This window comes from Choloepus didactylus, chromosome 10 (genome assembly GCF_015220235.1).
Source record: "Choloepus didactylus isolate mChoDid1 chromosome 10, mChoDid1.pri, whole genome shotgun sequence".
Taxonomy (NCBI): Eukaryota; Metazoa; Chordata; class Mammalia; order Pilosa; family Megalonychidae; genus Choloepus; species Choloepus didactylus.
Window position 1 is genome coordinate 117447761 of NC_051316.1, and position 243793 is coordinate 117691553.

Here is a 243793-nt window from a genome sequence, read left to right on the forward strand (position 1 = left end):
AAAATTAAATTAAACTAAATTAAATTATAAAATAAAATAAAATAAAGTAAAATAAATAAAATAAAATAGAATAAAAGGAAGGGGGAGGGGGAAGTAAAGAGAGGAGGGATTAAATATATATTTTTTTCCTTCTCTTGATGGAAAATTATCTCTGCATATTGCAGCTGAACTGAGAAGGCCTCTGCTCTGGTTTGCTAATGCTGCCATCATGCAAAATACCAGAAGTGGATTGGCTTTTATAAAGAGGGTTTATTTGGTTACAAATTTACAGTCTGGAGGCCATAAGGCATCCAAGCTAAGGCATCGACAATAGGGTACCTTCACTGAAGAACACCAGTTGTGTCCGGAAAACCTCCGTTAGCTGGGAAGGCACAAGGCTGGCATCTGCTTGCTTCTTTCTCCCAGAGTGTTTTTCTCAAAGCATCTGGGGGTCCTGCCTTAGCTTTTCTGGGGCAAACTCTGCACTAGTATCTCCAAAGGCATCAGCAAATGTCTGCTTTCAAATTCTGCCTTCCATCCAACACCAGGATTCATTTTTGCCAAATCCTCTGCCATTTAAAAACAAGGATCACCTTCCTTCCAGCTTGCAATGACACATTCAACATTTCTGTTCAAGGCCTCATCAGAGCTATGTTTAGAGTCCATATTTCTACCAACAGTCTCTTCAAAACCATTCAGGCCTTTTCTATCACACTCCTCACAGTTCTTCCAGAATTTTCCCCTTATCCATTTAAAAAGCCATTCCAACACGTTTGGTATTTGCAAACTCAGCAGCACCCCACTTCTCTGGTACCAAAATCTGTTCTGGTTTGCTAATGCTGCCATTTTGCAAAACACCCGAAATGGATTGGCTTTTATAAAGTGGGTTATTTGGTTACAAAGTTATAGTACTAAGGCCATAAAAATGTCTAAACAAAGACATCAACAATAGGGTATCTTCACTGAAGAACACTGATGGCGTCCGGAAAACCTCTGTCAGCTGGGAAGGCATGTGGCTAGTGTCTGCTCCAGCATTCTGGTTTCAAAATGGCTTTCTCCCAGGATGCTCCTCTTTAGGCATCCGGGGGTATTCTCTTAGTTTCTCCCAGGCAAACTCTGGGCTAGCAAAAGTCTACTTTCAATGGCTATATCCAAAATGACTCCCTCAGCTACAGCACTGAGCTCCTTCCATCTGAACTCTTGTAAGGCTCCAGTGATTAAATAAAGACCCAGGCTGAATGGGTAGGGCCACATCTCCATGGAAATAATCTAATCAAAGGTATTACCCACAGTTGGGTGGGTCAATCTCCATGGACACAACCTAATCCAAAGATTCCAACCTAATCAACACTAATACATCTGCCCCCACAAGATTGCATTAAAGAACATAGTGTTTGAGGGGACATAATACATTCAAACCAGCACAGCCTCCCTCCTTCATTAATTTTAGGACAGTCAAACTTCTCAGCTTCATCAATGAGCTGGAATTACAAGAGTATCTCAGTTCAGAAAGAGCAACTCAGTGGAGGCTGGCTCTGGAAAAAGAGAAAGACTCGTTCCTCTGCCATCTATGGCAGGGACAGGTGTGTGGCAGGCAATGTGCAGGGAAGATGGTTCCAACCTCCAGGCCTTGGTCCCTCAGTCCTAAAACCAGCTTAGAAACTAATTAGCAAAAGTACCAAACACCAACCTCCCAGGGCAGTGAGAACCTGGCGGAGGAGAGAGAGAGTCAGGCTCCAGAACAGGTGGGAGCATTTACTAATGGAGGACAAGGAATGATGTAAACACTCAAGAACATCGACAGGAAAGACAAGGCCTAAAAATGATCTGAGATTTATCAAAAACCCTTATCAACGTTATTCCAGATGAACAATTTCACGTATCTATTTGAAAATTCATATCATTTTTTTTCCCAGCTACACAATGCAGGAAGGCTATTTAAAGGCTAGTCCTATAAAATTGTAGCACTGTGTGTCCAGTCCTACTCCTGGACAAGAGAACAGAGCAGCTGACTCCTGAAGCCCTCTACAGCCTTGAAAATGGGGTTAAAAAATTCCAGTTTTATTGATCTCACAGTCTGTTATGAAGATTGAGCCATGTACTTACATTCCATGCCTTGGTAAAGCATAAAGCCTTTTATGAACAATGGTTATTTTTTAAAATCCTCTGTGATTGGAAGACAACCAGCAGGGGCAGCAATCATGAAGCAGAGAGAACAAACAGAAAGAACTGCAATTGCCTCATAGTGGTGTTTTATCATTTTCATACCTGGAACTCCTCTCCCTACTAGAGTGTAAGTTCTGAAGGGCAAGGACTAAATCTTAGGTTCCTTTGAGCAGCCCATAGCACTGACAAAGTCCTTAATGATTGTCAGTGTTCATAAAATACGCTGCACTGTCTTGGTTTCCTAGAGGTGGAGTAATAAAGTACCACAAACCGGGCAGCTTGAAACAGCAGGACTGTATTGTCTCCCAGTTCTAGAAGCCAGAAGTCTGAAATTGGGGTGTCAGCAGGGCCAGCGCCCTCCGAAGGCTGCAGGGAAGGATCTGTTTCCCACCTCCCTCCTGGCTTCCGGTGGTGGCCTCAATGCTTGTCCTTCCTTGACTGTGACATGAGTCAGGCTCTGCCTCTGTTACATGGCCGTGTCCACTTTGTGTGTCTGTCTGGGCCTCCTCTTCCCTGTTTACAAGGACACCAGCCATGTCGGATTAAGGGCCCACCCTTCTCCAGTGTGACCTCATCTTAACTTATTACAAATAAGGTCATGTTCTGAGATCCCAGGATCTTTTGGGGGGACCCAATGCAACCCATAACATGTACCAACTGGCCTCAGAATCGGGCAGGAGAAGAAGAGAGACTACGTCACAGGTGAAAACCGCCTTTTCCCTGGGTCCTCACGGGGACTTCACTCCCCCTTCCTTTCTGAGCTGAACACAGACAGCTTCTGGGCACTCTAAACTGTCGAGGGCTCTGCGGGCTTCCCAGAGTAGCAGCTTTGTCTGGCTCAACACAGGACGCACTTTCTCTTTGTGCTTTTGTTGGGATAAGTTTACTGACAAAGTCATTGTCCCGCTCTTCCTGGCCTTAGACCTCTGCAGATCTAGTTGTGCTGTTTAGGTTCATGAAGTACACATTAGCATAATCCGATTAGATTAGCCGCTGGATGGAGGGGCGTCTTTGGCCTGAAAAGCAGAGAAAAGAAAAGTGTCTCACAAAGAGGGGTGCCTGGAAGCTGGATGGGGAGGGGTGACGATTGCTCCTCCGCTGCTGCCTGAAAGCTTGCACCTGCACAAGCCCTCTTGTAAATAAGGACACTCAGATGGTATTAAATGGGAACTGAGGAGTCCCGGGACGCTCAGGGAGGGAGGCACGGGAAGAGAAAGGCAAGCCGGCAGCTCTGCATCCCATTAATTGATTTATCTGGATTGGCAAAGCAGGGCTTGCTGACAGAAGGGAGTGTCCATTTGATTCCTACTCGGCATTAAGAGTGGGTCAGCCCCGTAATCTGTTCTATCCAGATAAGCATTTTAGAATCTCTGCAAGAGACTGATAAGGGGTTTGCTTGCAGGGAACAAAGTCCATTGGATGTTTGATTTCAGCGCTTCTGAATTGAATTTATGTATCTTTCCTTTTTTTGCAGGAAAAGGAAAAGAAAAGAAAAAAGCTAGATAGTGGTAGGCACTTTAAGCCTTTGCTAACACGTGCTTAGAAACCACAAAAGAAAAAACTCAGTGATGAACTTGTTATAATAGGGAAAGTTTCAGAGAAAGTTTTGCCTGCGTGCACCTTTCTCCAAAATGGACAGTGTATGGGCATGATGGGGGTTTCATTATTTTGAAAAGCAGGGAAGGGACTCGAATCGATGTGTGCAGTAAATGTTGAGTTTCAAGCCATCCAGTGAGTGATGGAAGAAAGACTCTTTTCCCTGAAAGATGAAGGAGGCCTGAGATGCAAATGTCCCTGCACTTGCCAAGCCCCATGCGTTGAGCACCATGCCAACCAGTTTACATCATTCTCAAGGACCATCAAAAGGTGCCTAATTCAGTGGGACTAAAAGGAAGCTTCATCTCAAGCCTGGCCTACGATGTGACATATATCCATGGTCAAGAGCAGAAGAGGGAAAGGAGTTCCCGCAGGGTAGAGAAGGCCCATTTTTGTTCATGCATCTTCCGTGGAGCCATTCCATGTAACTGGAATGCTGGAGAGGAATGAAACCCTGTCACTTCTGTTATGGGTTGAATCGTATCTCCCAGAAACACATGTTTAAGTCCCAACTCCTGGTCCCATGGATGTGACCTTATTTGGAAACCAAGTCTTTGAAGATGTGATTGGTTAAGATGAGGCTGAACTGTATTAGGGTGGGCCCTGATCTGACATGACCAGTGTCCTTGTAACAAGGAGAGAGAGACACAGACACAGAGAGGAGGCCGTGTGATGACCGAGGCAGAGACCGAAGCTCAAGGGCTGCTGGCAAACCACTGGAAGCCAGGACAAAGCAAAGAAGGATTCTTCCCTACAGATTTTGGATCTCTAGCCTCTAGAACTGTGAGACAACAGATCTCTGCTGTTTATCTGCCCTAGGAAATGTAGACAACTTCTTTCAGATATTTTTTCCTTTACCAGAGAATTTGTATTGATAGAAACCCAGATTACCAACCAAATTATTCTGTGCCTCCTTTTTAAAATTTAATCAGTAATGGCCTGTGTTCTAGTTTGCTAATGCTGCAGAATGCAAAACACCAGAGATGGATAGGCTTTTATAAAACGGGGGTTTATTTCACTACACAGTTACAGTCTTAAGGCCACAAAGCGTCCAAGGCAACACATCAGCAACCAGGCACCTTCACCAGAGGATGGCCAATGGCGTCCAGAAAACCTCTGCTAGCTGGGAAGGCAGCCGGCGTCTGCTCCAAAGCTCCGGCCTCAAAACGGCTTTCTCCCAGGACGCTCCTCTCTAGCAAGCTTGCGCCTCTTCAAAACATCACTCCCAGATGCACTCAGTGAGTTTCCTCTCTCTGAGTCAGCTCATTTATATAGCTCCACTGATCAAGGCCCACCCTGAATGGGCGGGGCCATGCCTCCATGGGAACATCTCATCAAAATCATTACCCACAGCTGAGTGGGGCACATTCCAAGCAAATCCAACCAGCACAAAAACTTCTGCCCCACAAAACTACAAAGATAATGGCATTTGGGGGACACAATACATTCAGACCAGCACAGCCTGCAATGAGCATTTCTTTCACCAGAGGTGTCTATTCTTTGAGGTAGGTGAACATAGTAAAAGAAACTTGGCCTTTGGTGAAAGGTGGACATGGGTTCAGAAGTTAGCCTTTCTGCTCACTACCTGTGTAATCTCAAACTTGCACTGTAACTATAAACTGAAGCCAATACCTCTATCAAATGGTTGTTAGAAGAATTAAGATGGAATTTCTAAAATGCCTGGCACATAATAGGCATTCAATGAATATTAACAACCCTTCTTTGAGATATTTATACTTTGACTCCCTCCCCATCCCAAACTTGCCATATTTAACATTTATGTCGTCTTTCCACACAGATGCACTACAATACTCATACATTGTGCAAAGACTTTACTTGTCCTGAGTTGTCTTCTTTCTGCTTTGTCTCCCCTGTCTTTTCTTAATTTCTGTTAGGGATGATCTTTTCTCCTGGAAAGCTCTAGAAGGAAACAGCAAGGAGACACTGCAGAGTTGTTTTCTGGAGCTATGGAATGTGGGGAAGAAATTTAGTTTGGGAAGGCAGGAAAGGAAAATAGTTTCTCTCTGCTAGAAGCTGAGGGGAACATTCAGTACACCTCAGGTGGGAGATGGGAATCTGGAGGCATCATATCCAGAGAAAAGGCAAAGAACCAGATCCAAGGAAAGCCTGAGGAGCTCTTCAACTCTGGGACACTGACAGCCAGCCTCTCTTGGGCTGTGGTTGAAACAGCTATAACTGCATCATCTTAACTAGGATGAGTGGTTGAATGGAGTCAAAAGTGGGGCACGGTAATCTCAGTCAGACAAGATACTCTGCCCTACATAAATTAGTTTTGTGTCTTCCTTCACAGCTAGTAATAAAGATTCCTTTTGAAAAAGTCTGAATTTTTTGGAGAGGTTTTATATCACGGTGAAAACGGGGGACATCATTTGATGGAAAATGAAAAGAAAATTATACCATGACCAAGTAAGATTTACTCTAACAATACAAGGAAATGTGTTGTTACATATCCCACACCTCATTAAAGTTTAACATCTGGTCCTTATGTGTGAGTGGGGAAGGGAAGGGGAGGTGAAAGCTCTGCCCTGCTTGAGGCCCCAGCAGGCTGACCCCGACAGACCTCAGCCTCTGTCACTCTGGCTTCCCTGCTCTCTGGCTTCTGGTTCAGCAGTGGAAGGTACTGCCAGGAAATCAGAGGGGTGGGGGAGGGGTTGGGTAGCAGGGGGTTGCAGGAGACCCTGACCCCACCTCTACCCAGCTATTCCTTTCTGGGGCCCCACTTTTTGAGCAGTTGTTCATCTGACCCTCTGTCTCTTGTTTTTGTTGCTTCCTTCCTTCCTTCAGGATGTATCTTTTTCTTTCTGTGGTCTCTTTTAGCTCTACCAGGTCATTGTAGGCAGTGCTGATCTTCTGCAGACCTGGTGGGTCCTGGGTCCTCCCCTTTCCAAGTGTAAGAGTTCCAGGGGCAAGTTTTCAGAACACCTCTTTATAAGAGCAAAATTTATATTTTGGGGAAGGAAGGTTTGTTTTTTTTTTTTTCTAGTTGAATATATTTTAAACATATAATTTCCAACTTAAGAAAATCCTCCTTATTAAAAGGGAGGGAATATTCAGCATCCCTGTAGCCACCCACTTCTTGCTTCAGAAGCCTTAAAGATGGGGCCTCAGAGAAAGATTTTTAAATTAATCCAAATGGACAAAAATCTCAGAGCATAGGAGGAGTTTCTAACTATGACTTAAAATCCAGAACCATAAAATTCATCAATTCTACTACGCAAAAAACAAATTCTTATACATGCAAACAAACACTATGGATAACATCATAAGATAAATGACAAATCAGGGGAAAATATCTGCAACTCATATCACAGCAAAAGGGTTGATCTCCTTCACGTATATAGAGTGTTCAGAAATTGGGAAGAAAAAGACCAACAAACCGTTAGAAAAAGGGCCAAGGACATCTATAGACAATCCACAAACACAGACATATAAATGACCCATAAATGTATGATAAGATGGCAGCCTCACTCATAATAAGGAAAAAACAAATTAAAATCACGGTAATATTTTCACCTATCAGGTTGGCAAATATCCAGAGATAGTCAACATACTCTGTAGGTGAATTTGTAGGGAAAACAAACGCTTGCAATTGTTGCAGCTAAGAGTACAAAAGGACCATTCCCACAGAGAGCAAACCCACAACATCTATCAACACTGCAAATGCATTTTCCGTTTGGGAACCATTCCTACGGATCATACAGATATATCTGCATACTTGGGAAATTGCATGTGCTGAAAGTTACTCATTGAAGCATTGTTTGTAGTAATAAAGGTCTGGAAACAACGCAAGTGTCCTTCGGTAAGGGACTGGCTGACCACAGTATGTCCATATGACGTAATGCACCCAGATGTTAAAAAGAATGAGAAGGGGAGTTATTGCATATAACTGGGTGCAGAGTTTCTGTTTGAGGTGATGAAAAAGTTTGGATAATGGATGTTGGTGATGGTAGCACAATATTGTGAATGTAATTAACACCACTGAATTGTACACCTGAAAGTGGTGAAAATGGGAAAATCTGAGTTGTATATAAGTAACTGCAATGAAAAGTAAAAAAAAAAACAAAAAAAACAAAAAAAACCCCAAAAATATTAAAATAAAAAAAGAATGAGAAAATCACCTATGATGTGGGAAAATCTCTAAAATATAGTATTAAGAGAAAAAAGCAGGGTGGTGTAAAGGAGGAAATGAGAATACATAACTGAAATTGCATAAAGTACTACTGAGAGATAATGAAGAAACTATGAGAAGTGGGGGAGGTAGAGTGGATGGATGCAGGGTGGAAACAAGATTTTTCAATATATATCTTTAAATATAATTTTGATATTTGTACCATATGAATGATTTATTGAAAAAAATACTATTACTAACCCTGCTGGTTTAAATATATTACGTACCTCACAAAAGCCATGTTCTTTTAATTAATCTTGTGGGGGGAGACCCATTTTTGGGCGGGACCTTTTGATTAGATTATTTCCTGGAGATGTGACTCTGCCCATTCAAGGAGGATCTTAATTAGATTACCAGAGTCCTTAAAAGAGCTCAGGGAGAGAGAGAGAGCTCAGAGCCAACACAGTCTGAGATGCTTAGAAAGAAAAAGCCCAGAGACATTTTGGAGACAGCCATTGAAACCAGAACTGGGAGAGAAGCTGAGAGATGAAATCCAGAGTTTTCCCCAGAGAAGCTAAGAGACGACCCCAAATGCTTAGAGAGAAACAAGCAAGGATGCACAGATGCTGAGAGAGAGAAGCCAAGACAGAAGCCCAAAGATATTTTTGAGAAAGCAACAGAAACCAGAAGCTAACCCCAGGAGAGGCCCAGCGGGCTCCGGCCATGTGCCTTCCCATGCAACAGAGAAACCCCTGTGCCATCGGCCTTTCCTCAGAGAAGGTATTGTCCTAGTGATGCTTTAACTGGGCATCAAGTTTTTAACTGGGCATCATTTTCATTGCCGTAGAACTGTAAATTTGTGAACTAATAAACCCTCGTTGTAAAAGCCAATCCATTTCTGGCATAGAGCTTTTTGGCAGCTTTAGCAAACTGGAACACCCACTCTATCCTCCCTTTTATTGTTTCTTCAAAAATAGCCTGGAAAAATAGCTGTTTGGTAACCATATGTACAGGTGTGTATACATACATATGCACACACCATGAAGTTAAATTAAATCCTGATATAGTGAAAGTTACAAAAAATTCACTACCGGAGCTAGCTGGCAAGTGGTGCAGAAGGCTGCTATTTCAGCCCAGCGCTCCACTTCCTACCAGTGGGGCCAGAGTTGAGCAGCCATGAGATGAGGTGTACACTATGGGTCTTGCTGTTCCATGATCCTTGTAAAACTGGGACTTGCCTCCCTCGTCAGAAAGAATTCAGACACACAGTCTAAAAGGAATGTATTTCCATTAGAGTCCATTGCAGACCTGGAGACCCTCTGGTTGCTCAAGATGTACTTAAAAATGGGCGAAACCACATTCCATCAGGGAAAAGGCAAGGCCAATGCCCAGTCTCCCTATCTCCTGCTAGCTGGCATTCCTACACCTAACCAAACTCAAAAACATATCAAAGGAATTGCCCAGAAAGGCAAGAATCATTTAATACCAGCACATCCATTAGCATTTTAAAAAGGAATAACCTCAGTATGTGTGTAACAGACTTTCAATAAAATCTACATTCATTTCTGATTTTAAAAAAAGAATCTCCTAGAAATGTGGGTATAATGTAGAATGCCGGTCATAAAACCAAAAGCCAACATCATACTTAATTGTTAAACTTGAAAGCTTTTCTATTTAATTGGACTAGGATAGGAAGACAGTTATAATTATTTACATAACCATCAAGTGCCGAAATTTGTGTTGAACACTAAGAAGGATGATTATTTAACATCGTTCTAGGGGAGGGCAGAGGCAAATATCATGACACATGAAGCATAACCTGAAGATATAACTTGTGGAAAGGGAGGAACAAAATTAGCATTGTTTGCAGATAATATGGTCAATAAAAGCTCAGAAAATCAAATAAAGGAATTCCTAAAATTAGTAAGAAATTTCAGTAAGTCAGCCAAGTAGATATAAATATTAAAACTAAAAAAAATTACCAGTTTGATTATATGAAAAAATATTCCACTTGATCTGGAAAAAAAAAAAAAAAAAGGAAAAGAAAAGAAACTACAAACTACAAGATATTAGAACAAAGCCTGGGCAAATATTTAGCTAGTTTCTAAGTAAAAGAATCCATTTTTAAACATGAAATAAATAGAAAAAAAATCTTAAAGGGAAATATTAAATATTTTTACACATTGAAAAATAAAATGAAAAGAAAAATACACTGCAAAAACATTTATAACAAAGGAGTAACACATTGCAATATCATGCAAATCATTAAGAAAAATAAAATAATTGCACCCAATATATATATGGGTCAAGAGTACAAACAGATGCTTCACACATTAGCTAGGAATGCCTTTCTTTCTTTCTTCCTCTGCATGTCTACCAAGACATCATGGAAATATGGAGGCAGGTGTTTACTTGGTCGTCTCTCCCACAGTTAATAAGCTGCTTTTTTTGTTCATTTTTCCATCCCCAGCACCTAGCTCTTGCAGAGCATAGCACATGTTCAATCAACGTTTATTGAGTGAGACTGAATGAATACATACAATGCCGGCATTTGCTTTAAATAAATACCCTGCTAAGGAAGTGTATATCAAGGAGCATAACATTTTTCATATCCTTTGGTTTAGTAGTCTTAGTCCTGAAGGTTTAACCTAAGGAATAACTAAAGATAAGGAAAGAGCCACATGCAAAAAGATGTTCGGTGTAAGGCATGTCTGCTGGGTTCCTCAGCTGCCCCGTCTTAGTTTCCCACAGCTGCCACAAGAAGGTACAACCAACTGGGGGGCTTACGACAACAGAAATTTATTGTCTCACCGTTCTGGAGGCCAGAAGTCCAAAACCAAGGTACTGTCAGGACTAGGCTTTTTTCTGAAGTGTGGAGAAGTAGAAGAGGATCCTTGCTTGCCCCTTCTAGCTTCTGATGTTTGCTACAATCCATGGCGTTCCTTGGCTTGTAGATGCATCTCTGCCTCTGTTTTACTTGGCTTTCCCCTCTTCCCACCCACCTTCTCTCTCCTCCTCTTCTTATAAAGACACCGGTCACACTGGATCTAGGGCCCTTCCTAATCCAGTATGGCTCTGCCTCTGTTTTACTTGGCTTTCCCCTCTTCCCACCCACCTTCTCTCTCCTCCTCTTCTTATAAAGACACCGGTCACACTGGATCTAGGGCCCTTCCTAATCCAGTATGGCCTCATCTCAACTTGATGACATATGCAAAGACCTTATTTCCAAATAAGGTTCCATTCATAGGTACCGGGGGTTAGGACTTCAACATATTGTTTTGGGGAACACATTTCAACCCATATCTCCCCATATCACCTCCTTCCTCAATCCTCCAAGAATCTCCTTCACTGCCAAAGAGATCCAGAATCTGTTGGGCCGCAGTTATTCATCTAGTCCCCTCTCTTGCCCCTCCTTGGGTCAGTCCTGCCACAGAAATGGGATTCTGCTTGAGTTCCTTTTCCTTTGTTGTCCTGGAACTCGAGTTGTCACCCCAAGAACCAGCAGCCAGGGCTGGGCCTTCAAGCCACTAGGCTGACAGTTGCCCTGCCATGTATGGAAAGACCCTGGAGAACCCTGCCCCCCAGGCTCTCGCTAGCCCTTAAGGATGCAGTCAGGCTGCTCAGTCCTACGGGACCTCAGTTGGTCCCGTGGGGTCTCACTTACCTTTCCTCTTGCGAAGTGTCCAGGAAATAGTGCAGTAAAAAGTTAAGTAGGGTTTCTCCAGTTACTCCAGAATCAGCAACTAGGGCCTAAAGCTAAGGACAAAGAGAAATTAAATAACCCACATTCTAACTCTAAGTTTCCAGTGCAAGCCAAAGCCCAGGATTTGATCAGTTGGGGCCAAATCCCAAGATTTAATGAGAGGCAGCAAAACTGGCCCTGCAATTCCAATATCACCCCACCACAACAGCCTCTGCAAGAAAATGACTGTGGGAAATACAGAGTTGAGGGAGAGGGTTGGGGTCCTGAGTTTGTCAGCCTAGTGAAGAGTGAAGTGGCTCTGCCCCCAGCCCCATCAAGCCAGGTGAGGGGACAGTCCCAAAATAACCATTCATAAAGAAGAGAGATGGAAAGCTGCTCAGACCAGACTTCTTGATCTGTCTCTGAGCTGGGAAAAATAATAGAACAGAACATAGAATTGGAGGGCAACGACAGGGTGAAGAAGGGAGCGACCCTTAGGTCTAGCAAGCATGTGAAGGTTTCTGGTGGGTTCTGTGGGCAGTAGCGAAGCTTGGACAAGGAGGCCCCAGCAGATGAGGCAAGGAGGAGGGAGAGATCAGGGAACAGTGAAAGGGGTGGCGTCAGAGTGGACCTCCTACACCCAGATGCACCTCAGGAAGCCGTTGGGGGGGCCGGCCACAGCGAGGGCTGGTCAGTGCTTGCCAGGGAGGCAGCAGAAACCCAAAGAGGACACAGGCCTGTGTCCAGAGAAGAAAACAACTTTGTCCCTTTCCTTAAACTCTCCTTCCTCCTCAGCTCCAGAGGAGCTAAAACCAGAAGAAGTAGGAGACTTGAAGGAGCAGATCCCTCACCCTGTGTGTGCACACACACACAGATGCACACAATCATAAACACTCACACACTCACATACTATCACTCTTACACTCACACACTCATTCTCACTACACACACACTCAGACACACACAGACTCACACTCACAGACACACTCAGACACGCTCATTCTCACTACACAACACTCACTCACACACACACTCACAGACACACCCATGCACACACACTCAAAGTGCAAATGCCTTGCGCCATCTGTCAAGCCTGAGACAGGGAGGGAGAGATGGAAAGCTGCTGAGATGGCTTCTCAATTGGCCTGAACTGGTCTTTTGAATCCTGAGAGACTTGGAAAGGCCTGGGCTCTGCCCACCTTCCTGTTACGGGATGGGAAAGGATCATTAGAGCATAATGGAAGGCGGTGACTGGAAAAAATAAAACCATCTCGTGTTGGCCCCACACCGCAGCCTGCCCTGTTAGGGTGAGCTCTGCCCCCGGCGTTACTCCCAGCCCAAGGCTTCCCAGCAGGGGGCTTTATTTTTTTCTCCCAACCGATTTTGCTGTTTAGTAGTGTTATTGTGTAATATACCTGGCCCATGAGGTTCCACTTAAGTGGTTAAGGCCAAAATGAAACAAGAACATGGATGTAAAAAGAGTTCTGTGTGAGGTTGTCCTGCCTCTGCGTAATGCGGTGACTTTGAGTGAGAATAACCAGGGTCACATTCTGGCTCTGCAGTGGGAACTTGGTTAAGTTAAAGAACATCCTACACCTGAGTGTCCTTGTCTATGAAATGGGAATAATAACACTAAGAACCTTAAATGATTGTTGTGAAGATTAAGTGAGCTGAAAAAAAAAATTAAAAAAAAAAAGATTAGGTGAGTTGATTCACTGGAAGCCTGGCCCAGTGCCTGGCATCTGAATACTCAGTTCTTACTCTTATTATTATCATTTTATGTTTATATTAAATAATTCTGAAATCAATATCCATGTACATAATTCTTTGACCATAATTCTGAATATTTCTTGATGACAGGGTCCTAGAAGAATAACTACTTCAGTCATAGTGTACAGATATATGGAATACATTCTATTTTTTAAATGTTACCCAGAAAAGGCAATTCAAAAGCTTGCTTCATTAAACTTCCAAAGGAATTCTTGGGCTCTGGAAATTAAATTTTATGGTAAATATTATTTGGTAGATTACAAAGCTAGCTAAGGCTTATGTAAAAAAAAAAAAAAAAAAAATAGGGACTTTAAAATCTCTTTGAGACAGGCCATTAGCAAAAACGGCCTGTAGCAATAAGGAGAAAATAAAATCGCTTCCGTGTTTAGGGCAACTTCCAACCCACACCGAAGTGAAAGTCTGGTTCAGGGGCCCTTTCCCCTGGCTTCTGATTATTCCTGAACAACATTCATTCCTTGGCATTCCTTTCCTAACACCTGTCACTCTAAATCCCTCACTTTGCATGGCCATTGGACTTTTAGATTCCCTCATCTTTGACCTTTTTATTTAAGGATGTGACTTTTAACTGACCTTTGACCTGTGGGTCAGCAGTTAAGCTGTCCATTCTGCCAGACCCCTTTCATCCTTTGCCTTTTTAAGGACAAAGCCAGTTGTGCATAACTTACACTTATTTTGGCCATCTCTGCCCATTCTTATGTGATCAACCCTCATAAGGCAACTGGTGCAAGGGGTGGTGTTGAATCGAAATCATGAGAAAAAAGCTTTTGCAACGAGTTTTAGACTTTGCATTTCTAAGGAAAATTCAGCCAGTTCAAATTTCATTTCAATGTCAAGTTTTAGGGAAGGCTAGAGGAGTGTCCTTTACAGAGTCTGTTTTGATAGAGTTTTCTCATCTCAAAAGGGCAGGTCACTTGTAGGGCTGTTGTATGGATTAAATGCTAGAAATTGCCCCTCTCCTCAAGGAGAGCTCAGCTTGCTGGGTGGGCAGGTGGGGAGCAGAATGTACACGGATGTCTGTAATAAAGACTAGAGCAAATAAGGGCTATCAGGAACATCAGGGGATTCTGAGGAAGGAGAGATCAGATTGAGCAGGGGAAATCGAGGAGCGCTTCACGTTAAGAGAGGGTGTCGAAGATGAGGCAAGCTTCATGGCAGGAGAGGTGTTTGAGATGAAGCATGGGGGATTTTAGCAAGTGGAATTTGGCACAGGTGGAGGGCTCAGTAGAATGAGGGAGAATAGAGACATTTATCCAAGCAATGGAATCGCAAGAGCACAATCAGAGGTAGAAATGAGGGGAGCACATTTGGGAATTATCGAGAGAGGTTGTTTCATTAGGATGTGCCGTCCATTTAGGGGGCTGTGGAAGGTAGGGACAGGGTGCACGGGGGCTGGGCTGCAGAGGGCCTGGTTTGCTGGGGTGTGATGGCCCTTGTCCCAGGCTGGTGCCTGAGCCCCTGGAGGTTTGGTAGCAGGGCAGTGATCAGAACACAGCTCTGATGGGGGCAACTGGGGAGCAGTGTGAGGGGTGGACTGAGGTGGGGAAAGAGAGTGGTGAGGGGATGTTGGATTTACTCCAAACTAAAGATGATGAGGGGGTCAGAGGCAGGGTGGTAGCTACGCAGATGAAGAGGAGGGGTGATGTGCTTGCAAAATTTACGAACTTCTTTTTTAAAAGAAAGGAAGAACAATTTCTTCTCTTAAATAATTTATTTGTAATAAATTAACAGTTAAATAGATTATAATTAATGGTTAAAAATTCACAAGACATCAATAAATAAAATCTTTGGTTTGATACATCTAATCACATTCTACAAAGCACAATAATTCAATTTCAATAAAAGCGGAACATGAGGAAGATTCCCAAATGCTATAGGAAAGAGCTAAGCAGGATGATAAAGCACTTGTCTATTTTCAATCCTAAAATCCTCGGTGGCTGAACAGGGCTGTCGATAGACTAGACACAGTCAGGAGAATTTGCCTTGCATCCTGGGTTTCCATGTGACCTGGGGAAAGTCACGTTATAACCCTCTGAACTTGTTTACTCCTCTGTAAAATGAGGGGGTGGAATTAGCAGATCTCAAAAGTATCTTTCAGTTCTGACATTCTATGAATCAATGGACCTGTTTATGCCTGGTTCCAGAAGTTTCCAATGGTGTCCCCAGCAGATGAAACATGTCCCTCTTTTCAAGCAAAACAATAGCACAGGTTATATTATAAACTGCCAAAACTTTTCTGTGGGACTCAAAAAATTCCATGAAGAGATTATGATCTAGTGAACTATGGTGGGTTTGCACCATAAATTCTCCCTACTGCAATGTCCAGGTGCAGGTCACCAAGGAAGACTCTAGAGTGACTTTTGAATTAACTTCCAGTCTCATGGACACCTTGTTAAGGTCACCTGGTTTATACATGACGAGAATTCCTTTTGACAGTCACTTTAACCAAACACAAGTTGATATACAAAAATACAAGCTTGCAAAAGAAATAATTTGAATAGGTGAGTTACATAAAGTAGTATTTTACAGGCTCTTTTATTTATCAAAGGATTCCCTGCAGGATTTCTTTAATTATCCCTCTCACAGAGTTAAACAGTAACTCAAACTTCTCAGCCTTTCCAGGAGTACTCTGTTACACTTCATCAGAAAAAATCTTTGTCGTACACACTTTTACAGAAAAGTGCAGTAAAGTCACAAAGAGAACCTTTCTGCCTTCCTTGGCAACACATTAAAACAGTCCTAATATGAAAAGTGTTATTTTGATTCAATGTCAGAGGAAAGAATAAATAATGTCTTCAATCAGCAGGAACTCAGGCAGAGTTATTAGTTTTAATCCTGGCATGTGAAACAAAGGGGTTAGCTAACCCATTTTAACTAACTCTTTTTCATAAGAGTACAATGAAGTTTAATTTGTTAATTATCCAGTCTTTTCCTCTAACAGATATGCACTGTTTGGCTTTACAGATGGTGTCTGTAAAGCATCAATGTCTCAATACCAGTAACACCTCATGTTTCCATAGCGATTCAAGGATGCAAAGCTCCTCCACGTTTATGTTCTGGGTTCCTGTCACCCTCACACCTCAGGAGATTTCCTCCCAAGTCTCCCAGGTTGGTTTCTTCAGGGGCTTTCTTTTCATTCGTTGAACTTAAAATTTATTTTGTTCACCCTTGATCAACAGGGCCTCATTTTGCAAAACAAACTTCAAAAAAAATATTCGAAGAGAAGCATTTTCTGTTCATCCATCTGAGACCCATTCAGTGAAAACTCCTTTCTTATAACTTATAGAGTAAAACAATGATTTTGAAACCTTTTTTATCACAGGCTTTTGTGTTTTCTTCTCAAACATCTGACGGAGAACCCAGATACATAAAGTCAAGAACCAGATACATAAAGTCAACTGCAGCGGGGCATGGCGGATTCCAAAATGCCATTCGTCTTGGCCTCGGCTCCCTGTGGCTGCCCCTGAGGAATGTACTACGAAGGGTCAATTCTTGCCTCACAAATCATTCATCAAATTGACTCTGGAACAAACAAAAGACTGTGGACAGCCAGTGACTTCTGAACCCGGGGTGCCCGGGTGAGGACGCCGAGCGGCGCTAGGGGACGTGGCAGCCCGGGCCGGGCGGAGGACCCCGGCCGCCATCAGGCACGTGGGGTGCCCAGGGGAAGAGCCCCGGAAGCTTTCCCCGCGCAGCAACTCCCGCCGGCTGCGGGCCCGGCTCCCCCAAGACCTTGACCAGGAAGTTGATGTACCTCATGGCCAGGCGGAGCGTTTCATTTTTGCTCAGCTTTTTGTCTGGCGGGTGAGTGGGGATGAGCTTCCTCAGCCTGGCAAAGGCGCTGTTGACGTTCTGCTGCCTCCACCGCTCCCGCGTGCTTGTGAAGATCTTCCGGGTCATGCCTGGTGCCTGAGACGAGAAAGAGAAAGGGTCCCGAGGGACAACACCGTGAAAGAAGCCTCGGGGACTGCACGTCCTGCCAGGAACCTGAGGCGGCAGCTCTTCGTGAGATTTTAGAAAATTCATCTCCTAGTTGTTCAGAACCAGTTTCACGACAGGACTGAGTACATATGTGGAAATATATATATATATCTCCAGTAGGGAGTTGCATATGAAACAGTGGATTATGGATTCTTAAGGGGGAAAAATCTGAGATCCTGGGTTTCACTCATAAAGTAGTGTTTGGAATGAAGGAGCTAGAACAGCAGAGGGCCTCACTTGGAGGGTTGGACCCTCCTGGGTAAGAGGTAAAATATCCAGGCTAGACCACGTTTAGAGGAGAATGAACAGGATGACAATGGATCTTGACACCACGTTGCATGAAGAACAGATCTGGGGATATTTAGCCTGACGAAGAACAAAAGACAAAGGGCAGATGGGGGGGGGGGCGGTGACTATTTGGCAGGATGCCATAGAAGATATTTGGGTTTCCGCAAGGTTGGGGTGGATGATATTCCCAACCCTAAAAGAGCTGTTTATCATCATATGTTGCCAAATCTTATTTGGTAGTTGGAGGCAGGGGCCACTTTTTCAAGTGGCTGGGATTAACATGTATTAGTGTGAACATTTAGGATGCATCAGCAAGCTTCCCTCCCCATGCAATCCTTGTCTATTCCCACACTTTCTTTAAAGAACAACTCAAATCCTCCTCCTCCAGGAAGCCTTCCAGGCCATTCCAGGGCACCCCCGCCCCGTCCTGAGCCCTCCCCTTGCCGTACTCCTGTGGTGGTAGACCAAGGCTGGTAGGAGAACTAAATAAGTTGATAGTTGTAAAAATATTAATATGGTACTTAATTTTATATAATACATAATACTTAATATGGCTACTTTTTATTATGAATAAAAATTGTAAATTTTTCACAGTATCTGACATATAGTAATTGCTGTAAAAGTGTATAAATAGATATAACAAGATAATAAATACACTTACAAATAAAAAAGGACTCATAAGAGTGTTTGCGCATCCTTAGGAAGAGATATCTTGATTTTCTCTAACCAAGCTGGCTATAATCCCTTGGCTCTGGGTGCCTTTTTTTTTTTTTTTTCAGTTCTAACACTTAAGGTGCACCTACCATGCTCCAGGCTCTGCTGAGCTGGGATTGGGGGTGCGCGTGGTCAGGAGCCCTGTCTGGGGTGTATAGGCTGGGGCAGGAGGAGGCACACACATAGAGAAGCACTTAAAATCACAGCACAAAGTCCCACACGCTAACTGCAAAATCCAGAACAACTCTTGCTGACTAGAGTTAAAAAAAGAACTGTGTCAAAACTAAAATGATCTGGCAATGGCACTGAATTCTTCCCTAACTTCTGCATCTCTTTTATTTTTACCTGGGTTATTGAGAGGATGGGAGTGTGTGGATAAACATGCTGCATATCTGAGATAAGTTCTAGAACACATCATATAAAATGCCAGGAATTCACTAGGTGCTGCCTCAAATGCCAGCTTCTTCCACACCTGCTGCTTCTATTAAGCGCTCACATTGCAGGAAGGAGTCAGAAGGTTAGGAATTGGCATGCATGGTGGAAAAGGGTAGGCTCGTTTCATTTGAAATTAGCACAGAGAAATAATTTGTTGAGGCCCCAGTGAATTGTGAGAAATCAGGACTTTTCCTGATTTGAAACACTTGGAAGTCCCACCTCTCAACATTGCCTCTATTCCGGTGGTTCTCAATTCTGGCTGCTCATTGGACTCACCCGGGCTGCATTCCAGACCAATTAAACCGAAATCCCTGGGGCATCAGTCCTGCCTAAATCTCCCCAGGTGCATCAGATGGGTCCTCCAGAAAGCATAATCTGAGCAGAAGCTGGACGTACAGGTGGATTTCTCGTGGGGGACAAAGCCTGTGAAAGATAAAAGGGAAGGAACCCAAACTGGGTGGAGGGAGCCTTCGGACTGCAAAGCACATTTGACACTTGCAAAAGGAAAGCAGGTAGGAAGCAGGATTGGCCTGGAGGAGCCTCAGGCTGCAATGCAGACCTGGAAAAGTGTTAGAGAACCCAACACCTGGAGCAGGCACTGCAGCAAGGATCACCGATTAGAGGAGAACCTGCTGGGCAGAAATGGCCAGATCCTGCTACCCCTGCATGTTCAGTCCCTGGCTGGGGGCTGCCCCGGGAAGGCCCTGTGGCTGAAGGCTGAAGGCACCGCAGCCCTTGAGGCTGAACGGCCAGTTCTTTCTTGAAGGGGGATCCAAGCTGCTCACCTACGTGGCTGCCGGGCCAGGCGAGCACAGTGTACAGCCAGAGCTGAGAACCACCGCTCAACTCTTCAGAGAACCTCTCATCCTTAGTGCTGCCATTTTCAGTAAGGAAGCAGACTTCATGGGGAAGGTCTGGCAGGCGTCAAAATAGTGGGGAACCCACCCTCTCCCCAGGGAGAGTGTGTCCTAGTTGTAGCCTCAGACATTAACCAGCCTCGAGGCTCTGCGGCCACTTCACCATCCCCAGTCTCAGATGCCTCAGCTATAAAACAGGTGTAATGAGGTCCTTCCCTCCTGCAGGGCTGTTGAAATACCAGATGTGAAGCCTTCTGTGAGCGCTAAAGTAAGGGAAACGGGCGCAAACAGACAGAGCCCTTCCTCTGTGCCGGGCACTGTTTTTGTGTATTAATTCATGCTAGAGACATAGATGGACAGCGGTGGGTACTGACAGTGCTGTGGGCATTGCTGGGATTGCCCTAGGGGTGCAGATGAGTTCTAGAAGTCATTTCACTAGACTCAGTTCTTGCCCTCCAGGAGGAACCAAACAATGATCCCAGAAAATTGGAATAAGCCCCTCTCTTTGTTACCATCAAGCCTGAATCTACAGGCATTTTCATGGTGTTCAGCCAACAGGGGAGGCAGCCCATGGCAGTTAAAAGCACAAGCTCTGCAGCCAGGACCCTGGGCTTGGCTTTTGGCTCTACTCCTTTTGCTGTGTGACCTTGAGCAATCTACCTAACCTCTCTGTGCTTCAGCTGGCCTTATCGGTAAAGGGAGATTCAGGATATTTCCTCACTGTGTTATTATGAGGACACAAGACACGATATGTGTGTAGGAACCTAGCACAGTGTCTGGCACACAGTAAGTGCTCAATAAATGTTAAATGATTACAACTATTATCTCCACAAGTCAAACAGAGAAAAGTAAATGTTTGTGGTAATTTATCATTTTTTTCATAATTAAGAAGCTACAGTGCAGTAGTAAAAATCTGGGCTTTATTTATATTTGTTTCCCTCTACAGTGTTTAAGTACAAATGCAAAGCAAAATACCTGGGAGCATTCAGGCCAAGCTGTCAACAGAGGTTCATTGGAGGATGACAGTGGGTTGTTAAAAGATTATAAAGAGGAAATTCCATGCTTTAGTCTACATACTTTGGTACTGTTTTAATTAATAAAAGAAAAAAATGAGAAAGAATATGGGCTTTAAAGCAAAAAGACCCAACTTTGAATCTCACCTCTCAGTTTTCTAGTTATATGATGCTGGGAAAATCAGTTAACTCAGTAAGTCTCAGTTTTTTTTCCTGAACAACGGAGAGAAGGTCATGGGCAGGGTTCCCGTGAGGACTGAAGGTGGTGCTATATAAATGTCCGGCATAGGTGGGAAGTGCCAACCCTCACAAGAACAGCCTGTTTCGGTCATCAATACACCCCGGGATATTTTCCTGCCCTGGTTCTGTTTGCCTTTCCTGCTCCTATCTGGCTCGAAGTGTCCAGTTCTCTGCTGAGAACCCAGCAGCCAGCTGGAAGAGTGGCAGCCCGAGGGTCCCGCTGGCTTCGGCCCCTGCACCGGCCCCCTCCAGGCTCCCCTGTCCCTGACAACTGCAGAGACACCCCCAGTTCAACCCCCCAGTCCTGTTACCACACTGTGCACTCTGAACTTCGGCTTCAACACTTCTGGAAGGCCTCCCTACCCCAGGCCAGATAACCGTGCTGGCTGCTAGGACCCCGAGGAACACAACACAGGCTCAGCCCCCTCAGAGCCTGTGACCTGGGTGACACATGGGAGGGAACCACAGAGTCTGGAGAAACAGTAGCTAACCCAGGCTGGGTAGAAGACCACGGATTGTTCCAGAAGTGAAGGGGGCGGACTAAGTGATCCCCAAAGCATCTTTCTGCTCTGAAGTTACATGTTCCCCTGCCCATTGCCTTTTATCTGACAGAAGTCATTTCTCCATAATCCGGCCTTTGCTTCTGCAATGAAATTATTGAGTGTTGTGAGTTTCGTATGTAAGTGTGGGCTAAATCAACAGGACTCTGAGACAGAAAACAACCAAGTTTTCTTGCCCTCACCAACGTGGGCTGCTTTGCAGCAAGGGCTGTGGGAGGAAAGTTGCTTTCAAGCTTCTGTTGTCAAAAGAGGGTTTGGCTCCTTCACTAAGTCAACTCTAGTTCTCTGGGAGATTCTTCTCGAGCTGGGAGAGAAAAAGATTAGGCGGGACAACTAAACGAAACAGACCGTGGTGTTCTCTTCTAAGAGGGCTCAATCCTATTGTATAGAAACAAATAGAAGACATAGGCAGAACGGAAGACAGGCTTCAAAACCATAGCCCGCCATCCTAGGAGGTGCTTAATAATTCCTTGTTGGTTTATCCTCAAGTGTGTTGCTCTCCTTCTCCACAGGGGGAAACAGAAATCAGTGATTTAACAAGCTGGAAAAGTTCAAAGTAGAGGTCACTGGGAAATCACTAAAAGTACTTATTAAATCACAGTAAAATTGCAGTTGGTGTTTTTCCCGTTGCACGTGCTGATTGCTGCTAATCTTGATTTCAGAGCAATTTAAGGCTAAAAAAGTACACTGGATGCCACGGAATCAGAACATTTGATTGATGTCAAATCAGGGCTGAAGCATTTTGTCCCGATCATGCAGGGAGTCCATGGCAGAGCCTGTGTCCCAAATCTGGGTGTTTATGCATCTAGGTTATCAATGATGACTCAGGCTGTGTTGGAGTTCATTAAATTTTCTCGTGCCATGGACCCTCTGGCAGTCTGGAGAAGCCTAGCTGTGGATGCATAAAGTGAAAAAAAACAAAACAAAACAAAAAAACACTTTGGTTTCCTTCTCAGAATAATGATTTTAAATGAATAGATTAAAATCCTTGAACATAAAATAGCCAATTATACTCAATAGTTATTAAAACAATTTAAATTGTAAGAGTAATACATGTGCTTCGTGTTAGCATTACATAACTAGATGTATTGCTGTAACTTCTAAAAGCAGTGTGTTTCCCAAAAGATCTGCCACACCTGTAAGGTGATCTGAAAATATGCATGGCTTCTGTTAGTGACAGAGTCATAGGTACTACTAATACTACTGAAGTTTGTTGCCCTTATTTATAAATAAAGGAAATACCAAAGTGGAAATAAAGACAATTTTTTTCCCCATTCACATATACACCCCTGGGTGGGTGGGTGGGGACCTTGGCCCCAGGTTAAAAACATCTGGGCTGCAGGAATGTCACAATTAATATGGATAGGCACACACATCTGTATTTTGTTTTCACCACTAAAGGTGACATGTTTTCAGAGAAAAGAAAGAAACACACCCCCAGAGAAGGTCACCCATGAGCGCTCCCCTCTCCTGTGACAGTGCCTCCCGGCACAAAGCCCCAGCCACTGGGAAACTTGCAGCCCAGCTTCACTGCTCACCTGCTGGGGGCCGCCTGCACCCACTCTTTGGGGTTCGTGAGACTGTTCTTTTCACCAGACTTCAAATTTCCCTAACTGGCATTTGGTCCTGTCTATTTGTCTCTTCCTTCATTTCGCCCTTGAAAGTGAGTGAGAAAACCTCCAGCGAGAGAGAGCTGAAGGGGAGTTCATATAGTTGGGGTGGGGAGAAGGTGCCTGACCTCCAGCACTAGGCACAGCTCTGCTTTTTGAAATTATTACAAAAGTAACATACTCAGCTAAGAAAAACGATATCAAGGTGTGCAGAGGTGCATAAAGTAAAAAGTAAAAGGTCCCTGCCTATCTATCCACCCCATCTCCCAGCTCAGCGGGCAGCCAGATTGGTGTCTCATTTGTGTATCTATCTATCTGTCTATCATCTATCATCTCTCTCTTACATCTATCCCCTATCAATTATCTACTTACACACATACACATACACACACATACATACACATACATTCATACACACCTTCTAAAAATCACCCTACAGAAGCTTATGCAACTGCTTTTTTCACTCCGACGACTCTGTGAGTGCACGTGTTAAAGAATAACATGTTCTTTGCCCGCCACCCTTGGGGGGTGCCCCTGAGCGGCCTCCGCCCGCGCCCCGGGGCAGCCACCCGTCGGGTCCAAGAGGCGCTGCCCGCCCGCGCCGCCCGCGCTGTGCCCGTGCCCGCGGCGCTTCCCAAGTCCCCCCTTTTCTTTACCCTGCGAAGTGTCCTGCCAAAGAATCAGTTCTTGACACTGCTAGCAAAGCATCTCGTGGCTGAAGTGTCGCCTCCGCCGTGGGCCTGGGAGTCACTCCCGGAGACGCACTGGCGCCCTGAACGGCCCGCGGGGACGCGCGGGCTGCCCCGGCATCGCGCCTCAAGTCAGGAGGCGAGGCCGCCCCGCCGAGCCCCGCGTCTTCCCGCCGCGTCGTCGTGGAGGCTGCCCCCAAGTCGTCCCCAACACCCCTGCCCTCGCGGGGAGTGCGGCTCGAATTCAGGGCCAGGCTAGGCGGGAGACCCCCGGACCCTCGAGCCGGGCCTCCGCGGCGCCCACCACCCCGGGTCGACGCACCTCGTCGCCGAGAGCCGGAGCCCGCGCCGCCGCCATCCGGGTGCGCCCTCGCCTGGCCGCCGCGCCGCCGCCTTTATAGGACACCCCGCCCTTTGTCCCGCGGGGCCCCCGGGTCCCCCCCGCCCGGGACCCCCGCCGGCCCCTCCCCGCGCTCTCCCGTTTCCCCGGACCTGCCTGGGGCGGGAGGGGTCCCTGCCGCTCACCCGGGGCGTCATTGGCCACCCCCCTTCCCCAAAGTGGGCAAACCGCAGACAGGCGGTGCCAGGACCTTCATTCATCAGATGTTAAATGTTCAAGCACCCGGTGAGTAGTTTCAAAACCAGTTGCTTCAGAATCACCGAGCGGAGGACGGGGGTCCTGAAAGGCAGATCCCAGGACCCACACCCCGGGCCCAGTAATTCAGGATTTCTGAGGCTGGGGTCTGGAGTCCTCAGTTTTCCCAAGTACCCCAGGAGATTAAGATGCCCCTCTAAAGTTTGACAGTTGATGCATTGGGCAGATTCTGGGGTTTGGTCATGTGTCTTCACAATGTGCAGCACAAGGTGTGGTTGCCTTTCAGACAGGGGCCTCCTGAGTGGTTTTCTTGCTCCGCCCTGGCCAAACCTCACGCAGAGCTGCCCTATGAAAACCCAAGTCAGATTCCAGGCCCTCCTCTGGTCAACACCTTTTAGTGGCTCCCCATTTCACTCAAAGTGAAGCAGAATCCTTATATCAGCCCCAAGATACCCTTTCCCTCTGTGGTGTTCTGTCCTCCCCTCGCTAGGGTTCACTCGGCTCCAGCTGCTCTGGCCTCTTCGCTGTTTCAGGTATACACCTGGTGCCTCCTGCCTCAGGGCCTTTGCGCTGGCTGATCCATCCACCATGGACACTCTTCCCCCAAGTTATCCACACCACTACGTCCCTCACCTCCCTTCATTCTGCACATTACTTTGAGTCTTTACTGCTGGCTGTTCTAGGCACTGGGGACACAACTGTGAATGAAACAGACACAAATCCCTGCCCCCAGGGAGCTGACATTCTTCAGGTCTTTACTCAAATATCGCCTTCTCAGCAAAGCTCCCAGACTCTCTTATATAAAATTGCACCCCTATCCACTCCCCCATAAACTCCCCATCCTCCTTCTCTGCTTTGCTCAACTCCTTAGCACTCACCCCTAATTTGGTAATATTTTACTTTACTTGTCTGTCTCCCCACACTTCTCCAATGAATAGGTATTCAGCAAATGTTGGCTGATTAATGAATGAATAAGTAATGAAGTTTTAGGCATTATTCTCTCTGAGGACCTCAGTTCAGAATTTGACATGATAAATTCACAAATGCATTACAGTTCACTGGGTAAGAGCAAAGGGCTCTGGAGTTGCAATACCCAGGTTGAAATCCCTAGTCTATCCAGTTTTATGATCCTAGGCAAATGATTTACCTTCTTGGTCCCTCAGTTTCCTCATCTGTAAAGTGGGGACAATGATAAGATTGTGAGAATAAGTGAGAAAAGGCTGGTAAAGCACTTAGCACTGTACCTAGCACATAGCCAGTATATTGTAAGTTCTATTGTGTTCAATTGTATTAATGTTCTCAACTACTGGTTTCCTTCCCTATACAAGAATTATTTAGCCCTGCCCTTCACCTTGGGAGCCTCAGTGCTTCCCTGTAGGTAGAGGGAGTGCACTTCCCTGCCCGTTGCCAGGCTCGGCCATGTGCTGGGGATGGAATCATGTCCCCCAAAAAGAAATGTTCAAGTCCCACCCCCTAGTCCTGTGGGTATGAAGCCATTTGTAAATAGGACCTTTGAAGTTATTATTAGTTAAGGTGTGGACTCATTGTGAATAGGATCTTGGAAGATCCTATTTACATGAGGCCAAATTGAATCAGGACAGGTCTTAATCCATGTGACTGGAGTCCTTATAAGTAAAGGAAATTGAACACAGAGGTAGAAGCCAGAAATCACTAGAGGCCAGAAGTCAGCAGAAACCAGAGGGGCAGATGCAAGGAGAGAGAGCGAGAGCCATGTGACAGAGGATTGCTGGATTGCTACAGTCTCCAGGAGATGTGGACTCCTAGCCTCCAAAACTGTGAAGCAATAAATTCCTGTTGTTTTAGGCAACCATTGTGCGGTATTTGTCATAGCAGCCCTGATAAACTTCACCATGTGATTCACATCGGTCCATGGAATGTAAGCAAACGGTAATAAGCCCTGACGGTGCAGAGGATTTGCTTGCTGGCTGGGCTCAGTCATGGGAACGTCTTGTTTGGGGCTGCATTGTCAGCCTGGAAGCCTTGGAGCAAATCCATGGCCCACCCACCAACCTTACGTAACATGAGTGAGAAATCAGTCTTTGCTGTTGTGCTGCTGAGACTTTGGGGTTGTTTATTCCCTGCCAAATCTAATGAATACAGTTCTTATTATAAATAAAAAAGGTATTGCTTGAATTACTAGGTACTTGGTGGGGGTGGGAAGTAGTGGTGTCAGGAAGGTGAAGAAAGTTCTGATCTGCCTTTAAGGAGCTCAGGAGTTAGGGATAAAGGAGGGAAAGGGATCTAGATGGAGGATCAGAACATGTTTGTGAGAGAGGTGGAATGTAAACCAGGCCTTGAAGCAGGCTGCCCTGACATTTGTGGGGCCCAGAACAAGAGTACAAATGGAAAGTCCTGACCCATCCCCATCCCCGTTCTCACGGACTGTGCACGCACGACATGAACATCCAGCTCACAAAGACCTAGGAAGTGGGCTCAGGATCATGTGGGCAAAAAGTTGAGAGGTCCCAGGTATCCAGAGTGTGGTTTAGAAGGTGGGACATGGGAGCTGGTGGGTGTCCCCCTGGTGAGCAGAGCAAGGCCATATAAAGCATAAAATCTAGGGCAGGATCCTCAGTTACCTGGGTCTAAGGGCAGTGAAGGATGTGTAGGATCTACAAATGTAGGTATGGAGGAGAGGACCGTTCAGGTGAAGATGGAGCAAAGCGCTCCTCATGCTTTTGAACATGGGAGTCATATGTTTAGATTTTGGCTAGAAATGTCATTCTGGAGGTGGTTTAGAGGATGGGTTGTAGGGTGGATTGAAAAGAATTATTGATCATTTTCTGCCCAGTAACCTAATATTCCCAGCAAATATCCCCAATTGGCTCCTTTTCCTGTTCCTCTGTTCTCTCCGTGTGCTGTGGAAGGGGTATCGCTGTGGAAAGGGCCCCAGGTTTCTCCCACCCTGCCCTTTTGTGTAAGAACTCCGAGAGAGCCCGTGTTAGATTTTAAACCAAGAACCTATATTGCCCTTCACCTTAGTGGACAACCTGAGAGGTGATGTATCTTCTCAATGGAATATTCTACAGCTGTGAAAAAGAACTATAGCCTCTGGGCAGCAAGATGGGAAATGTGTGATGCTAAACGAAACAACAATAAACTGTAAAATAGGATCTGTGTGCAACTGAACAAGGACTGAGGGTGGTGACAGAGAAAGAGGCACATTTGGGTTGGCACACTGGGACTGGGGTTGACTTTTTGTTTCAAGACTTTCTAAAACGTGATTGTTGGTTTTCTAATTGTAAAAACCAGGGAAAGAGTTTTGGTGCGCCATTCCACAAGCAGAGATCCTTTGGGGTGATGGGCCCCCTCTCATCCCAGATTCCCACCGTGGAGGGTTGAGGGGCCAGGGCCAGGTCCTGCAGGGGAAGGGGTTGAAGTAGGAATTTACATAATCCGATTAGTGGAGGATTAGGTTTGGGCAGCTAAACGCCTCTGTGTGCTTGAGCTAAACCCCTTACTATTCATGGCTCTCACTGCCCCCTGGAGAGACTGCACCTGCGGGCTCCTGGGAAGGGGAGAAGGGGCTGGGGTGAGGAGGGGAGGGCAGGTCGCTAGGAGAGCTTGGGTGTTGTCAGGCTTCATGGCTCTGCTGGTTTAATTGATCTGTCTGGATTAGCCTGTGAATGTTGGACCTCGGGTCCTCTGTGCGGGTGTCGTCAGTTTCAGGAAGATCAAACCTGGGGCTTTCTGCCAGTCCAAGTGAGAGTAGACCAAGGTCATTTTGGCTACAGTTAAAGTATCGGTCTTATCCCATCCCTAATTCTGTATCCCCAGGCCCCAATTCATCTCTCCCTCTCTCTGTATCCATCCATCCATCCATTTATCCATCACATGAATCAGCTGGGTCTTGATGGGTAATAGAATTTACTGGTATATTCTTTCAAAGTAGGTTTTGTTCTCTTAAGTTTTCTATCTCTTCTTAAGTCAATTTTTGTACTATAAATGTTGATATTTTCAGATTCATTAGTAGTGTTACAGATTTTAAAAACTCTATATTAGCCCTTCTTCATTCCTAACGTTATATGGTTATGACTTTCTTCTTGAGTAGCTGAGCAGAAGTCTGTCCATTTCATTGTTCTTTTAAAAGAACTAGCTCTGGATTCATTCATTTTTATTATTTCCTATGCATTAATTTCTACTACATCTTGATTAAATCTGCTCTTTCTTATTTGCATATGTTTACTTTGTTTTCTCAACACCTCCCTTCTTGTCTCAAATGCTTATTTTATATATTTTCAATTTTTTGTTGTTTAGGAAGAAAATCATTCCAGAACTTGCCTTTGGTCACACCCTGTAAGTTTCTATTGCAGTAACATTGTCATTAATTACTTTCTATTTAAAAAAATTTTTTTAAATAATTTTTAAAATTATTATTTTAATTTGTTTAATTTTTTAAAATTATTAAAAATTTATTTAATTTTTCATTTGGAAAGAGTGTTTTAATTTCCTTTTCTTTTTGGTAACAATTTGCTATTATTTTCTAGTTTTACTGTAATGTAATCAAAGATATGCACTGTATATATTCTGTTTTGGGTATTTATTAAGATTTTCTCTTTGGTAAAACATATGATCAGCTTTTATGAATATTCCATGCGGATTAGAAAAGGAGGTATATTCTCTGAAATGTAAGACATTTTTATACACATCCATTAAATCAATCTTCTCTATTTTGGGCCTTTTAGTCTACTTGATATATTGAAGAGAGAGTTGTGTGAAAATCCCTCTCTAGTATTTTGCATCGGTTCCCTCTTTTCTGTTTTTCCAGGAGCGTTTGCTTTAAACTTTTATAACTTTCAGTGCATTACATTTGATGCATAAAGACTCATGGCATTTTATTGAATTAGTGAATTATAATCTATCTGATTATAAAATGACCCTCTTTGTCCTGCTTTTTGTTTTATATTACTACCTCTGTTTCTAAAATTTGCACTTTCCTAATAAAATTGCCCTTTCCTTTATAGTTAATTTGTGTGTGTTTGTTTGCATGCAAGTGTGATTGCTAGTCGTAGGTTTTATCTTTCAATGAAACTTTTCTTGGTAAATTTAAATTCCTTTGGTCTTATTTTTTTTAAAGGAGCCCCAATTTCCATATTGAATTCTTCAAAACCAAATTTCCTTCTAGTTTACTTGTTTATTGTGTGCTTTGCCTACTCCATTGTAAGCTTTATGAGGCCAAGGGCTTAGTTGCATGAACTCCTGGACCTGATGTACTGGGCATTCCCTGCACATTAAAGGTGGTTCATAAGACAATTGTTGAATGAACGCAAGACACAGCGACCTAAGGAGCCTGTGCCCCAGGGAACCCAACTCAGACTCATTTCTCCAGACAGCTGCCTCCAGCCTCTCTGCATTCTGTCAGTGGACACATAGCTTGTTTCCATGAAGTGAATGCTTCCAAGGCCCTGGCAGGGAGTTTTCTTTTAAGAAGGAGAGCAGCAGCTGTATGGAAGGGGGACAAGAAAGGACGTGGGGCCTAGTTGGGGGGCTATGACAGGAATGCAGGCAAGAGGGGATGATGGCTTTGCCTAATGGGTGGCACTGAGCACCAGCTCGGGGCCAGGCACGGAATTCTCTACCCTTATGATTTAGAACCAAGTGCTAGGTGGTGTGCTAGGCATTGCACCTGAGTTTGGTCATTTAATATGAAAAATTATATGTTTCAATTATGTTACATAATATCAAGTTATTATCCTAGACAGAACAGTGCTCCCAAGTATTTCACTAAAACCTATACCCAAAGAAGCAAGCCTTCAGCGTGGTGCCAACTCCGTTGTGCTGGTGGTTCTCAGACAACCACCTGTCCAGAGCCAGCAGAGGCCACACATTCTCACCAGTGTTTACGTCACTCATTTTCTCAGGGCCACAGGGCCACTTAGTGACCAGTTCACATCCTCTGAGTCCCTCCTGTCTCCCCCTACTCCAACCTTCCTCAAATAAAAAGTTAGTAAAACAAGTTGCTGCAGATGAAAGCAGGTGATGAAGGAAACCAGGGCATCTGGAAGGGAGAATGCCACTGACAGAGCCCAGATCTCTGCCTGGGCAGGAGATCGTTGGTCTTCTCTCATGAGGAAAGAGAGACCTGGCTGTTTCATGATCACTCTTGGGCTCCCCTGATGCCACTCCATAGTCATGACGGAGAAGGAAAGCTGCTGGAATATATGGGCCAAGTCTCTGCTATTCACTGGTCTGGGGACCCGGGTAGGTCATAGTATCCTTCTGAGCCTGTTTCCTATAAAATGGGAAAGGTCAATACTCATTGACTTGCTATGGATTAAGTGAGATAAGATGTTGGGAACTGCCAAGCGGGAGGCAGTTTGGTGTAGTAACTCAGGTTTGGCTTTGGAGACAGACTGGCCTGTATTTGAATCTCTGCTCTGATACCAGTTGCCACCCTGGGCAAGTCACTTAACTTCCCCCAGCCTTAGTTTTCTCAGCTGTAAATTGGACGTAATATCAACTTCATGGGTTATTGTGAAGATTCAGTGAGCTAATGTATGTGAAGTTAGTGATTTGGGGTAAATACTAAAAAATGGTATTAATGGACATTAATGAAATCATAGCTACTCAATAAATATTTATTATTTTATCTTGTTTTTATGACCAGAAAAAGTCTATCCACAAAGCTAAATGGGAAATCCAAATAAACCCCTGCCTCTGATTTTCTCCCAAAGGGTACTCACACTTGTCCTTTGTCTGCCCAGACCATTATTCCAGTCCCCACCTCTTTCCTTCCACTTGTTGTGTATCCTGTGCTACTAAAAATAATTTATTTCCTTCCACTATTTGGAGCAAACAGAGCCCAGGGCTGCATGAGGGAGATGTGAGGGAGGGAAAAGAAAAGGTTCTCTTGAGCATCAGGCCTTTCTCTCACAATTAATTTCCACTCTCTGGCTCCCCAGAACCAGGAGCCCTTGGTAACACCCACACGCCCACAAGCACACACATTTTTCCCCTCAAGACACCTGGTGTTGCGGCCAGGGATTTCTGCCCAGAGCAAATGTTGCCCATCGCAGCAGAAAGCAGGCACACCACAGCCTCCAGTGAGTGGGCTTTCCCTCCTGGAGCTCCTAGGCAGAGCCAGGCAGAGCGCTGGTTGCCCAGCTGCTGCCTTGGGATGGCTTGGCCTGGCCTCTGCAGGCCTGGAGCTGTGAGTGCTTCTATTTCCAGCCAATGAACTCAAGGACAGTCGGGAAGTTGAAGAGGAGGGTGGTTGGGTAGGACCAGGTACTGGAGAAAAGAAAGGGGTGTGGTGGGGGAAGGACCCCCCTTTCCCTCTTTATTCTCTGGACTTTGTTTAAGGGACATGACTCATGAACTGGCCCCTTAGATAACGATTAAATGCTCTGTGGGCAGCAGATAAGAGTGCAGCCTACTCACAGAAAGTACATGCATTGAATACTCCCCATAAAGTCAATAGTGTTGGGCTTATCAGCTGTCCTCAATCCCCACTCCGTCCCCTGGGGACCTGGGGACCGAACTTGTAATAAAGGCTGCAGCTTCAGGGGCTGGAGAGTGGGGGTGCAGGACTGGGCAGGTGGGGAGATCTGCCAGGCTCCAGTTGCCCAGAGCTCTCAGCTGCCCAGATGAACGAATCCCAAAGCAAACACAGACTCTGGGGGTGAGGCAGGCACCACATCACCCCTCAAATCCAGCAGATGTTTCCAGGATTCCCACGGGGGCTTCTTAGGAAAATTAGAGCATACCACCTTAAATTTAACCTTCACTTTGCCCCCAATAAAAAAACCTCTGGTAGGAACTTTGCTTTCCTGCCACTGTTCTCACCTTCACTTTTCATAACACAGACATTTCCGCACTGGCCAAGTGCACAGCCGTATTTGCTGGCTGGTGGGGATTTGGTTGCTTTGCAAGTTGTCTGAAATAAGTAGGTTGCCAGCTGGGGTTTCCGACCCCTTTCCAAGACTCACACTATAGTTGAAGTGAGTGTTGTAACAAGATACAACCTGGGGTTGGCTCCAACCCAGAAGAGATTATGGGCTGGCCCAGGCCGCACCAGACGGGGGTCCCTGCTTGGGATCACTGTCCCAGGCAACAGAATCTGGCTGGGAAGGAGGAGAAGCGAAAAACAGGATGGACTTGGCCTGGCCTGTTGTGGGGGTGGGAGGGTGGGATGGGGTGGGGGTGGTGAGAGGTCGGTTAGCATGGGCTGCCTTCCTAGTACAACTGGAGCAGCTGCTTCTTACCTTTGGGACCCAGTCTCCAGAGGTGAATAGGCAACAGGGAAACGAGGACTCAGTTAAGGCCCAGAACTTAAAATTTTACTGGGCCCAATTCCTTTCCTGGCTTCTGCCCTCCTCGTTGGAGTCTTCTGGTGTCTCTGCATGAGAAGGCATCCTGCCTGGGTCCTGATTCAAGCAGCAGGTGTAGAAATGGCTCCAGCCTCTTCCTCACAGCTCGCAGATGGCCTGTGTGGTGGTGCCTGGGCCAGACCCATCCACTGGGCTCCCCTGTGGCTTCATCCCCCTTCATGCCTTCCCCAGGGCCTAGGACGTCACTAATAGCTTTACTGTCCCAATTCTTCTGGGGTTTTGCCTTTGCTCTCAAGTACCTATTCTAGTTCTTTGGAATCCTCTGGACAAGGCCCTGTCTGGGTCCCCTCACACTTCCTTTCTGTGGCCTGCATTGCTGCTCCTGAGCTCCCCATGACCTGAGAGCCCCCTGCCCACCTGACCTCTGAGCACTCCCTGCCCTTGGGCTCCCTGGGGTCCCTGCCTGGCCCCGGCTGGGACTCCTAGAAGTGACCTTATCTGAACCGCTTGCGGTCCTCTGCACACCTGACTAAGCCTCTGTCCTCAGTCCCTGCTGCTGTAGGTGTCCTAGGGTCCTTGGGATCAGCCTCAGTGACTACTTTGAAATTTTCTCCACTCCCTGCTCCAGCCTTGAAGGGGCTTCGTGAACATTCGTTCAGTTCATTGTTGAATCGCTGAATGAGCCTCGGCCCTCAACAAGGGGCCTGGTGGGTAGTAATCACCCCAAAAGTGTCGACTGAAGGCTCATGCCCCTCTTCAAAACTTTTCTCCACTTCTCCTTATTCAAACTTCTTAGCAGGGTATTCAGTAACCTCCCATCCCCTGAATCTGCTCCTTGCCCACTTTACTAGTTGTATTTTTAAACTATTTAACCCATACCAATTCCTTGTCTTCAGGAATGCTTTCTGCCCTTGCCTTATTTATTCCATTTCCATCTGTTCTTTAAGTCCTAAGACCCAGCTGAACCTGGCTGCCCGCCTCCCTGCCCTCCTTCCTGGAGTTCTCCCAGCTCCAGATGTTCAGACTGCCTTCTACAAAATCTGGGACCCTTGGTGCCTTAACCTAAGCCTGGTTTTGGGGACACTACAATTCTGTTAAGTGCTATGTTTTAAGGCTACAGCGTATCTCCACTAAGGACAGGCCTTGCCCTGGGTCCCAGAGGCAGAGGTCACGTCTTATAACCAGTCCTCCGGACAGGATCCTCTACCCAGGAGGGTTCCGAAATACCCACTCTTACAGAAAAGTTGTGATGGGATTATCAGGAAAATGCAAGTCCAAAGGACTTATGCCCAAGACATAAATAAAAGCAAATCAAATTAACGATATTAACCATAGCAATCATTATTGAGCACCTGCTATGTTACGCAAAGTAGGTAATGTACCAGGTTCTATAGATTTCCTCTAATTCTTTTAATAAACTTAAAGGTACATATTAATCTTAGTCTCCTTTTACATGCAAAAAGCTTGCATGTAAAAGGAGACTAAGGTTAACTAGCCCAAGATCACAAAACTAGGAAGTGGCAGACCTTGGATTTCAGTGCAGATCTCTACAACTCCACAGTCCTTCCTGGATCCATCAAACCCTCTAAATCTGCATTCTCTAATATGCTAGCTACTAGCCACATGATGCTATTTAAATTTAAACCAATTACAGTTAAAAGTAAATACTCAGTTCCTCAGTTACACTCACCATATTTCAAGTGCTCACCAGTTGCATGTGGTTAGTGGCTACTGTACTGGGCAGTACAGGTATAGGCCAGCTCCATCATCGCAGAATCTTCTATTGGACAGCACTGCTCTAGATGTTCTCTGTTTTCCCCCAAGGATATGGGGGAAGATGACTCCAGGCAAATTATGACTGGGATGAAAAGAGAGGACATCATCCTAAAGGCATAGCTTTGCCCTTCGGTTTCAGTGTTTGTGATTCCAAATGCCAGAATTGTGGCTTTCCTGCTAAACAAGATACTGGTTGGATTAGGGTGTTGCCCAGTTAAAGTTCCAAAACAAACACCACACTCCAACCATGAGACGGTCATTCTTTTACTAAGATACTCGAATGACACTTGATGCCATAAAAATTTCAGGAAATTAGCCACTCAATTACGTCTCTTAAAACGTTTACTAGGAAACAGTTTCCAAATTATTGAGACAAGTTAGAGAAAACAATCTTTACTTTGGAAGTTTTAGATGAAAAAAGACTGGTGATAAATATGAAATTAATTAATGTTACAGAGACCTAAGAATGATGACACCACTCACTAAAGAGCTTCTGCTAATAAATGTAATTGAGGAAAACACAAGCACAAAGGACACAAGCATGTAAAATAAATGAGAAAATAAATTTTTGAAAGAGGGGTTATTAAATCTTCAGAGTTAATCAATAAAAAAATTGGAGGAAAGAAAGGTGAGAAAAAGCTAAAAATCCATCTTCCAAAAAATGAGAAAAAATGATTCCTCTTGAAGAGCAGTATTATGAATATGTAAAATGTTTAAGGACGCTCCCTAATCAAATCATCATAAAAACAAACAATGATGCAGAGTGCACATTCAAAAAGAAAAAAGTGACAACTAGGAGCATTTGTTGTCATCGCTATTTTTTTTTTTAAACGTAGGTACGTTTAATGATTGAAACAAAATGGGATCAGTTAGGATCAAGTATTTATAGGAGATGCCTTACACAGAATAATATATCCTTTTCATGTTGACTATTTTAACTGGGTTTAAAACGAGTGGTTATTCTTGTCTTCTGAATTAAAATTGTTCAAACAGCCATAAAGTCTGCAAACGCAGAGCAAATACATAATACATAGTTTACTGATAATGTATGCTATGTTCAATGTGTTGTGCCTCACTAACAATTCAAATTTCAACAAGTTGTTGCAAAATTGCAATGAACAATGTGCATTAAAGCAGCAGATCTATCTATCCTTGTATATACATCTGCAATGCATTGCCTTAGATGAATTGTGTCTCTAATTTTCACTGAATAAACCTATGCCTTTAGCATACCTGGGAAGAAGTAATCAAGAGAGTTCAATCTATTCAAAAATACATATGATGTATGTTTCCAGACTTTGTGATCACCTGTATTTCATTTTTTATTTTTCTGTATTTTATTTTTTTGTAAGATGCACCTATTGTAAACTCTGTAAACATTTTTACCATTTGTATATCCAAGAAAAAATGGATACCAATTATGAGATGATGGAGGAAACAGTAACAAAAATGTATCTTCTTGGTTTTCAAATAACTCTACACCAAAATATTTTGCTGAAAATGAAGTGATTTTTAATCTATAAATAAAAGAGTCTCTGAATGATATTGAGGATATATTACAAGTTTGGTTTTAAAATAGATTTAAATTTAAAACAGGTCTTACAACAATTTCAATAAATCATGCCCTCCAGAACACAATGTGGAGGGACAACAATTATGTGATGACTCCTTAATGCTCTAAGGGGATAAAGTTCTTTTTCAAATATAGAAAGAAATCAAGTCTTTCTACAATGCTAACCCTAAGATCTATTCTCCTTCACAGACTACAGTATTAGTGTCAGTTTCATATACTTCTATTTGATAAAGAACTCCCACAGGGAGAAATTTCTGAAGGTTTTCCCGGATATATACAGCCACGTTTTCTGTTGTGCTCACATCAATGAAATACGGCACACCTAGATTTAGACTCTTGAAATCAGGGGTCTTCATAATTGCCTCATCATATACTCTGTGAGGTCAGTCAAGTTCATAACCATCTCTGGAACAGGATCCATCTTTGTAATTGTGCCCATGGCCATTTGGATTTGTTGCATTTCCCAAACAGTTTCAAGTTTTCTTCATGACTCTGAGATTTGCTGCGGAGCGGGCGGCTTGCGCTGAAGGAGATGCGACGGGGACACCTGCGCACGGCCACGACAGCCCGAGCCCGCGGAGCTGAGGGTTTTCCAGGCCCGCGCGCCTCTCCTCCCCCTGCCTCCAGCCGGCGGGGAGAAGGCGCCTCTGTCCGCGGTTGCCATCATCACTATTTTTAATTTTAACCGTTCTAAGTTATGTAGCGTTAGTCATTACGGTTGCAGTTTGCATTTTTGATGGTTAATGATGTCAAACCTCTCAGTGAAATGTCTGTTCATACCTTTTGCCCATTTTCTAATTTGATTTCTTTTTTTTAAATTGTCGTGTTTTGAGGCTCTTTATATATTGTAGATACTAGTCCTCTGTAGAATATATGGTTTGCAAGTATTTTCTCCTAGTCTGTATGTTGACTTGTCATCCTTGTTACATGGGCTTTTAAAAAACAGAAGTTTTAAATTTTGATCAAGTTCAAGCCACCAATTTTTCTTTTTATGGTTCATGCCTTTGGTATAAGGCTTAAGAACTCTTTACCTAGATCCTGAAGAGTTTCTATTTTTTCTAAAATTTTCATAGTTTTTTTACATTTCATATTTAAGTATGCAATCTATTTTGAGTTAATTTTTGTATAAAGTGTGAGGCTCGGGTCAAGGTTCATTTTATAGCCTATGGATTGCTAATTGCTCCCACACCATTTGTTGAAAAGGTTATCTTTGCTCCACCGAATTTATACCTTTGCCAAGTATCAGCTGAGCCTGTTTGTGTAGGTCTGTTTCTAGGTTCTTGATTCTGTTGCATTGATCTATGTGTCTATCCCTTTCCCAGTTCCACAAAGTCTTGATGACTGTAGCTATATAGTAAGCCTTAGTATTGGGTACAGTGATTCCTCCAAGAGGTTAGTTTCAAGATATAATTTTAAAATAGTTTTCCGGATCAGCAAGTAACTAGAATTGGGAGAGAGTAGCCACTGGATTTCAAGCCAGAAGACTAGGGTGTAAGACCTGTATTACCTCTAAGTTGCAGCTTCCTCCTCTGCAAAGTAAAGGGTAATAACAGCTATCTTATGAGATCAGATGAGATGTCTATTGATACATGAGGACAAATTACACAAGCACAAACTCTCCTGACTCTGAATCTTTTTGCTACTTTATTCTTCTTTGTAAAAAAAGAACATTCTAGCATTTGTCTTTCCATGTTATTTTGGAATAAGTTTGTCTGTGTCTACAAAAATCTTTGCTGAGATTTTGATAGGAATTGCATTAAGCCTATAGATCAATTTGGATAGAAATGACATTTTACTATGTTGAATTTCCCAATCCATGAGTGTGGGAGGTATTCTTTATTTATTAAAGTCTTCTTTGATTTTGTAAACTGTGGTCTTATGAACTGACTTATTAGTTTTAGGAGTTCTTTTTAAAAACAGATTTCTTGGTATTATCTATGTAGCCAATCATGTCATCTGCAAGTAAAGACAGTTTTATTTCTTCCTTTCCAACCTGTATGCCTTTTATTTCTTTTTCTTGCCTTACTGCAGTGGCTACAACTTCCAGTACTACATTGAATAAGAACAGTGAGAGGGTTCATCCTTGCTTCATTTCCAGTCTTTAGAAGAAAAGCATTTAGTCTTTCACCAATAAGTATGATGTATAGATTTTAGTATGCTCTTTATCAAGTTGAGTAATTCCCTTCTGTTTTTTAAATTTGCTGAGTTTTTATTATGAAGGGTGGTTGGATTTTGTCAAATTCTTTTTCTCTTGTCAATTCGTATGAGCATATGATTTTTCTTGTTGGTGTGGTGTATTACACCTGGAATAAATCCCACTTGGTTATGGCGTGAAATTCTTTTTTAGATGTTGTTGGATTTGAACAGGCTAGGGCTATTTACTTGGTGTCCTGTGTTATTTCCACTCCATCACAGCTACTCTTCACTAATTCTGACTGTAGCCCAAAACCTATAAAAACTCTTTCTAGTTCCTTTTTTCTGAACCATGCTATGGTGGGTGATCTCCTTTCCTGCCATAGGATAATAAATCTAACTTTGATTGCAGGTATGTTCCTGGTGGCCTTTGGATGGCAGCCTTTAAACACTGAGAACCCCTGGATTCCCAAGTATATGAATGCAGAATTCTAGGGCTCTCAGATTTTAATTTTTTAGAAATATTGTATTGGTAGCAAAATTACTATTTTGCTAGATTGTTTATGTATGTTAGTGACTGTTAGTTCTACTGCAAATTTTGAAAATAAACACAGAACATCTCAAGAAATTGGAAAAATTGTATTCATCACCTCAAATTGATTATATATTACAAATTCTAATCAAAATAATAATATTAAAGAAATTTTCAGTAGTACCACAAACTATCTGTACCTGAAGATAAAACCAAATAATAAACTGGTAAGCATATATTGATTTCTACTCATGTTTAAAACATTACTTTGTTTAGAAAATTCATATACATGTTTTTCTAGTTATGAAGTAGAATGGACACAAATAGCTACACAATTTTGATTTTCATTTAACAAACACATGACTTATTCTGCATGCTCTAAATGAGTCATCAAAAAGGTTCAAAGTCTTACACATTTTTTAAAAGGTGCTTGAGACAGCATCTCATTTTATATAAAGAACAAAATACAGTACTTCTATTTCTCATATTCCCTTTCAATCCCACTGTGAGAGCTGCTCAGAAGTATACAGCAGCTTGGCTGGCCGATGGGCCCCTACATACTCTCTGTATTAGGCTGGATTGGGGGTGGCAAGGGCAGACATTCTAGGCTAGAAATTCTAAGAAGATAGAAACAGAGATTTCTCATTAGACAATGTGTATTTGTCTACTTTAGTACTATTCCTATACAAAAGGACCACCACTAAATTGGTTTGTTTGACTTATAATTAGGATTCAGTTTGATGCACGACCGCTCAAAATGACATTACATACCCTGCTGACTCTTGCCTAGTTGATCAGGATTTGCAAATGAACTTGTCCATGTAAAAGAGAGAAACACAAATTGGTGGCGGTGATGGGGACAGAAGGTGGAAACTAGAATTTTCTATTTTCCTTTATTAACACTGATACATTCATCAGCATAGGCAATTAAATGACACACCTGATTCGTCTCAAAATCATGACATATCTGAATTTGGCTGGGCAGAGATTCACTAAGAAGGAGGGGAGGATTTTCCTCTAGGAAAAGCTAGAACATTGAAAGGGAAGTCTAGGGCAGAGCTAGGCACTAAATCAAGGCAGGTATAGAGAGTGAATTTTGGGGACCAAAAAATTAGTTAGCATATTGGATAGTATAAGGAGACCTTAGAAGACAATAACTTGGGCACCAAAATGAAAGTACAAGTTCTACTTGGAAAAGGAGGTGACTTGGCAATGTCTCTGAATTCATAAACCATACAATTTCGCCTTCAATGACCTGATAGAGAATTAAAAAATTTTTTTTTCTTAAGCAAATTCAGCCAGGCAACCTTCCGAATAAGGCAATGTGTCCTGACCCACAGTTCATTTAATCCTATTTGAAGACTTATTAGAAAAGGGACATGAAAGTAGGAGACAGAACATTTCTTGAGTACTTACTTAAATCCTAGGCCTCATGCTAAGCACTTTTTTTTATAATCATCTTATTTCATCCTCCTAAGAACTGTTAGAAGTATGCATCATTTCCCTAATTCACTCACGTGGAAATTGAGGTTGAGTGCTCCCCCACCATAAATCCTACAGGATGAAGCTGGGATTCAAACTTGGGCCTTACTCAAAAGCTTGCTGTCTTTTCATGGCACCACGCTGCCTTCCCTAAGTGAGAGATTATAGTTGACTTAGCCCAGATCTTAACAATGGAGGAAGGGGATGAGGAAAGAAATAGCTGTTGGGATATTTCTTCAGAAAAATTGTTTCAACTGATCAGTAACTGGAGTTTTTCCATGCCTTAAAGCTGTTACAACTGATGACCATGTGTTAGGAGGTGGGAATATGGCACTTTCTCTACCAGGTTTTGAGGGGAGATTTCCCCTGGGGATTTATAACTGAGGATGAAAGAGCCATTCATTTTCCAGAAGGTGAAACAAGGGAGAAAATTAGAAACATTTGTAGCTGTAGGTTTGTGATATTGGGTGAGGTTTTTTGGCTGGAGTGTGGGAGCTTGTTCCTAGAGTGTTCCCAGATGCACCTTTGGCCCCTGACTATAAACACCTGCTTTCCTACAGGTAAAGCTGTGACACCTTGTCTGTCTTGTGTGCCATTTGAAGCTTTGTAGTTACATAAGAATGGAAACAATGGTTTGAGGGTCACAAAGTAATAAAGGAATGAACACAATCGATTATCAAATACTTGTACTTATAAGACAGTATCAGTGTGAATAACTAAAAGCAGTCTAAACACTTGAAACTAGATATCCCAGTCTCCTTTGCAGCCAACCAGGGGAAAAATCCTGAAGACTGCAAAGCATTCCAGTTACACCTAACTACTGTTCTCTTTGGTGAAAGAGACCAGTACTACCAAGTAAAGATCCTGCAGCAAGAAAAGGGCTTGAGAAAGAGAGAGCCTCAGGAATGGCTGATTAGGGGGACTCTTCAGAAAAGGGCATTTAGGAGATTGGTGCTGACGACTCCCTGGGAAAGTAGAAGGGTAACATGGCAATGGGATGCATTTTGAGCTTAGGGGAATCAAGTACTCATGAGTGGTAAGAATATCATGACCAAAGGCTGATATCTCTAGACATGAACTACTTCATTTTTTGGGAATAAGGTATTTTTCAGATAAAGGTATGAAGGTGCCTAAGGATTACAGACAAGAAAAAGACACTCCTCCTTGACATCTTTGTCACCTCAGGCTCTCAATCTGAGCTAAAAGATATTAAGTAGGGAATGGCAGAAATACCCTGGAACTTAGTTTCACTGAGGTACTGCATGACTTTTCTGCAAAGCATCTCCAGCAGGGTGAAATGCTGTGTCATGATATAATGAAATATGCATTGGGCTAGAAGTCGTGACACTCTTGAGTTCTAGCTCCAACTGCTTCTTGCTCAGGTCAGTCATTTCTTATTTCTTTAGTTATAAAATAAGAAGATGATAAAGGGCATACATGAAAAACCTACAGCTAACATCTCATACTCAGTGATGAAAGACTGAAAGCTTTCCCCCAAGATCAGGAATGAGACAAGATGCCCACTTTCTCCACTGCTATTCAACACTGAGTTCTAGCCATAGTAATTAGGTAAGATTAGAAAGGAAGAAGTAAAACCATATCTATCTGTAAATGACATGATCCTATATATAGACAATTCTGAAGAATCCACAAGAAAGTTACTAAAACTAATAAATGAATTCAGCAAAGTTGTAGGTAAAAAGATCAACAAAGAAAAAATCAGTTGTGTTTCTGTACACCAATATGAACAATCAAAAGGGAAATCAAGAAAATAATTCCATTATAATAGCATCTGATGGAATAAAATATCTGGGAATAAACTTAACCAAAAATGTAAAAGAGACTTATACACTGAAAACTACAAAACACTGCTGAAAAATTTTAAAGAAGACTTAAATAAATGGAAAGGTATCTTATGTTCATGGATTGGAAGACTTAATACTGTTAAGATAGAAGGGTTAAAATGAATATTGCACTAAGGCCCCTTCTAGGTTTTAAGATTCAAAAGCAGGATGATTTTCATTTTCACCTGAGTGTTAACTTGTTTTCAGGGGATACTGATAGACATTCTGCCAACTAATGGTCACATTTCTGGGTTTGTACTAAGGAATCAAGGAAATCTGCTCTCCCAGCCATTCTTAGGAATGCTCAGTTCTGGGAACGATAGTTTTATACCAGGGGTCAGATTTCAGTAGCTGCAACAGAGGGAAGAAAGAGAAGTGCTCCAACTTAGAAGGAAAATTAGAGAAGTTTCTATTAATATTTTAGTTTTAATACTAAAATGGGGAGTGCAATGAATATAAATTCAGAAAACATGAAATGTCCATGAATGGCTGATATTTTTACTTAACATAGAGTTTAAGAATGAAATAAGGAAAATAAGTTTGGGGAAAATCACAACCCTTTCAAAATCATGTCTGGTAGCATGGTCTCACTAGAATGACTGGTCAACAAGTGCATCAGAGGTCACTGAAAATATCCAGCAATGGACACTTAACCATCACACAAACACAGGCTTTCTTCTCACTTCAAATATGTAAACAGTAAGAACATACGGAAGTTTACTTATCTTTGACTAGGCCCGAATTAAATTCTCACCTCCCTCTACAATGCAATACCCTATCCTCCAGATAAATTCCACATCAGGTTGCTTATAAAATAATCCACTAGTATCTTTTCTTGATGCCACCTTAAGTCTGACCACTTGACTGTTTACTCAGAACCCACAATCTTAAAAGTGGCACAAACTCAGCAGCTTAAATGTCGAGAACAGGAATGGGTGATTTTTTTTAACTAGTATATCCTTCCTTAACTTCACCTGGTGAGTTTATCTTCCAGTCCAAACATTACCTAAAACCTTTTAAACTCTTAAAGAACATGGCACATGCTATTTGAGCTCTTCAGAAAGTGAGGGTGTTTCCCTCAAAGAAGAACTGGGTGCTTACCAAAGGGAGAGGAAAAGGAAACAGACATCTGTCTTCTTTTCTCTCTGCCTCTCTACTGCAGCCTTGCATTGTACCTGGCACCTGGAAACTCCTCAATAAATGTTGAACAAGGAATTACATCCGATGGCTCAGGAGTTAGGACTCTGCTGTGTCTTCAAGCTTGTCATTTTTCTTTGGCTCCCACTGATATCTGACAAATAGCTATCTACTATTTTTTTTTAAACAATTAATCACCTTTTTTTTCAGAAGGGGAATTCTCCCATTTCAATCTAGTGTCTCAGTATAACTGGATAACCTCATCCCACTCAGAAATAGGCCAGACACCATTGGGCTGCACATTGGGGGGAGAGTGTTTCCAGTCCCACGTCTTCACAGGAATCTTCCAGGTTTTACCATAGTTGGCTTCAATGTATTCGATGGTTTCACAGGGCACGTGCACCTTCATGTCTACAAACTCCGTCCAGCACAGTGTAAACTTGGGAAACAGGTATCTGTGGCAAAACAGAGGCAAGTGCGAGGTGTTAGGCTTCAACAGTGGAAGTCCCAGTGTATCCATGGCTGAACCACAGACCTCTTCCACTAACAGCTTTGGGGATATATATATATATATAGTGGACATTTTATTGTTCTTGACTGTCCAGCATCCCTTTCCCATTCTAATGTTAGTAATGCCCCAATTTTCCTTTGGAGAATCATCCTTTCCTATTCCCAGTCCATATGATTCAGGAGGAGCTGATCCTACCCTGAAGCTCTAGAAATAGACATAAAGACCCAGCCTGGCCAGTAAATTATAGTGATTGATTCAGGGATGGGCACAGACCCAAGCCAGGCTAATGAAAGTCAGCCGCAGGACTTCTGTGAAAATCATTGGGGATGAGGTACTCTTTTTTGCTGAGATTTCTAAGCTGGGGCCATCTTTAGTATTAGCAGGGAGAGCCTGCCCAAGAATGAAGTCAATGCAAAAATTGCCCAAAGAATAGAGGAAAAGTGATAGTCTCGAAAATCCTGAGGATGTCCATGGATGTGGCTGTGATCACGCCTTAACCTTTCGACTACAATTCTAACATTCGCCATACTTAATACATGAAAGGAGACATGCCACACTGAGAAAGGCAATGAAACCCTACTTGTCAGCAAGAAGATCTGAACCAATCTTGGTGACATGTGACTTTTCTCTGACAGTGGCCTGACTTGTTGATAGGGCAAGTTAATTCCTATGACCTGGGTTTCACTGTGATCCCAGATGACTTTTGGTAACCTACTTAGCTCAGATAGCTGTGAAGGAAATTCCCAGGGCCAGCCAGGGTATTTCTCAAACTCCTTTCCTACCTCATGCAACACTGTAGTGAGAACTTCATACCAGAGCACGTGAACATAGTAAGACCCTCTGAGCTGGCTTTTAAAGTGAAGCTTCAAGCCCTTTCACCCCCTCAAAAGATGAAGGAATATAGACCTAATGCTGGGGTGTACCACTCTTCCACAATACCTCTCCAAAAGGAAAGCTAGACCAACCACTTGTTTCCTGCTCTGCCTCTCACGTTACCACCTGCTCCCTTCTTTTTTGTTTCCTGTTTTCAGCCCCAAACTTTCTTTTCTCTACTTATTTCCAATACATTACACATCATTAAATCCCCTTCAAATTCACAGTACTACTAAAAGAACCTAAAGAACACTAAAATAAACAGCACATGTGAAAGATGAATCTCCTTTTCTGTCACAACCTGGATTTCCCAAGGATACAGAGCACCCAAAGCTGCATACTTGGCATGATCCTACGGTTTTTGTCTTTTTCCCTTTCACCTCAAATGACTACAGAATATCTCTAAACCAGCCCAAGGAATATTAGTTATAATGGATTTAACGGTACCCATTGCAGAACTATTTTGAGTAATAGGTGAGTTTCTGAAATTAACCCAAAATTTGAAGTAAGTTTGGATCAACTAAGTTAAATTCTATATATTATAAGGGAAAGCTAAAACTAACAGGCCTGTCTGGTTTATTTTAAGTTTACGTTGTAGTCCTATATTCTACATTGGTGTTTTTCTGAGAAATATTTCTTTTCTTCACAACTTGGGAAGAACATTCAATGATGAGATCTGAGGTGGTGACAGCAGAGATCACAGGAATTTAAAATATCCGAGGATTAAACAAAAAAAGAACAGGGGAAAGTCAGCTGTCAAAGTGTAATCATATTGTGAAAATGGGATCTAACTGGGATGTTCTCCAAGGAAAGGTCAGTTGTCACATAATTCTGCTCCTGAATATCATATGTTTTACCATCGGATGCACATGAAGCCATATCCAGAAAATGAGAGAATGAACAAATTCTAAAGAAAGCAGTAAACCCCTTCTACCCAAACCAATAGGTGCTGGCAGTTAATGGACAAGCCCAGCTGGCTTCTGTGAATAGATGGCCAAGGCAACTCTCATAGCTGGGAAGAAATAAGATACAGCTTAGCCCCACCATCTGCTGTTCCCAATTTTACTCTGTACACTCCTATTCAGGGAATTGCTTATTTTGTCATCAGACACATCTGTCCATCACCTGCCCCCACCATCCCCCATCAGATGTTGGTCAGCAGAATGTCTACCTGTCTCATCCTATCTAGTTAACATACTGAGGTTGAAATGAGAGAGAAATCAAGGCTAATCTAATAACATCAGCCAGGAAACTTCTCTCTCTTAAATATTAGCCTTGATAGTCTCACCAAAGAGCTGAAAGGGAGAAAAATCATAGGTTCAAGTAGACAGGGTGGATGCGAAGACTACAAATTTTACAAAAGCAGTGCTTTGAACAATGAAGAATTTATAAGCAAAATATGCAGAAGATGGATACACAACCTAAACATCTTAAATCTAAAAAACAATGTGAAAATAACACAAAGAAAATTTAACTCAACTGTTAATTCTTGTCCCTAAATACAAACATCCTGAAAGTTATGGTTTGTTTTACCCCAAATATTTCATTTACTCCATTCAGCAAAAAAGAAAATTCCTGCTTCCTAGGAGAAGAAGATAAACAAACCATAAAATGTGAAAACTGATGGTAAAATGGGATTGTGGAGAGGAGGGGGTGTGGGTGACACAGAACAGCACATGCCATGTCCCCTATCCAGGTTACCAGCAAATAATGACTAAGATTAAAAGTCACCATGGTCTGCAATGCTAGCTTTTAGAGCTGGGATGAAGTTCAGCTAAGCCATCTGCACTTTCAAGGCCCTAACATGTGAACAGATTTAAATTCAGACTAAGGCTACCCTAAATCAGACTATAAGGTTAAGGAATCCTAAGGTGTTATCACAGAAAATCCTTCCATTCATTTTCTATTCCACACTTTTTTTTCCAAAAAAAATGACAGATGTATTTTGATATGAGTCTGATGTAAAATTTTTAAAAATTAAAAGAAACGTTTTGTGTCCAGAAATCATGACATCATTCAGATTATGACTTTGTCTTGGTGGTTGTGGTTTACACCGGCCTTTTTGAGCAAACAAGGCAGATAATGCCTCAGTATACTATCAGACACAATCAGCAAAGATAATTAAAAATATATCAATGTTAGTGAAAATGTGTGCCCATTCTTTAATAAAGAATGGCCCAGATGAGGAGGACATCGTTAATGTTGTCAATTGGTTAGAAACAAGCTTGTTGGATTTTAATTCAGTGAACTTTGAATCCATGAACTATGAAATTTGATCTGAGCAAAACACATGAATTGTCTGAATTTTGCTTTAGAGTTCACTTCCCACAGGACTAAGCTAACTAACATACAACATGATAACACGCTCAAGTCATGAAGAATTTTATTTAGTCTTTTTTTTTTTACTGTTTTTTTTTTTTTAATTCAGTTTTATTGAAATACATTCACATACCATACAATCATCCATGGTATACAATCAACTGTCCACAGTATGATCACATAGTTATGCGTTCATCACCACAATCTATCTATGAACATTTTCCTTACATCAGAAAGAACCAGAAAAATAAAAAATAAAAGTGAAAAAAAAACACCCAAACCATCCCCCCATCCCACCCCATTTGTCCTTTAGTTTTTTTTTTAAATCTTCATTTTATTGAGATATATTCACATACCACACAGTCATACAAAACAAATCGTACATTCGATTGTTCACAGTACCATTACATAGTTGTACATTCATCACCTAAATCAATCCCTGACACCTTCATTAGCACACTCACAAAAATAACAAGAATAATAATTAAAGTGAAAAAGAGCAATTGAAGTAAAAAAGAACACTGGGTACCTTTGTCTGTTTGTTCGTTTGTTTTCTTCCCCTATTTTTCTACTCATCCATCCATAAACTAGACAAAGGGGAGTGTGGTCCTTATGGCTTTACCAATCCCATTGTCACCCCTCATAAGCTACATTTTTATACAATTGTCTTCAAGATTCATGGGTTCTGGGTTGTAGTTTGATAGTTTCAGGTAGCCACCACCAGCTACCCCAATTCTTTAGAACCTAAAAAAGGTTGTCTAAATTGTGTGTAAGAGTGCCCACCAGAGTGACCTCTCGGCTCCTTTTGGAATCTCTCTGCCACTGAAGCTTATTTCATTTCCTTTCACATCCCCTTTTTGGTCAAGAAGATGTTCTCCATCCCACAATGCCGGGTCGACATTCCTCCCCGGGAGTCATATTCCACGTTGCCCGGGAGATTCACTCCCCTGGGTGTCTGATCCCACGTAGTGGGGAGGGCAGTGATTTCACCTTTCAAGTTGGCTTAGCTAGAGAGAGAGGGCCACATCTGAGCAACAAAGAGGCATTCGGGAGGAGGCTCTTAGGCACAATTATAGGGAAGCCTAGCCTCTCCTTTGCAGCAACCGTCTTCCCAAGGGTAAATCCTATGGTAGAGGGCTCAACCCATCAAACCCCCAGTCCCCTATGTCTGTGGTCATGTTAGCAACCATCGAGGTGGGGTAGGCCAATACCCCTGCATTCTCCACAGGCCTCTCAAGGGGGCTCTACATATTTTTTTCCTTGTTTTTTTTTTTAACTTTTTTTTTTTTAAATCAACTGTATGAAAAATAAAAAAAATTAAAAAAAATTAAAAAAAAAAAAAACAACATACAATAAAAGAACATTTCAAAGAGACCATAACAAGGGAGTAAGAAAAAGACAACTAACCTAAGATAACTGCTTTACTTCCAACATGTTCCTACTTTACCCCAAGAAAGTTACCTAATATAGTAACATTTCTATGAACTTGTTCCTACTACATCCATCAGAAATTAACAGACCATAATCATTCCTGGGCATCCCCAGAACGTTAAATAGCATATCTGTTCTTCTTGGATTACTGTTCCCCCTTCCTTAATTGCTCTCTATTGCTAGTTCCCCTACATTCTACATTATAAACCATTCGTTTTACATTTTTCAAAGTTCACATTAGTGGTAGCATATAATATTTCTCTTTCTGTGCCTGGCTTATTTCGCTCAGCATTATGTCTTCAAGGTTCATCCATGTTGTTATATGTTTCACGAGATCGTTCCTTCTTACTGCCGCGTAGTATTCCATCGTGTGTATATACCACATTTTATTTATCCACTCATCTGTTGAAGGACATTTGGGTTGTTTCCATTTCTTGGCAATTGTGAATAATGCTGCTATGAACATTGGCGTGCAGATATCTGTTCGTGTCACTGCTTTCCGATCTTCCGGGTATATACCGAGAAGCGCAATCGCTGGATTGAATGGTAACTTTATTTCTAGTTTTCTAAGGAGCTGCCAGACTGACTTCCAGAGTGGCTGAACCATTACACAGTCCCACCAACAATGAATAAGAGTTCCAATTTCTCCACATCCCCTCCAGCATTTGTAGTTTCCTGTTTAATGGCAGCCATTCTAATAGGTGTTAGATGGTATCTCATTGTGGTCTGAATTTGCATCTCTCTAATAGCTAGTAAAGCTGAACATTTTTTCATGTGTTTCTTGGCCATTTGTATTTCCTCTTCAGAGAACTGTCTTTTCATATCTTTTGCCCATTTTGTAATTGGGCTGTCTGTACTATTGTCATTGAGTTGTAAGATTTCTTTATATAGGCAAGATATCAGTCTTTTGTCAGATACATGGTTTCCAAAAATTTTATCCCATGGAGTTGGCTGCCTCTTTACCTTTTTGAGAAATTCCTTTGAGGTGCAGAAACTTCTAAGCTTGAGGAGTTCCCATTTATCTATTTTTTCTTTTGTTGCTTGTGCTTTGGGTGTAAAGTCTAGGAAGTGGCCGCCTAACACAAGGTCTTGAAGATGTTTTCCTACATTATCTTCTAGGAGTTTTATGGTACTTTCTTTTATATTGAGATCTTTGGTCCATTTTGAGTTAATTTTTGTGTAGGGTGTGAGGTAGGGGTCCTCTTTCATTCTTTTGGATATGGATAGCCAACTCTCCCAGCCCCATTTGTTGAAAAGACCATTATGACTTAGTTCAGTGACTTTGGGGGCCTTATCAAAGATCAGTCGGCCATAGATCTGAGGGTCTATCTCCGAATTCTCAATTCGATTCCATTGATCTATATGTCTGTCTTTGTTCCAGTACCATGCTGTTTTGACAACTGTGGCTTTATAATAAGCTTCAAAGTCAGGGAGTGTAAGTCCTCCCACTTCGTTTTTCTTTTTTAGAGTGTCTTTAGCAATTCGAGGCATCTTCCCTTTCCAAATAAATTTGATAACTAGCTTTTCCAAGTCTGCAAAGTAGGTTGTTGGAATTTTGATTGGGATTGCATTGAATCTGTAGATGAGTTTGGGTAGAATTGACATCTTAATGACATTTAGCCTTCCTATCCATGAACATGGAATATTTTTCCATCTTTTAAGGTCCACTTCTATTTCTTTTAGTAGAGTTACGTACTTTTCTTTGTATAGGTCTTTTACATCTTTGGTTAAGTTTATTCCTAGGTACTTGATTTTTTTAGTTGCTATTGAAAATGGTATCTTTTTCTTGAGTGTCTCTTCAGTTTGTTCATTTCTAGCATATAGAAACATTACTGACTTATGCTCATTAATCTTGTATCCTGCTACTTTGCTAAATTTGTTTATTAGCTCTAGTAGCTGTATCGTCGATTTCTCAGGGTTTTCCAGATATAAGATCATATCATCTGCAAACAATGACAGTTTTACTTCTTCTTTTCCAATTTGGATGCCTTTTATTTCTCTGTCTTCCCGGATTGCCCTGGCTAGCACTTCCAGCACAATGCTGAATAACAGTGGTGACAGCGGACATCCTTGTCTTGTTCCTGATCTTAGAGGGAAGGCTTTCAGTCTCTCACCATTGAGTACTATGCTGGCTGTGGGTTTTTCATATATGCTCTTTATCATGTTGAGGAAGTTTCCTTCAATTCCTACCTTTTGAAGTGTTTTTATCAAAAAGGGATGTTGGATTTTGTCAAATGCTTTTTCAGCATCTATTGAGATGATCATTTGATTTTTCCCTTTTGAATTTTTAATGTGTTGTAATACATTGATTGATTTTCTTATGTTGAACCATCCTTGCATGCCTGGAATGAACCCCACTTGGTCATGGTGTATGATTTTTTTAATGTGTCTTTGGATTCGATTTGCAAGTATTTTGTTGAGGATTGTTGCACCTATATTCATTAGGGAGATTGGCCTGTAGTTTTCCTTTTTTGTATTAGATTCATGTTAGCTTCATAAAATGTTAGGTAGTCTTCCATTTTCTTCAATGTTTTGAAAGAGTTTGAGTAAGATTGGTGTCAGTTCTTTCTGGAAAGTTTGGTAGAATTCCCCTGTGAAACCATCTGGCCCTGGGCATTTATTTGTGGGAAGCTTTTTGATGACTGATTGGATCTCTTTGCTTGTGATGGGTTGACTGAGGTCTTCTATTTCTTCTCTGGTCAGTCTAGGTTGTTCATATGTTTCCAGGAAATTGTCCATTTCCTCTACATTATCCAGTTTGTTGCCATACAGTTGTTCATAGTATCCTCTTATAATTTTTTTAATTTCTTCAGGATCTGCAGTTATGTCACCTTTTTCATTCATTATTTTGTTTATATGGGTCTTCTCTCTTTTTGATTTTGTCAGTCTAGCTAGGGGCTTGTCAATCTTGTTGATCTTCTCAAAGAACTAACTTTTGGTGATATTTATCCTCTCTATTGTTTTTTTGTTCTCTATGTCATTTATTTCTGCTTTAATCCTTGTTATTTCTTTTCTTCTACTTGGTTTAGGATTGGTTTGCTGTTCATTTTCTAGCTTCTTCAGTTGATCCATTAGTTCTTTGATTTTGGCTCTTTCTTCCTTTTTAATATATGCGTTTAGTGCTATAAATTTCCCCCTCAGCACTGCTTTTGCTGCATCCCATAGGTTTTGGTATGCTGTGTTCTCATTTTCATTCGTCTCTATATATTTAGCAATTTCTCTTGCTATTTCTTCTTTAACCCACTGATTGTTTAGGAGTGTGTTGTTTAACCTCCAGGTATTTGTGAATTTTCTAAGTTTCTGATGGTTATTGACTTCTAATTGTATTCCATTGTGGTCAGAGAATGTGCTTTGAATAATTTCAATCTTTTTAAATTTACTGAGGCTTGTTTTATGTCCCAGCATATGATCTATTCTGGAGAAAGTTCCGTGAGCACTAGAAAAATATGTGTATCCTGGTGATTTGGGATGTAATGTTCTGTATATGTCTGTTAAATCTAATTCATTTATCAGACTGTTTAGGTTTTCAATTTCCTTATTGGTCCTCTGTCTGGTTGATCTATCTATAGGAGAGAGTGATGTGTTGAAGTCTCCCACAATTATTGTGGAAACATCAATTGCTTCCTTTAGTTTTGCCAGTGTTTCTCTCATGTATTTTGTGGCACCTTGATTGGGTGCATACACATTTACAATTGTTATTTCTTCTTGTTGAATTGCCCCTTTTATTAGTATGTAGTGGCCTTCTTTGTCTCTCAAAACATCCCTGCATTTAAAGTCTATTTTATCTGAGATTAATATTGCTACACCTGCTTTCTTTTGGCTGTAGCTTGCATGAAATATTTTTTTCCATCCTTTCACTTTCAGTTTCTTTGTGTCCCTGTGTCTAAGATGAGTCTCTTGTATGCAACATATTGATGGTTCATTTTTTTTGATCCATTCTGCGAATCTATATCTTTTAATTGGGGAGTTTAATCCATTTACATTCAACGTTATAACCGTGAAGGCATTTCGTGAATCAGCCATCTTATCCTTTGGTTTATGTTTGTCATATTTTTCCCCTCTATTAATATCCTTTATTGTACCCATACCAAATGTCTTTAGTACTGAACCTTTCTCCAAGTCTCTCTGTCCTTTCTTTGTTTCTCTGTCTGTAGGGCTCCCTTTAGTATCTACAGTAGGGCAGGTCTCTTGTTAGCAAATTCTCTCAGCATTTGTTTGTCTGTGAAAAATTTAAGCTCTCCCTCAAATTTGGAGGAGAGCTTTGCTGGATAAAGGATTCTTGGCCGGAAATTTTTCTCACTCAGAATTTTAAATATATCGTGCCACTGCCTTCTCGCCTCCATGGTGGCTGCTGAGTAGTCACTACTTAGTCTTATGCTGTTTCCTTTGTATGTGGTGAATTGCTTTTCTCTTGCTGCTTTCAGAACTTGCTCCTTCTCTTCTGTGTTTGACAGTGTGATCAGTATATGTCTCGGAGTGGGTTTATTTGGATTTATTCTATTTGGAGTTCGCTGAGCATTTATGATTTGTGTATTTATGTTGTTTAGAAGATTTGGGAAGTTTTCCCCAACAATTTCTTTGAATACTCTTCCTAGACCTTTACCCTTTTCTTCCCCTTCTGGGACACCAATGAGTCTTATATTCGGACGTTTCATATTATCTATCATATCCCTCAGGTCCATTTCGATTTTTTCAATTTTTTTCCCCATTCTTTCTTTTATGCTTTCATTTTCCATTCTGTCATCTTCCAGGTCACTGATTCGTTGTTCAACTTCCTCTAGTCTTGTACTGTTAGTGTCCAGAATCTTTTTAATTTGGTCAACAGTTTCTTTAATTTCCATAAGATCATCTATTTTTTTATTTAGTCTTGCAATGTCTTCTTTATGCTCTTCTAGGGTCTTCTTGATATCCTTTGCATTCTGTACTGTGGTCTCACTGTACATCTTTAGTTCTTTGAGTAGCTGCTCTAGGTGCTGTGTCTCCTCTGATCTTTTGATTTGGGTGCTTGGGCTTGGGTTATCCATATCGTCTGTTTTTTTCATATGCTTTATAATTTTCTGTTGTTTTTGGCCTCTTGGCATTTGCTGAACTTGATAGGTTTCTTTTAGGATGTGTAGACCAATTGAAGTCCTTATCTCTAATTTATCAGATCTACAGCTTCGTGGAGTACACTTTCTCTAACTAACCAGCAGGTGGCGTCCACGAGCCACCTGTTCTCCACAAGCCAGTTCTCCCCTGCTTTGCCTTTGTGGTGAGTGGGGTAGTGAGTCTTGTGGGGTCCAATTGGTGTACCAAGCTTGCGTGTGTAGTTGGTGTTGCCCGCCCTGTATATGGGGCGTGTTTCTGGGCAGTCAGGGAGTGGGGGTGGCTCTAACAATCAAATCTCCCTGGTGATCCTGGAGTTTTAAAGCTGCTGCAATAGTCTAATCCTTCAGTTCAGTCCTGCCACAGTTTGTCTCTGCCACTGACTCACAAGTCCTTGGTATTGGTGTATGGCTCCTGAGACTTGTGAGTGGGTCCCTGTTCCAGGCCGTGCACCCCCTGGTCCTCTGTTGAGGGATGACTGTGCTATGTCACAGGTGAGTACCGTCCCCCCAGGGCGGTTCTGGGCTGCTGGGCTGTGTAGGAAGGCTCCCAGTCTGCTCAAATGATGGCTGAATGGGGCTTTGTTAATTCACACTGCTCCACCTTCCCAACTCTGGGACAATCAGCTGAGGTTGCAGGGAAGGCTAATGTCCACGCGCAGTTTTGTGGAGTGTGCCTGTTATTTGAAGCACTTCCGTCACACTGGGTTGTTTGGGGCAGCTCTGGGCTATGGGGCTGGCTATGGGCAGGAGTGTTTCCTGTCCACCAGGATGATGGCTGTGAGCGGACACCCCCCTTTTCTTGGGAAGTTGTGGTGTTTAGTAAAATTTCTCAGCCACTGGATTATTGCCTTTTGTCTCAGAGCTCTCTTAGTTCTGCTCTTGTCTTGACCTGCCCAAATTGCAAGTCTTTGAAGCTTTCTGTATTGGGCTTCTTAGAGTAATTGTTTTAGAAAAAGAAAAAAGGATTAAAAAAAAAAAAAAACGGCCCTCCTCACAGATCTAATGGGTTATTGAAATGCTAAGAGACAAAGCAATTAGGGCCATTAAGGAAAGGTCCACAGGGCAGAGAGATCAGCTTTTCTTCGGGATTTGCATATGAGCCTGAGGGCCTGAGCTCTGCCCTTCCCCTTTCTATGTTCACCAGAACTCCAAAAATCCTCCGCTTTTATTTTGGAGTTTTTCGTGCTGTTTTTTTCTATGTCTGTCTCCTCTCTGCTGGGCTGGCTGCTCTCAGATTCTCTGGTGTCTGGTCTCAGTCTATCTATGGTTGGAGTTTGGATCAGTAGAATGAGTTTCCGATAAGGGCTGCCACTGCAGTTCTCCCTTCTCCTTCCCGGAGCTGACAGCCCCTCCTCCCACGGGACTGAGCCTGGCAGGGAGGGGCGCGGGTCCCCTGGCCGCAAAAACTTACAGATTTCGCTGATCTCAGCAGTTCCACGTTTTCATGAGTGTTGTATGAAGTATGCCCAAAGTCAGATTGCTCTGTGGTGTCCAGTCCACGCAGTTCCTGGCTTTCTACCTACTTTCCTGGAGGAGTAACTAAAACATACAGCTCACCAGTCCGCCATCTTGCCCCACCTCCCACCAACCTTTTTTGAAGACAGATTCAGGGAATTGAGCTTGGAGGCCAGAGCAGAGCATGGCACCAACTTCCCCACCAGCGCACCTCAGGTACGTGACTTTGACCTCACTGGGGTAGAACTTGAACAGCATCGTGTCAGATGAACTCGGTTGTGTGATAACCAAAGAATGCTGTACCTTGGCCTCCTCTGAGCTGGGTCTATCATTCTTTTACCCTCTTCATTTGAATGCTTAATATATTTTTTAAATCTATTTTTTCATATTTGGTGTTTCTGACACTATAAATTTACTTCTATCCCTTTAGTTGCATCCTATAAGTTTTGGTGTGTAGCACATTCATTACCTTTGAGCCCTAAATATTTTATAATATCCACTATGATTTCCTTTTTAACTTATGAATTATTAAGGAGGGCACTTTAAAGTTTCCACACATTTTAAAAATGTCTTTTAATTGTTGATTTCTAATTCATGCAGAATCTCTACCTTCTTCCTAACTATGGCACTTGAACTACTGCATGAACAATGACATATCTTCTCCCCAATTTGTTCCTGTCAAGAGTTTTCTTTTTTTGACATTTCTCTTTTTAACACATTAAATTGTTGTCATTATTATTTTTTACAGGTATAGAGGGTTGAATGGTGGCACCCACAAAAGATATGTCACCTGGAACTTGTGAATATGACTTCATGTGGATAAAGGGTCTTTGCAGATGAAATTAAATTAAGGATCTTGAGATGAGATCATTTTGGATTAGAGTGAACCCTAAATCCAAGGACAAGTGTCTGCAGAAGAGATGGGGAGAAGACACATGGAAGAGAAAGTGATGTGAAGATGGAGGAGGCTGAGACTGGAGAGATGCAGCTATGAGCCAAGCAATGCCAGGGATTGCTGGCAGCCACCAGAAGCTAAGAGTGGGGCATGGAACAAATTCTCCCTTGGAGACTCCAGAAGGAAACAGACATGTGGACACCTTGATTTCAGACTTCTGGCCTGCAGAACCATGTAAGAATAAATTTGTTTTAAGCCATCAAGTTTGTGGTGATTTGTTATGGCAGCCCTAGGAAACCAATACAACAGGCAATGGTTAACTAATTTACTGACATATTTTATCCATTTCTGTGCTCACCATTATTTCATCTATATCAAGTCTTTGAAGTTTCTGGGTTCTTTACTTGATCTTAAAATATGGATCTGTGAGGCATAAACATTCTTTGTATAACTGTAAATCTCTTTACTTTGACCTCACTCTTAAACACTTGTATTAACTTTATATAACAGTCTAAGATGACAGTTATTATTTCTCCTCAGCTTTTGGAAGATGTCACACCATTATCTTCTGCCATTTATTGTGGCTGAGGTATAATTGTTGTTCCTTTGTGAGCAATCTATTTTCTCTGGTAATCTCTAAAATTTTTTGTTCCTGATGTTACAGTTTCCTTAAGAAGAATCTGGATGTAGCTTTATTAGTTATCCTGCTTATGTACCTTTAATTTGGAAGTTCTCTTTAATGACTGCCTCTCTGCTATTCACTCTATTCTCTTCTAGTTCAGCCATGTCTTTCAGACATAGTTCAACATTTTATGTGTAGAGCAAAGGGAATGTGGCACAATGAGGAATTACTGTGCCACAATGATTATAAGTCACAACCATCCAACAGTCATCTAAGAATTAGAATCAACTCTCGAAAACCAAAGTTTTACTGCCTAGTTACTTTTTAACCACCTTTTCCACTAAACTTCTCACAACCTGACTGAGAAGCAAAAGGAGGAACTGGTAACATACTTTTCAGAGCCTGTCTAGAATATAGTCTCTCTGAGGTCCTTATTGATCCTATAATCCATCCCTGTCTCAAACATATAGTCAATATATACAGCATATATGTGTTTCCATACAATAAAGTTCTACCTACTGCAAACTGTTTACCCACTGACTTCCACTGTAAATTGAATGATTTCATTAACCCTACTGACTTATTAAACTTGGCCATACAATTCCCGTGGACCACAGTCCCAGTGACAGGACTAATGACCATCTATGCCACAAGAGAAACAGGAGAGGTCCACCAATGAATGGACAAATTAAAGCTTGTATGGCCAGTTATCATTTGACACCTGAATGCACATATATAATGACCATATAAAAAACTATCACCAAAACATGCACAAAACTTTTCTTCGATGCCAGAGAACAAAGCCTCAGGACACTTTTATTTTTACAGCATAGCTTCCAAAACCTAGATCTAAAGCTCATCAAAATCCAATTCGACTCTAATTGTGCTTGCTTTCCCTCAGACAATTTATAGGATTTCTCTTTGGTTATAACAACAATGAGAAAAGGAGGTTAAAATTATGATTTCAAATTGCATACTAAATACAAAAACGTTATTTTCTTTTATTTTGATTTCAGATTATCCAATTTGTCCACAGCAGATACAAAAGGCTCACTGATCAATTCATTGGTTCTAATCCCATTTATGCCTCAGTCTCAACTTGTGATCTTGGCCTCTTTTCTTTTAGCATCCATTTTCCAATTCATAAAGTAGAGGAACCATCTTTATTTTTCCTTTGTAAATTTTTAAATCAACTTCTATGACAAGTAATTTACATACAATGAAATGCACCTGATTTAAATGTACTGTTTGATGAGTTTTGACAACTGTCTATACCTATGTAACCACCACCACAATTGAGAGGACATTTCTACCACTTTCTCCCCCAATTTTTCTCCTTTGCAGTCATGCATTCTTCCTCCCTATCCTGGCCCTAGGACATTGCTGTTGTTATTTCATACTTGATTGGTTTCATCTGTTCTAGAACTTTAAATAAATGGAATTAAATCGTATGTACTGTTCCTATCTGACTTCTTTCATTTAGCATGTTTTGGAGATTCATCCATGTTATTGTGTATACCAGTAATGCATTCTTCTTTATTGCTGAGTAGTATTCCATTGTTTGAAAATACCATAATTTGTTTATCTGGTCATCAGAAGATGGGCATTTGGGTTGTTTCCAATATTTGACTAGTATGAATAAGGCTGCCATGAACATTTGTGTAAATAAGTCTTTCAGTTTTTACTTTTTTATTTATCTTGGAATGGCACCTACTTTTAATATACCTTATAGAATTATGTTCAACCAAGAAAATATAAGGCAGTCTTAAAAGTATTGTTTACTTCACATAAATGGAAGATTTGCTATTCATTCTGAGGCAATCTTCTCTTAAACGAACAAACAAACAAAGCTTGCTATATAAATAACTGCCACTTTTGTATATTGTCTAAGTATATAGTTAACATATAACAAGGATTCAAAGTTCTTCCCTCAATCCCTCAGTTTTGCACCTGCTGACTACTTGAAGGTATAATTAAGGAGACCTATGACATAATCCATATGTTGTAAAATAAAGGCATAATTGGCAGGAAATGTGAGAAGCCAATGTTTTAAATAAACTCATTTAAATAAATTATTCAAATTTGCTTGTTTAGCTTCACAGCTGTAAGTACTAAAAAGACAAATGTTTCTTGAGAGTTAAGATTGTGGGAGCATGGTATCAATCTATGAAGCTGAAAGAGCCTATGAGTGAGGTTTTAACAACCAACCCTTAACTTTATGGCTTTAATTCTCCAAAGATGCCAGGATGGATCAGGCCATTAATTTGGTATCCCCTATATCATCTTAATGAACTCAGGGCAACAAGGGGCATGATTTGAGTTTATGTAGGGCTCAGGTTTCACTCAGTCTGACAGATTTAAGAGGCTTGATTCTATTTATCACCCAGAAAGGACAGACAAATCCACAAAAAAAAAAATTCCCAATAAAGTCTGAGAGAAAAGAAAAAGAAAAAATCGAGGGCAATTCAGAGGCAGGGGAGATTATTTCTAACTTGCGGTCCTGAGGAGGGACTTTTAAACGGAGGCAACTGGATGCCTTGCCTGGGCAGAATCGGGACTGGGGGGAGTCATGACAACCTGGCACCGCTAGGGACATGCCTAAGATCTTGGACTAAAAGCAAGTTTCAAAATGCAGGGCATCCAAATGCAATGTGGGATCCTGGATTGGATCCAGGAACAGAAAAGAGACATTAGTGGAAAAACTGGTAAAATCTGCATAAAGTCTAGAGTTTAGTTAAATGTAAGGGCACCAGTGTTGGTTTCTTAGTTTTGATGAATGGGCCATGGTAACATAATATGATCACATTAGGGGAACCTGGGTGAGGTATCGATATACCAGAACTCTCTGTATTATTTTTGCAACTTATCTGTAAATCTAAAATTATCTCCAAATAAAAAGTTTATTTAAACATATGGGGGAAAAAAGACAAGGTAGAATAAAGCATGCTAACAAGGAAAATTAAGAAGGCTGGTACAACTGGTAAACCTTAAAGAATTAAAAGAAAAAGAAGACATTGAGAAATAAAATCCTATACATTTACTGGTATTAGAACATTGTTCACATGCCTACTTCTCATGTGAGTAGCACAATCAAATAAAAACTAAAGATATGGTCCAAGAGATTCCAAATTACCATTTATCTCAATCTCAAGCACCTCTATCTCTTAGCTCTCAAATATCATGAATAAAATAACTCTCTATCCTTTGCTTAGGGCTCACCAAGTTTCTTTGTTGGATCTAGGAAGACTTTTATCAAAAACAATTTAAGAATTAATATTAAACATACCCATTGTATCTGTGATTTCTCTCTATTTTTGTCAATCATCTCAGATGTCCACCTGCTATGCTGAAACTTACTTTACTTAGAAATTGAGGAAACTTTGTCCCTTAACATTATGTTCATGCAGGCTACAAGAATACTCTGCTGCAATAATTTTCTGGATTGTTTTTGAGATGCTGATACTAGTTTCTATACTACTTAGCAGTTTCTAATTCACAGATTCATCCCATGTCATTAAAATGGATTGCCACCAAAGGTACTCTTTAAGTCATTTCTTCTCATGAGTCACTTATTTTATCTATTTGCATGGCTTTATCTACTTTCATGTTTTCTTATTGCTAAAAATTATCACAGTTGGGACTTTCAGCTTTTGGTAATGGTGGAGCAAGTAATTTGAACCAATGCTCCCTGATAGCAACTAGAAAAGCTACACAAAATATTTTTAAAACCTGCTTGGAGGCAGACTTGAGAGCTAAGAAGGCAATGAAGAACTGCAGGGTCAGCATCTAGGAAATGAAAGAAAAAAAGAGGTAAGCCTGACATTTTTGGCAGCTTTTTTCCTAGAGCATCTGTCAATTCCTGAAGAAGTAGCTGAAAGGGTAAGAAGATGGGCAGAGCTTTTGAGAGTTCATTAGGGCTAAAGGTGAAAAGATCTAACATGGAGTGAAGCAGAAGCAATATTTGAAAAGATAACGGCTGAAAAATTTTCAAGTCAAGTCAGGGCAGCACCCGGATTCCCTTCCATCGCCGGGGCACAGACTCAACCCCTTCAGAACAGTGGGGTAGTGGCCAGGCTCTCCCCAATCCCCAGGGAATGTGCTCCACCCTTTCTGAGGCCTGGGGTGACAGCACTTCCTTAACATCGAGGTGGAAGGCCCACCCTCAACTTCCGGGGCAAACTCACCCTTTCCATGTATGTGGGCCATTCCGTTCTCCCAGCCCAAGACCTCTTGACTCCAGACCTCAACATCCATGCCTCTGTCTTTGAAGAAATTTTTCTTCAATTTGTTCCTTGTCTGTCTCCTCCAGTCCAGACTGGCAGCAGCTCTGTCTGTAAAGATCTCGCAAAAATTCTGTTGGCTTCGCATGAAGCACACAGGGGTCAAGCTGTCAGATAATAGGACTTTCCACAAATCCTTTCCGAATAACTCCATCTCTAATCCAGGATTGTTCTGAAACGGTGGTCGGCTTCCATGTTTGGTTAAATCCTCACGTAGAGCTGTAACTTCTGGGGTTCCATCCCTTGGAAGCCCAGAATTTTCCAAACCATCAGTTTCTGGTTTCTTTGAACCCAAGAGTTCAGTTCTAAGTTTATCTCTCTCTGCTCACATTTTACTATAAGCTGCAAGGAGAAACCATGCTACATCCACAACTTTCAGTTTTGAAATCTCATCAGCCAAGTATACCAGCTTGTCGCTGTCAAATTCTTCCTTCCATCCGACACCAGGACTCAATTTTGCCAAATTCTCTGCCATTTTAAAACAAGGATCGCCTTTCTTCCAGTTCGCAACAATACATTCATCATTTCTGCTCAAGGCCTTATCAAAAGTATCTTTAGAGTCCATATTTCCACAGTCTCTTCAAAGCAGTTTAGGCCTTTTCTATCAAGCTCCTCACAATTTGTCCAGAATCTTCCCCTTATCCATTTAAAAAGCCATTCCAAAATGTTTAGTATTTGCAAACTCAGCAGCATCCCACTTCTCTGGTACCAAAATCTGTTCTGGTTTGCTAATGCTGCCATTTTGAAAAAACACCCAAAATGGACTGGCTTTTATAAAGGGGTTTTATTTGGTTACAAAGTTACAGTCTTTAGGCCATAAAGTGTCCAAGATAAGGCATCAACAATTGGGTACCTTCACTGGAGGATGGCCAATGGCATCCGGAAAACCTCTTTTAGCTGGGAAGGTACATGGCTGGCATCTGCTCCAGAGTTCCGGTTTCAAAATGGTTTTCCCCCAGGACGCTCCTCTCTAGGCTGCAGCTCCTCAAAAACATCACTCTTATTTGCTCTTGGGGCATCTGTTCTCTGTTAGCTTCTCCAGAGCAAAAGTCTGCTTTCAAAGGCCGTCTCCAAAACATTGCTCTGTTAAGCTGCAGTTCCTCTCTTGGCTCCTGTGCATTCTTCAAAGTGTCCCTCTTGGCTGTAGCAAGCTAGCTCCCTCTGTCTGAGCTTATACAGTGCTCTAGTTAACTAATCAAGACCCACAATGAATGGGCGGGGCCACACATCCATGGAAATTCTCTAATCAGAATTATCACCTATATTTGGGTGGGTCGCATCTCCATGGAAACACTCAAAGAATTACAATCTAATCAACACTAATACGGCTGCCCACAGAAGACTGCATCAAATATAATGGCATTTTGGGGGACATAATACATTCAAACTGGCACATCAGGTATTGCCAAATCCTCTCTAGATATGAAAATCCTAGATGGAATCTTTTCCCAATATAATAAGGCTGGTTCATCTATACTGAAAATCTATTCTTTAGTGTAGCCCCTTTTATCAATTATCTTAGCTAGATCTGCTGTTGCAGCTTCTACATCAGCACTTGCTGCTTCACCTTGCACTTTTATGTTATGGGGATGGCCTCTTTCCTTAAATCTCAGGAACCAACCTCTGCCAGCCTCAAACTTCTCTTCTACTGCTTCCTCACCTCTCTCAGCCTTTCCAGAATTGAAGAGAGTTAGGGCCTTGTGGGATGCAACCAAAGATGTACTTAAGAGATAAATTAATAGTCTTAAATTGCATATATTTTAAAAGGAGGCTAAAAAAAGCAGCAATGACCTAAGAATCTATCTCAGTGAGTTAAAAAGAAAAAGGTACAGCAAATAAAATAGAAGAAAGTACAAGGAAGGGAATAATATAGATAACAGTAGAAATTAATGAAATATAAGCAAACAAATAATAGCCAAAAGGTTTTTCTTTGAAACGACTAATGAAATTGATAAAACTTGGAAGGAATGATCAAGAAAAAATGAGAAGGCACAAATAATTGATATAGGAATGAAAATGGGGAAATCATTAAAAATCCTACTGGCATTAAGAACATGATAAAGGATATCATAAATAATTTTATGCCAGTACACTTGAAAATAGACATGAATAGAACAAATTTCTGAAAAAACACAACCAACCAAAACTGTTACAAAAGGAAATAGAAAAATCTGAAAAGTCCTATATCTTATATAAAGGAAATTGAATATGTAATTAAAATCCTTCTAAGAAAGAAAACATTAGGCTCAGATGACTTCACTAGTGAATTACACTAAACATCTAAGGAAGAAAACAACATCCGTTTTAGAGAAAATGGATAGTTTTTTCAACAAATGTGCTGGAACAACTATAAATATATATATACATATATATATGGAAAAAAAAAAGCTTTGATCCATTCTTCACACCATATATAAAAATTAGCTAAAATAGAGCACAGTCCTGAATGTAAAATCTAAAACTATAAAGCCTCTAGAAGAAAACATGAAAAGACCTGGCAACCTTGAGTTAAGTGACTATTTCTTAGATATGATATCAAAGCATGGTCTATAAAAGAAAAAAATTGGCAAACTGAATTACATTAAAATAAAAATACTGTTTAAAAGTTACTATTAAGAGAATAAAAAGACAACTCAAAGACAGGGAGAAAATATTTGCAAGTCACGTACCTGAAAAAAGACTTTATACAGAATATATAAGAAACTTGCAATAATTACACAACTCATTAAAAAGTGGGCAAAGGATTTGAACAGATACTTTACCAAAAAAAAAAAAAAAATACAAATGGCAAATAAGCACATGAAAATATGTTCAACATCTCCATTCATTAGGGAAATGTAAATTAAAACCACCATGAGATAACAAAAGTGAGGTTTCTAGAAGATAATATAGGAAAATATCATTACCTTGAAAAGCACTATCTATAAATAGATTGACACATCAAACTACCTTAAAATTAAGAAATTCTATTTGTCAAAAGTCCATTAAGAGAGTGAAAAAGAAAAGCACAAATTGGGATAGTATATTTTGAATATATACAACCTACAAACAGTAAGAAAAGACTGACAACTCAACAGAAAAAAATTTACAATAGACTTGATCAAGTATTTCACTAAAAAACATATCTGAATGGGCAATAAATATGAAGAAGTGCTCTGCCTCATTAAATCATCAGGGAAATGGAAATTAAAACTACAATGAGTAAAACTGCACACATAACAGAATGGTTAAAATTAAAGTCTGACAATGCCAGGTGTTGACAAGAATATGGGACAACAAAAAGTCCCAATAAATACTGATGGGAGTATAAACTGGTACAACTACTTTGGAAAACTATTTGTGATTATTATACTAAGTTGAACACATGAATACCCTATCACCAAGCAACTGCACACTTTAGATTCATAGCCAATAGAATAGCATGTACACATTCCCTAAGTGACATGTACAGGAATGTTCCCTGTAGTATCACCTGTAATAGACTCAAATTGGAACCTAAATATCCAATTACAGTGGAATTGATAAATATCTGTTGTATATTCAAATTAACTACTATATAGCAATGAGAATGATTGAACAGTTACAATATGCAAAAATATGGATGATTCTCACAAACATGTTGACTGAAAGAAGCCAGCAACATATGGTTCCATTTTATATCAAATTAAAAACCAGGCAAAACTAAGGAGAGTCTAAACCTGCTTATAATTGTGCCTAAGAGTCTCCCCCTGAGTACCTCTCTGTTGCTCACATGTGGCTCTCTCTCTCTAGCTAAGCCAACTTGGCAGGTGATCCCACTACCCTCCTCCTTACGTGGGATTGACTCCCAGGGGTGTAAGTCTTCCTGGCAATGCAGGATATGACTCCCAAGGATGAATCTGGACCCAGCATCATGGGATTGAGAACATCTTCTTGACCAAAAGGGGGATGTGAAAGGAAACAAAATAAAGTTTCAGTGGCTGAGAGATTCCAAATAGAGTTGAGAGGTCACTCTGGTGGGCACTCTTACACACTATATAGATAACCCTTTTTAGGTTTTAATGTATTGGAATAGCTAGAAATAAATACCTGAAACTATCAAACTGCAACCCAGTAGCCTTGACTCTTGAAGATGATTGCATAACAATGTAGCTTACAAGGGGTGACAGTGTGATTGTGAAAGCCTTTGGATCACACTCCCTTTATCCAGTGTATGGATGGATGGGTAGAAAAATGGGGACAAAAACTAAATGAAAAATAGAATGCGAGGATGATTTGGGTGTTCTATTGTACTTTTATTTTTTATTCTTATTTTTACTTTTTCTGGTATAACGAAAATGTTCAAAAAATAGACTGGGGTGATGAATGCACAACTATATGATGATACTGTGAACAGCTGATGGATGATTATATGGTATGTGGATATATCTCAATAAAACTGAATTTAAAAAAAAAACAGGCAAAATTAAACTCTAATATTAGAAGCCAGAGTAACTGTCACTTTGCAGGGGACAGTCACAGTGACTGCAAGGGGAAATGAGGGAGACATCTGGAGTGCTGGCAAATATCTATTTTTTGACCTGGGTGTCGGTTATACCTTTCTTCATTTGATAATTCTTTGAGCTATACATTTGTTCTGTGTACTTTTCTGTATGTGTATTACACTCCAAATAAAAAAATTTAACACAATTGTCCCTATCTCCTAATCTTCTCCAGTTCCTATGATTATAAACTGACATGTTATTTTGGACTCTTGGGTCACCATGCACTGCCTTTAGGCTTAGGGCTCCCCTGTTCATAGGCAGGCATGTGTCCACCCTTCTAATTTGTCACTAAGTCCTTTAACTTATTCTTCCAGTCACCACTGCTAAGTACATGCCCTTATGCACCCAAGCCTGGCTCTCTATACCAGCTTTTTTGGGCGTGTGGTGGGGTTCTGTCTCCATGTCTACACACAGTCTCTTTCACTTCTCCATGCCTAGCCACACTAACTAAAATAATAGTCCTCAGCAGAGCTTTTGTTCTACTGCATTCCCCATCCAAAGTCCTAAAGAGAGAGACTCTCTATTATCTATTATATCTAATAAAAAACCCTGCAACCCAACACTAAGACCAGTTCATCAGTACCGCCCAACATCATCTTCTTCTATACTCCATTAAAGGCCCTTTCCTATAGCCAAATCAATCTAATTTAGTAGCTATCTCTCATTCAACAATATTTGTTCAAGTTGTGCTAGTTAAACCCTCATGTCTTGAAGAAACATCCCCAGAGCCAGCACTCTGTTTCATGCCTTTACACTATTTCTTTCTGCAGTTACGTGTGCTACAAGTGTGCATTCATCTTTGTATCATTTGGTAGTCTTTAATTTACTGCTATGTGATTTTTCTCAAACTGCTACATGGCATAAGTCTTCATAACCAATTTCTAGACTCTACCTGCCTAATTCAGAATCAGCGAACAGCTGAGAATCTATTAGGCGCAAGCACTGAATCTGGTAATTTCCCAACATTATTTAACTTAAGCATTACAATGACCCTGTGAGGTTTCAGTGACATTTTCAGTTCATGGAGGAGAAACCTGAAGCTCAGAAGGTTATAACACCAAATAGCAGAAGTGAGATCTGAATCAAGTCGTCTGATTCCTGGGATCACTCAACTAAAATTATATTTGTACAAAGCTTAGATAGAGCAGCCACTACACAATAAGTGTTTAACAAATATTTGCAACAGGGCATTAAAAATGCACTGTAGTATTTTAAAGCTGGATTTTGAAATACTCAAAATATTTGAAAAGGAACAAAGTAGGAGGATTAGCACTACCTGGTAAGGTAGGTGGGGAATAGATATGTTATTGGTAGTACTAAAAGCCAATGGGTGTTTGAAACAGTTAACAGTAAGGTAATAATTCTTGGGTAAGCTGCTATCAATGACCAACACAGTTTTGTAATGGAAGATACCTTAGGATAATGAAAAGAACGTGGGAAAAAAAAATTAGTCAAAGGAACTATCAGAGAGTCATGAAATGATTGTAATTCCAATGAAAAACTCGGTATGCATTCTCATTCACTGTTGGCGATTGTATAAAAATTTGTATAACCTTTTAGGAAGGCAATCTGGCAATACATATCAAAACTCTTTAAAAGGCTCAATAATTCCACTTCTTGCAATCTATTCAAGAAAACAATCCCTAATAAAACTTTTACTTTATATACAAAGAGTATATAAACTCACAGAATAGTTTTAATTAAAAAAAAAAACTGGGAACAATCTAAACAAAAAAATGGTTAAGAAAACCTGTTAGTATTTCCATATTCCTCCTAATTCTACCAAAGAAACGTCGCTAATTTAAGCCATACATCCTTGCTGTTATTGCCAGATAGAGCTGATTTGGTACCTCAACTGTGCATTACACATACTTCAATTACTGTACTGGTGATGGAGTACTTTAAATTTGTTTCAAGGTCTAGACTACGAGATCCCTGAGAGCAGAAACTAAGTTATATTCACATCAGTGTCCTTAGCACATAGCAGGTAATAATTAATTTTGCAGAAATGAAATGATAAATTATACAGGAGCCACACTTGGATGGGAGTTTAGTCTCACAGAGACTAATTCAAATTCTCCGGAAAACTATACAATAAGCAGGAAATGCAAATATCAAAAGATATACAGAACGCACTATAAGCCAAAGGGGAAGAGTATGGTATAGTTGGTGAGAGATTTCCCATTAGAGGATAAAGAGGTAAGTATGGGATGTTTCAGTGGAAGGATATTAACAATAGATTGAAATCGTGGGTGACACTAACATCATGGATGAATAAGAGCTTGGACTCTGGGGGGACTCAGACCTGGGTCTAAGTCTTAGCTCTGCCTTAATTTCCTCATCTGTAAAATGAAGATGCCAATAATAAAATCTCCCTTATAAACTTATTTTGAGGGTTAAAAGACATGACACTTACAAAGCTTTGGCTTAACACCTGGCACATACTAAGTAGTCAACAAAAGTTAACCATCATTATTACCTTATTACCTCTCAAATTTCTGGCCTCTGCCCGTATCAGATGATGCAAATGGGAAGGAAAGAAAGAACCCAAAGAAACCTGGGCAGCCTCTGTAGAATCTGTGAGGCTGTGCTATAAAAATGTCACATCATGGAGGCATATTATATTCATCACTTTTTATTACCTGTGATTTGGACTGTGGAGAAGAAAAAAAGTCCAGACAATATTTAAGAATGGGATTTGGATTGTAGGTAAAAGAATGGATTTAGTTAAAGGAGTGATAGGCTGAGAACTAGGGATGAAATGCCCATTATGGGACCTGGGGAGAAAATGCTTGCCCAGAGTAACTCATCCAACTAACCACTGTGTTGAAGGGGCTATGCTTTGTGCCAAGGCAACACAGTAGTAATGGTAATGGTAATGGTAATGGTAACGGTAATGGTAATGGTATAGTAATAATACAGTCATTTTAGTAGAAGCAGTAGCTTCTGTAGAAGTAGTAGCTAATACTTAGATAGTACTTACAGTGTGCCACGTACTGTTCTAAATGGATTACATCTACTAACTCATTTAACCTATTAACTCTTGGTAGGAAGTGTTTCAGCTTAAGAATCAAGCAGTCTGTGGTTAAAGCCTGGCCCTACAATTAGTGGTTCCTTTACTTCTCTGAGACTCAGTTTTCTCATAATAATTGGGAATAAGAATACCAGATGCATAGGAATAGTGTGAGGATGATCTGAGGTGATGCATATAAAGTACCTAGCATAGTGCCTGACATCTAGCAGATGCCCTGGCAGCTATCTCTTTATCATTGCTTTTTGTTATAATTATTATTAAATCTTAATAATCTAGACATCATTCTAAAGGCATGCAGAGTAAAATTTAGAAAAGGGAAAAACTTTTTTCTTCCTTCCTAAGTTCCCCTTCAGCCTTTTAAAAAATTGTAAGCATCTGATATTATTAAATTTTTCTCAGAATGCACTATACATGAATTAAAAAAAAAAAATCTTAAAGAGAGAAAAAGATCCTCAGACTAGCTTTAAAGGTTTCCCCTCCTAGGGATAGTAATGATGAAAATATGTAAAGCTAAGGCTCTGCAGTTCCTTAAAGCAAATTGTTCTGAAAAGAATGGACACGGCATATGGTTGGAGGAATCTTCCAAAGAGTCTACTCTGCGCAGCCATCCCCTGTTCTTTTCTCTGCCTTTTAAGGTCACTGTAACATGATAGAAAATCTGGGACGCACACCATCTGTCCAGATAGTTCTATCACTGCTCATTTCTCTTGTTAAATAATCAGAACACTTCACACTTTCCAAACACTGCTACTATAAAGAGCAGTTATAGCAGAATGAAAGAAGCTTTTTCTATCCAGAAATGTAGTGGTTGGAAATGAATGATTCTTTTGAGGGTTGCAGGTTTCAGATCACATAAGTGAAAAAAAAGAAGTTCAAGCCTTAGAAGGAAATTCAAGAATAACAGGATTCTAACACTGGTTCTAAAAATTATCTTTTTTAGAGAAAAGGTGACACTCTCATATGAGTTCCCTAAGAAGAGAGAGAGCAGTTTAATATTGAGAAAAAATGTATGGGTTTCTAGTTTATAAATTTCTCATAAGTCTGAAGAATAGTTTTCTTTACTACTATTACCAGGAATGTACAGTAGCAGGAGGAGAAGGAGAGGTTTTGATAATAGCAGCTGATAGTTCTGGAGCACTCAGAACATGCTAGACAATGTTCAAAGCTCTTTTCATGTATTACCTCATTGAATCCTTAAAACAAGCCCATGTGGCCGTTTCTATAATTACTGCCACTTTTTGAATAAACAAGCTGTAGTCCATTTTCCAAAACATATACTGCCATCCCCCCATTCACTTAACTGTAGTGAGTGTCAATGACAGATTAATGAACTTAACTTCTGAGTGTCTTACAATCAGAGCTTACCCAACACGAAGGAGTTTGTCATCATAAAGCAAAATAATTTCTTATAATAAATAAAAGTTTCAAGACTATGCCCTAGTATCTGTATTGATTTGGGGAATCTTCATAACTTTGAAGAAGTAGTTTGGATTACTCTCAAACCTCCAGAACAAGTTTAACCTCACAAGAAGGCACCCTGCCTTCAATTAAGGATTCAGGGATCCCAGTAGAGTTGTGTCCAGGTACTCCAGAAAAACCAGTCTGAGTTTAGTGTTCTTCGGTTCACAGAGTACTCCTCATTGTGCCCAATGGCTCAAATTCATTCACGAACAGAAACTCCAGTTTCAATTAGTTCCAGAGGTAAATTTACTCCCACACGGTAGTCACCTGACTACCATAATAACAGTGGCAGCCATGACAGTAATGACATTAACAATCACAACAAAAATATTAAAGAATAACAATTTTAGTAACAACCACCATTTACTGATAACTTGCTAAGTGCTTCATACTGTCAGGTGTATTAGGAAGGCAAAGCAGGAAGTCTAGGGACACACTGCTATCTGTCTGACTCCACATATTTACTGTGTGATCTCGAACAAATTACTTAAATTTTCAGGGCTTCATGGAATATCTACCTCCTAAGTTTTTGTGAGGATTAAAATGTGTTAATACCTGTAAAATGTTCAAAAAAGTGCCTGACACAAAGAGCCTGAAAAAAAGGTTTTTATACAAGCACACGTGAACACACAACAGACACATCCATCATCTTTAATTATCTCAAAAGCCTTCTAAGATGAGTGGTCCCTCCCAAATTTTATAGATGAGAAGATTAATGTTCATAAAAGCCGAAAGCCACAAATTAAAATCTAGATGTTAAAAATGCCTATCTACCAGACTGCATTTCACCAATTGAGACACTTTTCTCCCCAATTTTTCCATCTGTTAATCATTTATGTATCTTACTATCATAATTGGCAGTACCCTTCCTTTCTTTGTCAAACATAAAATAATGGTGTATCTTATAATCAATATCATTTTACATTTAACAAGGTATGGTAGCTGTTAAGCCCAATGAGCATCTTTTAAGGATTAGCCTTCACATTAAAGGAACATTCCAGAGCTTGCCCAACATTTATGTTCTCAGCCCCATTCAATACCAATTTCCCACTTAAACTTCCCTTCACCTTGACTATGTCTTTCTTACTGACTCTTATCCATTCCCATCTAATTATCAACACCTCACAGCTCTGAAAGCCAATCAGTTTTTTGGCTCAGGCTCTGGGCTTGATTTTGTACTCCTTGTTTTGGTTTTCCCTTTCTGATGGCTCAAGGACTTCTAATCATAACGGATTACAAGCCCAGGGACACTCCCTCCTCACAGACTGTCCTTATGGGCAGTCCCCACATGGCAGGCACAGCTGGACTCTGTGGGTAAGCTGAGAAAGTACCAGCTAAAAGTGGAGCCTTAACAGAGCCTTTTGCCCCACCATTTTCAGTTACTTCCTTATTTCCACCTCTGAAGTTATTTCTATGGCCCCTTTTGCAAGTACTTATCTGAGTCATACTTAAATTTTTTTCCCGTTTTGGCCTGAGTGCCTCCATTCCACATATGATCAGTCTCTTCATAGAAGAAAAAAATGTCAAGTTTTACATTGTCTTTTCCCTGGAAGGACAATTCCAAGCTGTCTTCTACCTAAGGGGAAGAAGAAAACCTTCATAGACGGACAAAAAGGAAATTCAATAAAAAAAACTTTTTTTTTTTTTTTAAAAAGGAAAAGATTCTTAGGTTTTACATTTTTTCCACATTTTTTCCAAGTTGGAACACCTCTGAAATTAGGATGCATCTTACAATCAGTAGCACACCATCATCTGATTTCTTTCTTAAATGCATATAAAATATTGTTACTTCTTACAATTGCTGACAACTCAGAATAAATGACCAAAGGAAGTTAAATGATAACTCGGCAGAGAAAATAGAAATACCCTGTTCCAGAGCCCCTTTCTGACTAAAGAAGGAAAAGAACCAAAGAAAAATTAGTCCCTTTATTAACCAAGTAAAACTATCAGGAAATCTCTCATATCATGATCAATCAATAAATACTTTAGTAAATGTGGCATTATATAAACCCACACAAATACCATAGATCATTAAATTATATATTTGAAAAAAGAAGAAAAATTTAAGCTGCAGAAATAAAGAATTCTAAGAGCATTTCCCTAAAGAAACCTATCTTACAAATAATTGTGTTCTCTTTGCACTTGGTGCATCTGTCTGTTACAGCACTAATCACATAATAATTATTTGCTCATGTGCTTTTTCTCTCAATTAGACAGGGAGCTCCTCAAGGGTAAGGACTGTAATTTATGCGTCTTTGTGTTCCAGGTGTGGAGCCCAGTGGCAGGCATCCGGTGAGCGTTCAGCAAATGTTTGCTGGATGAATCAAGTTCTTCTGCTTTCCCTCTGATCTCAGAAAAATATTTTATTGTAATTTTTAATAAGCTAGAATGATTATTTATGATAGGGGAAGTAATTTTCTAGTAACTAAACATAGTCCTACTTACCTTCCAGGACACCACCCTCCTGGGAAGTTACAAATTAAGAGGAAGATGATTGCAAGGGATCATGGACTTAGGGCACAGGCAGATTTCATCCAGGGCTGGTGACCTATCCCTGCTCACCCCCAACTGCTTAGACCTAGGATGGTCTTCCTTGGACAATGTGAGATAAACAAGAAACTCAAGTATTTATTTACAATGATTCTATATTTCTGCTTCTTAGCAATAAATGGAATGTTTCAGGTTGACAATGATTATCTACGCTTAAATGAACATAAAATTAAATGATTCATGAGAAACAATATAATTTCAGGGAGGCTGGGTGGGATTCTTATTAAATTAATTGTATATTATATTATGTTAGATATTATGTTTTTCCAATTATAATGGCAATACATTCATCTGCAAGAGCAAAAAATCCTTCTCTCCTTATTGTCAGTAGTAAGCCTGATTTTCTAGCTTTTCCTTAAGTAGTGAAGGAGTCACAAATAGTAACAAACTCAATTCTGGTCAATAATGAATGATGAAATGATATATGCAACATTTTTAACTGTCTCTGAGTTGATTATGAACTTTACTTTTGAGATGACTTACTTACAAAGTAAAGCAGATTTTTATTACTGACCTTCCCAAATTTGTGTTTGAGTGGAAGTCCTGCATCCTGAAATGCGATAATAATATCAGATTTGTAATCCTGTATGAAAATCCCTAGGTCGACATCCTTGCTATATGGAATAATGCTGCACTGCCGATACCATCCTGAAAGTAAAGAATAAATTTTAAAAAGTTTTCTTTAAGCTTAAGTTTACACAAAATTAGTCATTATAATGGATGATCCATTTAACAATGAATTTTATTTCACAGGACTAGATACAAGGTGCATTATCAAAATTATTATTTTTTAAATGAAATACCAAACTCAAAGACTATCTGATGTTATAAAAGCCTCTTGTTAAGAATATACTTTTAATTAATTAACTAATTTTATTATTATTTTTTACTGGTCTGAACACATATTCCTCAAAAACTTCAATGATATATTTTAATTTCTGAATAAAGCATAGGCTTTAATAATGTTAACTGGGCTATCCATTAAAACAAATTAAGTTACTGTTAAGAATTTTTCATTATTAACGTCTAATGATGGAAGCAGCCTTTAAGAATTGCTAAAGATACCTAATTTAATTCTTTTGCTTGATCAATATCCCTTTCCTCAGCAATAGTTTGTAGAACTTAGTAGTTCTGTACAGCTCATGTCTGCTGGATCATATGAAAAGGAAAAGCAATTTCAGCATTAATTTTCAATATGTTGTCCAAAGTTATTTCTGGGTGTTTACTATGCATCTATTTCTCAATTAGGTGCTAGAGCATTGTTCTAAGAAATAAGATTTAAATCATAGTTCTAAGGGCTCCTGGATCTCTCCTGTTATCCTGCCAATCCTTCCATCCAAAGTAATTAAAAAGTAAGAGAATATTTAGTTACCTATATGGGCATCACTGTCAGGCAATATGGTTTGGGATTCTTAATCTTTAATTTCATTTTAACATAGCAGTAGATGTTAAAGAGGCCTAAGATAGGGTCCCTCCTCCAGTTTGAGAAAAATCTATAGATAAGCAGCTAAAGCAATCAGCATCTATCAAAGAATCACAAACTCTTCAAAGTGGAAAGAGTCTTAATATATCTAATACAACTCCCTCATTTTCAGAAATGCTCCTTAGTTCAAGAAAACTATAGGGTTATGAACTCAAAAGAAATCATGAAAAATGATTAAGAAATATTTTTGTATATTTACGGCCTCCCCCTCCCCAGCCCCGAGGATCTGGGGGAAGGTGTGGATGTGGTGGACATCATCACCTGGACTGGTGTTGATGTTGTCACAAACATTGGAACTGGCAGTTTGATGTGCTGAGCCCTCAAGCATGGGACTTGCCCTTATGAAGCTCATTACCACAAAGGAGAGTCTAAAGTTGTATGTAACGGTGCCTAAGAGTCTCCCCCTGAGTACCTCTTTGTTGCTCAGATGTGGCCCTCTCTCTCTCTAACTGAGCCATCTCGACAGGTGAACTCGCTGCCCTCCCCTCTACGTGGGACCCGACTCCCAGGGGTGTAAATCTCCCTGGCAACGCAGAGTATGATTCCCAGGGATGAATGTGGACCCGGCATCGTGGGACTGAGAGTATCTTCTTGACCAAAAGGGGGATGCAAAATGAGACGAGATGGTTTCAGTGGCTGAGAGATTCCAAATGGAGTCGAGAGGTCACTCTGGTGGACATTTTTATGCACTATATAGATAACCCCTCTTAGGCTTTAATGTATTGGAATAGCTAGAAGTAAATACCTGAAACTACCAAACTCCAACCCAGCAGTCTGGACTCCTGAAGACAATTATATAATAATGTAGGTTACAAGGGGTGACAGTGTGATTTTGAAGACCTTGTGGATCACACCCCCTTTATCTAGTGTATGGATGAGTGGAGGAATGGGGATAAAAACTAAAGGACAAATGGGGTGGGATGGGGGGATGATTTGGGTGTTCTTTTTTCACTTTTATATTTTATTCTTGTTCTGGTTCTTTCTGATGAAAAGAAAATGTTCAGAGATAGATTGTGGTGATGAACGCATAACTATGTTATCATACTGTGGACAGTGGATTGTATATCATGGATGATTGTATGGTGTGTGAATGTATTTCAATAAAACTGAATTTAATAAAAAAAAGAATCAAAAAAAAAAAGAAATATTTTTGATGATATATTCTATAAAGCAATCTTGCCTCTAAAAAGTTAAACCCTAAAGCCTACATCAAATAAATGTGTGTAATGTACTCTCCTTTGGCTTCCACTAGCTGTAAGCTCCTTGACAGAAAGAACCATGTGAATTCTCCAGAGTCTAAAGGATAGGCTGACCACATATCCCAGTTCACGCCTGCTATACACACATAATTATTAATGGTACTCCCTTTCATGCTCAAAAGTGTCCAGAGTTGGACAATAAATTAAATGATCATCCTCTAAAAGCAGGAGCTGAATAAACTTTCGTATGAATACAATTGTAACAATCAACTATAACTATAATCAGGAGGGGAACAAATAAAAACAGAGCAAAATTTAAAGCTCTACATAATTCTAAATGCCAGAGACGTTTGATCTAATGGATAGTGCCCTGGATGGAGATTCAGAAATCTTTCTCAGATGTCCCTTTCAATAGCAACTTGACTAAGGACTCTAGAAAAGTCTGCATTTCCCCCTCTCAGAATTAACAGAATGTGGTAAGGCAGTGATGTCCAACGGGTTGCAGGGGACCTCATGAAACTCCCTTCAGTATTCCTCTCATTAGAAACCCCTGGTGAAATGCAGATAATTTGTACAATGTGTAAGTGAAGAAATGGAGTAGAGTTTTGTTTTTTTTAAAAAGCAATAACACTCTTTGGGAAAGAACTTTTAAAAAATGTTAATCTAAGTATTACCCAGAATCCTCTATAGCCTACATATTCAGAAATAAATTTTATACACATTACTTTAGTTTTTGGTAACCACACAGTCTTCCTAACTTTCTATTTTATGTTTCCGAAATTAATTTCTTTAAAGAAATCAATAAACCCTCGTTCAATGCACTGATGTTTATTATATCTATAAACACAACACTTTGAATGGCACCGATGTTTTCTCATCTCAAGCCTGATGATTCCCTAAAGCCTAAAAGACACAATGGCAAATGTAAAGTAACAAGAATTTTACCTAGACAAGTTCCACTGCTCAGCCAGAATCGTACTCTCAATTTCTTTAACGTTTTGGCTGCTAACTGCAACAGTTCCTTTGCGCTCTTCCGAAAGGCCAGAGCTTCCACAGTGTTATCATCAAGGTACTGCTGCAGATGTGAAAAAGAATTAGCTATTATAGCCATATCTAAATTGCTACAAACATTTCTGCAACATTTAAATATGAAAATTAGCTGTGTTATATATCTTTTCTCTGATACAAGAATCATGTTTTATAGTTCCTTATCAGTCACACATTAAAAAAGAACATAAGAGTAGATTCTAGGAGAGACAAGTTAAAGCAGAAGGATATAACCAGGATTCCCAAAGGATGAGATTTATACTTCTATCAGCCCCCTCCTCCATGTCAAAATTTAGCAAATGGGAAGATGGGGGGTGGGAAGTAGAGGCTAATTATGAGAACTACAAGCAAAACTGAGGCAAAATGCATTCACTGATCTATACTAGTGGTCTTTAGAGACTGTCTAGTACGGTGGGAAGAGCATGAGCTTTTGAATCAGATTATTTGTGTTCAATTCTAACTCATCTTCTTTTTACCCATGTGACCCTGGGCACATCACCAATATATGCTTCATGAGGAAAGTGACTTTGTTTCATTTGTAACTATTATCTCCAGTACCTAGAACAGTGCCTGAAGATTTGTTGAACGAGTGAGAGAATGAAAGATTAAACAAACAAATCTCTCTTAGATTTGATTTCCTCACCTGTAATTTAAGGATAATAATCACATTTTGCAGGACTGCTGTGAAGATTTAATGAGACGATGGTGACAGAAAAATGCTTTGCCAATTGTCAAGTCCTATACAAATATCATCATTTTCATTTAGTCTTCTTGCTTTTCTAAAATTCTTCACTTTACAGTGTTATGGAAGTGAGGAAAGCACTATATTACCTTTAGTGATGCCTCACTACCGATGGGACAAAACCCTGCCCTCTAGGCAGAGCAAGGCATGTGTGTCCTAGCCCCTGCCTACTGATCCAGCCTCATCTCTCCCTCCCTGCAAGTCAGCTCCCCAAATGTACCACAACTTTCCAAATCTCTGTGCCTTTAAACATAGTGTTTCCTTTGCCTGGAATGCCCTTGACTTAACAAAATCTTTCAGGTCTCAGCTCCACCCCGTGAGAAATATTCCTTGACTTCCCCAGGAAGCATATGTATTTCTTCTCCCAGTGCTCCTATTCAGTTCAATGTTTACAGAGCTAGATCTACAAAGACCAATGAAACAATCTATTCATTCCCTCAATGAGCTTATAATAGTTGCCTCGGTACATATTTTACTATAATTCTTATCATATTTAATTCCAATTGTTGATTTTATTTATATTTCCTCCACTAGACCATAAAGATGGTTCCTTAAAGGCAGATATTAAATCTCTCCATCACCATGTCATCCACAGATCTAGAATGTTGCCTGGTAAATAATACATGAACAATACATATTGATGAATGGGTAAAGGACTGAATGATTGACCAAGCTCCTCCCATGCCTACAATATCCTAAAACCTTGTCATTCTTTTATAACATAGCAAGAGGGGATACAGTTCCTATAAGGACTATAGGGATCTTAAGCAGAAAGTGCTCCTAGGAAAAAATTGAGGTTCCTGAAGATAAGTTGCCTTCTAGAGAACATACAAATTATATGAGATCTCTTCTAGATGGTAACATTCCATTTCCTCAGAACTATAACTTCTCTAGAACATATGATTGGAATGAGAGATACATGTTCTTATCTTTTGGCTAGCACCTGTACCATGCTGCAGTGGGAAAAGCCTGGAGCTACGAGTTTGGAGATGCAGGATTTATGGTCTATGCTCAGCCACTGATTGCTGTGTAACCCACTTCTTGAAGCCACAATTTTCTTAACTGTTAAGGGAGAATACATGACTTACTTCCCAGAGTGACAATAAGATCATATTAAAGAACAGATATGAAGACTTTGGGCCCCACAAAACATATGTCCTGACAGTTATGTCCTGCAGAGCCTGCTCCCTTGCCTGGGCATACACCTGCCCCTGATCTACCTGTCCCACCATGACACGCTCAGAAATTCCATTCCTTACAACTGACCCTTATATATGTTATGATTATATATGTATACGCCTATATACTTTATACATCTGTTATGGATTTTTAAAATTTCAGTGTACTTTTTTTCATTTACAAAGATCTTACATAAATATTAGGATTACCAAGTCTCTAGAAAAAGACAAGTCAGAAGGTACCCACTCATTTTATAGATGAGGAAACCGAGGCTCAGAAATTTGCCCAAGGTCTCAGAACAAATTAACAGAAGAAAGAGGACAAGAATGTAGCCGCTAGATATTCCTAGGCCAGGTGTCCCAACATTTCCATATTACCCTCTGTTTTTTAATGAAATTCGACAGGCTGGAACTCATGAATTACTTTTTGATGGTTCACGCTGAAACCAAATCAAGTTCAGGAAAATGTACATATTATCTTAATTCTGTAATTCTTGGTATATTGTGAGAATAATTAAAAGTAGATTAAGACAGGAGAACACTTCTCCTTTAACTCTTCCTCCCTTCCTGAAAGACTCAGTAGTAGAACCTTGAAGTGGAGCAGAGCAAGAGAGGTTTCCATGTAGAGGGGTGGCTAGGGGTGGGGTGCCCAACCCTGAGCAGGTGAGGAGGGTGTCTGTAAGTGAGGGCAGCTTGGCAGGAGATACCAACACCCAAATAGGGTGAGGAAAGCATCCACATTGGGGAGGGGGCAGCAGCAGTGAAAGGACATAGGCTACATACAGGGAGATTAAACAAATTAGTAATATATGATAATGGGAATCAGTTGGAGAAGGGAATTACAAATATGGAAAAAGAAACTAGAATGAATCCTTATGGTGTTTAATTGGACCTGGAGATATTGACATGAATTCACAGATTTCAATAAGTAGACAGCTACAAAAGTACACACATACACATAAATATACAAAAATGTGTACATGTTTGTATACACACACACACACATACCCTACGTGTCACTATGTGGACAGCAATATCCAAATTGCAACACACCTGACATTCAGATCTTGGTTTCTAAAAGGAACCAGGACTCAGAGAAATGGCTGATTCCAGAATTGGGGCAAAGAGATTACAAGATAAACCTGGAATGTCTTATTATGCCAGAAAGTTAAGAGCGCACTCAAAAAACGAGGGAGACATCAAAAAGACACAAAACCACTGTGAAGGCACTCCCACCAGACAAATATGGAAGAATTTGTGAATCAAAATAAATAATGAAATAATGGATTATAACCCATTAAATAAAGTAAGAAATCCTGAGTTCATACTGATATAAACAAATAAATAAATTGAAAGTTTGAAGAAGAAAGGGATGTTTACATAATTTCAAAGTACTTCACAAATTTACAAAGGGTGAAGCTAGAAGACACCACTTTAATTGAATGCTCAATGTTGGACAAATCACAATCACAAGTACCTGACAGGATATAATGAGAAGAGCACAGCATCACTTCTGTTTTATTCCTACTACAGATGTATTACGTGAGTCTAACACGAGGAAAAACAGACAACCCCAAATTAGGAGCATTCCGTAAAATAACTGGCCTGTAATCTTCAAAAGTATGCAAGTCATGAGAATAATAATAATTAAAAAAAAAGACTGAGAAACTATTCCAGACTGAAGGAGTCCAAAGAGACAGGAAAATTGAATACAACATATGATTCTGAACTGCATCATTTTATTATAAAGATCATTATTGGAGTAATTAGCTAAATTTGAATGGTGATCAGATGGTAATAATCGATATGTTAATTTCCTGATTTTTGTTATTAGGATATTTAGAGAATGTCCTCATTTTTAGGACAAGCTAAATTATTTGAGGGTATAGGGCATCTGGTCAACAACTTGCTTTCAAATGTTTCAGGAAAAGAAAAATTATTTGTATTGTACTTGCAACTTTTCTATAAGTTTGAGATTGTTTCGAAAGAAATTATTTTCAAAAAGAAGAAAGTTAGGAAGCTGTTATCTGAGGTCTATGCGATTAGTTCAGTGCTTGTGTGTCGCACCAGGCATTATATTCAAGACTGCTTGGCGCCATCAAGTGTTCACAGTTAGATATGTTCACTTTTATTTGAAAACATTCTCTGGTATTTTCAATCATGGTTTTAACATAAGACACGATGAAGAATGAGAAATCCCAGAGAATAAGGTTAAAAAAGGTTATACATCCCATTAGGCACCCTCTTTCAGTAATACCAATATACTAGCAGGAGAGAAACCAAACCAGGAATTACAAGCCTGTCTTGCTCCAAATAAAGATACAGAAAAACATGATGAAGAAGAATACAAAGTTCTACCTGATATTGTTATGAACATAAACCTCCAACCAGTATTATAGTCTATTTGATGGTACTTTAAACATCAAAACTATGAGGCTATGATAAACTTGATAAGCCCTCAGAGCATTTTTCATCCATATTCACTATTCAGATGCTGACTGCCCTTCAATTTAAATTTCAAAAACAAGAGTAAACATGGAATTAAAAAAAAATAATGATACGATCCACATGATTTCTCCATATTTTGAAACATTTTGTATTTTATGCCTCTTTTTCACGAAGATCAACAAAATGATTCTGGGCAAAACTTGCTAGGTGATGGAATAAAAAAATCATTTGATTTGGATGAGTACTCCATGCATTTATCCCACATAGAAAATCTTTCTCTGTGTCACTTACTGTTAGACACTGGGCCTATACAGAGATGAATGAAATAAGATGCCTGTCTTCAAGAAGTTCATATAATCTAGCAGGGGGGAGAAACAGACATTTACAAGCTGCTGTGATACCTGCTATGATAAGAGGTGGCAGCCAGAACACAACTCTTTTAAGGCAGGACAAGTGCATGATGGAGTTCAAGAACCAAACTGCACCTCTTCGGCCTTCTGTCTCCATGTGCTGAGGCTATGTTGGGCAGCACTTGCCTAATGTTTCCGGCTTCTCATCCATGAGGCTGCCTGGTATTTCACAGCTCTACAATCATAGATTCAGGGAGTAGGGCTAGGAAGGCCCCCCTTGGCTGTCCAGCCTCAGCCTTGGGTGTCAGCACAGCATACCAGAGAAACCGCACATTGGTGGCACTTGGGCACTTGGCCAGAAATGAAACGGGTGCTTTATTTTCCCATTTCACTCCTGTCCTTATGTATACATCTTCCTCAGCAGGGAATCCCAGAAAATAAAGGGCAAGTGGAAGGATGAGGGTACCAAAAGCTCACTGTGAAATTTGCCTGTTTTCATTGTCTCTCTGTTACGTGTCATCCCTTAGAGCTGAACTTTCATGCCCTTTAAAATCATCTTTTATCACCAGGGTCAGCAGGGTTTCTGGGAAACAGGCTTTCAATAAATGTTTATTGAATTGAAAGCTAGAGCAGAATAAAGTAAAGTTCAAAAGCACTTGGTCTTTGTGTAGCATTTATCTTCGAAAACCTTCATAAACACAAAAAATTATATTTACTGCCAACCTGCTGAGAAAAACTATATTTTCCCATGAAGTCTGTTCTAAAACCACATGGTTCATCTTCTACAGTGGCTTCATCCTACTTGGATTGCTTCCAGAACAGAATGCACCATCTTTTCATTTTTCATAAAGCTTATGGGCTAACCTAACTGAAGACAGAGGCCAGTGCTAACGCTATCAAAGTCTATTGGTCTTTTGAGATTCTAAAATATCTTATCAAAGAGAGAAAAAAATGAAACATTCTACCTTTATAGGAACGCAAATAAAACAATGTCTATAAATATTAAACCATTCAATTAGGAAAGAATTACTTTCTTAAGGCAAAATGTTTAATTCACATTTTTAAAAAAGTAAAGCAAAACAATCTAGAAGAAAACAGAGGATTTCTTATCTATTTTCCACAAGTCCCTTCATTTGCCCCCCCGAAATATAAAAAATAAACACTTTCTTTAATTTAGAAAGTAAATTATTTGGTAATTACTAACCTGAAAAAATGCTCGAGCTTCTTTATACCCACATTCAATAAATCTAGAGCGTGATATTTCTTCTAGAAAGTGCATTGGGTCTTTTGGAATGTGAACTTCTAGTCCATCAATGGTAAATTGTTGTAATTCTGGCCTGAAAGCAAAAGTTAAGACTTATATTATAAGGATTTAACCTAGAATACTGGCAGTCTCTTTAAAAATATTAAACGTTAGCAAAATAGCTACTAAACACCAAGTATATCTTCTTCAACTACCTCAGATATCAATTAGCAACTTTAATAAGACCTTGAAAAGCACATATCAAACAGCAATTGAGTTTTAAGTATTTTGGTTATTGTACTTAAAACATGTTTGCAGTTACTCAATACCTTGGTATTTTAAGCAGAAAGGAAAGTTAAGTGACATAATTTTAAACTATCAATTTACTTTAAGGGAAGTAAATTTTCTCAATACGTAAGGCATATGAGAAAATTACAACAGCCTATGTGATAGTCTCACTAAAGGGCAAAAAATGCTAACCTGGGAATCAGTCTTACATATTTTTGACCCCATATTCTACAAATATTCTTTGAGAGTTTCCCATTCTTTTTTATATAAAACTATACAATGTAGAGATGACTTTTTTCTCTAGCTACTTGCACACATTTAATAAATATTTGTTGACTGACAATTTTGAATTTTACTGAATTATTAGGGAAACACTGAAATAAATTTTCAAGGATTTAAAAACTAAAAGATAAATATCTTCTTAAAGAAACTTATTTGAAATATAAAATAAGAAAAATACGTATAAAAGTAGTATGAGAATGAGGATTTTGACTAAAATAATATGAGGAGCCAAGATTAAAGAAGTATTTTTTCCTCACTCCCTCTCAGTCATTTTATTTCTAATACCTGACTTGCATCAGTAAAGGTTTGATTTCATATACATGAAAAATGTAGAGGCCCCAGTTCTGAATGCCTTTTTGAGTCATTTCTCAAATAAGTAACTTCCAAGTATTAATAAAAAGTCAAGACTAAACCTATGCATACAGTTCTAAAGTGTAATAAATAAGCAATGTCTCTTTGGAAGTTGCCAAGAGTGAGTTTTCAATATGAAAATTCTTGTAAGTATGGTAAAATTTAAAGCAGAAGAGACATGTTTACTACTATCTTCACATCAGGTTCTACTATTTAAAGCTTGACTGTCTCACTAGTAGCACCTTCAAAAGAGGAAGAGAAAGTACAGTTTTAGATTAGAAACCTCACACCCAGTGTCTAACTTCAAAAATGTCTTTGTCATCCCATAATTGCTAATATCATAAACTATAATCAAATTTGATACGAATCTTTTCAAATAACTGTTTCTCATAAGAAATATTTTATTAAGACATAGCTAAGGATATATTTTTAGACACATTTAGTTTAAAGAAAAATATACAGGAAAGTGCATAAAACATGAAAGGACAGAATAATGTGTTATAAAGTGAACAGCTATGTATCTACCACAGCAGCTAAATTCTGCCAGCCTCTCCTGGTTGTCTGTGTATCCTACCCACTTATACCCACTTTAAGCCCCCTACAGATAAACTCTATTCTGTCTTTTCCAGCATCACTTCTTTGCTTTTATTAATATTTTTACCATATAAATATATATCCATAAACACTGTGTCACCTGTATTTAAACTTTTTTGTAAATATAATCGTAATATTTGCATTCTTTTGTGTCTTGCTCCTGTCATTTAATATAGTAGTATTCATTGACATTGTTGCATAGAGCTCTTCTGCATTCATTTTCACTGAACATATATATATATATAATTCCTCTATTATGAATACATGTTTACATTATGAATCTTAGGGATACATTATTTATTCTTTCTACTGTTGAAAACTATTTGGGTTGCCTCTGGTTTGGGGGAATTAAGAACACTGTTGCGGTAACCATTATTGCACAGGTGCATGAGTTTCTTTGTGTTGAATATTCACAGTTCAAAGCTGATTTATATGAATTATATATTAGATTGAATTACCATATATAAAAAAAAAACATGAATCCATGACTGGACAATGCAGGTTATACATTTTCACTTTTGATTCTAAGCTTACCTGTCAAAAGCTCCAGGATAACGACCAAACTGTAACTTTCGGAAAGGAACAAATTTTCTGTCAATGTGTCCTTTGAGTCGTAGATGGCCATGCCAGAGGTAGTTGCCACTCCTCTCATGAAAGACCACCAGGTGGATCGCATGAGTGGCAAATCTGCAGATGTAGTGCAGGGGGATTTCAGTTCCAGAAAGTGAGTCTATCCCGTCTAGTCGGGGATCTTTGCTCTGAATCTTTAGGCACTGAAATCCCATATTCTCAGCAATCCGAAACCAGCCTTCCTAGAACCAGAGAAACATCAGGCTTGAATGTTTAAAGCCAAATATTAGTTGCCAAACTAGAGTGATTCTTACACTAAATTAAGTCATCACATTTTTGTGCTAATCTGTTCTTTGCCTGAAGATTTTAAAATGAGGGTGGGGAAAGGAAGGTGGTGGTGAGAAAATAAAAGGAAAGTAGTAAAAAGAGAAGCCACATGGCATAGAAGACATGTCCAAAGACTCTCTTTATGAAAATTTATACAAATTTCTTTCTTGGAATGAGAATGCTCATTTTAGAGTTCTCTGGTTAATATCTATAAAGTAAATGTTAATGTAAGGATAACACTTAAACTTGTAATTCTCAATTTAACTTCTAATAACCTTTATCTTCAAAAGTACTTCAGAAAAGCAGTTCTTTCACCTCAGAGTTTATATCCTAACACCTTAAACCTTAAACTAGTTCTGTATAATAGAACCCCAACCTAATACAAGTCATTAGAATATAGATTTTGAGACCTATTGTAAAGAACCCCAACCTAATACAAGTCATTAGAATATAGATTTTGAGACCTATTGTAAAGAAAGTGCCTTTTCCAACATCATTAATTATAGTATAAATTTCATGTAACAAGATTAACCTACATGGTAGATTTTAGTTCTACTCTCAACAGCCAGATTTATAGATGATGAAAAACAGCATTAATTATTAAGAACACCTTACATCTGAATAGGAATTTACAATTTCCAATGAATTTTTATGTACATTATTGCATTTGCTTATGACATTCACCCTAAAAAGTAGGTAGCACAGGTATTATACATAAGGAAACCGAGAGTTACAGAAGTCAGGTTTCCTGTCTAAAGAAATAAAACTATAAAGCAGCAAAGCCACTTCTAGCATTTAGGTCTTACCCAACCAAATTCAAGGTTCCTTCCACTATGTAACACTACCTCTCTAGTGTACAATTACATCATGTGTAGAAAATTCAGTCACATTTATTATCTCATTTGATTCCCACAGAAAATATGTGAGTCCAGCAAGTCAGATATTATTATGCCTAGTTTACAGCTGAAGAAAATAAAGTCCTCAGATCTAACAGCAGACATTAAGGTTAGTAAATGAAGGTGCTGGATCTGAAGTTTGTCTTGCTGACCACGGCATCTGCCAACATTTTTCAAGAGTACTTTCTTCACACTGCTTCTTATCACCTTTCAGTGTTATTATCCAATCAGCTGTTCCCTCATCTATGCTATCACAACGCATGCAAACCTTTATAGGATTTACTGTCCTGATTTTTAAATCATTTGTCTAAATGATGAACCTCCATTAATAGACTGTGAGTTCCTCAAATATAGGAATCAAGACAGTGGTTAGAACTCAGCAGATGCTCAATAGGTATTTGTTAATTTTGTCCTCTATGTTGTTCAAACAAGATACAGAAAGTGATGTTTCTGGTAGGGAAGCACCAATAGTGTTTTCTCCCTCCTGGATATAGAGCTTAGCTGGGTTCTGGCCAACGGAATGTGGATGGAAGCATCATATACCACTTCCAGGTCTGGCCTTACAATATCCCATACGACGACCCATCCACCCAATCCCGCTTCCCATCGGCATGTCCGAAAGCAAAGAACTCCAAGATGAGAAAGCCACACAACTGAAAAAGCCTGGAACTCTGAGTCAGTGATTAAGAGGAACGTTGCTCAGGTACATCCCTGACCAGAAGAAGCCACACTGGATTTCCTGTAAAGACAAATATTCCTTCACTGTGCTAATTTGATGAGACTTTAGTGTTTCCCAGCAACTAATGTAATTTATCTGACCAACTCAACTTCACCTTGATTCTTACATTAGAATTATCAACTGTAGAACTCTTTCTTTTCCTTTTCTTTCTTGATATACCTATGAGGTAAAAAATACTGACTGAGGGCAAGGGAAGGTAAATTCAGAGGAGGAATCTATTGCATAGGATGAAAGAAAGGCATTATAAATTAGTAAATTCAGGAAAAGCTGTAAATGCCAGCTAGACCTTGAGAAGAAACTGAGACCTTGTGGTGTCAGAGGAAAGACTAACAGATAAAAGAGTTGGAACCAGGAAATGGCTGCCTTCTTATAACCCTGGAAGAAAGGAAGTAAAAGAAAAAAAAAAAAAAAAGTAGCTGCTCTGGTTAAACAGAGGAAGGGCCTAGCTTGAGGCTGTACTGCACAGTCACTCAGATGGCTTGGCAGTGGTTTAATCACTTTATGGTAACGGTGTTAATATAGAAAAATCACATGCAAATGAAGTTCTGTGGGAATCTTGAGAGAAGGTTTAGGGTGAAACATACAAGGGCTCTGTATGACTTCAAATACAAAAGGATAAACTTAAACCTGCATGCTTATTCTGGGTATCGATAGCCAGTGACTCTGGTCACTTTTCCCACTGACTCAGGTCACATCATTTATTTGCCAATTGTGCATTTTCCTTTCCTTCTAAAGTAGTGGTTCTCAAGGTGAAAGGTACTGCCCCCAAGAAACACTAGAAATTTGTGGGGGTAGCTTTAGTTATCATAATTATTTGGTGGGGGGAACAACTGGCATTTCAAGGCTTAGGTCAGGATCATTCAACACCCTACAATCCAAAATGTGAAGAATTATCCTGGGTACTCATGATTTAAAATGTCCTTCAGACAATCAAGGGAAAAACTGGTTTATAATTATCTAAGCCTCCATTTCCCAGGTATGCAATAGGCATGTCAATTGAGACAATTTTACTCTTTTGTGGCTGAAAACTTGTTCTCCATTTTGGAAAGTCACATAACTAACACCACCATTATATATACGAGTTACTTCATTATGCCTTCCAGTGTAGTCATGCCTGAGCATATACATACTAAAATATTTCTTTTTATTTCTCCTTTTTTAGGACATTACACTGAATTGGGAGGGGATATATGTGTAGGCAAGTTGCAATTTCTATGAACTTCATTTTGGGCAAATAAAGAGACATTATAAAATATTCTTTATTAAAAAAAAAAAGGTATATAGCTCCTGGAGGCTTTTTATCTATGAGGAGATGATAAAGTAGTAGAAATGACCTGCAAATATTGATATTTGGGAGTGTCCACAGTGAAAAGGCTGACATACTATTTGATTACCATATAGTGAAGTCTACTAGCTAACAAGGCTTGACCGTAAAAAAATGTTTCCAATGGGTTTTCAATGCCTCATTAATAAACATGAACAATTAAAGATCAACAGAAAACCTATATCATGGTAAACAAACAAATAAGCAAATTAAACAAATAAACCCACAAGGAAGGGATTTAGAAAAGGAGGAAGCAGAAAACAAACATACAAAAAAGAAAACCCCAAACTTTAAAATCCACAGAGCAATAAAAGACAACATTACATCCATGAAGCAAAAATAGACTATTATAAAGAACAATCTGAGTACAAGGAGCTTTTAGAAAAGAAAAAATATGAACATTTTTTCATCTTAAAATTTCAATGGCAATATGCAAAGATTTTGTTAAAAGGAGAGCAGTTAGAAAAAGAGACAGCTAATCATAGAGAAAAGATAAGAAAATAAGAGAATCAATTCTGGAAGGCCAATATCCAACTAACAAAGAGTTCAGAAAGACAGAAATACTTTCATTCAATACTACGTTGGGTATTATACCTAAAGCAAAACAAGAAAAAGAAATAAGGTATATGAGTTGGAAGAGATGAAACTGTCCTGTGCAGACAAAACAATGTCACTGAGAAAGGGAGAGAGAAAGAAAAAGAGTAAATTATTAAAGTTTTTCTTTAGAATTCAGCACAGGTCCTGGGAAACAAGATAAAAACACAAAGTTAACAGCAATCTCATATACTTATAATAATGAATTGGAAAAAGGAGAGGAAAAATATCCACATTACTGCCCTCCCCCCAAAAAAGAAATTTACAAGATAGCAAAAAATTCTTACAAAAGATCTGCAAAATCAATAAGAAAAGTTTGAATATTAAAGAACAAAACACACCTAAGTAAAAGGAGATATATTTTATGTTCATGGATAAGAAATACTAATTTTAATCTTAATTTTAACAATGTCAATTCTTCCCATATTAATTTATAAATTCAATGTAATGGCAATCATAATCGCAAGAGGGATTTTCATGGAAAATGCAAATTGATAATAAAATTCATGTAGAAGAGTAAAGGGCTAAAAATAGCTACAGCAAATTTGAAGAACAACAGGTGGAGAACTTATTATTTAACCAAAGAAATTAGGAAAGAGTGATATTGGAACAAAAGAGCCCAGAACATGCATAGAAACTTGACATATGACAACGATGGTATTACAAAATGGCAGAGAAGAAGTGATAGATTATTAGATAAACCATGTTTAGACAAGTGGGAAAATTAAATTAAATTAAAACTCTGAAATATGCTACACAAAAATAAATTCCATGTGGACAAAAAACCTAAGCATAAAATATAAAACTTTAAAACTCTATGTTTTCAGGATAAGCCAGGATTTCTTAAACTAGGCACAAAAACACATATCATAAAGGAAAAGTCTGATAAATAAGACTACATTAAAATGTAAAACTTCATATGCCAAAGACATCATAAACAAAGACAAGCCACTCACTGGAAAAAGATACATAATACATACAACCAACAAGAGTATCGCAAATCATAAGAACTCCTTCAAATAAATAAAGACAAAAAACTCAAGAAAAAAATGGTCAAAAGACAGGAATAGACCATTCACAGAAAAAAAGAAAGCCTAATTATCATGAAAAAAAATTCTCAGTCTCACAGGTAATCAGAGAAATATAAACAAAAATAGTAGTAAGATGACATTTCAAACCCATCAGATGGCAAAAGTTTGTCTCTTTTATTTCTTTTTAAAAATATGAAGACAGTATCCTAAAATATTAGAGCTGCAGGTATTTATGTTGCTCTCTACTTTTATTTAATTTCAAAATATTTTTAAATGTTGAGAGTGAACAGAGAAAAAAATAGAAGGAAGGAAGAAAAAGAAAAAAATACAAGAAAATCTGTCTGAGGTTATAGATTGAAAGACCCACTGAGGACCTAGCATGATGAATGAAAAAAAAGACCTATACCAAGGCACATTGTTGTCAAAATATCTGCAGGAAAAAAAGTCCTAAAAGTATCTTGAGAATAAGTAGGTTACATACAATATGTCAGAAATCAGGCATCAGATTTCTCAGGAGTAAAAATGGCTTCTAAAGGATAGTAGAGCAAAGCCTTCAGAGTTCTGAGGGAAAATATTTTCTAAACTAGAATTCTATATGCAGCTTTGGCAGATAGCAAAAAAAGAAAAGAAAAAGTCCCAATTTTCCCCCTCCCTGTGTCAATGCCCACGGCAATATGACCTTGCATCTCCTCTCATCCAAAGGGAGAGTCTAATTCTGCACATTTAAATCTAGATTGGCCTTTTAACTTTCTTTGGCCAAAAGAATGTAAAGAAAGTGATTATCCCAGTTCTAATCCTAGGCCTCAAGAGACCTGTATACTTTTGCTCTCTCTGTGAATAAGCCTAAACTAGCCTGGATAATGAAAGACACAAGAACAGGCATCTCCACTGCTCCGGCTGCAAGCTAGCCAACTCGAAAAAGCAGAACTACAGCTGATTGCCAGGCATATAAGTGAGCTTAGCAGCTTAGCTGAGAACAGAAAACTTGTCCAGCTGAACCCTACCCAAATGGCTCTTAGAGGCAGGAGCTAAATAAATGGTTGTTGTTTTAAGACACCAAGTTTTGCAGTGCTTTGTTACACAACAGAAGCTAACTGATACACAAGCCAAAATAGAAATCAAATGTGAAGGTAAGAATAGGAACATTCTCAGATATGCAAGGTCTCAACCTCCCATGCACCTTTTTTCAGGAGGTTATGGGAGACTATTCTCCCTTAGAATAATAGAATAAGTCAAAAAGAAAACATGGGATCCAGAAAACAGGTTTTTTAATATAGGAAAGATAAAGGGAATTCCTAGGATGTTGTGAAAGGGAGTTGCAGAACAATATCTGCACACCAGACAAGTTTATATTAGAACAGCAAGACCAAGAGTTCCAGAGGGATGTCTCCAAGAAAAAAAAAGGGCATTGACAGATGACCTGATGTGTTAGATCTTACTGAGATTTTATGTTTCTGTTGCAGAGTTCAAAGATGAATTGTTGATAGATACATAGAAAACTAGCAAACAAAAAAAGATATGTACAAGAAAAGAAATATAGCCAGAGTAAACTAGGTAGCTTACATGTGAATATTTATATACTCGTGATAATGTAAACATTGCCTATTGATTTAATTACAAAAAGTGATATAGTCATTTTGGGATGATAATAGAAGTGTGTGTGTGTGTGTGTGTGTGTGAAACAGAGAGAGACAAAGTAGATATAAGAGTTAAAGTCTCATAATTCATAATAAAAAATCTAAGTATGAATTATCAAAAATATAAATATAGATATATTATTTATAAATGATAAACAAGACAGAAAGAGTTGAAAGTGATTGCTCTAGGAGTGAGAATAAGGGATCAGGAGAGGAGAGGCAGATAATGTTATTTTTCATTTATGAGCTTTGCATTGCTATCTGATTTTTTAAACTTAGTACTAGCAATATTTTGATTAAAAATAAAAATTAAATTAAAAACTATTATGTTCTAACTTTTCCATAAGTTTAAAAATCTTCAAATTATAAAATTGGGAGGAAATAAAACACAAGCAAGCGAACAAAACTCATGTACTTATAAATATTCTTGTCATCTGTTTTATCATCTGCATTACTGCCTGGAAAGAACCACCAGCCAAAAAATATGTCAAAGCTCACTCTTTTTGGGGACCTGTGTAAACTGACCTGGGTTTGGGAAAATCAAGGCAACCTGCAGCTTATACTGCTTTCTCAGGCCATCCCATTACCCTGGAGAGTGAGTAAACCCTACCCCCACACCACCCCCGGCAGGGTCAATAAGACTAGAACAGGCTCACTGCAGAATTACTGTGCACCTATCCTGGGTGGCTGACTACCTAGTTAAGATCATTTAATCTAATGCTAATTTTCATACTGGAATATCTCCTCAGAATGAAAAACAATGAAATCAGTATGTTAGAGCTATTCAAAATAAAGAAATAAGCAAATTTTTGCATTTTTGGTTGAGACTGTCACTCTTTTTGACTACTTATCTGAATTTTGCCTTGTAACTATAAATTAAGATGGAAATGTAAGTTTGAATTTTTGACTAGACCTAAGAAGTACTTCATTTGAGTAACAAACATGTACTGAGTACCTACAAAGTGGGAAGAATTGTGCTATGGACTAGGGATACTACCTTCATGTATACCTTACATGGCAGATACTAAAAAATCATCACCAAACTTCCTTCCTACTTGACTCTCTACACTGATGGAAATGATAAATACCGTTTTTTCAGCTTCCCTCACAACTAGTAGACATAGGATTACAGTTCTGGACAATGAGATATAAGCAGTAGTTTACCAGAAGCTTGAGAAAATCTTCAACAGATGGTGTCACCATCCCTTTCTCTCATCTTCTCAGCCATGTAAGTGATGCCTGGAGCTATGACAACATCTTGTGACCAGGAGGGAAATGAAGAAAGAACTTCAAAGATACAATCCCTGACATCTCTGGGCAGCTGAACTAATACCAACAGCCACTAACTTTTAACCTCTTGTTACATGAGAAAAATAAATCCCTTGTTTGCTTAAGTCATTGTTAATTGTGCTCTGTTATTTGTAGCTGAAAATATTCCTGAAACAACTTATAAAAGTCTTTAAGAAAATTAAATGTTTTACATTTGAAACTAATTTAATTCCTTCTATTTAGTAAAAGATACATATTCCAAGATCTGAAAGCAAATCATCTTACCTCATTCTTCCACAGGTGATATTGTAGTGCAAATGCAGTAAAGTCTCTTGGAACACAGAAAAACTTGCATTCTGAAGCAGTGTCATGAGAAGTATTTTTGACTTGTTCAAAGTTTTTATTAATCAATCCCAGAATCAAAGGATCAATAAGGAACACTGGTACATTTTGGCTGGATGTTAGCGTAATAAATTTTTTAACTGTACGCTGTTTAAGAAGAAAAGAATCCCCTTAATTCCACTAGTCCAATACAACATCTGTTATATTATTTATTCATTAATGTTATACAAATGTATATAGTGTTAACTCAATAGTTACCATGCTCATCACTGTGATAAAAAAAAAAAAGCAAATAAATACAGTCCCTGCTCTCAAGAAGTCCAGTCTACTAAGAAAGATGAACAAATATTTATAATATAAGGTGAGATATGTCAATAAAAATCTATATAACATATTGTAAAAGTACAGAACAACAAGCTACTAATTAACTGTCACCCAAAGGGATAAGAAAATCTTCACAGAGGACGTTGTAGCTGAGATGAAAACTCTGCTTGGGCTTATAAATTATTCTCCTGGTATTAGCTAAATCTTCTCAAGCAATAGTGGGAAAGTAAACACTAGATCGGTCAGCTTTTAAAAATCAGTCATGTCGACCTTGTCAAAACCAAAACTCAACTGTGTTGCTACTTTATTTGCATTTGTAATACTGCTGAGTAACCTTCCTAAACAAAAGACTGAGGCAAAAATACAACTTCTGCCTGATCGTTCCCATAATTTCATTTTCCAATAATACTGCAATATTTAAAAATAAAATTCTGCTGAATACTAAGTAGGTTCCTCTCCTGAAAAAAACAAATTTCAAAATTAGAATGAAAACAGACTAAATCACACTTAGGGGTAAATAATATCTAAAAGTAGCAGAGATAAACAGAATAACTGGTTTATGTTATTACTTAAAAGCTTACCTCAATGAAAGCAATACTAATTTCAAAGGGAAATATGCCTATCCAAAAGGCGCTTCATGAAATTAACAATAAATTCTTAGTCACAAAATCCGAAGGAACTTACAGAAATATATACGAGATAAAAAATAGACAAGGGTATCAAGAATTACAAGGGTTGAAAAGCGGTGAGATAAAGCTAGGGATCACTCTGTCATCACTTGTTTTAAGCGCAGCACATTATGCAATTATTAAAGAAAACGAATTTGTTATTAAAAACCTGCCCTCAACAAAACAAAACAAAACAAAACACTCTAGATGCAGATGGTTTCACTGGTGAATTCTGTTGAAGATTTAAGAAACTATACCAACCCTGCAAAAACTCTGTCAGAAAATTGAGCAAGAAGGAACACTTCCTCACTCATTTTATGAGGTCAGGGTAGCCCTAATACCAAAACCTGCCAAGGACATTACAACAAAAGAAAATTATAGACCACTATCCCTCATGAACATAAATGCAAAAATACTTAGCAAAATATTAGGAAATCAATACCAGTAATTTTTAAAAAGACAGAAAAGTAAAGTAAACATCATGACAAGGAAGGGTTTACAGCAGGAATGAAAGTTTGGTTTAACATTTAAAAACCAATCAATGAAACTCACCATACTAACAGAATAAAGGGGGAAAACTCTATGACAGTTTCAGTATAGAAAAAGCATTTGAAAAATTCAATACCTATTCACAATTAAAAATTCTCAGCAAACTAGGAATAGAAAAGTACTTCCTCAATTTGATAAAGGATATAAGCAAAAAGTCTATTACTCGTGTTATGAGGAGTTCTTTACATATCCTTAATATCAGTCCTTGGTCAGATCTATGTTTTGTGGCATGTTTACTCATTTTCATAATAGTGTCTTATGATGAGCACAAGTTTTACATTTTGATAGTTTATTTTTTTTTAATGGTTACTGCTTTCAGTGCTTTATATCAAGAATGAAAGAGAAAGAAACGGTTGGAGGCAAAACCCATTACTTTCAAACAGGCATACTTCCTAGCTGTTAAATATTAAATTTCAAATCCAAACAAATTATTTTACCCACAGGACAATAAACATGGTCCAAATAGTAGGTGTGTGTATTTCTTAAGGGTAGGATGGAGGTAGGGAAGGATTAGAAAGAAGTACACAAAATATTCCTTTTTATTTAATCTGCTAGAGTCTTTAAACTATGACTGGAGAGTATAAATTTCAAATATATCATGCTTCCCTTTCTCCTCAGACTACCCCAGTTCACAGAGCAGAACATTTGCTGTTTTTAATAAGTTAAAAGTTCATATTGATACTTCTAGATTAGGGAGATGAGGAGTTTGATGATAGGACATTCCCAACTGTATCTTTTAAACAGTAGTTCAAATCCAGCTGGTGTCACCAATGACCTAAAATTATAAATACTTTATGACTTGACCTTTTGAAAGCCCACTTCTAATCTAAATCCTTCCAAATCTCTGCTTACGGAGAAGTCAAAGGTGGAAGCATAACCACGAGAAATGTCTGGCCATTTCTGTAATGTGTATTAACATGGATAATACAATTCTTATTAGTAACCTAGAATTATTTTTCATTCAAAATTTAGTTAGAAAAAGATAAGAAAATATATTTTCCGAACATGGAGGCTGTGAAATTTGTAAAACAAAACAAGGATATGTAATATATATTACTAGTTTTCCTTATCCAATAAAGGAATCATGTTGAATAGATTTTTATTCCTGATCATTAATTTCCTTATTCATAGTTCAATTCTAATGCACATATTCATTCATTTGGGGAAGCACCATAGCTCAGTGAACAAGATTTTTGGAGGCAGAAAACCAGATTTAGAATCTGGATACAGCTATTTGTTAGCAAACTAACTTAATATCTCTAAGCTAATTGAGGATAACAATATAAACTGACTTTATTAAGGTTTCCATAAGGACTAAATGATATGCTGAATGTAAAACACTTGGCATAGGCCGACCCCCTCCTTCCCACTCCTAAGGTAGCTATTATCAGTGTCATCATTCAACAAACACTTACTGAATATATAAACAAATGAACTAAATGAACATTGGAATTGAGGAATTTTTTGCTTATTATACATACCCATTGTATGCTGTCAAATCCAATTCGGCTTCCTTTGGATTTTGATAAACTAGTTCCATTCTAGGAAGATGATAAAAGAATATTTTAGTAATTCAAAGCCTAGTATGCAACACTACATTTAGGGTAGGTATGAGATTCAAATTATACCATTGGCTCATAACTACTAAAAAGTATTAGCCCAATACACATTTTCATAGTCATGAGCTAAGAATGCTACAATTATATAGCATAACAACCTATGGTGGAAAACACTGACAAATTGCAATAAGTTCATTAAGTTTTTAAATGGTAAATTATATATGGCCACCATTGCTGAAATAATTATTTTCCATCAGTGAACAGCAAGTTCTTTGTTGTCTCTTTGGAATCAGGGCTTATTCATTTAGCTCCATATCCCTCACCTCAACTTATGTCCACACACCGAAATTAGTATTTGTAGACTTTGGCAAAGTGATTAGGATATATAATATTTATGGAGCAGCTCCTGAGTGCCAGGTGCTGTGTCTGACACTTCCATATAGGAATTATCTACTCTTATCTACCCCTCACAACAAGCCTGCAGAGCTCCTGTGCCTGCAATTTTCTTAACATATATAATTTCAAATGTTGAATTATTTTTTAATAATATTCAAGTCTAGAGACTCAGAAAGGAAAAGAGCTTTTTATCAATTTTTACCTGATATTCCCCCCACAAATACTCTGACAGTAACAGAAAAAAGAATATCTGCTGGTCTAGAAGACAAAAGGAAGAATGTTCCGAGCTAAAAGATCAAAGAAGTTTCCTATGTCTTGAATGTGTTCTGTATCTGTAAGATATAGATGGAGGATGTTGCAGAACAATTAGAGTAATCTCAGCCTAAAAATGAAATGTGTCCCAAGTCTGACTGTGGTTCTGTTATGCCTTCACTCAACCACGAAGTCAACGGCAGAGACCAAATCCAATCCATCTTTATATCATCCGTGCCTAGCATGGCATTTGGTAACTAGAAAGTGCTCTGCTTAGTAAATATCTGTTAAATGGATGGAGGGAGGGAAGAATATATTGAGTCATTAAGGTAGAGTCAGAATTAGTCACCCCTAACCAGCTCTGTAACTTAGCCAATAATTTTAAGACGCAGGGATAGGTGAGAAAAAAAAACCTGAGAGGAAGCTTTGCAATCTTCCATCCTGAAAACAGACTGCAAATGCTGCAATACAGCCAGCTGTTACTCACCACAGCCCTATATTTGGAAAAAAGAGTGCATTTCTGAGCAGTTTAATTTGTTGAGTTTGGGAAAAGTAACATTCCTAGTGAGTTAGATTCTTTATAACTGCTTCATGGAACTATAAGTCATATATCATTAAATTTACCCTTTTAAAATTTACAATTCAGTGATTTTTAGTATATTTACAGAATTGTGCAACCATCACCACTATCTAATTCCAGAAATTAGAAAGCACATATTCACTAGCAGTCAAGTCCCTCTACCTCTCTTCCCAACCCCTGGCAACTACTAATTTACTTTTCATCTCTATGAATTTGCCTATTATGGACATTTCATAAAAATGAAACCATTAATATGTGGCCTTTTGTGTCTGGCTTCTCACTTAGCACAATGTTTCAAGGTTCATCCATATTGTAGAATGTATCAGTATTCCTTTTTATAGCTGACTAATATTCTATTGTATATCCACTCATCCACTGAGAGACATTTGGATTATTTCTACTTTTTGTCTATTATGAATAATATCACCATGAACATTTGTGTACAAGTTTCTGTGTGGATACGTTTTCAATTCTTTTGATATATACCTAATAGAATTTCTGGGTCATATGGCAACTCTGTATTTAGCTTTTTGAGGAACTGCCAAACTGTCTTCTAAAGCAGCTATACCATTTTACATTCTTAACAGAAATGTGTGAAGGTTCCAATTTCCCCATACCCTCAACACTTATTATCTGCCTTTTTGATGATGGCAATCCTAACAGGTATCTCATTGTGGTTTTGCTTGCATTTCCCTAATGACTAATGATCTCAAGCATCATTTCATGCGCTTATTGGTCATTGCATATCTTCTTTGGAAAAATGTCTATTCAAGTACTGTGTCCTTTTTTAAAAAATAAAAAGTCTCAAATCAACAGAAAAGTTTTATTGCATGTTTAAAATACAGCATCTTGTTGTTTCCATAACTGGACAACTCTTAGATGTTATTCATCAGCCTGCTAAACTACTCTTTTTTCAGAGACAGAGATAGCATCCCCAGAATATCTGATATCCTTGTTTTTAACTCTTGCGGCCTCTGAATTAAAGCAGCTGAATTTGATACAAGTTCAGTGTCATTTACTTCAACGATTAACTCATCTTTCTGGGCTAGAGATACTGGGCAACCAATGCCTGGCCTCCTTTGAACCCTGTGGATATATATTTCATTCAAGAAATTTTGGATTTCAACAAGACTCACTCTCCTAAATAACAACATTGATGGGAAAGTGAGCATACAGACCTCATCTTATAACAGAAGCCCAGTGTAACACCCTTCATTATGTTCTGCACATGATGACAGATGGTGCCAAACATAGCCAGTTCCTTTCTATTTCTCCACTTTTGTCAACCTGAAGCCTCTTCATTTTCTTCCCAAGTAGAATGAGTTCTACAATGATGTGATTGAAGTCCCTCTGCAGGGCTCCTCTGGGGCCCTTCACAATAACTGTGTGTCCCTTCAGCGTGATTCAACATTTTCTGGAATGCTGACAGTCTGGATACTGAGAGCAGTCTTCATTCTCACAGTAGATGTGGCAAAGCCCTTTGCCCATTTTTAATTGGGTTATTTGGTTTTTTTTTTATTGCTCAGTTGTAACAGTTCCTTATGTGTTCTGAATACAAGTCTCTTATCAGACTATAGATCTGCAACTATTTTCTCCTAATCTGTGGGTTGTGTGTATTAACTTTCTTGAAGGTGTTCTTTGATGCACAAAAGTTTTTAATTTTGATGAAGTCCAATTTATCTATTTGTTTTCCTCATTGCTTGTGCTTTTGGTGTCATACCAAAAACCACTGACTAGGGGCAGGGCAAAATGGCAGAGTTTAGGCATGGAATTTAGTCTCTCCTCTAGAGCAGCTGGTAATGACCCAAGAACTACATGAAACAGTTTTTGTGGGGTCTCCAATGACCAGTCACATATTGGACACAAGTTTGGAATCGGAGGAAAAGCTGAGATTGCAGCGAACATTATTCACCTCTGAAGAAGGTCTCCACCCCTGTCTTTAACTGGCAATGCATGCTGACCAAGGAATTAAGCTGGAGTCACCCCACAGAGGAGAGGGGAGAAAGGAATAGGGCCCCTGGGAGACAACTGGAGTTCCTAGGGTTGGGAGAGTGGAGGGAGGTCCAGCTCAACTGGCAGCCCTCGTTCTGGGAACTCAGACCCCAGGGGCTGGAATTCAGATTCCAGCTTCAGTCAGCCATACCCCCAACCATATCAGAGTCACCAGGAGAACTAAAGACTCCATACCTCCTTACACTGGTGGGGGAGCTGCGGAGTGGCAAGCACCACCTGCTGGACAGGAGAGGAAAAGCACCAATTCTAGAGGCCTCACAGGAGGGTCTCATTCTCAGAGAAACTCCATACCCTCCTCATGAGACAAGGTCTCTCTAGACTGGAAAAATCTGACTGGAGTTGACCATATCTGAGAAGACCCTTTCACAAAAAGGCTACATAGGGGCAGGGCAAGAAACAGAAAAACAAGAGGTGAAAAACTCTGATCAACTAAATAGAACCTAAGTTAGAGGTCTAGAATAAGTTGAACTGAACAACAGAGGTCAGAGAACAAAGCCAAGCAAGAAGAGGCCCCTAGGTAAAAGAGTGAAAATGAGCTCCAGAATAAACTAATCAAGAAAATCAGATACCTAGGCAACTTAAGATAACAAGCCATACTAGGAAACAAGAAAATATGGATCAGCCAAAGGAACAAACTAATAGGTCAACCAAGGTACAGGAGTTGAGGCAACTAATGCTAAATCAATTCAATGTACTGAAGGAAAATATGGCAAAAAAGATGAAGGACATAAAGAAGACACTGGATGACCATAAAGAAGAATTCCTAAACTTGAAAAAACAAATGGCAGAACTAATGGGAATGAAGGCCACAATGGTGGAGATGAAAAAACACAATGGAGAGACACAACAGTAGATTTGAACAGGCAGAAGAGAGGATCAGTGAACTGGAAGACAAGACATTTGAATTCATATACACAAAGAACAGATGGTGAAAAAAATGGAAAAATATGAGCAGGGTCTTAGGGAGCTGAGTGACAACATGAAATGCAAGAATGTATGTGTTATGGGTATCCCAGAAGGAGAAGAGAGGGGAAAAGGGGCAGAAAGAATAATAGAAGAAATATTCACTGAAAACTTCCCAACTCTTATGAAAGACAGAAAATTAGAGATTCAAGAAGTACAGTGTACCCCAAACAGAACAGATCCCAACAGACCTACTCCAAGACACTTACTGATCAGATTGTCCAATGTCAAAAACAAAGAGAGAATTCTGAAAGCAGCAAGAGAAAAACAATCCATCACATACAAGGGAAGCTCCATAAGACTATATACAGATTTCTCCACAGAAACCATGGAGGCGAGAAGACAGTAGCATGATATATTTAAGACCCTGAAAGATAAAACTGTCAACTAATAATTCTATATCCAGCAAAACTGTCCTTCAAAAATGAGGGATAGATTAAAATATTTTCAGACAAAAAGACACTGAGAGGGATTGTGAATAAGAGACCAGCGCTACAAGAAATACTTCAAAGGGAGTGCTACAGGCTGATAGGAAAAGACAGGAGAGAGAGAGTTGGAGAAGATGGCAGAAATGAAGATTATCAGGAAAAAAGCAGAGAGAGGAAAAAACAAAATATGACACATAAAATCCAAATGACAAAATGGTAGAAGAAAGTACTGCCCTTACAGCAATAATACTAAATGTTAATGAATTAAACTCTCCAATAAAAAGACACAGACTGGCAGAATGGATTAAAAAACAGGACCCATCTATATGCTGTCTACAAGAAACTCACTTTAGACACAAGGACAAAAATAGACTGAAAGTGAAAGGTTGGAAAAAGATATTTCATGCAAACAACAACCAGAAACAAGTATGAGTAGCTATATTAATATCAGACAAATTAGACTTCAAAGTAAAACAATCAAAAGGACAAAGAAGGACCCTATATATTTAAAAAAGGGTCAATTCATCAAGAAAACATAACAACTATAAATACTTATGCACCAAGCCAGAATGCCCCCAAATTCATGAGGCAAACACTGAGATCACTGAAAGGAGAAGTAGACACCTCTACTATAATAGGTGGAGACTTCAATACACTGCTCTTATCAATGGATAGAACATCTAGACAGAGGATCAATAAAGAGACGGAGATGATGAATTGTACAATAAATGAACTAGACTTGACAGACATTTACAGAACACTACATCCAACAACAGCAGGATACACTTTTTTCCCAAGTACTCATGGAACATTCTCTAAGATAGGCTACATGTTGGATCACAAAGGAAGTCTCAACAAATTTAAAAATATTGATATTATAAAAAACACTTTCTCAGACCATAATGGAATGAAGTTGGACATAAGTAACAGGCAGAAGGTCATAAAATTCACAAATATATGGAGGCTAAAGAACACCTTCTTAGAAAACCAGTGGGTAAAGGAAGAAATTAAAAGTGAAATTAGTAAATACCTTGAGGCAAATGACAATGAAAACACAACATATCAAAACTTACAGGATGCAGCAAAGGCAATGTTGAAAGGGAAATTTATTGCTCTAAATGCCTATATTAAAAGAAAACAGAGAGCAAAAATTGAAGAATTAACTGTTCACCTGGAGGAATTGGAGAAAGAACAGCAAATTAACCCCAAAGCAAACAGAAGGGAAGAAATAACAAAGATTAGAGCAGAAATAAATGAAAATGAGAACAGGAAAACAATAGAGAGAATCAACAAAACCAGAAGTTTGGTTCTTTGAGAAAATCAATAAAATTGATGGAATGTTAGCTGAGCTAACAAAAAAAAAAGAGAGAGCAGATGCAATAAATACAATCAGAAATGGGAAAGGAGACATTACTACTGACCCTGCAGAAATTAAGGAGATAATGAGAAGATACTATGAGCAGCTATATGCTAATAACTAGACAACATAGATGAAATGGACAACTTCCTAGAAAAGCACAAACAACCAACACTGACTCAAGAAGAAATAGATGACCTCAACAAACCAATCACAAGTAAAGAGATTGAGTCAGTCATCAAAAAGCTCCCAAAAAGGAAAAGCCCAGGACCAGATGGCTTCACATGTGAATTCTACCAAGCATTCAAGAAAGAATTAGTACCAATCCTGCTCAAATGCTTCAAAAAAACTGAAGAAGAGGGAAAGCTACCTAACTCATTCTATGAAGCCAACATCACCCTAATACCAAAATCAGACAAAAAATACTACAAAAAAAATAAATTATAGACCAATCTCTTTAATGAATATAGATGCAAAAATTCTCAACAAAATACTTGTAAATTGAATCCAGCAGCAAATTAGAAGAATTATACACTACAACCAGGTGGGATTTATTCCAGGTATGCAAGGCTGGTTCAACAGAAGAAAGCCAATTAATGTAATACACCACATCAATAAATCAAAGCAGAAGAACCACATGATCATCTCAATCGATGCAGAAAAGGCATGTGACAAAATTCAACATCCTTTCCCGATGAAAACACTTCAAAGGATAGGAATAGAAGGGAACTTTCTCAATATGATAAAGGCAATATATGAAAAACCCACAGCTAACATCATACTCAATGGAGAGAGACTGAAATCTTTCCCTCTAAGATCAAGAACAAGACAGGGATGCCCACTGTCAACACTGTTATTCAAAATTGTGCTGGAAGTGCTAACTAGAGCAATTCGGCAAGAAAAAGAAATAAAAGGCATCCAAATTGGAGAGGAAGAAGTAAAACTTTCACTGTTTGCAGATGACATGATTCTGTATGTAGAAAATCCAGAAAAATCTACAGCAACACTACTAGAACTAGTCAATGAATACAGCAAAGTGGCAGGCTACAAAATCAACATGCAAAAATCTGTAGTGTTCCTATACATAAGGAATGTGTGACAAGAGTAAATCAAGAAAAAAAATTCCATTTACAATAGCAACCAAAAGAATCACATATTTAGGAATAAACTTAACCAAGGACACAAAAGACCTTTACACAGAAAAGTATAAGAAACTGCTAAAAGGAACTGACAGGACCTAAAAAAATGGAAGAACATACCTTGTTCATGGATTGGAAGACTAAATATAGATAAGATGCCAATTTTACCTAAACTGATTTATAGATTCAATGCAATACCAATTCAAATCCCAACAACTTACTTTACAGAAACAGAAAAACCAATAACCAAATTTATTTGGAAGGGCAATGCACCCCAAATAGCCAAAAATATCTTGAAAAAGAGGAACAAAGTGGGAGGTCTCACATTACCTGACTTTGAAACATATTACAAAGCTACAGTGGTTAAAACACCATGGTACTGGCGTAAGGACAGATATACCGACCAATGGAATTGAACTGAGTGTTCAGAAGTAGACCCTTTCATCTACGAACAACTGATCTTTGAAAAGGCAGTCAAGTCAAAGCAACTAGGACAGAGCAGCCTCTTCAATAAATGCTGTTTGGAGAACTGGATATCCAATTTCCAAAAGAATGAAAGAGGACTCCTATCTCACACCTTATACAAAAATTAACTCAAAATGGATCAAAGGCCTAAACATTAGCACTAAGACCATAAGACTCTTAGAAGAAAATGTAGGCAATATCTTAAAGATCTTGTGACAGGAGGTGGTTTCCTAGACCTTACACCCAAAGCGTGAGCAACCAAAGAACAAATAGACAAATGGGATCTCCTTAAAATTAAACACTTTTGTACATCAAAGGACTTTGTCATAAAAGTAAAAAGGCAGCCTACACAATGGGAGATGATATTTCGAAACCACATATCAGATAAGGGTTTAATATCCAGAATATATAGAGGGATCCTACAACTCAACAACAGAAAGACAAACAACCCAATTTAAAAATGGGCAAAAGACATAGACACTTTTCTGAAGAGGAAATACCAATGGCTCAAAAACATATGAAAAAATGCTCAACTTCACTTGCTATTAGGGAAATGCAAATCAAACAATGAGCTATCATCTCACACCTACCAGAATAGCCATTATTCAAAAAACCAGAAAATTACAAGTGCTGGAAAGGATGTAGAGGAAGAGGCACACTTACTCATTGCTGGTAGGAATGTAGAACAGTGCAACCACTCTGGAAGACAGTGTGGAGGTTCCTCAGAAAGCTAAGTATAGATTTGCCACATGACCCAGCTATTCCATTGCTAGGTATATACTCAGAGGTACTGAAAGTTAACACAAAAATGGACATTTGTAAACTGACGTTTATTACAGCATTATTCATGATTGTCAAGAGATGGAAACAGCCCAAATGTCCATCAACGGATGAGTGGATAAACAAATTGTGGTATGTACACATAATGGAATATTATGCAGCTGTAACACAGAACAAAGACATGGAACATATAATAACGTGGATGAACCTTGAGGACATGATGTTGAGTGAAGTTAGCCAGAAACAAAAGGACAGATACTGTATGGTCTCACTAAGATGAACAAACATTAATGAACAAACTTTGAGAGTTAAAAGCTGACAACACAGGCTACCAGGACACAGAAAGAGGGTAGAGAGCGGGCCTTTGATGCTGAAGGACTACAGAATGTTCAGCAGGATTTATTGTATAGATCCAGAAATAGATAGCATAATACTGTGTGATGGTAGCACAATATTGTAAGTACACTGAACAAAGATGTCTGTGAGTAAAGCTGAAAGAGGTGGGATAGGAAAATATATGACACCAGAGGTAAAGATAGATGATAAACACTGGGACTGTATAACTTGGCAAAAACTGGAGTGGCCAATGACTGTCACTATATGTACAAATATAAAAATGTTCTTCCATGTGGGAGAACAAATGACTGTCAGCCATGCAGAGTTTTGAAAAAGGGATGGCATTTGGGAAAAAACATAGTCAAAGCAAACTAGAGTCTATGGTCAACAGTAACATTGTAATATGCTTCCATTAAATGTAACAAAGGCTATATACCAAAGCTAAATGTGTATGAGAGGGGGATATAAGGGAGGAATATGGGATTCTTAGTAGCGGTGCTGTTTTTTGTCCTTACTATTATATTGTATTATATGACATGTTATTTTTCTTTTTATCATCTTTTTTATTATTTGCTTAAAAAAAAAACAAAAAAAAAAACACTTTCTTTTTTTGTAGTAACCAATATGTTCAAGTGCTGATTATGATGATAAATGTAAAACTTTATAGTGATACCATGAACAACTGACTGTACACTGTGGATAAATGTATGGTATGCGAATATAACTATAAAATTGTAGGAAAAAATATAAATAGGAATAAAAGTGTTGGAGAAAACAAGGAGAGAGGGATGTACCTATCTACTGTTGATGAGCAGGCAGTATGGTGTAGCCTTTCTGGAGGTCAGTGTGGTGGTTCCACAAAAAGCTAAGTATGTGGGGGCCATAAGGTCCTGCAACCTCATTATGGGGTATGTAATTCGAATATCTGATAGCAGAGACATGAATGGACATTTGCACAATGGTGTTCATGGAGGCATTATTCACGATTTACAATGGGTAGAGGTGGCCTAAGTGTACACAGACTGAGGAACAGAATGGTGAACTGTGGTGTATGCATACAATGCAATATTGAGCAACTACGAGGAGTGAAGCTGTGAGACATGCAATGAGGTAAATGGATCCTGTAGACAGCATTCTGAGTGAAGTACACCCGAGACAAAGGCAAACACTATAATGCCTTACCAATACGGACTAACGACAATGTGTAAACTCAGAATTGAATCTTAGAGCACAGCCTAACAGGGGAATGATTATTGTAATTGTCCCTAGATTGTAAGCTCTTACAGTAGTCAAATCTCTTCCTGAATTGTAATGGCTATCTCCAAACTTTGAGATGCTGATCCCTTGGTGTATAACCTGATTGGTCTCTGGAACACTGGGTATCAGGTCTCTGGAACTTTGGGTATCTGTGTGACATATGAAACTCAGAGCTAAAGCTCGGCAGATATGAATGTCAATATTAGCACATACAGCAACTGTTTAAAAAAAAAAAAAAAAGCTGAAAAAGAGTGCAGACTTCAATTAGCGATATGAATGAAGCACATCTGGATAAGACTAGGGCAAACCAGGCCAAAGGGCAAAGGCTGAAACTGACTGTGTTTTAAAACTTCAAATGCCACATGAGACCAAGGGAAGAGATGTCTATTTGGTGTGGGATCTGTGTTTTCTAAACAGTATAACTCTACAGTCAGTTTGTTCAAACACCACAATTACATGGAACTTTGAATGGGAAGTGAGATATGGTACGTTTGTATAGGTTAGAGTAAAATAGTGACCCATCCCAAAGTAATTTGGGCAGAGAATAAAAATATATTTGCAGAGACCCCTGAGGAGCTGGGGAAAAATGCAGAGGTGTTGGGCTTCCTCACCTGGACTGATGCTAATGTTGTCACAAACATTGAGGAATGGCGGTTCGATGTGCTGAGCCCTCTATCATGGGACTTGCCCTTATGCAGCTCATTACTGCAGAGGAGAGGCTAAGCTTGCATATAATTATGCCTAAGAGTCTCCCCCTGAGTACCTCTTTGTTGCTCAGAATGTGGCCCTCTCTCTCTCTCTCTAGCTAAGCCACCTCAGCAGGAACTGACTCCCAGGGGTGTAAATTTCCCTGGCAACACAGGATATGACTCCTGGGGATGAATCCGCACCTGGCATCATGGGATTGGGAATATCTTCTTGACCAAAAGGGGGATGCAAAATGAAACGAAATGGAGTTTCAGCAGCTGAGAGATTTCAGATAGAGTCAAGAGGTCACTCTGGTGGATATTCTTATGCACTATATAGATAACACCTCTTAGGTTTTAATGTATTAGAATAGCTAGAAGTAAATACCTGAAACTATCAAACTCCAACCCAGTAGTCCGGACTCTTGAAGACAATTGTATCACAATGTAGCTTATAAGGGGTGACAGTGTGATTGTGAAAACCCTGTGTATAGCACTCCCTTTATCTAGTGTATGGATGGATGAGTAGAAAAATGAGGACAAAAACTAAATGGAAAATAGGGTGGGATGGGGGGGATGATTTGGGTGTTCTTTTTTACTTTTATTTTTTATTCTTATTCTGATTCTTTCTGATGTAAGGAAAATGTTTAAAAATAGATTAGGGGAGGTGGGGCAAGATGGTAGCGTGGTGAGGTGTAGGTTTTAGTTACTCCTCCAGGGCAGTAGGTAGAAAGACAGGAACTGCATGGACTGGACACCACAGAGCAATGTGACTTTGGGCATACTTCATAGAACACTCATGAATGCATGGAACAGCTGAGATCAGCGAAATCTGTAAGTTTTTGTGGCCAGGAGACCTGTGCCCCTCCCTGCCAGGCTCAGTCCTGTGGGAGGAGGGGCCGTCAGTGCTGGGAACGAGGAGGGAGAACTGCAGTTGCGGCTCTTATCGGAAACTCATTCTACTGATCCAAACTCCAAACGTAGACAGACTGAGACCAGACACTGGAGAATCTGAGAGCAGTCAGCCCGGAGGAGAGGAGATAGGGATAGCAAAAACAGCGAGGAAAACCCACATACAAAAGCAGAGAGCTTTTGGAGTTCTGGTGAACATAGAACAGGGAAGGGCAGGACTCAGGCAGAGTCAGGCTCATATGCAAATACAGAAGGCAAGTTTCTTTGTCTGAAGAGCCAGTTTGGGCCCATCCTTTTTTTTTTTTTTTTTTTTTTTTTTTTAATCTTTTTCTCTTTTTCTAAAACAATTACTCTAAGAAGCCCATTACAGACTGGTGGTGTGATGTGCCAAGCCCTCTCATGGGATTTGCCCTTGTGGGGCTCATTACTGCAAAGGAGAGGCTAAACTTGCATATAATTGTGCCTAAGAGTCTCCCCCTGAGTACCTCTTTGTTGCTCAGATGTGGCCCTCTCTCTCTCTAACTGAGCCACCTTGGCAGTTGAACTCACTGCCCTCCCCTCTACATGGGACCCAACTCCAGGGGTGTAAATCTCCCTGGCAACGCAGGATATGACTCTCGGGGATGAATCTGGACCCGGCATCGTGGGATTGAGAATATCTTCTAAACCAAAAGGGGAATGCAAAATGAGACGAAATACTTTCAGTGGCTGAGAGATTTCAAGTGGAGTCGAGAGGTCACTCTGGTGGACATTCTTATGCACTATATAGATAACACCTCTTAGGTTTTAATGTATTGGAATAGCTAGAAGTAAATACCTGAAACTACCAAACTCCAACCCAGTAGTCTGGATTCCTGAAGACAACTGTATAATAATGTAGATTACAAGGGGTGACAGTGTGATTGTGAAGGCCTTGTGGATCATGCTCCCTTTCTCTGGTGTGTGGATGGATGGGTAGAAAAGTGGGGACAAAAACTAAATGACAAATAGGGTGGGATGGGAGATGATTTGGGTGTTCTTTTTTTACTTTTATTTTTTATTCTTATTCTGATTCTTTCTGATGTAAAGAAAATGTTCAGAAATAGACTGTGGTGATGAATGCATAACTATATGATCATACTGTGAACAGTTGATTGTATACCATGGATGATTGTATGGTATGTGAATAAAAAACAAAAAAATGGATACAGGAAAAAAGAAAAAAAAGACGCCCATTACAGAAAGCCTCAAAGACTTGCAATTTGGGTCCAGACAAGAGCAGAGCTAAGAGAGCTCTGATACACAAGGCAATAAATCCAGTGGCTGAGAAAATTTGCTAAACACCACAACTTCCCAAGAAAAGGGGGGCATCCCCTTACAGCCATCTTCTCAGTGGGCTGGGAATGCTCCTGCCCGGCACCAGCTCCACAGCCCAGAGCTGCCCCAAACAACCCAGTGTGACGGGAAGTGTTTCCAATAACACATGCACACACCACAAAATTGGGCATGGACATTAGCCTTTCCCGCATCCTCAGCTAATTGTCCCAGAGTTGGGAAGGCAGAGCTGTGTGTAAAGGGGGAAATTAACACGCCCCATTGAGCCATCATTTCAGCAGACTGGGAACGCCCCTACACAGCCCTGCAGCCCAGAACCTCCCTTGAGGAATGGTGCTCACCTGTGACATAGCACAGTAATCTCTCAACAGAGGACCTAGGAGTGCACAGCCTGGAAGAGGGACCAACTTGCAAGTCCCAGGGACCATACGCCAATACCAAAGACTTGTGGGTCAGGGACAGAGACGAACTGTGGCAAGACTGAACTGAAGGATTAGATTATTGCAAAAGCTTTAAATCTCTAGGAACACAGGGAGATTTGATTATTAAAGTCGCCCCCCCCCTCCCTAACCACTCAGACACACGCCCCATAACAGGGCTGGCAACACCAACTACACATGCAACCTTGGTGCACCAGTTGGACCCTACAAGACTCACACCCCCACTCACAACAAAGACAAAGTGGGGGAGAATGGGCTTGAGGGGAATAGGTCGCTCGCGGACGCCACCTGCTGGTTAGTAAGAGAAAGTGTACTCCATGAAGCTGTAGATCTGACAAATTAGAGATAAGGGTTTTAATTGGTCTACAAATCCTAAAAGAACCCAATCAAGTTAAGCAAATGCCACGAGGCCAAAAACAACAGAAAATTTGAAAGCATATGAAAAAACCAGATGATATGGATAACCCAAGCCCAAGCACCCAAATCAAAAGATTAGAGGAGACACAGTACTTGCAGCAATTAATCAAAGAACTAAAGATGAACAACGAGACCATGACACAGGATATAAAGGACATGAAGAAGAGCATGGCACAGGATACAAAGGACATGAAGAAGACCCTAGAAGAGCATAAAGAAGAAATTTCAAGAGTAAATAAAAAAATAGATGATCTTATGGAAATAAAAGAAACTGTCGACCAAATTAAAAAGATTCTGCATACTCATAGTACAAGACTAGAGGAAGCCGAAAAATAAATCAGTGACCTCGAGGACCACAGAATGGAAAATGAAAGAACAAAAGAAAGAATGGGGAAAAAATCGAAATGGACCTCAGGGATATGACAGATAAAATAAAACGTCCAAATATAAGATGCATTGGTGTCCCAGAAGGGGAAGAGAAGGGTAAAGGTCTAGGAAGAGTATTCAAAGAAATCATTGGGGAAAACTTCCCAAATCTTCTAAACAACATAAATACATAAATCATAAATGCCCAGCGAACTCCAAATAGAATAAATCCAAATAAACACACTCTGAGACATAGTCTGATCACACTGTCAAATACAGAAGAGAAAGAGCAAGTTCCGAAAGCAGCAAGAGAAAAGCAATTCACCACATACAAATTAAACAGCATAAGACTAAGTAGTGACTACTCAGCAGCCACCATGGAGGTGAGAAGGCAGTGGCATGACATATTTAAAATTCTGAGAAAGAAAAATTTCCAACCAAGAATCCTTTATCCAGCAAAGCTCTCCTTCAAATTTGAGGGAGAGCTTAAATTTTTCACAGAGAAACAAATGCTGAGAGAATTTGCTAACAAGAGACCTGCCCTACTGGAGATACTAAAGAGAGCCCAAGTGACAGAGAAACTAAGAAAGGAGACAGAGAGATGGAGAAAGGTTCAGTACTAAAGAGATTCAGTATGGGTATGTTAAAGGACATTAAGAGAGAGAGGGAAAAAAATATATCTGACAAATATAAACCAAAGGATAAGATGGCTGATTCAAGAAATGCCTTCACAGTAATAATGTTGAAAGTAAATGGATTAAACTCCCCAATTAAAAGATACAGATTTGCAGAATGGATCAAAAAAAATGAACCATCAATATGTTGCATACAAGAGACTCATCTTAGACACAGGGACACAAAGAAATTGAAAGTGAAAGGATGGAAAAAAATATTCCATGCAAGCTACAGCCAAAAGAAAGCAGGAGTAGCAATATTAATCTCACATAAAATAGACTTTCAATACAAAGATAATATGAGAGACAAAGAAGGCTACTACATACTAATAATAGGAGCAATTCAACAAGAAGAAATAACAATCATAAATGTTTATGCACCCAATCAAGGTACCACAAAATACATGAGAGAAACACTGGCAAAACTAAAGGAAGCAATTGATGTTTCCACAATAATTGTGGGAGACTTCAACACACCACTCCTCCTATAGATAGATCAACCAGACAGAAAACCAATAAGGAAATTGAAAACTTAAACAATCTGATAAATGAACTGGATTTAACAGACATATATAGAACATTACAACCCAAATCACCAGGACATTCTTCTCTAGTGCTCATGGAACTTTCTCCAGAACAGATCATATGCTAGGACATAAGCCTCAATAAATTAAAAAAAAATTTAAATTATTCAAAGCACATTCTCTGACCACAGTGGAATACAATTAGAAGTCAATAACCATCATAGACTTAGAAAATTCATAAATACCTGGAGGTTAAACAACACGCTCCTAAACAATCAGTGGGTTAAAGAAGAAATAGCAAGAGAAACTGCTAAATATATAGACACACATGAAAATGAAAAAACAACATACCAAAATCTATGGGATGCAGCAAAATTGGTACTAAGGGAAAATTTATAGCACTAAATGCATATATTATAAGGGAAGAAAGAGCCAAAATCAAAGAACTAATGGATCAACTGAAGAAGCTAGAAAATGAACAGGAAACCAATCCTAAACCAAGTAGAAGAAAAGAAATAACAAGGATTAAAGCAGAAATAAATGACATGGAGAACAAAAAAAAAAAAACAGAGAGGATAAATAACACCAAAAGTTGGTTGTTTGAGAAGATCAACCAGATTGACAAGCCCCTAGCTAGACTGACAAAATCAAAAAGAGAGAAGACCCATATAAACAAAATAATGAATGAGAAAGGTGACATTACTGCGGATCCCAAAGAAATTAAAAAAATTATAAGAGGATATTATGAACAACTGTATGCCAACAAACTGGATAATGCAGAGGAAATGGACAATTTCCTGGAAACATATGAAAAACCTAGACTGACTAGAAAAGAAACAGAAGACCTCAACCAACCAATCACAAGCAAAGAGATCCAATCAGTCATCAAAAATCTTCCCACAAATAAATGCCCAGGGCCAGATGGCTTCACAGAGGAATCCTACCAAACTTTCCAAAAAGAACTGACACCAATCTTACTTAAACTCTTTCAAAACATCAAAGAAAATGGAACACTACCTAACTCATTTTATGAAGCTAACATCAATCTAATACCAAAACCAGGCAAAGATACCACAAAAAAGGAAAACTACAGGCCTATCTCCCTAATGAATAAAGATGAAAAATTCTCAACAAAATACCTGCAAATCGAATCCAAAGACACATTAAAAAAATCATACACCATGACCAAGTGGGGTTCATTCCAGGCATGCAAGGATGGTTCAACATAAGAAAGTCAATCAGTTATTACATCACATTAACAAATCAAAAGAGAAAAACCAAATGATCATCTCAATAGATGCTTGTGCCAGTCTGAATGTATTATGTCCCCCAAACACCATTATCTTTGATGTAATCTTGTGTGGGCAGACGTATCAGTGTTAATTAGATTGAAATTCTTTGAGCGTTTCCATGGAAATGCACCCCACCCAACTGTGGGTGATGACTCTGATTGGATAATTTCCATGGAGGTGTTGGCCCGCCAATTGGGGTGGGTCTAAATTAAGTTACTGGCACAATACATAAGATCAGACAGAAGGAATGAGCTTGCTACAGCCAAGAGGGACACTTTGAAGAAAGCACAGGAGCTGCAGATGAGAGACAGTTTGAAAATGGCCATTTGAAAGCCGACTCTTGCTCCGGAGAAGCTGAGAGAGGACAAATATTCCAAGTGCAACCAACAGTGATGTTTTTCAGGAACTGCAGCCTAGAGAGGAACGTCCTGGGAGAAACCCATTTTGAAACCAGAACTTTGGAGCAGATGCCAGCCACGTGCCTTCCCAGCTAACAGAGGTTTTCCGGACACCATTAGCCATCCTCCAGTGAAGGTACCCAATTGCTGATGTGTTACCTTGGACACTTGATGGCCTTAAGACTGTAACTGTGTAACCAAATAAACCCCCTTTTATAAAAGCCAATCCATCTCTGGTGTTTTGCATTTCGGCAGCATTAGTGAACTAGAACAATGCTGTAAAAAGCATTTGACAAAATCCAACATCCGTTTTAGATAAAAACACTTCAAAAGGTAGGAGTTGAAGGAAACTTCCTCAATATGATTAAGAACATATATGACAAACCCACAGCCAGCATAGTACTCAATGGTGAGAGACTGAAAGCCTTTCTTCCAAGATTAGGAAGAAGACAACGATGCCCGCTGTCACCAGTGTTATTCAACATTGTGCTAGAAGTGCTAGCCAGGGCAATCTGGCAAGACAAAGAAATAAAAGGCATCCAAATTGGAAAGGAAGAAGTAAAACTGTCATTGTTGGCAGATGATATGATCTTGTATCTGGAAAACCCTGAGAAATTGATGATACAGCTACTAGAGTTAATAAACAAATTTAGCAAAGTAATGGGATACAAGATTAATGCACATAAGTCAGCAATGTTTCTATATACTAGAAATGAACAAATTGAGGAGACACTCAAGAAAAAGATACCATTTTCAATACCAACTAAAAAAATCAAGCACCTAGGAATAAACTTAACCAAAGATGTAAAAGACCTATACAAAGAAAAGTACATAACTCTACTAACAGAAATAGAAGGGAACCTTAAAAGATGGAAAAATATCCCATGTTCATGGAAAGGAAGGCTAAATGTCATTAAGATGTCCATTCTACCCAAACTCATCTACAGATTCAATGCAATCCCAATCAAAATTCCAACAACCTACTTTGCAGACTTGGAAAAGCTAGTAATCAAATTTATTTCGAAAGGGAAGATGCCTCAAATTGCTAAAAACATTCTAAAAAAGAAAAACAAAGTGGGAGGACTTAACACTCCCTGACTTTGAAGCTTATTATAAAGCCACAGTTGTCAAAACAGCATGGTATGGCACAAAGATAGACATACTGATCAATGGAATCAAATTGAGAATTCAGAGATAGACCCCCAGATCTACGGCCGACTGATCTTTGATAAGACCCCCAAAGCCACTGAACTGGGTCATAATAGTTTTTTCAACAAATGGGGCTGGGAGAGTTGGATATCCATATCCAAAAGAATGAAAGAGGACCCCTACCTCACACCCTACACAAAGATTAACTCAAAGTGGATCAAAGATCTCAATATAAAAGACAGTATACCATAAAATTCCTAGAAGATAATGTAGGGAAACATCTTCAAGACCTTGTATTAGGCGGCCACTTCCTAGACTTTACATCTGAAGCACAAGCATCAAAAGAAAAAATAGATAAATGGGAACTCCTCAAGCTTAGAAGTTTCTGCACCTCAAAGGAATTTGTCAAAAAGGTGAAGAGGCAGCCAACTCAATGGGAAAACATTTTTGGAAACCATGTATCTGACAAAAGACTGATATCTTGCATATATAAAGAAATCCTACAACTCAATGACAATAGTACAGACAGCCCGATTATAAAATGGGCAAAAGATATAAAAAGACAGTTCTCTGAAGAGGAAATACAAATGGCCAAGAAACACATGAAAAAACATTCAGCTTCACTAGCTATTAAAGAGATGCAAATTAAGACTACAATGAAATACCATCTCACACCAAGTAGAATGGCTGCCATTAAACAAACAGGAAACTACAAATGCTAGAGAGGATGTGGAGAAATTGGAACTCTTATCCATTGTTGGTGGGACTGTATAATGGTTCAGCCACTCTGGAAGTCAGTCTGGCCATTCCTTAGAAAACTAGATATAGAGTTACCCTTCGATCCAGCAATTGCACTTCTTAGTATATACCCGGAAGATCGGAAAGCAGTGACACGAACAGATATCTGCAAGCAAATGTTCATAGCAGCATTATTCACAATTGCCAAGAGATGAAAACAACCCAAATGTCCTTCAACAGATGAGTGGATAAATAAAATGTGGTATATACACGATGGAACACTACGCAGCGGTAAAAAGGAACGATGCCGTCAAACACGACAACATGGATGAACCTTGAAGACAGAATGCTGAGTGAAATAAGCCAGGCACAAAAAGAGAAATATTATATGCTACCACTAATGTGCACATTGAAAAATGTAAAACAAATGGTTTATAATGTAGAATGTAGGGGAACTAGTGATAGAGAGCAATTAAGGAAGGGGAATGATAACCCAATAAGAACAGATAAGCTATCGTGGGTAAATTTAGCATTCTGGGAATGCCCAGGAATGACTATGGTCTGTTAATTTCTGATGGGTATGGTAGGAACAAGTTCACAGAAATGTTACTATATTGGGTTATTTTCTTGGGGTAGAGTAGGAACATGTTGAAAGTAAAGTAGTTATCTTAGGTTAGTTGTCTCTTTCTTACTCCCTTGTTATGGTTTGTTTGTAATTTTTTTTTTTTTTTTTTTTTTTGAAATTTCTGATAGTTTATTTTTATTTTTTTTTTATTTTTTTTTATTTTTTAATCATCATTTTATTGAGATATATTCACATACCACGCAGTCATACAAAACAAATTGTACTTTCGATTGTTTACAGTACCATTATATAGTTGTACATTCATCACCTAAATCAATCCCTGACACCTTCATTAGCACACACACAAAAATAACAAGAATAATAATTAGAGTGAAAAAGAGCAATTGAAGTAAAAAAGAACACTAGGTACCTTTGTCTGTTTGTTTGCTTCCCCTACTTTTCTACACATCGACCCATAAACTAGACAAAGTGGAGTTTGGTCCTTATGGCATTCCCAATCCCACTGTCACCCCTCATAAGCTACATTTTTATACAACTGTCTTCGAGATTCATGGGTTCTGGGTTGTAGTTTAATAGTTTCAGGTATCCACCACCAGCTACCCCAATTCTTTAGAACCTAAAAAAGGTTGTCTAAAGTGTGCGTAAGAGTGCCCACCAGAGTGATCTCTCGGCTCGTTTTGGAATCTCTCTGCCACTGAAGCTTATTTCATTTCCTTTCACATCCCCCTTTTGGTCAAGAAGATGTTCTCCATCCCACGATGCCGGGTCTACATTCCTCCCCGGGAGTCATATTCCACGTTGTCAGGGAGATTCACTTCCCTGGGTGTCTGATCCCACGTAGGGGGGAGGGCAGTGATTTCACCTTTCAAGTTGGCTTAGCCAGAGAGAGAGGGCCACATCTGAGCAACAAAGAGGCATTCAGGAGGAGACTCTTAGGCACAAATACAGGGAGGCCTAGCCTCTCCTTTGCAGCAACCGTCTTCCCAAGGGTAAAACTTATGGTAGAGGGCTCAACCCATCAAACCACCAGTCCCCTATGTCTGTGGTCATGTTAGCAACCATGGAGGTGGGGTAGGCGAATACCCCTGCATTCTCCACAAGCTCCTAAAGGGGGCACTACATCGTTTTTTTTTTTTTTTTTTCCTTGTTTGTCTTTTTTCTTTTTTTCTTTTTTTTAACTTTCCCTTCTTTTTTCAAATCAACTGTATGAAAAAAAAAGTTAAAAAGAAAACAAACATACAATAAAAGAACATTTCAAAGAGACCATAGCAAGGGAGTAAGAACAAGACAACTAACCTAAGATAACTGCTTAACTTCCAACATGTTCCTACTTTACCCCAAGAAAGTTACATACTATAGCAACATTTCAGTGAACTTGTTCCTACTACATCCATCAGAAATTAACAGACCATAGTCATTTCTGGGCATCCCCAGAACGTTAAATAGCTTATCTGTTCTTCTTGGATTATTGTTCCCCCTTCCTTAATTGCTCTCTACTGCTAGTTCCCCTACATTCTACATTATAAACCATTTGTTTTACATTTTTCAAAGTTCACATTAGTGGTAGCATATAATATTTCTCTTTTTGTGCCTGGCTTATTTCGCTCAGCATTATGTCTTCAAGGTTCATCCATGTTGTCATATGTTTCACCAGATCGTTCCTTCTTACTGCTGCGTAGTATTCCATCGTGTGTATATACCACATTTTATTTATCCACTCATCTGTTGATGGACATTTGGGTTGTTTCCATCTCTTGGCAATTGTGAATAATGCTGCTATGAACATTGGCGTGCAGATATCTGTTCGTGTCACTGCTTTCCGATCTTCCGGGTATATACCGAGAAGTGCAATCGCTGGATCGAATGGTAGCTCTATCTCTAGTTTTCTAAGGAACTGCCAGACTGACTTCCAGAGTGGCTGAACCATTATACAGTCCCACCAACAATGAATAAGAGTTCCAATTTCTCCACATCCCCTCCAGCATTTGTAGTTTCCTGTTTGTTTAATGGCAGCCATTCTAACCGGTGTTAGATGGTATCTCATTGTGGTCTTAATTTGCATCTCTCTAATAGCTAGTGAAGCTGAACATTTTTTCATGTGTTTCTTGGCCATTTGTATTTCCTCTTCAGAGAACTGTCTTTTCATATCTTTTGCCCATTTTATAATTGGGCTGTCTGTACTATTGTCATTGAGTTGTAGGATTTCTTTGTATATGCAAGATATCAGTCTTTTGTCAGATACATGGTTTCCAAAATTTTTTTCCCATTGAGTTGGCTGCCTCTTTACCTTTTTGAGAAATTCCTTTGAGGTGCAGAAACTTCTAAGCTTGAGGAGTTCCCATTTATCTATTTTCTCTTTTGTTGCTTGTGCTTTGGGTGTAAAGTCTAGGAAGTGGCCTCCTAATACAAGGTCTTGAAGATGTTTTCCTACATTATCTTCTAGGAGTTTTATGGTACTTTCTTTTATATTGAGATCTTTGGTCCATTTTGAGTTAATTTTTGTGTAGGGGGTGAGGTAGGGGTCCTCTTTCATTCTTTTGGATATGGATATCCAACTCTCCCAGCCCCATTTGTTGAAAAGACCATTATGGCTCAGTTCGGTGACTTTGGGGGCCTTATCAAAGATCAGTCGGCCATAGATCTGAGGGTCTATCTCTGAATTCTCAATTCGATTCCATTGATCTATATGTCTATCTTTGTGCCAGTACCATGCTGTTTTGGCAACTGTGGCTTTATAATAAGCTTCAAAGTCAGGGAGTGTAAGTCCTCCCACTTCGTTTTTCTTTTTTAAAGTGTCTTTAGCAATTCGAGGCATCTTCCCTTTCCAAATAAATTTGATAACTAGCTTTTCCAAGTCTGCAAAGTAGGTTGTTGGAATTTTGATTGGGATTGCATTGAATCTGTAGATGAGTTTGGGTAGAATTGACATCTTAATGACATTTAGCCTTCCTATCCATGAACATGGAATATTTTTCCATCTTTTAAGGTCCCCTTCTATTTCTTTTAGTAGAGTTATGTAGTTTTCTTTGTATAGGTCTTTTACATCTTTGGTTAAGTTTATTCCTAGGTACTTGATTTTTTTAGTTGCTATTGAAAATGGTATCTTTTTCTTGAGTGTCTCTTCAGTTTGTTCATTTCTAGCATATAGAAACATTACTGACTTATGTGCATTAATCTTGTATCCCGCTACTTTGCTAAATTTGTTTATTAGCTCTAGTAGGTGTATCGTTGATTTCTCAGGGTTTTCTAGATATAAGATCATATCATCTGCAAACAATGACAGTTTTACTTCTTCTTTTCCAATTTGGATGCCTTTTATTTCTTTGTCTTGCCGGATTGCCCTGGCTAGCACTTCCAGCACAATGTTGAATAACAGTGGTGACAGCGGGCATCCTTGTCTTGTTCCTGATCTTAGAGGGAAGGCTTTCAGTCTCTCACCATTGAGTACTATGCTGGCTGTGGGTTTTTCATATATGCTCTTTATCATGTTGAGGAAGTTTCCTTCAATTCCTACCTTTTGAAGTGTTTTTATCAAAAACGGATGTTGGATTTTGTCAAATGCTTTTTCAGCATCTATTGAGATGATCAATTGATTTTTCCCTTTCGAGTTTTTAATGTGTTGTAATACATTGATTGTTTTTCTTATGTTGAACCATCCTTGCATGCCTGGAATGAACCCCACTTGGTCATGGTGTATGATTTTTTTAATGTGTCTTTGGATTCGATTTGCAAGTATTTTGTTGAGGATTTTTGCATCTATATTCATTAGGGAGATTGGCCGGTAGTTTTCCTTTTTTGTAGCATCTTTGCCTGGTTTTGGTATTAGATTGATGTTAGCTTCATAAAATGAGTTAGGTAGTGTTCCATTTTTTTCAATGTTTTGAAAGAGATTGAGTAAGATTGGTGTCAGTTCTTTCTGGAAAGTTTGGTAGAATTCCCCTGTGAAGCCATCTGGCCCTGGGCATTTATTTGTGGGAAGATTTTTGATGACTGATTGGATCTCTTTGCTTGTGATGGGTTGGTTGAGGTCTTCTATTTCTTCTCTGGTCAGTCTAGGTTGTTCATATGTTTCCAGGAAATTGTCCATTTCTTCTACATTATCCAGTTTGTTGCCATACAGTTGTTCATAATATCCTCTTATAATTTTTTTAATTTCTTCAGGATCTGCAGTTATGTCACCTTTTTCATTCATTATTTTGTTTATATGGGTCTTCTCTCTTTTTGATTTTGTCAGTCTAGCTAGGGGCTTGTCAATCTTGTTGATCTTCTCAAAGAACCAACTTTTGGTGATATTTATCCTTTCTATTGTTTTTTTGTTCTCTATGTCATTTATTTCTGCTTTAATCCTTGTTATTTCTTTTCTTGTACTTGGTTTAGGATTGGTTTGCTGTTCATTTTCTAGCTTCTTCAGTTGATCCATTAGTTCTTTGATTTTGGCTCTTTCTTCCTTTTTAATATATGCGTTTAGTGCTATAAATTTCCCCCTTAGCACTGCTTTTGCTGCATCCCATAGGTTTTGGTATGTTGTGTTCTCATTTTCATTCGTCTCTATATATTTAGCAATTTCTCTTGCTATTTCTTCTTTAACCCACTGATTGTTTAGGAGTGTGTTGTTTAACCTCCAGGTATTTGTGAATTTTCTAAGTCTCTGATGGTTATTGACTTCTAATTGTATTCCATTGTGGTCAGAGAATGTGCTTTGAATAATTTCAATCTTTTTAAATTTATTGAGGCTTGTTTTATGTCCCAGCATATGATCTATTCTGGAGAAAGTTCCGTGAGCACTAGAAAAGTATGTGTATCCTGTTGATTTGGGATGTAATGTCCTGTAGATGTCTGTTAAATCTAATTCATTTATCAGATTGTTTAGGTTTTCAATTTCCTTATTGGTCTTCTGTCTGGTTGATCTATCTATAGGAGAGAGTGATGTGTTGAAGTCTCCCACAATTATTGTGGAAACATCAATTGCTTCCTTTAATTTTGCCAATGTTTCTCTCATGTATTTTGTGGCACCTTGATTGGGTGCATAGACATTTACGATTGTTATTTCTTCTTGCTGAATTGCCCCTTTTATTAGTATGTAGTGGCCTTCTTTGTCTCTCAAAACATCCCTGCATTTGAAGTCTATTTTATCTGAGATTAATATTGCTACACCTGCTTTCTTTTGGCTGTAGCTTGCATGAAATATTTTTTTCCATCCTTTCACTTTCAGTTTCTTTGTGTCCCTGTGTCTAAGATGAGTCTCTTGTATGCAACATATTGATGGTTCATTTTTTTTGATCCATTCTGCGAATCTATATCTTTTAATTGGGGAGTTTAATCCATTTACATTCAATGTTAAAACCGTGAAGGCATTTCTTGAATCGGCCATCTTATCCTTTGGATTATGTTTGCCATATTTTTCCCTCTCTCTATTAATATCCTTTATTGTACCCATACCGAAACTCTTTAGTACTGAACCTTTCTCCAAGTCTCTCTGTCCTGTCTTTGTTTCTCTGTCTGTAGGGCTCCCTTTAGTATCTCCAGTAGGGCAGGTCTCTTGTTAGCAAATTCTCTCAGCATTTCTTTGTCTGTGAAAAATTTAAGCTCTCCCTCAAATTTGAAGGAGAGCTTTGCTGGATAAAGTATTCTTGGCTGGAAATTCCTCTCACTCAGAATTTTAAATATATCGTGCCACTGCCTTCTCGCCTTCATGGTGGCTGCTGAGTAGTCACTACTTAGTCTTATGCTGTTTCCTTTGTATGTGGTGAATTGCTTTTCTCTTGCTGCTTTCAGAACTTGCTCCTTCTCTTCTATGTTTGACAGTGTGATCAGTATATGTCTCGGAGTGGGTTTTTTTGGATTTATTCTATTTGGAGTTCGCTGAGCATTTATGATTTGTGTATTTATGTTGTTTAGAAGATTTGGGAAGTTTTCCCCAACAATTTCTTTGAATACTCTTCCTAGACCTTTACCCTTTTCTTCCCCTTCTGGGACACCAATGAGTCTTATATTCGGACGTTTCATATTATCTATCATATCCCTGAGGTCCATTTCGAGTTTTTCAATTTTTTTCCCCATTCTTTCTTTTATGTTTTCATTTTCCATTCTGTCATCTTCCAGGTCACTGATTCGTTGTTCAACTTCCTCTAGTCTTGTACTATGAGTGTCCAGAATCTTTTTAATTTGGTCAACAGTTTCTTTAATTTCCATAAGATCATCCATTTTTTTATTTAGTCTTGCAATGTCTTCTTTATGCTCTTCTAGGGTCTTCTTGATTTCCTTCATATCCCGTACTAGGGTCTCATTGTTCATCTTTAGTTCTTTGAGTAGCTGCTCTAGGTGTGTCTCTTCTGGTCTTTTGATTTGGGTGCTTGGGCTTGGGTTATCCATATCGTCTGGTTTTTTCATATGCTTTATAATTTTCTGTTGTTTTTGGCCTCGTGGCATTTGCTGACCTTGATAGGGTTCTTTTAGGGTTTGTAGACCAGTTGAAGTCCTTATCTCTAATTTATCAGATCTACAGCTTCGTGGAGTACACTTTCTCTAACTAACCAGCAGGTGGCTTCCACGAGCCACCCGTTCTCCACATGCCAGATCTCCCCTGCTTAGCCTTTTTGGTGAGTGGGGGAGTGAGTCTTGTGGGGCCCAATTGGTGTCCCAAGCTTGCGTGTGTAGTTGGTGTTGCCTGCCCTGTATGTGGGGCGTGTTTCTGGGCAGTCGGGGAGGGGGGGTGGCCCTAACAATCAAATCTCCCTGATGATCCTAGAGTTTTAAAGCTACTGCAATAGTCTAATCCTTCAGTTCAGTCCTGCCACAGTTTGTCTCTGCCACTGACCCACAAGTCTTTGGTATTGGCGTATGGCTCCTGAGACTTGCAAGTGGGCCCCTCTTCCAGGCTGTGCACCCCGGGTCCTCTGTTGAGGGATGACTGTGCTATGTCGCAGGTGAGTGCCGTCCCCCCAGGGCAGTTCTGGGCTGCTGGGCTGTGTTGGGAGGCTCCCAGTCTGCTCAAATGATGGCTGAATGGGGCTCTGTTAATTCACACTGCTCCCCCTTCCCAGCTCTGGGACATTCAGCTGAGGTTGCAGGGTAGGCTAATGTCCACGCCCAGTTTTGTGGTGTGTGCCTGTTATTTGAAGCACTTCCGTCACACTGGGTTGTCTGGGGCAGCTCTGGGCTATGGGGCTGGCGATGGGCAGGAGTGTTTCCTGTCCACCAGGATGGTGGCTGTGAGCGGACACCCCCCTTTTCTTGGGAAGTTGTGTTGTTTAGTGAATTTTCTCAGCCACTGGATTATTGCCTTTTGTCTCAGAGCTCTCTTAGTTCTGCTCTTGACTTGACGTGCCCAAATTTCAATTCTTTGAAGCTTTCTGTATTGAGCTTCTTAGAGTAATTGTTTTAGAAAAAGCAAAAAGGATTAAAAACAAACAAACAAACAAACAAAAAAAAAACGGCCCTCCTCAGAGATCTAATGGGTTATTGAAATGCTAATAGACAAAGCAACCAGGGCCATTAAGGAAAGGTGCCCAGGGCAGAGAGATCAGCCTTGCTTCGGGATTTGCAAATGCGCCTCAAGGCCTGGTCTCCGCCCTTCCCCTTTCTGTGTTCACCAGAACTCCAAAAATCCTCTGCTTTTATTTTGGAGTTTTTCGTGTTGTTTTTTTTCTATGCCTGTCTCCTCTCTGCTGGGCTGGCTGCTCTCAGAGTCTCTGGTGTCTGGCCTCAGTCTATCTATGGTTGGAGTTTGAATCAGTAGAATGAGTTTCCGGTAAGAGCAGCCACTGCAATTCTCCCTTCTCCTTCCTGGAGCTGACAGCCCCTCCTCCCCCGGGACTGAGCCTGGCAGGGAGGGGCGCGGGTCCCCTGGCCGCAAAAACTTACAGATTTCGCTGATCTCAGCAGTTCCACGTTTTCATGAGTGTTGTATGAAGTATGCCCAAAGACAGATTGCTCTGTGGTGTCCAGTCCACGCAGTTCCTGGCTTTTTACCTACTTTCCTGGAGGAGTAACTAAAACATACAGCTCACCAGTCTGCCATCTTGCCCCGCCTCTCTGTAATGTTTTTTTATTGTATGTTTTTTTTTTTAATTTTTTTTATATACTTGATTTAAAAAAAAAAAGAGTCAATTAAAAAAAAATGAAGAAAATATGCAGAGCCCCCTTGAGGAGCTGGTGGAGAATGCAGGGGTATTGGGCTTCCCCACCTCGATGGTTGCCGATGTGCTCACAGACATAGGGGACTGGTGGTTTGAAGGGTTGAGCCCTCTACCACAGGACTTGCCCTTGGGAAGACTGTTGCTGCAAAGGAGAAGCTAGGCCTCCCTATAATTTTGCCTAAGAGCCTCCTCCCAAATGCCTCTTTGTTGCTCAGATGTGGCCCTCTCTCTCTAGCTAAGCCAACTTGGCAGGTGAAATCACTTCCCTCCCCTCTACGTGGGATCAGATACCCAGGGGAGTGAATCTCCCTGGCAACATGCAATATGACTCCCGAGGAGGAATCTAGACCTGGTATCGTGGGATGGAGAACATCTTGTTGACCAAAAGCAGATGTGAAAGGAAATGAAATAAACTTCAGTAGCAGAGAGATTCCAAAAGGAGCCAAGAGGTCACTCTGGTGGGCACTCTTAAGCACAATACAGACAACCCTTTTTAGGTTCTAGTGAATTGGAGTAGCTAGCAATAAATACCTGAAACTATCAAACTAGAACCCAGAACCCATGAATCTAGAAGACGATTGTATAAAAAGTTAGCTTATGAGGGGTGACAATGTGATTGGGAAAGCCACATGGACCACACTCTTCTTTGTCTAGCTTACGGATGGATGAGTAGAAAAATGGGGGAAGGAAACAAACAAACAAACAAACAAACAAAAAAGGCACCCAGTGTTCTTTTTTACTTTAATTTTTATTCTTGTTATTTTTGCATGTGTGCTAATGGAAGTGTCAGGGATTGATTTTGGTGATGAAAGCACAACTATGTGGTGGTAATGTGAACAATTGAATGTATGCTTTGTTTTGTATGACTGCATGGTACGTGAATATATCTCAATAAAATGAATAAAAAATTACTTATTCCCAATTATTAATTAAGAATTAGCTTCTTAAAACCTCCAACTTTAAAAAAAAGATTTCTGTGCACTATGATTTCTAATTATAAAATCAATATATGTATTAAGATGTCCTCTCAGTGTTATTTATCACAACCAAAAATGGAAATAATAAAATGATGTTATGTATCAGAAAAAAAAATAGATTGGGGTGATGAATGCATAACTATATGATGGTACTGTGAACAGTTGATTGTACACCATGCATGATTTATGGTATGTGAATATATTAACTTAAAAACAAAACAAAACAAAACAAAACAAAAAACCACTGACTAATTCAAAGTCACAAAGATCTGAGCCTATGTTTTCTTCTAAGCATTTTAGAGTTCTAGCTCTCATATTTAGATATATGCACCATTTTGAGTTAAATTTTGTATATGGTGTGAGGAAGGGGCCCAGCTTCCTTCTTTTGCATGTGGATATCCAGTTCTTTCCCCATTAAACTGCCTTAGCACCTTTGTCAAAAATCAATTGGCCATAAATGTGAGGGTTTATTTCTGGACTCTCAATTCTATGCCACTGATCTGATTGTCCTTATGCCATTATCACACTATCTTCATTACAGGAACTTTGTAGCAAGTACTGAAAATCAGCAAGTGTCTGCTCTCCAACTTTGCTCTTTTTCAAGATTGTTTTCGCTATTCTGGGTCTCTCAAATTTCTCTATAAATTTTAGGATCAGCTTATCAATTTCTGCAAAGAGGCCACTCGGGACTTTGATAGGCATTGCCTTATCAATTTGGGGTGTTAGTAATACTGCTATCTTAACAATATGGGATTTTTTTTTCCATTTATTTAGGTCTTCTTTCATTCCTTTCAACAGTATTTTATAACTTTCAGTGTTCAAGTCTTACACTTCCTGAGTTTCTTCCTAATATTTTAATCCTTTAGATACAATTGAAAATGGAAATTTTGATTTCATTTGCAGATTGTTCATTGTAAGTGTATAGATATATCATTGATTTCTGTACATTAGTCTTGCATCCTGCAGCCTTGCTGAACTCGTTTATTAGCTCTAGTAGGGGTTTTGTATGTGGATTCCTTCGGATTTTCTATACACAAGATCGTATCATCTGAAAACAGAAAGTTCTACTTCTTCCTTTTCAACGTGAGTACTTTTTTTTTCTTTTTCTTGCCTAAATACCCTGGCCAGAACCTCCAGTACAATGATGAAAAGCAGTGGTGAGAGGAGCATACTTGTTTTGTTCCTGATCTTGGGGGGAAAGCATTTAGTCATTCACCATCAAATAGGTGTTGGCTATGGGTTTCTCTTCAACGCTTTTTAACAGGTTGAAGAATTTCCCTTCTATTCCTAATTTTTTGTTTTTATCATGAAATGGTGCTGGATTTTGTCAAACGCCTTTCCTGAATCTGTTGAGATGATCATATGGTTTTTATCCTTTATTCTATTAATATAGTGTATTGCACTGATTGATTTTCATATGTTGAACCACCTTTTCAGTCCTGGGATAAATCCCATTTGATCATGATGTATCATGCTTTTATAGGCTGCTGGATTCATTCTGCTGGTATTTTGTTGAGGATTTTGTCATCTATATTCATAAAAGATACTGGTGTGTGTAGTTTTCTTTATTTGTGATGTCTTAGTCTGGTTTTGATATCAGAGTAAAACTGGCCTCTTAGAATAAGTTGGGAAGTACTTCCTACTCTTTCAATTTGTGAAAACATTTGTGAAGGATCAGTGTTAACTCTTATTTAAATGTTTGGTGGAATTCACCAGTGAATCCACCTGTACCTGGGCTTTTCCTTGTGGTAAGTTTTCTGATTACTAAATCATTCTCTTTACATGGTATAGGTCTCTTCAGATATTCTATTTCTTCTTGAGTCAGTTTGGTAGTATGTGTCTTTTTTGGTATCTGTTCATTTTATGTAGGTTATCTAATTTATTGGTATATAACTGTTCATAATATTTCCTTAAAATCCTTCTTATTTCTGTAAGGTTGGTAGTAATGTCTCTTATACCTGATTTTAGGGACTTGAGTCTTTTCTCTTTTTTTACTGAGCAAATTTTGTCTATTTCATTACATTTTCATATAATCAATTATTTTGTTTCATTGTTTTTCTCTGTTGTTTTTCTACCCTCTACATCTCATTTCCTCATTATTTTCTCTCATCCTTACTATTTCCTTCCTTCTGCTTGCTTTGAGTTTAGTTTGCACTTTTTCTCCTGCTTCTTAAGGTAGAAGGTTGGTTATTGATGTGTAATGGATCTCCAAGACCACTCTTCAGTTCAATGATTCACTAGAAGAACTCACAGGGCTCAGAAGCTATTATACTCACAGTTACAGTTTGTTATAGTGAAATACACAAATTAAAATCATTAAAGGGTAAAGATACACAGGGTGAAGTCTGAAGGAAACCAGGCACAAACTTCCAGGTGGCACAGGCTCTGACCCCTCTAGTAGCAGAAGCTTAATACCCCCAGAACAATGTGTGACAACATGTACAAACTGTTGCCATACAAATTAATAGTACCACAATTTACCCCATTCCAAAGCTAGACTCAAATGAGAAAACTCATATCCTTCCCTTCTATCATTAGGAGTCAATAACGGGCCCTGAATGTGACCTTACTTTTTAGGACTCCATACCTCTACCAGCAGTAATGAAGAGAGGGTCAACAGTCCATTCCTCCTCACATAATCCTGCCAACACCCACAGCCTAGCCAATATACACAGACCTTGAGACCATCAGGGTCAAACTCCTTATGCCCCTCATCCTTTCTTATGTCAGTTACAATAAGAAGCTTCAGAATTCCAGTTTACCCTTTATCCTCCTCATTGTAATCCCAATCCTAAAAAGGCTTTGCATATCTTCTTATCTGCAGCTATCCCCTAATCCTCCCAACTCCTAAAATTTGTGATGTCTAGGGTATTCATCAGCAAAATCTCCTGTATACCCCCAATCTGTTTTTTGAACTTTCCCTTCACCTTCTTGCTCTAACTGAAGCCTGGCTCTCTCCTGAAGACACAGCAATCCTCTCAAAGTTGTCTAATTTTTTCTGTTGTATGTACTACTGGTCCTGAAGATATCATAGTTGTCTTCCTTGTTTCTCACTGATATTTCCAGACTATTTTTCATCTCTCTTCCTTAAAAATCCAAGTTTTGAGTCTTATAACAAGAATTTATACCATCCACATCTTTCCTTTCTGCAGTTATTTACCAACTACCTGGCAATTCCCCTTCATATCTTGACGATTTTAGATATGCACTACTCCTTAATTTCTGGTGATCCTAAACATTCATGCTAAAACCTTGGCCTCTCAGTTCTTTGATCTCCTCTTATCCAATGATCTTCCCCCTTCCCTCAGTTATTCAATCCTATTGTCTTAACCACAGACTTTGTAACTACCAATAAATGCAACCCCTCCATAAATTCAGTTTCCTGCATCCTACTCTTTGACCATATTATCTTTCCATCTTTCCAGCTCACTTCCTGTTTTATTCTGACTCTAGCAATCTTTCAACCATTGATCCTAGTCTGTCTTCTCTCTCCTACTACCTTTTCTCTTTTCCTCACATACCTCATGCTCCCATTCTCCTCCTCCTACAGCTAATATTCTATGGTATAATTTTATAATAACTCCCTTGCATATACCTGCAACTTACCTCTATCTTACTTCATCTTTGTTGATCAGCAAAAATCCAATTCCTCCCTTATTCTGCACCTGCAAACAGGGCAGCTAAATATGGCTGCCAACCAGTGTCACTCTTCATACATGGCCACTATTTTCACGTGGAGCTGAACAATGTCAAGCAATCATCCTACATTTTCCTTGCCTATTTACTGATTCTTTCCCCTACATGACTTTTTTATACTTTCTACTCTCTCCTCAAACCCCAACGCCTCCTCCCTAGCCTCTCTTTCAACTGTGGCTTTGTTTTCTATTTAACTGAGAAAATTAAAATGAATTAGAGAAGAACTATGTTCCTCCCACATCTTCCTGCTTCCCAGAATTAAATTCATATAATCTGTCTTCCCTCCTGTCATAACAGATGAATTGTCTATGCTTCTATCTAAGGCTAACCTCTCCACTTAGAACCATCCCCTCTTGCTTGGTCAAGGATATCACTCCAGCAATGCTTCCTTCTCTGCTGGATCACTCCTACCACTAAATAAACGTGGTATTACTTCTCTCATATTAAAATAAATACTTAAAACAAAACAAAACAAAAACCCAGCTCTTCTTGTCCCAATTACCACTCTAATTTTCTGTTCCCCTTTATGGTAAAACCCCTAAAGGGTTGTCTGTTCCCATTGTCTCCAATTCCTCTCCTCTCATGAACTCACTTGCACTTAAATTTACTCTGCTGAATATTCACCAAGATCACCAAGGATCTCCACATTGCCAAATCCAACGGTGAATTATTAGTCTTTATCTTATTTGCCCTATCAAGAATTGTTGATCACTTCTTCTTCCTTGAAACACTTCACTCAGTTGGCTCCCAGGATCCCCATACTTCCGGTTTTCATACTTTTTCTCCCTGGTTACTTCTTAGTCTCATTTGCTGGTTCTTCCAATCAACCTCATAGAAGGTCCCCAAGCTCAGATCTTGAGACTTTTCTCTTTTATTAATCTACATTTACTTCCTTGATATCTCATTTAGTCTTTAGATACCATCTATGTAATTACGATTCCCAATTTATCTTTTCAACCCATATCACTTGTGGTAGTTTGGAGCTACCCCAGAAAAACATGTTCTTAAACTTAATCCATTTCTATGGGTGTGAAACCATTGTAAGCCTGACTTCTTGATGAGGTTATTTTAGTTAAGGTGGTGTGACTCACCTCAATCAGGATGGGTCTTAATTCTATTACTGGAGTCCTTTATAAGCAGAATGAAATTCAGAGAAAGTCACAGAGGTAGCAACCAGAAGCTGAACATCAAGAGAACCCAGATGAGAAGGGAGAGACCAGAAGATGCTGTCATATGCCTTGTCATGTGACAAGCTAAGGACGAAGGACAACCAGCAGCCAGGCCCCAAATACCACAGTCTTTGGGGTGAAAGCATCACCTTGATGATGCCTTTATTTGGACTTCTTTCCTAACATCAAAACCATGAGCTAATAAATTCCCTTTGTTTAACTGATCCATTGCATGGTATTTTCTTTGGCAGCCAAGGAAACTAAAACATCACTTTTCCAAACTCTAGACTTATCTATCCAACTATCTATTTACCCTCTTTATTGGGTGTCACATTGGCATCTCCAACTTCACATGTACAAAAAAATTCATGATCTTCATCATCCCCCAGACTTGTTCCTGCCACAGTCCTTTTCATCTCAGTAAACAGCAATTTCATCCTTCCCATTACCTAGGCCAAAAATACCGGAGTTATCCCTCATCTTATTCTGTCTCTCAAAACCCATATCTAACCCATCAATAAATCCTGATAGCTCTACCTTCCATTTCTTACCAACATCACCACTACCATCCTTGTCCAAGCCATATCTTGCATAAATTATTGGAATAGCTTTCCAATTGGTCTCTCTCTACAGATTGTTCCTACGGTTTATTCTCAATACAGCAACCAGATTACTTCTTTTAAAACAAAAGTCAGATCATGTCACATATCTGCCCAAAATCTTCCTATGGTTTCCAATCTCACTAAGAACAAAAGCCAAATTCCTTATAATGACTTACAAGACCCTGTAGTGTGGAACTCTGACTTTACCTACTATTCTCCACCTCTCTCACTCCTCTACAGTCACTCATCTGCTGTTTCTCAAAACTCATATTCCCACCTCAGGGCCTTTGCACTTTCTGTTTTTTTCTCCTTCCCTATATATTCACATGGCTCATTGTCTTTGAATAGGCTGTTTCCTTTATTTGTAATGGCCTTCCCATCCTTCTTCACCTGAAGAACTGCTACTCATCCTTCAAGACCAACTTAAATATTATTTCATACATAAAATATTCAAACACCCACAGAAGCATCGGTTAGGAGCTGAATATGCCTTTGGTGTGGGACATGATTCAATCTACAATACTTATCTTTTAAAATTGTTTATAAATCTGAAAACCTAAAGATTAGAAACACTAACCATGGTGAATTCACCAGCCCTCACCTTCCCTTTCTGCCGCTCCTTCAGTAGAAAATTGCTCTTCTATTTAAACCTGGGTCATTAAATTTCTTGGTGGATGTCCTCACTGACTCATAAATATGACATTAAATGGTGGGAAGTCTATGTTTATTAATAATCAAACCATTTGGCTGGAAAATCTCTATATTCAAAAGTGTGAGAATAAATTAATGAATAAAAAAATACCCTCCAATTCTAATGAAAAGAAATTCTTTCACATTTCCTTCTGGATAATTGGCAGATGGGGGTGGCGGTGGTAGTATTTATCAAAGTTTACAATATTAGAACAGACTATCAAATATGGCATTCTTTCTCCAGAAATGATCTAAATATTACCTTAAAGAGCAAAATGGACCTAGCCAACAGTCATAAAAGATCAAGGGAAAAATCACACTTCTTGCATGATTTTAACAAGTAACTGACCAACTCAAAATATTTAAAAAATATCTTTGTTGTACATGATCTAAATAGCTATGAGATTAATTCCATTTCTAGTAAAGGCATATGAAATTGTTCACTGTGAATTACCATACTTGAAATTCAAACTTGCCCCTCCAACCCCTCTGCTTCCAACCCAACACACAGGTTTCTAAATACAGTACAAAGTAAGATAGTCTAGCACACAGCCCTGCAAATGACTTCCTAGATAATAAGAATAGTTGATTACCTCAGGCACTGGTACTGCTTGTTGGATAAGTAAAAAACAACCATAGTTTTCCCAGTAGTTTGCACAAATGTGGTTCATTGGCTTTATTTTCTCTCTCCTAGGCATCCATATTTTATGATTTTCTGTTGTGTTTCAGCATTCCTCAGAGATATTTCATCTGGAAATCTTCTTATCTCTCTTAGAGTAATCTGTTTGAACATACTTGTATTTATACCTGGGAGTAGCTGTAGGAGTGAAGTCCTAAGTTTTAGGACCTGAATTTATTAGCTTGGCAATCTTGAACAAGAAACTTAACACATCTGGGCCCCAGTTAACTCATCTATGAAAAATGTAAGCTGACAGGAACACTATAATAATGGAATATAATTTTATTAATTACAGTGTTAGTCTTAAAAGTTTTAGAAAATATAAGATATTAATAGCCACCATCTTCTGAGCATGTACTAGGGAGCAGACATTAAGTTAGACACATTATACACATTATCTCAACTGGCAAAGTTGCTATTATTAACCCCATTTAAATAAATGAGGCTCAAAGGGTTGAGTGACTTGCTCAAAATAACTGAATGAGAATTTGAACTCAAACTATCTAGCCCTGAAACTCAAGAATTATTGCTGCTTCCATTGCTATTATGAGTTCCTCGAGGGCAAGACCTGTGTTCTATTTGCCTGTGTACTCCTCCATATTATCCAGTAACAGATTGGATGAGCACAGAGAATTATAATCATACTATCCTGTTAGATGCAGTAAAAAACAATGAAGAGACAGCAAGATGGCGGCATAGAGAGGAATTTAGTTACTCCTCTGGAACAACTAATGAACAACCAGGAACAACTAGTAAATAATTTGGAATAACTTCTGGGGGACAAATGTGACTGTCCACACACTGTACACCAACCTGGATTGGGAGGAATGCCTGAGATCATAGTATAAAATCTGTATGTAATAAGAACTGCGGAACTGTGCCAGGAGCCCCGTCCCCCCATGGCAGGCTTTGCTGCAAAACTTTGCTGTGGTAGAAACTAGCAGCACTCTCCCAGCAAGTGAATATAGCTCAACCAAGCTCCAACTGGGGTTTTAATTAACAAATGTGGACTGCTGAATACAAGCCACAAACCCCCAACAAGCAGACAGAGGCTTTTGGTAATGACTGACCTTAAGGAACCAGAAGACTCATAAGTCAAGGGAAGGGGAGCCCAGAAGACCAGGTGTTACCTCTGGCTGGTGAGTGAAACTTGGGGGCTGTGCACTGGCTCCAAAAGGGGGACTTCTGTACCTTTTTCTCTCTCTCAGCCTGATGGGCTCAGATGAGAGAGCTGAAGCCATTTTCAGTGGAGAGAGCCTTAGTCATTTTCAGTTCTCAGTGCTCTGATCCAGACAGGGGTGGAGATAACAGAGTCAAAGAGACTATTCAAATGCAAATGATAACTCCCTAGGGGGTGTGTCTTCCCTAAGAGTAAGGAGGTGGGGCCCAGCTTTCTCTTCAGAACCACACCTCAGAGCCTGGGGAAAACAGCCAAAACAGAAACTAAAGGGTCCACATCTCCTTACACCAGTTGGGAATGACAAGCTGACAGGTGCCACCTGCTGGGCAGGTTAGGAAAAGCACAGCAACTAGAGACCTCACAGGAAAATGTGTCATTCTTCTAAGGTACATCCTGAATAAAAACCCATTCTGAAACCTGAACCCATTCTGGTCTGAGAAAATCTGACTGGGGTAGCCAAGGAAACCAGATGCCTAGACAATGGAAAACTACAATCTATACTAGGAAAAATGAAGATATGGCCCAGTCAAAGGAACAAACTTACACTTCCATCAAGATACAGTTGAGATATTGTTTCACTTTAATGAAACAATCTATTAAAGGTTTTCAAAAAAATACATTAAATCAAATAAAAAACCAAATCAACAAGTTTAGGGGAGATATAACAAAAGAGATGAAGGCTATAAAGAAAACACTGGGTGAACATAAGGTAGAAATAGAAAGTGTGAAAAAACAACTGGCAGAATCTATGGAAATGAAAGTCACAACCCAAGAGATGAAAAACACAATGGAGACATATAACAGCAGATCTCAAGAGGCAGAAGAAAACACTCAGGAACTGGAGAACAAGAAAACTGAACTCCTACACAGAAAAGAACAGATAGGGAAAATAATGGAAAAATATGAGCAATGTCTCAGGGAATTGAATGACAACCCGAAACACATGGATATGCGTGTCATGGGTGTCCCAGAAGGAGAAGAGAAGGGAAAAGGGGCAGAAGCAATAATAGAGGAAATAATCAATGAAAATTCCCATCTCTTATGAAAGACAAAAAATTACAGATCCAAGAAGCAGAGTGTACCCCATACAGAATAGATCTGAATAGACCTACACCAAGACACTTAATAATCAGATTACCAAACATCAAAGACAAAGAGAGAATCCTAAAAGCAGCAAGAGAAAAGCAACCCATCACATACAAAGGAAGTTTGATACGACTATGTGGATTTCTCAGCAGAAACCATGGAGGCAAGAAGGAAAGGGTGTGATATATTTAAGATACTGAAAGAGAAAAACCACCAACCAAGAATCCTATATCTGGCAAAACTGTCCTTCAAATATGAGGGAGAGTTTAAAATATTCTCTGACAGACAATGAGAGAGTTTGTGAACAAGATACCTACACTACCGGAAATACTAAAGGGAGCACTGCAGACAGATAGGAAAAGACAGGAGTGAGAGGTTTGGAACACAATTTTGGGTGACGGTAGCACAGCATGACTGTGAACAAAGATGACTGTGTGTATGGTTGAAAGAGGAAGGTTAGGAACATGTGGGACACCAGAAGGAAAGAGGAAAGATTAAAGACTGTTACTGCATAATTAAGTGAAACCTAGGTTGCTCAACAATTGTGATAAAATGTATAATATGCTTTTACACAAAGGAGAACAAATGAATGTCAACCTTTCAAGGTATTAAAAATAGGATGGTATTGGGGAAAAAAATACAATCAATGCAAACTAGAGACTATAGTTAATAGAAACATTGTATTATGCTTTCTTTAATGTAAGAAAGGCAATACACCAAAGCTACATGCCTTTAGGGAAGGACATAAGGCAGGGGTATGGGACTCTTGGCACTGGTGATGTTGTCTGACTTTTATTCTACTTGAGGTTAACTCTATCTTTCCTTTTGTTGCTTTTTAGCTGTCATGTTTTTCGTTTTTGTTTTTTTTCTTTTCCTTTTGACTCTCTACCTTCTTTGACTCTTCCTCCTTTGTGGAAGAAATGGAGACATCCTTATATAGATAATGGTGATGGTGGTGAATACATAAATACATGACTATACAGGGAACCATCAATTGTTTACTTAGGATGGAAAGTATGGTGGGGGAACAAAATCGTCTTAAAAAAAAAAACAGATCGATGAAGAAACCTTGAGGGCACTACATTGAGTGAAATAAGTCAGACACATAAGAACAAATATTGTATGGTCTCACTGATATGAACTAATTACAATATATAAACTCATAGACATGAAATATAAGTTACCAGATATAGAATGAGGTTAATGAATGGGAACAGTTGCTTATTATGAGCAGAATGTTCAACTAGGTTTGAACTTACGTGTTTGGAATGGACAGAGGTGAATAGTTAGTATGTTATTGTAAGAATAACTAATACTGCTGAATGGTATGTGAAAGAGGTTGGAAAGGGGAAGCTTTAGAGTCTGTCTGTCACCAGAAGGAAAGTTGGGAGGTTAAAAGATGGGAATGTATTAAACAGTGAATCTGTAGTGGACAACAGCTGTGTTAATGTACAAACATTAGAAATCTCTTTATGAACTAGAACAAATGTATGACACTACAACTGGAAGTTAATAATAGAGGGGTGTATTGTAAGGGAAAAATATATACCTACTGCAAACTATGCACTATAATTGTAGTACTTAACATTCTTTCATCAATAGTAACAAAGTACTAACCAATATTATGAGTCAGTAATGGAGGGGGGGTGGTTTGGGGATATGGAGGCATTTGAGTTTTCTTTTTTTGTCTTTATTTCTTTCTGGAAGTAATGAAATGTTCTAAAAATTGGAAAAAAAAAATAATTGTGGTGAGGATGCACAGCTGTAACAATGGTACCATGAACAACTGATTGTGCACTTTGGATCTTTGGGCCATGTTCATTGGTTTTCAGAGTTTATATGTATCTATGTAAGGATGTCTCCATTTCTTCCACAAAGAAGAGGAGAGTCAAAGAAGGTAGAGAGTCAAAAGAAAAAGAAAAAAAAAAATGACAGCTAAAAAGCAACAAAAGGAAAGATAGTTAATAACAATCTCAATAAAATTAAATTAAAAAAACAAAAAGCAAACAAAAAAACAATGAATAATTGAACATGCCCCAGAAAGTCTTAGAGACATGTCCTTTCCTTTTTGTTGTGAGCTGCAAGTCAATTCCTTGTAAGTTGAAGCCCATAGAAAATACTTTCAAGGCTACTGCATTTCAAGAGTTTGTATTTCAAAGTCCTGGAGAGGTGTTCTGGAATCTGAGGAATCAGCTCTATCTAATAGGACAATAGGATCTACTCAAATAGTTGTTATAAGAATTAAATGTATGCAAAATGCTTAGCATAGTGCCTAGCCTATCAAGCACACCAAAATAAAAATGTTAGCTACAATAGCAGAAGCTACAGATAATGTGAAAATGTAACAGTTAATAGCTTCACTCATCAACTTGATATGCTTGAACTTCCTTCATATCCAAGGTACTACATAGAAGCAGCAGAGAAAAACTGAGTCAGAATGACATACCAAAAATCCTTCAGAGTGCTTACTGGGACCTCTGTCTCTGCAGAGAAGACAGAAGTCATGCTTTCACCAACAAATTTGCTTATCTTCACCAGATGGCCCTGTTCCTGCAGAGACATCCTGCCTCTGCCTGTCCAAGTTGCAAAACATATGAAACATGGCCCAAGGACATTCCTTCCTAAGCAATTCATGTAGCTCACTCTACCTTACCTTCCCTCCACCCCCCACCCACCCACCCCCACCCCCCGCCTTGCATTCCCATACCTTCCCTTTGTTCCTAGCAGCCATATATACTGCCTGGCTAAAACTTGCCTTTTGAGCAATAACTTTTTGTTGCTGTTCCCCATTAATGCTATTTTAGTTCAATAAACTTCTATACTTTGGTTTTCAGAGTTTATTTTAAGCAACAATAAGTTGACCCAACACCTACTTCCAAAACCTTTTCTCCTTTGCAATCTTTATAACAGAGGATGGAAAAGCTAAATGGTGATAATGGATGATGATGATGTTGATGATGGTGATAACAGTTATAATAAAAATAATAATAATTTTAAAACTTTATTTTCCTAGATTCTCTTGCAACTGGGAATCTGCTGGCCATATTCCCTAAGCATAAGTCTGCTAATACTATCCTTTGTTTCTTCTCTCAGCCTTGATTGAATCAATCTCTTGATTCCAAGAGAATTTTAGAGGCTCTAGACTTAATGATATAAGAGACAAACAATCCCCCCATTTGTTTAAGCTACTATTAATCAGCTAAATGCATCTATAACTGACACAGCTACCATTACTACTGTTAATTGTAGTTATTATTATTCCCATATTTGGAAAGGGAATGGGAAATCAGGCACACTAGCTATGCAACAAAATCTGAAATGTGCATACCCTTGGACACAAGAATTCTATTCTAGGAATTTATCCTAACAAAATAACCAGTAAGTGCTGGAGAGGTCATATAAGGACATTCATTGCCTAACAGCCAAGATACCAGGTAGTCTCAGTACGTCAGTTATTTTTAGTATGGTATAGCCTGGAAAGAATGGAATTAAGTACAAGTGTCAGCTCTGCATGTTAGAAGTTGGGTGACGAGGGTAGGTAAGTTGTCTAATATCTCTGTTAGAGCTTCAGTTTTCTCATCGGTGAAATGAGGTCTGGTGACCCTGTGTAACAAGGCTTGCATAACAAACCTCCCCCAATCTTAATGGCTAACATGCCCTCATTTTCTCCCTCATAGATCTGTGAGTCAGCTGGGGCAGTTACGTACGCCTGCTCCACATATTTCATTCGGGGATGGGCTAGAAGGACAGCATCTACCCAGGGCATGTTCTTCTGGAGTCAGGGGAGTACAAGGAGCAAGTCAAATTGCAACAGCCCATCTGAAGCATCTGCATATGTCAACACTTCACTGGCTAAAGCAAGTCTTAAGACCAAGCCCAACATCAAGAGAGCAAGAAATACACTCCTCTAATCCTATCAAATGGCCTTAAAAACAAAAACATACACTCTCCAGGGGTTGTTTTTAAAGTTAATTCAAGCATGTAAAGCATCTGGCACAGTTTTCAACTCCTGAATGTTCAATAATGGAGGTTAATATAATTATAATAAATCCCAGTGGGTAGTGTTTGGCAAATTTTTCACAATTTAGCAACACCTTCTCAACTTTGAAATTTCTTATCTGGACTACAGAACTATTTTCTGAGTGATCTTCAGGGGCTATTAGTTTCCAAGCCATTGTCTCCAGTTTTTCATGCCTATAGATTTATAATAAAGGTAAGTTATATCGTTACACTCCCCTGGTAGGTACTAAATTAAAATATACCTTGTACTGAAAAAACTAATTTTGATATATTATCAAAATTACTTATTGCATTCACTTAAATGAGGGATAATGTTTAGCAGAGTAACAATTTTTACATAACCGTATCAGAAAATTTCAGTATATCACTGAAACTTGGCACATTTGACTTTTAGTGTATTATCACAATAACATTTAACTGCAATTGTAAACTGCCACACCCCACAGAGATGAGAATCTATTAAGAAATGTTTCTGGAAGGATCTAAAAAATTGTGAATCATTTTAAGTACTACAAAGTGGAAAGGGGAAGTCTGTTGGGAAAATATACTGCTAAAATAATCTGATGATAAGGAGAAAGAAAATTACCTTTGCTGATAAATAGTGCTTGTAGTAGTACAACTGAAACAGCAGAAATGCAGAACTTGTCAATGTTAAAAGGGCCAAAATCACGTTTTTATTGATTCTACTCATTAGTCTGTGATGCTCCCTTGGTTGTCTTTTGACAGTAACTCAGTCGTTTTCATCTTTTTGGATTGGAAGATAATCTTACTTTCTGTGAAAAAAAAAGGGTATTTCTAAGGAGACAAAAATCTGTTTCTAATTTTTCACCATGAATAATCAGCCACAGAACAAAGGAAATGTTACCTAAAGTTCCACAGAACATTCTTTGCCCTAGAATCTATTCTAAAGAAATGATCAGATATTAGATCGAAGAAAAAAATTTTCCTTATAGCATTTTTTACAGTTGCAAAAATCTGAAAATACACATGTGATATTTATAAAAACCAACTATATCCCAGATCACAAAGAAAATCTCAATAAACAACAAAGAACTATCACACAGACCACATTACATGACCAAACATTTTCTCGATTTCTTCTATGGAAGTGATTCTCAAATTGTGGTCCCTAGATCAGCAGCATCCACATCAGCCAAGAACTTTTCAGAAATGCAAATTCAGGCCCCCAACCCTGAACCTACTGAATCAGAAACTCAACTCTGTTGGTCAGCAAAAATGCTGTGATACATGTTTTGTTCTTTCATCTTTGATCTCATCGCTGATCATTTCTTTAGGATATGAAATTTAATATAGTCCTACTTCTTCCTACTTCCTCTCTACTGACAGATATTGGTTAAACAAACATTATATTTAGATCTTCAAGTGTTTGCTTTTGTCCCTTTAAATATGCCAACACTTCTATTCCTTGATTCCTAAGCTTTATGTCTTTTGTTCTCTAACTATAAAATCAGAGGAAATGAGCAAATTTATGCTACCCCCTACCTCTCCTCCCTTCCAACCCTGACTTTTATTAGTTATTTCTGGCTTGTTAGTTTCTACTCTATTCTTCTGTAACCACAAATCTCCTAGTTGCTTTATTCCTACAAGTAAATGGTGTCAATGTTCACTACCAACTCTTTTGCTGCATCATCTCTGTTCATTTACTGGATGTCTGATATTCATCTTCCTGCGGTTTATTAAAAAATAACTTGTGGGTACTATTTACCTTGAATTCTTGCATTGTTCAAAAGCAGTTGGTTCCATTGACAATTTGGCTTTGAAGTCATACTTTCTTCCCTTGATGACTTACACACTTCGTAGCATTATCCTCTAACACCACATGTTCCCTTGACAATATCTGATTTCTGCCATCCCCTTAGAGATAAGCTGGTCTTTTTTCTGGGGTGAGCAAAACAGTCATTCCTTACTGTTGAAATTCAATTTTTTTAAAGCTAGGTTATGTACCGATGTCAATGATTGTATATTAGTTTCTCCTCAGTCATGGTGTGCTTTTTCAATTTGTAGATTCAAGATTTCTTTTCTTTTTGGAAAGTTTTCTAAAGTTATGTTTGAATATTTTCTGTTCTAATGTTGAATTCTCTATTTCCAGAACCACAAGTAAGCATTTATCTCCTTTCATTCCCATTTTACTTTATTCAATTTTCAAAAGCCTAACATCCATGTTCTTTACTGAATTTTTCAACTGTTAATTCTACTTTTTGCTACTAATTTATTTATTCTTTTTATTTTGAATTTTCTTTTCCTTTCTTTTCTTTCCTGAGCTCTGATTATGATTCACCATAAGAGACAAAGTTTCTTATTTTTAAGAAGTGATTGCTTTATTAAATTTATTGGGCCAATACAGTTTTCTCATGGGTTCTTTGTCACTTGCTTTTCCCTGTTTCTTTTCTCCCTTTTTCTTTTAGTATTTTTGTATAGATGTTGTGCTCATTTCCTTTTTATTATTTATCTTTGAATGACTTCAGTGCCCCCCCCCAGATCAGTTATTTGCAAGAAGATTGTGCAAGGAAGAAACAGAGCTGTGTTCTGCACTAGAAGGTATTCTCTCTAGTATACAGGAAGGCCCTTTATGGCAGTATTTGATGCATGTGTCTGTGAGAGAGACAGAGAGAAAGACGGTATGAGCAAGAATGAGCAAAAACAAGTTTAGCCACTACTTCTTCTAGATGTAAGGAAGAGAGAGCAGAGGGCTACTCACAGTCTCTCCTCAACTTGGCCTCGTCAAGAGAATACTTTCTGGAAAGATGGTGTATCTGTGTGCTTCCTCATTTGTTCTCTCTTCCTTGCTAGTTTATGTTGCCAAACAGTCCAAGGATGCTCCCAATGCCTTCCTATGCATCCTGATCCTACTGTAAATAAAAGATACAGATTTACACTATTTTTGCTCTGCCAAATGTATCTGAGCTCTCGTTCTACCAGCATCCTCTTTCAACCTCTTCCTGCTAACACTTGGCAACCATTTCCCAAATATTTTGATTTGGGGTTCCAGATCTTCTAGTCTCACCGAAGATGTAATTACACCTCTGCCTCTCAACTTCCTTGATGTTCCAGGGTAATTTCAGATACAAGAGGGCACAAATGTCTTTACTCTGCCATCTTATAGTCAGAAGGCTTGGTTTGGTGTTTTAAAACAACTTCACTGTGCTTCCAGAGCTGAAGTCTATATAAAGCAAACACTACAAGAACTTAAATAAGGTCAAGAAACTGCATAAGAGAAATGATATCAATGTGATTAAGAATATCCATCTGATTTACAGATAATGTATATTAAGCAAAGATACCTGAATAAATCATGACTATTTTCTACCTCCTAAAACTGTGAAAGCTAGCAACATAAAACAACATCTTGTTCCCTCTTTGGACACTTATCTCTAGTCTACAATTAATTCTTACATAAATAAACCTCCAAAATATATCACCAAATACTTTACTACACATTTATTAACAATATGATATCCAATTAATTTTACTTCATTATTTATTTATAAACACTAAGGCAAATCAATTACAAAGAAGAATGTATTAGCTTGTCAAAATGTCCCTTTTCACTAGCAGTATCTCTTCTTTAGGAACACAGTTACCATTTAAAAATGAAAATATGTGATACCTTAAAAAAGAGAGGCCAAGGCTTGTTGATTTTACCTTCAGAATATCTCTGGCATTAACTCCCTCTTCTTTCCTCACTGTCATATTCTAATTTATATTCTAATTGTACCTAATATTCTCATTTTGATGGATGTCCCTGTCTCCACTTTCTTCCTGCCCATAATCTTACCTAAACACTGCCTGCTGACAGAAGAATCAAGTTACATCCACAGTCAAAACCTTTCAATGGTTCCCCACCACTTACAATATAAAGTTCAAATTCCATACAACAGGATTCAAGGGTATTCACACTCTGACTGAACAGAGACAAACCTTCTGGTGCTTTCTCCAACCTCACACACCCAATGCTTTTGCCCAGGTATTCTTAGAATACATTCACATTTTCCTGCCTTTATGCTTTTGCTCATTCCCTCTTGTCTGAAATGCTCTCAAACCCTATCTCCATAAAACCAGTTCCGTATCTCTCTTTACAGCTCCTCTCACTTGACCCTTCTTTTAGGAAGCCTTCCATGCTCTTCCCAGTCAAAACCATTCTCTCCTACCTCTATATTCCTCTACTTTTACCTTCTTGCAGGAAATATTGTTTACCTTAATACACATGGATGCCAAGAAAGATGCTAAACGCTGGAGATAAAGTGATGCATAGGATACGGTCCTCTATCTTCTAGGAGTTTAGAGATGACTATAGGTGTTTTCAAAAGAATGGTGGATGGCAGTTATAGTGGAGGAGGGGATGATGTACCTAAAGAATAGCATGGAAAGATTTTTTCCAAAATATACAAGCATCATCCCTTATCACCCCCACATCTCTTGAGAACCACTGCTCTGCGCTGTGATAGACTCTACTAGATAGAACTCAATAGAGAGGCAACCTCCCTACTATATGGGACATGACTCCCAGGAGTGTAAATATCCCTTGCAACGCGGGACATGACTCCGGGGGATGAGTCTGGACCCGGTATCATGGGATTGAGAAAATCTTCTTGACCAAAAGGGGAAAGCAAAATGAAACAAAATAAAGTTTCAATGGCTAAGAGTCTTTAAATGGAGTTGAGAAGTCACTATAGAGGGTATTCTTAGACACTATACAAATATCTCTTTTTAGTCTTTAGTGTATAGGAACAGCTAGAAGGAAATGCCTGAAACTGTTGAACTGCAACCCAGTAACCTTGATTCTTGAAGATGATTGTATAACTATGTAGCTTACACAGTGTGACTGTGTGATTGTGAAAACTTTGTGGCTCATACTCCCTTTATCCAGTATATGGGCAGATGAGTAGAAAAATGGAGACAAAAATTAAATGAAAAATAGGGTGGGATGAGGTGGAATGTTTTGGGTGTTCTTTTATTCTTTTATTTTTATTCTTATTTTTAATCTTTCTTTGGAGCAATGAAAATGTTTAGAAACTGTGGTGACAAATTCACAACTATATGATGGTACTGTGAACAACTGATCGTACATTGTGGATGATCATATGGTATGTGAATGTATCTCAATATAACTGAATTAAAAACAAAACAAAACAAAACAAAATACAGAGGCAATAACAACAGTGCATTTGCTATGAAGTGGTAAGGACAGGTGCTGCAGCCCAAGAGGGCCATGCCAGTCCAAAGGCCAAAGAAGACAACGAGCATTTTCTGATACATGAACTTTTTATTCAGGACTTACTTACAGGGTGAGAAGTCGTGGAGAGATCATGACGGCTCTCTCAGGCCCACTCTCGGTACCAAGTTGTAAAAGTTAGGGTTCTCTAGGGAAACAGAATCAATGAGAGGTGTCTCTGACTATCAAATTGTGAAAGTGACTCATGCAACTGTGGGTATGCATGAGTCCAAATTCTGTAGAGCAGTCTGCAAATTGTCAACTCCAAGGAAGATGTCCGATGAACTCCTCAGGAAACGAACCGGCAACTTCAACAAACTCCTCAGGAAATGCTTCTCTGGGCAGCTGAAGAAGTGAAGGTCCTCTATCTGTCTTGCTTATAAGTCTTCAACTGATTAATTGGATTAAATCCAGCCAATTGCATTCTCTCATTGTGGAAGACACACCCTTTGGTGAGTCATCAGTCACAGCCACAGTCAACTGACTGATGATTTAATAAACCAGCCTATTGGTTTATTAACCAGCCTCAAACTTCCTCACAGCAATTGTCAGGCCAGTGTTTGCCTGACCAAACAGCTGGGTACTATCATCTGGCCAAGTTGACACATGAACCTAACCATCACAATCCACCCCTTGTCAACTTGGCAGTTATACACATCACCTAAAACTATAATTTATTGATTTCCTTTAGCTTAAATACAGCAAAATGAACAGTACGGGTTATACCATATGATATGGGGATAAGACAGAGAGGAAAGCAAAGATATTTGCTTTACAGGCAAATACAATCATAACAAAACGAGGAGGAAATATTCATGCCATTACAGTCCTCGTTTCTGTAACTGGTCACATGGCCGTAGTTCGTATTTATCACTACCTTCTTCCACTATCCATTCCATGTTCTCTTTACCCTCAGCAAGCATTTCAGCTGGCCGTGGTTCTTTGCCTGGTGGGGTGACCCAAACCTTCATTCCTGAAGTTTCTTGGCCATTGGTAGTCCTGCCTGGATTGGGTTGTTGCAGTTTTCCATTGACTTTAATCACAGGACATGGTAGTACTAAGAGACGCCCTAAGGGATCTCCTATATTTCAGGAAAACTCTTCTTTACTTCCATTGTGTAGTTGCAGTGCTATTTCCCCTTGATGGTCAGGATCAATCACCCCAGTCAGTACAGTAATCCCCTTCCTTGACTGTTGATTCAGAGGCATAAGAAGCCCAAAGTGGCCAGGTGGCAGTCTTAACTTCCAGCTCAATGGGATTATTGTTGTGTTTCCTGGTGGAAGCACTCCTCCTTTTGGAACCAAGACCTGTAGACCAGCAGAGCTTAAGCTTGCAGGGACAGGAAGCAAAAATTTCCCTAGTGGATCACTAGGAGTGATAGTGAGTGGTGCCACTCCTGTTTCTACCCCTTGATTCCTGGACCCATGAATCCTGGCTATGGGAGAAACAGCACCTAGAGTGGATGCTGATTCAGAGCATACACAGCCTCCTGGAGAACACTGCCCCAACCCTGCAAGGTATTGCCACCTAGTTGGCGCCGTAATTGAATCTTCAACAGGCCATTCCACCATTCTATCAACCCAGCTGCCTCTGGATGATGGAGAACATGGTAAGACCAAAGAATTCCATGAGCATGTGCCCATTCCCTCACTTCATTTGCTGTGAAGTGGGTTCCTTGGTCTGAAGCAATGCTGCGTGGAATACCATGACAGTGGATAAAGCATTCTGTAAGCCCATGGATGGTAGTTTTGGCAGAAGCATGTCATGCAGGGAAGGCAAACCCATATCCGGAGTATGTGTCTATTCCAGTAAGAACAAATCGCTGCCCCTTCCATGATGGAAGTTGTCCAATGTAATCAACCTGTCACCAGGTAGCAGGCTGATCACCTCGGGGAAAGGCGCCACACTGGGGACTGAGTGTGGGCCTCTGCTGCTGGCAGATTGGACACTCAGCAGTGGCCGTGGCCAGGTCAGCCTTGGTGAGTGGAAGTCCATGTTGCTGAGCCCATGCATAACCTCCATCCCTACCGCCATGACCACTTTGTTCATGAGCCCATTGGGCAATGACAGGAGTTGCTGGGGAAAGAGGCTGATTGGTATCCACCAAACGGGTCATCTTATCCACTTGGTTATTAAAATCTTCTTCTGCTGAAGTCACCCTCGACTGAGCGATGCAAAAAGGACAGAAAGCCTTTTATAAGGGTTTAAGACAAAGGCCCTCCTAAGGGTGGGGGGAGCATAGATGCAGGAATACATCATTCTGACCTGGGGGTGGTGCAGAAAGGACTAGAATAACACTTGAACAATTACATTTTGCTTTTTTTGTGAGACTAAGAGCCTCTCAGTTCCTGCCTGCTTGCATAAAGTTACAGTTTAAAGTCAATTTATCCTTTTTCTCTTTACTGGCTTACAAAGATGATAGGTTAAACATTTAGCTGCCTAGGTCATGCAGATGGCTGTGCACCAAAGATCTGCAGGCCTGTTTTGCTCAGGCCACAGGTTGCCACAACAGGTTATTTATTGTAGAGCATGAGGAGAGGCAATTAACCCTAAGGCTTTCACTACTTTCTATTTTGAAGTATAATTATTAGTTCATTTAGACCCTCTCCCCTACCAGCCTAAAACTGGCTGAATTTAAATCATATTATTAATATTATGAAATCAATTATTAACAATAAGCATGTTAAGTATACTCAAATATACTGCACAATGCTCATGGGCAAAAAAACTTACTTAAATAAAAGTCCCCTGTCCTAACCTGAAGGAACTTTTATGATAAAACAGAAAATATGAAAAAGCGATTTTTTTCTGAGTTTAAAACTATTACCTGGCTCCAATTCCCACATAATAAACATTAAAAAAACAAACAAAAAATCAACATATGGAGAAGGTAAAGCATTGGATCAAAATAAAAATATTATTTGTGTATTTGTGTACATTTATTATTATATGTAACATTTTAGCTATTATAAAAATGCTGGAGGATTAGTAATATATTTTCTTTCTTACACTTAGGTAAAGCTTCCTGAAGAAGATAGAATATCAGTTCTAATGGAAAAGAGAAGAAAGATATGGCAGAGAGAGTAAATTAAAATGAGAAAAAAAATAGAAAGAAAAAGACGGTAAATACTTCTGGGGGGTGTTCTAGTTTGCTAATGCTGCTGGAATGCAAAACACCAGAAATGGATTGGCTTTCATAAAGGGGGTTTATTTGGTTACAAGGTTACAGTCTTAAGGCCAAAAAGTGTCCAAGGTAACGTATCAACAATTGGGTACCTTCACTGGAGGATGGCCAATGGCATCTGGAAAACCTCTGTTAGCTGGGAAGGCACGTGGCTGCTGGCATGTGCTCTGGAGTTCTGGTTTCAAAATGGCTTTCTCCCAGGATGTTCCTCTCTAGGCTTCAGCTTCTCTCCAAAATGTCACTCTCAGCTGCTCTTCGGGCGTTTGTCCTCTCTTAGCTTCTCTGGAGCAAAAGTGGGCTTTCAAAGGCCGTCTCCAAGATGTCTCTGTAATCTGCAGTTCCTCTCTCAGCTCCTGTGCATTCTTCAAAGTGTCCCCCTTGTCTGAAGCAAGCTGGCTCCTTTTGTCTGAGCTTATATAGTGCTCCAGTAAACTAATCAAGGCCCACGCTGAATGGGCAGGACCACACCTCCACGGAAATTATCCAATGAAAGATTTCGCCCACAGTTGAGTGATCACATCTCCAAGGCAAAATCCAATTAAAAGTCTCCAACCCAATCAACACCAATACGTTTCCTGCCCACACAAGACTGCATCAAAGATAATGGCATTCTGGGGGACATAATACATTCAAACTGGCACGGGGGGAACAAAAAAGATGCAACAGGAACACTAAAGGGAGTTATGAGGTTTAAATAAACCAAGTATCTTGACGTTCTAATGCAAGTCTAAGAAGGTTAACACGAGTATGCAAGTGGGATATAACTAGAGCATGAACTTCTGGCAATGAAGAAGAAAGGAATGGGTAGATCTGCTTCCCAACGAAACCAGGAAAGGGTTATGGTGTCAGTCTTAGTCACTGGGCCTGCATAACTAGAGCCCAAGAGTGGTCACCTCCAGCCAAAACTGAACACATCTCTTTTACCCTTTCTTTCATCCTTTATTATCTAATTTCACTATGTGTCAAGACAAGAAAAGGGTGGAAAATAATGGTAGCAGATGAAAGCCACACACAAATGTGAAGGAAAATGTATAAGATGAGAAGTTCAAGATAGTTCTCATGGTCTGTCAGCTTCCCACTTGCCCTCTCACATTATCATCCATCCTTTGAAGATACTGGCATGAAAGACTGGCACGCAGCTTACCTATCCTGCTTTGCCACTTCTAGCCTGTATGACCTTGAGCAAGTTACTTAAAGCTCTCTATAGATAAACTTCTCCATCTTTAAAATGAAACAGCAAATTGTACCTGACTCACAGGGATGTTCTGAAGATTGAACAAATTAACATGTAAAGCACTGAACAGTGCATAGAACACAGCAATTAATAAATTCTAGAGATAATTAATAGTAGTCATCTTAAAGGTCTACTACTAATTCCCTCTACTCTCAGGCAAATTAAGTTCCTTCCTTTATACACTTGTGGCACTGTATATTTGGACTACTATTTTTGCAGGCTTAAATAGCAGTGACACATGAGGCTGTGTCACATCCATCTCCGTATTCCCCAGTTTTGGCTATAGCAGAATTCAAGCATAAACACAGATTTAAAAGGCAACTTTCCACATATGATGACCTTCTGTTGCCCCAGAAGAGCTCTTTGTGGCTGGAGGAGTACAAAGCTACTGGAGCATGGTGAATGCGAGAAACTGCAGACAACAGCCAGAGATACCAGTTTGGTTTGTTACCTCATTCATTTCATTCATTCTTCCATTCATAAATATTACTGAGCCCTTACTAAGCACGAGAAAATGGGCCAGGTGCTAGATATAACACATTACCTACCATTAGAAGCGATTCCCAGGCACAAGACTCCAGAGGTATAAACAATAGATTGTGGTTATTTCTTCTGATACAAACATTTACCAAAGTAATTCCATGGGTTCATTTAAGATCTATCTTCAGTCAGCATACACACCAGAATAGTAAGTGTGGATGTCTTTGGGTAGTAGAGGATAGGTGCTTTTCTTTTTTTGATTATCTAGTCGAATGTCAATTGATTTTTGTAATAAGAAAAAAAATATATATTTTTTTTAACTTTAAAAACCCTATGCTAATCCTATGGTTCAATTAACAAGTAATTCATTTACTGAGCATCTACTAACGGCTAGAGCCCACACATCTCTCTCTACCCTAGATCACATAAATTTTAATTATGTTAATGTCTTCTCACTTTTGGAGGAACAGAATGGTGTTAAATCAAGTTATTTTTAATTGAGTAAAGTCTTCCCCTCAAGAATGCAGGTACTTAATTGGTTGGTTGAGGATATTTGGGTATTGATCTTAGTAAAACTATACAGTCAAAAGAATAACATATAAAGTATAAATATATGTACACATACAAAATCTGGATGGATGTTCCCCCAAATGTTAATATCAGCTATCTCTGGTTAGGGAGAATTTGGGAATGATTTTTACATTGTTCTTTATGTTTTTCTATATTGTCCGAATAATTTTCTAATGAGTAAAAATTATTTTCATAAAAACAATAGTTATTTCCTCTTGAGAAAAACAGGATGGAAAGTGTCAGTGGTTTAATAACTGCCATATTTGCTAGACAAGATCGAGACCCTTGCTACTTAAAGTATTGTTGTCAAACCAGCAACATCAGCATCACATTGGAGTTTATTAGAAATACAGAACTTCAGGCTCCACACTCGATCTACTGATTCTGGATTTGCATTTTAACAAGTTTCTCAAGTGATTCATATGCACATTAAGTTTGAAAAGCACTGATCTAGCTGCCAAGGCCTTTTCATGCATGGACAATGTTTGTCTTATCACTGTATCTCTAAGATCTATCTGTTGAACAAGTAAAAAATATATAAACATCATTTCTGGATAGACAGAAAGACAATGGAGACCATATCTACAGGAATTATTTAATTTCTGCCAGAGTTCACAGAAGTGAGGGCTTAATATGTGCTGTAAATGCTGTTAAATTATTTCAATGACAAATTTCAGCTCCCAAGAACCTACTAAGACTATATAGAATCCTTTTTGAAAAGGAGTCCTTGTTCTCAACTCTGAGATCTGCATGTCTCCTTCAATAATTTCTCTACGTTCCTATCTATGGGCACATCCTATTGTTACTCTCTCTACAATCTCTTCCTCAAAGCAAAGCAATTCTCAAGATTTTAACACCTCTTCTAAAAAAATAAATATTTAATTTCCAGTCTATACATTCTACCAATCTATATTTCCAATAACTCAAATTTATTATGTTCAAAACAATTTTATTCTCCCTCAACTATCCTCTCCACTTCAGAAAAGTTGCTCTCCATCCTCACAGATTCAACTTTTTTTTAACAGGTGTTAGAGAAGAAAGGCCACCTAGGCCAATGGCCTTTTCAGAGAATAGGATTCAGAAGAATTAAGCTCAAGAAGCTAGTTACTGGCAACATCAGGGCTACAATCTGAATCATCTGACTCCCAATAATAAATTATTCTATGCTGGAATTTTGACAGAATTCCCATTTCTGTCAACTGCATTTATATTACCTTTTTAGAAACAAGGTTCAAAATATCAATCACTTAGATTCAAGAAATCTAGTCCTGTTGGTTCTCTTGAGAATTTTCTTTTTCTTTTCCCCTTTCAGAACACACTTCATTTTCTTTCCATGTGGAATTCATTCATCATCCAATATCATTCTTCCTAAATCTTCTACTATCACTAAATGTACCTTCACAAATAGATTCTCAAATATGAATGCCTCTTCCTGTCTTTTATGTCTTTATCCACAGTGCACAAAAGAGATGGTTCCTGATGATTCAAATTCCATCCATCCTCAGAGTCCAGCTCAATCACAGCCTCTTCTCTTGGGCTTCCCTCTTTTCCAATTCCTAATGCACTGCTCTATCACTAAGTCTGATATTTGTTCATAGGCTGATTTTTATTATTCAGAAAACAGCTGTCTTCAAATGTAGAAAAAGTGTGAGATATTATCTAGGTTTTCTTTTTATATCTGAGAAAAGTGAGGAGCAGAGAGAAGTGACTTGCCTCATGTCACTCAAGAATTTAGAGATGGAGTGAAATCTGAATCCAGTCCTCCAGACTCCTATCCAAAGTTTTTAGCAATCACTTCTAAACATATCCAGTGTTCCCTGACATCCCCCAACAGTTAATGTAAACAAAAGGCTAACATCAAAGCCATATGAGACTTATTCAGCATGGCTAGCAGTAGCCACCCTATTACTAAACACACAAAGTGGGCTGTAGTAAATACTCCACCAAATGAACTAGAAGTTGGACCCACAGGGAGCATTAGAGTAAGAGAAAGAGATGGTTAATTAAATTAAGCCCCCCCCCACCAAAATGTTGTTTTAGCTCCCCACTGCTCCCGGAAGAATTCCACACGACAGGACATTAAGGTCCTGCCCTGTAGGGCCCCAACGTTAGCTCCCACTGCATTCCTGGCCTTTTCTTCCCCATGCATCCATCCCTCCGGCCATTACCCTAATACAGTGCTGCCTAAACCTGGCAGTTCCTTTCATGCTTATCTTTGCACACGTTGGTGCCGCAACTTTAAACGTTCTCCCCAAAGATTCTTAAGCAAATTCCAAGAAGTCCCTCGTGACCCCGGTTAAATGTCACTACCCCAACCCAATACCTACAAACCTCTAGACCGCCCTCCAAGATGGGGATGGGGATTTTACCTGCGGACACGCCCAGGAGTGGACTTCTACCACGAGATGCTCGTGGACTGACCCAGTTAGGGGCACCCAACTCGGGGAGCGCTCAGCCTGTGACCCAGCACAACCGCCAGAAGTGTGTGTGTGGGGGGGGGGGGGGGCAGGTGCCCAGAATGCCGGCAGATGCCCGTTGAGGGTACCTGGATCACTGGGTACACCTGGCTGGAATCGCCCGCCCACCCTGACTCCACGCAGTGCCCACCCATCTCCTGAGACAGAACAGACTTGCCGCATCTCACCTCGCCTGACAGCAGTCGCGCCAACTCCGCTTTACGGCACGCAAAGCGGCCGCTGCAAAAGGGCCGTCAAGCGCAGAGCCGTGGACGGCGGCGGGGTTGGTCTCCCCACGGTCGCACAGTCCAAATCCCGGCCTCGGCGTGCCGTCGAGTCCTGACAGCCCGAAGTTTATCGAATCCTGGCGATTTCCTTGTTTTTGGAATCTACTTACTTAACCAAAATCCTTTTCATCTCTTGCCTAATAACAGCTACGGCAGCGCACTGATGCGACCTGAGATTTTAGGAAGAAAACATCTCATAGTGGAGGATGAAATGCAGAAGTACCAGCTTAGCTGTCTCCCAGTGTGAGCTTGCCGGGTAAAATACAGGACGCGCTTAAATTTCTATGCAGAGGAGTCAGAATAACTCCCTAAATTTTGTTCGGGTGCCTTGTTGGGGGATAGGGTGGGTCCAATTTTGGCGGAGGAAATAGCGGCCTTCAGTATTGCTCATAAGGTTGAGGTGCCTGCATGATACTCAAGCTTCAGCGGACAGTTATGCTCCAGGTAAGGAATGTAGTCACATTTATGGGGTCTGGGCGAAAGTACAAATGGAAGCCAACCTTAGCATATTTTTAAGTGTCTAAATAGTTAAGAGCTGTTAAATAAAATGCTATGTCTTCCAGCCTTGACAAATTTCTTCTTAAAAATAGAAAGCTAGGCTCAAACTGGGAATTCTTAGACTTCTCAGCGTCACGTGGTGGAAGTGACAGCATGAGAATTACCTCAGCCCATCTCACCACACTCCCATCTTTGTTCTTTTTATAATTATTACATTTTATTAATTTAGAGTATTTGAAGTATAAAACTTTTTTATATACTGTTTATACAACACAGCCTTCTGTTGTACATCCTTTCCAACGTGTTTTTTAATTTATATTTCAGCCCAGTATTCAATAAAAGGGTCATTAAAAGCGGAAAAACTGAGAGAAATAATGTTGCACAACTGCAATCTATCCTTGCACGAAATGCTCCTGCATCCTGTGTGAGAGAGTACTGCCTGCATAGAGGCCATGAAAAAGAACCTTTCACCTCACCATGTGGATAGGATGGAAAAAAATCTCTAAGGAGTGCATTTGCCAGCTTAAAAACACTTTCACCCTCTCAGAAACAGGAGATAAGTCAACATTAAACAATAATTAAATCAAACGGTGCCTACCCCATAACCCATCCCATTCTCCTAACCTTATTTTTTAAAGTGGCTGTAAATCATAATTTGCTTTGAATAGCAAATTGCATTTGGGCTTTCTCTTCTTTTAATTTACTCCATGTGAATTCACTGTTGTTAAAAAAAGACAGGAGGAAAAAAGAAAACCTTGATACCATTAATAATAGTTTTTAAAATACAAGAACCAGAAAAAAATTAATAAATATCATAACAAGATACTTCTTAAAGAAAATAACATTTAGTTGTGTTTCCATACAAACAGTTGATATTTTTTAAAGGCCTCTAAAGCCACCATAAAATATTTGATAAGAAATAATTCTGTACTTTATGTCAGGTTTTCTGGATGGCAGGAGACTCCCTGTACAATATGGTTTTAAAGTCTCCACCAAAATATTGAACTGATACCTTTGCTCCATCCAATTTCTAGTCTCTTTTCTCACCAGACTGGGAACTCCACATGTCAATGGAGTTTTACAACATCAAAGGAAAACTATGGCCCTGAGAGGTCATGTGCTCCTTCTGCTTATTCTCTTGAAGTTATAATCCTTTTTGTAGGACTGAATTTCAGTTGCTGTAGAAATAAATGCAGTTCAGAACTCTCCATAAGATACCTGCTGCTTGAAAAAAGCAGTAGCTTGAACATAACTTATGTGTCAGAAATCTGCTTACTGTTTATATTCTAGTGATTTGAAAACCTTACTAGCTCATCTAGCCATCTGAGTTTTAAATGAAACCAAGGGACTGAATTGCCACATTGGCTGTGCACAGCACGGATAGGAAGAAATAAAAATCAAGTAATGAATGCATCTTTGACCCCCATATCCAGTGATGTGCCCCTTTAGTTATTGCACAGAATTAACACCAAAGAGCTCAATATATTAATATTCCAATAGATACATTGTACCAATTTTTAAAATGTATTTTCAAGCCTGTATCACCAAGAAAGAATGAACTTGCTCCCATCTCTTTTCACTTCTAGCTCCATCCTGCCCCAAGGGTCCTGGCATGCATACATGTGGACACCCCAGTCTGCAAATCTGAGCTCCGTCCACTCTCCCCACAAACTGCCATCCCTAGCATATAGGAACATGTGTACTTGTAGTGTGGTCTTTTCTTGAGGACGGATTTGGGGAAGAGGTCTGTACATATCCTGGAAGCAAGCTTTGGGCTGGCTGCCTGGCAGGGAATTCTGGGGTCCAGGCTATCTGGTGTATAGTCTAGAAGGGACAGAAAAATATGAACTCTCAAGTGCACACAATCCCTTGGCCCCTTCAATTTTTGTTTTTTTTACATTAAAAAACATGCAAATGCTTTTAGTCACTTTTTTTCCAGACATTTTGATCAACTTACAGGAAACACAGAACTGAAAGCTACATACAGTCTCAGTATGAAAATTTTCAGGGATCCTTGTTAGGTATGACAAGTTCCTCTTTCTTTTGTATTTATAACTTGTGGACTTTTAAAATAACTTCAAAGCACTAACAGTCATGCAAATGCTTAAGCAAAAAAGTTATATTAAGCAGAATCTACACTGAATGCCAAATTTAGACTGGCTGTAAGTAAGTGTGCTGTCAGTATTTACTAAAAACAGAATCCTTATGAGTTGTATTAGCTTATGTAAAGGAACAAAGAACAATTTAGGTAAGGTAAATGTATTCAAAAGAGAAGATTAAACTGAGATACTGGTATCTTGGAGGCAAACTACAGTTTGATGTAAGATAGGTAACTTTTCCATGTATTTTTTTTTTTATCAATGCTTAAGGAAAAAACAAAAAGCTCAGGTACTTCCTATTTAAAAGACAGATCCTATTCAACTGCAAAATCTTTTCTCAGTCTTAAAGTCTGTAGGTTCGGAGATTAGTGTAGTGAACCATGGGAGGGAAATGGAGAGAAATAAAAACAAATTTAACATTTTGAAAACAAGTTTCATCTGAAAAAGGGAGATGAACTGTAACTTCCCATTTATAAAAAGATGGAGAGCCTTCAAAGCTAACAAGATGGCTAGAATCTGGCATTCTGTTCTGTTTCAGCCAAGCATTCCTGATCCAGTCCTCTAACATGAATGATTTAGCCCCTTCAGTTTTTCCTTCCATAGGGAGAGTGGGGGTCAAGCAAGGAACCATCTTGCCCAAGTTAAATGTGCACACACACACACATCCATGGTATCATACTATGTATACTATTGCATGACTTGCTTTTTCCATTTCATATCATGAAGAACCTTCCATTAATTGTGCGTCCTTTAATGGCTCTGTAGCGTTACAAGGCAGTACCATAATCTAATTATGCCCTGTTGATATGGAAAAGGGGCATAAACACAATACTAGTACCATGAAGTGTAAATGGGTTAGTGAAGGAAAAACTTACATACGAAAAAGTAGAAATTTCTGGAGTATTTATCCTTGAGAGATCCCAGCCAGGCATAATAGCAATGATAAACCAAGGGAAGAGCTCTAATTGAGGAATCCAACTCCTACCACAGACTACATATCTGTTAACATTTATAAGAAGGGAGGAGAGGAGGTCCAGGATACATCTAGACAACTACATGATGGTAGCTTGCTGGAGCAAGTTTGAGAAGAGGAGACGTCACAACTTTGGCAGTCCACTCTTTCACTGAGGTAACTTAAGCCTGGTGGGCCAGTTCTTTGCTTAGCCGCCAAAAAGGGGAAAAAAATTGCCTCCAAGTCCATCCAGATTTGTCTCCTCAATTAACAAGGATGTATCATAAATAATGTTACAAGGGATTTTGGCTTATTTCTATGCATATATGTAAGTGAAATACCTAGAAATGGAATAAAGGATATATGTACTTAAAATCTTGAAATTGTTAAAATTTTCTCCAGAAATGCTGAACCCATTCACACTCCATCTCCTAATATGAGGGAACTAGTTTCTCAACATCTTTGTCTCAGTCCTCTCCCTATGACTCAAGTCTATCCAGTATTTCTTCTCTGGAAATGATTTTAGTTGCACGAGTTCCAGTCTCATCTAGTCACTTGATAGGTTTCCTTTTCTTCTCCTAAGCTAGTTGCAAGTTAAAATACAAATTTTAAAAAGGCTTGGGTCCTAGTTCTGATTTAGTTACCATCTACCAAAATGTAAACCAATATATGACAAACTCCAAAGACAGAAACATATGTTCCTGGTTTACATTACAGTTTCATAAATTATATCATGTTTTATCTTCCATCTATAGCTGCACTGTCCAAAACAGTAGCTATTAGCAACATGTGGCTCTTTAAATTGAAATTAATTAAAACTAAAAATTCAGTTCCCTAGTCATAATACCCACATTTAAAGTACTCAATAACTGTCCATGGATAGTAGCCTTCACACTGGATAGTACAAATGTAGAACTTTCCATCACTGCATAAAATTCTATTAATAACACTGCTCTAAAGTGTAAATTTTTGGGGAAAAGGGACTAGGATATTTTTATCTCTTTACTCTCAATAGCACATTGCAGATATTCAATAAAGTAGTCAATAAATCCAAGTAATAAACCAAAAGAAAGCAGGAAAAAAAGTTTAATTTTTAGATGTCATATTCCAGGTGCTTTTGCAAAACTTTTTACTCAGTCATAATATACAGAACATACAATCACTTCAAGATACAAGTTATTCCACTCTGAATACCCCTATTTTTAAGTTTAAAAAAACATTTGAAGGGCTTTGTCCATTTGTAAGGGAAATGAGGCAATATGCTTATTAAAACACTTTTTTTTTGTAGCACTGAGTACATCATAAGTAGTTCGTTATTCACCATCCAAAACTTAAAGATTAAACCTGAGGAATTATAAATTTTATAATCAGAACTGCATAGCAAAACCAGGTCCAAATAACACATACCAAATAATTTGTAGATTAAGATAACCCATAAACCACTAATAAATCCAATTTTAAAGCATAACAAATGTATCAGGAGAGATAGTAAATGATGCCCTGGTTAACTAACAAAGTTTTGAAATGTTTCATCTTATTTTTAAAAAAATGCAACGAAGTTGTTAAAAATTAAGTCGGCACAACTTGTATCATGGATTTTATCCAAGGACAACAAACTGCTGAACCATTTAGTTGTTTGGAAAGACTCATTCAGGCCAAATTCAGTCTTTGCATGTGGCACTGAGCAGTCCTAACTACAAAGTGCAAGTGCCTGGATGGAGACATAGCTTAATTGATTTGTTCACTTATGCTCATAATTCTACACTGACACACTAAAGCTGTGGGAGAAATTTCACAGCTCTAGAAAGTTTTGATACAGTTTAACAGGCTAGATGAGAACATACAGAAAAGCCACAGGTCATGCACAAACTAAATGAATGTTAAGAACATTTTAATTTTTTTTTCTTAATATTGTTTCACTTAAGCCTTTCATAATTTTTCTTTTTTATTCTTTAAATCACATTTGACATTACTGTTGGTAACACCAGGGGACACCAATTTTAAGCACATTTATAAATGTAAATGCCATACAGAAGCATCCAAATACGGAAATCCATTATTGCCTAAAAAAATCTTACACTTAAAACAGCACTGTATGTTTTTGAAACAATTTCACATACTCCATTTCATTTTGATCCTCACAACAGCCCAGTGAGGTAGGCTGAACAAGATACAATTATTTTATAGATAAGGCCCTGGAGGTTCAAAGAAGATACATGATTTACATGTAGAGGGCATAGATCTAGTATAGAGTAGAGTTAAGGGGATTAATTTAAATAAAGCTAACACTTTTTAATATCATATCCAGAAATTTAAAAGACGAGTGGTTTTTCATAAAAACTGCTCCAAAACCTTAGCTATTATATATTTTATAGCATGAATTAGTTATAAATTTGATTTTAAAGAATCTCCCTTAAAAGGCAAATTAGACCCATTGCTTTGGTATCTTAGAGATATTGGAAATGGTTTTTAAAATTATGCATTCTCATAGCCCTTATGTTCTCCAAAAAGTTCCAATACTAATAAAAATGCCTTTTACCACCAATCACTTACAATTTGACTTACTTTAAAAATGGCCCAAACTTAAAACTCCAAGACAAAGAAAAGACCTTCACCGACCTTCTGCCTTACATAGTATGAAATCCTCTACATGTCTATTACAAAAAGATTGAACAGGAATCAGTCAGAGAACATAGTTTAAAATAATAGAGCTTCAATAATTATGAAATCAAAGGCCAGTGCCTTATTGATCCAGAAATAACAAATACTGTTTTAGTTTAATAATTAGGTAGTTTGAGGGAAAAAGTACTATGGCAACTTCTGGTATTTATTTATAAGCCAATACTTTTAACCTATATCTGGCATATCCAACAGTATCTTTTCAATGAAAACAATACATACTAAATGTCCTCCATTTAAAGTCCCAACTTACTCAAAATGCTTAGAGTATTTAGGTTAACCAGGTTACAAAGTAATATGTGACATCAGGATTACAAATATTTGCAGAATGTGAATACTGTAAGATACATACAAAACTAAAACCATACTGAAAATGAGGTAATCTTTCTATGATGATTAAGAAAACATTCATGATCTCTTATAATGCACCAGTGTCAGTTTTATGAAATGTGTAATTGAAATAATCTTTTGGTTACCTGGATGCTATGTAAATTTATGCTGACCATATACTCCCCTAAAAGAATACACTCAGTAAAAATAAAATCAAGGAAGAAAACTTTTCCAAATTCACTTTATGTGACTGTGTAAAAGTGAACTACATTATATGGAGTTTAAAACTATTTAAAAAATTTACTTTTTTAAACTTCTGATTTAGTAGGACATTATTTTTAAGACGCAAACTTTGTCACACCACTCAACAGCAGCAAAACTTTACTCACAGTAAATCAAACTTCACTAGTTTTGGAAATCTGAATACAAAGGAATCAAATTACGACTGTCACATCACAGAAAAATGAAACTGTTGGATGAATTAGCCAGTGAATGAACACTGATCTAATAAAAATGTTTGTTTTTTTAGAATTATTAAATATATTTGATGATCTGAAAAGACAGTCCCTATTTTTTTAGCCTGGCATCGCATATTTTATAGGAAGAAGCCTACACTATCCTCTTCTAAAATCACTACTCTTTGAAATAACCCTTTTCCATATATATCCGTTTCCAATTGATTCCAGAAAAAGTTAAAATACATAAATGACTATATTTGTATGGAAAAAGCAGATAGGGAATAACTGATCCTTCTAGGTAAGTCCTGAAATAGAATATCTTAACCTAATTAAGAGAGTTCAATATAAATATTTACTTTTATTATTTATATCAAGGATCAGTCACAAAAAATCAAAGTATACATGATACCATTTATGCTTTACTTTCTCAAATAAGTGAAAAGCCAGTATGTCTCTTTAGATGATAACATGGGGAAAAGTTACTGTTTGCAGAATGAAGTAGACCAAGTCCAGCTGTACAGCAGCAGTTTACCATTTGTCAAAATGGTACAGATGCCACCAAAGCCCATGTGCAGACAGGCATGCCCTAATACTTTCAATCTGTTTACCTACACCTGGAACACATAAAGGGTTGCTGTATACTAACTTGCTATGTGCATTCAGTTATGAAATGCTTGCTATATACATATTTACCAAAAGTTAAAGACCTATGAGACATGGTCAGCTCAAGGGATCAAAATGAATTATTTAAAAATCTTTTTCTAAAGTGCTTAAGGCAGCCCCTTCATGTCTTTATCCAGTTTATTAAAACTGGTTTGGAATTCAGCTGTTAAAAATGTGATACTAAATGCATGTTTTTATAAAACAATTTTTTTATACCTGTGATAAATCCATTACAGTTAACCTCTCACACATTTCTTTTATAAAAAGCAACCATGTTTGATCTGTCAAAATAAAGAATAAAGCAACAGAGTGTATGAAAGAGTATAGCAGCTTTCCACAATGTATTAAATTCAGCAAAAGAGCTCAATAATTTTTAATTTATTCAAAAGTCAATGTAAATATTATTATTATTATCAGTTTTACCTTATTTTGAGACTAGGTAAATAGGCACGACTGTTGATTATTTTCTAGTCTGAAAATGAGGGTGGCAAACTTTCTTGAGTTTAACTTAACAACAAACTTAAATAAACAAAAAAATGCACCTTCTATTCTTTAATTTTAGAGACCTTTAAGAAAAAGCACAGTAAGAGGAAAATGTCAGAATCTTATTTTTAAGTAATAATAGTATAATATAATATCAAGTATTACATGTATTGAGAACTTAAGACTCTGGATTTACTGAATTCATATTTATCACATAAACCTCTGAGAAATTAAACATCTTGAGTGAAATTAATACATGTTCCAAATGAATATTACAAAATTCTTTATGAAGGGTCTCAAATGATGGCATGAGCACAGGAAAGAATCATATGCACTCCTCCAGTCTTTGATTAATTATTTCCTTTTCCCCATCCTCCTGTAATAGAAGATCCTCACCATTCTAACATAATACCCTCTGGTTTAAGTATCAATTGACACAGCATGCAGCATGAAGAAAGAGCGTGCTTCGAGGAAGAAGGCACTGAATTAATCAGAAGACACAATTATAAGTTATAAAACCTAACAGTAAAAAATTTTATACAAGAACTTCTGGCTTTCTCTGTGTCATTTTTGTTAAAATGCACTGTGTAGTTCTTCACATAAAGCCGCTCAACCACTAAATTACTGCTTTCAGGTTAGAGTCTATGAAAAGGGTTTATAACCTGTTTCCTTAGGTTCTGGAATAACCCCTCTTTGGGGATCAGAACATATTAAAATTGCTTTCAGAATTCTCTATGAGGAGCACAAAAACAAAATTATATTTGTTTTGTGAATCAAAAGCATATCGGTTGACATATTTTATTCTCTAAACTGCCTTACGGTCTTAAAAATTACCAATATTAACATCAAACAATAGTGCAGACATGAATGTCCTCTGGGAAAATAATACCCCAGCTCAACTAAAATTCCGTATTTAGATTTGTTTTACCAATGAAACAAAACATCTTATTAGTAAGCAGTAAACTTTAAAAGATAATGAGCTATTACTATTCCACTGGCCTTTCTGTAGAAAGCACCTCAAATATCACTCCATGGGAGAAGGTTGTCATAACACAAGATATTTGAAATGAGAATGCAAGTCAACAAGAAAAAAGTTTTTAAAGTTAAGGGAAACATAAATTCAGACCTCTTTAAAATGCCCAAGGAATTCTTAAATACTATAATTACTGCTTTTAGTTTGGCTCAAAGGACTTGTGTTACAAATTTTGATCTGCTTTCAAAGAATAGATATGTTCTGCTCAATAACCACAGGTTTCTGGCTCATTTTTAACACAATATCCCTCAGTTTAGGAAAGATTATTCTATGTCAATTATGGAACAATTACATCCTTTTATAAAGCAAATGAATGTAGCAAAAGGATTGACAGGAAAATAACCTCTGAATGTTTATGCTTGAAAAACTCATGTGCCAATTCAGTGATGTGTAGATTGTTTCCCGAAACAGTTCTTTAAACCATTCCATATCTTATTAAAAAGAAGGTAAAAATTACTTCACTAAAGAATACTTTTAAACTCCTCCCTTGATAACCTACCCTTCTTTGATAAAAGCTGAATAGTGTAAGTTTTTCTACCCTTCTCTGTAACTTTAATAAACTTTCATTCCTATTAAAAACGTTTAAAAACAGTATAATAACAGTTATTCCAAAATTTGAATGGAAACTTTACCAACATAACTATTAAAGGTGAGATTAAACTAGACAACAGTATCAGAAAATATAAGGCTTTTGAAAATATTACTCATCATCCAAAATGACTGAATGAAAAGAAGTCTAATTAACACAGGGTAATATGTAAAGAATGACCCTTTATCACTGTGTTAGTGCAATAGGCACAAAACCAAAATTTGGGGGATTTTAAGCTATTATGTCTAGAAACTCTCCCTACCCACTCTCTATTTTTAATTATAACCACAAGAAAAATACCACAATATTTTGGAAAAGAGAAATGACATATAATCTATTCAATAAACAAAAGATAATTTAGCAAAACTCAACATATTATAAAAGGGGAAACAGAAGACATTGTAAGAAAACCTTTCTAGCATCCCCATCCAATTGTCTTGATTTTTGAAAATTTTAAAGAACTGTATATTTTTAAAGCTTCAGTGTAAGAACTAAATAATAGGTAGTGATGAAATAGAAGTATTCAGGGAAAAAGGAAGACTTAAAATCTTGCCCTAGGGTCATGTAATTCAACATGTCAGAAGAGCCAAAGTAATCCAACAAACGTAAAAATGAGTTTCTATGTAAGAATAAAACACTGCCTTTTCCCTATTTACTCTTCTAACCATCAGTTTCTTGCTCGACATCTGCTTGCTTCTAGAAATTGCACAACAGGTTCCTGCAAATGCTTCATACTGAATGCTTAATGCTAAGGGATTCCAGGCCTTAAAGCAGAAGGTAGCAATTCTGATTTCCACCACTCGTAAATTTCTGTGATTAGTAATTGCACAGAAAAAGCTTCCCAATCAAAATGGGGGTAAACATTACTGAGCAGCATTGTTCAGGCTACCAGCTGAACCAGTCAATCCATTTTCACTTTTCTGAAGTGTTCTCACAGCACTTGGAACTTGCATCCCAGTACTCAAAGAAAGTCCACCACACCAAACCTAAGAAAAGATAAAACAAAACTTCAGTCAGATTTCACGTCAAATTAGAATTTCAATGATCCTTAAATTTCTATTTGAAAGACGAAAGACCACATATGTGAACATTAACAAGTTCCACACAGAAAACTTTCATGTTTGAGCTGAGGGTAAGTAAAAAGGTTAACTCATATCTTAGAACCTGAGAGGTCAAAGGAAATCTTTGTAGCAAAACTCCCTGGAGCTGCACACAGGAGAGGGAATTCAGGGCTGCAGAAACCGAGAGAATTCAACCTAAGCAGAAGATACTAGCTATCACTATCAATCCTAAACTTCATAACCAAGGGATGTAAACAATAAACAAACATCCTTACCCCGATTACTATTTAAGGTTTTGATAATGAAGTCTGGCCCAAGACCATAAGAATCTAAGACCCCTCTATTTGAATCCATTGCAATTGCCACTTCATACTTGTTAACAATAAGGACTCTTAGAATTCTTTAAGAAGGACTCTTAGAAAAAAGCAAATGGCAATATCCGGATAAATTTGCCATATTCTATGAAATATCATAAATGTTAATGAGTTTACAAAAGATATAAATGTTTCCTTTAGGAGCATAGAAGCCATCATTCAATAAAAAATAACTATTTTGGAACAGAGTCAAGAGAAAATAAGAAATTATGGATCATTTAAACTATTAGCAGCTGCCAGATATATCTGCAAATGTATGTAGCAGATACAAGCATACAGCATGGAAATTCTAGGAATAGTTTAAATATTCCCACTTTCAATTATATTCTTTAGTGTTCAGTATTTACTAAGTAACTAGAGTATTGTACCAAAGAATTTACTGATCTGTGAAAATTATAACTATATAATTAACATTCTAAATTTTCAAAACTAACAGGTTCAGTAATAATAACTCCTAAAATATAAAAGCAACTCTGTCTTTATAAAATCACTACATGACTTTTGGAAATTATTTAAGGTACTTAGAAAAATATTTATTCAAAACATCTAGTACAAAGGTGCAAAGACATATCAATGGAGGAAAGTTAGTCTTTTCAATAAATGGTACTGGAACAACTGGATATCCATATGCAAAAAAAAAAGAACCTCAACCCATACCTTGTACCACATACAAAAATTAACTCGAATATATCACAGACATAAATGTACAATTAAAACTGTAAAACTTCTAAAAAAAACGTAGAAAATATTTATGATCTTGATTTAGGCAAAGAATGATCCATAAAAGAAAAAAAATGGATATCATCAAAATGAACAACTTCTCTTTTAAAAACACTGTTCAGAAAATGAAACAAGCTACAAACTAGGAGAAAATATTTGCAAAATATATATCTAACAAAGGACTCATATCCATAATATATAAAGAACTCTTAACACTCAATAAGAAAACAAACAACTCAATTTTTAAAGTGGGCAAGCTTTTAGTAGACAGTTCACAAATTATATGAATGGCAAATAAGTGCATGAAAAAAGATGCTCTGCATCACAGTCAGTAGGAAAATGCAAATTATTAACCACACTGAAATACCATTACACACCTATAAAAATGGCTTAACAACAAGAATAAGAATTGGACAATACCAAGTAAAGGCAAGGATGTGGGAAGTTCTCATATATTGCTGGTAGGAATACAAAATGATACAACTACTTTGGCAAACATTTTGGTAGTTTCTTATAAAGCTAAATACACTTTCCATATTATCTAACAATCCTACTCCTCAGTATATTTACCCAAGGGAAATGAAAACATACATTCACACAAAAACCCATACACGAATGCTTACAGTGACTTTATTCTTAATGGCCCAAAATTGGAAATAACCCAAATGTCCTCCAACTTGTTGAATGGATAAACTGTGGTACCGATGTATATATAAATATGTATATAGAATACAGCAATAAAAAGGGACTACTGATACATACAGCCACATGGATGAATTTCAAATACATTATGCTACAGAATCAAAAGACTACATTCCATAAATAGGGACTAAAAACTGGTCAGGGGTTGCCAAGGACTTGGGGTGACTGGAGAGGCTTACTGCAAAGGGGCATAAAGGAATTTTCTAGAGTGATAGGTATGATCTATATCTTGATTATGCATTTGTCAAAACCCATATAACTGTTTACCATTATAAATTATACCTCAATAAATCGGATTTTAAAAAAGAACAAAATTAGTCTTGTATGCAAAATATTTGTCTTCGATGAAGGTGAAAAAAGAAACCAATTTTAACCAGTTGGCAAGTATTTCCTAAATCATCTCATGACATGTACTAACATAATTAAAGTTTCATTATTTGGAATGAAAAACAATAAATAAACTCACTACTTATCTACATGAGATAGACTCAAATTAAAATGAAATCTACCCTTTTATAAAAGCCTATCTAAGACTTGGGGAAAAAATACGTTTTTTGAGTTTCATATTACAAACAGTCTATCCCTGACTGATCGAGTTGGAAAAATAGCCAAAACACCCAACCTACCAACCAACCAACCAAAGCAATCCTAAAAACCCCACAATACAGCAGAGGTTTGTGGCAAAGTAAAAAAAAAAAACAAATTAACCCTTCCAATATTTCTAAGTACTTATCTGTTAACAATAGCTTTATTCATGAATCACTTTTACTTTTTAATGGAAACTAATAACCTTGGTTACCAGCATTGTTTTAAACTAATTTTATGATTTTAAGGTATCTAGAGTAAATAATCATTGTTAATTGTAAGATTTAAAAGCACTATATTGATCCTCCTAGTTGGGGAGTTACAAATTCGGGGTGATGATGGAAGAACACACATACAAAACATTCTACCAGGTCTGTAGATGGGTATACCATCCTGATCTGTACAGGCAGTCCCCAAAATAAGGAATAACAGTGGCCTCAACTGGATCCCAGAAGCCCCCACAGCAACCTGTAACCTTATGCAGAAATGCAGCAGGTTAGGTGTTGGGAGAAGCAGTAACATTTGCTCAATAAAAATTAAAAACAAGACCAAGTTTCATTTTGTGGAGAAATATGAATTTTCCTTATGTAAATCAACCTGAATCAGTGTGTGTACATACACATATATATTCAGCCTACCACACAGTCATTTGATATTTCATAGAGGTGACACTGCACTACAATGGAAAAAGATGATCTGTTCAATAAATGGTGCTGAATAACTGGATACCCACAGGTAATGAAAGAATATATCTTGACCCCTCCTTCACAACTTACACATAAATCCTACATGGTATTTGTACTGTAAATGCAGTTTGTATCTAAATGTATAAGACAAACCTTTTAGAAGAAAACACAAGGATACTTTCATGACTGTGAGGCAAATAAAGATTTTTAAAACAGAACACAAAAAGTGCTAACCAAAAATAAAAAAAATTGATTAAAAAAAGTGAACATTAAAATTAATAACTTTTATTCATCAGAAGACAGCAATAAGAGAGTTGGAAAAAGAAAGCCAGAGTGGAGAAAATATTTATTTTATATATATATATATATATATATATCTGGCAAAGGACTACATAAAGAACTACAAATCAATCAATAAGGAAGAGGAAGACAACGATAGAAATACAGGCAAAAGACCTGAGCAACCATTTCACAGAAAAGTATACCCAAATAGTCAATAAACACATGGACAGGTGCCCAACAGCAAGTCACCAAAGAAATGCAAATTAAAACCACAATGCAATACACATCATTGTTTTTTAGCCTTAGAAAGGATTAAAAACAAAACAAAACAAAACGAAAACCAACCAGTGAACCAAAAAACCACCTAGACAATACCAAGTGTTGACAAGGGTGTACAGGAACTCAAACTCTTATATAATTGTTGGTGGTAAATTGGTACAACCACTTTGGAAAACTGGTTCCAAACTGTACCTATTACAGTTCATTATACACATGCCGTATGTTCTAGCAATCCCAATCCCAGGTACATACCCAATGGAAATATATACACATATTGACCAAAAGACATGAATAAGAATATTCTAACAGTTCTATCTGTAAATGCCCCCAAATGGAAACCACCCATGAATCCAACTAAAATAGAATGGATAAACTGTGACACAGTCATATAATGGAAAACTATACAGCAAAGAGAATGAATGAACTATCACATCTTACAATATGGATAAACCTCACAAACATAATGATGAGCCCAAAGGCATATTGTATAATTCCATTTATATAAAATTCAGAAAGAGACAAAATGAATTCACGGTATTAAAACTCAAGATAGCGGTTCCTCCTTGGGAGAAGGCCATTAGAGGCTGGAAGTGGGCATAAAGGAGCTTCTGAGGTTCTAGTAATGTTTCCATCTAGGTGATAGTTACAAGAGTGAATTCAGTTTCATGAAAATTCATCAAACTGCATGCTTACGATTTATGTACTTTTATATATTAACGTTTACTTCAATAAAATATACCAAATATATACAGCCTATCACAGATTTGGGGAAGGATGTATTGGGCAAAAGGAGGGGAACGTGGAGAGAAAATAAGATCTGCTACTTCAAATATACAACACAGATTATTCTCCTTAAAGCTACCAAGCCAAATAAAATATAAATTAGGTACTAACCATGAAACCAGGTAGAACAGGCTGAGTAAATTTTGTCTTAAAGGAATACAACAACTGTTTTGAGTTTGCATCATAGAAAGAAAGTTGACCTACAAAGAAGAAACAAAGCCCAATTTATTATACAAAAATATATATAATAATAATAAAACATCCAATTAAGCCTAACATACAATCATGCAGAAAAGAAATAACTAAAAGCATATTTGGGCATTTGTTTTTGTTGTTACTTATAAAGACAGGACTTCAGTCTCATTTGAAAATCAATAGTAAACATGCTTAAATAAAAGCCCAAACCACTTCTCTATACCTGGTTTTCAAGATCATCCATAATCTGGCACAATCCTACTTATTCAACTATAAATTATCATTAAAAACACGGATATTTCTTCCTCCTTATTTATACTATAACCAGAGTCTCTACCCAAATCCTATCTCCATTTCTCTTCTGACTACTTGAAGCCATACTTACTACCCAGACTCTGAAATCATATTATAGTGATTACCACTTCAGTTTTGGTAATTTTTAAAACCCTCTTACAGTTTATCTTTCAAGAGACTCATGCCACTAAAATAACTCTTTCTGACCACCTAATTTTCCTACCTAATGCCTCCTTACAACTCTTCTCACATCTTTTAACTCTACTCCCACCGTTACGGCTATTCTCTTGGTTTGTATCCTGACACTGAGGATAACTTCTGTCTCTTCTTTTAACTCCTATTCTAAATGTAGATATTTGTCCAGGCCCTCTTCTCTCTCTTACAATGTCAACTGTCCCTTAATAAATCAACTACCAACAAACAAAGAGGAAGAGGGGGAAGAAAGCCAACATTTATGCCTTCTATTTAAGTGCTGGCTGCTTTACATGCATTACCTTGAAACAGTAAGCAACCTACACATGTTCACAAAGCTAGTAAACAGCAGAGCAGCAATGCTTAATTATGTGACTTTTGGCAATCTTAAGCAGCCACTCTGTGATGCTCTCTCAAATGTATAGCTTCAGCTCCACTTTTCTCCTGAGTTCTACTGCTGAACTTCTGAATGCTTGCCAGACATGCCACATGATGGTCCCTGCTGCCACCTCACTTGCCCCCCCAGGACTCTTTCTGTTCCCTCTCCTGTTGATGACAGTCATCCTCAGGAACCTCAGTCATCTTCAACTCTTCTTTCTCTCTCTCCACAATCCATATTTAGTTACCAAGTCCTATGAATTCTACTTACACACCATCAAATCCATTCTTCCTCTTGATTCCCCTCTTGCTCAGTCCCTCATTACCAATAATTCAACAAACACTTACTAAGGGCCACATGCCAGGCACTGAGGACATAAGCGAGAACAACAGGCACGTTCCTACCTTTCAATGATGAAAGATTACCAACTGAAGAGTCTCATGCTATCTACATCTCCAATTTCTCCCACCTCAAACCCTTATTCTAATATTTCTAAAAGTAGATTCTCATCATATGACTATAGTTTTTTAAAACCTGCAAAGAAGCCCCCTTCATGACTACTGAATAAAGACTAGTCTATTATAATTATTAAAGGCTCTCAGAACCTGATCCCATTATGCATTTGTAACCTTTCTACATGACTTTCCTTTCCTGTCCCCTTTGTTTACGCTAGCAATTACTTCCCACTACTATCACAGACCATAGGAATCAGAATTTAGAGAAAGGAGATAGAAGAAAGAAAACAAGCAAATGCTGTCTTGATGGTCAGAAAGAAAAAAAAAAAAATGTGTACCTACCAATAAATTTGCCATCTATCCTTAGGAAAACTGTTTAACTGATTATTCAAAGTGAATAGGTAAACAAAATATTCATAACAAAATTGGCATGTCAACATGAAAATTAAATCAGGCCAAAATTAACTTTCTTCCTTTTTAGTAAGAGTAAAGTCGGTAGCTCAAATAATTATTTGGATACATGTTACTTAAAATGGTAAAATCTGGTTCTGAGAATGGACTCAGAATTGGTTACACAAGGTAACATAGGTCACTGTTATTTTTACTATTTATTATTAGCTTAAAGTGTCAACCTGCAGAAAAGCATGTAGAGAATTACTTGTATTTCCTAGTTAAATACTATATCATCTTCAAAAATTTTATAAATTATTTAAGTGACAGAGAAAATATTTATCAAATAACTAATTCAAAAAGTTAAAAAAGTTTTGCAAAAGATAAATACAAAGCTAATTTTTAGATGATTTTAACCAGAGGGGAGGCTAAGCCAAATCCATTAAGAAATTTAGGAAGATAAATGTAATATTCTTCATTTGAGTTTAAAAACAACCATATACTGCCCAATATAAAAGGAAAAAGGTAATCTGAGAGAAGTCCACAAAAAAAAAATCTTGTGGATTAGGTGGCTAAAAGACCAATATGGTTCAAAATGCTGTTATGTTAAGTCATTTAAGTGGAATTAGTGTTGCCAAATCACTGTGCTATACTGGTCACAGGTCATGTGTTCTACTCGGGGAACCTATCTTTAAGAAATACACAGACAAAATAGTATACAACCAGAGGAGATCATACAAAATCATATTACAACATGGGCAACTCATGGAACAGAGAATGTAACCTAGAAAAACAAGGCAAGAGAAGCAATATTAGTAGCTTCTACACAAATATTGATGATCACATGAATGTGTATTAGGGAATGTAATTCTGTTTCTTCAGATGCCAAAATTTAAGAGTTAACAGTCTCAGAAGTTATAGAAAGACAAACTGAGTTAAACAGAAACCTATCCAAGAGCTATCCAACAATGGAACAAGCTGCCTTCAAAGACAATAAGCAATCCCATAAAAAAAAAACAAACCTTCAAACACAGGAGTGTGCGGCTAAATAGTATAATAATTTTACACTATATGGCGGATGGACTAGGTAATTTCTAAGTCTGCTCCAATTCGAAAAATCTGATTCCACCACTCTTTAGAAGTGATAAAACAAGGTAAGGAAGGAATTAAAATGGATAGAAAAAAACAGAGCTGAAGAATAAAATTAGTAAAATCTCAGATTTATTTACTGTACTATCGATGATGTCTTTTGTTGGGCTCCAGACTGCCATCTCACATCCTTCCACTCAATTCTAGAACTGAGATTATGCTTGTTATCAAATCCTTTTTGGTAAAAACAACTTTACCATAATACTAATGCAAATTCTGTAAAGATAATTATCAATGAAAAGTACTGAAAAGCAACTATGATGAAATGATTTAGGAGAAAAAAGTAAATTTACCTCCATCAAAATCACAAAATACACCTATTCTCTCAGGAACAGTAACATCCAAGGCTTTGACTTTATTATTATGTTTTGCTGCAAATGTGTTTTGTAGCCAGTTATTGACATGGATGCACCAACTCGTATTTGTCTTTCCCAACTGATCAAATTTCCCCAAAGTCTTGTATGCTACTCCCACACTGTAGGATTTACAATCCTTCTGGGCTGTGACCTCCCAGTAATGTTGTCCACTTTCAATAACAGTGTCTCCTGCAAAAGATCAGAAAAGTAAACTTGACTTTATCTCTTCCAAGTGAAAAGCCTAACTAGGCACAAAGATTTCTCCCTATCACTCACTGCACAAAATGTGACAAAAAATTTTATTCCAGTCCTCGTTCTATGAGAACCATGTTAGCACAGAGACAGTAAATGCAGAGTACCTGCTTTAACTACTTTTATGTTTATTACTATTTTTCTGAATATAAAATGTTTCAGAACTTTTCTTCCTTATTATACGCTCAAGGGTTATATGTATGGAGCACTATGTAAACCTGAAGTAGAGTTTTAAAGGTAGCAATAATAAGACAATGTGAACCACTCCCCAAACCCCTAGGTAATTAGGCTTCAATAGAAAGACTCTTCTGCAAAGATGCATTCAGTACACAGGCAACCACTCCAGCTCTAAATGAATGGAAAGCCCCACCAGTGTGACCATGATGCCTCTAATATGAGACCATGAAGAATATTACATTTTATCCTACCCAGCACTGTGTATGATTCCCCAGTAAAACGATCTCTGCTGCCTCTTACTGCTGATGGCCTGGAGCCTACGGATGTCCGTTTGGGGGATGGTGTACCACTTCTATATAAACAGGAACAAAAAGAAAAAGAAATATTCTATGTTGTAAATATTTCATAAAACTACAAATCATGAAAGGAAACTTTGAAAAGATTTGTAATTATATTGCAGAAATAGCACCATTTGATTTTATCTGAATTATGATTAAAGAAAATTGTCAATTATAAACACCAAAATATAAGAAATCAACACAAATAACGAGGAAAGCACTAATGTTATACACACTGAACAAGGCTAATCCCAAGAACACAGTAAAGTAAGAAACAACGCTGCAATGACACAAGACATTACTGAATTAAAAAAAACACACAAAAACTGTAATGGATTATAGCGTCTATTTCTTGCAGATAAATTTAAATAAAAGCAAAGGCAAAAACAGGCTCCTTCTTACTATAATCACAGCTAAATATAAGCAGTTGGCATTTTTGTTGTGGATCTTTTCTTCTTAAAAAGAGACCATGCATAAGATAATACCAAGTATTATGAAGTATTTCTCTTACTAAAATGGACAGGTTCCAAGCTAACTACCCTTACATAAACTCAACAGTTCTAGGCCTTATACTAACTCTCAGAAACTCAAAATAAACAAAATGAAAAACATTTTTTAAATAACATTTAAATTATATCAAATCACTGCATTTAAAATATATAAACAAAAATTTCTTAGCAGGAATAGGGATGACTTTTTCTGTATATTCTCAGTACTACTTAGAAATAAAACCACTTTTCCAACAGAGTTGAGTAAGAATTTTTCTTCTTAAGAAAAGATCAATTTAATAGCTTCAACTAATACTGGAATAGCAATCCCTGACAAAGGCAAGGCAAGAACAAAGCTATAATTCTAGAGTCATTTCACATTATTCAGTGTACTTCTTTCTGCATTATTTAAATGTCATCTTGCTATCAGAAAGCAGATTTCCTAGACAGTCTCAAAGAATTAAAACAGTAAACTTGGAAACTTCAAGTATTTTTAGGTGAAAGATATTATATAGTATAATTATAAGTCTATAGCTACAGCATTCATAAATTTAGTTTAATTTTCTCCAAAATTTCAAATGCTCTTTTTGGTAAAGATTAAAAAAAAAAAAAAAAAAACAAACACTCAGGCAACTTACTGCAAGTTCTATTTGACAAGACAGCATGAAACAGAGGTGAATAAGAATTAGTCATATTAAAATTTCAGTGAAACCTGTGCTCAGGCAGGCAGTTAGCAATGTCTTCCTATTAGGAAAACAAAACAAAACTTGAGGGGAAAAACCTCAGAAGTGTTTTTTAGGTCTTCTCCAAAATAAACGGTAGAAATATAAATGAAGAAAGTTTCTGTTCTTTATTGAACATCAAAAATAATAAACCAGTTCAAGTTTCTGCTTGACCAGGTTTTCTAAGTTAAAATTTATTATTCAATACTATTAAGACTCATTAAGAGGGAAAAAAGTAAAACTATGCAAACATCCTCTCCATTCACTGATAACTCAAAAAAAAAAAGGGACTGCATCACAATTTTCTAATTCTATAGAACCTGATCAGTGTTAAAAAAAAACTGATAACAAAAGGTCTGTGTGGTTTTTTAATATATTATCTGGGACTCAGGAAAAAAAGATAACACTACATTTTCTCCAAAATTAAAAATTAAGTGTAGCTCTAATTTTCATGCTCCTGTGTTTGAAATCAATGATTTTTAAACCATATTCCTGAACCAAGGGAATCCACAGATGCCACGCAGGCTGCAGCAGAACTCTGGAGGAAGCCAACTCTAGGCCTCCTGCCCCACTTTTCTGTGTTTAGATCACCCTTCCGAAAATGTTTCATTAGAATAAACTATTTTGTCGCTTAAAAAAAAAGTGCAAAAACCACTGTCTCTTTAGAAGACAAGTAAAGAAAGGGGGTTAAAAATAAAATTGTTCTAATGTGGCTTATAAATAAATTTTAGGTCTCCAAAATCTCTATGCAATTCAAGAACTTGGTAAGATTTACAAAGTTATTCTCCAAAAGTTCATTTGAGACTGATCACCTGAAATGTAAATACACACTCCCCTAGAAAAAAACGGGTGGGCACTCACCATAGTTCACCAAAGACTACCTAATTCAAACAGTCATATTGGACATTAATTTTCTCCCTTCCAAGTTAATTCAAATGTAGATATCAGTAATTAATAGAAAAATAAACATTGTTTTAATTAATCTTGAATGTCAGTATTTGTGGAGAATTAGTTTTGTAACTAGGGAAGGAAGATGGAACATGATAATGTCAGAACACTAGCTCTTCACTATATCTTAACTCCACAATCATGACTATGGTGCTTTTCAATTGAAAGGTGAAGCAAAGAAAGAAAAAAAAAGATTCTGCTGTGGGTAACTGGGCAAGAATCAGATGAAAGGAGATCAGAAGTTAGAGCAGATATGGGTGAAGAATTAAATAAGCCATGACAGATGAAAAGAGGAAGCCCAGTGGGGCAAATCAGTGGTTGCAAACCTGCTGCATATCAGAATCACTTGGGGAGCTTCTAAAAATACAGATTATCAAGTCCCACCCAGATTCCTAAATCAGAACATCAGAGGATGGGGTCCAGAAATAAGTGTTTGAATTTTTAAATAAAGAACTGTGTTTTTTTCATTGTAGCTCACACTCCCTTTATTCAGTGTATTGACAGATGAGTAGAAAAATGGGGACAAAAATTAAATGAATAATACGGGGGGATGGGGCGATATGATCTTTTGCGTGTACTTTTTCACTTTAATTTTTATTCTTATTTTTTGAAGTAATGAAAATGTTCAAAAATTGATTGTAGTGATGAATCAGAGTCCAATCTGATTCTGGCATATGCTTGGCATATGACCAGGCACCTGTAGGACAGAAAACAAGCAGACTGCAGAGACACAGGAGGTGCTTCAAAACAGGCCCGATGAAACAGCTCCTGTTCTTTAAATATTAATTTAAATTGTTTTTAAAACTAACATGGATTTCTTAAAACAGCTGTAGTCTTCTGATTGTATCATAACTCAAAAACAAACTTTCACAAGCCAACCTGCACCTCTCATTTATCAGTAAATACCTTGTCTTGCTATAAAAAAAAAAAAAAAGAATTGTGTTTTTTAATTAAGGATTTTGATGTTCAGCTGTGCTGGGTGGCCACTCTGGTAAACAAACAAACAGAACTCCCTTAACAACGGAAAGGGGTTAAAAGGTGGTCATGAAAAGACAGTACTTACACAACCTACCACGTGGTGCATCAATACCTGGTTGCTATGGCAAGCAAGGAATTTGAATGTGGGGCAGCTGAGGAAGGAAAACAACTACTGGTAGGAACCACATTTCATCCCTGCAGCCTCAGTACACCACTGGTGTGCAACATCTGGCTAAATGAGTGAGCCCATACCATATGAGTAAAAGAAATACGTTATTACCTTCCTGAACTACATTCCTAAATTGAAGAAACACAGGCCTTCAGGATTTTGTATTAAATTAGTAGTGGTCAACTGAAAAGGCTCAAGAGAATCAGAATCATTCAGGAAACGTTTTTCAAAATACACTTAGATTTCATCTCCTTAGTTGGTAGGCCAGAATGTCTATTAGGAAGGAATGTGCATTTTGAAAAATACTCTGTAGGTAATTCAGGGCAATAAACAGCAAGGTAAAACTAATGTGAATAAACAGAAACATTTCACTTAGCACTGCCTGACAATATGTTAAGAGCTTTTTTGATAACCAAGGAAAGAAATTTTTTAAAAGAAAAAATGTATAACTTACCAGTAGTAAAGAAATAAAGGGAAAGCATGGGGGAAAGAAAAATAGATATAATTATTGAGAATGGCAGTTTAATTTAGAGAAAAGTTAAAAAAGGAGAACTCTTCCACTGCAGCATTCCAGTCTTCTGAGCCTACATACACTGGCTCTATTTCCTTCTCTCTTACGGCCACTTTGGCCACCTTACCTGAGTTAAGGCTCTTTGCTGCTGCTAGTATGGATTGTTTTACCAATGTCCTGAATGATCTCTTTGCTACTCAATTCATCTTGTTCACTGGTACCAGATAAACCTAGTTCTGATTCCTCTACTTGAAAATCTTTAAGTACTTCCCTACTGCCTACATATGACTAGGCTTGGCATTTCAGGTTCTTCTTGATTTGGTCCCTAGCTGCCTTCTCACCCCTACACACAGCATTATGCAGCTGAACATTCCACCTGAAGTGTGTTCCTTAAACACAATTTGGCTGGATGCCTCTCCTCTTGTTGCTTCCCCCTCTTTGCAAGTCCAAATACCACACATTCTTCAATTCTTTGAGAATGAGTTCAAATACCATTCCCTTAATGAAGGTCTTCCAGGCTAAATAACTCTTCCTTCTCTGAATTCCTGTATTCACACTTACCATTACGTAAAATCTCTATCTTGTATTACTGTTACCTGTGCATATGTGTGTGTGTGTGTGTGCGCGCGCACACACACGTATCTGAGCTACATAAATTAGAGTATATTTCTTGAAGGCAGGGACAGTGTTTTACCCTTACGAAACCTCCAATATCTAGCATGCCATCCCACACTTGGCAAATATTTAAGGAAGGAAAAAATAAATGTATTTAACATTCCAGAAACAGCTTACATATAAAATACCCTTTAAAGGAGGGAAGGGGAATTGATATAACCTGAAATGCTAAACACAAGCAGTCTAAAAATCTTTGGGTAACCACATCAAACTACATAAGCTATAGCAAATCTAACAGCATTTAAAATATAATTCTCTAACTATGAAATCACTTTCACCAATAATGAGCAAATAAAGAAAGGAAGATTATTCTGAAAAGAAAACACATTCTGTTTTTTGATAGTGGTATCTTCAAGTTAGCACATTATTATTCATGCAATTTGAAATGTTTCATCTTTCTGGCACTGTCATAATAATTTAAGCAATGACCTTTATTTTTTATCCTGATGCTTCTGAAACTGTGTGATTATTATATAGAACATTTCAAACCTGCCCAGTGTCAAATACAAATAAAAGCAAAGCCATAATGTTAGATATATTGAATACAGCATAAGAAGAAAGATGCCAGATAAGAGTAAATGCAGAAAAAAATCAGGTATGGGAAAATAATTCAAGAAAGACTTTAAAGCAGAGCTTATTGTTTTGTTATATACAATAACATCCAAATAATAGGCAGCAGACTATAACGCTGTTAAGTTCAAAACATAAGCTACCAATACAGATAGTCTACATAGAGCAATATTTTAAAGCTTATAAAGGCTGCTGCAATGGCTTCTGCTAATTGGTTAAAAAAAAAAAATTAAAGTTACTGAGCCAAGCTAAATACACTAAGTCCTAGAACTACACAGGCATAGATCATCACCTTGTATGTTTCTTCAGTGAAGTAACATGGACACTGTCAGATAAAAACAGGCAACTGTTAAGAGAGTACTTTATATCTTAAAGTTAACAATTTATAAGAAAACTAGACCAAAATCCTGACAGGGAAATGACTTTTTTTTATTTCTTAATTTATTGCTGCAATTCACAGTGACATTTATCTTGATTACTCAGTTTGCACAAGTTGTCCACTATTAAAAAAGAAAGGCTTCAAATAACTAAGTTCTGACGACAATAAAAAGTCCTCAGCCTTCCTTTTTGGTTCATAATATTGCTAACAGGGGTAATACATGCTACAAGTTGTCACTCAATGCAGACCTTCAGGTGAGACATAGGCCATATGAAAGTCTAAAATTCAGCAATTATAGTAGGAACTTTTCTCTAAGTGGTTCAAGTCTCTGTGTCCATAACTTTAAAGAAATGGAATACTGAAACACAAATGTAGAAGAGGATTAGAAAAGAAACTAAGAAGAAAAGTAATGAAAAAAAAAGTTAATGACAAATTTAAGTACTGACAAACTGTATTACATTTTTCATTGTTACTAATGTAGCATAAATCATATTCATCTATAGAATAAGAATTTCATTACTAAGTTATTGTAAAATAAGAATCAATGTATAAGCATTTGTCCAAATAAAAGATCTAATAAACTTGCTTACCTGCCCTTGTTCTCTTTTCCTTTAATTTTATTATCTTGACCTTTTCCTCCAGTAGGATCCCACTCTACACAAGTATCTTCAACTTTCAGGTTCAAATGGGATGATGAGTTATCCAAATTGAAGTTAAGTGCTATCCAAGACAACATTTCAATTTTTTTTAAAGTAGCATACCTTCACTTTCTGAAGCACAGCTTTAACCACATTATTTTCCTACTTAGTTGAGTCAACACTATACATAGGGAATAAAGTTCAAATTCCTAATTCAACATTTAAGTCCTATGAAGACAGGGCCACAATTTACCATTCCTACTTTATTTTCCGTTCTTATTTATACCCTACACTCTAATCAAATACAATCTACTTGCATGCCCATTGGTGTTGCTATTCCCTCTGCCAGAATCTCTGTCAGCACTCAATTGCCTGTTATTAGAATATGCGTTGATTATCAGTTGATGTTATAACTAAACAGGAAGGGGAGGCTGGTAGAATTGATTATGAGAAGAAAGTGATGTGGTAAAAAACATATTCTGGCGCACACATTTTCTCTGACACTATTACTTAATAATTCCATACCGAAGCTCTCAGTTTCAAGTCAAGACAAGCATAGAGAAACAGGGGCTATGATGGCAGAATCAAGGGAACTGAACCAGCTGATAATTTTCATTGCAATAAGGACAGAGTGGGGAAAAAGTTCACTTAAATGGAAAAACAAATGAAAAAACCAAAAACCATGAAACAAAACTATACGTTTCAGAATATTTGATATTTGGGGGAACTATCTGAACTATCTCAAGAGTCACTGAGAACTGCTAACTTAGGAAATCAGTGTAGCGAGGTATTACCTTATCTCTTTGGAAAATGAGGGTAAAATCATGTAAATTTATTGATTCACAGCTGAGCAATACACAGATCTTCCTATCTTAAAATGCAGTCCCCAGAGTTTCTATCACAAGCAAGGTGTCAATCTATTATGTAGCTGCCAACTAATCTGCTTCTATTAGTTTTATTTTCCTCCCAAAGTCCAAATTTCTGAACTTCTACATTTCACTTAAGGATATTACTTCATTTAGCTAAGGCTTCAGTGTGTCAGTTAAATATGCACCATCAAACAACAAAATAAGCATATAGAGACCCTAACGTTTACCTGGTGAATAAAGAATCCTTTTATTCTCTACTGTTCTGTCAAGAAAACTTTAATTTCAACTATGCATCTGACCCATTGTTCATTGTCTTTATTTATAAAACATTCTAAATATAAATCTACTGACACAAGAGTTTCTAGGAAATGTCTTACTTCACAAATTAGTAGCTTTCAAAATCTACATCTAAACAGAAATGAACTTACAGGAAGAAGAAAAATGCATTTATTCAGTAAAAATGAAAACAGAATTTCTTAATGGACAGGTTACTAGGTTACTAAAAAGGCTACAATCTGCTTTATGAAGCAATTTAATCTAGTTGAAAGCACACTAAGCTGCAGGGAGGACTTATATTACCAAGAAATAAAATGGCCTTAAGAAAACAAGATTAACCTCTATATTAGATTTTAGATAATGCATGTCAGGGCATCTACATTTTTGAGTGAAAGAAAAAATGAATTTAACTCTCAGGTGCCACAAAGTCTTAATTGCTTCTTAAAATCCTAAGATTATTCTCTAATGTTTGATATGATGGACAGAAAAGCCAATAGTAATCCTGATGTCAAGAAGAGGCAACACCACCACTGAGACCAGAAAATATGACAGCACCCAAATGGAAGATATGGGACTCAATCCTAGGGCTGCAATCTTCTCTCTCTTTCTTTTTTCTTTGGATAACTATCCTTTTTTGGGAACTCAGTTAATGCATAGAGACTTTTAAAAATAATAGGGATAACACTATATAATTAAAAAAAAAAAAAGAAAAAAAAGACCAGCCTTAAAAGCAAGAGCAGGTCCCAGACGTTAGTCCTGGCTTCATCCTGTAATATAGCTGGATATTACTTTCCAAGTCTTCTTTGAAAACAAGGCACTAAAGATCAGAATATGGATGTTTTATGTGTTTGATTTGTGTTGGTGGTTGCTTTCTTAGTATTATAAAATCATAGCCATTATCATTTGAAGTTAGAGAGTTATTGGCAATTTATTAACATAACATGATTTACCTTTACAGAGGAAGAAGGGATGATATACCCTAACATTTTTGGCCATTACTCTTGACACTAATGACAATTTCAATGCCAGAAGAAATAGTGCTACTTATTTATATTGGAGAGGCAGAAATTAACAAAGTTCTCAATTTTCCATACCAAGGATCAAGTGGCAGGATATGAAATTTTGATACGCCGCAATATCTACCTCTCTCTCCCTTTCTCTCTAGCACTTCATACATACATTCATTTCTATTGGTTGGTCAAAAAGAGCAGCAGCAAGCCAAATAAATTAGTAAAGAATTGTTCAATGTATCAGTTTTCTTGAATCTGGACTTTTCCTACAGAGCTGATGCTCTCATTAGTAGCCACTTCAATGATATTGCATAACCCTAGAAACTCTGACCCATAGCCACATGACAGACAAATTTTGTCCCGGGTCTCCCTGATGGTCAGGTGTGCCTCAAAGTTGAGTTTCAGTGTATCCCCATTACAGGTATTTACCCAACAGTAACAAACTCACAAAAAAAAATAGAATAAAACTTAGTTTCTCTTCCAAAATCCCAAGACCAAGAGTTTGACTAGCAAGTCCCAAACTCTGCGAACAGGAGCAGCCAGCCCAGCTCCAAGGAAACAAGCCAGAATGTGCATAAAAAGGTACAATTTGCTACATTTAGGTCCAAGTTTGATCACTAAATACAAAGGATAAATGAAAAGGAATCAAAGAGGACCAGAAGAAATAAAAAGAAATAATGCTCCTAATGGGGAAGGATGATGATGATAATAATGCAATTTCACCTTGACGAGGGCTAAGAACAGTTGAAGTTATATAGAAAAGAGTATCTGCTTATAAATACGACTATACTTTGAAATGGCAAAAATCTCTGAAGAAAGCTCCAGTAAAATCTCAGTTTGATAACAAGTAATTGAATGTAATTGCATTTCTTGGCTATGTTATCTTTAGTTCTCAAATAAAAACAACTAGTAACCTAAACAAATTTCTTCAAGTTAGTTTTCTGTAGACCTGTGTGATACAAATACATTTTTCTGAGTATGTCTTGTCAATAACTTATGGGCTTCATATTTCATTTTATTCTAGTATGATAAGTTTCCTTCAGAGCAAAGCAAATTTCTGGCATGGAAACCCACTCAAATACTATATGAACTAGAAGTCAGCAGAACACCCTATAAGGTCCAAGTACCTACAACAATGTGTAAGGTCTGATTCTGGAAGTGATCCAGACACTTATCTCACAATTGGGAGGATCCTTATATTATGACCTTCAAATAGGGAAATATCTGAAAGATCTTCACCAAAAAGGAAGTTTTAACTAAATTCAAATTTATCTCAGAGAGTAAGAGAACCTAGGTTCCTGACCCACAATAAAGGCTGGCACAAGGGATCCTGGGCAAGTCATTTAACATATCTGCACTTTTATCTACAAAAAGGAATTAATTAATTATGTATATTTTACTGACTTCATACGATGGTTTTAGTGATCAAATGAAGAACTCTGTAAACATTAATAAACTATATAAATGTTAATTACTGCAGTAAGATTCAAGAAAACAAAAGGATGTGTAAATATACACAGAAGATGTACTTCCCCATTATTGAGCAACAATCCATTGCCTGGGAAAACTAAGCAAATCTTAGTGATGCTTACACATTCATATACACTGAAATCTTATAATCTAGAGCACCCACCAGAGAATGCAGCACCATCTAAGTTGATTTTACCCATCTGAATACAATCCTAAAGGAAAACCAAATGAACATGGAAAACTACTACTACTGTCCTATTTTTATTTAAGCACCATCTTATAATTCCCACTGTTGGGATTTTGGGTAGTTAGGAACGCCTCCTGTCAAAGAACTCTTGAATAACTTCAGATGCTAAGGTTTGCATTATGCTGTACAAACAGATATTGATCTTACCTTTGGTCTCCAGAGTCACAGGATCAGAGTACTCTCCAGCCACAGCCTTGTTACAAGCTCGCACTCTGAAATTCATATACTTTGAATCAAATTTTAAGCCTGAAAAAATGAGAATGGTTTTCAGATATGAAAAATAAAAAAAATCTACCCCAAAGGTATGATTATGAATCTTCAAACAGATATACTGTCCTCCTCGGAAATATCTTTTTATTTGGGAAGAATAAGAATTTATGTGGTGGATAATGCTTAAAATAAGAGGAAGTATGATGTATTATTTTTTCAAAGGAAATAAATTGTACAGTTTATTAACTTTTTTTCAAACTGTGATAAAAGGATATCCTTCACAGTATTATCATATAGTTGTGTATTCATCACCACAGTCAGTACTTGAACATACTCACTACTCCAAAAAAACAAACCTCTTTGTGTATAACCTGGTCAGTCTCTGGAACTTTGGGTATCTGTGTGACACCCGAAACTCAAGAGATAGAGCTTGGCAGCTATGAATGTCAGTATTACCTCATACAGCAACTATTTAAAAAGCGGAAAAAGGGTTCAGACTTCAAGAGATATGAGATATGAATGAGGCAGATCTGGTTAGGACTAAGGCAAATCAGGACAATATTGACTAGGTTTTAAAACCTCAAGTTCTGTATGAGACCAAGGGAAGAGATGTTTATTTGGTGGGGGATCTATATTTTCTGCAGCACACTAAATAATTAAACTTATATGGTCAGTTTATTCAAACACCATAATTACATGGAACTCCGAATAGGAAGTGAGATCTGGTAGGTTTGTACAAGTTAATGTGAAATCCCAATACATCCCGAAGTAATTTGGGCAGAGAGTAAAAATATATTTGCAGGTTTCCCCTGAGGAGCTGTGGGTAAATGTGGAAATGTTGGACTTTCCCTCCTGGGCTATGGCTGGTATTCTCACAAACACTGATGACTACCATTTAGTAGGCTGAGCCCTCAATCTTGGGGCTTGCCCTTATGAAGCTTGTTACTGCAAACAAGAGTCTAAGCCTTCTTACAATTGTGTCTACAAGTCTCCCCAAGAGATCCTCTTTGTTGCTCAGCCCACTTGGCAGGTAAACTCACTGCCCTCCTCCCTACCTGGGACATGACTCCCAGGGGTGTAAATCTCCCTGGCAAAGTGGACATAACTCCCGGGGATTATCCTAGACCCAGCATTCATGAGATTGAGAAAATCTTCTTGACCAAAAGGGGGAAGCAAAATGAAACCAAACAAAGCTTCAGTGGCTGAGAGATTTCAAATGGAGTCAAGAGGTCACTCTGGAGGGTATTCTTATGCACTACATAGATATCCCTTTTTCGTTTTCAGTGTATTGGAATAGCTGGAAGGAAATACCTGAAACTGTCAAATTGCAACCCAGCAGCCTTGATTCTTGAAGGCGACTACATAACTATGTAGCTTATATGGTGTGACTGTGTGATTGTGAAAACCCTGTGGCTCACATTCCTTTATCACTGTATGGACAGATGAGTAGAAAAATGAGGACAAAAACTAATATAAAATAGGGTGGGTTGGGATGAGGGATAGAATGCTTTGGATGTTTTTACTTTTATTTTTATTCTTTATGGAGTAAGGAAAATGTTCAAAAATTGATTGGGATGATTAATACACAACTATATGATGGTACTGGGACCAGTGATTCTACACTGTAAATAACTGTATGGTATGTGAATATATGGCAATAAAACTGAATTTTAAAACAAAACAAAACAAAACAAAAACAAAAAGGGTATCCTTTCAAGCCTTGTTATAAGTGGCATTTGATTTAAAGAGCCATCCCACAATTTAAACAGCATATTCAAATTCTGGAAAGTAGATAATTGAAAGAATTTTTATATTTATAAACCATTGTCTTTTTATGTGAAAAATGAATTTAAAGAGGAAGTGATTCACAGAGATTAACAGCAAAACCTTTGAGATTATCAGCTCTAGATTAGAATCTTAGTCCAAAAATTAAAAGTAGGGGATCTTTGGCAACTTCACCGAGCCTCAGGTTTTGCATCGGTAGAGTAAAATGATAAAGTCAACCTCATAATTGTTGTAAAGATTAAATGCAATGTACAGCTCCTGACAAATGGTGAGTATTCAATAATGGTAGCTACTAATGTTACTGTTTACTCATTACAAACAAACAGCTCAGGTAATAATATTTGGTCATTTCAAATATCCAAAATCCCCTAAATACTGACAAGTCTTTTTTTTTTTTTAATTCAGTTTGAGATATATTCACATACCATACACTCATCCATGGTGTACAAGCAACTGTTCACAGTACCATCATATAGCTGTGCATTCATCACCCCAATCTATTTTTCAACATTTTCCTTACACCAGAAAGAATAAAAATAAGAATTAAAAAAAAAGGTAAAAAAAAAACACACAAATCATCCCACCCCCATCCCACCCTATTTTTCACTGAGTTTTTGTTCCCATTTTTCTACTCATCCATCCAAACGCTGGATAAAGAAATTGTGATCCCAAGGTTTTCACAATCACACCTGACATATCTTTTTGAAGGCATTTCAAAAGGCCAGCACACCAATTCCTAATATCAAATAACAGCTCTGTTTTAAGTATTAACATGAAGTTAATCCTAAAAAGGTAGAAGAAGGTATTTACAGTATCAGTGAAATGTGGGTATTGTGTACATCTGAAAAACTGACAGCTTTTTTGTTTCCTCAGAAAACAAGGTAAAAATTAAATGCTAAAAAATAAAACAAGATAAATTTTTCAAAATCAAATGTTACTCTGAAATACTGTTTCCAGAACATCCCTGTTTGCAAATGTCCAGAAGCAACAAAAACGAACATTTTCTTGATATTTTAAGAGAATTTTACTTCTGTAATAAATATCTGAAGTCAGCTTGGCTAAATAAACTTAATCATCCCTTCAAGTTACTCAAAATATTTTTCACAATTACACTTATCTAAGAATGATATTCATGAAATGTAATTGTTTTACCTAATAGTGTATATTCAGTACCCTTAATATTATCAATTATCTCCCAGCATCGCTCATCCTTTACACGTGGAAGTCCATCAAAATTAGTTTTCCTATGTTCCAGTATAAAATGGTCAATCTTTTTATCTTCTTCTGGCATTCTCCAAGCTACTGTTACAGAGTTGTCAGCCACCAAACACTCTACTGGATCTATTTCTGGAGCTTTGGGAACTGCAGGGGAAAAAAAAAATACTATAATACTTATCAAATATTTATGTAAATCATCCAAACCATGCTTTTTCATTATGCTTTCGAACTATGTTCAAGTGAATTAGGTTAAGAGAAGGGATACCCCATAAATGCAAAATAACTATTTTTTTCAAAGCACCTTTTATTGCTAGACTATAAAATATGTAGGTTTCAAAGTTTTTCCTGGACCTATCCAAAGTTTATTAAAATCCTTGTTGGCAAAAAGCAAATTTCTACATGCTAAGGATAAAGAATCAGTCAAGAATGACTGAACACATTATACTTTTTAATCTGTTATTGTCAAACAGCTGGAGAATATGAAACAAATTAGTTTTAACAAAATAGAACAAATTGCTTTGAATTCAACTAAAATAATTCAAATATGTATTTTCACTATATTTTAAAAACATAGTTTATTAAAGAATTGCAATTTCTTGGCACCAAACAAAAATGAACCCTCCCCGACACAAAATAATTAAGGATTTTTAAATGTTTCTACTAAGTGTTCTATGATCCATTAAAATAAACTAGAAAAAATCAGCCACATTTAACATGCATGAACATTAATCAATCTCTTTTCCATAAAAGATATTTTCCATATGTATTTTCCATAGTTCTTCAACATTAACAGATGTCCCATTTACATAATAACAGGCTAATTGGAGAACATGGTACTCCAGTAACACAGATGTGTCTGAATTGTATGAAACTACATAGCCCAGCAGGTTACTATCTGTAAATATTTTATCAATTAAAAAAAATCCATTAATGTGATCCATCACATAAATAGTCTAAAGAAGAAAAACCATACGATCATATCAATAGATACAAATAAAGCGTTCTACAAAATCCCAAAACCATTCATGATAAGAACTCTTAGCAAGCTAGGAACAGAGAGGAACTTCCTCAACTTGGTAAAGAATATCTCAGAAAATCCACAGCCAATATCATACATAATGATGAGAAACTAGATGCTTTCCACCTAAGATCTGAAACAAGGTGATGATGTCCCCTCACTGCACCTATTCAACATTGTTCTGGGAGTCCTAGTTAATGCAGTAAGACAAGAAAGGGAAATAAATGTATACAGATTAGGAAGGAAAAAAATGTCTTTATTTGCAGATGATATAATTGCTTATATAGAAAATCCGAAAGAATCAACAAAAAATCTCCTGGAACCAATACGTGCTTATAGCAAGATTACAGGGCATGATGTAAATACACAAAAGTCAATTACTTTCCCATCCATCTGCAATGAAAAATATGAAACCTGAAATTTTTAAAAACACAATACAATTGACATTAGCACACACAAAAAAAGAGAAAGAGAGAAATACCTGGGTATAAAATCTAACAAAATATGCACAAGATCCATCCAAGGGTAACTACAAGCCCCTGATGAAAGAAACATAAGAAGAGCAAAATAAATAGAGATAGGGAAGCAAAGGCATGTCATATTAAAGAAGAAGAACAAGGTCAAAGGAATGACACTGCCTGACTTCAAGAAGTATAAAGCTACAGTAAGGAAGACAGTGTGACATAAGTGAAAGAGTAGGTGAACAGATCAACAAAACAGAACAGAGATCTCAGAAATAGTCCCTTCACAAATACATTCAAGTGATCCTGACAAAGAAGCAAAGAATTAAGGCAAAGATCTTAAGCCATTCAGAAAAATTAACTCAAAATGGATCACAGATTTAAATATAAAAGCAAAACTATAAAACTTCTAGAAGATAACAGAAAATTTAGGTGATCTTGGACTTGGGAATGAGTTTTTAGATACAATACCAAAAGCACAATCCATAAAAGAAAAAAACTGGTAACCGGACATCATTTAAAGTACAAACTTCTGCTCTGTAAAAGACACTGTTAAGAGAATAAAAAGACAAGCCATAGGCAGGGAGAGAATATTTGCAGAACACCTATCTGATAAAGGACTTGTATCCAAATTATATCCAAACACTTAAAATTGAAAACAATCCAATTTTGAAATGGACAAAAGATGTGAAGAGACACTTCACCAAAGAAGATATACAGATGGCAATTAAGTACATGAAAAAATACTCAGCATCATAAGTCATAAAGGAATTGCAAATTTTAATAATGAGATACCATTACCCACTCATTAGAATTACTAAAATACAAAACACTGACAACATCAAATACTGACAAGCATGTGGAGCAAAAGGGACTCACATTCATTGCTGGAGGGAGTGCAAAACGGCCATTTTAGAAGATACCTTGGTAGTTTCTTACAAAGCCAGAGTCTTATCACATGATCCAGCAATTGCTCTCCTAGGTATTTACCCTAATGAGTTGAAAACGTATGTCCACTCAAAAACCTTTATACAAATGTTTATATTTATAGCAGCTTTCTTCGTAATTCCCAAAAACTCTAAACAACTGAGATGGCCTTCAAAAGGTGAATGGATTAACAAACTAGTATATCCATACATGAAATATTATTCAGCAATATTAAAGTATTATTTAAAGCTCAGCTGGAGAAAGCAGGAGTTGAGCACCAGGTGAGAAGAAAAGTAGAAATACAGTCCCACCTTAGGCATCCTATATTCTCAGACTGGTTATTTGCATGATGCCACCATAGTTTACCTAATTCTAGAATATGCACCTCTTGGAGCAGTCTACAGAGAAGCTTTCTAAGTCTGATGAACAGAGAACTGCTGCTTATATCACAGAATTGGCAGATACACTGTCTTACTGTCATTCAAAGAAAGTTATTCATAGAGACATCAAGCCAGAGAACCCACTCCTCGGATCAGCTGGAGGTTTAAGATTGCAGACTTTGGGGGCTCAGTTACGTGCCCCAAGCTCCAGGAGAACCACTCTCTGTGGAACCCTTGACTACCTACCTCCTGAGATGACTGAAGGCTGAATGCATGATGAGAAGGTGGATCTCTGGAGCCTCGGAGTTCTTTGCTATGAATTTTCAGTTGGGAAACTTCTTTTTGAGGCAAATACTTTACCAAGAAACTTACAACAGAATATCAAGGGTTGAATTCACATTCCCTGACTTTGTAACACAGGGAGCCAGGGACCTCATTTCAAAACTGCTGAAACATAATCCAAGCCAAAGGTCACCTCTAAAAGTACCTGAGCACCCATGGATCACAGCAAATTCATCAAAACCACCAAGTAGACAAAAACACAAAGAATCAACTAGCCAGCAAGATTCTTAAAGAATCTTGCAGGGGAAGAATTCTTTGAGCCAGGGGGCTGCTGTATATCTGGCAGAAAAATGCTACTGAAACTCAAATCAACTATTCACTGCTGGCCCTCAATCTTGATTAATTTTATTTTTTTATTTACTAAGCAGGCAGTACCTCAGTTATTTCTATTCAGAAAACACCACTTCAGTAAACCTGATACTCTCAAGTGAAAGCAGCAGAATTGTGCTAATTTTACTGGCCTCATAACCCAGAGGCAGGGTTCAACTGCAGTTGCCCCAACAGCCCACGCAGTGAGGAGTCTTGTGGAAGAAACACAGAGTCTGGCTGTGGAAAGTGACGATCTCCAGACTTGATTAAAGGGCTACGCAATAACCTTTCAAGTACCTGAGTGTGTGTATAACTTATTGGGTGGCCATGCCTGGCAAAGCTGTTGGAATGAATACTTGATTCTTTTTTAAAATGTTAAAATAAAGACTTTTGCATAGACTTGTATTTTTACTTCAATAGTATCCCCTTGGAAGGCTCTCAATGTATGTCCAACCTCCCATCAAGCCTGTTGGGTGCTTGGTTCTTCAAACACTTACCCCCTACATGAGACTTTGTAAAATAGGAACATGTGCTCTACCTCCATTTCTCACAGCTGTTTCTAAATGTCAGGGCCTTATTATTTTTTTTATTACACTGGAGTTATGGCATGTGTGCAAACTTCAAAAATAAATCAATGCTTAAATACATAAAAAAAAAAGTAATGAGCTATCAAGCCATGAAAAGACAATGGAGGAACCTTAAATGCTTATTACAAACTGGAAAGAAACGAGTCTGAAAAGACTCATACTGTATGATTACAAATATATGACATCTGGAAAAGGCAAAACTATAGAGACAGTAAAAAGGATCAGTGGTTGCCAGGAGTTCAGGAATAGGAGGTCAGGTGAATAGGTGGAGCACTAGGGACTTTTAAAGCAATGAAACTATTCTGCATGATACCGGATACATGATATCATGCATTTGTCAAAACCCATAAAACAGCACAACACAAAACGTGAACCCTAATAAACTATGGAGTTCAATTAATAATACTTTCTCAATATCAGTTCATCAATTGTAACAAATGTACCACACTAATAAAAGATGTTAAAATAAAAGAAACTGTAATTGGGGGGGAAAGGAGTATACAGGCACTCCATGAACTATCTGCTTATTTTTCTATAAACCTAAAACCATTCTTAAAAATAGTCCATTAATCTAAAAACTAACAAAAAATTATACACAAAAATCAAAATGCCAAGCAATGTGAGATCTAACAAAGTAAACTAAACAATTTAGCAAAATAATCAAGACCAAGATGAAAGGAATTTTTAATTTTTAATTTTCAAGTGAAGGAAGGGGGAGAGAAGGAAGAAAAATCTCCATTAACTATAGAGTCTTCAAAGTTCAGCTCCTTTGCACTATGTAATTGTACAACAAATACTTGGAATTTGATACACTTTATAAGCAGGACAATTGACAACCACAGATACATTTATTATTTGTCATTATGGTTAATTTCCTTCAACTGTCTTGTGGAGTTTTTGTCCCTATAATAGATAACAAATGTTAGTCTCTATTATTACAACATAAGCAAAGTAGACCACTATTCATTGCCAAGATAACAGACCAAAGACATTCACGGATATAACATGCTCTGCTTCACCTACATGTATGGAAACATAAAGGCCTATGGCATGGAATAACTATACAATTCTGCTGATGCATAAATCTGTACTGAACGTTCCGGGGGACTGGTATAAAGATGGAGTCACTTAATTTGTGGGTGAGCCCAGCTTGGGCTCAACTAACTCCTCACTATCTACATCTCAATTCAGCTGCCATCCTAGTAGGACTGCACTGGCAATGAGATCCTTTCTTTTTTATGAATACCGGCCTCCAAAACAAAGCCAACTGCTAAGAGTAGTGACCAAAGTGAAAATCTTAAAAATCTAAGAAAGTGACAATATTTAGGAAGGAAAAAGTTAATTTAGATAACTTAAGAGTGGTAAGTCAAATTAAGGTTAACTTGGATTTCCACAAATAAAGACTTGCAAATTTTCACTGTTCCTTAGCCAAATGAAGAGAAAAAAAAATTTATGCTGCTTTAAGATTTACATATTGATGTTCATTCAGAAAAATCTTGCAGAAAGTTTTTATGAGAAACTTTATACGTAATACATATATTTACCTGGCAAAAACTTCAAAGTTTGCAGCATCTGTCTTTCCTGAGAGAAATCCACCATTAAATGAGTCATGTTGTCACTGACCTTTGGCTTCAAAGAAAGGCGAAAGGCCGAAGCCATTGTGACTCTACGGCAAACACAAACATACTTTTTAAAATAAAAGAATGGGAAGTATCAAATCATGTTCAATTTATAAAATGAAAACAGAAATTGTTTCACTTGATTTCAGAAACTTATACAAAGGTAACAAAGTCAAAAGAAATGTGCTTAGAATCTTTTGAAACTTAACTAAAAGAAAAACTGTAAAATGTCTTTTAAATTTAAGCCATACTGAAGACTTTTACCAACTTTACTCCTGCCTGTTATCAAAATGCATACATTGCAAATATCACAAGACATATATCCAGCAGAAATGATCTTTAACAGACCCAACATTCATCTTAACCTCTGCACACTCACTTTCACTGACTTCCTGATGGCAACCTCACTCCTTTTCTTATGCCAAATAATGAAATGTAAATCCTGATTCATCCATTCCCAAGTAGTCATACTATCTCACGTACCCTCAAATAAGAGCAGAGGGAGACTGACCAAATAGTGTGTCACCTGGAGAGGAGAGAAGGGCAATCCTGATCAGTGACCACCGTATACTAGTAGGTGACTCTAATGTATCAGCATCCCAGCTACAAAGAAAGCACAAGAAACAGCCTTGGGAAAATAAAAGGGATTCAATAAATATTGATTGGATGAATAAGGAATGAAAAACAAAAAAAGAAAGATGCCATGCCACACTTCACTTTACCCAAAGTATAGGGAAACTCTTCTGCCAATTAAAACTGGAAATTAAATGAAACCCTCATTATATTAATTTGTAATTTTATCTCAAATCTCAATTTTCCATACCACAGCAAATTTCCACAAATATCACAAAGTAATTTCCCTTACTCTGTTTTTTCAAAGAATGATACAAAGGTACTATTTATGAATGTTGTTCTTCCTGGTGCACAATTTGGGAAGGGAAGAAAATAGAGCTGGAAGGACAAAAGGAATACCAGGCCTAGTTGAGCAGATCTGCCAAATCTACCATGGAGATCAACAAGATGAAAGATGAAAACCTGTCCCTGTATTCAGCTATTTCATTTCACTTTAAAACTATGGAAGTAATCACCTCATTTAATAGTAACAATAAGTAAACAACAGCTGATCTATTAATTGAGAACAAAGTGTTATATTCAAATACAATTTGGAGTAGGGAACTCACACTTACTGAACACTCACTATGTGCCAAGCATAATGCTCCATATGTCACAAACATTGCTTTCAGCTGTTGATCCTCAACATACCAACAAGAAGTTAGGAATAAAAGCTAAGTCTTAAATATGATGTTCTTTACAGGCTAAACTATCTTTTAAGCTATATTCAGAAAAGCACTTAATAAATGCTCCTGAAGTAGTGAATGGGTTCAAACCTACTTGATTTCTTCTAAACCCGACCAACTATTTAAATGTTTGTTGAGAACTGTTGAGTAAAAATATCTGAAAGTATTTTAGGGAATTCTGAATCTGCAATCTGTAAAATCTATAACACTTGAATCAGTATGACTCCAAAGTAAAAGAATGTCCTCAAAAGTACAATAGAAAGTTCATCAAGCTTAAAAGATAAGAATATTGACCCTTATTTTCTAAGGAACGAAAACTTCAGAATCTCCACAAATCAAGTTAGATGTGTAACAATGTTATAGATAATCTTTCAAAAGACTGAACTTTTATTTTTAAATTGAATATATTGAGACAATTAAGCCTCAAAGCCCAAATAACAATCTAAAATTCATTCATAAATAATATTCTATACTACAGGATCTTTGTGATTTGGCTGTGTTTCATTCACCTTGACTTTCTTTGTTTATATCTAATAGAATAAACTGAATACAAGGATCCCTTCCTCCCAGTTTTATTTTTACAAAGAGAAAATAACTGCAAAATTCATGAACACTTTTAATTTCCTCAAGCTACCTACCTAATTAACATGACTCTCCCCTCCCCCCTTCAAGACCCCTCTCTTTCAAGGACCAATAACTCCCATGATACACCTCAACTAATCATCTTCCAGTATCATTACATACCAAAAAGTACATTCTAGTGATTTATAGTTGTAGAGATTTCCTATGTATTGTCATGTCATGACCGTCTTTACTTTTCCCTCTCACCCCTATTACTCCTGCACAACTTCTGTCACAGCAAATGACAAATATTGAGTTCACATACTTTCATTTTATATATTTGATTCTCTGCTCAGGAATGTTATACTTTCTTCCTTAAAATATCATCTCTGTACTCGCATAAGGGATTAACCTGTTCTTCTCTTGGTGAAAATAATTATTTTACTATGACTATACATATAAATTGTTTCTACACTATAAAATGGCAATGATGGGATTCCAGAAACTCACAGGGACAGTAACTGAAAACTAAATCAGAGGAATTTGAATGTTATGATGCTAAAAATCAAGTTTAAAAAATACCTGTTCCATAATTAAGCTGAGATCCAGAAATATTCCTTAGGCAGGAAGTAAAAATTTTGTGGGTGTGGGTGAATAGGTGCCCGCTACTCACCACTATCCCCACCCCTCCACTACCAAAAAGAAGTAAGGCTGTGAAACAAACAAAATAAATGGAGTTTGCTCTGGTAGATTATAGGAACCCGGACTCCTAAGATCATGCCAAGAAGCTGGCTTCAAACAAGAGGCAAAGAAGCCAAGGTTCAGTGAAGAATACATTCAATCATGAAAACCTCCTGTAAAATTAAATTCTGACTAGCAAATTTGGACAAAGAGAAAAGAGGTCAGGGATAAGGACAGGATTATGATAGGAGAGGAACAAGAGAAGATTCTGTAATGTCTCTTGCAAAGTCTTTGGAAAGCCTAAAGCCTGATTTCAGAAGTGACTTTCTAATCTATAAAATCAGGAACCTGAGCCAAGACTTAGTGAAATAGGAAATATAAACTCAAATAGGCTGAAACAGGAAATATAAACCCAAATCTACTTCATCCAAAAAACTGAGCTTTCTAGAATATTTTTCATATTCAAACTCTCATAATCTCCTTCTATCTTCTCAAGCCCCTTCTACATCCAGGATTTATAAGAATGATGCATGCCTCTTTACTCCCTGATACAAAATATACAAAAATATAAAAATTACTTAATACTGGTACTAAGAATGCTATGACTGCCATGTGAATCTTGCCTCTAGTCCAATAAAAGATCACAAGAGAAATACAAATTTAGAGATGATGTTTTCAGCCAAGATTAAACAATAGCGATACTGGTTTTTGCCCAATCCATAATAAATAATTTTGCAAATTATCTGTTGGCAAATAAATTAATCTTGGATTCCAAGTGGTCCTTCGAAAAGTTGTACCTTTCTGAGAATCTCATAATCCTCACATGAAGAAATTTTAAATGACAATCTCAGTACAGTCAATTCTCAGTGACTAACCATGCAGATCAAAACTATTCCTTCTGTTGTGATACATTTCAAATATTGCCAGAGGCTCCTTTAGCCCAGTGGGGTGTTCATTATAGCACGTACTAAACTCCGTTTCTTAATCCTGGCTCTACCTTTAATCATTTTCTTTAATTTTCTCTTCCCAAAGGGTATAAACTAGATAGTGGCATCAGAAACAGAAAAGATGTCACCAGGAACAGGATGGACTGAGAATACAAAGATGTTAAACAGGAGGGCAGTGAAATACGAGGACTATTCAGAATGCTGTGACTTCTCAGAAAATAGGACATGCTTAGAATAACAAAAAATGCATTCCAGGAATATATACATATTTTTAAATTATTCAAAATGGTTCCCATCCATTCGTACAGCTAATTAAGAACTGTACCAAAATTAAAAATAACTATATTATACCAGAAATGAAATTCTTTGATAAGTACATAATTTTCCACAATCATGTTTTTAAAAAGCCATGATGGCATATTGGTTTTCCAAGAACTTGTATACAGGACATATCTTTTTGAACTTAGCCATAAGGTATTTTCATTTTAACCAATGAGTTTCTAATAAAAAGTGTTTCTGAATTTCATTTCTGACTTCAATATCAATACTTAAATAAAAACATAGGTTTTATACCATACCTATCCTTGATCTGTCTGGCAGCCTTGGAGCAAGTCAGGGAGAAGAGAAAGAAGGCAGTTAGTGCTTTTCATGCAAGTTTCAATGGCAGTGACATGCAAGAAAAGTTAGGATATAAACCCTGCAAAAGATTAGTTCATATTGACCAGAACATTAAAAACAGGAAATTTTTAAAGTTCATATAAAAGCTTGCATAATGTGATGTTAGAACTATAGTAGAAAATCCAGACCTCATACAAACCACCTTAAATGAGGAAAAGTTAACACTTCAAAACTAATTTCAGGTGACTATAAATATTTCTTCTTTCCTTAAGATTATCAAAACACACCTCCAACACATTCTCTCATTCAGTCTGACACTCTCTAACTCAATCAACCTCCTTCATGAGGCACACGTTTCTGTGCATCCTGGTGGTTTCCTCATACATTTCAAATCTGCCCTCTAATTTTTCTTCAGAGATCTCTCACAACTTCATATTGGTTGCTCCAAGTTTTCTCTGTAAACTTTCACAGGGCAAGGCCTTTGCATTCTGAGAGCTTGCCTGCTGACATATGAAACCAGGCTGCAGTTCCAGTCTTTTAACCCAAGGAATGAAGTTACAACGGGAAAAATTCAGGCAGGGAAGCTGAAGAAATACTTCTGGCAATGGGGTCTTACCCTCAGATGACTCTGTAGAAGCTCCCAACCTAAACCTACTTACAAGGCATATGTCTTATTATCTTTTTTTTTTTTTTTTTTAGAATGTTGGCACAACTTTCACAAGGAGATATAGTTGTTACTTGGTGTTGTACAGACATATAAAAACCATGAAAAAAAAAAAACAAAATCTGCTATCCCATATATTTACATAAGGTATAACTTACACATTGTGTTACAATCCCATTCTGCCCCACACTGACCAGCACAGCTGTAATGCAGCTGCTGTAGACCCTGGCTGTATGGCTCAACACTCCATGCCCAGTGCCTAACATAATGCTGGGCACACAGCAACACCTAACAGTTATTAAATTCAATTGACCATTAAACAGATGTAACAGCAACTTCTCTATGGCCTTTCTCCCTCATTCTAACAATGTTCTCGCTTGCTATTGGTCATTTTTATACCCCCTCCAAAGTATTTTGGCCTGAGAACTTTTCAATAAGAAAGAACAGAACTGAGAATTAGGAGATGTGTTCCAGTACTACCATTAATAAATTCTGTGACCTTGTATACTAACCATTCTATTTCTTTCTTTATTAAGAGATTTTGGCCCTTACTATTTCTTTTTTTTTTTTTTAATCTTCATTTTATTGAGATATATTCACATACCACGCAGTCATACAAAACAAATCGTACTTTCGATTGTTCACAGTACCATTACATACTTGTACATTCATCCCCTAAATCAATCCCTGACACCTTCATTAGCACACACACAAAAATAACAATAATAATAATTAGAGTGAAAAAGAGCAATTGAAGTAAAAAAAAACACTGGGTACCTTTGTCTGTTTGTTTCCTTCCCCTATTTTTCTACTCATCCATCCATAAACTAGACAAAGTGGAGTGTGGTCCTTTTGGCTTTCCCAATTCCATTGGCCCTTACTATTTCTAAAGATACTTTCCAAGCTCTACATTATATAGCAAACAACCCAATTCTGTGGCATCTAAAATATATGCTATAAGCCACGACTATTTTGGTACCAGGAATAAGACATGTTGAAAGGGTCAATTATATTGATTTTTTTAAAATTGTGGTCATTACAGCTAGAATAACAAACCAAATTAACAAGTGTTAAGAGAGGAATTTCTTCTCTGCTGCTGTTGTCTCCTTACATATGGAGGAAGTGCCACCAGCATTATTCCCTTATCCTCTCTCGATTCCGTCAGGTTGCCTGAGAAGCTGAGCTGACTTATCTGATTATGGATTTGAAAGAAGCAACTGGAAATGAGCTTGGTACCTCTTCCCCTCTTTCTCTTGGCAACTTCCCAAGAGAAAAAAAAAACACAACAACAAACATATATATATTCTGTTCTTCCCCTCTATGCCATAAATTTCACTGAAACAGGCCCCTCCCACCACCAGAGACCCAAGGTGTCCAGCCCAGTGCTGCCATTACCTGGATGGGCAAGTGTGCCTAATTCTGGAGTTCAATTTTAGGAAGCTTGCCCATTGATAGATAACCATATTCTCCAATATCATTTTATCAGTATTTGATTTTCAATCAGCTTTATTCTTTTATTGTATTTCCCAACTGGTTTAGAACTAGGGTAGAGGAGTGTTACTTCTAGTCACTCTTAACCAAACAATATGAACACCATTACTCTTTTTATAAACTGACCATAAAGATTCAATTTTGTGTCTAGTGTTGCTTAATTTGGTAAGGTGCCATTTTCATTTTGTGAGTATGTGTGTGTGCATATGTGCACAAGCAATGATTACAGGGTATACCTTCATATACTAAGGCTGTTTATGGGAAACCAGAATAGGAAGAGATGAAAAGCCAGAGATTTAAGAAAAACTGGTGTCCTATGCATTTATATGTAATATAATATATTCAATTAGTGTGCTGAATTGAAGCTGTTATGTACCCCAGAAAGGGCATGTTCTTTTAATCCACTCCTGCAGGTACAGACCTGTTGTAGGTGGGACCTTTTGGTTAGGCTATTTTATTTATTTTTTAATAATTCAATTTTATTGAGATATATTCACACACCATACAGTCATACAAGGATACAATCAGAAGTTAACAGTACCACCATACAGTTGTGCATCCATCACCAACATCTTCATTACCACACACACACAAGTAATAAGGATAAAAATTAAAGTGAAAAAGAACAATTAAGGTAAAAAGATCACAGGGTGCTTTTTTTTTTTTGCCCCCTTTTTTCTACTCATCCATCCATACACTGGACAAAGGGGAGTGTGATCCACATGGCATTCCCAATCACATTGTAACCCCTCATAAGCTACATTTTTTTTTTTTTTTAGAAGAAAAGATTTAATTTTAACTCAAAAAATATGCTCTGAATGACCCTCTCCATTTTTTATGCCACGGTTAGCCACTGTATGTCTCAGGTTTTAATAAAAGTTAGTCTTCTCATCATGGAAACTGTGAACATTGATTAACAACTGGTTTTACTTTGAAACTTACACAGCAAACACTAAAGAGTGGATTGTTGCTATAATCCATGGGAGTTTTAAGGTTGACGTCAAAACACTAATACAGCTGTAAAAGCAGTGGGAAGAGTATTTTTAATGTCCCTGTTAGATCATCTTTTTGACATTTCCTTTTATGCTTTCTCTTCTGCTACTAAATAATTAAAAAATGCTTTACAATATAGTTTGATTTCAACTAGAGCTGTAATATTCTTTGAATTAGCACCCAATTTGATTCCCTGCCCCTTTCACCTTTCTTTTTCCTGTAGTGTTTTCAATTAAGTTCTTTCCATGAGATGAACTTTTTTTGGGGGGAGGGTGAGTTTTTTTGTTTTTTTTTTAATCTTCATTTTATTGAGATATATTCACATACCACACAGTCATACAAAACAAATCGTACATTCGATTGTTCACAGTATCATTACATAGTTGTACATTCATCACCTAAATCAATCCCTGACACCTTCATTAGCACACTCACAAAAATAACAATAATAATTAATGTGAAAAAGAGCAATTGTAGTAAAAAAGAACACTGGGTACCTTTGTCTGTTTGTTTGTTTCCTTCCCCTATTTTTCTACTCATCCATCCATAAACTAGACAAAGTGGAGTGTGGTCCTTATGGCTTTCCCAATCCCATTGTCACCCATCATAAGCTTCATTTTTATACAATTGTCTTCGAGATTCATGGGTTCTGGGTTGCAGTTTGATAGTTTCAGGTATCCACCACCAGCTACCCCAATTCTTTAGAACCTAAAAAGGGTTGTCTAAATTGTGAGTAAGAGTGCCCACCAGAGTGACCTCTAGGCTCCTTTTGGAATCTCTCAGCCACTGAAACTTATTTCATTTCCTTTCACATCCCCCTTTTGGTCAAGAAGATGTTCTCCGTCCCACGATGCCAGGTCTACATTCCTCCCCGGGAGTCATATTCCACATTGCCAGGGAGATTCACTCCCCAGGGTGTCTGATCCCACGTAGGGGGGAGGGCAGTGATTTCACCTTTCAAGTTGGCTTAGCTAGAGAGAGAGGGCCACATCTGAGCAACAAAGACGCATTCGGGAGGAGGCTCTTAGGCACAATTATAGGGAGGCCTAGCCTCTCCTTTACAGCAACCGTCTTCCCAAGGGTAAAACCTATGGTAGAGGGCTCAACCCATCAAACCACCAGTCCCCTATGTCTGTGGTCATGTTAGCAACCATTGAGGTGGGGTGGGCCAATACCCCTGCATTCTCCACAGGCTCCTCAAGGGGGCACTACATAGTTTTTTCCTTTTTTTTTTTTTTTTTTTTTTACTTTTTTCTTTTTTAAATCAACTGTATGAAAAAAAAATTAAAAAAACAAAAAAAACAAACAAATACAATAAAAGAACATTTCAAAGAGACCATAACAAGGGAGTAAGAAAAAGACAACTAACCTAAGATAACTGCTTTACTTCCAACATGTTCCTACTTTACCCCAAGAAAGTTACCTAACATAGCAACATTTTTGTGAACTTGTTCCTACTATATCCATCAGAAATTAACAGACCGTAGTCATTCCTGGGCATCCCGAGAACGTTAAATAGCTTATCTGTTCTTCTTGGATTATTGTTCCCCCTTCCTTAATTGCTCTCTATTGCTAATTTCCCTACATTCTACATTATACACCATTTGTTTTACATTTTTCAAAGTTCACATTAGTGGTAGCATATAATATTTCTCTTTTTGTGCCTGGCTTATTTCGCTCAGCATTGTGTCTTTAAGGTTCATCCATGTTGTCATATGTTTCACGAGATCGTTCCTCCTTACTGCCGCGTAGTATTCCATCGTGTGTATATACCACATTTTATTTATCCACTCATCTGTTGAAGGACATTTGGGTTGTTTCCATCTCTTGGCAATTGTGAATAATGCTGCTATGAACATGGCGTGCAGATATCTGTTCGTGTCACTGCTTTCCGATCTTCCGGGTATATACCGAGAAGTGCAATCGCTGGATCGAATGGTAACTCTGTATCTAGTTTTCTAAGGAACTGCCAGACTGACTTCCAGAGTGGCTGAACCATTACACAGTCCCACCAACAATGAATGAGTTCCAATTTTTCCACATCCTCTCCAGTATTTGTAGTTTCCTGTTTGTTTAATGGCAGCCACTCTAATCGGTGTTAGATGGTATCTCACTGTGGTCTTAATTTGCATCTCTCTAATAGCTAGTGAAGCTGAACATTTTTTCATGTGTTTCTTGGCCATTTGTATTTCCTCTTCAGAGAACTGTCTTTTCATATCTTTTGCCCATTTTATACTTGGGCTGTCTGTACTATTGTCATTGAGTTGTAGGATTTCTTTATATATGCAAGATATCAGTCTTTTGTCAGATACATGGTTTCCAAAAATTTTTTCCCATTGAGTTGGCTGCCTCTTTACCTTTTTGAGAAATTCCTTTGAGGTGCAGAAACTTCTAAGCTTGAGGAGTTCCCATTTATCTATTTTCTCTTTTGTTGCTTGTGCTTTGGGTGTAAAGTCTAGGAAGTGGCCGCCTAACACAAGGTCTTGAAGATGTTTTCCTACATTATCTTCTAGGAGTTTTATGGTACTTTCTTTTATATTGAGATCTTTGATCCATTTTGAGTTAATTTTTGTGTAGGGTGTGAGGTAGGGGTCCTCTTTCATTCTTTTGGATGTGGATCTCCAACTCTCTCAGTCCCATTTGTTGAAAAGACTGTTATGTCCCAGTTCAGTGGCTTTGGGGGCCTTATCAAAGATCAGTCGGCTATAGATCTGGGGGTCTACCTCCGAATTCTCAATTCGATTCCATTGATCGATATATCTATCTTTGTGCCAGCACCATGCTGTTTTCACCACTGTGGCTTTATAGTAAGCTTCAAAGTCAGGGTGTGTAAGTCCTCCCACTTCGTTTTTCTTTTTTAGAATGTTTTTAGCAATTCGAGGCATCTTCCCTTTCCAAATAAATTTGATAACCAGCTTTTCCAAGTCTGCAAAATAGTTGTTGGAATTTTGATTGGGATTGCATTGAATCTGTAGATGAGTTTGGGTAGAATGGACATCTTAATGACATTTAGCCTTCCTATCCATGAACGTGGGATATTTTTCCATCTTTTAAGGTCCCCTTCTATTTCTTTCAGTAGAGTTATGTAGTTTTTTTTGTATAGGTCTTTTAGATCTTTGGTTAAGTTTATTCCCAGGGACTTGGTTTTTCTAGTTGCTACTGAAAATGGTACCTTTTCCTTGAGTGTCTCTTCACTTCTTTCATTTTTAGCATAAAGAAACATTACTGACCTATGTGCATTAATCTTGTATCCCACTACTTTGCTAAATTTCTTTAATTAGCTCCAGTAGCTGTATCGCAGATTTCTTAGAGTTTTCCAGATATAAGATCATATCATTGCAAATAATGACACTTTTACTTCTTCCTTTCCAATCTGGATGCCTTTTATTTCTTTGTCTTGCCGGATTGCCCTGGCTAGCACTTCCAGCACAATGTTGAATAACAGTAGTGACAGCGGGCATCCTTGCCTTGTTCCTGATCTTAGACGGAAGGCTTTCAGTCTCTCACCATTGAGTATTATGCTGGCTCTGGGTTTTTCATATATGCTCTTTATCATATTAAGGAAGTTTCCTTCAATTCCTACCTTTTGAAGTGTTTTATCAAAATAGGATGTTGGATTTTGTTGAATGCTTTTTCAGCTTCTATTGAGATGGTAATCTGATTTTTCTCTTTTGATTTGTTAATGTGTTGTAATACAGTGACTGACTTTCTTATGTTGAACCATCCTTGCATGCCTGGAATGAACCCCACTTGGTCATGGTGTATGATTTTTTTAATGTGTCTTTGGATTCGATTTGTAAGTATTTTGTTGAGGATTTTTGCACCTATATTCATTAGGGAGATTGGCCTGTAGTTTTCCTTTTATGTGGCATCTTTGCCTGGTTTTGGTATTAGATTGATGTTAGCTTCATAAAATGTATTAGGTAGTATTCCATTTTCTTCAGTGTTCTGAAGGAGTTCAAGTAAGACTGGTGTCAGGTCTTTTTGGAAAGTTTGGTAGAATTCTCTTGTGAAGCCATCTGGCCCTGGGCATTTATTTGTGGGAAGCTTTTTGATGACTGATTGGATCTCTTTGCTTGTGAATGGCTGACTGAGGTCTTCTATTTCTTCTCTGGTCAGTCTAGGTTGTTCATATGTTTCCAGGAAATTGTACATTTCCTCCTCATTATGCAGTTTGTTGGCATACTGTTGTTCATAGTATCCTCTTATAATTTTTTAAATTTCTTCGGGGTCTGCAGTATTGTCACTTTCCTCATTCATTGTTTTGTTTATATGGCTCTTCTCTCTTTTTGATTTTGTCAGTCTAGCTAGGGGCTTATCAATCTTGTTGATCTTCTCAAAGAACCAACTCTTGGTGTTATTTATTCTCTCTATTGTTTTTTTGTTCTCTATGTTATTTCTGCTTTAATCCTTGTTATTTCTTTTCTTCTACTTGGTTTAGGATTAGTTTGCTGTTCATTTTCTAGCTTCTTCAGTTGCTCCATTAGTTCTGTGATTTTAGCTCTTTCTTCCTTTTTGATGTATGTGTTTAGTGCTATAAACTTCCCCCTCAGTACCACTTTTGCTGCATCCCACAGGTTTTGATATGTTATGTTCTCATTTTCATTCGTTTCTATATATTTAGCAATTTCCAGTGCTATTTTCTCTTTAACACATTGATTGCTTAGGAGTGTACTGTTTAACCTCCAGGTATTTGTGAATTTTCTAAGTCTCTGAAGGTTACTGACTTCTAATTGTATTCCATTGTGATCAGAGAATGTGCTTTGAATAATTTCAATTTTTTTTTAATTTACTGAGGCTTGTTTTATGTCCCAGCATATGGTCTATACTGGAGAAAGTTCCGTGAGCACTGGAGAACAATGTGTATCCTGGTGTTTTGGGATGTAATGTTCTATATATGTCTGTTAAATCCAATTCATTCATCAGATTGTTTAGGTTTTCAATTTCCTTATTGGTCTTCTGTCTGGTTGATCTATCTATAGCAGAGAGTGATGTGTTGAAGTCTCCACAATTATTGTGGAAACATCAATTGCTTCCTTTAGTTTTGCCAGTGTTTGTCTCCTGTATTTGGTGGCACCGTGAATGGGTGCACAAAAATTTGTTATTTCTTCTTCTTGAATTGTCCCTTTTATTAGTACATAGTGGCCTTCTTTGTCTCTCATAACATCCTTGCATTTAAAGTCTATTTTATCTGAGATTAATACTGCTACTCCCGCTTTCTTTTGGCTATAGCTTGCATGAAATATTTTTTTCCATTCTTTCACTTTCAATTTCTTTGTGTCCCTGTGTCTAAGATGAGTCTCTTGTATGCAACATATTGATGGTTAACATTTTTTGATCCATTCTGCCTATCTATATCTTTTAATTGGGGAGTTTAATCCATTTACATTCAATGTTACTACTGTGAAGGCATTTCTTGAATCAGCCATCCTAACCTTTGGTTTATGTTTGTCAGATACATTTTTTCCCTCTCTATTGTCCTTTCATGAACCAATACTGAATCTCTTTAGTACTGAACCTTTCTCCAAATCTCTCTCTCCTTTCTTTGTTTCTCTGACGGTAGGGCTTCCTTTATTATCTAAAGTAGGGCAGGTCTTTTATTAGCAAAATTTCTCAGCATTTGTCTGTCTGTGAAATATTTAAGCTCTCCCTCCAGTATGAAGGAGAGCTTTGCTGGATAAAGAATTCTAGGTTGGAAATTTTTCTCTCTCAGAATTTTAAATATGTTGTGCCACTGATTTCTCGCCTCCATGGTGGCTGCTGAGTAGTCATTACTTAGTCTTATGTTGTTTCCTTTGTATGTGGTGAATTGCTTTTCTCTTGCTGCTTTCAGAATTTTCTCCTCCTCTTCAGTATCTGACAGCCTGGTAAGAATATGTCTTGGAGTGGGTTTATTTGGATTTATTCTACTTTGGAGTTCGCTGGGCATTTATGCTTTGTTTATTTATGTTGTGTAGAAGGTTTGGGAAGTTTTCCTCAACAATTTCTTTGAATACTCTTTCTTTTCCCCTTCTGGGACACCAATAAGTCTCATATTTGAGTGTTTTATTTTATCTATCATATCCCTGAGGTCCATTTTGATTTTTTCGATTTTTTCCCCCATTCTCTCTTCTGTTCTTTCATTTTCCATTTTCTCATCCTCCAGATCGCTGATTCATTGTTCACCTTCCTCTAGTCTTGTACTATGAGTATCCACAATCTTTTTAATTTGGTCGACAGTTTATTTCCATAAGATCATCTATTTTTTTTATTTACTCTTGCAATTTCTTCTTTATGCTCTTCTAGGGTACTCTTCATGTCCTTTATATCCCGTGCCATGCTCTCACTGTTTGTCCTTAGTTGTTTGATTAATTGCTCCAAATACTGCGTCTCCTCTGATCTTTTGATTTGGGTGTTTGGGTTTGGGTTATCCATATCGTCTGCTTTTTTCATATGCTTTAAAAGTTTCTGTTGTTTTTGGCCTCTTGGCATTTGCTTAACTTGCTAGGGTTCTTTTAGGATAGGTAGGCTAATTCAAAGTCTAATCTTTAATTTGTCAGATCTACAGCTTGGTGGCATACACTTTCTCTAACTAATCAGCAGGTGGCATCCACGAGCCACCTTTCCCCTCAAGCCAGTTCTCCCCAACTTTGTCTTTGTGGTGTGTGGGGGTCTGATTCTTGTGGGGGTCCAGTTGGTGCATCAAATTTGGGTACGTTGTTGGTGCTGTCCGCCCTGAATGTGGGCGTGTGTCTAAGCAGTTAGAGAGGGAGGGCAGCTTTAATAATCAAACCTCCCAGGTGTTCCTGGAGATTTAAAGTTGTTGCAAGAGTCTAAACCTTCATTTCAGTCTCACCACAGATTGTCTCTGCTGCTGATCCACAAGTTCTTGATACTGGCGAATGGTCCCTGGGATTTCCGAGTGGTTCCCGCTTCCAAGCTGTGCCCTCCCAGGGCCTCTGCTGAGTGAAGGCTGTCCTATGTCACAAGTATGCGCCGTCCCTCAAGGGAAGTTCTGGGCTGCTGGGCCACGTAGGGGCGTTCCCAGCCCGCTGAAAGGATAGCTGTACGAGACGTGTTCATTTCCCCCTTTACACACAGCTCCACCTTCCTAGCTCTGGGACAATTAGCTGTGGGTGTGCGAAAGGCTACTGTCCACACCCAATATTGTGGCGTGTGCGCGTGATGCTGGAAACACTTCCTGTCACACTGGGTTTTTTGGTGTGGCTCTGTGCTGTGGCGCTGGCGCCAGGAAGGAGCGTTCCCAGCCTGCCAGGAAGATGGCTGTAAGGGGCGTGGTTTTTTTCCCCTTTTGGCTAACCTCTGCCTGCCTCGCTCCGAGACAATTAGCAGCGGGTGTGCAAAGGGCTATCGCCAACACCAGATATTGAGGCGTACCCACAGCCCATTCCTGCCACGCTTCACTGTGAGGTTCTCGCTGCCGTATCTGCAGCCACTTTTGGGTTTTTTAAAAAAGAACTAGACTGCCTCCAAACACCAACCCACGGTTTCCCCACACCGCAGAGTAGCTACCAGACATTCAGTGGGCTTACTCACTTGTTTCAGAAAGCAGACTCCCGGTTTCACCAAGTGCACCGTCACTGGGGATTTAGCAGACTTTTTTTCAGCTGGTGCATCACTGGAACTGGTGTTCTGGATCACTTTCTGGCTTTCATCTAGTATTTTTCACGGAGGTGTGTTTTGTTTGCCCTGTCTCTCCTAACTGCCATCTTCCCTAGATCTGGCTAGGTTATTTTAAATTTGAGATGTGACCCACCCCATTCAAGGTGGACCTTAATCCTTTTTTACTGGAATCCTTTATGAGAGTATGTGCTGGTTTGTATGTATTATGTTCCGCAGAAAAAGCCATATTCTTTAATGCAATCTTGTGGAGGCAGATTGATTAATCTTTTTGATTAGAGTGTGATCTCTTGATTGAATGTTTCCATAGAGATTTGCCCTGCCCATTCAGGGTAGGTCTTGATTAGTTTACTTTAAAAAGAGCTGACACAAGCCTAGACGCTTACTAATGCTTTAAGATGCTGGCCCAGAGTTTGCTCCAGAGAAGCTAAAAGAGGACAAAATGCCCTAAGAGCAGCTGAGAGACTTGGAGAGACGTTTGCTGATGCTTTAAGGTGTCTGGAGATGTTTGGAGATGCTAGCCCAGAGTTTGCTCCAGAGAAGCTAGGAGAGGACCCTGATGCTTAGATGCACAGGAGCTGAAGAAGCTAAGAGACACAAGCCCAGAGACATTTTGGAGAAAGCTATTTTGAAACACAACCCGGGAGCAAAGATCAGCAGACATCAGCCACGTGCCTTCCCAGCTGACAGAGGTGTTTCAGATATCACCACCCTTTCCTCAGTGAAGGTATCCTCTTGTTGACGCCTTAATTTGAACACTTTTATGGCCTCAGAACTATAAATTTGTGACCTAATAAATCCCCTTTATAACAGCCAATCCATTTCTGGTATTTTGCATAATGGCAAGCATTAGCAAACCAGAACAGAGCATAAAGGACAGAAAAAGCCCAAAAAGCTCAGAGAGAAAACACCCAGAGAGAGCTGAGAGAAAAGTCCTGAAAATGCTAACAGAAGCTCAGAGAGGAGGTCCCTGGAACCAGGAGCCGAAAGCAACGAAATCTGGGGGTGAAGGACCAGCAGACACTGGTCATGTGCCTCGTTATCTGATAGAGGAACCCTGGATATGAGCGGCCTTTCTTCAGAGAAGGTATCATCCTGTTGATGCCTTATTTGGGACATTTTCATGGCCTCAGAACTATAAATTTGTAAACTAATGTTGCGGTTTGCTAAATCAGCTGGAATGCAAAATACCAGTAACTGAAAAATAAAATAACTTGACTCATCTGAATCAGTATTAAACCAAAACTAAAGAGAAATAACTCATTTGTTCATGATCCCAAAGGCACATAATTCTAAGAGCCTGCTTTGGAATAAACAAAAAGCTACCATTTTACTTATCAAGAAACCTCAAGCCTTTTTTAGTATTAGAAATGACTGAACAAATCCAAAATTAAAGAATACACCATTTTTTTAAACAATACTTTCCTTTTTAAGTGGATTAGTTTAGGTTTTTTTTTTTTTTTTGGTTTATTTCTTGTACCTTTGAAAATTCTTCAGGTTCCTTTATATCTAGTGATCGTGTTGCAAATTCTAGGATTTCTTCCGAGTTCTCTAGGGCATTATTACATTGACTAAGCTGAGTCTAGAAAAAACAAATAAAACCATTAAAATAAAGTTTCCTAACACCAATGGACTCTTAAATATACATTATAATGAACTTACAATCAATATTAACAATCGAACTAAAAATCTTTTACAGAGCTATGAAGGAAGGTAATCATGACCAATCATATACATAATAATTGTAATTATCTTACTACTTTATACTTAACATCTTTCCATAATTTGTCTAAAATAGCTTAACTACACACAGATACATATATATTCATCATTTAAAACACAAGAGAAAATAAAACAATTATGAATAGCTGGGAATAAAGTTACTTAAAGATTCTTCTCCATCAGTGTAGTCAGAAAACTATCTACAATTTAAATTAAAATACAAAAATAATCAATCTGCAGATAACATCCTCACAAAGAAGACAATTTTGTGTTGATATTTAACTATTTCAGTTGAAGTTTGTGGATCCAGTTACAGGTCCATTCAGTTGAATCCAATCTTGGTACTCCATTAATCACATTAATCAAGTACTCTTACTACTATAAATGCTATTTTAGAGTGTCCAAGACTACATACCACAGGAACCACAAATACAAGTACCTGGATTTCAAAAGGATGAAGACAAGCAAAAGATGGCAAAGGGTACAGTGATGTGTTCTGTCTTCATGGCTCACATATTAATTTCAACTACCTCTATCTGTCTTACTCAAGTTCACTCACTCTTTCTCAGTCTATTAATTGTAGGTCTAAAACTACACCCAGTCACATGAAAAGACTGTTAGTGATACACCTTTCAACAAAGAAATCTACTACTAAGCTTTTAAATGCATCTAAAATAATTCTTTAGAATCTTCAATATCTGTTTATTCCATATCCAAATCTACAAATTGTTCCCCTTAAGATCAGTATTAAAGATACACCACAGCTCAATTTTGCTTATTTCTGATGTATTCTATTATTTTATTTTGGAAAAGTAGAATAGGCCATGTTTTGAGTTAAAACAGGTTTTCATGTGTTATTCTAAGAACCTAAACACAATCTCATAAAAACACCGTTCCCTATGAGTACACCTGTTTGAATTCCAACTTAGAATTGCAAACCAACATTTGAAATATCCCATTAATGGGTGAACTTTATAGAAGGTTTAACCAAAGTTACTGAAAATAAAATGATGGGTATAAATGATCTATATTGGACCAGCAGGGCAGACAAAGCCAATGTAGTATTAAAGAAAAAATACCAAGAAGAATAAAGACTACATCTCAAAGAATTATTAAAAGTAAGAGTTAAATCTGAGGTCAAACTTTGAGATAAAATCTCACTTTAAGAAAATGCTAAGGATTCTCTTTGAAATCAAAGGCAAAAAGTAAGGTAGGGAGGAACACAATTTAAAGAGCATTAATTTACCAACTATTCAGAGGAATTATTAAAATACATAACCAAAAACATGTTACTGAATTTGTGAGCCCAAAGGAAGAAGAGAGATGCTCTATTACCTCAAACCAAAGAAGGAAATAGCATCAGTAGCCAAGGTGTGATAGTTCTTTACATTTGGCTTTAAACAATTCCAGGAGAGCTCTAATGATTTGAGTTTCCATTCAGTTATTATCACTGTTGCTTTTCCTTTGAATCATAACACAAGAAAGAATATCCTCAAGAATGAACAGGTGTGTTCACTAAGCTTATGTTTCAATGACTCACAGTCTTATTTTAAAAGCCCTCTTTTTTTCCCCTCAATATCACTTTATCTCCCGTAAATCACCATTTCTATAAAAAAGACTGCCAAAATTTTTGTGTTTTTAAGAAAGGGGAGAAAAACATTAAGAATCATGCATGAAAAAAGGGAGAGAAGATGGCAGCATAGGGAGGTGTGGAATTTAGTTAGTCCTCTAGAGCAACTAGTAAATAGCCAGGAACTGTCTGGAACAACTGTTAGGGGGATATTAGTGACCAGACACACATTGGACACCAGTCTGAAATGAGTGGAATGGCCAAGATCTCAGCACAGAACTGTAAGTAAAGCTCCGTAAACTCGAGACTGATGCCTCTCCACCACTTGCATGGCAGGCTGAGTTGGAACACTTTCCTGTGGGAAAAATAAGCAGTCTCTACAGGAGCAAGGGAAGGTATCTCAACCAAGCTCCAACTGTGGTTTTAACTAACAAATATGGATTACTGAATGCAAGCTAAGAGCACAGATAAACCCAGAGCAAGCAGGAGGTCTCTCTGGCAGCTAGGAGGCAGTCCTGACAGAAAAAAACTAAGATTAAAATTAAATTAAAATAAAATAAAATAACATAACATAACATAACATAAATTGAAAAAGAGAGGCTTTTGTAGTCAGCCAAGCTCAGAATACTGGAAAAGGGTGAGCCCCAGGAAAAGGGACACACAGAGCCGGATAGCAACTCCGGCTCTTGACTAGCAAAACTTGGGGGCTGGTGACTGGAACTGAAAGGGGATTTCTTTTTTTTTCTTTTTTAAAACTATCCTAAGTAGCTCATTAGAGAAAGCCTCGGACATCTTCAATTGTCAACACTGAACCAGGCAAGGGTGGAGTTAAGATAAGTCTGAGAGCCAACGTAAGGAATCAAGTGAAGGAGATAATTCCCTAAAGGGCATATCTTCCCCAAGAACAGGGGAGAGGGGGTTGGGGCCCAGCTCACATGGAGGCCCTCCTTCAGAGAATCCAGACTCCAGGGGTTGGGGAAAAAAAACAAACACAGAAACAGCCTAAACTTGCCTGCTACCTCAAACATGCCCCAGGCAGGGACAGAGTCTGCTGAGAATTGAAGGCATCATATCTCTTTAAGCCAGTAGGGAGCTGCAGGCTGAAAAGTGCCATCTGTTGGGCACAACAGAAAAAGCACAGAGTTTAGAGGCCTCAGAAAAGTCTGACAACCTTCTGGGTCTGATCCTAAGGGAAACACCCTCTTCCCGAGACCTGGACTTGTCTGGTCTGGGAAAATCTGACTGCGGTCAATCCTTTCTGAGTAGACGCGCCTCGAAAATAAATAAATAAAAAGGCGGGGCAAAAACCAGAATAGTAAGAGTTGAAAAATTCTGATCAGTTAAAAAAGAAGCAATGCTAGAGGTCTACAATAAGTTGAACTGAATGCCAAAGAACAAAGAACAAAGCCAACCAACAAGAAAAACCTAGGTAAAAGAGTGAAAACAACCTCTAGAATAAATAATAACGAAACCAGATGTGTAGGCACCAATAAAAAGTTATAAGTCACTCTAGGAAAAACAAAGATATGACCCATCAAAGGAACAAACTAACAATTCAAACAAAACACAGGAGTTGAAACAACCAATTAAAGATGTTCAAACAAACATGCTAAATCAATTCAAAAACCAAATCAGTGAGTTCAGGGAAGACATGGCACAAGTGATTAAGGATATAAATGAGACATTCAGAAAACATTAAGGAGGAACTTGAAAGACTGGAAAACAAAATGGCAGAAACTATGGGAATGAAAGGCACAACAGAAGAGATGAAAAACACAATGGAGAATTGCAACAGCAGATCTGAAGAGGTTGAAGAAAGGATCAGAGATCTAGAGGACAGACCAACTGAAAGCCTACATACAAAAGAACAGATAAGGAAAAAAATGGAAAAATATGAGCAGGGTCTACGGGGAACTGAATGACAACATGTAGTGCAGGAATATACATGTTATGGGTATCCCAAAAGGAAAAAATAAGGGAAAACGGGCAGAAAGAATAATGGAGAAAATAATCATTGAAAATTCCTCATCTCTTATGAAAGACATAGAATTATAGATCCAAGAAGCGCAACATACCCCAAACAGAATAAATTAACAGACCTAATCCTAGACACTTTTTAATCAGATTCTCAAAAGTCAAAGACAAAGAGGGAATTCTGAAAGCAGCAAGAGAAAAGCAATCCATCACATACAAGAGAAGCCTGATAAGACTATGTACAGACTTCTCAGCAGAAACAACGGAGGCAAGAAGGAGGAAGCGGTATGATATATTTGAGATATTGAAAGAGAAAAACTGCCAACCAAGAATTCTATATCTGGCAAAACTGTCCTTCAAAAATGAGGGAGAGTTTACAATATTTTCAGACAGACACTGAGAGTGTTTGTGAACAAGAGACCTGCTCTACAAGAAATACTAAAGGGAGTAGCACAAGCAGATAGGAAAAGACAGGAGTGAGAGGCTTGGAGAAGAGTGTAGAAATGAAGACTTTCAGTAATGGTAAAGAGAGAGAGATTGAGAGAGAGAAGCTGTAAGACAGAATAAAGTCATGAAGCATATAACAATGTGGATGAACCTTGAGAACATCATGTTGATTTCAGGACAAATACTATATTGTCTCACTAATACGAACTAACATAACTGAGCGAACTTTGAGAGTTAAAGTGGAGACAGATTATCAGGAGATGGAGGGTAGAGACTGGGCATTCAATGCTTGAAGGAGTACAGAATGTTCAACAAGATTGATTGTAAAGATCCAGAATTGGACAGCACTATACTACCTGATAGTAGTACAACATTGTAAGTACACTGAACAAAGCTGAGTGTGAGTTAGGTTGGAACAAGGAGTCTAAGGGCATGTATGAAACCAGAAGAAAAGATAGAAGATAAGGACTAGTTCTGTGTAACTTAGCAAAACCTAGATGGACACTGATGGTTATTAAGTGTACAAATATAATAATGTTTTTAGATGAAGGAGAACAAATGAATGTCAACATTGCAAGGTGTTGAAAATGCGATGGTATATGGAAAATGCAAATTAAGAGTACATAGTTAACAGTAACATTGTAATATACTTCCATGAAACAAAGACAATATACAAAAACTAAATGTCAATAAGAGGGGGATGTAAAAGAGGGGTATGAGATTCTTGATGTGATTGTTGATTCTCCTTTTTATTTTAATTTTTTTTTATTTTTTATTATTCTTTTTTTACTCCTCTTCTATCTTTGTGGAAAAAATGCAAATGTCCTCATATAGATTGTGGTGGTGAATGCATAACTATGCAATTATACCAGGAACCACTGATGTTTACTTAGGATGGATTGTATGGTGTGTGAATAAAAGTGTTTAAAAAATAAACAGAAAGATACAAGTGCTGGAGAAAATGTGGAAAGAGAGAGCGAAACCTGTTCGCTGCTGGCAGAGAGGTAGAATGGTGCAGCCAATCTGGAGGGGAGTGTGGTGGTTCCACAGGAGGCCAAGCATAGGGTTGCCACCAAGATCCTGCAACTCCATTATTAGGTATATACTTGGAAGAACTGAAATCAAGGACATGAATGAACATCTGCACACTGGTGTTTATAGTGGCAGTTATTCATGATTCGCAACAGAAGGAAGTGACCCAAGGGTGAAACGACTGATGAACAGAAGGGCAAACTGCGGTGTACGCATACAACAGAATACCAAGCAGCTGCAAGAAGGAATGAAATTGTGAGATATGTAACTAGCTGAATGAATCTTGAGGATAGTAAGTTGAGTGAAATAAGCTAGAAACAGAAAGATCAATATTATAATGTCTCACTAATATGGGCTAAATATAACGTGAAAACTCTGGAAATTGAAAATTCGAGAGCATAGGTATCAGAGGAAGGCTTACTGTAAAGTTTCCTAGATTTTAAGCTCTTGGAGAAGTCATGTCTATTCATGAGTTGTTATGATTATGTCTAAATTCTGAGATGCTGGGCTCTCTGTGTATAACATGGTCATTCCATGGAACTTCAAGTAACTGCATGACACCTGAAACTCAGAGCTAGAGTTCTACAACTATGCAGGTCAGCATTACCCCATACAGCACCTGTTAAAGAAGCTGAAAAACAGATAAGACTTCAATTACAGATATTAATGAAGCTGATCTAGTTAGGACTAAGGCAAATTAGACTAAAGACTAAAAGACAATATTGACTGTTTTAAAACTTAAACTTCTGCATGAGACCAAAGGAAGAGATGTTTATTTGGTGAAAATTTATATTTTCTGTAGCACACTATCTAATTTAACTTGTGTGATCAGTTTATTTGAACACCATAATTACATGGAAACTTGAATAGTGAGTGAGATATTGTTGGTTTGTACAGGATAGTGTGATACCCCAGTATATCCCACAGTAATTTGGGCAGAGACTAAAAAAAGTATTTACAAAGCCCCCTTGAGCAACTGGGGAAAAATGTGTAAATACTAAACTTCCTCACCTGGGGAATTCCTAATATTCTAGCAAGCATCAGAGACTACCAATTTAATAGGCCAAGCCATTAATCTTGGAGCTTGCCCTTATGAAACATGTTCCCGCAAAAGAGAAGCTAAGCCTACTCATAACTATGCCTAAAAGTCACCCCAGTGAACCTCTTTTGCTGCTCAGATGTGGCCTCTCTCTAAAAGCCAACTCTTCAGGTAAACACACTGCCTTCCCCTCTTCATGGGCTTGACTCCCAGGGTATAAATCTCCCTGGCAATGTGGGGGGCATAACTCCCGGGGATGAGCCTGGCCCTGGAATCATGGGACTGAGAAAGCCTTCTGGACCAAAAGGGGGAAGAGAAATGAAACAAAATAAAGTTCCAGTGGCTGAGAGACTTCAAATCATTGAGAAGTCATTCTGGAGGTTATTCTTATGCATTATATACATATCCCTTTTTAGTTTTAGTGTATTGGAATAGCTGGAAGGAAATACCTGAAACTGCTGAATTGTAATTCAGTAGCCCTGATTCTTAAAGATGAATGTATAACTACATAGCTTTTACAGTGTGACTGTATAATTGTGAAAACCTTGTGACTGGCACTCCCTTTATCCAGTGTATGGACAGATGAGTAAGAAAAGAAACACAAAAAATAAATAAATAATACGGAGAGATAAGGGGTATGGGATCTTTTGCGTGTTTTTTTCTTTAATTTTTTTGGAATAATAAAATTTTCAAAAATTGACTGCAGTGATGAATGCACAACTATATGATGATACCGAGAACCACTGATTGTACACTTCAGATGATTTTCTTGGTATATGAATACATCTCAATAAAATTGCATAAAAAAGAATTATGCAAGACTACTCTTACACAGTGTGAGATAAACGAAGGAAACAAGCCAAGGAAATCACTGGAAAAAATGAAGAGCTGAAATAATGATACAGGAAGAGAAGATTATGTTTACAATCAGTATTTAGAGCTCAGTTTCTTCTATTTTCTCACATTTTGAATTCGTTAAAATTAAATAGCTAATGATGAATCATTTGATGAAATACTTAATCAAAATATCAGAGTAAAGTCATTCCATTTAAAAAGAGTTTTAATGGAAGTTTTAATGGAAGACTTCCATGAATCAGATCACAGTTGCAGAAAACAAAACAAAAAAATCATGATTTACATTATCATTGTAATTGAGGTTCACAGAGCCCAAAGTGGACAGAATTCACCTGAGACTCCAATTAAAACAAAAAAAAAAAAGTTTAAATAAGTTTATATGACTCGATTATGTATTTCTGAGAAACTAGTCAAAGCTAGAAATTTAAATTCAGCAGTTTACAAGGCCAATAAATGCAGCCCGTTCTAAGGGAGCACTGTAGGGTTTACATGTGTGCACATACATCCAGCTCTCTATGAACCAGAAAATAAGTTTTGATATGTAGAGAATGTCACACCTTTTTTAGAAGTTTGAAGACATATTTTGAAACAAAAATCCACAATGGGTACAGATTATCTAATTCTGAAAATCTCGGACATCTTGAGTTAAGTACAAGAGTCCTAAAGATCAAAACTCAGATAACACGATATGAGCGATGTAATAGCACTCCTCCAAATCAACACTGGCTTTGCTTCAGGATGATTATTAGACGCTCATGGAGTTTGAACTTTGACTATCTTAATAAATAAACTGCCTCTTATTTGCAATATCCTCTGTTCTCTTTATCAAGTATGCCATTCCTCCCTCAACTCTTCAAAACAACTTCAAAGGAAGTGTTTCCAATCTCAATTCATTTCTGTACTTTGTGCAGCTGGTAAAGGGCTTACATTAAAATTACTCTTAAACCAGTTATATGTTATATACATTTTGTTTATCCTGCCTTTCTCTAATAAGTTTAATTTCTAGCAAAGGATCTGATTTTCCTTTCTTTCACATTTTTTCCAAATTACTCTCTATTAGAATGTGAAAACCATGAGGGCAGGACCTGTTTTGCTCCCTACTAAATGTTTACTAGTGTAAACATTTTACATGCCCAGAAGTAAGGAGCAATAAAAATCATTCTATACATCAAACTATACCTCTCAATTATGTTATGTTGAAAATAAAAAGTCTGATTTCAATTTGTTTTAAAAAAAAATCAGATACTTGTATTAATACGGAATAATTAGGAGATATTTTTCTAAAACCAAATAGCTAAGTTTCTGCTCTCAAGATGCTGACAACAATTTAATTTTACCTAGGCAATGGCAAGTTTTAAAAAGGTGCCTATTTGCTGTTCTGGTTCCCCTACTAACAATGCGAGAAAAGCATACTGCGAACATATATCCAAGCAGAAGTCCTGACATTTTTCATCCATGTTTGTCTCAGTGACAAGGTGATACCAGAAATAAAACAACAGGCACTAACCAGGTATTTGGAACTTAGAGATTAAGAGAGAAAGCAAATATTTTATCAGCAACAAAGCAGCAGTACTGTGGCACTCCTCCACAAGGTTTAAGAACCACTCCTCTACAAGGTAAAGGAATACTCATACATAGAAATTCACTAATTTTTGTTTTCAACAAATCAAACATATAATTATTCAGATTTAATAGTTGTATGAGCTCACCTGTAACTCTTGTGATTTCCGTGCTTGCTCCTGCTTGATAGTGGTAATCATACTTTCTTTCACCTCATCCAATATAGAGTACAAACTATCAAATTCCTCATCTAACTCTGAAAGAATGATAGAAGAATTTTCCTGTTTAAGAAACAAAGAATTATTTTACTGAAGAGGTATCAAACATAAAAAACTGAAACATATATTTATCAAAAAAAAGAACAGATTCATATTATATAGTACCTTAGCCTAATATCGTAAAAATAACAAAATTCTAAACCTAAAGTTTTAAAAACAGATTAAGCAAAACAGCTGGCTGTTAATGCTGATACTATTTTATCTATGCCTTAAGTTAAGCAACCTTTCACAAACTAGCCTAAACTCTTTTATAACACTGTTTAAACAGGCCAATGTAAAAGGGTTGCTTTCAAGTTGTAAACTTCACCCAGATCTTCAGGCTCTAAGCCAGACCCTAAGCCAGTGATTCTTTTTTTTTTTTAACAGATAGCAACAAACATTAATAACCTCACAGTTTTGTATCTTCATATTTTCAAATAATGAAGGCTGGGAGAAAGATAACCCAAGTCTTTGGAAATTCCAGATTCTCTAGTGGGTCCCCTTAAAACCCAAGGGAGTAATTAATGTATTCTAGGTAGGGCCAAACAAACATTTAAGAAAGGCATATTCAACAAAGTCAAATGTCAGTCTATCTAAGCCAGTGATTCTTAACACTCTTCGTATGCATCGGAATCATAAGTGAAGAATCATCATGAATAAAATATTCCAGAGATTTTAATTCCTTAGCTCTGAGATACAATTTAGGCATACGGGGGTGGGGCCAGTATTGTAAGTTTCAACATCTTCAAACTTCTCTAAAATACTGCTTTTAAATATAAGACATGTAGAACTTCAAAGACTAAGCAATTCCTATCTCATGCTAAGGTATTTATCAAACAGAATTTTAGTGCTGGAAGGAACCTCAAAAATCATCTAGGCTCACTCCTCTTCCAAAAACAGCACATGGACAGTCAGAAACTCCCTGAAACAACAGTGCTGGGGCTCTGGAGACCAGAGGAGTACTGCACAGCACCCAGGGAAGAGTAGGACGAAAAGACTGAGAAACTGCAGTGGAAATCTGAGAGTAACTCCCTCAGCTGCAGTTCCTGGTACCCATTTCTCACTCTCAAGGCAAGCTGCTTCAGGTTGGCCAGGTCCCTGCCCAGTGGACTGCTGCAGTCGTGGCAAGCCACAAAGTCCTCCCCCCACCTCCCCAAGAACAGAGGGGGACAAGGCCAGTACTGATTCAGCTATTGGCTGGCAAATTTAGACTGCTGGGCCCCACTGCTTTAGCCCACGCAAGAGAGGCACCACTGTGCCACTGTTTCAACCTGCATCAAAGTTAGAGCCGCCAAAGGGATTAAAAATACCCTGCCTTCTTAGGGCTACAGGGAATAGGTTGCAGAACAAGGCCATCTGCTGGGCAGGCCAGAAAAGATCAGCCTTGGGGAGCCGGAAAAAAAGACTTTTTGGCATCTATCCCGACCTCTCTCCAGGGTCCTTTGTTACTGGTCTGGGCTGATAGTGAGGGTCCCTGTTCCAGTTTTGGCTGGGAAATATTGATGAACCAAGTTCCAAGAAGAACCTTAACAGAAACCCAATCAACAATAAAATCTGAGGCAAGGGAGAGAAACCAACCTTCAGAATAATCTCATCAGGATAATCAGTTGCCCATTACCAGAAAAAAATTACAAGCCATACTAAGAAACAGGAATATATTGCCAAGTCAAAGAAATACATTAAAAAGTGGGAGAAGATACAGAATTTGGAACAACTAATCAAACGTGTTCAAACAAACCTCCTAAATCAATTTAAGGAGATGAAGGAAAATATGGCTAAAGAAATAAAGAATATTAAGAAGACAATGGGTGAGCATAAAGAATTTGAAAGCATACAAATAAAAATAACAGGACTTATGGGAATGAAAGGCATGGTAGATGAGATTAAAATTACGACAGAGGCATACAACAGCAGATTTGAACATGCAGAAGAAAGGAACAGTGACCTAGAAGACAGAAAATCCAAACAGACATAAAATATGAGATAGAGAAAAAAAATGGAAAAATAATTAGCAGGATCTCAGGGATTTGAATGACAGCATGAAGTACACAAAACACAGGTCATGGGGTCCCAGAAGGAGAAGGGAAATGCGGCATAAAGAATATTTGAGGAAATAATGGCCAAAAACTTTCCAACTCTTAGGAAAGACATAAACATGCATTATAAGAAGCCCAATGTAGTCCAAACAGAAAAAAAACCAATTAGACACATACTAATCAGACAGTCAATTACCAAACATAAAGAGAATTCTGAAAGCAGCAAAAAGTTCCATCACATACAAGGAATGCTCAATAAGTCTAAGTGCCAATTTCTCATCAGAAACCATGGAAGTGACAAGGCAGTGGCATGATGTACTTAAAATACTGAAAAAGAAGAACTGCCAGCCAAGAATACTTTATCCAGAAAAACTGTCCTTCAAAAATGAGGGAGAGTTTAAAATATTCACAAATAAACAGAGTTGAGAGAGTTCATTAACAGGAGACCTGCCCTAAAAGAAATATTAAAGACAGTTCTGCAAACTGAAAAGAAAACACAAGGGAGGGAGGTTTGGAGGAGAGTGTAGAAAAGAAGATTATCAGTAAGAGTAACTAAAAGGGTAAAAAGAAAGACAAAAACAAGATACGACATATAAAATCCAAAAGATAAAATAGTTGAAGTATTTCCTTTACAGTAATAACTTTTAATGTTAATGGATTAAACGCCCCAATAAAAAGACAAAGATTGGCAGAATAGATTTTTCTAAAATACGATCCATCTTTATGCTGTCTACAAGAGACTCACCTTAGACCCAAGAATACAAATAGGTTGAAAGCGAAAGGCTGAAAGAAGCTATTCCATTCAGACAGCAGCTAAAAAAAGTTGGGGTAGCTATACTAATATTAGACAAAACAGACTTTATATGCAAAACTGTTATAAGGGACAAAGAAGGATATTATATATTAATAAATAGGGCAATCCATCCAGAAGAAATAACAATCATAAATCTTTATGCACTTAACCAGGCTGCCCCAAAATACATGAGGCAAACACTGGCGAAACTGAAGGGAGTAACAGACATAAATACATTAATAGTTGGAGATATCAACATACCACTCTCATCAACAAATAGAACACCAAGACAGAGGATCCATAAGGAAACAGAGAACTTGAATAGTATGGTAAACGAACTAGACCTAACACACATATATAGAACACTACACCCCAAGGTAGCAGGATATACAATACACTCTTCTCAAGTGCCCATGGATCATTCTCAAGGATAGACAACATATTGGGTCACAAAACAGGTCTCAATAAATTTAAAAAGATTGAAATTATACCATTCTCTGGTCATAACGGAATGAAGCTGGAAATCAATTAACATGAGAGAACTGGAAAACTGACAAATATGTGGAGGTTAAACAACACATGCTTAAACAATCATTGGGTCAAAGAAGAAATTGCAAGAGAAATAAGTAAATATGTCAAGACAAATGAAAACGAGAACACAATATATCAAAACTTATGGGATGCAGTGAAGGCAGAGCAGAGAGGAAAATATGTAACCCTAAATGCCTACATTAAAAAGGAAGAAAGAGCTAAAATAAAAAACACAACTGCATACCTGGAGGAACCAGAAAAAGAACAGCAAACCAATCCCAAAGGAAGTAGAAGAAAAGAAATAACAAAGATTAAAGCAGAAATAAATGAAATTGAGAACAAAAACAAAAATAGAAAGAATCAACAAAACCAGAAGTTAGTTCTTTGAGAAAATCAATAAAACTAACAAACCCTCAGCTAGACTGACAAAAAGGAGAGAAGATGTAAATAATAAAATCAGAAATGAAGGGACATTACTACTGATTCCACAGAAATAAAAATGATCATAAGACGATACTATGAACAACTGTATGCCAACAAACTAGACAACTTAGACGAAATGGACAATTTCCTAGCACACAAACAACCTAATATGATTCAAGAAGTAACAGAAGACCTCAACAAACCATTAAAAGTAAATAGATTGAATTGGTTACCAAAAACCTCCCAATAAAGAAAAGCCAGGACCAGAAGTCTTCATAGGTGAATTCTACCCATCATTCCAAAATGAATTAGTATCAGTCTTGCTCAAACTCTTCCAAATAATTGAAGAGGAGGGAACACTTCCTAACTCATTCTATAAAGCCAAATATCTAAGCCAAAAAGATACTACAAGAAAAGAAAATTTTACAGACCAATCTATCTAATGAATATAGATGCAGAAATCCTCAACAAAATACTTGCAGATCAAATCCAACAGCACATTAAAAGAATTATACACCATTATCAAGTAGGTTTTATTCCAGGTATGCAAGGGTGATTCAATACCAGAAAGTCAATGTATGTAATACATCACATTAACAAATCAAAGGGGAAAAAACAAATGATCATCTTGATTCACGCAGAAAAGACATCTGACAAAGTCCAGCATCCTTTCTTGATAAAAACACACCGAAAGATAAGAATAGAAGGAAACTCCCTCAACATGATAAAGGGTATATTTGAAAAATCCACAGCTCACATCATACTAAATAGTGAAAGACTGAAAGCTCTCCCTCTAAGACTGGGAACAAGACAAGCATGCCCACTGTCACCACTGTTGTCCAACCCTGTGCTAGAAGTTCTAACTAGAGCAATTAGAGAAGAAAAAGGAAAAAATGGCATCCAAATCAGAAAAGAAGTAAAATTTTCACTATATGCAGACAACACAATCTTATATTTAGAAAGTTCCGAAAAATCTACAATAAAGCTACTACAGCTAATAAATGAGTTCAGCAAAGTGGTGGGATATAAAATCAACTTGCCAACAGCAAAGTGGCAGTATACAAAAGTAACATGCAAAAACTGGTAGTGTTTCTATACACTAGTAAAGAGCATTCTGTGAAGGAAATCAAGAAAAAATTCCATTTACAATAGCAACTGAAAGAATCAAATGTCTAGGAATAAATTTAACCAAAGATGTACAGGACCTATATTCAGAAAACTGTAAAACACTGCTAAAAGTAATCAAAGACCTAAATAAATGAAAGGACATTCTGTCTTCAAAGAGTAGAAAACTAAACATCATTAAGATGTCAATTCTATCCAAATTGATTTACAGAATCAATTCCATCAATCCCAAACAAAATTCCAATAGCCTGCTTTGAAGAAATGGAAAAGCCAATTTTCAAATTTATTTGGAAGGGTAAAGGGTCCGAAATAGCCAAAAAATCTTGAAAAAGAAGAACAAAGTTGGAAAACTCACACTTTCTGACTTTAAAGCATATTACAAAGCTACAGTAGCCAAAATAACAAAGTACTGGCATAAAGATAGACATATTTATCAATAGAACCAAACTGACAGTTCAGAAACAGACCTTCACATCTATGGTCAATTGATTTCTGACAAGGCTACCAAGTCCACTCAACTGGGACAGAACAGTCTCTTCAACAAATGGTGCTAAGAGAAATGGATAACCATATCCAAAAGAATGACAGAGGACCCCTATCTCATACCTTATACAAAAATTAACTCAAAATGTATCAAAGACCTAAATATAAGATCCAGGACCACAAAACTTCTAGAAGAAAATGCAGGGAAGCATCTTCAACATCTTGCAGTAGGCAATGGTTTCTTAGACTTTACACCCAAACCATAAGCAATGAGAGAAAAATAAATAAGACTTCCTGAAAATTGGAGACTTTTGTGCTTCAAAAGACTCTGTCAAAAAGGTAGAAAGGCAGCCTACTGAATGGGAGAAAACATTTGAAAACCATATATCCAACAAGGTTTTAATATCCAGAATATATGAAGAAATCCTACAACTCAACAATAAAAAGACAAACAACCCAATTTAAAAATGAGCAAAAGACTTGAATAGACATTTTTCCAAAGAGGAAGTACACATGGCTAAAAGGCACATGAAAAGATGCTCAACATCACTATCCATTAGGGAAATGCAAATTAAAACCACAGTGAGATATCATTTCACATCTACCAGAATGGCCACTATTAAAAAAAGAGAAAACTACAAGTGTTGGAGGGGACATGGAGAAAGAGGAACACTTATTCACTGTGGGTGGGAATGTAAAATGGTACAACCACTGTGGAAGACAGTTTGGCAGTTCCTCAAGAAGCTACGTATAGAATTGCCATATGACCCGGCCATCCCACTACTAAAAGAACTGAAAGCAGGGATGCAAACTGACATTTGCACACTGATGTTAATACTGGCATTATTTGCAATTGCCAAAACATGGAAACAACCCAAGTATCCATCAACTGATGAATGAATAAATAAAATGTAGTACATACATACAATGGAATGTTATTTAGCAGTAAGAAGGAACAAGGTCCTTATGCATACGACATGGCTGAACCTTGAGGACATTACATTGAGTAAAATAAGCCAGACACAAAAGGACAAATACTGTATGATCTCACTAATAAGAACTAAATATATTGAGCATACTCATGGAGTTAATATCTAGAATATAGGTTACCAGAAGATAGAATGAGGTAGAGAATGGGGAGCTGATGCTTAATTTGTACAGAATTTCTATTTAGGTTGATTGGAAATCTTTGGAAATGGAGAGAGATGATGGTAGCACATTATTGTGAGTGTAATTCACAGTGCTGAATCGTGTGTGATTGTGGTTGAAAGGGGAAGTTTAAGGTCGTGTATGTCACTAGAAGGAAAGCTAGATGATGAAACACGGAACTGCATAACACAGTGAATCCTATTGTGGACAATGAAGGTGATTAATAGTACAAATATAAGAATGTTCTTCCATGAACTAGAATAAATATATGTCATTATTACAAGGTGCTAATAATAGGGTGGTATATAGGAAAAAATAAACCTAATACAAACTATGGACTACAATTAGTAATATTTTAATATTCTTCCATCAACTGTAACAAAGGTACAACTGCTAAATGTCAATAACAGCAAGGTATAAGGAGTATGGGGTTTTTCTTTTTGGAGCAATGAAAATGTTCTAAAATTGACTGTGGTGATGAAAGCATAACTCTGTGATTATACTAAGAACCACTGAGTGTTCACATTGGATGGAGTGTGGTATGTGAATAAACCTACTTTTAAAAAATCATCTAATGACTGTGCTATTTCTAGCCCAACTCCTAAATTTTATAAACTAAAATACTGATAAGTTAAATTACTTAAAGTAACACATCTAATTACTAGCAGCATAGTCAATAAAGCATTTTAGGTCTCTTTACTTCCCAGTTACTCATTGCCTCCCTAACTAGGATGCTACTATTTCAACAAGAAATCACTTAAAATATTCATGAAATCCCTAGATAAGCAATTTCTACTTTTCAACAATTATGAAATAGAAGAGATTCTCTTAAGGCATTTTTCAACTTCATTTAATCATTCAATTAAGAGAAGCAAATTGGCAATGGTTAAGAGAACTGAAACAAGCAATTACTGTAATACCATATGTCCAAACATCTGCTTATAGTATTTTAAAAAAATCCAGACATCATCTCACTGAAGTTTCATCAGAAGCAGTGCCAATCACTCCACCAGTTTATTTACAGTGGTAAGAACAGAACAAACTATGGAAGAAAGAAATCTGCATTCCAGAAGGCTGAAGATCTAAGGCTGAATCCCATATTAACCACTCAGTAACAGTGTGACTTTCGACAAGCCACTTAAATTCCTGAATCTCAGTTTCATCATCTGTAAAAAGGAACTGGACTACTCTCTTCCTCTCCGACACCAGGTGGTACAATATGACTGTCTCTCACGCCTGTGTCTTCAGTGGCAAGGAGGTGGCTTAATTCTTCCTCTATGTTTTTTTTGATAATCTAATGGATAATTCATCAATGAAGAACAGTTTGAGCTAGCTCATCTTAATTCTCTTGCCATAGATCAAGAGTTTTATAACCAATGGCTTTTCTAACTTAGAGAAAGTGGATTCACCGAATTTTCCAATGAAATAGTTTGAAATAGTTAAAATGTTGACAATCATAATCAACTAATTTCATTTATACTAAACTGAAAAATAAAAAATATAAAAACATATGTTTAACAGGCCACAAACCAGGCAACTGCTTAGGTTTAAACACAACAAACAAAAACCACCTTTCCTATTAAATAACAGGAAAGAATTCATTGTCTACAAGTGTCCTACAAATCTATGCTTATTTCACAAAGGAAAAACTCTGGAATTAAATAAAGTTTGTTCAAGGGAAAGTATCACTAGGTTATCTAGTGATTATTTGATTACTTCGAGTATGGATTATCTGCCCAACCTGGGACCATTTACTTTTCCTCTCCCTCTTCATTGGGCACTTTATCTTTTACCTTTTATATTTATGTTTTACTTTCACCTAGTTCTACAAGTCCCCTTATCATCTACATCTTTTTTCTACTTACTGTAAAAGAAATGTTTTACATCCACTATTTTTGAAAAGGCACAATATGCTCCTAACTGGAATCAGAAGAGACAAACATCAAAGAGAAAAAAGCAAAAGTGAGAACTGGAATATTCCCTAGCAACTTCCATTCCATTTCCTTTTTCCTTACTATCTAACCTTTCCATGAAAAATGCAGAGATTGCAAGGAAATGATTTTTACCTTATTGGACATTTAAAAACCCTGCTCTCATCTCCATTAATTTATAATCTGGAGTTGATGGATTATATTTATACTTCTGATTTGACCCAACAATCATTATTACATATTTACATAATTTTTAAAATAAAGGATTTATACCTGAACTCCTTTTAGTGTATGATTTAGTGTATCAATAAAGTTCTGAATTTCATCACTTTTATTTGCCAGAGTTGAAATAATCCTTTGTAGAGCTTCCTAGTATTGAAAAACAAAACAACAACAAAAAACACATTATATTTTGATTAAAGGGAATTATAAACCTCATCACAACCACTTTCTAAACAAATACTTTATGTAAGAATATTTTGTAAAATAAAGAGAATTTATGTTGCTCCGTTTTGAAAACCAAGCATAATACAGCTTTCAAAGCTTCTTGTTCAAAATTTCCATGTGCCTATAATTACAAAATATGGAATATGTATTTGTACTTCTTAAAAATATCTTATTCCTAGTATACAACTTAATCACAAATACACCTTTCACACCAAAAATTATCAATATTATTTACAATCAACAGTATTGTTTCAGGTCATAAGATCAAGGCAAAAATAAACGTTGCAAAAACAAATGGAAATTTTTAATACACCATCAAAAGATAAGGAATAAAAGCAAGGAGACACTGAAATTCATCAACATTTTTTACACATTACATTTTATTAATAAGAAAACAGATAATAAATTTGTAGCTAGAATTACAAAGTTCATTGCAGTACTTACAAATGCTGTAGAACCATAATAAAATAGGTGAGAAATTTTAGTAGTAAATACCCCAAACTTTGATAATGCTTCTTGTTTAAATAAAACACTTGGTTATTTATTTTTTTCATACCCTCTAGTTCAGTGTTGTTCAACAGAATAGTCCATGATGACAGAACTGTTCTGTATCTGTGCTGTCCAATATGGTAGCCACTCACCACATGAAGCTACTGAGCTAGCTCTTGAAATGTGGCTAGCACAAATGAGGAACTTGATTTTTTTTTATTTTAATTAATTTCAATTTAAATTGCCATATGTGAGTAGAGTTCACAAACGTCAAAGCTCTAGCTGCTTCATAACTCTTCATGGGTAGCAATAACAAAAACCACACCAAACAAGACACCTGTATTCTCAGCAAAAGTCAAATGCAAATATTTTAACTTTATAATTTTCCAGAAGCACAGGACTTGTTTCTGTAAACACTTACAAGCTTAAATATTTTAATAATGCCAATAGGATGGTGTGGGATAAAGGTTCTCCTCAAAATATAATCAGATATTGATAAAAGGTTATATAAAGAGACCAGGAAATAATCTGATAAGGGGATAACATTTTATACAAATGTTCATAAAGTATTTTAGTAGTGAAAATTCAAAAATAACTCCACCAGTCATCATTAAATGACCTCTTATTTTGTGTAAAGCATTATACTAGGAACATTACATGTATGTTTTATTCTCACAATTATCCTTGGAGACAAGAAGGTGTTACTGTCATCTCTTGGGCTTTCTAGTGCTTTCTGTTGTATTCATTTAACTATACTACTACTTCTCATCCTCACTACTGGTGTATTAGAGTATAATAGCACAATGAATCTATGCTATGAAAGAAGACCAATGACTCCAAGAGTTAGCTGTTTCTCCTGTACTTGCTCCTCCCAGACACAGGTGCACCAAGATTTGGATACAAAGGAGACCAGAAAAATAGCAGAATGGAGCCAGAACTTTGGGGAGAGGTGGGCACAGTTGGAGGGATATATTACTTTGAAGCTGTTATGTACCTCAGAAAAGTTCATGTTCTTTTAATCTATTCCTGTGGGTGCAGACTTGTGGGTAGGACATTTTGGTTAGGGTTATTTAGACTGAGTCATGACCCACCCCATTATTCAAGGCGGGTTTTAATCCTGTTACTGGAGTGCTTTATGAGAGGATAAAAGACAGAAAAAAAACAGAGAATTCAGAGAAGCAGAGATGAATTTAAGACAGCTCAGAGAAAAAGCCCCCAGAAGAGCTGAGAGAGGCGGCCACTGAAGCCAGAAGCCGAAAGCAACAAAACCTGGGAGAGAACAACCAGCAGACATCGGCCACGTGCCTTCCCGTGTGTCAGAAGTGTCCCAGATGCCAGCAGCCTTTCTTCAGAGAAGTTATTGTGTTGATGCTTTAATTTGGACATTTTCATGGCCTTAAAACTATAAATTTGTAAGCTAATAAATCCCTATTGTAAAAACCAACCCATTTCTGGTATACTGCATTAACGGCAGCTTTAGCAGACAGAAACAAGGGGCAATGGTAGTAGGTCACAGACGTAGAAAAGTACAGCAGAAAGAAGAGTCTCCCAGGGAGTCATCCAAAAGCAACACAATTAATCAGTTAAAAAAAAAGAAAAAAAAAAAAAAAGGTTCTGCACAATCCTTGGTCTCCAAGGGTGTTTATAGTAGGGTTAATAAGATTAGACCTTATCTGGTTAACAGTATGTACCTGCCCCCCACACTCACCCCATTCTCTCCCTCATGATGACACAGTTACATCCACACTGTAAAGATGAGAAAATGGAGGACTCAATCAGTTGCCCAAAATGACAGTGCTCGTAAGAAAAAGATTATGCTTAGGCTCTCTGTCTCCAAAGCCTATCCTCCTAACCACTATAGAATACTACTGCCTCTAAATCCAACCAAAATATCCATTACATGGTATTCCCATATAATACATGATAAATCCTTTTAAATTTTGTTTTCTAAGAGTTTACCACAACAAAAGGAAAAATACACTCTTCACTGCTGAAAAGTATATACTGCTCACTAATGCTTTTCATTGAGAAGACTCATTCTGCGTAATACAAAGAGTACAAACATCCATGTCAAGTTTGGCAGCTGAAAAAAACAAGACTCAACCTGAAGACAACTGACGTCATACTAAAAAAACATCAGAATAATGTTGTACTTTGCGTAAGGTACTGTCTCATACCTCCAAGAAATAATACCCATATATTACAGTTAATCTTACCTTTACCATTCCTCTTTAATTCATTCAAAATGAATGAAAATTGACCCTTCTCCATTTATGCTGGCCCCAGAAGTACTAATAGCATTACTTCCGGGAAGAAACACTACAGACTGCATGTCAAAACCTTTGGAGTAATAGTATTCTATATGAATCACCTAGGCCTCTAAAATGTACTGTACTTCCTCCAGAAAGTGGCTAGGAAGGAAAGATCTTTAAAAGGCTGATACAGTATTTCTAGTCTCATGAGTATTTCATGGTCTCATTCTTTGAAAAGAGAGGAGCTCCATGGCTCACATTTTGAATTTAACTGGGAGTTCCAACCCAGTATAAGGATCTATCACAGAAACAAATGAAAGGCCCACACATTGAGAAAGACAATTTTACCTTACTGCCAAAGCGACAAAGACTATGCTCAGGGAGTGCTACTTCCAGTCTCCAGATGGGGAGAGCTTCTGAGACTTGGCTGGAATATACAATAGAGAGGATGGAAGAGGGGGTAAACCAGTTGTAGAGGGTTCCAGAGCCCCAGCATTTAAAGCCACCTGTGCCAGTTTGGATGTATTATGTCCCCCAAATGCCACGTTCTTTAATGCAATCTTGTTGGAGCAGATTATTAGTGTTGATTACGTAGGAATCTTTGGATTAGGCTGTTTCCATGGAGATGTGACCCACCCAACTGTAGGCAATTACTTTGGTTAGATTATTTCCACGGAAGTGTGGCCCCACTCATTCAGTTGGGTCATAATTAAATCACTGGAGTACTTTAAAAAGTGCCACACAGGCCCCCTCTCTCTAGCCAGGCCAACTCAGCAGGTGAACTCACTGCCCTCCCCACTACTGGGATCCAACTCCCAGGGTGTAAATCTTCCTGGCAACGCAAGATATGACTCCCAGGGATGAATCTGGACCTGGTATCATGGGATTGAGAACATCTTCTTGACCAAAAGGAGGAAGTGGAATGAACAAAATGTTTCAATGGCTGAGAGATTTCAAATAGAGTCAAGAGGTCAATCTGGTGGGCATTCTTATGCACGATACAGATATCCCTTTCTAGGTTTTCGTGAATTGGAATAGCTAGAAGTAAATTCCTGAAACTATCAAACTCCAACCCAGTAGCCTTGACTCCTGAAGACGATTGTACAACTATGTAGCTTACAAGGGGTGACAGTGTGATGGTGGATCACACTCCCTTTACCCAGTGGATGGATGGATGAATAGAAAAATGGGGACAGGGACTAAATGAAGATTGGGGTGGGGTGGGGGGGATGATTCAGGTGTTCTTTTTTACTTTTGTTTTTTATTCTTATTTTTATTCTTTATCGTACAAAGAAAACGTTCAAAAATGGATTGCGGTGATGAAGGCAAAACTGTATGCTGGTACTGTGAACAGCTGATTGTACACCATGGATGATTGTATGAGGTATATGAATATCTCTCAATAAAACTGAATTTTTTAAAAAAATAAAACCATAAAAAGCCACGCAGGCCCAAAAGCTAGCTGCAGCCAAGAGAGACATTTTGAAGATGGCCATTGAAAGCAGACTTTTGCTGACACTTTGCTCCGGAAAAGCTAAGAGAAGACAAAACACCCAAGAGCAACATTTTGAAGAATGCACAGAAGCTGAGAGAAGAGCCAGAACACAACCCAGGATCAGCAGACACCAGCCACGTGCCTTCCCAGCTAACAAAGGTCTTCCAGACACCACTAGTCTTCCTTCCATGAAGGCATACTTGTGTTGATGCTTTAATTTGGACATTTTCATGGCCTTCAGAGTGTAAATCTGTAACCAAATAAACACCGTTTATAAAAGTCAGTCTATTTCTGGGATTTTGCACAATAGCAGCATTAGCAAACCGGAACACCACCTATAGTTTCAAAACCACCAAATGCATTGTAAATGTACCTGTGGAAGAAGTTATCAACAAGAGTCAGAAGCCCAAAGCAACTGAGGAGACCTCGGTAGCTACTGCAGATAAAGTGCTGCCTGTACCCCAAGTTTCTCCAAGCTTAGAGGGAAAAAAGGATGTTACACTGAAAGTTCCCCAAGGACAGACTGCGGAGACAAGGGCTACAGAAGCTCTGAGGCTATTTGTCCTTTAATCTGTTTTTGTTCTGGAGAGGATGAGCACATGTAGAAGACTACAATCAAGAGCTCATCTTTAGTATTATACAACAGTGGAAATCCATCAGGGGAGGGCTGAGAAATAAATTATGAAAAGGACCAGGGCTTCTGGCCCTCGTGAGGATGAGGCCTAGCTAGACCTAGAGAGGAAGTGGCATGGGAGATAGAAAAACTAAGGCACTTAGAGCTCAGTAGAGTTGGAAAACAAAATATTTTAAGACAAAACCCAGCAACATCTAACCCTTATAAGAACTAAAGGATTGGGAATACAGGAGCCGAGTGAGTTTTGGTATTTAACCCTAGCTTGTATACATGATATGAGGCTAAAGTTTCTCTAGTATTAGGAGTCAGGGAAGAGGTATATACACGGATAGGGTATGCTTAATCTAGGAGGTATGCAAGGGGAGGCGGGGATGCTGTTGAACAGTACCAAGTTCAAGAATTGTTTTGTTTTGTTTAGATTTCAATTATTCAGTGTTCTCAGTTTTCCAGTGAGGGATACAAAGGCCCACATAGAATTTACAATATGGGTAGGAAACAAGAAAAACACCATTTAACACGTAAAGATGATTCCAGGAGATCATGTACATGAATGTTTTGCAAAGTACAAGTTCTTATACAAATGTATAACTAAGTATTGTGTCCACTGGTGTTTTGTTATATTTGAAAAGGCTCTGAGGAATAAGAAATGCTATTACTAGACCAAACTAGTGGTCCACCTAAATAAAGATCTTTACCAATAGCACTAAAGGAAGTTATAGGGAGAGCAGAGAAAACTGTCAGATAATTTTTTAATCTATAAACTTATCCAAAGCTTGAAAATACCAGAGTGAATCTTAGGGATCCCAGTAATCAGGGAATGGGATAACTTTATACCCGTATCATTCACAAGCTAATTACATATCCACTTAGAATTCTTCTTCAAGCGGGGATACATGAGAAGTTAATTTGCATGTTTGGCTTCCTCTCTCTTTGCCTTTTCCTCTCATATCTTCAATCACATGTATCATGTGACACAGAGAAGTAGTTGGGAAGTGTTAAACTATGACTGTAAGACAAAATCAGAGTTAAAGGCATTCAAATACAAGCTAGTGAATAAGAGTTTTTGGTTCAAAAAGTGAAATATTCTGCATTCCTGAGAAATCTCAATTATTTTCTCATCCAGTGAGTATTTTCACACTGTACTTTGCTGCCACAAACTAAGTGGGTATAGCATTTTTGAGCAGTGATTTATCACTAAAAGATTTGAGTTAGGAAAATGAAATAAAACTGTGTGTATCAACGTATTAAAAAAATAGTAAACAATCTGTTCATGAAAAAGGAGCCAGGTGTCTGTTTCCAAGTATTTTCTAAACATGGCAAGCAACAAGTCAGGGCAGGATATCTATATATTAAGATCTAAAAGACAACCTAACTAAGTTTTCTGCCTCAGTCTATTCCTCCAGGATCCTCCAGGATCCTCAAAATTAATCAACAGCCTTTAGAATGGAGACATGACTAATTGATAAGAAGTTGAGCAGGAAGCTCAAAACCAGTGAATTCTCCCTTCCTGCATGATGTGTAAGCTGTGCACAAAGGGAGCATCATTAGATAGTGGTCTCTCCTCTGAGCTCCATACCTTTTAATTCAACTGCCTACTTTACTCTCCACCTGGATGTCTCACAAGCACCTCAAAACTCAACACATAAGACTCTCCTCCATGAAACCTGGGGTTCTAGCACTTTCAGGTGCAAAGCCAGAAACCTGGGCCATCATCATATTTCCCCTCCTCTCATCTGTGCTCTACATGCAGTCACCAAATTCTGTAGATTTTACCTCCTAAATAGTTCTAGAATTACTACTACTATCTTAGTACAAGTCACTATCCTATGTTACCTATACTCTTGCAAAACTTCTATACTGGCCTCTGATCCATTCTTTATCCCCAATAACCAATTATCTATAATACAGCTAGGGTAATATGATAATATCACTCCTCTGCTTAAAATTCTTCAATGGCTTCTCACTGCTCCTGAGATAAAATCTAAAATCTTTAACATGACCTGTAAAAGCCCACATGACCTGCCCACTGCCTACCTCACCTGCTTTGTCTCACACCAGTCTTCCTCGCTCCTGCTGTACTCCAGACACAGCAGCCTATTCTGAGTTTCTCTAACAGGCCTCACTTCCCACCTGAGAGCCTTCATAAACACCAATTCTTTTCCCTGTAACCACTGTTTTAAAACATATACACAATATACTGTCAAACAAATGTCAAAAAGTAATTCTATTAGAATAAGCCCACTGTGCTATACATCTGACTCATTTCTTTTCTTATCAGAGACTCATGGTGAAGAAGGGCAAAGACAACTTTCATCTGCTTCAGAGTCTATCAACCTAAAAAGAAGCTACAAGAGTATCAGATTTCGTCCCACATCTCTAGTATGCTGTTACCTTCCAAACACTGATAGATGAAATGATAGACAGGAAATACAAATAATTGAAGCACTCTCTAGATAATATCATTGTATTTTGCATGACCTCAGGTGCTCATGACAAAAAGTTCTAGGTAATATAGCTCTGAACTCAGGCTTTGACAAATGCCAATTCTGTTGAATATTAGTATGTCTTCAAAGGAAGTGTGCACAGGCAATCTCAGCCATTACCCTCTGGTCACACACCATATTACCAGGACCTCAAAAAAAACTACTTTATCAGGATCAAGTGTCTCAATAATTTGAACTTGGGGCTTAGGCTAAGAAACTGCACACCAACATGAACTAGGGTTTTACACCCTAGCCAAGTACAACTGTAGCCATTCCTAGGAATGGATCAAAGCAACCTGGAACTTACAAGGCACACAGTCTCCTTTAAGAACAGTGTACAGTCACCATCAATCAGCCACGTGAAGTAAAAGAAAGGACAATCAACAGACTGAGAAAATGCATAATACTAACAGCTAACTTTTATACTTTTAAGTGCCAAGCAGTATCTTAAACTCCTTACAAACATAAATTCAGTTAATCCTCTCAAGTATCCTATTGCTCTCCACATTTTACAATGAGGAAACTGAGGCACACAAAGATTAAGTAGCTTGTCCAGAATCTCTGGGCTAATAGGTGGCAGGGACAGAAATTAAATGCAGGCAGTTTGACTCCCGAGTCTGCGCTCTTAACTATTACACCATACTACCTGGTGATGAAGATCCAAGGTTCATAAAAAGAAGGCACCAAAAGGACTGAGATTTTACCTCAAGACTGGAAAAAACGAACTGATCACCAGGTTATTATAACTTGTACTACCCTTCATATACAAGGACAAAAGAAACAGTTACTCTATGACAGGCCTACCATCTTATGAATGATCACTTGCACCACTTTGAAATCGCATGGTTCCACTGGTTTTAACCTAATATATGTGAAGATGTCAAATTCAAATGTGTTAATTTTGCTGTACCCCACAAAAAATTTCTGACAACTTGGTGAAAACTACCCAGTGCAACAGGCCCCTGAAGTTATGATGCAAAGACTTTCTGTTCTTAGAACCAGGTGGCAGAAAACCACTATACACAGGATACCCCAGATTGGAGGACATCAACCACCATGTGTTCATAATTAGAGAAATACTTTGATGTGTACGCTCCCTACTAGCATCTACTCAGACCAGGAGAGTATTTCTGAGTCAAATTCTATTTTAATATTCCAAACAACTGAAATACACAAATCTAGAATAGCCACAAACACCACTAGTGGATCTACAACCTAAGGGGGTCTATAATTATAGTCAATTCAGTTAACATTTATTAATATTCATCAGGCATTATGCTAAGCTATTAATATAGAATATTTTTTTAATCATCACAGCAGATGAAAGAGGTAACATAAGCCTTCCCATTTTATGGTTGAAGAAAGTGAGGTATGAGATGTTAAGAAACTTAAGTCACATAGCTATCAAGTGGTAGTCAGGATGCAGATCCCAGAAGCTGTCTCCAGAGTCTGTGCTTTACACTACCTTAAACTGCTTACACAATTTAGGGCTATACATAAACAACCATAAGGCTCCAGTAACTAGAGCAAAGGGATCAGTGAAACCAGCATGCAGCATTCCTGAAAAATGCCTAAATGCCACGAAGAATGTTGCTACTTGCATCACCCCACCCCAGAAACCTCTCCTTTGAATCAGGTGACAAGAGTTGAAACTCAGAAGTTCTATCCAGTTGGTAAACTAAACAACCAGAATCTTATTAGCTGTACATAGCTATAACAACATTAACACATATCATGCTCATCAATGAGCTGAAAAAAGGAGAATGAAATATTGAGGAATTCAGGAATATGACCATCATAAAATAGCTAACTGGTGGAAAGCTACTCCCTTTCTAGCAGTGAAACAATTGGGAACACTGCTTCTATACAGATCAATTAAGATGAAGTCACAGGAAAAATCTACTGCCAGTAAAAGAACTGGTCGTGAGTGCTGCCTTTCCACCCTGAGCCCAGCTTGAGGTTATCAAGGCAAAGAGGCGGCACTCTCCTATCTAGGATTTGAGGGAAAAAGCATGTCAGAGACCAAGAAAAAGCCTTAACCATGTTGCAGTGGCCTCTGAACTGGCTGTTCCACCCAGTGAAGTCAAGGAGTCTCATACTCTGCCAAGGAAACCAGAAGACCCACAATCTAATGAAGGGAGGTGGATGAGAGTGGTGATGGAGGAGACAATGGGAACTCTCAGGTATTACTAGTAGGAGTGATGCGACTGTTTTGAAGGACAACTTGGCATAAACATAAAATTTCTTTTTAAAGTATATACACACTAGTACAGTGATCAAAACAGCACGATACTGGCATAAAGGCAGATAGACTGACCAATGGAATTGAATTGAGAGTTCAGAAATAGACCCTCACATCTATGGCCGACTGATATCTGACAAGGCTGCCAAGTCCACCCAACTGGGACAGAACAGTCTTTTTAACAAATAGTGCTTGGACAACTAGATTTCCATATCTATAAGAATGAAAGAGGAGTCCTACCTCACACCTGGTTCAAAAATTAACTCAAAATGGATCAAAGACCAAAATATAAGAGCCAGGACCATAAAACTTCTAGAAGAAAATATAGGGAAGGATCTTCAAGATCTTGAGGTAGGTGATGTTACACCCAAAGCACAAACAACAAAAGAAAAAATAAATGGGACCTCATCAAAATAAAATGTCTGTGCATCAAAGGACTTTGTCAGGAAAGTGAAAAGGCAGCCTACACAATGGGAGAAAATATCTGGAAACCACATTTATGATATGGGTTCACTATCCAGAATATACAAAAAAAACTCCCACAACCCAACAATAAAAAGACAAATGACCCAAATAAAAAATGTACAAAAGACTTGAATAGACATTTTTTTCAAAAAGAGGAAATACAAATAGCCAAAGCACATGAAAAGATGCTCAACATCAATAGCTATTAGGGAAATACAAATCAAAACCACCATGAGATATTTCACAATGATGAAAATGGCCACTATTAAAAAAAAAAAAGCAAGCAGAAACTTAAATCCTCCAGAGAGCTCCTTTGTCAGCTAAATCCCAAAACCCAGAGGCAATAGCCTCTTCAAGAACATAAACCAGTTGCATCCCCTTTTCCCATAATGACGACACCCCTTTGCGACATGAAAAAGTTTCGGTGGTCACAGCCTAGACATCCCTGAAGATCAGGAAAGTAGTTAAAGTAGAGGAAGGGGTAGCAACAGACAAGACAGAATTTAACAGAGGATTATGAACACTGAATCTCTATATAATTTTCTTTTTCTTAGTTGCTAGGGTATTGGAATAGCTAGAAGGAAAGAATTGAAATGGTGGAACTGTAACTGATAACATTCTTCGGAATTTGCTATATAGCTATGTATTAGGGTTATCTAGGGAAACAGAATCAACAAGAGATATCTATAAATAAGAGATTTATAAAAGTGTCTCACGCAATTGTGGGTATGCACAGGTCCAAATTCCATAGGGCAAGCAGCAAACTGGCAACTCCAGTGAAGTTGTCCGATGAACTCCTCAGGCAGCGAACTAGCAACTTCGATGAACGTGTTCGACGAACTCCTCAGTAAACGAACTGGCAACTTCGACGAACTCCTCAGGAAACGCTTCGCTGGTCAGCCAAAGAAGAAGCGAAGTTCCTCTATCTATCTCGCTTAAAAGTCTTCAACTGATTGGATTAAATCCAGCTGACTGCATTCTCTCATTGTGGAAGACATGCCCTTCATTGACTTCATAAGTCACAGCTGCAGCCAACTGACTGATGATTTAACAAACCAGCCTTCTGGTTTATCAAGCAGCCACAATCGTCCTCACAGCAACAGTTAGGCCAGTGCTTCCTTGACCAGATACCTGGGTACCATCACCTGGCCAAGTTGACACATGAACCTAACCATCACAACTACTTGTTAAATTGTAATTTGAAAGTTATCACCTTTTCTATATTTGTCACTGTTCACAATAAGGAAATAACTGAAAATATGGTACTGTAACCCATAACATTCTTAGAAATTTCAGTTATCACCTTTTTGTATATATGTTATATTTCACAATAAAGAAACAACTAAAACTATGGTACCATAACCCACAACATTCTTTGAAATTTGCTCTCTACTTGTTAAATTGCACTTGGAAAGTTATCACTTCTATGTAAATATGTTATATTCCACAATAAATAAATACAGAAAGCTACAAGTGTTGGAGAGGATGTAGAGAAAGAGGAACACTCATTTACTGCTAGTGGGAATGTAAAATGTGCAGCCACTGTGGGAGACACTTTGGTGGTTTCTCAGGAAGCTAAGTCTAGAATTGCCATACGATCCGGCAATCCTGCTACTAGGTATAGAATCAGAAAAACTGAAAGCAGGGACATGAATAGACATTTGCACACCAATGTTCAACTGCCAAAGACGGAATCAACCCAAATGTCCATCAACTGATGAATGAATAAGCAAAATGTGGAATATACGTATGATGGAACATTTTCAGCAGTAAGAAGGGATAAAGTCCTGATGCATGTGACAACATGGATGAACCTTGAGGACACTATGTTGAGTGAAATAAGCCAGATACAAAAGGAAAAATACTGTATGATCTCACTACTATGAACTAAGTATAATATGCAAAGTCATAAAGTTAGAATCTAGAATATAGGTTACCAGGAGATAGAACGGGGGGTAGAAAATGGGGAGCAGATGCTTAATTTGTGCAGAATTTCTGTTTAGGTTGATTGTAAATGTTTGGAAATGGATAGAGGAGATGGTAGCACATTACTGTGAGTATAATAAACAGCACTATGATGGTTTGAAGCTGTATGTACCTCAGTAAAGATCATGTTCTTAAAGCTAATCCATTCCTGTGGGTGTGGACCCACTGTAAATAGGATCTTAAGTTGAGATGTGACCCACCTCATTCAGGGTGGTTCTTAATCCTCTTACTGGAGTCCTCTGTAAGAGGATAAAAGAGAGTGAAGATACAGAAAAAGTCACAGAGAAGCTGAGTGACAAGGACACACACAGAAGCTCAGAGAGGAAGCCACTGAAGCAAGAAGCTGGAAACAATGAAACCTGGGAGAGAAGGGAAAGACCGGCAAACGTCACCATGTGTCTGGCCATGGGACAGAGTTTAGAATCACCAGTAGCTGATTCTTCAGGGAGAAAGTATTGTCCTGTTGATGTCATGATTTGGACATTTTTCACTGCCTCAGAACTGTAAACTTGTAAGCTAATAAACCCCCTTTCTAAAAGCCAATCCATTTCTGTTATACTGCATTTTGTCAATTTTAGCAAACTAAAACAAGTGCTGAATTATGTGTGTGAATGCGGATGAAAGGGGTAGTTCTAGGTCGTGTGTGATACTAGAAGGAAACAGAGGATAAAACGTGGGACTGTGTAACAGTGAACCCTGTGTTGGACGATGTCTGTGGTAAATAGTACAAATACAAGAATGTTCTTTCATGAACTATAACAAATGCATGTCACAAGTATGAGGTGTTAATAAGAGGGTGGTATATGGGGAAAAATACAGTTAATGCAAACTATGAACTATAGTTAATGATAATATTTTACTATTCTTTAAATATAAACAAATCTACAGAGAAAGAATTAGATTAGTGGTTATGTAGGGCTGGGGAAGGATAAAGGGTTCAGAGGTGACTGCTAAGGGGTATGGGATTTTTCTTTTTGGAGTAATGAAATTGTTGTAAAATTGATTTGTGGTGATGAATGAACAACTCGGTAATTATACTAAAAGCCAATGATTATATACCTTGGATGGATTGTATAATATGTGAATATACCTCAAAAAAAACTGCTTTTAAAAAAGTATATACACACTGACTCAGTAATTCCATTCCTTCTAATTTATTCTAAGAAGATAATTAATGGTATAAATAGAGACATGGCTACAAAAATGTTTATCTCAATGTTACTTATACCATTAAAAGACTGGGACTAGCATAAAGGTACAACAAAAGGGCAATGATTAAATAAAATCAAGTAATACACCCATACAAAGGAATTCTGCTGAATCATTAAAAGGATTGTAGAATGTTACTATTAACATGAAAAAATATGACATTTAGTAAGTGAAGAAGCAAATTATAAAGCAGTACACATAGCATGAAAACGTAATTTTTTAAAGTTTCTATGTGCATAAAAAAAAGATTGGCTGGTAATATACACAAATGTTAAAAATGGTGATCTCTGGGTGGAAGGATTATGGGTAATTTTTATTTTCATTTATCTATATTTTCTATTTCTCTACAACAAACTTGTAATAGAAGTGCACAGGCTGGCTGAGGTAACACTTTATTATGAATTAATTCAAAATAATAATTAACTATCAATCAACAAGCATAAATAACTGTCTACCAGAACCTGTGACTGGGAAGAAGGGCCAACTGAGGCTGAAAAACATACAAAATCTAGATGGTTGGGAACAAAATCCACAAACTCCAAAATATTATCCACCCTAGGTTGGAGTGGAATACCTGTTACTATGACAAACATTCAATACGTGTCGGCTGCATGAATTTAATCCTGCTTCCAAGCAGCTAGCACTGCAAAGAAGCATTATGTTGAAAACAAAAAAGTTTTGCCCTGCTCTATTTCTAAATTTTTAAAACAACCAAGTTCAGTACAAAGTGAATATACCTGTATTCTGAAATAATGATTATGTCAGTAGGGTACTCACTTAGAAAGCTAAGATATTTCCTCAGAAAAAGAGCTAAAGACAGGGAGATAGAGAGAATATATATATTATATATAAAATATAGCATATGTATTAGAAAAATGGTGATTTTTCTGACAAAATTCAGATTTTAATCTAAATCAGACTCTAAACCATCTATCAGCTATTTTCACTAGACTTCAAACAAACAAACAAAAAACCCTCAACTTTATAGGGGAGTTCTCTGTTAACATTTCAGGTTTTATTTACTTTAATGATACCACCATCTACAGGTAAATGATTCCCCTAACTGTGCAAAAGGAATAAGAGGTGTTGTGAAATTTTAAAGCAGTTTAACACAACACTGGTTGCAGAACAACACTCTTGTCATTTCCCTTTCCTTTCCTCAGACAGCAGTATTTCTTGGCTGAGAAGGAGTAATTGTGGGGCATGGGATGGTCAGTTATCTGGATACAGTGAGGGTCTTTGAACTGCTAAGGTACAATGCGAAGCACAGGATACCAAAACCAGGATAGAGAAGGAGCCTGGGAGGAAACCAAGGGGTTGAAAAGCCATTTGGTGAAGGTTGCCATGCCTTAGAATAGGTTGCCATTCTTTAGACCTCTCCCTAGTCAGTTCTCTTGCCCCAATAAAGGTTTGTCCAGACTTGTACCATCAAGCCCTGCCTTACTGTCACTACTCCTTTCCAAGCAGGACGTAAAGAATGTGCAGGACAGACATAGGAGACTGGTGGTTTGATGGGTTGAGCCCTCTACCATAAGTTTTACCCTTGGGAAGACGGTTGCTGCAAAGGAGAGGCTAGGCCTCCCTGTATTTGTGCCTAAGAGTCTCCTCCTGAATGCCTCTTTGTTGCTCAGATGTGGCCCTCTCTCTCTGGCTAAGCCAACTTGAAAGGTGAAATCACTGCCCTCCCCCCTACGTGGGATCAGACACCCAGGGAAGTGAATCTCCCTGGCAACGTGGAATATGACTCCCGGGGAGGAATGTAGACCCGGCATCGTGGGATGGAGAACATCTTCTTGACCAAAAGGGGGATGTGAAAGGAAATGAAATAAGCTTCAGTGGCAGAGAGATTCCAAAACGAGCCGAGAGATCACTCTGGTGGGCACTCTTACGCACACTTTAGACAACCTTTTTTAGGTTCTAAAGAATTGGGGTAGCTGGTGGTGGATACCTGAAACTATTAAACTACAACCCAGAACCCATGAATCTCGAAGACAGTTGTATAAAAATGTAGCTTATGAGGGGTGACAGTGGGATTGGGAAAGCCATAAGGACCACACTCCCCTTTGTCTAGTTTATGGATGGATGTGTAGAAAAGAAGGGGAAGGAAACAAACAGACAAAGGTACCCAGTGTTCTTTTTTACTTCAATTGCTCTTTTTCACTCTAATTATTATTCTTGTTATTTTTGTGTGTGTGCTAATGAAGGTGTCAGGGATTGATTTAGGTGATGAATGTACAACTATGTAATGGTACTGTAAACAATCGAAAGTACAATTTGTTTTGTATGACTGCGTGGTATGTGAATATATCTCAATAAAATGATGATTAAAAAAAAAAAAGTAGATGGAACAGTAAAAAAAAAAAAAAAAAAAAAAAAGAATGTGCAGGAAAAGGAGGTGAAAAGCTAACAACTGACAAAATATGTTCCTGATGACTTCCATCCTCTGGGGTCCCTTCCTCTCCACCTTTATTATTTCTACAGCATGTACCTTTCCCAGAAACATTCCCCTGTGAATGTGAATGACCCCTTGTATAAAAATTTAACTTAAAGTATAATATTCCAAACTCCAAGATTCTAGAAAGGTGCAAATGTATTCTTTGTTTCAATGTTTTCTTTGAAAATGCACATTCCAGAAGATAAAGAAACCTTTGGTATTTTATCTTAAAACCACTTAAGGACATAATCAAAAGGTTTGATTATTGAACAAAGCCACCTATCCACAACACATCCTGTTCACAGTGTCCCAGAAACTCGATATAAACAAATTCCCTGTTTATTCTGGAAGATAATACTGTGGTTTTCTGTATCCAACAGTATGCTTTACACACCCAAGGCAATTACATTTTCTTCCTCTACTCAAACAGAGCATCTGTTGCTAACACAACACTGAGGTACAAGTTATTTTCAAAGACAAAAAGCAGCTGGTCAAGCTGATCCGTTTGCTGACCAGCCACCAACAAGCTTCTGTAAGACTGTCTAGTTAACTTAACCTCTATTGTAAGATTACATGAGTCAGAACTTCCAATTCTCTTTCAATCAGGATTTAACACTTCTTTGACACCACCATGGGAATCCTTTATCATAGACACAAAAACAGAAAACATACTTTAAAACTTAAGGACAGAGGCAAAAGTGGCTAGACTGGATAAGAAAAGTAGTTTGCAAATAATCAATAAAAGGGGAAATTATTTTGAGGTTCGGATGATAAATTTAATAGCAATAGCTAACACTTCGATATAGCTTACCTCTGTTAGGCATTGTTAAGGGATTTTTTTAAAAAAAACCAGCCCTCAAAATAACCTTTTGAGGTAATTATAATTGTTATCTCCATTTTATAGATAAGGAAATGGAGAGACAGAGCAAATTACTCAAACTCATACAGCTAATAAATGGAGACCAGGCTCCAGGTTCATCCTCTTAATAATTTAAAGCCTAAATTCTAGTTCTTTCCAAACAGGTATATAATCAGGCCTTTCTCACTTTATGCCACTTTGCAGTACCTTACACTGACTGAAGTTCTGTAACAAGAAATCATCTGGAAAAGCCATGCCAGAGCTGTACTTGTCTTATTTAAAGAGAAAGAAATGCCCAGTTTTAGTTCATTACAATTTGCTGCATGTAACTGATTCTGCCTGAATTCACATCTGAAATGGAAGCTCAAATCCAGAGCACTAAATTGATTCTGAGCATTAATAACAGATACTCATATTAATCTATAAAATAAAAGGAAGTTTTTATCATTAAAAGATTATTTGATATCACTGATAAAATTCAACCTATTTTCTAATATTGAGAAGTTGATTCTCAATGTTATCACAAATAAGATATATTAGTACCAGTAGAAAAAACAGCTAATTCTTTGCTATCTGCAGGGAAACAGCATATGGCATGCAAATATAGCATATGGAATGACACTAAGTAGGTTCAAATCTTAGCCTAATGGTTAGTGGCACGCCCCTGTAGGAATCACAAGCTCCAACTCTTGACTCCTCATTAGGCTGTGAGATAATTCGTGCCCTACAAAATAAGATGACCCACACAAAAATGTTTTTTTCTTATATTACAGTACATAGAGCATTTTAGTACTTGTTCTTTGTAAACTTTTAAACACTATGTTTCATAATGAATTCTTTGATTTTTACAGTAACTTCATAAGATAGTCTTACTTCCATTGCACATATGAGGAAATAGATTAATCACAGTTAAGTGATTTGTATAAGATCACAGTAAATAGGGCCCTGGAACCCAAATCTCTGGACTCCAAGTTTTTGTTCTTCCACTCAATTTCAGCTGATGTGCACTCAATATCATATGACTTTTATCTAAAAATTTAAATAAGCTGCAAAATACTTTACAAATTCAGGTAGAGATGTTTTAAAGTATTCAAAACACACAAAATGTAATTTTTTAAATGCCTCACTAAGAGTCATGAAAATAAAAACTGAGTTTATACCCAATTGAGTTTCAGGATATATGCATACAATTAAATTAATCCATTGATGAAAAAATTCCAACTTTTGCTAAATACTCTAATAGTAAACACTTAACACATCACCTACACTATTCTTACATGCTCTCTCTGTTCATGGCGAATTCAGGCAAATTCTGGATAAAACTGTTCTCACAACTCTTTCCATGGCTTTCTAATAACAGAGGGAATGGTTTCTTGGCTATGCACTTGTTTTTCTTTTCTATGTTTTTTAAGCCTGCTACATTATGAATAACCCTTGTTTTTCCTTCCGAAACTGTCCTATATTTCAATTAGCCTATACTCTAACAAAGAGAACAGGGTGGTTGATTTCCACACAGGGATTATAACTGAATATTAATAACTCACTTCTAGCTGTATTCAAGACACTGACTATGTTGTCTATATTTCTTCTTAACTGAAAAGGCAAGTTCTGAATATCCTCCCTTAACTTGCTGGAAAAGTATAAAACACTCCACAACGACCACTAGGTAACTGTGACCAACACCATCAATTGGCCAAACAGGGTGGGACCGCTGCCCTGACCGTACAAAAGAGATTCGGCCCGAAACCTAAAAAACACGTATGGGGCCACGAGAGGAGACTGGGTCGAGGAAAGGAGCACCTGCTGCGGCGTCAGCAGGGAGATCCCAACATTTGCCAAGAAGGGATAAAGCCTCCCCAACACCCTGGCGGGCTGCGGGACTCAAAAAGGCCTGGGAGCCGTGCACAACGTGCCCAACTGAAAAATGGGGACAGTCCCCAGTTTGTCCTCGGGAGCCAGGACCCGGGAGAAAGTGCCGGGCAGAGAGGCCTGCCGGGGTCACCCGGTGGAGTCGCCGCACCCCCGCGGGCGCCGCCTCAGCCAGGCCGCTCGCCCTCCCGGCCCCGCGCGCCCACCTGCCCCGCCCACCCCCCCGAGCCTGGCGGGCCTCGGCGGCCAGCTGCCCCCTCTCCCGCTTACTTTCTGGGAGTCCATGGCGAGGAGCTGAGCCCGCTGGGCCCGAAACCGAGCCGAGGAACCGTGTGAGGACGCGGAGCGAGCAAAGGAAACCCACACACCAGAGACCGCTACCCGCGGCCACCACTCCCCAGCTCAGCCACCGCCCCAGTCTGCACTGGTACCGCCCGGCCCCGCCCCGTCCGCGCCCAGCCCATGCGCGCGCCGCCGTCGCGCCGCGGTTGCCAGGGTGAAAGGACGGCACGCAGAAAGGAGGGGACGAGCAGTGTCCCGCGCCTGCGCGCTGCCAACGGGCTGGGCGGACCCGATGTGCTGCGCGGGGAGTGGTGAAGATGAGGGACAGCTCGCTACTGGGTCCCTCTCCGGGATCTCTCTGGAGCCTCTTATTCCTCCATCCTTTTTCCTCCAGCGTACGCAGACGATGCAGGATTTGGAATGAGCCACTGGCAAACGGCAGCTGGGCCCGTGCGGGGAGGAGAGGGGGATGCAGGAAGGACAGCTCTGGGCCTGGAGCGCGGAATTCTGTCCCTACATCCCACAGGCATCTGAGGCACCTGCACACCGGGGCCGCGAGGCTAGACCAGGCCCTGCTACCCAGAAAGAGGGAAAGGGATAATAATCATCCTCCCCTATAAATGGGATGAGGATGTAGCGGAGGCGTGGGAGAGGGCCGTGGGGCTTAGGGAGAGCGGTGGAAATGTGGATAAGGAACTAATAGGAGCTGAACCTCCAGAGAGCAGCCTGGGCACCTTGTTACTTGTGATTTTTACCAAGTCACTTTCCCTGAACCTCAGTTCCATCCTCTGTAAAATAAGAGAAATAATGCCAACTTTGCAAAGTTGTTGTGAGGATTAAATAATATACTGGAAGTGCCTGGTACATAGTAAACGCCCAGTATATTATAGTTGTTCCAAGCAGGGGGACTTGAAACCTGCTCAGTCTGGGCTGAGAGGGCAATGCAGATAGAAAGCTCAGGAAGGCAAACTGAAAAAGTTATTCCCCAGCAGATGGGCCTCATCCTTCATTTGAATGACTCTGGAGAGGATCAGAAAAGTTTAACTGGGCAATCACTTACAATCCACAAATAAAAGGGAAGTATGTTTTGAGAGCCTACCACTTCTAGGAACTGAGAATTCAGCAGTGGCAAGGCTCTGCCCTCACTGAACTTAAAATCTAGTAAGGGAGACCAACCAAACTAAAATACATAATGTGGGGTCATTAGAGGTGCTAAAAAGAAGAATTACATGGGGTGAAGGAACCGAGTATTGGGAGAGTTCAATTTTTGATAAAAAGATCAAGGAAGGCTGCTCTCAGGAGTGAGCTGAGTGAAGTGAGGGAATGAGCTATACAAAGACCTGTGGGAAGAACATTCTAGTAGGAACAGCGAATAGAAAAGCCCTGAGAAAGGAATGAGCTCTATGTTTGAGAAACAGCATTTATCCTACTATCTGAAATTTATTTATTTATGAATCTTTCCAAATATACTGCGTGTCCTTGAGGGCAGATACCTCTTTGACCCCTTTCTGTATCCTAGCACAGGAACTGCCACATAGTGGACACTCAAATCCCTTTTTAACTTCACAGGTACAAGAAATGGGATGAAGGGCACAAAAGAGAAAACAGGAGTTTGGCTCAGGCTGTGTGGAGAGTGCCTGCTTGGAAGACTGGGGTTCGGGAAGGGCCTGTGCATACAATTTTGCTTTTGTCAGCTGAAAGGAGGAAGGGCTCGTGGTCCTGGAGAGAGACTGGCCTGCTCCTGGGGCCAAGGGGAGGGAGCCCTCTCCCAGGTCTCCCCTGTTCTGTGAGGATCAGTGAGTGCAGCCCAGAGCCCAGCCACCAGCCCTCTGCTGCAGCCAGGAAGGCTGAGAAGACTTCCCTCTGCACTGCGGCTGCATTTGATCCCCCTTGAGGGAGCAGAGCTGCTGAGGGAGAGCATAGAGAACTTCAGAGGTCAAACCACTTGACCGCAGGCTTTTCAGCCCTGCCCCTGCCTGCCATGGTGAGACCCAGCACTGGAGGAAACAGCATTTGGCACTGTCCCCAATTCTTTTGCTGCAGCCACTTCAACCTCATCACTGTCAAAAGGCAACTCCTGGACACTGACAGACACAACAGAACAGGAGACAGAAAGAGGGTTTTGGAGCCGTTGAGTCGCAACTGAAAATGTGATCGCCAGACTCAGGAGCTCACTCCTGGCACTTTGCCTCCATGCTCTCCTAGTTCTTTCCCTGCAGCACAGCCAGGAGCCAGGATCTCAGTCTCTAGTCAGGCTGGCTTCCTCTCCCAGCTCACCCTGGCCTCTCAACAGCCCCTTG

At 38.2% G+C, this 243793-nt stretch overlaps 3 protein-coding genes and 1 pseudogene across 19 annotated transcripts; all 4 read right to left on the reverse strand.

The window, feature by feature from the left end:
* Positions 1-15074: 15074 nt before the first annotated feature.
* On the reverse strand, positions 15075-34320 carry TAL2 (TAL bHLH transcription factor 2). Of its 6 annotated transcripts, none has more exons than XM_037796881.1 (2): positions 34304-34320; positions 15075-17249 (listed from the first exon to the last, which is right to left on the reverse strand). In XM_037796881.1, the coding sequence occupies exons 1-2, from the start codon at positions 34304-34306 to the stop codon at positions 16938-16940; spliced, it is 315 nt and encodes a 104-aa protein (XP_037652809.1). In that variant the 5' UTR covers positions 34307-34320; the 3' UTR covers positions 15075-16937. The 6 variants fall into 6 exon arrangements, with proteins under 6 accessions (XP_037652809.1, XP_037652808.1, XP_037652806.1 ...); XM_037796880.1 differs by lacking the exon at positions 34304-34320 and adding an exon at positions 24050-24096; XM_037796878.1 differs by lacking the exon at positions 34304-34320 and adding an exon at positions 23695-23823 and having other exon boundaries at positions 15075-17687.
* Positions 34321-35993: 1673 nt separating this feature from the next.
* Positions 35994-36971, reverse strand: LOC119505709 (annotated as a pseudogene).
* A 1775-nt stretch (positions 36972-38746) lies between these two features.
* Positions 38747-150532, reverse strand: FKTN (fukutin). 9 transcript variants are annotated; one of them, XM_037797652.1, is made up of 12 exons: positions 150210-150532; positions 139584-139734; positions 138591-139477; positions 137451-137637; positions 95088-95147; positions 92009-92212; positions 83871-84148; positions 81783-81915; positions 75759-75888; positions 72646-72779; positions 71030-71157; positions 38747-43545 (listed from the first exon to the last, which is right to left on the reverse strand). In XM_037797652.1, the coding sequence occupies exons 4-12, from the start codon at positions 137553-137555 to the stop codon at positions 43332-43334; spliced, it is 1386 nt and encodes a 461-aa protein (XP_037653580.1). In that variant the 5' UTR covers positions 137556-137637; positions 138591-139477; positions 139584-139734; positions 150210-150532; the 3' UTR covers positions 38747-43331. The 9 variants fall into 9 exon arrangements, 8 of the variants coding, with proteins under 8 accessions (XP_037653580.1, XP_037653578.1, XP_037653576.1 ...); XM_037797650.1 differs by lacking the exon at positions 138591-139477 and having other exon boundaries at positions 139584-139731; XM_037797648.1 differs by lacking the exon at positions 138591-139477.
* Positions 150533-154926: 4394 nt separating this feature from the next.
* On the reverse strand, positions 154927-241609 carry FSD1L (fibronectin type III and SPRY domain containing 1 like). Of its 4 annotated transcripts, XM_037797324.1 has the most exons (14): positions 241482-241609; positions 222621-222716; positions 213769-213900; positions 204901-205002; positions 192613-192635; positions 188473-188594; positions 182839-183048; positions 179839-179937; positions 175772-175901; positions 175095-175127; positions 169655-169755; positions 168912-169163; positions 165676-165764; positions 154927-161078 (listed from the first exon to the last, which is right to left on the reverse strand). In XM_037797324.1, exons 1-14 carry the CDS (start codon positions 241494-241496, stop codon positions 160956-160958), a joined length of 1527 nt encoding a protein of 508 aa, XP_037653252.1. In that variant the 5' UTR covers positions 241497-241609; the 3' UTR covers positions 154927-160955. The 4 variants fall into 4 exon arrangements, with proteins under 4 accessions (XP_037653252.1, XP_037653254.1, XP_037653253.1 ...); XM_037797326.1 differs by lacking the exon at positions 175095-175127 and having other exon boundaries at positions 169655-169752; XM_037797325.1 differs by lacking the exon at positions 175095-175127.
* Between the last annotated feature and the right edge of the window lie 2184 nt (positions 241610-243793).

Coding starts and splice junctions, on each gene's coding strand:
- FKTN (XM_037797653.1), bottom strand. CDS start 137,555: ATGAGTAGAATCAATAAAAACGTGATTTTGGCCCTTTTAACATTGACA. Junction 71,158..72,645: donor TCAAACACAAATTTGGGAAG/GTCAGTAATAAA, acceptor TCTTCCCCTTAG/GTAGAAGACAGCTTGGAATT. Junction 43,546..71,029: donor AAAACGGGAAAAAAATTTAA/GTATGACTCAGA, acceptor GTTTTGCCACAG/ATACCTGTTTCCCAAGTTTA.
- FSD1L (XM_037797324.1), bottom strand. Junction 205,003..213,768: donor GGAAATCACAAGAGTTACAG/GTGAGCTCATAC, acceptor TGTTTTTTCTAG/ACTCAGCTTAGTCAATGTAA. Junction 188,595..192,612: donor GCCAGACAGATCAAGGATAG/GTATGGTATAAA, acceptor TGTTTGCCGTAG/AGTCACAATGGCTTCGGCCT.
- TAL2 (XM_037796878.1), bottom strand. CDS start 17,366: ATGAATTTTCTAAAATCTCACGAAGAGCTGCCGCCTCAGGTTCCTGGC.